At 42.2% G+C, this 260,754-nt stretch overlaps 4 protein-coding genes across 7 annotated transcripts in view; 3 read left to right on the top strand and 1 right to left on the bottom strand.

The window, feature by feature from the left end:
• LOC138976023 (sarcoplasmic reticulum histidine-rich calcium-binding protein-like) overlaps nucleotides 1-13,553 on the top strand; it is a 19,580-nt gene extending 6,027 nt beyond the window's left edge. The window contains exons 2-9 of one of the 2 annotated variants that reach the window (XR_011458848.1): nucleotides 6,165-6,236; nucleotides 6,640-6,742; nucleotides 7,658-7,725; nucleotides 8,270-8,339; nucleotides 8,654-8,866; nucleotides 9,714-9,929; nucleotides 10,636-12,936; nucleotides 12,975-13,553. Coding sequence is in view for 1 of the 2 variants with exons in the window: in XM_070348812.1 (XP_070204913.1) it covers nucleotides 6,165-6,236; nucleotides 6,640-6,742; nucleotides 7,658-7,725; nucleotides 8,270-8,339; nucleotides 8,654-8,866; nucleotides 9,714-9,929; nucleotides 10,636-12,837 (2,944 nt within the window). In the remaining variant the exon portion in view is untranslated. Of the gene's footprint in view, nucleotides 1-6,164; nucleotides 6,237-6,639; nucleotides 6,743-7,657; nucleotides 7,726-8,269; nucleotides 8,340-8,653; nucleotides 8,867-9,713; nucleotides 9,930-10,635 lie in introns of both variants that reach the window. The other variant, XM_070348812.1, reaches the window with a different exon arrangement.
• Nucleotides 13,554-17,258: 3,705 nt separating this feature from the next.
• LOC138976017 (matrix metalloproteinase-19-like) lies at nucleotides 17,259-36,020 on the top strand. Its single transcript, XM_070348807.1, has 11 exons — nucleotides 17,259-17,756; nucleotides 18,493-18,578; nucleotides 21,158-21,369; nucleotides 23,281-23,356; nucleotides 23,861-24,006; nucleotides 26,921-27,178; nucleotides 27,686-27,871; nucleotides 30,318-30,482; nucleotides 33,963-34,090; nucleotides 34,909-35,060; nucleotides 35,491-36,020. The coding sequence occupies exons 1-11, from the start codon at nucleotides 17,676-17,678 to the stop codon at nucleotides 35,585-35,587; spliced, it is 1,587 nt and encodes a 528-aa protein (XP_070204908.1). The 5' UTR covers nucleotides 17,259-17,675; the 3' UTR covers nucleotides 35,588-36,020.
• Nucleotides 36,021-42,653: 6,633 nt separating this feature from the next.
• LOC138976016 (mediator of RNA polymerase II transcription subunit 13-like) lies at nucleotides 42,654-106,794 on the bottom strand. Of its 2 annotated transcripts, none has more exons than XM_070348804.1 (31): nucleotides 106,588-106,794; nucleotides 105,953-106,211; nucleotides 103,242-103,338; nucleotides 97,452-97,529; nucleotides 87,058-87,203; nucleotides 86,241-86,414; nucleotides 84,967-85,309; nucleotides 84,173-84,262; nucleotides 82,576-83,613; nucleotides 73,188-73,422; nucleotides 71,829-71,871; nucleotides 71,049-71,188; nucleotides 68,810-68,906; nucleotides 67,842-68,041; nucleotides 66,883-67,055; nucleotides 65,805-66,484; nucleotides 64,780-64,905; nucleotides 63,779-63,949; nucleotides 63,197-63,294; nucleotides 62,430-62,676; nucleotides 61,813-61,872; nucleotides 57,254-57,466; nucleotides 56,873-57,093; nucleotides 56,310-56,507; nucleotides 55,572-55,801; nucleotides 54,853-54,995; nucleotides 53,018-53,280; nucleotides 52,464-52,718; nucleotides 51,653-51,817; nucleotides 51,092-51,210; nucleotides 42,654-50,649 (listed from the first exon to the last, which is right to left on the bottom strand). In XM_070348804.1, exons 1-31 carry the CDS (start codon nucleotides 106,654-106,656, stop codon nucleotides 50,517-50,519), a joined length of 6,504 nt encoding a protein of 2,167 aa, XP_070204905.1. In that variant the 5' UTR covers nucleotides 106,657-106,794; the 3' UTR covers nucleotides 42,654-50,516. The 2 variants fall into 2 exon arrangements, with proteins under 2 accessions (XP_070204905.1, XP_070204906.1); XM_070348805.1 differs by having other exon boundaries at nucleotides 56,325-56,507.
• A 75-nt stretch (nucleotides 106,795-106,869) lies between these two features.
• Nucleotides 106,870-245,282, top strand: LOC138976007 (protein hobbit-like). Of its 2 annotated transcripts, XM_070348797.1 has the most exons (59): nucleotides 106,870-107,039; nucleotides 123,005-123,128; nucleotides 157,782-157,831; nucleotides 160,808-161,012; nucleotides 161,546-161,664; nucleotides 163,073-163,133; nucleotides 163,462-163,554; nucleotides 165,539-165,584; nucleotides 166,223-166,285; nucleotides 167,252-167,328; nucleotides 168,189-168,250; nucleotides 168,830-168,927; nucleotides 169,876-169,940; nucleotides 170,626-170,703; nucleotides 182,550-182,710; nucleotides 182,987-183,141; nucleotides 185,277-185,440; nucleotides 185,887-186,271; nucleotides 187,412-187,518; nucleotides 187,735-187,821; nucleotides 188,863-188,983; nucleotides 189,920-190,043; nucleotides 191,045-191,156; nucleotides 192,763-192,851; nucleotides 193,474-193,543; nucleotides 194,825-194,926; nucleotides 195,936-195,995; nucleotides 197,063-197,153; nucleotides 197,608-197,818; nucleotides 198,300-198,472; nucleotides 199,323-199,421; nucleotides 200,440-200,706; nucleotides 201,281-201,377; nucleotides 201,746-201,839; nucleotides 202,586-202,732; nucleotides 203,193-203,284; nucleotides 204,316-204,559; nucleotides 205,434-205,489; nucleotides 205,878-205,941; nucleotides 206,881-207,063; nucleotides 208,143-208,301; nucleotides 209,277-209,355; nucleotides 213,773-213,939; nucleotides 215,172-215,348; nucleotides 218,350-218,472; nucleotides 220,088-220,177; nucleotides 220,957-221,022; nucleotides 221,768-221,865; nucleotides 226,238-226,309; nucleotides 227,069-227,149; nucleotides 228,876-228,928; nucleotides 229,701-229,815; nucleotides 230,109-230,293; nucleotides 235,073-235,201; nucleotides 237,614-237,753; nucleotides 238,599-238,670; nucleotides 240,201-240,341; nucleotides 241,303-241,413; nucleotides 241,828-245,282. In XM_070348797.1, the coding sequence occupies exons 1-59, from the start codon at nucleotides 106,981-106,983 to the stop codon at nucleotides 241,882-241,884; spliced, it is 6,870 nt and encodes a 2,289-aa protein (XP_070204898.1). In that variant the 5' UTR covers nucleotides 106,870-106,980; the 3' UTR covers nucleotides 241,885-245,282. The 2 variants fall into 2 exon arrangements, with proteins under 2 accessions (XP_070204898.1, XP_070204899.1); XM_070348798.1 differs by lacking the exon at nucleotides 170,626-170,703.
• The last annotated feature ends 15,472 nt before the right edge of the window (nucleotides 245,283-260,754 follow it).

Raw genomic sequence — 260,754 nt, 5'->3', positions numbered from 1 at the left:
CAATGGACACGATGATTTCAAGATTAAAACAATTTTTCGTGTGTCGCAAAATTTATGTCACAAACGTCACGAGAAACAGTGCTGCTTTTACTACATCGCAATAACAATTTCGAACGAAGAGAACAACTTTTACGACAACCGCAAAGGAGTCTGCGCACAATAGCGTGTTTCCGGTTGTGGAGAGAGCATGGCGTCCAGACGTGAGGGTGAGTGTTTTGCTTGCGTCACATCATAATTGCATGTCACGGGAAACAACGCGTCCTTGTAAATGTTACGAGAAACAGAGAAACACTTTATATAATCTAAATTACAGCTTCCTGTGTACACCAAAATGCTTCTAATCAAGAAGTTCAATAAAACAAAAGTAGACCACCGCGTAAACATTTGCTGGGAGTTGTTGTTTTCCGGATATAATTTTACGTTGGTTGTTGTGACAGAAACATAGTTCAAGTCACAGCTAACAAGAAACAGCAACACCAACCATATTTAGATTGAATCTGCGTTGAGTAAGCAAGTAATTGTGTCATCTTTGTTACTCAATTTTACTAGCTATTTGAGATGGGGAGAAAGTGTGGTGTTTATTTGGTTTGTTGATCTCTGGCTGCATGGCCTGTTTCTCGTAACATTTTAAGTGGGACAAAGCTTGATTTTCTGTCACGCTCACTAGAAACATAAACATGTGCGTGTAATCTATACAACATGTATCTAATGCATAATTGCAAGTGATTATAAATGGTAAATTTGTTTTGATTGTTTACAACATTCTGTAGGTTTGTTGATGTTTTTAATAGTAACATTTAAACACAAATTTGAATTTTACTGTTTCTTGTGACATGCTGTTTTTGTTGTTGTTGACAGTGTGTTAGTAGTTTGAATTCAGTACACAAGTTTTTGATTATGGGTTTTCATTTCAGACAAGGTTGAATAATAATAATAATAGTGTGATGATTAGCCTATAAAAGTAGTAATTACAATACTTGAAATAAGAAAAGAAAATTACTATTTCTTCTTCTTCATCATCTTCTTCCGTAGAGGACTGGGTTCTTTCGAACGTCTAGAGTCCTGCGGTGACGTCACTCTTGGCGAGTGTGGTCTGCTAGGCCGTTTGGACTAGGTACAGGGGCGAGACTATGTGCAGGGGAGAAACTATGTACAGGGGAGAAACTATACAGGGGGGGTGCGTTCAAGGGGCTCCCATGCCTGGCTGCGGAGGATTGCTGCCAAGGCGGGAGTGGAATGACTCCAGGGATTCAGAATTTCTTGTCTTTCATCGTGTTTGATCAACTTTGCTTCTCATCAACTGATCATTTATTTTGTTATAAGTTGTAATTGCATTCAGAAAAGCTGTGAGGTTTCTAATTATTTGCATAATTTGCGGTCATCACTCTTTAAAAAAATCTCATTAGATGTTAAGAAATAACAAACTTGGCTTAGAATTACAAACGACTGTTCCCTTTTTTAGGTTTACGACAAATCCTCCCCAAACCACCAAAGCCCTCGACAAAAACAAATGCGCAATGCTGCAAGGAATACCAGCAGAGAGTGCAAGCAGAGCCACATAAATTGGCTGCCTTCAAGAACACCAAGAGGTTGGCACAACTGCGATGGGTGGCGAATCGGTCTGAAGAGCAGAAGCAGATTGACAGAGAAAACGCCAGAGTACGACAGGCAAAGAAAAGGTATTGTCATTTTTGTTTGCCTTTAATTGTTGAATTAAGGTAAGCTTCCTTTTGTGCGGTCCGTTTCCGGTACGTATTGCTATGATGATTTTATTTTGTTCGAATGTAAATTCACAGAATTTATATATTTATCTTCATTGCAATTGATTTGATTTTACTTAGAAGATAAGATGTATACATTTTCATTTTCCATAAGATATTTTGTTCTTGGTGTGCTTTCAACAAACAAAAATAATTTGAAACAAGAAATGTGGCAATAACACAGCGCACTCTCAACCCGAAAGCAAACTTATAAACAAACAGATACACAGTCAAACTGAAAACAATAATTACGCTACTCTGTGGATTTTCTGAGTGCATCAAAACGCATTGTACATTTGTTATTATTTGAAGCACATAATTGAATGTTAATTGTGAAGGTGCTCCATGACTGCTTTGTTCTTGCAGTTAACATCAGGTCAGACTGCCGTTCATGGACAACAAGGAGCTTGGGGAGTGTACTTGGTGAAGTGCAACAATGGCAAGTCATGGAAAAGACCGGACTCCGCTTCTTCTTGCCACTCTCGGACATCACAGAGATCCTCGATGACTACACCATGCAGCAGGATGGGCGAACAATTTTCTTCACATTTCCTCATGTTTGAAGTGTGTGCTTCTGAGACTGAGAATAATTACTGGTCATTTCAACTGTTACACTTATGTCTCCCATTTTCAACTTTCAAAATATTTTATTTTCAATGTTTCCAATTGATTATTTTGACAATGAATGTTTTCACCGATACCAGAGTTTACTGGTGTTTGTAATTGGTGCTAGTCAAATGTTTGACACAAAATACGTGTAACACCAACATTTTCATTTCTAAACAGCGCGTTTTGGTGCTAGTTCAGTTTTGGTGGTGTTGTTTGTCTGACCTTTTCCATGACTTGCCATTGTTGTTTTTGAATTGGCAACACAATTAACTAATTTTGGTTCGTCAAGTTTTTGGTTGGGTTTTTATTTGTCCACAGCCTGATGTGTTAAAGCGAATTGACAACACAGTTTGCAACTAATGTTGGTGCTAGTCAAGTGTGTTTGTCAAAGTTTTATGCGTTATAATAATAATAATACGAATATTTATAACGCGCACATATCTCACCAACAGGCGACTCAAGGCGCACATACTCATTCAGACACACGGAGACTTAAAGTCACCAACACACACACACCATCAACCATTAAAATATGTACAGTTATTCAGGGTGGGATGGGGTGGGCAGTGTAGAATGCATGGATTATGTGGAAAAAAGGAATGTCTTGAGTGCAGATTTGAATGATTCGAGGGACTGTTGTTGACGGAGGGGGAGAGGTAGTGTGTTAATGACAATACAATAAGTAGTCATCACTAATTTGGGTGCTAATCAAAAGTTTTGAATTAGTTTATTTGTCAATAGCCAGTTTGACAAGAGTTCAACAGTCAATATAACACTTACCTCGACAGTACTAACCGCAGGAGCTTTCTAGTTTGCTGTTAGGTAGATTTTTGGTTCCTCTTTCCTGTCATGCTCTCTTTTTCTTCATGAATTCTTTTCTTTTTTCTGCCTTCTTGCTCATTCACCTGTATTTTTTCCAAAAATCTCTTCTCTTGCCGCTTGTCTCGCGATTCATGTATAGTTTAATCTGTTAGTGTTCTGATGTAAGTCCAGCAGTAGATAGGTTAAGCCTATTTTAACATACTGGAAACTGGTAATCTTCCAGTAGGTATTAATTTAGTTTTACTAAAGCCTGCTGGGACACAAGTAATGGGTTAGTGCATTTGTAAACAGGAATCGCTTGACAAGTGGCCCCCTTCATCCCCCCCTTCCTCGTCCTGATATGGCTCTGCGTAGTCGGCTGGACGTTAAGCAACAAATAAACAAACAAACAAACGTCTTGAGACGGCTCTCCGTGGTCAGCTAGACGTTAAGCAATGATAATAAATAAATAATTTGTATAATGGATTACATTTTTGTTGCATGTGTTGTGACAAGATTGTCACAAGAAACAGAAGACCAAATGTTTGTACTTGCTGTGTTGCTTTACAAAAAATGAAGCTTACTGCTTCTTGATTCATTTCAAATGTTATTCAGATGTCAAGTAACTTGTTTTAAAATATTTGCCACAATAATGGCTCTGTGTAATTTCAGATGTTTCTCGTAACATGTGACAACAATATGTGACGTAACTGTCACAGGAAACATGAATAAATCAATTTTTTTTCAACAAAAGGATTTACAATACTAATGAAACACTTGTTCTTATTAAGTTTCATCATATTGCTGAATATAGTGCTGCTTCCACTCCCTGTGTATGTGGTTAAATGATTTGTGCTAATTAAACTGTTTCTTGTCACATGTGACTTTAAATCTACCTCTATGTCACACACAGTTTGTTACCAGAAACAGGTTTTGCTTATTTTTTCTTTAAAATACATTCAAACAATACTAATGAAACACTTTTTCTTATCAAGTTTCATCATATTACTGAATATAGTGTTTCTTCCACTCCCTGTTTTTGTGGTTAAATAATTTGTGCTAATTAAACTGTTTCTTGTCACGTGTGACTTTAAATCTACCATTATGTCACATGGTTTGTCACAAGAAACAGAAGTTTTGCTTATTTTTCCATTGAAGTACACTATATAGTTTGTATCTGTTGAAGACCATATAGTTGGTATGAAGAAAGTGAGGTATTAAAAAGTTTGATCAAGAAGTAGTTATTGTTTTTTGTGGATGATGAAATTGTGGAAGTGAAAAACTGTTTCTAGTGACGCGACATTTACACGAAGACCATTTTCAAATAATCTGATCTGCAATCACTTTATTTGACTATGAATCAAAAGAGTCCACCAGATCTTTTAAAAAAATACGATTTTTAATCTTGCTATTGGAATTGAAGGTAGCAAATGATGCTGTTGAACCTGTTGTGCGTCACAAGAAACAGTTTTGCGGACGTTACCTAAAACACTAATTTCTCATAATGTCGACATCTTACATTCTTTTAAATGGAAAAAACGTATAGTTTATACATTTAGCACATCAAAAACACACAAGACATATTGAGAACCACAAAATGAAAATTCAGTGGTCTCTTTGGCACCTTTTGGTTTTGGCCCATATACGGTATCATGCGAGAGAGAGAGAGAGAGAGAGAGAGTTGGGAGGGGGAAATCCAAGATTAAGGGTGGGTACGAAGTCAACGTAGTTGGCATCGCTGATAGCCGTGCCATTGCCAGACACGAAGTGACTCGAGCAGACTTTTCAATGGCACGACAAACCCCTGTCGTCGGATTGCTTGCACCCATCGCGTCCTTCGCTGTTGCGCCTTCGCACTTGCACCCATCAGAAAGCCATACAATGACAAATTCTGTCCACCGTATTTCTCTTTCATTCCACTGTTGCACTTGCAGTTGCAAACACAACAGTTTGCCTCGTCGTCTCCGCACTTGACTTTGCACCAAGCCTCGTTGTCGATTTTTCCTTTTGCCCCCTAGTTCCGGTAGATCTGACAATAAACTTCACAGCGCATGCGCCAAAATTTAAGTGAAAAAGGTCTATTTAAAAACACTTTCATCTTATTCCTTGTCGGTTCCTGATTCCAAAAACATATAGATATGATATGTTTGGATTAAAAACACGCTCAGAAAGTTAAAACGAAGAGAGGTACAGAAAAGCGTGCTATCCTTCCCAGCGCAACTACTATCCCGCTCTTCTTGTCAATTTCACTGCCTATGCCGTGAGCGGTGGACTGACGATGCTACGAGTATACGGTCTTGCTGCGTTGCATTGCGTTCAGTTTCATTCTGTGAGTTCGACAGCTACTTGACTAAATGTTGTATTTTCGCCTTACGCGACTTGTTTTTCCCCTAAGATGTACACAACTTCACTTGTTATACTTATAGACGTGTCCACTGTTTTAGTAAGAATATAGAGAACGGCGTGTCTTCACTGGTAATTCCCACTGAGCTATTCCTGATATAAGTCAAGTTTGCCTCGATCACCTTTCATTTCATTTCATTTCATTTGCTCTATTATCTCAATCCTCAATGCTGGGAAATTTGGGTTGCTTCCTCCCAGTGGAAAGCTAGCACTAGCAGCAACAAGAGTCACGCTACCCAGGTGAATGTGTGTTTAGGTGTAATCAGCCACCTGTGCTTGTGGCAGAATGACCGAGGTCTTTTAAGATTTACTTGCCACTGTGGTGACATGGGGGGTGGGACATGGCTACCGTCTGAGTTTGCACATAAAGTTGACCTGTGTCCATCCTGGCTCGGATTCAAACTTGTCACTCTAGGATCACAAGTCTAGATCTACCGCCTGAGCTACCCGGCTACCCAGTGCAACAACTCTTCCACGGGCTATGTAAAAACCACAAAATATAAAATTCTGGTCCTTGTGGGCTTTTCTCAGCATTCTACTTCATGCACCGATTAATTTTTTTCTATCAATCTTTTCTAACTGATTTTGCAGTGTGCTGGGGGAAGAGCTTGCAGTCCTTGAATCCATCTACATAAATGAGCTTTCTCAGGAGAAAGATGATCAGTGAGTCATATTTGTTTTTTGATTTGTCAATTTTTTTCTTTTGTTTTCAGTTTGTGGTTTTGTATCAACAACAGCAAACAGAACAAGTTATCAGTGTTATACATTGTAGTTACAAATGTGCACCATGCGCAACCTCCAATCCACAATGAGAATATAGACACAACTTAAAATTGAGATGAATTGTTTGTGTGTGTCACTGTGTGTGGGCACGCGGTTGTGATTGTGTGTGTGGGTCACTGGGTGTGTGTGCATGATTGTGTGAGTGTATATATATATATATGTGTGTGTGTTTGTGTGTCACTGTGTGTGTGTGTCACTCTGTGTGTGTGTGTGCATGTCTATTGTTCAATGAATCAATCACAATGGTACATGTACTCAATAAGCGTTGCCTGTGATACAACAGAGGATGGCCACACAAAGTGTCGGTCCTGCTGCACCCATCAACAGGCATGGACGAAAGCAAGAAGTATGTCTGCATGACTGTCGACTTCCGTCTTCCCCGCAGTGTGAGTTTTAAGATTTGTTTTCAGAAAAACTCAGTGCTCTGTGACTTTACCTAATGTTGTTTCAGATTGGTTAAAATTAGGCGGAACAATGGTATTATATTTATTAATTTTGTAGTGAATTTGTAACTTTCTTTTGAGAACTCTTTTTGGAGAGTTTCTTGGACTGCAAAGTCGTTTTAAAAAAAGGAAGTTTTAACCTTTTCTTAATGAAATCCTGCACTTTTCTAACATTAAAAGTTTTGCAGTGATACTAAAGTCTATGATAAGTCAGAGGAGAAGGGTTTGCAGTTTGATTTTCGGCACTGGAGCTTATTTCCAGGAGAGTTGTCTTAACACGTAGTCACAGCATCTAATGCTTAAAAGATGAATTGAAATCAATGCTTGGCTCCTGGAATGTCCATTCATGAATATGATGCCAATAAAACTTGAGTGAAAAAGTCAAAGCCTGATATGCTTGATAACCTTTTGCGCTAGTTGAGATCTAGATGTTTGAAAAGCATTTTAAGGCGCATGTGTGACACTACATGTATCTACATTCTTGATTTTTTAAGTGCAGGTTTGTTTTGGTTAGGCCAAAAAGAAAAATATGTCTGTTTCCGGTAACCCGACCGACCCTATTTTTAAGCGCCGACCCTAAAGGGTTTTTTTGCTTTTCGCACACACACACACAAAACAAAAACAAAATAAAAAAAATGAAGTCAAGTATACTTTATTTAGTTTCAATATATCTAGGTCAAAAACATGTGCTAAATAATTGTAAGTAAACTAAAGAAGCATTTAAAAAAACAAAAAAAAACGTAAAAAGACGTTAACAAAACGTAGGAAAGAAAAAAAACAGGAAAAAAAAACCGACCGACCCTATTTTTTTCGACGATGTTACCAGAAACAAACATATTTTTCTTTTTGGCCTTACAGTACCCAGAGGAAACCCCAGAAATGACAGTCAGGAACCCTCGTGGTTTGGGAGAAGAAGAGATTCTAAGGTTAGTCTCTTCTTTCGTTCTCTCTCTCATTCTTTGTTTTGTTCTGAGTTTTTTTTATATTAGTCTTCCTGTCTTTCTCCCCTTGCTTCTTCTCATCCTTCCTCCTTATCGTTCTTCTTTTTCTTTTGTCATTTCTCAGGCAAACTGGACAGATCAGTTGCAATTAGTATGTTGTTCCATCTTACCAGCTTATCAGAATTTTTGATCTGCTATAATTGTTGTTAGCTTTATTTCTCTCAGCATAGTGGTTTCATTTGATTTCTATTAAAAAATTCAATAATAATTTCATTTTTCAGCCATCTTACATAACAAGAAGCTTCACTCAAACACTGTTTGATGCATTTCTGGTTTCTTATTCTGGACATGTGAGAACAATTTTCCTGTGCACACATTTTATAAATGGACTCCCTTGGAATAGCAGTGAAAAATAAAAATGTATCATTATATTTGCTTTTCTTCTCCAAACATTAAAAAAACAATCATTCTTGCTTGAGCCTTTTACTTTTAGTGATATCTTCTAAGTTGTTTTGTTTCCTCATTTCAGTTTAGTTGAAGACATGAAGAAATTGGCAGATGAGAGAAAAGGAGGACCCATGCTCTTTGAGCTCATAGAGGTAATAGCTTTTTTATGTTTTATTTTTGGTGTTTTTTTAAGGTCAACATACAGGTACTTGCAAACACATACAGGCGTAAACTTACATGCCAGTGCGTCTCTCTCTCTCTCTCTCTCTCTCTCTCTCTCTCTCTCTCTCTCTCTCTCTCTCTCTCTCTCTCTCTCTCTCTCTCTCTCTCTCTCTCTCTCTCTCTCTCTCTCTCTCTCTCTCTCTCTCTCTCAAACACACACACACATCCAATCTGCTATCATAACAGTCTGTAATTCAGCATGATGAACAACACACAAAATTTACGCCAACATTCAATTCCTCAGATTGCCAAAGATTGTTTAACAGAGGGGAATGTTCCACACTGCGAGTGCGCCATCTGTCTGGAAAACTTTGAAGAGGGAGACAACTTCATCAAGACAGACTGCTACCACTACTTTCATCGTGCTTGCCTGGCTCGTTACGCGGCCGCCTTCGTGTCTAAAGTGCTGGAAGAAGATGACCAGGGTCCATTGCATTCATCAAAAGCAAGGGAGGAGGTGGGTTGTGTTATTCTTCTTCTTTTTTTTCTGTGTGTGTGTGTGTCTGTGTGTGTCTGTGTGTGTCTGTGTGTGTGTGTGTGTGTGTGAGTGTTTTCAATGACAGATTGTAAGAAAAGGCCTAGCCTAAAATCTTTATCCTTGTTAAATAAAGTTCCGTTCTTTTTCTTCTTCCTCTTTTTGTTCTTCTGCATTCATGGGCTACAACTCCAATGTACACTCATGTTTTAGCATGAATGGGTTTTTACTTGTATGGCTGTTTTGCCCCTGCCCTTTAGGCAGCCATACTCTGTTTTCAGGGGAAGCATGTTGGGTGTTTTCCTGTTCCTATAACCCACCAAACTCTTGCATGGATTACAGGATCTTTACCGTGCGTACTTGGTGTTGTTCTCGTGTGTACATAATCCTCCGAAAACGGCGTATGGCTGCCTGAATGGCGGGGTAAAAAACGGTCATACACGTAAAATTCCACTCGTGCAAAAAACACGAGTGTACGTGGGAGTTTCAGCCCACGAACGCAGAAGAAGAAGAAGTGTGTACATAAGAAGTAGGATAAGGCACTATCAGGTATGCACATAAGTTGACCTGGAAGGTCGAAAAAATCTCCACCCTTAACCCACCAGGCGCGTACAGGATTTGAACACTCAACCTACCACACAGAAAGTTGACATCTTAACCACTAGGCCCTTGTGCCTGTCAAACCTGTACATTTTTTCAGTCCAGTTCCAAATGACCTATTGCCCTCTAAGTCTGACAACAACACTGCAGAAGCTTGTTGCTCAGAGCCTTTCTGCACTTTCCACTTTATGCTGATTCTAATCATTTCCCTCACTTTCACCCTTAACAGAAGACGCTTGGCTGTCCTATGTGCCGACTGCCTCTGGCATGTGACCTGACTGAGCTGTTGATGGAACGGGTTCCGGAGGACGAGAAGATCAACTTTGTGCCGACGTCAAACCTTGTCAAACAGCAGCAGGAAATGGCGGCACTGTATGAACGGCAGAAGGCGAAGGGCGCCATCATTGACCTTGAACACGAGAAGAACAAGTATCTTGTAGATGAGGTTTGTGTTCATGTCTTGGTTCTTTGCAATGTGTGGGGCTGGGGTTTATGTATGTGTGTGTGATATTTGGATCCTTTTGAATTTACCATATCTTTTCCAGCACTTCACTGACCAATTTATGAATCCTGGTCAAGCCTTTTATAGCCTTCACTAAAGAGGTTTGAGTATAGGATGATAAGAATTGTCTGCAAGGCACCAACTTGTTCACGAATGTGTAGATTTCGGCAGAAATGGTCAAATGGGAAACATGTACATACGTGCGCAGATTTGCATCACTCTGAATTAAAAATCCTGTACAATACTTTCTGGGCAAATCCCCCACCCCCACTCCCCACGCTCCAATAATTTCAGGGATTTTTGCCTTTCTTAACTCATTGTCTCCCAGGTACGGATATATCCGTACCCACTCATATGGCTCTATCTGATCAGGTACGGATATATCCGTTCAGACTGTTAGCTTCAGTCGCTTCCTGTAACGCCTGCATTCCAGTGTGTTGATACACAGTTTCTACACAGTTACTACAATTCTGAGTGACCTGCTGCGGCACAGCTCGTCTCAGCAAAAAAAAACTTGGTCAACATAGGTGGGGTAGAAAGTGTTAAGTGGAAGTGCTGCATCTGCTAAATTAGGCTAACTCTCTTTCTCTCAATTGTTGATGTTTTTACTACATGTATTTCTTTAACCCTTTTATGCTGTCTTTTTCAGAACACAGTGGTATCCCTCCATGCTGTCAAATCAGACGGCGTCAGTGCAAAAGCCTCGACCTCCACAGTTTCCCCTGTCAAAGACAGCCGCCCTGCAAGTTCCAGGCAGACCAGAGTCAGGGGCAATGATTCACACAGCACTAGGGGCGGTCATCATAGGCCCCACAGCGGCAGAGGGTACAACTCACACCATCACCAACCTAGCAGAAACTATCACGGCAGATACAATCACAGTGACAGGAAAGATCACCCCGACAGGAGAGACCACAGGGATGATCGAAAAGACCAGGTGGACAGAAAAGACCAGAGGATGAACAGAGAAGACCGGATAGAGAGAGAGGAGAACGGAAAAGAACAGGTGAACGGAAGAGACCACAGGGTCAACAGGGAAGACCACCCCGACAGGAGAGACCGCAGGGATGACCGAAAAGACCAGGTTGACAGAAGGGTGAACAGGGAAGACCAGATCGAAAGAAGAGACCGACAGGAGAACAGGAACGATCAAGTGGACAGAAGAGACCAGAGGGTCAACAGGGAAGACCGGATAGAAAGAAGAGACCGTCAGGATAACAGGAAAGACCAGATGGGCAGAGGTGATCGTCCGGATAACAGAAAAGACCACGTAGACAGAAGAGATCATGAGGATGACAGGAAAGACCAGATGGATAGGAAAGACCACAGGGATGAGAGAGAAGACCACATGCATCAGGAGAACAGAAAAGATCACAGGGATGACAGAGATAAACACATGGACAGAAAAGGCCAGACGGACAGAAGAAATCACGAGGATGATAAAAAAGACCGGATGGACAGAAAAGACCACCAGGAGAACAGAACAGATCACAAACACTGGAGAAAAGACCATTTATATGATACAAGAGACCACAGGGGCGGTAGACAGGGTCACAGAGATACAGAAAAAGACACGGGGGCTACCAGATCAAGCCCCAGATATAGTGTTCTCGCCGCGTCTAACGGTGACACAGAAGACTCTAGAAATGATAAGAAATATTCTGAGGGCAGGAGAGATGCTACGAATGACAGGGACTATGGCAGAAAGGATGGCAGAGATAGCATCAGGAACATTTCAAACCATGTCAAGGATGACAAAAAAGACGTGAGACCTGACAGGCAAGACTTTGATGATGATAGAAAAGATTCTACTTTGGACAGACCAGTAGGAAAAGAAGGCGAGGATTCTGATAAGTCTACGACTCGTCACAGGCATGATGCCAGAGACAGAAGAACAGACAGGGATTGGAAACGCAGAGATGACTTGCCGCGCTACCAGCCAGGGCATTCAAGAGGTCACCGTGGTAATGACTCGCATGATTTCTATGAAAACAGGAACTCTGGTATGCAGAACAGAGGTGGTCGAAACGCAGGGCACTCGAGGCCCTCGTATGCAAAAGAGAAGGGTCGCTCTGATCAACAAAAATCAGGGAACGTGTCTGACCCTGGAGCGACGGACGACAAATCCAAAGATGGAAAAATGGAATCATCTCGTAATACAGATATACCCAACACCAAAGATTCTGAGCACTTTTGTAAAACCCAGAACCACGGCCACGATAGCGTAAAGGAGCTTAGGTCCAGCGAGAGTGACGGAAGAGGGAAAACACACTTTAGACAAGACAGGAGAATGGAGAATGGAAGGCAGGGACGAGGAAGAGATAACGACTCAAAATCAGACAATGCGTCGTCTCAAAGAAACGCAGATTATCACCAGAATCCGCGGAGGGGAGGAGGTCAGCGACATACAAGAAATGACGCCAGACAAACTGACACTCACAATGGCTCAGCTGCTGAAGACTGGGGCGCTGAATGTAGGGATGTTGGTAAGTCCGCGGCCAAAAATACCCAACATCGAGGTAGAGGGCATGGCAGATTTGAAGAAAAACAGGACAGGGTTTTAGAAACTACAGACAGCAGAAGCGGAATGAACCGACAGGATGAGACGAGAAAGACACCTTTTAAAGAGGAAGACACGAGTTCGGAGAGGCGTGTTTCCAAAGGTGAAAGCAAAGATGGTGCCTCTGTGAATGACAAAGTTTTGCCCAAGCTCGGTGCGCCCCCAGGGTTCCATGTTTCTGGACTGCCTTCTAGCGCTTCTCAGAAAGACAGCGCAAAAAAGTTATCATCGAAAGACACTTCTGATCCCATTGCCAAGGTCAAACCTCCACCTGGTTTTGAGTTCACCTAACACCATTTCAGCTGTAGAGAAGCCTGAAGTTATTTATATAGTGGTACCTGCCATGAAAGGACACCGGTGGGACGAGCTTGAAGTGTTCTGACATTGCAGGTGGCCTCTCACCACAGGTATATTTTGGTTTGGATAAGGTGTCCTCTATTGGAAGGTGTCCTTTTTTCAGCGGGGCCTCACGTCAGAGGTGCCACTGTAATGCACTGGTGCTATCAGGGTGTCAATGTGTACTTACTATCATTGAGTCTGTGATATTTGCAGAGAATAACAGGGCGTTTGCAAAGCTATAATAATATTTTTGAATTTATTGGCACAAGCATGTGTCTGTGCTAGCATGGGTTTCCGGACCCTCCCCCCCCAGCCTTAAAAAAAATTAGGAAAAAAATAAAGGAACAAATTTAAAACTAAAGAACAAACTATGGCTCAGATTGCACCAGATTGCTCCATTGTCTTCGTTTTCATCAAAATTCCCCCCAGGAGCTGGCCTTTGTCTCCTAAATGACGGATTTGGGTGATTTGTTGGCTCAGGTTGCACCAGATTGGTATTTTCCTTGTTTTGATCCAAATTTGTCTTCTTAAAATAACTTTTGGAAGGTGTATAATGGGGAAGTTTCTTGGCTTAAGATTGCACCAGATTGCTCCATTTTTCTTGCTTTTATAAACATTTTAAAAACATTGGTTGAGGGGGGAGGGGGGGATTTGGTGTGTGGGGAGCCTTAAAGGGGGGGGGGGGGGGGGGGGGATTTCAGCCACTTGATGTAAATGTATGTATTCACATCATTGTGGAGATGATGATGATGAAGATGATGATGATGACGATGATGATAATGATGATGAAAACACTAGCCATGTCTATGCGTTTTGACACATCATTTGACCATTTGTAGAATGGTGCAATGCATTTCTGTGATCAACAGTCAACCCAGATACGGGACTGCATACTGCAAGTCACTTATTTATAATATTACATTTTTGAAGAATGTATTAAAGTTAATGTCGATTGCCAGAATTAAAAAAAGCCAACTACACAAACTATCAAAGCACTTTTTTGTTTCGTGATGGTGGTAGTGTGTGTGTGTGTGTGTGTGAATGTGTTTGTGTTTGGAGTGTGTATGTCTATGTTTTTTTCAATGTGTGAGTATATATAACTAAAGGTACAACTAATGGGCAGTGGAACAATTCCTTACATGGTACAAGGAAAGTACAACAGCACTCACAAACAGGTATCACAGGCACTTGAAATGCACAGTTTTAGGCCAATGCAAAACCTACTGTGTTAGCAAGCATGTTCCAAACGCTAACAGAGTACATAAACACAATTTTGTTCTTGGGTTTTCAGCCTGCTGCTTCTGGAAATGGTACACGCAAATCCACCAGAAAATTACTTGTTTGTTTGCAAACGGGGCATTACCAACAGAAATAAGCAGCACGTTTCTTCTGCACGAGCTCGTATCTCTCTCTCTCTCTCTCTCTCTCTCTCTCTCTCTCTCTCTCTCTCTCTCTCTCTCTCTCTCTCTCTCTCTCTCTCTCACTCACACACACGCACACATACACATACACACATACACACATATACGCACACAACATCAACAACACACAGAAATAAACAACACAGCGAAATTAAATATTATGCAAACCTTGGTTTTGACGTTAGTGCAGGCTCTACAATTCAGGCACACGCTGCCCTTGGATGGGGGAGGGGGGGCTCGAGCTCCTCCTGCGTTGTTTAATATATGGTATTAGAAGGCAGAATCTAAGCTCCCATAAACCCCACTGAAACTGACGGTGTTTGTGAATACAAGTATCACAACAGCATTGCTCGGATATATCTTCGTTTATGTAAAAACGAAGTTCGGAGAAAAAAAACTCTTCCGGGTTTGTATGTGATGTGACTTGAAAGTTAGAGTGAACACTCTTGGCCGAAAATATGAGGCACGCTTTTCTATGTCATGTAGGCCAATCTCAAGCGAAAGGCCTGTTTTCACACGCAGACGAGGACCACAAGGACTACGGCGTCGAGACACACCCCTCGCTAGTTCTTCTTCTTCTTTGTTCGTGGGCTGAAACTCCCACGTACACTACGTGTTTTTTGCACGAGTGGAATTTTACGTGTATGACCGTTTTTACCCCGCCATTTAGGCAACCATACGCCGCTTTCGGGGAACCCCTCGCTAGTGATTGGCCTATCATGTCACGCGGGAAAGCGTGCCTCATACTTTCCAAGAGTATTCACTCTTTCGCAACCCACACTGACCCGACAGAGTTATTTCCGAACATCGTCTGTTCAAGCACCTGTGAATGGAATATTACAGGATTTTCCGCAAGGAGATGGAGAAGCGGCCCAACCGTGACAATTACCATACCACACGTAGACGGTAAGGAAGGAAAGCACACTTGACACGGAATTTCGTCAGTCACAGCTAGTGTCGTCAACTTTGAACTCTCTGTCCTGCCAGGAGCTTTGACTGTTCACTGACGTCGCCTTGAGATTTCAATTCAGTGGTGCTGACAAATCAGGGATGTCTTCCTTATTACTTTATTTAGAATGATACGTGCTGCTCTGCTACTGTGGTACTGTGGTAGACTTTCAGTATGGAATGAACGGCACGGCCCGAGCAGGACCGGCGGGGCCCGCTGAAGGAGCGGCCGGGGGTGGGGGAGGGGGCGGGTGCGGTAGGGCCGGACAAGAGAGTTAGAGAGGGTGTGTTTGTGTGTGTGTGCGTGTGTGGGAGCTGTTGTGTGTGCGTGTGTGTGTATGCGGCGAGCACGCTTGCTCAGTCGTGTCACAGTGTCAGTTTGCCCGTGTCCGTGCACAATTGTGTTTCAGTCCTTCTTCTTCTTTGTTCATGGGCTTCGACTCCCACGTTCCCTCATGTTTTTAGCACGAGTGGATTTTTACGTGTATGACCGTTTTTACCCCGCCATTCAGGCAGCATACGCCGATTTCGGGGGAGTGTTTCAGTCCTGATAGTGGGCGTGGTGGTTGTACTGAGGGAAGCTTTAGGACGTCACCAGTTAAATTGCGGTACCGTCCCCCCCCTTCCCCCCCCCCCCCCCCCCCCGCCTTCCTAGCCACCACCTTCAGGCCGCTGTCCCCATTTCAACACGCATCTCAGCACTAATATTTTGTTGAAAACCGAAGCATACATGTGTCAGGTGAGTGTCTTCGCATCTGCTTCCTGCTATAGTGCAGCCTTTATACCCGGCTACCAGTCTGTCTGCGTCTAGGAGAAGGAGAGTTAATTTGATTTTGATTTTATTTAACAAGAGTAATGATGTAAGGAATTGTTGCTTCTTTTTTTTTTTAAATCAGCAGTCGCCATGAGGAAAACAAAACCGGCTCTAAAGGTAACAATGAACACAATACGGCACAATCACTTACAAAAATACAAAATATAAGAATGTATGGACAATACATGTACATTTTACCAGTAGGAAAGTGGCCCCTTAATTATAATGTACAATGCAAAACGTCGACAAAGCTTTTAATTAAGTAAGTGGAAGTTATAGTAATAAAATAATCAGGAAAAGATTATAATTTTACGGAGCAAGTTAATTTCTTTAAACGCGTGAGTGTGTGTGTGTGTGGTGTTTGTATGTGTGTGTGTGTGTGTGTGAGCGATAGAGAGAGAGAGAGAGAGAGAGAGAGAGAGAGAGAGAGAGAGAGAGAGAGAGAGAGAGAGAGAGAGAGAGAGAGTGCACTTTCACGATACCATCATGACTTAGTAATTAGTCACAATGACTTCCATATGGTAATTACACGCACTAATAATTCAACCTATTCGGTACTAAGTAACCCTAATCGCAGCAGATTGAATACGTGATATTATGCACTTAATCAGTCACCACAGTTACCATACTTTAATTGTTTACACATTCATCTCTCGTTACGCATACATTTACTCCACGCACTACTGGCATTCCCGAAGTTACAGCTAAGCATACGTCATGCACAGTGTCATAACGATCGCCCTGACGTCAAGGATAGTGGGAATTCGCCGACGATTGCATAGGGCTCTTCAGTTTCCGTTTCCAGTCGACGTTCATTATACTCGCAGTTCAACCTTGAGTCAGCATACAGAATTAGGCCAATGAAAAAAAGCTTTGTAGTTTCATGTCTCAATTTGAACGCCACTTCAATGTCGGCTATCTTACTTTACAAGAAAGGCCACAGATCTTTGACCAAAAAAACTGATGACAGATATTGCTTTTATGATCTAACTCACAGTCTAAAAACAAGATTATAGAAAAAAATAACTTTCTGTTACACAAACACAGGTTTATCGGGCATGTTAACCAGATCATTATTACGCACAGATACGATAAACAAAGACTTAGCATTTGCTTGGCCTGAGCGTTAGTCGAGCGCGTGTGAACGGTGTTTTGATGAGAGTATAAAATGCCAGAAACCGTCCTGATCTCCCAGCAACTTGTGTATAGCGTTGCTCTGATGTAAACATAGCAGTACTCTCACTCGCTCGCTGTATTATGAAAATTAGCCTGAAAGTTTGCTCAGGCTAAAAACTGCACTGTAACAACTTGGAGTTTTTCTCCTGGCGAGGTGTTCCATACACCATAAACACAACGTTGAAGGACTGATTCAAGTGTCTACATTTAGTTTGATTTAGGGCACAAAACAAAAATAAAGCAAAACAATTTGTTTATTTGCTGCTTGAATAAAGTACAATCTAAAAACGTCAAAATTTGTCGAGAAGGTAACAAAAAGAACAGCATCTGTAACCGCAGTGCAACCCGAACTGGATAGAGGTACAGGAAACGGGTCTTCTAGAGAAGCAGGAGAGCGACCAAGAATTTTGCAGGAGTGAAGAACTTCTACTATGGGACGCTATGTCGTGGTTGTGTTTGTCGTGAGTGTCTTCCTGACGCTCCTCTCCGCTGCAGACAACTTTGACGCTGGCGTGAGTAATATGAATGGCTTCATGTTATTTAATTTCTCTTTTGAGATAATAAAGTATTATTGTATTGTATTGTATTGTATTGTATTGTATTGTATGTATTGTATTGTATGTTGTTGTCATCGTTGTCAGTTGTTGGTTTAAGCAAGAGTGTGTTCATAATATTTTACAAGGCCAAAGCATAAGGAAAAGAAACACAAATGTAACACAAAGACAGGTTGGTGGACTTTGATTTTACACAAGAGTAATTGTTTTCAAATGAAAAAAACCACAAGTCAGTAAAATCATTTTTGGGAAAAAAAATAAAACACCAAAAAAACACGATATTTAACAGGGGATAGGCGCTCTACCAACAGACCTGTTTAGAAAATGCCAACAAATGATGCTATCATGAAAAAAAACAGAACAAGTGGTGAAACAATTAAATGCATACTCCTATGAATACGGCAAATAACAAATATTTACGGACTTTGATGTTATACAACGATAATGGAAAACAAGAAGAAAAGTAAGTTAGCAAAAAAATTATTTGCAAAATAAATAACTGAATAAAACTTCTTTTTTTAAAACGATCAACTAAAGAAACTGGTGCTTTATGAACGGGCGAGCACTTCAAAGACCGCTGGGTCGATATATCTGTGAACGTAATGTTTTGTTTTGTCAATAATGAAACTTTCCAACAACATACCTTTCTTGTTTTCTTATGGGATGTAATTTTTATTCTATGTCATTTTGACAGAACTTTCTGGAAAAGTTTGGTTACCTAGACGACCTTGCACCAGGGCAAGCCGGCCACAGCGAGTCTTCCACCAATGAAGCCGTCAGGTGAGTTTGATGGTTTGCATCAACTTGACATCCAGACCAGTACAGTATTACTGGCCTTGATCCTGAAGGAATTAGGGACATAACTGACATGATGGCTTCCATGCGAAGGAAGGTAGCTTTAAACTTAAAGTTGACCTAAAATGTAATTTATTTCGTTAATGTATTTCTAATTATTATCCACCTAACACAGTTGTTTGCATTTTTCATTTAGTCAAGTTTTGACTAAATGTTTTAACGTAGAGGGGGGAATCGAGACGAGGGTCGTGGTGTATGTGCGTGTGTGTGTGTGTGTGTGTGTGTGTCTGTCTGTGTGTGTGTGTGTGTAGAGCGATTCAGACTAAACTACTGGACCGATCTTTATGAAATTTGACATGAGAGTTCCTGGGTATGATATCCTCAGACGTTTTTTTCATTTTTTGGATAAATGTCTTTGATGACGTCATATCCGGCTTTTCGTGAAAGTTGAGGCGGCACTGTCACGCTCTCATTTTTCAACCAAATTGGTTGAAATTTTGGTCAAGTAATCTCCGACGAAGCCCGGACTTCGGTATTGCATTTCAGCTTGGTGGCTTAACAATTAATTAATGACTTTGGTCATTAAAAATCTGAAAATTGTAAAAAAAATATTTTTTTCATAAAACGATCCAAATTTACGTTCATCTTATTCTCCATCATTTTCTGAGTCCAAAAACATATACATATGTTATATTTGGATTAAAAACAAGCTCTGAAAATTAAAAATATAAAAATTATGATCAAAATTAAATTTTCGAAATCAATTTAAAAACACTTTCATCTTATTCCTTGTCGGTTCCTGATTCCAAAAACATATAGATATGATATGTTTGGATTAAAAACACGCTCAGAAAGTTAAAACGAAGAGAGGTACAGAAAAGCGTGCTATCCTTCTCAGCGCAACTACTACCCCGCTCTTCTTGTCAATTTCACTGCCTTTGCCATGAGCGGTGGACTGACGATGCTACGAGTATACGGTCTTGCTGCGTTGCATTGCGTTCAGTTTCATTCTGTGAGTTCGACAGCTACTTGACTAAATGTTGTATTTTCGTCTTACGCGACTTGTTTCATTTTTCTGTTTCCACTTAAATGTGTGCATATGCTGATTTGTTCGTCTTCTGTACATTCTTCCGTGTCTTCGAATGATAATTCTCAAAGATTAACGCAAACTTTCATGCGTTAGAAAAGTTTTGATGTTTGTTTTGATTGTAGTTACCGAAACTTGTAATGCTAGTGTCATTCCTCATTAGGATGAGGGCTGGTTATAATTTGATAAAAACGCTAAACTGCTTTTGCTGGCTAATAGTAATAAAGAGTAATCTTATCCCGTAGGCCCTACTATCTGATCTATCTTATCTTATGCTATATCTGATCTCATCTGACCTGATCTTACCTTATTACATTTGTTATCTGATTTTATCTTGTCTCGTAATCTTATCTCATATTATCTTATCTTATTTTATGCTATCTCTTATCTGATCTGATCTGATCTGACCTTATTATTTTTATCTGATCTTATCTTGTTTTCTTGTAAGAGTAATCTTATCTCATCTGAATTTGATCTCATATGATCTCATATTATTTGATCTCATATTATTTGATCTCATCGTATGCTATCTCTTATCTCATCACAACCGACCTAACCTTATTTTTACATTTAGTCAAGTTTTGACTAAATGTTTTAACGTAGAGGGGGGAATAGAGACGAGGGTGTGGTGTGTGTGTGTGTGTGTAGAGCGATTTAGAGAAAACTACGAGACCGATCTTCATGAAATTTTACATGGGAGTTCCTAGGTATGATATCCCCAGATGTTTTTTTTCATTTTTTTTTATAAATGTCTTTGATGACGTCATATCCGGCTTTTCGTGAAAGTTGAGGCGGCACTGACACGCTCTCATTTTTCAACCAAATTGGTTGAAATTTTGGTCAAGTAATCTTCGACGACGCCCGGACTTTGGTATTGCATTTCAGCTTGGAGGCTTACAAATTAATTAATGAGTTTGCTCATTAAAGTTGTCATTAAAATCGATTTTTCGCAAACAGATTTAAAATTGATTGCATCGTATTCTTCATGACATTCTGAATCTAAAAATATAATACATATGTTATGTTTACTCTTAAAATGTGATCACAATTAACGAAAATAGATTTATTAGTCTTACGATTAAAATTTAAGAAATCGACCCAAAAATGATTTCATCTTATTCTTTATCGTTTCCTGATTCCAAAAACATATAGATATGATAGGTTGTATTCAAAACAAGCTCAGAAAGTTAACACGAATACAGAAAAGCGCGCTTTCCTGCTTAGCACAATACGCTACCGCGCTATTCTGGCGTGTGCATATCACTGCGTTTTGCACGTGGGAGGTGAGCGATTTCCTTCTCACGGGGATTGACGAAGCTGTACTCTCTAGGTGAAAAAAATACAGTGCGTTCAGTTTCATTACGTGAGTTCGACAGCTTGATTAAATGTAGTAATTTCGCCTTACGCGACTTGTTTATCTTATCCTATCTTGTTGTCTCGTATCATATCCTACCTCATCTCATCTTATCCTATCCAGGGAGTTTCAGCGGTTCAACGGACTGCGGGCGACTGGGCGACTGAACCGCGAAACCATCCGCAAGATGAAGCAGCCAAGGTGTGGCTTGCCGGACGTGGTCAAGCCTGGTCAACGGGCCGCCGGACTGACCAACGGTAACCGCCGCGGAGGCAACAGAGGAAGGAATGGCCGTCGACCTGACCAAAACCAGCCATCGTCGTTTTACGCGCCAGGTAAGCCACAGGATACTTTTTTTTGGGGTGGGGGGCTATACTTTATAAAGACAAAAACAACAAAAACACAGGGAAAAAAAGCCGTCATCGGAGAAATACTAGGGTAGAGGACGAACCTTTTTTTTAAAGCCTCTTTTCCAGAGGGTGCCTTTGGTCTAAAAGACTATTGTTGTCAAGTTGTTGTCATTGTTGTTTTGTTGTTGTTGTTGTTGAAAATGTTGTTTTTATGGTCAGTTGTTTTTTCTTCTTTCTTCTTTTTGTTTTAACCGTAACATGCAACGATAAAACATGGTACATCGGGCGGAAGAAACAATTTATCTTCAAACAGATTGTGATTTCTAAATTCAATTATTCCTACCCGGTTTCCTCCCAATATGTCACAAACAGCTTACGGATCGGCGACCGCCCCGCCGCCCCCCCCCCCCCCCCCCCCCCCAACAAATAAAGAAGAACAAGTCGCGTAAGGCGAAAATACAATATTTAGTCAAGTAGCTGCCATTTTTCAGCAAGACCGTATACTCGTAGCATCGTCAGTCCACCGCTCATGGCAAAGGCAGTGAAATTGACAAGAAGAGCGGGGTAGTAGTTGCGCTAAGAAGGATAGCACGCTTTTCTGTACCTCTCTTTGTTTTAACTTTCTGAGCGTGTTTTTAATCCAAACATATCATATCTATATGTTTTTGGAATCAGGAACCGACAAGGAATAAGATGAAAGTGTTTTTAAATTGATTTGGACAATTTAATTTTGATAATAATTTTTATATATTTAATTTTCAGAGCTTGTTTTTAATCCGAATATAACATATTTATATGTTTTTGGAATCAGCAAATGATGGAGAATAAGATAAACGTAAATTTGGATCGTTTTATAAATTTTTATTTTTTTTTACAATTTTCAGATTTTTAATGACCAAAGTCATTAATTAATTGTTAAGCCACCAAGCTGAAATGCAATACCGAACCCCGGGCTTCGTCGAAGATGACTTGACCAAAATTTCAACCAATTTGGTTGAAAAATGAGGGCGTGACAGTGCCGCCTCAACTTTCACGAAAAGCCGGATATGACGTCATCAAAGACATTTATCAAAAAAATGAAAAAAACGTATGGGGATTTCATACCCAGGAACTCTCATGTCAAATTTCATAAAGATCGGTCCAGTAGTTTAGTCTGAATCGCTCTACACACACACACAGACACACACACACACACATACACCACGACCCTCGTCTCGATTCCCCCCTCTACGTTAAAATATTTAGTCAAAACTTGACTAAATATAAAAAGATACAGACGTGGACAAGACAAACAAACGAACGAACAAATAAACAAGCAAAACAAACATAATTCGCAATCTCACTCCAGAGACATTAATGACATGATAACGACCTCGTTCACTATAACATATGTCGTTATCATGTCATTAATGTCTCTGGAGTGAGATTACGAATTATGTTTGTTTTGCTTGTTTATACGTGACTGGAAGAGTGCTCGACCGCAGCGAAGACGTTGAGAAAACAGGAAGTAGGTGAGGAAGAGTCTTCAAGAGGGACAACCCGTTACCAAGTTTAAGTAGTCACGGGAAGTAACTGAGGAAGTGGTACCGACTAGACAGGTCACGGACCAGGTCATTTTAAGGAAAACCCTCTGAGCTATGAGGGAACCACTGACTGACAAAAATTACTTGCCACCTTGTGCTTGTAGACTATGTTAAGAGCTTTTGTTGAGGCAAACTTTCCCACGTGACATTATAGACCCGCAGTCACTAGCAGGAGATGATCGTCTGAATCACGTGGACAAGTAGCAAGTGTGGAAAGTTTGCCTCAGTATAAAAGCAAGAGTATTCACTCTTTTACAAACCCAACAGAGTTATTTCCGAACATCGTTTATTCTAAGGTGTGTATGATGTGCAGGCTACAAGTGGGAGAAGAAGGACCTCACGTACGCGTTTATGGGCTACACACGGCAGTTAGGAGGGACTCAGCAAATGTAAGCAATGTGTGTCAGTATGTGTGTCAGTGTGTGTGTATGTGTGTGTATGTGTGTGTGTGTGTGTGTGTGTGTGTGTGTGTGTGTGTGTGTGTGTGTGTGTGTGTGTGTGTGTGTGTGCTTGCGTGCGTGTGTGTGTGCATGTGTGCGTGCTTTGCCCACTTGGGTTATACTCTCAGAGTGTTCAAGTTTTTCTTCCATTATTGATATCCTCTGACAGAATACTTTGAAGATGGAGTACAGATGCCTACAAGGCAGGCAGATTGAAAAACAGTCCTACATGTTATCTTCCCATTCGGAAGACAGATCCAGTCACCTTCTCTTTACAGAGTGGTCCCGCAAGGTTAGGCCCTACAGGCGCCGGAAAGCTAATCAACAACAATATTAATACTCATCTTCTTATCATTCAATGACAATGTCCTTAGAAATAGAAAATGTCCTTAGAAATAAAAACTGTCCTCAAGTATTCATTTTTTATTTATTATAAACAATTTGCCTTTGCAGTAATGCGATCGGCAACGCCTTCCAGAAGTGGGCGGACGTGGCCCCGCTCAACTTCCGGAAAGTGGGTTCCGGCGGAAGTGACATCGAGATCTCCTTTGTCAGGCGCCAGCACAGTGACGGCGCGGGCAATGCCTTCGACGGCAGAGGTAGGCATCTGGTAGTGATGATTAAATCTACTGCATTTGCATATTTGTAAAAGTTCAATAATTTTTAGTGGACGTCTTGAAAACATGTTTTCACGGCCCTCCCTTCCCAAATTTCTTTTTAAAAATGTCATGTTTTGGTGTTGTTTGTAATGGATTCAATTTAAAATGATTACCATGAAAGTCAAGTTAGTGTTATTGTACTGGTGAAAAACTTGGATGGTACTAAATAGCATGGATTACAGCGTCCATGTCCTATTGTGGGGTTCCAGTCTTGTGGATGTGCGATTTGCATATTTGTGAATCTTAATGACTGCATTTGCATGTTCACGAGTATTGATAAATGCATTTTCGTACTCGTGAGTCTTGATAACTTTGCATGTTTCTGAGTCTTGATAATGCAATTGGTTTATTTGTGAAGATAATAATATCAGTTGGCATGCTGGTGAATCTGAACAACTGCATATGCGTTAATCACAGCGGCAATCAGTGGTTGGTCGTAAAATCACGTGCACAGATTATGAGCGAAACCATCCAAATGATTCTGAGTCCAACTACCGAATGCCGCTGTAATTTTCACACAAGATCATGCAGTTATTACGATTCACCAAAATAAAGGAAATGATGTTCTTGAAAAAGGTGTAACATTTTGACAGTCACGGGCTACCAAAACCGAGTCTCCAGGATGACCCAAAGTACGTTTTATGGTTTTTCTAAAGCCTGGTATTAATCATTGCACGAAGTCGACTTCACAAAGTCTACTTCACGAATCTCGCTACACGAACCTTTGGCACTGAATTTTCTGTAAAAAGACCTTGCAAAGTCTTCGCAAAGTCAACTTCGGGCTCAATTCGGGACAGCCTTAAAGTGTCCAACATCCTTAATATTTTCAGGTGGCTAAGTATCTTTTGGCTTAATTCAGGACAGCCTTAAAGTGTCCAACATCCTTAATATTTTCAGGTGGCTAAGTATCTTTTGGCTTAATTCAGGACAGCCTTAAAGTGTCCAACATCCTTAATATTTTCAGGTGGCTAAGTCATCTTTTGGCTTAATTCAGGACAGCCTTAAAGTGTCCAACATCCTTAATATTTTCAGGTGGCTAAGTCATCTTTTGGCTTAATTCAGGACAGCCTTAAAGTGTCCAACATCCTTAATATTTTCAGGTGGCTAAGTCATCTTTTGGCTTAATTCAGGACAGCCTTAAAGTGTCCAACATCCTTAATATTTTCAGGTGGCTAAGTCATCTTTTGGCTTAATTCAGGACAGCCTTAAAGTGTCCAACATCCTTAATATTTTCAGGTGGCTAAGTATCTTTTGGCTTAATTCAGGACAGCCTTAAAGTGTCCAACATCCTTAATATTTTCAGGTGGCTAAGTATCTTTTGGCTTAATTCAGGACAGCCTTAAAGTGTCCAACATCCTTAATATTTTCAGGTGGCTAAGTCATCTTTTGGCTTAATTCAGGACAGCCTTAAAGTGTCCAACATCCTTAATATTTTCAGGTGGCTAAGTCATCTTTTGGCTTAATTCAGGACAGCCTTAAAGTGTCCAACATCCTTAATATTTTCAGGTGGCTAAGTATCTTTTGGCTTAATTCAGGACAGCCTTAAAGTGTCCAACATCCTTAATATTTTCAGGTGGCTAAGTATCTTTTGGCTTAATTCAGGACAGCCTTAAAGTGTCCAACATCCTTAATATTTTCAGGTGGCTAAGTATCTTTTGGCTTAATTCAGGACAGCCTTAAAGTGTCCAACATCCTTAATATTTTCAGGTGGCTAAGTCATCTTTTGGCTTAATTCAGGACAGCCTTAAAGTGTCCAACATCCTTAATATTTTCAGGTGGCTAAGTCATCTTTTGGCTTAATTCAGGACAGCCTTAAAGTGTCCAACATCCTTAATATTTTCAGGTGGCTAAGTATCTTTTGGCTTAATTCGGGACAGCCTTAAAGTGTCCAACATCCTTAATATTTTCAGGTGGCTAAGTATCTTTTGGCTTAATTCAGGACAGCCTTAAAGTGTCCAACATCCTTAATATTTTCAGGTGGCTAAGTATCTTTTGGCTTAATTCAGGACAGCCTTAAAGTGTCCAACATCCTTAATATTTTCAGGTGGCTAAGTATCTTTTGGCTTAATTCAGGACAGCCTTAAAGTGTCCAACATCCTTAATATTTTCAGGTGGCTAAGTATCTTTTGGCTTAATTCAGGACAGCCTTAAAGTGTCCAACATCCTTAATATTTTCAGGTGGCTAAGTCATCTTTTGGCTTAATTCAGGACAGCCTTAAAGTGTCCAACATCCTTAATATTTTCAGGTGGCTAAGTCATCTTTTGGCTTAATTCAGGACAGCCTTAAAGTGTCCAACATCCTTAATATTTTCAGGTGGCTAAGTATCTTTTGGCTTAATTCAGGACAGCCTTAAAGTGTCCAACATCCTTAATATTTTCAGGTGGCTAAGTATCTTTTGGCTTAATTCAGGACAGCCTTAAAGTGTCCAACATCCTTAATATTTTCAGGTGGCTAAGTCATCTTTTGGCTTAATTCAGGACAGCCTTAAAGTGTCCAACATCCTTAATATTTTCAGGTGGCTAAGTATCTTTTGGCTTAATTCGGGACAGCCTTAAAGTGTCCAACATCCTTAATATTTTCAGGTGGCTAAGTATCTTTTGGCTTAATTCAGGACAGCCTTAAAGTGTCCAACATCCTTAATATTTTCAGGTGGCTAAGTATCTTTTGGCTTAATTCAGGACAGCCTTAAAGTGTCCAACATCCTTAATATTTTCAGGTGGCGAGGTCAACTTCGGGCACAACTAAGCACAGCCTTATAGTTACCAACATCCTTAATATTTTCAGGTTGTGAAGTCAACTTCGGGCTCAATTAAAGGAAAGACTTATAGTTACCAACATCCTTAATATTTTCAGGTGGCACTCTTGCCCACGCTTTCTTCCCCGGAGATGTGCCTATCGCGGGTGACACGCACTTTGACGAAGACGAGCAGTGGACCCTGGGCAGTGAGGACGGTACCAACCTGGAGATAGTGGCCGCTCACGAGTTCGGCCACGCCCTGGGTCTGGGTCACTCCAACGTCCCCACTGCCCTCATGGCGCCCTACTACCAGGGCTACGACCCGAACTTCGCTCTACACAGGGATGACATCAGTGGAATACAGAGCTTGTACGGTGAGTAGATTTTGAAACCACTTTCTTTGCAAGGATGGCATCAATGGAACACAGAGCATTTGTATACCGCTTTTTTTTACGACAGGGATGACATCTATGGAACACAGAGCTTGTATGGTGAGTAGATTTGTAAACCGCTTTTTTCGCAGGGATGGCATCAGTGGAATGCAGAGCTTGTGTGGTGAGTTCATTTCAAAATAACGACAGTTAATTTACTTGTTTTCCAAGTAAAGTTCACCTGACCAAAACCCACAGATTTTACAGTTTCAATGCGATACCTCGAAGACATACTCCATTGCAGGGCGAGGAAGAGGTTCAGGTAAATTATCCCCTACAAGTACACGCGTAACAGCTAGCTAGAACAATGCGATTAGTCCGTGATGGTCAATGATAATGACGACGACGACGACGACGACAACGACGATGACGACGATGATGACGATGATGATGATGATGATGATGATGACGATTACGACGATGATGATGATGATTTATATTTCTTTGCAGGAAGAGGCAGAGGCTCAGTGGCGGGCGGAACAAGTTCAGGCGGAAGTCGAACCACTCCTCGCCCTAGAGTTACCCCCCGTCCGCGACCGCGCACCACTCCACGACCCAGAGTTACTCCCCGTCCTCGAACCACTCCTGCTCCTAGGGGGCGCTATTGTAACGTCAGATTCGACGCTTTTTCTCAGCGTAAGAATTTCGTTCAAACACATATTGTTCAATTTAATATGCCTACTTAGACATACTGCAAAGGAATTCTATTGTTGTTGGTTTTTTCTTTTTTCATCCACGTACATTTCACCTAACCTAGACACAACTTTGTTTTCTAATGCAAGTCACTGTATGCGTTCTGTGCCTATGGTAACGTGTGTGTGCGCCCATTATAATGTTTTTGTCACACGTCAGGGTATGCACTTTTTTTTATGCACGCCTAAAAGGTTTCACCTTGCGTCAAAATTAATTCGTATATTTTCATGCAGTGACATAATTTGTACATTATGTGTGAAAGACAATAAACTGAAGTATTGAATTTGTGTCCCTGCCATCACAGGACATAGATTATACAAGGTAGGTGCACTTCAGTCAAATCTTAGGTCCCACCTTCCCGTGTTGAAGATCATGTACACCACTACAGCTCTGCCCAGGTTAGTGGAGTAGTATAAGAGCATCCCTCCACTTGGACATTTGCCATAACTCAACAGTCTGGCTGTTATCTGTGTTCACTTTCACACTGCAATAATAGTACAAGTACAAAAGCAGGACAGTGCAGTGACTGCGTGCGAGAGCGAGAAACAAAAAGACAAAAAAATATTGTACTCACGTGTTTAACACTTTCTACCCCACCTATGTCGACCAAGTTTTTTTTAGCCGAATTTTTTGTGCTCAGAATTGTAGTAACTGTGTAGTAACTGTGTATCAACACGCTGGGATGCAGGCGTTAGATGGACGTTACAGAAAGCGACTGAAGCTAACTGTCTGAGCGGATATATCCGTACCTGGTCAGATAGAGCCATTATGAGTGGGTACGGATATATCCGTACCTGGGAGACAATGAGTTAAAGAAGACTTCTTCTTCTGCGTTCGTGGGCTGAAACTCCCACGTACACTACGTGTTTTTTGCACGAGTGGAATTTTACGTGTATGACCGTTTTTACCCCGCCATTTAGGCAGCCATACGCCGCTTTCGGGGGAAGCATGCTGGGTATTTTCGTGTTTCAATAACCCACCGAACTCTGACATGGATTACAGGATCTTTTTCGTGCGCACTTGGTCTTGTGCTTGCGTGTACACTGACACGGGGGTGTTCGGACACCGAGGAGAGTCTGCACACAAAGTTGACTCTGAGAAATAAATCTCTCGCCGAACGTGGGGACGAACTCACGCTGACAGCGGCCAACTGGATACAAATTCAGCGCGCTTCCGACTGAGCTATATCCCCGCCCAGTTAAAGAAGACGATACGAATAATAACGCACTGGGATCTTTCTCCGGCTAAGGAAGACTCCCGTGGTCGAAACGTTGTGCTTTGTTATTCGTATTGTCTTCGTTAAACACGTGAGTACAGTATTTGTTGTGTTTTGTTTGTTAGTTCAAGTACAAATAAACACAGTTCCCACACACAGGCTGAGTTTAGAGTTTTTATATGTATCCAAGCGGAGTGATCTTATTCGACGTAAATGTCTGATCGGACCCATCGTGAATTACAAGATGGTCTTCACCGACAGGAAGGTACCTTCAATAATATTATGTACTCTTCTGCTTCTTCTTCCTTCATGGGCTGAAACTCCCACGTTCACTCATGTTTTTGCACGAGTGGAAACCACGCCATTCAGGCAGCATACCCCGATATCGGTGGAAGCATGCTGGGTATTTGGTAATCTTGAAGTTTAGCGTGTTAAATTCATAGCTCATCATTCAGAGGCATTTAAGTCTCTAAATTTGTAGAACCTGCACTTGTAGCCTAATCATAACAAGTCATTTTAGATCCCTTTGAAGTTATACGGAATGAACTCCGATGAACTGTACGAATACATTTCGTTTACATGGGTCAAAGAAGGAATTATCCGTATGAGCGGACAAGGGAGACAACTCTTTCATGTAAATGATGTCCCATGGTTGACAACGTACGCCATTTTCGTCGATTGAACAACCAAATTAATTAATCATGCTTAAGTTTGGAGCTCAATCCGTCAATTAATTTCACGACAAATGTTCTTTGGTTTGCTTACATGGACTTGTATCAAAAATAAGTAAAGAATGTCACTGGATTCTGAGCTATAAATTTAACACGCTAAAGTTCAAGATGACCTAGCTATTTTCGTGTTTCTATAATCCACCGAACTCTGACATGGATTACATGATCTTTTCCGACCGTGCGCACTTGGTCCTGTGCTTGCGCATTGCATGTACGCGCGAAAGGGGATAAGGCACTTGCAAGTCTGCACAGAAGTTGACCTGGGAGATCGGACAAATATCCACCTTTAACCCACCAGGTGGCCGCGGCCGGGATTTGTACTCACGGACCTTCGGATTAGGAGGCCGATGTCTTATCCACTACGCCACTGCGCCCGTCCTTCAACATGTACAACTATAGCATTTTCCTTTTTTTGACAATATGTGTTGTCTTCTCTCTGCAGATTCCGATGGCTACATGTACGCGTTCCGCAAGAGAAACGTGTTTAAGATCAACTCACGGGGAGTGATGGAGAGGAGGAGAGCCACCTCCGTGTTCCCCAGCGTTCCTATCAGCCCAGGTGCCGCAGTCTACGACAGGTACAGGAGACAACTCTTTATCTTTAAAGGTAAGTTTTGTTTGTTTTTGTTTTGTTTGTTTGATTGTTTTTGGTTTTTTTCCCAACTATGTTTACATGTATGTGGACCTATGCTGGACATAAGATTTATAATGTACAACACTTCTATCACATTAATTTTAAGAATCTTTAAAGGTAAGTTGAATATTACACCTGTAAATTCTCCTAATACTAGTACAATCGAACCTGTCTAAAACTACTGCCCAAGGGACCGTCCAAAAGTGGTCGATATTTACAGGCGGTCGCTATGGAAATGTGATTCATATTGAAACACAACTTGTCGGGGATACTCTAGGGTGGTCGTAATGGGCGGGTGGTCGTTATCGAGAGGGGGTTGCCAGGGCAGGTTCGACTGCAATAGGTTGACAGGTTTATTATAACGTTATGAGAAAAGTTTACTTTCGCCTACACGTAATGCAGGGTCCCTGCATTTGTTCCTCTTCGGAAATCGTAAACTTTTCTCAGCCGTTATACACCTGTTTTCTCCCATCAAGCTAGTTTGTATGGCGTTTGTGTGAGTGTGTGTGTGTGCGTGCGTGCGTGTGTGTGTGTGTTTTGGTGTGTGTGCTGTTCGGTGATCCAAAACAAAATTGTTAGAAATTCGAGAACATTCGATAATTTTGACAAACCTTCCTCAAACTTACACCCTCTTTAAAACACCATAATAAGAGACGAGGACACTTTTTTCATATTTTAGGTTGTAGCTGTTTATGAAATCCAAATCTGATGGTTTACCAAGATTGTTACAATGATCTTTCTGAGGGAAACACACTTTCTGTAAGATACTTCAGCTTAATTTCGACTGTAATCTGCAAATGGCCTTGCCGTGAGGGCGTTCAACTTGATTCGAATACGCCGTCGGCCTTCCAGTGGGAAGTTTCGAGGTTCGAATGCAGGTTGCGCCTGGTGGGTTCTTCTTCTTCTTCTTCGTTCATGGGCTTAGACTCCCACGTTCACTCATGTTTTTAGCACGAGTGGAATTTTACATGTATGACCGTTTTTACCCCGCCATTCAGGCAGCATACGCCGATTTCGGGGGAGGCATGCTGGGTATTTTCGTGTTTCTATAACCCACCGAACTCTGACATGGATTACAGGATCTTTTCCGTGCGCACTTGGTCTTGTGCTTGCGTGTACACACGAAGGGGGATAAGCCACTAAGCAGGTCTGCACATAAGTTGACCTGGGTGATCGGAAAAATCTCCACACTTAACCCACCAGGCGGTCGCGGCCGGGATTCGAACCCTCGACCTTCCGATGAAGAGGCCGACGTCTTGCCACCACGCCACTGCGCCCGTCTCGCCTGGTGGGTTTAGGTAGGAGACCTTTCCGATCTCCCAGGTCAACATTTGTGCAGACCTGCGAGTGCCTTATCCTCCTCCAAGCAAACTCAAGACCAAACTGAGATACTGTAGTCGCGGGCGGGGATGTAGCTCAGTCGGTAGCGCGCTGGATTTGTATCCAGTTGGCCGCTGTCAGCGCGAGTTCGTCCCCACGTTCGGCGAGAGATTTATTTCTCAGAGTCAACTTTGTGTGCAGACTCTCCTCGGTGTCCGAACCCCCCCCCCCCCCCCCCCCCCCCCCCCCGTGTGTACACGCAAGCACAAGACCAAGTGCGCACGAAAAAGATCCTGTAATCCATGTCAGAGTTCGGTGGGTTATAGAAACACGAAAATACCAAGCATGCTTCCTCCGAAAGCGGCGTATGGCTGCCTAAATGGCAGGGTAAAAAACCGGTCATACACGTAAAATTCCACTCGTGCAAAAAACACGAGTGTACGTGGGAGTTTCAGCCCACGAACGCAGAAGAAGAAGAAGATACTGTAGTCCATGTGAGAGTTCGGTGGGGTTACAAAGGCACGATGATACCAAGTTTGTATCCCCCAAAAAAGGAGTATGACTGCCTAAATGGCGAAGGACAACGGCCATACACGAAAAACCCTACTCGTGCCCAAGATTGAGTAAACATGGGAGTAGCAGCCAATAAACGCAGAAAAAAATATATATGTAAGAAAAATAAAAAATAAAGCAACGGGCGGAACTTATATTCGGTCATTACTGAAAAGAACTCTGCGAATCCTGATGGAATGGTTGCAGTCAAAGAGTTCAAAACCATTGCGGTAATGAACGGAACAATTAATGCATCCTAATCAACTGGACGGCTGACGCTCATTTGCCTCGCCCATGAGCATAAGGTTATGTCCCACGGCATTCTCTCTGCCCTTGATAATGCCCTGCATAATGTGTCTGACGAGATAATGACGTCATTAAGATATCACCTTCAAAGATCCTTTGCACGCAAAAACAGCTCGTTTTCGATGAGTTAATCCTGTGCTGTTACTCATCAACAGTATCGCCCAAATACCATATATAATGCACTATCAATCAGGGGTATTCAGGTTTGGTCATTACATCTTATTATGGCTTAGCTTTAGGTTAAAGGTGTATATAGGCCAAGGCGGAGCCATTTTGGGATCGTTTTCTGGCGAGTTGGACCTTTAACAGGTCAGGGGACATTCGCCGTACTGCAGTTTAGACACACTCGGCTGCAGTAATTAACTCCAAAGTGGTCAGTTACTATGCTAATTAATTATATTGCTATTTCATATATTACGTGGATTTCCATTGGTCAATTGGGCAAAACTGAGCTCGGTGCAAAAGTGATATCGACGACATTTCCGTCGATATCAGTTTTGATATCGACGACCTCTTTATTGCTTCCCCACTTCAAAAACAAAAACACCTAAATTTAAAAACAATCAAATATATATGAAAATGTAATGATCCCAGAATTTAGTTCAGCAAGTGACTAAAGACTTTTTGAAAGAAAAGACAATCATTTTGAAATACTGAAAAGTACAAGAAAAGAGTGAACAAAAAGAAATAATAATCAGAGGGAGGGATATGGAACAGCCAAAACTGAGACAAAAACTTTTGTAATTTCTTTACGGTAAATACAAAATGTCCAGAGAATTAGCAGTATATCTAACATTGACTGACTGTGTGATGATATCTTCTGCTTTTGGTCTGTTTCGACAGTGATATCAAAATCTCGACCTCCGGTCTCGATTTTGATATCACTGTCTCAACAGACCATAGCAGGAGATATCATCACACAGTCCGTCAATATTGGGTAACGTGAATTTTATACGGCGAACAGTTGTCTCAGGACACTCTCAAACCCCACAAGCTGTAGCTCTTTGGGCGATATGTACCTTTAGCAACCGCATGTGAAACGCGGGCTGCTCCTATCCTTAGCGGATAATGACAGTATTCGGTATTTCCAACAACAAAACAAACAAAAAACAGAAATGCCGCGGAAACACGGGTTTTTCAATGGAAAACCCGAATTTTGTCATCCGCCGAAGCATCGCTTTTTTCCGCGGAAAAACTGAAATGAAGAATGCTGCGGTAAAACGGAACTGTTATTACATTGCCTTGAACGGACATATGCTATCGTTCTGTGAACAGGTAGCCGGTACTGGCGCTACACGGGCAATCGTCTGGACTCTGGCTACCCGCGCACTCTGCCCAGAGACTTCCAAAACATCAGGGCCGCCTTCCAGTGGAGTGATCGGGGAATCTATCTCTTCAGCAGGGTCAGTAGCAACAGAAATTAAGCCTGCCTTCGACAGGCAAATAAGCCATGTTGATGTAATACTGTCTAATTTTGTTAAATTATTATCCGTATGCTATGTGGTATTCGAAATGCCCAAGAACATGATTACAAATGTAAAAAAAAAAGAAAAAAAGTTAAACAATAAAAACCTGCCTTCAATGCCACTCCCCTTCCCCAATCAGTTTAGTTAGGTGATCGTGATGAGGGGTGTGTGTTTAATTACCTTCGGAAGACAGCTTAATTTGTACTTCACTAAGGGAGGGGGGGGGGAGGGGGGATCGATCAGACACGAGGGGGGGGGGGGGGGAGGGGGGGGCGACTTTATGTGATGATTCAGGGACGGTATCCATGTCCCACCCCGCATGCAAAAGATCTCGGTAGCTTTGCCAGACGTGCAGGTGGCTGTTTACACCTGAACACTTTACTTTCCCACTGGGAAAAAGGGATCCAAATTTCCCGGCAATGTGATGATAAAGTATGAAATAAAATGATTACAGTGGACTCTGGAATAGATCGAATTGCAACTTGATTTGAATAGATGCTTTTTTAACCGCAACATCGGGACGAATTCACAATCTGTGGAGGGGGGTGGGGGGGGGGGAATCTGTATTCTGTATATATTTATTCTGGGAGAGCATAGGGATATGACCTTATCTAATTAAGTACTTCTGATAAGAGATAACTATGCATATATATGCTTTAGGCTACAATTCTTAGTTTTTGTAAGCCGGTGGTCTGAGGCATTTCTCCGGTGACTGACTTTGAGCTCTGAACTTGATTTCGTTTCTATGGCAACAGGACAACAAATACATGCGATGGGCAGAAGGTCTGACACGCTTCTCTCGCGGCTACCCTCGTCCTGTGCGAGACTACTTTCAAGGCGCTCCCACCAACATTGAGGCAGCGCTTCAAGGTCAAGACGGATACTACTACCTCTTCAAAGGCAGAAGGTCAGTTCAAGGTCATTTATTTTGAAAGGGCGTCATTTTGAAGGTCACCATAAAGGTCATTCGGCAGTGATCTTTGAAACTTTATTAGTGATAAACAGTATCTACACACATCTGTAATAGACGATTTTCGGAAGTAACTCTGTCGATTTTGTATGGGTTGTGAAAGAGTGAATACCCTTGCTTTTTCTCTGACAAATAACTTCACACGTGCTCCTGTCCACGTGTTTCCGACACATCCCTCGCTAGTGATTGGCCCTCTTTAATGTTTGTCCGAGTAAAAAGCAAGGGCATTCACTCTTTTACAACCCATTCAAACCCAACAGAGTTATTTTTGGAATTCGTTTATTCGGTAATGAGTAGATACTTTTGCTGTTTTTCTATACACTTATCATCCGTCGATCGTTGAGTTTTTGTGTTTTTGTGTGTGCAGATACTGGAAGTACAACGCCCAGGCACAGCTTCAGAGAGGCTACCCCAAGGATACCCGTCCTGCCTGGTTGTCTTGTGGCACAGCCAGACCCCGATAACACGGGCGCTCACACCACCAAACGCACACACGCACGCACGCACTACCGCACACACACACGCGCGCGCGCGCGCACGCACACACACCCGCCGCACACACACACACACGCACGCGAAAAACAGACAAACAGACAAGCAGAAGAACAAGCAGATAGACAGGCAGGCAGATAGACAGACGGACACATACACACACACATACACACGCACAGACAGACAAAGTTTAGCATCGCATAGGCTACACTTACGTGAGCCAATAAAAAGATTTAAATATGCCTTACGTCAGACTGTAGAGTACACAGACTGTGTACTCTTCAGTCTCTGCTTACGTCTCTTGTTGCTCATATTGAGCTGTTTTGTTTCTTTTGTCTAATTTCATGTTCAGTTATTCATATAGCCTACTGGGCATCTGTACACATGTATTCAGTTTGATAAAAAGTGCGACAGTGTCAGTAGTGCGATATAATAATATATTCATACATTCACTGCCGTAAATCAATAAACCGAATCAAACTTGACCTGGTGTTGTTTCTGTGTAGCCGGGCTACTGTGATTTATATAATTTGTTCCCCTTTTCCTGACGATTACATTTAGTCAAGTTTTGACTAATGTTTTCAGATAGATCAGGAATCAAGACGAGCGTGGTGGTGGTGGTGGTGGTGGTGTGTGTGTGTCTGTGTGTCTTCGTGTGTGTGCGTGCGTGGAGCGAGTACCATACAATTCCTGGACAGAACGTTATGAAAACTTGACATTCAAATTCTTACAGATGATTTTCCATATATGAGTTGTGGTTTTTTTCTCTCGCGATTTATGTCTTTGGTGAAGTCATATCCGGTTTTTAAGAAAAGTTCAGGCGGCACTGTGGTGACTTAATTTCTAATCGAATTGCTTGAAATTTCGGGCAAACAATCTTTGGCCTAATGCGGACCGTTTGGGCTTGTATTTTAGCGAGGATGCTTAAAAATCAACTTATTTGTTTGTTCATCAAAGTTGTGTTCAAAATTGTTCTTAACAGATTTCAAACACAAAACCCAATATTATATTGTGTTTTTGTCATCTGAATCCAAACATATATAAATTTTGTGTGTTTGAATCAAAAACAAGCTCAATAATGAAGAAAATCATTTGTATGCAAATCAGGTTCATTTGGCTTGTGTTAGCATTCTCGGCCAGCCTGTGATTTGAAAGACTTGTTGGGGAAAAAAGTGCGTTCAGATTGACTAAACGTTTGGTTGCTCTTTCCGCAACTTGTTTTTCCTCAAAAATCGAGAGAGAAAGAAAGAGAGAGAGAGTGAGAGAAAGAGAGAGAGAGAAAGAAAGAGAGAGAGAGAAAGAGAGAGAGAGAGAGAGAGAGAGAGAGAGAGATCCACACACATACACCCACGTACAGACTCACAAACACACACATAGTCTGGAGGATTTAAATCAGGCAAGTATGGTTACCGCTCTTTGTCAGTCATGACTCGCACTGTTGAGTCGATCACCGAATTCGGAGTATTTATTTGAAAGTGCACAAAAGTCAGATCAATTGACCTATAAACTTGTCACTTTGTGGACAGGTCATGCATAAGCTGAAATGTATGTACACATGAGTGAACGTGGGAGTTTCAGCCCATACATATAGACGCAGACATAGACAAAGATACGCGCGTGCACGCACACACAGATAGGCCTACACACAGCCACACACTGACACGCATCCGCACACACACACACACACACACATACACACGCACACACACATAACCACCCATCCACCCACCCACAGACAGACAGACACACACACACAGACACACACACGCACACACACACACACACACACACACAACCATACGATGATATCCTTACTTCACGCCAATTTCACGCGGCACCAATTTGTTTTGGACTGCGCCGCACCATAATAGTAAGATGAGCCAAGACATCGTATTAGAATTGCAACAGCGGCCAAGGTTGGTCATTATCTAAATCACGGAAACCGGGAGTATTACTTGCATCACTCATTACACACACTGGCAGCTAGTGCAGCAGCCATGATGTTTACACATTTATGTTTTCTGTTTGGGGATCTCTGACTCATTACACTGATAAATTCTGCTCCCATTAAATGTGTCATTTCCTACGGGCGAAGCATATCGCAATACATTTGGGAAATAAAGAACAGCAAAGGTTGCAGGAGAGGGGAGAAGAGGTGGGAGACGGAGGGAGGGAGCGTGGGATGGTGAGATAGATTCTAATGTGCTGTATGTGGGGCTGGGCCGCTATTGCGCGGGTCCGCAATAGCGCGGGTCCGCTATTGCGCGAATCTAACCCTAACCCTAACCCTAAAGATTCGCGCAATAGCGGCCCCGCGCAATAGCGGCCCGCGCAATAGCGGGCCGACCCCCTGTACCTGTATGTGACCGAAGGTAGGAATGAGAGAGACAGAGATCAAATCAAATCAAACAATGATCAAATCGAATTTTATTTTACGAGGGTTGTGGAATAAGCAATATAAACGAGCTTCTTTTCAACCAGCCCTCGCCCAGAGAGGGACTACTCTAATCTTATATACATATAAGAAGTTGTGAAAGAAACAATTGAAAGTCAGAAGAGACTTTCTTCTGAGATTTGTTAAAATCTCTTAGCAGAGCAAAAGAGAGAGGACACAAAAAAATGTGTCCCTTCACTGACAGACAGCCCTATTGGGGAAATCAGACCCTCCTCGGACGGGACCGAGTTTCACAAAGAGAATCTGCCCCGAAGGGAGAGTATCCTTGGCGGATGATGACTTTATTCAGTTATTCTGCAGAAAAACAGAAATGCTGAAGAAAAACCGTTCTTTTCTGCAGCATTTCTGCATAATGTCATCTTTCGCGAGAGCAACGTTTTTTTTCTGCAGTAAAACAGTTTTACTGCAGTAAAATTGAAATCAAGAATGCTGCAGTAAAACGGAGATGTTGTTTTACTGGAGAAAAACTGTTTACACTTTTTCTTCAGCATTTTGGCATTATTCAGTTATTCTGCAGAAAAACAGAAATGCTGGAGAAAAACTGTCTTTTCTGCAGCATTTCCGCATAATGTCATCTTTCGCCAAAGCAACGGGTTTTTCTGGAGTAAAACATTTTACTGCAGTAAAATTGAAATCAAGAATGCCGCAGTAAAACGGTGCTGTTGTTTTACTGCAGAAAACCAGTTTACACTTTTTCTGCAGCATTTTGTACTGGCTCTTGGCGGATTATGACATTATTCAGTTATTCTGGAGAAAAACCGAAATGCTGGAGAACAAGAAGAGCAAACGCTCGATCGAGTCACTTTCGCAGTTCTGAATATTATATGAGGCATCAGATGGACAGGAAGAAATTGCTATTCACAACACAATGAGTCACGTTCACATAAAATTTGAGCCCGGTCACTTTTATAGTTTCCGAGAAAAGCCCAACGTTAAGTTGTGTGTTGCCGAACAGAAAAGGCTAGTTATCTCCCTTGTTTTTCTGATAACGTTCGTAAAAGGCTACAGATGTAAATACTTTGATGTAAAGAATAATCCTACAAAGTTTCAATCACATCCGATGAACTTTGTCAAAGATATAAAATGTCTAATTTTTCCTTTGACGCTGACCTGTGACCTTGAAAAAGGTCAAAGGTCAACGAAACCATCGTTAAAGTGTAGAGGTCATTGGAGGTCACGACTAAACAAAATATGAGCCCGATCGCTTTGATAGTTTCCGAGAAAAGATATAAAATGTCTAATTTTTCCTTTGACGCTGACCTGTGACCTTGAAAAAGGTCAAAGGTCAACGAAACCATCGTTAAAGTGTAGAGGTCATTGGAGGTCACGACTAAACAAAATATGAGCCCGATCGCTTTGATAGTTTCCGAGAAAAGTCCAACGTTAAGGTGGTGTCTACGGACGGCCGGCCGGCCGGCCGGACAGACTAACACTGACCGATTACATAGAGTCACTTTTTCTCAAGTGACTCAAAAACTGTCTTTTCTGCAGCATTTCTGCATAATGTCATCTTTCGCAAGAGCAACGGTTTTTTTTTCTGCAGTAAAACAGTTTTACTGCAGTAAAATTGAAATCAAGAATGCTGCAGTAAAACGGTGATGTTGTTTTACTGCAGAATAGTCTGTCACAGTTTTTCTGGAGAAAAACGAACGACCTGGTAAAGTAGCGTTTGTATTTGTCGCCCCCTGGGATAGTATAATAGTTTGTTCCGACAGACAAAATACATTCGTGTCAGTCACGCACAACTATTGGTAATTCTGGATGAGTCCATCTCTCAACAGAGGGGGGCTCGCGTGCTCCAACAATATAATGAGCCAGTACAAAATTCTGCAGAAAAAGTGTAAACAGGTTTTCTGCAGTAAAACAACAGCACCGTTTTACTGCAGCATTCCTGATTTCAATTTTACTGCAGTAAAATGTTTTGCTCCAGAAAAACCCGTTGCTTCGGCGAAAGATGACATTATGCAGAAATGCTGCAGAAAAGACAGTTTTTCTCCAGCATTTCTGTTTTTCTGCAGAATAACTGAATAATGCCAAAATGCTGAAGAAACAGTGTAAACAGTTTTTCTGCAGTAAAACAACATCACCGTTTTACTGCAGCATTCTTGATTTCAATTTTACTGCAGTAAAACTGTTTTACTGCAGAAAAAAAAGTTGTTCTGGCGAAAGATGACATTATGCAGAAATGCTGCAGAAAAGACAGTTTTTCTCCAGCATTTCGGTTTTTCTCCAGAATAACTGAATAATGTCATAATCCGCCAAGAGCCAGTACAACATGCTGCAGAAAATATAAAAACACGTTTTCTGCAGTAAAACAACAGCACCGTTTTACTGCAGCATTCTTGATTTCAATTTTACTGCAGTAAAATGTTTTGCTGCAGAAAAAAACGCTGCTTCGGCGAAAGATGACATATTATGCAGAAATGCTGCAGAAAAGACAGTTTTTCTCCAGCATTTCTGTTTTTCTGCAGAATAACTGAATAATGTCATAATCCGCCAAGGATAGGAGAGTATCAACAGAGGAAACTAGTCCAGAGTCTTGTCTGTCTGTCTGTCTGTCTGTATATCTCTCTCTCTGTCTGTCTCTCGAGTCTCTCTCTCTCTCTCTCGATGTCTGTATTTGACTTTGTCGCTGAGTCTCTGTCTCTATGTTTCTGTCTCTGTCTGTTGATGTCTGTCTCTGTCTCTGAGTCTCTCAGTGTCTCTGTCTCCCCCCTCTCTCTCTCTGTTTCAGGTGTTGACAGCCGCCGCTTCGAGTAACCCTTCCCCTTCCCCATTCTGTCTTTACCCGTTGAGCCACCTTGACAGCATGCTACTCACCGACAGATCCCCCCCCCCCCCTCCCCTCCCCTCCCCATGCGATTGACCATTTTTACTTGGATGCTATCATTTTTTTTCTCCCTCTCTTCATGCGTTCAGTCAAGTATTCAAAGCCCCCCCCCCCCCCTCCCACCCCGAGCCTATTCATGTGTTCACTCCTGTCTTTATAGCTTATTATAGTTTTTGTCCCCTCTCTCCATGTGTTCAATTATGTCTTCATAGCCCCCCCAGCCTTTTTATGTGTTCACTCATGTCTTTGTAGCCCGCCCGAAGTTACATTTTGCATGTGTTTACCGTTGTCTTCATCGCCCTTCCTACATGTATATCTTTTCCGTGTGTTCAATCTTGTCTTCATAGCTTGCCCTTGCGTTTTCATGCGTTCATTCCCCAGAGATGACCCGGGATGGTGGTAGAGCACTGGACTTGTGATCGGAAGGTCGCAGATTCGAATTCGGGCCGGGACGGACATGGGTCAACTTTATGTGCAGACCCAGAAACGGTATCCATCTCCCACCTCCGTGTCACCACAGTGGCACGTAAAAGACCTCGGTCATTCTGCCATAAGTGCAGATGGCTGATACCACCTAAACACGCATACACTATAGTGTATTTCATCTAAAGTCAGGATAAAACCCGGGAAAATGTCCCAAATGGCCTTGCGCGACTTGTTTGTATTTTTTCAGAAATGGTGTTTTTATGCAGTAACAGAGAGACTTTTTGTGAATTACCCAGTAATGGTTTTAGAAATTTGTTTGGACATTTATTTTGTGCTTATGATATCTACCCAGGAAACAAAATCTTTTCATAAATATGAAGAAATAGCTCTGTTGCATAAGGGACCTGTTTAGAGTAAAAGTAAAAGAAAACATACTTCAAAGTTCAATCTTTATTTTTCTGGAAGATGAATGTGTCACAAAAACTACATCTTTTATCAAAAAAAGCCTCACACATTGTCCATTTTGACCCATAATTAAGTCAAATATTACTTTTTAGGAAAAACACACCCTTTTTTGAGGATTTTAAAAATCTAAACCTTAACATAAAAATTGAAAACCTTTCCAAAGAACCAAATGTTAAAGTCCGTTCCATATCTGCCTTAAAAACCTGCCCCAGCTTTCCCATATGTTCACTTCTGTAGCTTGCTTGCTTGGTGTTTAACGTCGTTTTGAACCGTTCAAGGTTATATCGTGACGGGGAAAGGGGGGAGATGGGGTAGAGCCACTTGTTAATTGTTTCTTGTTCACAAAAGCACTAATCAAAAAATTGCTCCAGGGGCTTGCAACGTAGTACAATATATGACCTTACTGGGAGAATGTTTCCAGTACAAAGGACTTAACATTTCTTACATACTGCTTGACTAAAATCTTTACAAACATTGACTATATTCTATACAAGAAACACTTAACAAGGGTAAAAGGAGAAACAGAATCCGTTAGTCGCCTCTTACGACATGCTGGGGAGCATCGGGTAAATTCTTCCCCCTAACCCGCGGGGGGTAGTTGTGCATCTATTGCATGGTATTGTCCATAAGAATGTGTTGCTGTAAGTTTATTGTTACGTTATTTTTGTTAGAATGTATATGTATTTGATGTTTAAATAGTATGGTTTTTATTCATAGTTAATATGTAAAGCGCGGAGGGCACAGTTCCCTGTGGTTCGCGCTATATAAGCTCTCATTATTATTAATATTATTTGTTTCTCACACACAAGCACACACGCATATCTTTCCACTTTAGCGAGACACATGCAGAACATCCAGTGTATATCATTGTATATATACGTTCATGTTTTATTCATGTTTCATCCAGAGCTAGTTTGGTGTGATAAGGTCCAGCTACTGTACAACGCAATAAGTTACAGTCATTCATTCCTGTCCGCTGGCATTTGTGACAAAAATTTACACATCAACGCCTTCTCCACTCAGACCCTCACACACAGAGAAAAACACAAATAATTTCATGACTGTACACAAATGACACACAAAAAGTTTTGTCTCTCCAGACACACAGTGTATAAATTTTCATCTTCAATATATATAAATATGTACAAACTTTACAATTTTTCCAAAGTCCAATATTACCACATCTCATGAACAAAGGTACAATTCTCACATAATCTTAAGTCAGTATTGTCTGGCACTGTACATGATCTGGAGACTATGAATTCATCGTGTGAAATTTTCAACAGATGCGACAGTAAAAAAACACAGACGTAGCTCTGCCAACTGAGACTTGGTAAGTCGCGTTAAGGCTTACTACTCTTGATGTACATGTGGTATGCATTTAGAGCGCTTACTTTCAGTTCTGCAGTGTGAGGCTGCCACATTATTCTGTCACTGTCTGAGCATGAAAAACATCTCTAACAACTCTACCGTTTGCTGCCACGTACAAAAGAATCGCAGGAAAGTAATTGTCCTGCCTTGATGACTTGCCAATAACCAGCAAACGTGCAAATACATGAGGAAACGTGCCTCTGAATAACCAACAATATACTACTATTGCAGCTAAGAGACCTCAGTGTTTCACAACAAAATGTATCCCACGCAAGAACTTCACGGTGACTGAAAACGTTTTCACAACAATATATGTATCTTGACGAGAGAAAGAGAACGGTAATACTGGCTTATATCTTATTTCTGACATTTATCAACGAATTCGGATGCTGCCATGTTCACAAAGTGGAAAGGGGACACTGGGGAAAGACCACAAGGCGCTGCAAAGTGGACAGTCTACTTACATCACTAACTGCGGCTACTACTTGGCAAAGAAATCAAAGAGAGAGAGAGAGAGAGAGACAAAACATGACAAAAAAAGAAAATGCCTATGCCTGTCACATTTAATAAGACACACCTTCAGCCCCAACCAGAAACTACATGTCTGGAGACAGAAGCAGACATACTGCTACCGACAAAGATAGAAAAACACGACAGAAAGAAAATGCCTGAGCCTCTCAAATTTGAATAAGACACCCCTTCCTCCCCAACCAAAAATAACGTCTCTGGAAACAGAAGCAGAGACACGATACTACCACACACAGAAAGAAAACAGGAGGAAGAAAGACAATGACTATAGCCCTCAGTTCTAATAAGATGTCCCCTCTATCCCCAACCTGAAGTCACATCCACAGAGACAGAAGAAGAGACATAATGTAAGTTGTTGTTTATTCCCCATAGGACTTATAAATACATTGTACTATGTAGAAGTCAGGCGGGAATAAAGGGGCCGATGACGTTGAAAGACGAGTAATGGTGCTAAAAACTCTTGTTTCAATTGTATTACAGGATTCTCAAAAGTCTTTTCCTCATCTGCTCAACAGAAACATTTTGCAAATTTACACAGTGGACCTTGAAATAAAAATCTACTCAAAAACTATGGCCAGCAGCTTTGACAAAATTGATTTCAAATATTTTCTACCCAAAAATGTTTACTTTCATGGAAGTCTATAGTATAAAAGAAAGTAAAATAAAAATGTATTTACACGATCAGAAAACTCTGATTATCAACCATCACTCAATTGGTATGGTTTACATAAAAACAACTGTAAAAAGTACTTGATTTCTACTCATACAAAGTCTTTTTAGTCGTAACCACTGAAGGTCATACAGATTAAACTCTTGTCCGATGAATATCAAATGACACACTTTTGCTGACACAGCTTTTTGGTTCATTTTGACAAAGGCACAACCCTGAAATCATGATACACTGCCTATTCATACCAGTGAACTGTCATGAAGAAAACAAAGAGCATTCATGCATCGGAAATCAGAGATATCTGAAATCTTGCAGGTGGGCAAATTCTTTTAGAACAGGTTTGTGTGTGTGTTAGAGAGAGATTAGAGAGAGAGAGAGAGAGAGAGAGAGAGAGAGAGAGAGAGAGAGAGAGAGAGAGAGTACTCTAACAAATGAACAGGTGTTTTTTTTTACAACAAAAATAACAGTATCTTCAATGTGTTACGTGTAAAACTGTTGTCCTCCTGGGAACCTATACAATCTCCAGGTTCAAGAAGAACATAAGAGCTACTTCTTCAACGTCGACATGGTCCCAGTTTAGAGTGCCAAGGAGTTTTCACTGATAGTACACCCGTTGAAGGAACTGCACTGTGATCACGTTCTATGTGAATTTCTCTTTCATAATGAATCAAGTGCCATGCTAAATATTACATCTGAAATGGTAGCACAGTCTATCAGGTGAAGTTTGACAGAAGGCTTTAATTACATTGCATCAACTAATCAGCTTTCTGCACTTAACGAAGTAGCAAATTGGCATAAACTGCTGCCTGTATGTCAACTGTCGGTTATGTCTGTAATACATGTACATTTAGTGTTGCGTTTGTTTGTTCCTGACCAGTATGTATAATAACCTGTGAAATTACTTAATTTTATTTTGTAACCCTACCGCACTGAATTGCAACAAACTATCCGCTGTTCTGTGATGGGAGAAACTCACCATCATCTGTTATGTACATGAAAATATCCACTCAAAATACTGTGTTTCATACCAAAGAGTATGTCAGTCAAATTCACACATGCATAAAACGTCATGAATGTCGGTTGTTTGGACGCCCCTCCCCCCATTCTCAACCACACATAAATGGAAGGAAGACAAGAGTTCCACACTGGAAACAGCATGTGAAAGGTATCAATGAAACATGCATATTTCTCCCAGTCCTTCCTGTGACTGTGTGAATAATTCTGCTTGCCATCCCAGATCTGGAGAAGCTTTTACATGGGATACTGCCATCCATCCCCTCCACATCCTAACAAAATCAACAGCCTCAATACATTCTGCGCCGAGTATGAATTTAAATTTTTTTTATTTCTTAAAAGCCCCTACGGTCAATCAGCAAAATTAATTCATTAAAAAAGCACCTGTGAACAGTAAGCAGTCAGGATGTTGATGTTTGGGATGTGTCCAAACCGAGGGGTGGTCTTACGCAATGTAAAAACCTGGGCACATCTGGGATAGTTGAGCAGAACCGTTTTCACAGGATTTCTTTCTTTATTTGGGGTTTAACGTAGTTTTCAACCACGAAGGTTATATCGCGACGGGGAAAGGGGGGAGAGATGGGATAGAGCCACTTGTTAATTGTTTCTTGTTCACAAAAGCACTAATCAAAAAATTGCTCCAGGGGCTTGCAACATAGTACAATATATTACCTTACTGGGAGAATGCAAGTTTCCAGTACAAAGGACTTAACATTTCTTACATACTGCTTGACTAAAATCTTTACAAACATTGACTATATTCTATACAAGAAACACTTAACAAGGGTAAAAGGAGAAACAGAATTCGTTAGTCGCCTCTTACGACATGCTGGGGAGCATCGGGTAAATTCTTCCCCCTAACCCGCGGGCTTTTTTTATGGTCTGGCAAAAACGTTTGCAACAGATTTCAGACTGGGTAAGACAGTTTGTTTTTACTGCAGGGAATCGTGTTTCATAACATGACCGCTGAACCCCAAAATTCCCCCTTCAAACATCCTCTCTCTTCCCCAAGAGAGAGAGAGAGTGAGAAAGAGGAGAGAATGTTTGTTATCAGACTAGAAAGTAGAGACAAAAAAAGTGACACAATGAAATAAGTACACAGCACAGGTCACGTATCACAACATCGTGTCACAAAGAGCACTGAGCAGCAAAACATGAAACAAGACCAGCACCTAATCAACAACTCCTGATATTTCAGTTGTCATTCTTCTTTCTCCATTACCCTTTTTCATGCACCTCTGCATGGGCGCAGGTGGGATATGAAAGTCAGAAAACCGCCTGAAAATTGTTCACATCAGAATCACGAATACCATGAGATGATAGTTACTTAGACCTCCCATTTTCTTTCAGCCTCCTGCCCACAGAAAGCTCATCGACTCGCCAGAATTCAGGCTTCAGGCATGACTACGTGCACCCATGACTTTTACTTACACTGTTTTGTTCCCAATTCTCCATTGACAACCAAACCAGATACTGACTAGAAGTGCAAACTGTACTGGGCAAGGCAGAGATGAAGTTACAGGGGTAAGAAGCTGGAACAGCAAGAGGAACAGACGGAAGCTAACACTGCCACCGTACTTTTTCTTCTTCGTTCATGGGCCGAAACTCCCATGGTTTTTAGGTGACCCCGACATTTAGGCAGCCATATGCCGCTTTCAGGGGAACTGCCACCGTACCAGCAGGAGTATAACCATAAGCTGGAGGGAGCTACAAGTTTGCAGAGTGACAATATAGCAGCTACGGGCACGAAGACAAGAGGATGATACCGAGTTTTCCAGCAGCACCAGGTGGAAGTGATGCTCAAAGTGTGATGGTGTGGCTGGGGTGGTGGTTGAGATGAACACAAGCTGAGAGAGAGAGAGAGAGAGAGAGAGAGAGAGAGAGAGAGAGAGGAAGAGAGAGATAGAGAGAGATAGAGGAAGAGAGAAAGAGAGCTACTGCCAAGACGTAGCTGAAGACAGAACTAGTGTTAGAATGACGCTACGCCCAGACACAGCTGCAGATAGAACTACTGTGAATATGAAGCTTCTGCTTGGGTTTAGCTGACGATGGAACTGCTGCCAAAGTAAAGCTACTGCTCAGATGTAGCTGAACTGAGAAGGTGATAGAATATGAACTACCAGCCATGAGCATTAGCGCTCCAGTGAGAACACTGACAGTCTTCTCCCTGTGTCTCACTTTTCCATTCACATATATATTCTTTCCCACCAAATTACAACCAAAATGATTCCTTTGTGCAAATCAGAATTATCATTTATACAATATTCAGATTCGTCTGAGAAATTTAGTGATGACACAGATAGCAGGCTTTGGTTTGAAATTTGATAGATTGATACCTGAAAATAAGCAGCCCCATCATCCCTGGTTTGACCTCTCTTCATCCGAATAGTGGCAATAATGGTCCTTACGGACTTTGTCTACCAACCGGAAGAAGAAGTTCAGAAAAAACACACACCTAAGTTGGTGAGTTGCACAGATGGAGCAATTAAAATTACAACCAAAATGATTCCTTTGTGCAAATCAGAATTATAATTTATACATTATTCAGATTCGTCTCAGAAACTTAGTGACGACACAACCAGCAGGCTTTGGCTTTAAGTTCAGAATAAAAACACATCTTAGGCAGTGAGCGGCACAGACGGAGCAATGAATAGGAAGAAAAAGAAGACCTTTTCCTTGAGCCGTAGCCCGACACTTCTATTAGGATTGATAGAGGCTGAGAAGAAGGAGAAAGAGACAGAGAGGTCACGCAGCCCCGTAACCACAAACAACTAGACAAACCAATTTTGTAAGTTCTGTGGTAGAAGGTTTTTTTTGTTACCAAATACATCAATGGTACTTACAGCAGAATAAACAACTGGGCACGGTGCCTTTTGTAATGCGTGCAACCGTTCTGGCAAATTTGGGTGCGGGTAGATTCGACCTTCACCTACAACCCCCCTCTTTCCCAATTTTTCTCGCTCAAAGCATAATTCAGCCTGCTAAAAATACAAGCAGTTCATGTCACCATCCTGAATCCATGGGTAAACTTGCCGTTCCCCAATGAGTTGCAGAAATAAAGTATTACATCAACCTAGCATAGCAACTGGTGCAGATGTCCCACGCTTCTTTACCTCAGCATTTAAAGTCACGGTTAGCGTTTTCTGATTGTAGTCTGGTGTGTGTGAAGCAGCAGAACAACTTTGACTCTTTTCAAAATCAAAATGGTGCATCAGAAGGCAACTGTCTCTGAGTGTATATGTACGTCGCTGCCACCATGTTGTGCACACAGATTCCACAATACTCGGCACATTTCACTTTTCTACTGATTTAATAGCCAAGGAAAGGTCATTGTCGCTCTCCGGCTGTAGCATGCAAGAGCTTGATAATCATTGGGGGAAAAAAAAACTAAGTCGTAAAGAACTGTAACACAAACTGGCTGTAACACCTGATAAGACAAATTACACTGCATTAATCATGTACTGCTCATTCTTCCAATGAATTTTTCGCTCTCAAGTTTGTTACCCGATGGAAGTTCATGACATCGTGTGTACTTTTGCTACATTTCTTCGCTCACACACCACTCCTAAAACCATTCAAAGCCTTTCTGCCAACTGTGCTTGCTTTACCTACAGCAGAACTAATGAGAGACTTTTCTTCGCAAAATATTCTGAATCGTTTCAATTCTAAAAGCAGTGCATAAGACCAAGAGATTAAAAAATCTACAGGGAGACATCCAGTGTGCAAGTGACAAAGAATAATTTACATTTCATTTGCTGTCGAGATCCTGAGTCAGAGATAAATTAACAGAGAAACAGACATGACAACAAACTAAAGAACAGCACACAAGTTTTCATCTGCTGCTCTCTTCCAACTGACAAAATTCCCCAAACAGTCGAAACAAAGCTCAGCTAAAATGACACAAAATTAACAAAAGTGGTTAAAAAAACAAAAAAAAACAAGTGTATATATTACAAAAATCGGCACTGTTTCTCTCCCTCTCATGCGCGTCACATCCCAAGTTACATTGCTTTTGACTGAACCAAGGTGAAAAAATCAACAGAGCATCACAATTGAATTTCCCTTTGAGGAGGAAGAGGCGACCGTCAGTACATAAATTAATCAACATCTGTGTAGACAATTGGCAGAAGAGTTCACGTGGGAAGGAAGGAAAGAATAATCAATTGTTTACAAAAATTCATTGTCAATTCTCTGATGAAGTGGTAATAATTCTATCAGACGCCTTTGGCAAGTAGATCAGATCTGTCGCTGTTTGGCCTAGTACTGCTTGGCCATACAGTGGGTAAAAAATGTCACAGAGCAGCACTTTGGGAGGGGTGTACGCAGTACACATAATACGCTTTTCACGTCCTTCAACAACATCTGTGCAAGTTGCTGTTTGAACCGGTATAATAAAGCCGCAAGTCCCAACTACCAAGACACGCTAATCCACGGGTAAACTGTCGTCTTGTAGGTTTGTGTGTAAGTGAAAATTTACCGAGTACACCATCCACACTACAGTTTCTAAGTACAGTAGACATCTGGCTTTGACGAGAGTCGACGTGACATCTGACTTCAACGGGGAAACTGAGGTAGATTGACCAGTTTACTGCTTTACACTCGTTAACTTTTAACGCCGGCACCATCACCTTGCACCGTGCCAAACTCACCAGCGACCAGGCGGCACCGGTCTCTAGCCATTCTCCAACACAAAAAGAAAGCACATGTTATTTCACACCGCCAAGCAAAGGCACCCGACTCGTCATTTGAAAAAAAAAAAAAATCTCTGACCAGAAAAAAAGAAAAAAGTCCAGTGCACAGAAAGGGCGAGGCAGTCGAGACAACACATCACAGTTTGACGTAGTGAAATAATCCGCTGGAATAGCTGCTCGCCACCAACCCCCGACCACTCCTCACGCTGACCTGGTCAAAAGTGCGTAGATCTTCTCATGCGAGGAGGAGGTGAGTGGGGGAAGGAGCACCAGCAACTTCTTTTTTGCCATTTGTGAGCCTTGGTTTTTCTTGTGTAGTCATGGTAACACACATCTTCACACCTGTGCGTGGGGAACATTGCAAAGTCCAGCCCTGCTTTCGAAGAAGTCGGGGTAGGGTAGAGATGGGGGTGGGGAGTAATGTCTGATGAAGGTTGTGGCGCGGTGTTCATCAGAGGTAGGCCTGCATGGCGTGGTACATTTGCATGAGCACCGCTTTGTGCACAGGAAGACAGGACCGGCGGTCGTTGGTGGCGGGGTCGTAGGTCAGCCATGACAGGGAGTTGTAGTTGGCCAGAACAAACCTGCCCGCCACAAAACAATTGTCAACAAATATAATCGACAAACACATGTAGGTATTATTCATTCAAGTGATGCTTTTTTCTGTTTTATTGTGAGTGTTTTTTTTCTCACCAAGTTTTCTAGTGTTCATGAACAGTTTTTTTTATGCAGGTTCAAACTAACAAGAAAATGTACCAGATTGTTTGGCATTTCAAAATGAAGGTTTCATAAATTCATTTCACAGGGACAACTCTCTTAGTCTAAAAAAAAATTAAAAAAATACAGGAAAATGAGAACATGACATCTCGTGCTGACAAATAAGAAATGTCTAAAAATCAACATTAAAAGTCTGAATCAGAACACAACGAACACGGCAAAATTCAATAGCAACGCAGGTGATGGATGCTTCAGTGTTGAGCTTAAAAAAAGAAAAGAAAAAAGAAAAGGCCAGGTTCTTCATCTTACCTGAGAACATCACAAGTAAGGTGAGAGTCGAGGGGGTGGTTGCTGTTGCTGGGACTGGCCGAGGAGTGATCCAGGTCGTCTTGCCATTGTCGACTTGACATGTTGACATGCAACGCCGCCTAGCAAGGAAAGAAACAATCACAACACACTATTAAAATCACCAACTTCAAAACATTTGTTCATAAGATTTCCACATGCCGTAAATTCAACATATTCCTCAAGTCTGTCCACTGTAGTCAGTCAATGAGTCAATTCTACAGGTGCCAACTTTTTTTTCCAAGTGAAATTAATACTTCTAGTTACACTTCCCTCAGTTTAGGACAGAGACTTTAAACCGAGATAAGGTTTTATTAATTTTTCATAGGAAATACATTTTATTCAGGTAAATTTAATATCCCTACAAATACTTACATCAGTTTATCTATCTGCCTTAGTTAAACACAGGTGAAGATATTTACAAGAACTACGGCCAGAAATACATTAGCCCTGACATAAGAGCACTCCAGAAGAAGAATAAGTGGATGAAGAAGAAGAAGAAGAAGAAGAATGCATGACACCAACCTTGAAGCAGACGGGGGAGGTGTGCTGGTTCTCAGGACAGGATGACCAGAACCAGTGGGGGAGGGGGCCTGTGGGTGCGGTGGACAAGAAGTAGCCCATGGCCAGTGGCTGTTGCAGCAGGTTGTTGTCATCCTGGGGGTCGTTGGCTATCTGACCGTTGGGAATCTGAAACACCAGGGTGGCTCGTCACATAGGTAGGTTACAACAAAGCTGGTTCTTTTACAACTCTCTGCTGTCTGCAATGGATGGCTAGAACAGATGTGCTGCCACAGGGTGTACACAACTTTTTCTTGGCTTAATCCCCAATCCTTACCCAACTGTTATGCCAGTTCTCCTCACATAAAATAAACTATCTCAATTCTTCAATCAAAACTTGTTTCTTTGTTCAGTAGGATACCTACATGTTAAAAGCCAAGACTGAGTTACTGACGTTTGCTCTAGTAGCTGATCATCTAATGATCACCAAATGGCTGCATACATGGCTTAAGACTCTCATAAATTCCCTCCGCTGATTTGATGGCTCTGGCAAACTTTCCTATAAACGCAACTAATTAAATGATCATCTATTGCAATTTCTTGCTCCGATAACAGCAGTACTGAGTTTTTTCTCACAATCTTTCCACCACAAGCATGGTACTGAGGTAAAAAAGGTTTCCCCTGAAAATTTAGATTTTGTTTTGTTTTGAATTTTGAACATCATTTTCAAGCATTTACACAAAATCAAAGCATTAGGAATGTTTTAATTCCGCAAAATCTGGTGAGATGTAGCATGCCTACACTGTCTCCTCTAAACCTTGGACCAACCACTCACCGAGGACTGCTCGTTGGTGCGCGACGACTGCCGGGCGCGGTCCTGGTTGGCGTTGGGCGAGCCGGGCTGGTTGTCCAGCAGGTGGTCAGAGTCCAGGATGTCCATGAAGTCCATGCCCTCCATGCCTTGACCCATGCCCCCGAGCTCCCCTTGCACATCCGACATCTGGAAGACGTCGTCAGGGAACATGTCCAGGGGGTCGTAGTTGTCCATGGGGTTGTTGGGGTCGCCGGGCTGCATGGGGTTGGCGTTCACCTGCAAGTCACTCAGCTACATCAGGCCAGTGTTAGATGATATGAATCATGATTGTAGCATGCTCAGGGATTTGGAGCAAAGCTCTTTTGATCAGTTAAAGGCAACCACACCCAAAATGATGCTATTGAAGCTGCTAAGTGGTCAGATCCACTGGTCTATATTCATTTGACATACTTTTCCCTGCAAACAAAATGTGATCACTGTGTACTCTGACTTAGTGTGTATTGACAAGTTGGTTTGATAGAAGCTCGATCACTCCTTCTAATCAGCAATCATAAGTAACACTGCCAAGCCATTACCTGAGCCGTGGCGGAAGTGGGGAAGACGAGGATGTGGGTGACAGACGCGTCCCGAGGCGTCTGCAGCGGACAGTTGGAACTCTGCTTCTCCTCCTGCTTGACTGTGTCGGCCATGACCTGGAAGCTGGGGTTCATCTCCATGGAGACCACGCAGGCGCTGCGCACGCAGGGGGCCTCCTGGGCCAGGGAGCACTGCCCGCAGGTCTCCTTGACGCGGCGACTGGCGTGCTGCAGGTTCCGCTTGCCCAGCAGCCCTGACCACCCTGCACGCACCATTCTGACACCATGATCACCGAGTCTTTCACCCTAGGATTACACTATCAACTTCACCCCGTTCCTCCACACCCCTTTTTATCTGACCAACCTGCCCGCATCACCATGGTCACTGGTCACTGAGTCTTTCACCCTAGGATTACACTATCAACTTCACCCTGTTCCTCCACACCCCTTTTTATCTGACCAACCTGCCCGCATCACCATGGTCACTGAGTCTTTCACCCCAGGATTACACTATCAACTTCACCCCGTTCCTCCACACCCCTTTTTATCTGACCAACCTGCCCGCATCACCATGGTCACTGGTCACTGAGTCTTTCACCCTAGGATTACACTATCAACTTCACCCTGTTCCTCCACACCCCTTTTTATCTGACCAACCTGCCCGCATCACCATGGTCACTGGTCACTGAGTCTTTCACCCTAGAATTACACTATCAACTTCACCCCGTTCCTCCACACCCCTTTTTATCTGACCAACCTGCCCGCATCACCATGGTCACTGGTCACTGAGTCTTTCACCCTAGGATTACACTATCAACTTCACCCCGTTCCTCCACACCCCTTTTTATCTGACCAACCTGCCCGCATCACCATGGTCACTGAGTCTTTCACCCCAGGATTACACTATCAACTTCACCCCGTTCCTCCACACCCCTTTTTATCTGACCAACCTGCCCGCATCATCATGGTCACTGGTCACTGAGTCTTTCACCCTAGGATTACACTATCAACTTCACCCCGTTCCTCCACACCCCTTTTTATCTAACCAACCTGTCCGCATCACCATGGTCACTGGTCACTGAGTCTTTCACCCTAGGATTACACTATCAACTTCACCCTGTTCCTCCACACCCTTTTTTATCTGACCAACCTGCCCGCATCACCATGGTCACTGGTCACTGAGTCTTTCACCCTAGGATTACACTATCAACTTCACCCCGTTCCTGCACACCCCTTTTTATCTGACCAACCTGCACGCATCCTTCTGACACCATGGTTACTGAGTCTTTCACCCTAGGATTACACTATCAACTTTACCCCCTTTGTCTACACCTCTTTTTTACAGACCAACCTGCATGCACCATTCTGACACCATGGTCCGAGTCTTTCACCCTAGGGTTAAGGGGCTTTCTTAATTGAGCAACTAGTTGACTTTGCGAAGTTTCTTTACCAAAAATTCAGTGCCAATGCTTCGTGAAGTAAGACTGTGAAGTCGACTTTGCTCAATCAATATCAGGCTTAACAGTATCAACTTTACCCCGTCCTCTACACTCCTTCTTTTTAAGACCAACCTGCAGCCACGTTGCCACACTATTCGCTTCCTGGCTAATGATACATTGACTTCAAGAAATTCTTCAGTCCTGCTTAAAAATGGTGGAAGTCATCCCTTTCCCTATATTTCCCATCCGCTCCACCACCATTACTACAGACATAACACTTACAATACTGAACTGAACATGTGTCTGAGGTCTTTAACAGAGAGAAGTCATACATGGGGGAAGGCATTTTCTAAAAGGGGGTTGTCACTTCCAAAAAAACATATCAAGATATTGTACCTTTGAGTTCTCCATGCCCCATGCGCCCTAGTCGACCAATGACAATCCTGGCGGGGCGTGTTGACATGGAGATGATGCCCAGGATGTAGTCCCACAGTTTGGCCAGGCCATGTTTGCGTGCTGAGGCCTTCTTTCGCAGGTTCCTGAAAGCAGATGCCAAATAGTCTTGCAAAACAGCGCTGAGAGCAGCTCGAACCAATGAATATACTGTGTGGTGTTCCACTTAATGTTTTAGTGTGGCTTTCCTTCTATTAGGAATAATATGGTTGAAGTGTACCTTCAAGGCCATTAACAGGCAACAGTTATGGTCTGATGAACCTAGGTGCATAACAGACTCAGGAGTTCTATTCCCACTGCAGTGGTAGCATTTCTCACAGTGGCAAACTGAACTGTAAGAGAACTTTGAACAAAACAGGATAGACTTCATGCACAAAAGAAAAACGCAGCAGTCACGTTAGCCCGTGTGACTGCTGGGGAGCGGAAATAACTCCTCTACATTTTTTGTGATTCCTTACAGTACATCCCAATAAGGTGAACGGTATAACTAAAGCCGTAGGGGTCCTGTCCAGCGCACTGCCCTAGAGTGGCTGAGCATGCTGAGGCCTGCACACACACACACACACACACACACACACACACACACGCAAGCACACACACACACACACACTTTCAACCCAACCGTGTCTTCCCCTGAACAGAGAAATCACAGCCTCTCTGACCTGTTAGGAATGTGAATGTTGATGATGCAGGTGTCCAGCATCTCGCCACGGTTGTCGGTGCAGACGGCCAGCAGGAAGCGCTGGTCATGCGACAGGCAGTAGGTGACGAAGAGGATGTTGGCTTTCTCCGCGGCCTCGCCGCAGCACTCAGCCAGCTGGGTCTGCTGGTTCTTCAAGGGGGCCAGGGTGTAGGGCGGGCTGTACAGTCGCATGGGGTTGCCGGGCTCAGCCTAAAACACACAAGGCACACAAATGGTCAAAAAGGAGGAAATACTAAAAGATTTGCCAACATTTTTCAAGCGCTGAACATTGACATCAAAAAACAACTTTTTATATCGCAACAAGATTTAAATCCACTAAACAAACACAAAAAATACACATAAAAAACACACACACACCAACACAAAACACAAACACCTCCCCCCACCCAACCAACCCCTTCCCAGTGATGGCGCTAGTATTTTTTCAAACCGGTTCGCAAACTTTTATGATGCAAACAGTCCAGAAAAAAACGGTAGGCTGGTCATTGGAACCAGTACGAGTCCAACTCTGAGTACTGGTTTTGTTGTTTTACCAGCGAAAAAAACGATAGTTCTAAAAATCAACCGGTAGGTCATACCGGCAGCCAATTTTGTTCCGGTATTTTCTCATTTCAACCGGTAAAATACCGGTAATTACCGGTTAACGCCAATACTGCCTTCCCGCCCCAACTCTCATTCCCCCTCTCTCACAACTCACGTCAGCGACACTGACCGGCTTGCTCTTGAGGAATATCTCAGCGCCAGCGGCAGGGCCGAAGCCGGTGAGGGAACGAGCGGTAATGGTGTGGGCCAGGTTCCAGCGACAGGAGGTGAAGACAGAGAAGGCCAGAGACTTGAGAGCTTGGTGCTGGGCGCTGCTTTCTTGGTGGTCCAGGATCGTCTTCATTGGCACCACCTGTAACACAACAGTAGACCGACTGATTAAGCATTCTCACAGAGTGAAGCAAGAGGAAAAGGAGACGAGAACTCTTCATTACTGCATTAGCTTGCTGTTCTGCATTTGCTAGAACTGATTTATTGCTTTGAATATGGCAGAGACACAGACAGACCGAGTGGGGAAGAGACAGAGACAAAGAGCTCTGAAACACAAAATATACTACATCCTTAATATATGTCCTCAATATATACTGTCCTAAAGAACAGGAACAAAGAGGCAGACTACCTCCCCGTCAACTAAGACAGGATATAACAAGAATCTGAACCAGCAGAAAAATAACACAAAAAAAATAACAAAACAAAAAAAACCCAACATCGGCATACCTGCAGGAAAGTGTTGTTCTGTAGGTGAGGGGGCAGCACCATCTGCTGGTAGCTGCGCAGCAGGCCCACCATGGCCAGGCGATGCAGATCCGACCACTCCTGCCCGAACAGGAAGGGGTCTACCAGGTAGACTACCACCGCCGGCATTGTGCTGTCCTCCGGGATCTCCTGTTCCGTCGCGTTCTCCTTCTGCCCTGCTCCTTCTCCCTGGCTGCCGTCCCCTGAAACATTGACCATGACATTTTGAAAATACACACTTCTGACCAACATACTTTCCACTCATGTATACACATGAACGCGCATTCTTCAGTTCTCTCCCAACCCTGTTGACTGTGAGTTTCTAGCAATACTTACAACCATAGACAAAACCTTTAGCCCTACCTTTGTTCTCGTCATTGTTGGCCTGGCCAGAGTTGGGAGTGGTGGAGGAGGAATTTGGGGTTGTACCCCCGGGTGCGGGGGACTGGTTAGATTCCGGGGTGGCTGGGTGGGAGGGGGTAGCAGGCTCTGGCGTCTTGAACTGGGCCTTGTGGGACGCTCCTGAACCAGTGTCGAACGCCGACCTGTCCAAATTGTGTTGACCTAACAGAGGACCTGTTGACACAAGACACTTAGTAATTACATACACACGCACATACACCACCACCACACAAAATAGCACACATATTCGATTCAAAAGTTACCAAACTTTATTCATGAAAGATGTGTGTCTGTTGAACGTATCAAACATGGATATACTTCTGACCCGGTTCTGTTATCAAGGAATCTATTGATTTCATTTTGTTGATCTACATTCAAACAAATCTGGTGCACAGAAGCACAATGCTTAACTCATTCGCTGTGTATCGGAATTGGAATTCCGACACCTGTGTTTAGCGTTGCCCGCACGTCTGTAGTTTAGTTCCTACGGATATCACGAATTTTTAACGGTGTAAACGGCCCTGCTGACCAAGGGAAACAACCCCTGCAATAAACTTCTATCTGTCTACAGTGGAACCATTCACTGTAAACAGTTCCTTCCCTTCAATTGTTCGGAATAATGTTTGATTATTTTTACCATGTGCGACCCACGTGTTATCGACATTTCCAAGATGGCGGATCGTTCTACGACAAGACGCATCGGCTTGAGAAGAGCGCTAGAACTCGTTATGCAGGACGGCTCCGATCTTGACATTAGTGATAATGACAGTGAAGATAATGTTTCAGATTTTAGTGACGTGTTCGTGTCTATGGACGACGATTTTGGTGACGATTCTGACATTATGAGTGACAATGAAAGTGTCGGTCATGACGTTGTGTTTGATGCACCCACTGACATTGATAGCGACCATGATGTTGAGCAACCAGAGGCTGGCGCTATTCCAGTTACATTCGACGATGAAAGTGACACTGAATGGATGGAAGACTGGACACGGTCCCTGGTGAATTTCCCCGTGTCGGCCCCCTTTGAGGGTGGCTCAGGCCTAAATCTTCCAGAGAACTTCGAGGCCACGCCTACTCCTCTTGACTTCTATCAGCTGATTGTTACACCGTCTGTAATGAAGCTGTTCAAAAGGGAAACCAACAGGTATGCGAGAACCACGTGTGATGAGCAAACAACTGCTGGAGGGCTGTCAGCAAGATCAATATTCAACCCCTGGACGCCAGTCACACTGGAAGAGATGAACAAATTTCTGGCAATTTTAGTGCACATGGGACTGGTCAAGAAACCCAAAATAGAGGACTACTGGTCTACTCACCCTGCTCTCTCCACCACCTTTGCCTCACGCCTCATGACAAGGTGTCGCTTCAATGCGATTTTAGCATTTTCACCTCAACGATAATGCACGCTTCATCCCGCGTGGTCGACCGGATCATGGTCCACTCTTCAAACTTCGTCCTCTGTTTGATCATCTTGTGCAGGTGAGTGTCTGGTACACACTTTTCTTTCACATTATATCATAAATATGTGACAGGGGAGGCTACCGCTCCTTTCACAGCAGACTCTGCACCCGAGTTGTTGGCCTTTAAGTCAACACCTCTGGATTGTGGAATTCTGTTTGTGATGGGGTCTGGTGGTTTCCGATTGTCTGTATGTTCATGGAAACCTTCGGGTTTGCATAACAGTTTTTATAGGGCTAAGAAAATTAATTAGCCCTAACATTTTCAATCCTGTTTGATTGCACTTCGCCTCCCGAGGTGATCGTAGTGTTACGGCACTCGGTTACATCTGGCGCTTGCGAGCAGGGATGGGACTCGGCATATGTTCAGGTAATGGCATAATATGACCACTGAACATTTTCGTGCTGTTCCCATTCTGCGAACTTGGGATGGACAGTGGTCCCCCGGTTCGGAACTTCGGGACGAAGTTCATTCAAACGGGGGTGATTGTGACAGGGGAGGCTACCGCTCCTTTCACAGCAGACTCTGCACCCGAGTTGTTGGCCTTTAAGTCAACACCGGTGGATTGTGGAATTCTGTTTGTGATGGGGTCTGGTGGTTTCCGATTATCTGTATGTTCATGGAAACCTTCGGGTTTGCATAACAGTTTTTATAGGGCTAAGAAATTAGCCCTAACATTTTCAATCCTGTTTGATTGCACTTCGCTTCCCGAGGTGATCGTAGTGTTTCGGCACTTGGTTACAAATAGGTAAGTGTGTGTATGCCTTTATTTACAGCCCCAGTGTTGGTTATTCTGTGAACTATTTTCATTTATTGTTCACACACAGAAGGTTCATGGCCGAGGGGCAGGTCGAGGGAGAGGGGATGGGGTGGATACAGGGGGTTGGAGAGTGGGATGGGAGGAAGGTTTTTATGAAATCTTACTGAGAAGGGAAGCTTTTGTTTTTGTTTGTTTTTGCAATGTGTTGTTACTTTATTTGATTTACTTTTCTGTGTGATTTTGCAGAAATGTCAGCAATTGTACAAGCCAGAAGAAGACATCTGCATTGACGAGGCGATGTGCCCCTGGCGTGGGCGTTCTGCATTCCGCTGCTACATGAAGGACAAACCTACAAAATGGGGGATAAAACTGTATGAACTATGTGAATCTGTCTCAGGATATGTTTGCAACATGGAAGTGATGTGCCATGAACCTGGAGTGTCCAACAAACCCAAGGAAGTGTGCTTGCGCCTGCTGACACCGTTTGCAAACAAGGGGCACACATTGTTTGTAGACGACTACTTCTGTAACCCTGCGTTGCCTGATGAACTGGTTGCAGAAAATACTGCTCTTGTTGGAACTGTGAGGGCAAACCGCATTGGTTTGCCACATGATCTGGCCAAGCAGCAGATGAAGCAGGGGGAGATGGACTACCGCCGAAGAAATCAGCTTTTGTACATCAACTGGAAAGACAAGCGTGATGTGCACATGCTGACAACAAAGCATCTGCCGCAGATGAAACGAGTTGGTTCCAGAGCCAGACCCCAAAATCAGAAAGACAAGCCTGAGTGTGTTGTTGATTACATACACAACATGGCTGGTGTGGATAAGTCAGACCAGATGATCTCGTACCTCCCCCTCCACCGCAAGACAGTCAAATGGTGGAAAAAGCTTGCCTTTCATCTGATGACCCTAGTGATGATTCAGGGACACATCCTGTGAAACAAACACAAGGAGCACCAACAGAAGGAAATGTGCTTGGAGGACTTTGTGAAGAGTGTGTGTGTCTCCCTGGCTGCGCAGCCTACAGTTGACCCAGCAGAGGATGAAGCGGCCGCTCTTCTACTTCCACAGAGACCTCATCTTGGAGCAGCTGTCCCACTTCCAAACGTCATGGATCGTCTGCGGCCTGGATCACATTTTCCAGAAGAATCTGCTTCAAAGCCAGGCTCCAATGCAAAACTTTAGAGAACCTGCAAGGTGTGCTATGACAGGATGAAGCATCGGGGCGCATCACGCGATGAACTCAAAAACCGCGCGCCTCACACTAAATATCGTTGTGAACAGTGTCAGGTGAACTTGTGTATCATACCTCGTTTCAAGATGTGGCACACCATGGATAAGTACCATATTTGAATTGGCTGTAAAGTGTACACTGTGGATGGATAATGCAGGGAGACTGAAGACAATGTGCTAGTGTGTGTGCATGAACAGTCTTCTGCAGCTTGCGCCAGTAAGACTTCACGATTCTATATCAAGTTTTTATGCTTGACACTCACCAGTTCAAGTCTATTTAACTGTAATTTTTGTTTCTGATTCACCAGCAACACTCTTGACATTTGAAACAGTGCATATCAGCTTGATTTTGTAAAAAAAAGTACTGCAAAAGTGAGTTACTGGTGTTTCAATCAAGAACAAAATAGTTTTTTGGGGGGCTTCAAATTGGATATTTTGCCTGGATATGAAGACAACAAAAGGTATTTTTTGGTTTTTTTTGTTTGCTTAACGCCCAGCCGACCACGAAGGGCCATATCAGGGCGGTGCTGCTTTGACATATAACGTGCGCCACACACAAGACAGAAGTCGCAGCACAGGCTTCATGTCTCACCCAGTCACATTATTCTGACACCGGACCAACCAGTCCTAGCACTAACCCCATAATGCCAGACGCCAGGCGGAGCAGCCACTAGATTGCCAATTTTAAAGTCTTAGGTATGACCCGGCCAGGGTTCGAACCCACGACCTCCTGATCACGGGGCGGACGCCTTACCACTAGGCCAACCGTGCCGGTAACAAAAGGTATGTACTTTCAAATGTTTCATATATTTTCTAAAAGAGTAAGTTCCAAACTTTGCAAAAATATAAAGGTATGTACGGTTATCTTGTGTTGTTGATTTTGTTATATTTTTTTCCAAAATGGCTCTAAATCGCGCGCTGGCAGGGAACACAAGGGAAATTTAGACGCGACTTGAATGAGTTAAGACCGACATCATAGATTTGTAGATCTAAACAGGTTCTGTCCGCAGGAAAATCACAACAGAGCACATCATTTTTCAATGCATGAAACCATGGCACTCACCTAATAACTGTTTGAGCACCTGGGCATACAGTTTCAACTTTGGAGCAATTGGATTGTCGCCTGCAACAGAACGGGCGAATCTAAAATAATTACAAACAAACACATATAAACAGATACACTAGCATTTCAAGGCAAATCACGTTGTCCATGGTGCAGCATTAAACAAGGATGGTGAGCAGGCATACGAATTATTTCAGGTAAAAGATAGTGCATGCTGAAAGAATGATAACAATGAAACAAACATCACCGCTCCTTAATGATCTGTCAACAGAATGTATTTCACCAAAAAGCCTGTTGTCTCTAACCAAGAATCTTGGCAAGCAACAAAACTTCCAACTTTATGCCCAGAATAAATGATGTTCAGAAATAACTGTCGTTTTTCTGGGATGTGGAAAAGTTTCCCCCCCCTTTCTTTCCATAAAAACACTGAGGCAAGCCTACAATGTCACCTGTAGCTTGTCTCAGTGGTTCTATGGAAAAACAAGGGAAAGCAACTCTTCCACAACCCATAAAAACATGACAGAGTTATTTCCGGAATTTGTCTGTTGTATGTTCTTCGCCTTGCAATGTATGAATTTATACGAACAGTGAAAAACCCTCCTGCTCACAACACTTACCCAGGAGACTGAACCAGTCATCAACGGAGTCCTGCGTGAGTTTCTGCGCTGTGTTCTTGCCGATGCGCATGATGCCGTCCCTCAGGGGTTTGAAGGGCACGTGGCGGCCCAGGCGACACAACTCATACACTGTACTCAGCTCACGGAAGAAACTACGCACATGCTGAAGCAGGAATTCGTTGTCGGGGGCAACCACCACGTAGATTATATCCCGTGGACGGCTGAAGGGCTCCAGGTACTGCTTGTCCTGTGGGAGAAACGGAGCGAAGCGTTAAAGTTCCGCTAGATATCATTCAAATGGACTAAAGGGTTAAAGTTCCCCTAGGTATGTATCATCCTCACTGGTATCACAGACATCAGAAAGAACAGCTCCCATAGAAACTGGGCACAAAAAACCAGTCATGCCAAGCACAAAAGAATAGTTAATCCTTCACTTTCATATGGAAACAGTCAAATGCTAGCTAACTTAAACTTCATTTCATAGAAAAGCACTGCCAGGTGCAGTCACAAGCATAGGATTGACCAGTGGATTTACCCCCCCCCACTCGTATATTTTAATGTTCCTAGCGGAAAATCCTGACATTTTCTAGTCAACACGAAGACTAGACTTGTTTAAACTCAACCATTTTTCTGTTTTGAAATGTCACAATGCAAGAATCCGTTTCTTTCTTTATTGACACTGTATCGATTGCAAAACCATTTCTTCTGTGCCACAGAGATAATTCCTACACACCCTAAAACACAAGTTCACTGCAGAGCGCACTTACCCAGAAGCGAATGGAGTAGGGAGAGACAGAGAGCCAGTCTCGATCATGCGTGACCAGCAGGTGGGGGATGGGCTGTGGTTCACTGCTTTCCACTGATCCTGCACGACCAGCAAACAGCATCATGTAAACAGCTAAGTACTTTGAATTTCCGCATCAAGGATAAATGTAATCAACTTATCATAGAGGATACCCTGAAGTCATATATCACAGGAAAACATTGCTATCATAATCACTACAATTACAAACCCATACAAAGTTTGGAGAACAAAACATCTCCTAAGCACTCTGAATGTCAATACATTCTTTTCTGATGAAAAGAACACACAAAACAATTCAAGCTTCCCTTGTCAGGCTACATACATACATACCTCATTCTGCAAACTGACTTCTATCAATGTTTTATTTCTTGAAATTGATTACAACTCTCTCTCTCTCTCTCTCTCTCTCTCTCATACACACACACACACACACACACAGACAGAGCACACACAAACAAGCACACACACCCACTCTCTCTCGCCCTCTCCCCAACACTTACAGCTCCATACCCCGAAACTACTAGCTGACAGTGACAACACATACCTCGCCCAGAGAGCTGGTGGAAGTCTTTCCATGAGAGGGGTCCCTGCAGCTTGTAGGTGTGCTCCCACAGGCGCGTGATGGGCTTGTACTGGATGGCGTCCTGCAGGAGGGGCTGCAGGGACTTGAGGCACTGAACGATGTCCTGAGAGTTGTGCGCTAACCGGTGAGCACCTGCAAGACAGAAAAGTAGGGAGACCTCAGTTTTGTGTACAGAACTTGAGAGGCACTGAACTATGTTCTGAGAGTTGTGCGCTAAGTGAGCGAGTGATATCCTTACATTTTGAAATCTCTCCTCTGATTGGTTGCAAATTTATGTTACTTTTGGACATGTAGTTTTATGGTACGAACGATAGTAAAGAGAGTACCCAAAATGCGTCTGGCTAGAAAATTGTGCCACCGCTTCAGGACGTCGCGCAGTACCCAATTTTCAGATATATAACTCTGATTTTCTCGGGGGACTGTTGACTTGCATAAAAATCAACTACACAGTGATGTTCTTCAATGTTTCCTGAACAAATAACATGCAGATGACATGCAAGTTCACCAAACAGTTTATCTGGTATTTTCATTCGAAGTGACCAACCCATGCTTTCCACCATTTTTCCGGCACTGAGCGGTCGCTGTTTGGCATAGCTAGTAACATCTATTTGGATAAAACTTTAAGCCTAAAATGTTATTTCAACAAAGGTTTTGATATCTTCAAAGTCAAGTATGGAAGACTGCTGTGCAAAATGAAGAATGTATAGCAAATTTCATTTAAAAAAATAAACAAACATATAAAAAAAAATCCAACCCTGCTGTGTTTCAGAAACAATGGTAGAGTCAGAAAAAGTATAGGGAGACAGATGAACACACCCTCTAGCATATCACCACATACATGTCCCTAATAGGCAAACTTCCTGTAAGGATGTTAAGCCCTCCCCATCTAGTATGAACACACATCCGGCAGCATAGAAAACCACACCATACAAATTACAATTACCCAACGTATTGAAACTTACCTTTGATGAATGGCCATTTGTGGAGACAGGTCATGCGCATGCTATGATCATCCATTTTGTGAGTGTAGTGGTTGTCTTGGGCTTGCCTTGCTACGTCTAACGTGGTGTACACCGCTTCATTGCCATCTGAAAAACACAAAATCCACCTTATAGCAAGGAATGTAGTGCAAACATTCGTGAAAGCTGCATCAACATTAATCACCAGTGGCTGGGAAAACTCCCCGTCCCTAAAAAATCAAACTTTCTTTAAAATTCAGGAACTGGTTACAAAGAAATAAACGAATGAATTGAAACACACGCACTCGCAACTGAAGTCCTCATGACGTACAGGTTTCAAATATAATATTCTGCACTAAAAGAAATATCTCTGAATGAATGTCTTGACTGATCAACTGGAGAATAATATCTAGATCACACATTACGTGATCAATGCGACACACACAAACACAAACGGAATGGAACACAAGCAAAAAGCAGCTACATGCCATTCTCATCATTCTGGAATAAAAATCACCTGGTTAATCAAATAAACAGTGTTGTACAGACATGAGAAACAGAATTTACAATTCACTCTAGTCTGGAAAAGGCCCCCCCCCCCCCCCCCCCCTCCAAGGATAAAATTAATTACCCCAGTTCAGAATAAATTGACACCACAGAAACAAAGACATCAAAATGGAACAAGAGTGGAGGAAAAAGCACACGGAAACAAGTCACAGCAATGGAAAGAAATAATAAAAACAATTTGGTAGCTGTACAGTACTGCCGTACATCAAACAAGAAAACTTACAATTAGATGAATAAAAAGACTCTACAGAAAGGTCATACAGTGGAACACCCCTTTTAAGACCTGAGAAAATCAGGTCTTTAAAAGGAGGGAGTATTAAAATGGAAGTAAATTTACAGAGGCTATGAACAGAAAATGTGAAAAAGCAAGATGTTAAAAAAGAGGAAGTCTTAAATTGGGGGTCTTAAAAGGGGGGCTCCACTGTAATCACAATGAAGATATGAACTGAAAAAAGACTCACCCCTTAGCCCCATCTGGTCGAGGGCGCTGTTGTTGAAAGACATGGAGGCGGCCATGTTGAGCGCTGCCAGCTGACCGGCCGCCACACTGCTGGGGAAGGCCACCGCAAACTGTCCCATCAGTAAATGTAACACATCCGACGGAATGTCTTCTATCTCCGCCCCACCACCCTTCCCCTCCGGCAGCATGTGCAACGGGGGTTTGCGCTGCTCGTAACGATCGTGCTTAATGCCTGTCACATCCACCTCGTCCTCATAGAAAAGGCCGTTGTTGTAGGCAAAGCGTCTGTTGATGACAGCGCTGAAACCACAAGTGCACTTGTACGACGACTCGGAAGAGCTGCCTGTGTCTGGAAGGTAGAGGCCCATGTCGGAGCCACGGATGTCCATATTGCACACACAAACGTTACAGCTGTCGAAGTTGTAGTCGCGGTAGAGGTTGAGGATGGAGTCGGACAGCAGCACGTTGACCAGCAAGGAGTTGACCTCGGGGAGCGGGGAGCCGGTGCCCGTGTTGTCGATGGAGTTGAGGGTCTTGTTAAGGTAGGAGGAGGGGGTGGAGGCCGGGGACTGCAGCTCGTAGGACATGGGGGTGCGGGGAGTGCGCTGCTGCTGGGCGAAGGCTGGAGACGGCATGGGCCGCGAGCTCATTCCTTCCACCGATGGCAGGTTGACGTAGTTTCTGAAATGTCCAGAAAGAATTTTGCAAATCAAAACACGAATCAGGAAGAAGTTTCAGAAAAGTCTCTGGTTTTAAACTCGGACAATAAAATACTGACTATAGCATGGAATGAGATCATCTCAGACTCACATATGTAGGTGTAGGAAATAACCTTTCAAACTGATGCACGTCATTGCCTAACTACCAACTTTAAACAGGAACACTTTCTTCATGCTACATCCAAAAGGTTTCACAGAAACTGCATGGCCCACCTAAGACGATGCTCTGTTGTGCTGAACTTCACAGAAGACGGGTTAGAAAATCCAAAACAACCAGGAGTTGGGTAACAAAAGCTGGCTTAACACATCAACATTCCAACAATTGTAAGGCAAAAGGCCACAAGTGAGAGGAACACTTACGTTCTGGGAGGGTGCATGGCGTCCATCATTGGCAAGCCGAACGGCCAGTGGGGCTGGGGCTTATACTCCGGAATTGCCCCAGCAGGCGGAGACGATAGCTGACTGCGTGGAAGCTGAGAGTATTTGGGGGCGCTGACATACGTTGCCTGCTTGAGTGGCACGAACACATCGAACTGAAACAGAAGAGGGATGTTACAGAATGCGAAAACACTCAAGACTTCACTTCTCTCGTTGCTCTGTTAGTGAAAAAGGAAAAAACCATTCAGACAGGGATGTCATAGCACCAGCCATCTACAAACCATATTTCTTGTCATGAATAGGTCTAAGCTCTCACAAAATCTAGTTATTTTGTCTCAGCAAACAGCAAAAACAAGTTCAAACCTGCAATGATGATGTCATGTTTGTGGCTGTACCATGTCCAACAAAATACCAACTGACTGTTAACTATTGACTTATTATCAATCTCAGATATTTTCAGATTTCAACCATTTAGATACTGGATTAGATCGCTTACGCGATCCCCGATTCAGACATCATTCAGTAGCAGGTGGGTTTGACCGATTATCAATCTCTAATATTTTCACATTTCAACCACTCAGATACTTGATTTGACTGTTTTATGCGATCCCTGATTCAGACATGCAGTAGCAGGTGGGTTTGATCATCAATCTCTGATATTTTCAGATATCAACCACTCAGATTCTGGATTTAACTGTTTTACACGATCCCCGATTCAGACATGCAGTAGCAAGTGGGTTTGACTGATCATCAATCTCTGATATTTTCAGATATCAACCACTCAGATTCTGGATTTAACTGTTTTGCACGATCCCTGATTCAGACATGCAGTAGCAGGTGGGTTTGACTGATCATCAATCTCTGATATTTTTAGATTTGAACCACTCAGAAACTTTATTTCACTGTTTTACACAATCCCTGATTCAGACATGCTCACTCACCTTTGAATGATCTTCATGGCTGACCGGCTTGACTTTGGCAGGAGGATGCAAAAGCTCTGTCTTGACCACAGTCTGGATGTGACCGTCCAGCAGGACTGTGATGTCCATGGGCTGTTCTGCGGCCGTGTCCTGCGGGGAGTGCTTGGTGCATGTTTCCAGGGACGGAGGCGTGGGGTACATGCGGGTAAGTTCTGAGACGGCTGAAAATAATAGTAATAATAATAATAATAGTAATAATAATATTTATAACTATAATAATAATGTAATTTTAGCGCCCTATACATTTATCCCCATTTTTGTTGGTTTACTCTATCATATACCCTTATTATTAAAATACACAATAGATCCATGTCTTGCTAACACATACTGATTATACCTGGCATATTTAGAAGCACAACATTCCTTTTGGAAAAGAAGCTGAGAATGTGAAGATGGCATGCAGCACATGCCATTGGTACCATCTGGGGTTCCAAATGAGGATAAGGATAAGATTTCATATATTCCTGTGAGGTTACTTCCATGAAAAATCGGGCTGCTTTCTCACTGGGGAAAGCAAGCTGCCATACGGTAAGGAGCTACCCAATATTTTTTTTTTCTTTTCTGCATGTGCGTATTCATGTTTCCAAGATTTTCAGTGTGAGCTTGGGAATTTATAGTGCGCATGCATGCACACGGGGGAGTTGGAGCACCGAGGAGAGCCTGCACAAAGTGGACTCTGATGATAAATCCCGGTGTCAGGAGGCAACAATGTAATTGAAAACCCTGCCTCCTCTGTACACCATGTTTTTTCAAGTGTTTGCTATCAGCTAGCTAGTGTTGCATTATCGGCTTGAATTAGGGACACGCCTGTCATAGAACTGTGATGAACATGACAGTGATGATGAAAAAAGAGTTGCACAATAAGAAAGAAAAAAAGAAAGAAAAAAAAAGAAAGAAAGACCCAAAAAACGAAGAAAGAAATGACATACCAATCACAGGTGTCTCAGATGGATCATTTGGTAACTTGATGCCAACAGATTTCAACTCCTCCAAGGTTTTGCTATTGGGATAGCAGATATCCATGTGCTGAAAAAAATCCACAAAATTACTCATCCTTTAACAACTTCGCATCTGAAGGTCCGAATTCCAATAATCATGTGCAATCTAACATGACTAGAAACCACCCTTGTAAGATTAAGTGACTATTGAGGGATACGATCTTTCACAGCATTCAACTGTGAACAGGGCAATATTTCAGACACAGACCTGCCTACCCCTGAAATGTACCATGTGTAGTTTTGGGTGTGAAAATAAGGCAAATGTGTAGTTTGGCAGGTGAATGTGTAGTATTTCAATTTGATCAACCCAAACCGCAAAACAGAACAGTTACTTATACCGTACTAAAACAAACACTCAACACTCCAAACAAAACTATTACAATGTGAACAATACTCCTCATACAAATACAAACAAAGCCCCCACAAAAATACAAGCCAAGCATTAAGTTTATTTGTTAAGAAAAAAATTATTAACTAGTTTGAACATTTGCATGGGTGAAACTGATCAGAATTAAAAATAAGGAAAATGAGGCCGGGGTCCAGGGGCCGCCCACGCCCTGGTGGGGTGCAGGGGCAACGCCCTCTTAGGGGGCCCAGGGGGGCGAAGACCCCCGGAAGAAAACGAAAAATCAGGCTTTTTAAGGGTAAAAGTAGGCCTTTCCTGGTATCTCAAACACACAAATTTGCGCAGTAAACAATGATAACAAAATTAATGCCAAGCTGTAGTCCGATAATTCGCGCGCTCAGGGAAACAAAGATTCAGCGATGTCCGGTCACTGTGTTAGAGAAAATACAGATCGGATCGCCGGCAAAAAAAAAATTTTTTTTTTTTTTTTACAGATTTTCAAAATAAGGAATTCTTTATTTGACCAATTTCATTTGGCGGATTTCCGCCCTAAGGCGGAAAAGTTTCACCCATGCATTTGTTAAAAAAAGCTATGTTGAGGGGTATGCAGTTCATATACAGTGGGACCCCCTATTCAAGACCTGTGACTCCAATCTGAGAACATCAAGTCACAAAAAGTAGGGACTGGGAGTATGTGTATCAACATGAAGGCAAATTTGCATATATAAACAGAACAGGTTTGCGTCGGCAATAATAATAATATGGCAGGTCATTGCCTCTGCTCTGGTTACCGATCTCTCAAAAGTGAGCTTGTCTTGGTCTTCTTTCCCTGGCACGGGTTTCTTCACAAAACAGTCCAATTTTTCCTCTGCTTTGGTCGGGATTTCTCGAATTCCTCATGAGAAGTGCTTTTCTTGTGGCGGTTACACGGTCGTAAAGCCCACTGTGCTTCTCTGAAAAAGCCGTGTTGCACACAGTGCAGTGGGCACGAAACTAGGTATGGATGCTCCTCACAGTACTTTGGCAGAAAAGCCTTGACCAAGCTTCTTTTTTTTTGCTCCGTGGCGGTTGATCGCCAAAGTCTTCTGAATCCGTGTTCGTCGCTGTAGCCATTTTTTTCCCTCCAGAAAGAATGAGCTACGAAGTGACCGCGTTCAGAAAAGTATGTGCTGAAACGCCCGCGATAGTTGTAATAACAGCAGCAAGACCAACAGTTTTACTGACTACGCTACTCTCGCGGGCGCCGGGCATGTTTTGCACGCAGTACACAACCGGTTAGTACAAATTATGGATCGGAACTCGCTCGCGTTTTTGCGTTTTCAAAATGTCAAAATGTGTAGTCGAAACGAAACGTTTGCGTAGTATAAGACAAGCATGCGTAGTTGCGTAGTTTGGGGACCAAAATCGTAGTTTACTACGCTCAATGTGTAGTGTAAACAGGTCTGCAGACATGAAAACAAGTCCCAACCTCTGAGTCTGACCCACTAAGAGACAAGAACAAATAATTCCTTACCTTCCTCCACAAATTCGCAACAATCAAATCCTCCTAAAGAACATTTTCACCTCTCTCTCATTCTTCTGCCTCATATCAAACCAAATAAGCCTGAACATTCAAGATTCAGGGATATTCTTAGAAGTATGCCCATAACCCTAATTCTTGCACATTACATGTACTCAAATCCCCCCGAACAACAATTCTTGTTCTCTTTTTCACCTCTTATGTCCCATTTTGCATCAAATCAGACTTGAAAGTCCTCCACTCTTACCTTTTCTGTCACTTCTATTGAAACTATTAAAAAAAAAAATAAAAAAAACTCCACCTACCCCTCCATCGTTGTCATCGTCAGCAGAGGAGTCAGATTCGAAGAGCTGCGCCAGATCTTTGTGAGCCCCGCTGACCTGCAGATCTTTCTCCCGCATCAGGTTGCCCGAGGAGTGCAGCGGCGAATCCACTTGCCCAATGTCTGCATCAAACACACAACACTTGAACAACAGCATGTCAAAAAACATCACCTTCGTATCAGAGCATACGCAAGGAGCAGGAAAAGAAAAAAACTTTCAAAATTGGATTCTAAGCCAGGAAATTTAAAGATACGAAGAACTAAGAGTAAGAAGAACATCCCCATTAACACCCAGCAAGCAACCTTAATTCTGATACATGTACAGGGAAATGTCTGTTCTGAGGCCCTCCATTCTGAGACCGCTTCCACATTCAGACTTTCTTTTTAAAGTGTTGGTAAATCTACCTGCATTTTAAGACTCCCTTTCTTGTATTTTTAAGATTTCTCTCTCTCAGATGTTTGGAGGTCTTAAAATAGAGGTACACCACAATGCCCTACTGGCGCTGTGCACGAAAGAGAGAGATTCAGACCAGCAGCAGTTGTTAATTCATATTTAGACTTAAAACAGAATAGGCTCGAATAGTCAAGTCAGAGACTTATCAGACTAACAAAACAACAACAACAACAACAACAACAACAACAACAACAACAACAACAACAACAACAACAACAACAACAACAACGTGATGTGAAATCTTTTCAGTCAGCCGCTCAAATAGTCTTTATTGCACGTTAAACAGCAAGAATTCTCTCCCACACTTACCATTTGCCATGTCTTCTTGACCATATTCGCCAGCTTCATCTCCCTGGAAAACGTAATAAGGTTGCAAATGAGTTGCAAAACAGGAGTGACATTCTCAAATCTACACGCTGCAGTGATCAAAGCAAATGTTAAAAATAAACAAGAAGGGCAAAGCCCATACGACTCACATGCTTGACCTTGACCTTTACATGACCTTGACCGTCAGGGTCAAGGTCAAATAACTAAACCTAGCAATGACATCATTCACTAAGAACTGCTTTACACATTTTTCCTACCAAAATACATGTGACCTTGACCCAAGGTCAAGGTCATCCAAGGTCATGCAACACAAAGCTGTTAATTCAAGACATAGGAAGTACAATGGTGCTTATTGGCTCTTTCTACCATGAGATATGGTCACTTTTAGTGGTTCACTACCTTATTTTGGTCACATTTCATAAGGGTCAAAGTGACCTTGACCTTGATCATATGTGACCAAATGTGTCTCATGATGAAAGCATAACATGTGCCCCACATAATTTTTAAGTTTGAAACAGTTATCTTCCATAGTTCAGGGTCAAGGTCACTTCAAAATATGTATACAATCCAACTTTGAAGAGCTCCTGTGACCTTGACCTTGAAGCAAGGTAAACCAAACTGGTATCAAAAGATGGGGCTTACTTTGCCCTATATATCATATATAGGTGAGGTATTCAATCTCAAAAACTTCAGAGAAAATGTGAAAAATAGCTGTTTTTTAGACAACATTTATGGCCCCTGCGACCTTGACCTTGAAGCAAGGTCAAGATGCTATGTATGTTTTTTGGGGCCTTGTCATCATACACCATCTTGCCAAATTTGGTACTGATAGACTGAATAGTGTCCAAGAAATATCCAACGTTAAAATTTTCCGGACGGACGTCCGGACGGACGACTCGGGTGAGTACATAGTACATAGACTCACTTTTGCTTCGCATGTGAGTCAAAAAGTCATTGCATGTTGAGATGATGCTATTAACTGTTTTCAATAAACTCATTCCCTCCCACACAGAATCCAGTGCTGTCTATGCACAGACAACAAGATACAGATTGCATTTGGAGTCAAAGCCTAAATTATTAAGTAGTCATGAGTATGTAAGAAATCTGGTTTCCAGCTGGCATTATGATTATCAGAATCTGCATGGATTACAAACCATGGCTTTCTGCCAGGTACTGAAGTAGTATATGAGGGTGGTTTGTTAGGCACAGAGAAAAGACTACAACTACAAGACATCACACTCACAAAATCGACCAATTTATAAACCATGAAAGATAGCAAAGTCAAACAAGAACAAACATATCAGCCCACATTACAGATCAAGGGATGCGAACTCTACGTACCAGACGAGGGGACTGCCGATCTCTGTTAGGCCGCGTTCTGGCCGTCATGGTAGCAGGGTTGACGGAAGCCTCGTCTGAAAACTCGTAAGGGTCCGGAGATGGCGATCGTGGCAGCATGTTGCGTTGGGAATGTTCCAGCGGTGGTGAGATAGGTTCCAGCCCACTGGTTCCCGCCACAGGCTGTGCCATTTCTGGCAAGATCTCAAACCGGCTTTTCTTCAGAGGAAAGTGTACCCTGCAAACAAAACAAACACAATTGTTAATGTTACTTAGTATCAGAATCCACAGACCAGCCGATCCTAGAAACATGTTAAAAAATGTACATGTATATATGAATTACTAGTATTACCCAGGATGTCAGGTTGTAACAAGACCAACAAAAATACAACAACAAAGGATGCATAGCTGCCAACCCCTGTGAAGCCCAAATAGTAGCATAATGCTGCATTTTGAAGTTTTCAGAGTAGCAATTAGTTTTTAAGAGTAGCATTGTCTTGAATTTGAATCGCACACCCGCATTATGCAAGATTTGCCTTGGACTCCCCCCCCCCCCCCCCCCCCCCCCCCCCCCCTCGTTGTCCGTGTCAACGGCATGGTGGCAAGTGGGACGCAGTGCCTCGGTACCCCTCCAAGAACGTGTTCAAAGTCAATCAGAATACGCTAACCAAGACTACAACGCAAAAAGGAGAAACGACATTCTCGATTGGATGTACGACAAAACCGTCCCCTGATTGGATCAGACCTTTCCACCACAAGCGCAGTTTTAAATGACTGTTGCTGATTGTCGAGTGATAAGTGGACATTTTGCATCCTTGTAATTTTTTGTTTGAGCGTAGCAGTTTTGGGCTTAGCGTAGTAATTGTTGCAAAACCATAGCATGCTAAGCTAAAATCGTAGCAGTTGGCAACTCTGAAGATGTCATGTTATAATGGAACAAACCAAATAAGCAAGGAGGAAAACAAAACTGAAACTGTTGTGCAAAACCAGGTTACACGTGTTACTACTTACTACTAGTACTAATGATCACTCATTCAATCTATAAAATATAAAAGTCTCCAATTCTGTGAAACTTTTTCCCCACTGTAGCTGTCGCAGACTCGGTCCTTATGTTGCAGTAGCACTGAAATTTTTCACCTTCAAAGTTAGATGCATAACAAAACACCAAGAGTCCCACATGTAGGTTTAATGTGGGTTCTTTTTTAACTGAAGGGAGGATTGCAGGATAGTTTCCATCAAAATTAATGTTCAAGCAAGGATAATTTGTTTTGCTTACAAGAACAAATTAACATTCACTGCAGGGACTGAGTTAGAAGGAAGAATACGCATGAGCTAAGGACTCACACACAACCGTGGCAGGACAATCCCCCCCCCCCCCCCCCCCCCGGACATAACCCCCCCCCCCCCCCGGACATAACCCCCCCTGGACTTTTCCCCCCAGACAATCCCCCCCAAGAACCACCCCCCCCCCCCCCCAGGATAACTCGCCCCGGGTCAATTTCCCCCCTAGGACAACCCCCCCCCAAAAAAAAAAAAAAAAATCAATTTCACAAGTGATTATTATCGTTAACTTTCTTCCCTTTCTGCGGATCATATAAATCATCAGTGAGCATTCATCAGTATTTTAGAACTCGGATTGCTGCCCTGGATTTTGTTCATCAGTGAGTATAAATCAGTATTTTAAAGCTCAGAGGTGTTATATAAAAGGGATTATTTTACTTTGACCTTGCTTCAGGATAGTACACAATGGACTTTAGTTTTGACAACAAGAGGTGCTCGCTGCATTTTGTTTGAAAATCATGTTTACGTAAAACAAAAAGACAACCAAAGGTGTAGAATGTTGGGAGTGTGAAAAGAGGCGAGATCATGGATGTAAGGCGAAGATTCACGTAAAAGAGACACAGCTGAAGAAGAAAATCAATGACCACAACCATTCTAGAAACCGAGGAAGAGGTGATATTGTAAAGTTGAGGGAATCACTAAAGAGAAAAGCTGAAACAACAGAAGAGGCACCACAGCAAATGATTTATCGCGAGATGGCGAGCACTACAATGGATGCTGCTTCACAGTTGCCTTCCATCGAAAATCTCAGACGCGCTGTTCGACGTAACAGAGAAAAAGCCGGCGGACCCGAGCAAGTACCCAGATCCAGAGCTGAAATTGTCCTCCCGCAGAGTTACAAAGAAACGACAACAGGTGCGTCTTTTCTCGCCTACGACAGTGGAGAAGGTGACGATGATAGATTGATGATTTTTGCGACCGACAGGATGCTACGCCTTGTGCGTTCATACAATGACCGCGACATAGATTCTTACTTGCAAGGCATCGCACACAATGTGTTTTTCTGAGCAACTTTTCTGAAAGCCGCTGTCTGCTCAAGGACGCAACAAAACAGACACATATATATTCTAGAACTGTGTAGGAATTCCTCGTGATTTCTATAACACAGCAAAAAACACACTACAAAAAGCATAACAGGAGCACACTTTTCACGCAGGGGAATGCAACTTTCCACAGCCACTGAAACAAAAAATGTTAGGTCACGTGCGCCTTACGCTTCAAGTGTGATAACAATGATGATTGAAGAAACTATTATGAAATGAATATAGGGGGGTATTGTCCGGGGATTCTAGAACTGTGTAGGAATTCCTCGTGATTTCTATAACACAGCAAAAAACACACTACAAAAAGCATAACAGGAGCACACTTTTCACGCAGGGGAATGCAACTTTCCACAGCCACTGAAACAAAAAATGTTAGGTCACGTGCGCCTTACGCTTCAAGTGTGATAACAATGATGATTGAAGAAACTATTATGAAATGAATATAGGGGGGTATTGTCCGGGGGGGGGGGGGGGGGGGGGAAAAGACCCGGGGTATAAGTCCGGGGGGAAAATTGACCGGGGGGTGGGGGTGGGGGGGGGAGAAGAAGAAGTCCTAGGGGGGAAATGTCCAGGGGGGGATTGTCTGGGGGGAAAAGTCCCGGGGGGGGGGGGGGGGGATTGTCCTAGAACCACAGACAACAATGATAAAGCTCTCAACAATTATATGTGACAGAAAGAAAAACACAAACACACACACAGCTATACACCACCTAACATTCTTTGCTTCCCCCGAACTTCGAAAATCCCTCATCTATAGCTCTACACATTACACTTCAACTTGTATTACAACTACAAGTGTACAAATTATACAAACAAACTTTCCAAGACCTCATCCTTCTTGCTTCGTTCATTTCCTATCACTTAACATGCTGATTCTCATGCGGAAGAAAGTCGCTCAGAGGGTTGAATCACCAAGTAAACAGTATGTAAAACACTATCAGACCCATATTCCGAATGTGGAGGGAACAACTCTCTCCATTGCTCAACACTAGAAAATAACAAATCGCGTAATGGGCAAAAATACAACATTTAATCAAGCTCAGTCAAACTCACAGAATGAAACTGAACGCATTGCATTTTTTCCGCAAGACCGTACACTCGTAGCATCGTCTGTCCACTGCTCGCGGCAAAGGCAGTGAAATTAACAATCCAGAAAAGCGCGGTAGCAGTTGCGCCGAGGACGATAGCACGCTTTTCTATATCTCTATTCTTTTTAACTCTCTGAACGTGTTTTTAATCAAAACATATCATGTATATGTTTTTGGGATCAGAAACGGACAAGGAATAAGATGAAATTGTTTTTAAATCGATTTCGGAAATTTTATTTTATTTTTAATCATAATTTTTATATTTTTAATTTTCAGAGCTTGTTTTTAATCCGAATATAACATATACATTTTTTACATGTTTTTGGAATCAGAAAATGATGAAGAATACGATAAACGTAATTTTGGATCGTTTTATAAAAATATAATTTTTAATTACAATTTTCAGATTTTTAATGACCAAACTCCAAAGTCATCAGTTAAATTTTAAGCCTCCAAGCTGAAATGCAATACCAAAGTCCGGCCTTCGTCGAAGATTACTTGGCCAAAATTTCAATCAATTTGATTGAAAAATGAGGGTGTGACAGTGCCGCCTCAACTTTTACAAAATGCCAGATATGACGTCATCAAAGACATTTTTCAAAAAAATGAAAAAAAAGTCTGGGGATATCATACCCAGGAACTCTCATGTAAAATTTCATAAAGATCGGCCCAGTAGTTTACTCTGAATCGCTCCACAAACACACACACATACACCACGACCCTCGTCTCGATTCACCCTCTGTTAAAACATTTAGTCAAAACTTGACTAAATGTAAACTAAAAAGTATAAGGTTGTTTGGCTAATGAAGAGATTGACTTATAAAGAACCGTTTTTGCTTTTTTTTCTACAAACAATTCCAGAAATAACTGCTCCGACTTCATTTCAGAGTTGTGTTTTTAAGAAAATACTTGGTGATACATGTATTGTAATGTAATTTGTAAACTATTTTTCAAAAAAAAAAAAAGGGGTGAACAAATTTTCTCTTCAAAGCAGTACAGAACAACAAAAAAGTAAATTTGAAGGAACAAAATATCTTTGTTACACGATTTTAGTTTTACTTTTAATAACAACTGTTCCTTGCCTTTTGGTGAAATTCTAACATGCTGATATCTTTCGTCTCAACTGCCTTAACCTGTCAATGTATACATTCAATAACTGAACAAACAGAAGGTCTAAACCAATTCTAATATATAGCTAAGTCTGAACAATACTTTCTGCAAGTTAGGTTCGCATAAGGTCATCAAAATCAACACATGTTTGAACTGATATCGGTGATAATGTCCTGGGGCCAGTGATAAAAAACGCTCGCGCTGGACCCGAGTACTCTTCAGACTGGCTCGCTCAATAAATATAAATGTTTGGAATGTCTGTGGTGTGAATGTTGGTTTCTGACCAGAAATGCAGATCTATCTCTGGCCGATTCATAGATTCAACCTACAAACTGCGACCTCATCTGTGATCAGATATGTTTCGACAAGCATTAAACGGATGAAATTAACCACATGCAGTTTATTCTTCAGAAAAATGCAGCGATACGCACCCCAAAAAATGGGTTGGGTTCGGTGATTTGTACATGTATAAACGTCTTCCTCGCGATAGATTCGCTTATTATTTTGTCTTATGAAGCAGTCATCAACACGAACACAATGATTGCAGAAGCAAACTCTGTACCTACACGACCGAGACACAAGACTGATTATTTCACAGCTGCAATGAGAATAGAGAACAAAGACGTTTTGGCAAAGGAACAGACGGAAAATTCCGAACAAAAGTAAATGACGTCAAAGTCTCTTTCGCTTTGCGTGTAACTTTGTCATGACGTATTTTTGTGTGACGCGTTCGGCTGTTCTATCAGGTCAATGGCTGCGTGTTGCCCCGCCGGTGTGAACTCCTCCTACGGCCAAGTCGTTTTTGTGGTTTATTTCGCATTTAGGTCCCAGGTAACATTATGAAGTTTTAATACGATCAATCGGACCTATTATCAAGTTAGTGTATCAACTTTTGAACGAACTGCGCCCAGTAGTTTCCCAGCAATAAGCTGTTAAGTGGAGACAGACAGACAGACACACAATTAAAGTCTGCTGAGCCCTAGTACTAGCGTACTCGGGGATAATGTCCTGGGGCCAGTATACCGAAGTAGAGTTTAAGAGACTTTGAATGAATTGCACTGAGTGTACAGTTTATCTCAAACTAAAATCTATAACCAGGACTCTAGCATACCGGACCTGCAAGCTATTCGCAGCTGGCTGCTCTGACTTAGTTTCCGTTACAACTTTACAAGGAACGGGATTCTTTTTGAACTTCTTTCAAAACTGTCTGAAGTTAATACACTCGGCTGTCAGTAACCAGTACTGTACTTATAGTAAATGCTTCTTGCCCATTCACTGCTTTGTTGAGCAGGAGGCATGCATGCGTTCTTCCCAGTACTGTTCAGTGAATGACACTGGTTAGTAGAGTGAATGAACCCCATTTCCCCCTTCAAATGCCTTCACGCTAGGCTGGGCTCTTGCTTGACACAGCTTAGGCAGAACTGCTGGTAGTAGTGGTAGGCGGGGGAGAGGGCTGGCTGGTTGGCCCGCCCTTACCACTTACAAGTGCTAGGCAGCCGCGTGGTGGGTTTTTCATGACATGACACTCCCGGATTTAAAGTTCAAGGCTGACCTAGTTCTACCGTTGCTGGCTAACCCCAAAGAAGTTACAGCACAATTAGCTTACAGGTACAGCTTGCTCTAAAGTTGCAAAGCCATCTAGCTTTCCTTGACCATTTTTTTCCCAGCACTCTTCTTTCTGACAGCCAAGGCATTTTGGACATGTACTAAATATTAAATGTACTTCTTACTTTCTAAACCTTGCACCTTTCAGCCATTGCTGGCATATTATGAATATTTGAAGAGAAAGAACAGGTGGCATGAAAGTAAACCTTGTTTTGAAAATAACCCCGTGTAACATTTTTGTGAGTATTTTGTACAATGTTTGTCTATACATAGTAAACATTTAGACAACTATGACAGTTCTATTTTTACAAAATAAAATATTATATTTTGAGAAAAATGGAACTTGATCTAAAACTTTAAATCTTGCAAAATCTTTATCTTGCACAAAATCTTTCATAGAACTGTGCAAGATTTTGTGCAAGATAAAGATTTTGCAAGATTTAAAGTTTTAGATCAAGTTCCATATTTTATAAGGGCAGAACAGCTTCAGTGACCAGTCTGACTGCCATGAAGCAAAACTATGAAAAGGAAGGTCTGACTGAATGCTGCGTCCCAATGGCCCATACTATTTTTATAGCAAATTAGCATACCCCATCACTCTCACTGTCTCAGCACTCACACAAATTTTAAAAATATATTCAGAACTAAAGGTTATTCAACCTACTTCACTGAAACTTCACCATATCCTCTTGTTCTAGTTTAGGCCTGGAGAAATAATCCTATTCCTAATGTCAAGGCAAGTTAGTGATCTTCAACCCTGCTCTCTCCACATACAAAATGGAACAGACAATAGCTGTCAAAGTGTCATTCTATAAAGTTCTAATACAGCAAATGAAAGCAAAATGTAATCATCACCTCTGACAACGACAACACCCTTTAAGATTAACAACAGAAGTAACAACAACAACAAAACTTAATCTAGTATCAATAGTTGTTTCTGAGCCCCCTAAAACTCTGATTCACTCAGTGTTAACACATGCACACACTCATGCACATCAGAGTACACACACACACACACACACACACACACACACACACACACACTGACAGTGACACACAGTGACCCACACACACACAAAAGGAACAAAACCGAAAACAGTGAGTGCATAGGTACACAAGGAGGGCATAGCCACAAATGTCAACTGTCAGTTTGGAATTCTGCAGCAAGGAGAGTGGTGTGAGGCAATAATAAAGGTAAGCTCTGGAGGTGCACGGCTATAATCACGTTGGGGGGTGGGGGCAGACAACCAATCAGACAGAGCTCTTAGGCACAGGGAGTCAGTGATAACTGACATAACCAGGAAGCAAACACAGCATCATAAAATAGTTACATCTTCCAAACAAAGCAAAACAGAAAGTAAACACCCCCCCTCCCTCACACACACACACACACACAAAGGAAAGAAAACTATCAAACAAGATTCAAAATGAAGGGCAAGGGCCTGTGAAGGATACATTTCAGATTTAATTATCTGATTACTCCTGACAATTTTATCAGCAACAGCTGCATGCATAGGGCACTTAGTTCCAGTTCTACTTCTAGAGCAAAACTGAAGATTGTATTTTATAAACTATAAAAAGCCTGTGGATCTGACAGCATGTTTATTCTATCTTCCATGAACCAACACCAGCACTTGTTAATAATAATATGCAGTTTTGTTTCCAGGCCTTGGTCTTCGGTCACTGACTCATTCTTTTTTGATCTTTGATCAAATTGGTCTGATCCCTGGCCCGTCCGATAGCTTTGACATGAAGAAGGTCTTACCATCATAAAAAATTCATTATAATTTATATGTCCTACCAAGCGGCATTATTCTACTATAACTATTATTCTTTTTTATAATCTACTATGCAGCACATAATGACATAAAGCTGAAAGCCATTTTAAACCTAGGAAATAAATAAATACAATTTTCAGACTTTTTATGTCAAGTTAAACAAGAAGGGCAAAGCCCATACGACTCACATGCTTGACCTTGACCTTTACATGACCTTGACCTTCAGCTAAACCTAGCAATGACATCATACACTAAGAACTGCTTTACACATTTTTCCTACCAAAATACATGTGACCTTGACCCAAGGTCAAGGTCATCCAAGGTCATGCAACACAAAGCTGTTAATTCAAGACATAGGAAGTACAATGGTGCTTATTGGCTCTTTCTACCATGAGATATGGTCACTTTTAGTGGTTCACTACTTTATTTTGGTCACATTTCATAAGGGTCAAAGTGACCTTGACCTTGATCATATGTGACCAAATGTGTCTCATGATGAAAGCATAACATGTGCCCCACATAATTTTTAAGTTTGAAACAGTTATCTTCCATAGTTCAGGGTCAAGGTCACTTCAAAATATGTATACAATCCAACTTTGAAGAGCTCCTGTGACCTTGACGCAAGGTAAACCAAACTGGTATCAAAAGATGGGGCTTACTTTGCCCTATATATCATATATAGGTGAGGTATTCAATCTCAAAAACTTCAGAGAAAATGTGAAAAATGTGAAAAATAGCTGTTTTTTAGACAACATTTATGGCCCCTGCGACCTTGACCTTGAAGCAAGGTCAAGATGCTATGTATGTTTTTTGGGGCCTTGTCATCATACACCATCTTGCCAAATTTGGTACTGATAGACTGAATAGTGTCCAAGAAATATCCAACGTTAAAGTTTTCCGGACGGCCGGACGGATGGACGGACGACTCGGGTGAGTACATAAACTCACTTTTGCTTCGCATGTGAGTCAAAAAGGAAAGACACAAACCTACAAGTGCAGGTGCAAAAATCAATCGAAAGGAGACCATTACTGAATTCTGCTCCTGACCCCAAAATCTTTCAGCTAAATGCACAGCTATTCATCACAAAACCCAACATGTTTGGGCACAAGTTCAACAAGCAGATGCAGATGGGTTGCAGACTAGAGTCAGAAAACAAAGTGTAACCAACCACTGAACCAGCATGAACAGAAAACGAAGAGGACAACAACAACAAAAGAGATGTCTGGACAAAAAAGAAAGAGACCTGTGCTTGTCCCTTTCTTTCCTCTCCAGATAGTTTACAAGGAAATGGAAAAAAACTGAAGAGACAACCAATAGTCTAACTACCAATAAAAACATGGTTACTGTACTCACCATTTGTGCACATACTGAAGATACAACCAAAAAGGTAACTACCAATAAAAAAAAAAAGGTTGCTGTACTCACCATTTTTGCACAATGTCATGATCATACAAGGACCGCGTGACTAGCTCCTCCTCCTCGTCAGAACCATTGGTGGGCAGCGAAGGGCGCTTGAGCACGCTCTCCACACACTTGTGCTGTGACTGCAACCAGTTCGACACCAGCTCTTTCTTCGACGACTCACCCCACGGTAACTGGGCGTCAGGTGGGACTGGGGCGCCACCCCCTGCTCCCCCCACCACACCTGCCCCTGTTGCTGCCTTGGGGGGCTGGGGGGTGGCAGCCCCCTGCCCACAAGTCAACTCGTCACTTTTAGGGAAGAACTCCGAGTTCAAGCTGCCGTTCGGTAAAGGATTGGCAGGGTCCGTACCGCCACCTGGCTGATCCACAGTGCCATTCGCCAAACCACCACCACCGCCGCTGTTGTTGTTACGGCCAGTCGCGTCTTTGTCTCCTGCGCTGTTGTTTGTAGCAGCTGCTGTTGCATTACCACCACTAACACCACTGTTGTTGACAACGTTGCTGCTGTTGTTGTTGTTGGCCGTGGCGGTGGCAGCAGAGGTGGCTGCCTGCCCACCTCCTCCTGCTGCAGCGCCGTTCACCGCGGTCCCCCCTCCTCCTCCACCCCCCAGAAACTTGCTAGGAGGATGGGGACTGAGGGTGGGCATGGTGGGTTCCATGGAGGGCAGGTTGGGCGGGGGGTCCAGCGGTGAAGGCGCAGAGTTGGGCGTGTCCATGGGCCCTTCCGGCACCGGTGTGGAGCCGCCCTGAGGGGGGATGGTGGTGGAGCCGGTGGGGCAGAAGGCGGGGTTTGGGGGCAGGTGGTTCATGATGCGCTCCATGTCGTCCTGCAGCATGTCGTCCATGGCCGCCTGCCGACGGTGGAAGGGCACCGAGCTGCGACCGTGGCGTGACTGCTGCCGCTCCAGTCGTTCTGTCTTCTTCTCCTCCTTGTCCCCCTTCTCCTTGTCCCCTTTCTCTCCTTTCTCCTTCTCAGAGTCCTTGTCCTTCTTCCCACTGGACTTGGACTTGGCCTGCGCCGCAGCTTTCATCTTGCGATGTCTGCACACAAAGTAACTTTCAAATTTAGCTCTCATAACACTACAGCTTTCATCTTGCGATGTCTGCACACAAAGTAACTTTCAAATTTAGCTCTCATAACACTACAGCTTTCATCTTGCAATGTCTGCACACAAAGTAACTTTCAAATTTAGCTTTCATAACACTACAGCTTTCATCTTGCAATGTCTGCACACAAAGTAACTTTCAAATTTAGCTTTCATAACACTACAGCTTTCATCTTGCGATGTCTGCACACAAAGTAACTTTCAAATTTAGCTTTCATAACACTGCAGTGGGATGGGACCATCATATATAATGACATGATGAGATTGAAAGTGAAAGCAGGCTTTCTTGTGCCTGACTTTATTTTACGTGCAAGACTTCTACTACAACATAATGAAGAAGGTATCAGACCTTGACCTTTATATTGATGAATTAGCTTCTCAAAAACACAGTGTCACCGTTTAAAGTAGACTGAAGAATGCTTCAAGGCTAACAGTTAACTGCAGATAACATTCAAAAGTAACACTAACTGCTGTGACTTGACAAAAATACTGACTTGACACAGTTGCAGTTGACTTTAGTGGAAGGGTCGGCAAAGTTCCAGGCCCCAGAGTTAGGATTTTCCTCTGCCCCTCCTTCCTGAGACCTGTGGACAAAGAAACAATTTCAATTTGTGCTCCAGCCGCTGTACAACCACACACACATACCCCTTCATAGCATACTAGCTAGAATTTGTCATGCTTGCAGTTGCATTAATCACTTTTTCAAAAGTTGTCTTCATTATCAAACATGCATGTTTCTAGCCTTTAGCTAATGTTTCCTGCAGTATTACAGCCAAGACAAAGACGTCTGAAAGCGCATTCACTTTTCTCACAGTATCCTTGGGAAATTCTTGCAATATAAAACACAGCTTCAATGTTCTGAGTTATGACTTGGATATCTAATCAAACTGGTCTTCATTTTCTCCTAATCAAAAAGACTTAGACTGTTCTAGTCATACTGACTTATGCCTTTGTATCCATTACATCTTCTCTCAATCTAAGCACTATTTTGCAACTAAAATCTTGGAAACATATGAACACAGAGAATCTCTCTCTCGCACACACACAAGGTTTTAAGAGAACTTATCTTCCCCGACCTCAATTCAAACACTGCTTGACATGTAAAGTCATTGACACATGTACATAGAGAATCTCTATCACACACTCTTCCCTAAACTCAATCCAACCCATGATTTACATTCAAAATCATTTATACTTGTCCACAGAGACTACCACACACACAAACACACTCCCTAAAAACTCTCGTCTGCTCTGATAGAACATAGCATAAATGTCACGGAAGACCCACCTCCTCGGCGCAGCATGTGATCCGGTGGTGAGGGTGGAATCTTGCGCCACTCTCTCCGTGATCTGATGTCCAAGCACCTCAGCAATGCTGGGGAGGGTCGACATCCGCCCCTCGCCGAACCCCACCCCCATCTTGCCCCCTCCCTCCCCTCCTCCCACTGCTCCTTGCAGGTGGGGGTTGGGGGAGTGTGGGGGAGTGAGATGGCCTGGAGGGTGGAGGGAAGAGGGGTGTGCGCGTCCACCGAGCGTGTCAGGAGCACCAGCCACAGACTGCACGCGACTGGCCGTCTCGTCCGTTTCGCAGATGAGGACGTAAGCGGACGGGTAGCGCATGCGCACACCACCTGGAAAGAACAAAATGGATAGCATGTTAGGCTTGTTCACTCTTAGACCCTGTGCATTTTGAGTCAAAACGAATGTTAAATTCTAACAAGTTTGCTTTGTCCAAAACTGAGGACTGGGTGGCTGAGTGGTAACTCACTTGCGCTCGGAAGCGAGAGGTTGCGAGTTCGACCCTGGGTCAGGGCGTTAGCAATTTTCTCCCCCCTTTCCTAACCTAGGTGGTGGGTTCAAGTGCTATTCTTTCGGATGAGACGAAAAACCGAGGTCCCTTCGTGTACACTACATTGGGGTGTGCACGTTAAAGATCCCACGATTGACAAAAGGGTCTTTCCTGGCAAAATTGTATAGGCATAGATAAAAATGTCCACCAAAATACCCGTGTGACTTGGAATAATAGGCCGTGAAAAGTAGGATATGCGCCGAAATGGCTGCGATCTGCTGGCCGATGTGAATGCGTGATGTATTGTGTAAAAAATTTCCATCTCACACGGCATAAATAAATCCCTGCGGCTTGAATATGTGCGCAATATAAATTGCATAAAATAAAAAAAATTTAAAAAAAATAAATCCCTGCGCTTAGAACTGTACCCACGGAATACGCGTGATATAAGCCTCATATTGATTGATTGATTGAAAACTGACTAATCTTAAAATATACTGACACAGACATGGAAAACTTCTTTAAAGGAATCTCAAATGAGAAATTAGTTTGTCATGTAACACATAAAAAAAAAGTCAAACTACAAAGGGCCACCCCACCTCCCATTAACCATCAGTGTTTGATCACAGACGCTGCCAGGCTTATACTCACAGTACAAGCACTGTTCAAGCCCACGCTGCCAGGCTTATACACACAGTACAAGCACTGTTCAAGCCCTGGATCATCCAAGGAAACTTTGTTGTCAAAATGATTCTACAACCGTGTTCACTCACCAACGAGAACTTCCACGAGGTTAGGAAGACGGTTGGGGTCATAATCTTTGGTTTCGTCTGGGTCAAAGGGATAGTACTGGTTCCATTGCTGGAAGAGGAAGCGATTGTGTGGGTCGGTGTCCCGATACGTCTGACCTGTTAGCGTTCCATTCAGACCGTAGGGGGCCAAGATAACTGAAAAAGAGCATGCATTTTCGTTACAAATCAGTCCTGATGCTTTGTATGTCATGTCATTTAGCAAAGATCGATCAAATTGCACAATAAAATAATAATAATCACTCGCCAGAAAGAAAAAAACGACTACAGGACTGAACGGTACTAGCACCTATGATGAGATGAAATCACACATACATAGCAGGTGTTTCCATCCTGAGGTACACAGACCACTGTCATAAATCCAAGAGCCTGGAGAGCATTCCCAGGCAATGATAGCATTACTAATTCCTAAAATGTGCTGTAATTATTATCTGATACACCAGAATAAAGAATGAATTTAAGTGTTTTGCACTACATGTACTAAAATAACAGCCACTGTTGTCCAGAGGGCTTCATGTGCAGAATGTATCACACTTTATGACAAACACTGTTACAGTTGCTCCATGAGACATGACTGTTATAAACAAAATAAAAAAAAGGAATTTGAAAAAAAGCAACATAGGCATCTTATCTCTCTGTTCTTTACCTATTTTTATCTTCTTCTCACATTTTTTTCTCACTGTCACTGGATTAGTATGAGCGACAAAACAGTGCGTTCGTTAGTTAATCCTACTGCTAAACAAAGACCTTTTTCGTTACGAAAAGGTAAGCATGGTTTTACCTTGGAAGTGAATTTGCGTGTCCTGTAGCAAGTTGAGGTGGTGGTGGGTCAGGCGCCACACAGGTGAGTGCTGCTTCACCTCGATGCTGGCGCACACCTGCGACTCCCCGTGCAGGAAGAAGTGGAAGCAGAAGGACAGGTGACAGCTGGGGACAGAAAACACCAAAACAATTACACATACTGACATACCATGTTGAGAGTGAAACGTTCACCTCAGTCAGCAACTGACCTTACTGCAAAACAAGACAAGAGGCGAAGCCTTCAAGGCTCACGTAAGAAATAGACAAATAGTAACACAAACTCAATCACCCCGTCACACATACACACACACACAGTAAGCATAGGTGACACTGTGCAAGAATGCGAGACACTAGATCTAGATCTGTCTGTCTGCATGTAGCCTACTTACAGGGACACGACTAAGAGTAATACCTAATATTCTGGACTCGCAAAGAAATATACAAAAAAATGACAATGAACAACGCTTCGACCTAATGGTCTTCAACAGGTTAAAAAAAAAAAAAAAACACCAAAAATACAAATATCAAAACGACTTATCAGAGAAGAAGATGTCCTCCAAGCGCAAAAGAAGGGGGAAAGGGAGATAAATCAAAAAGAACAAGTCGCGTAAGGCGAAAATACAATATTTAGTCAAGTAGCTGTCGAACTCACAGAATGAAACTGAATGCAATGCCATTTTACTCGTAGCATCGTCAGGCCACCGCTCATGGCAAAGGCAGTGAAATTGACAAGAAGAGCGGGGTAGTAGTTGCGCTAAGAAGGATAGCACGCTTTTCTGTACCTCTCTTTGTTTTAACTTTCTGAGCGTGTTTTTAATCCAAACATATCATATCTATATGTTTTTGGAATCAGGAACCGACAAGGAATAAGATGAAAGTGTTTTTAAATTGATTTGGACAATTTAATTTTGATAATAATTTTTATATATTTAATTTTCAGAGCTTGTTTTTAATCCGAATATAACATATTTATATGTTTTTGGAATCAGCAAATGATGGAGAATAAGATAAACGTAAATTTGGATCGTTTTATAAATTTTTATTTTTTTTTACAATTTTCCGATTTTTAATGACCAAAGTCATAAATTAATTTTTAAGCCACCAAGCTGAAATGCAATACCGAACCCCGGGCTTCGTCGAAGATTACTTGACCAAAATTTCAACCAATTTGGTTGAAAAATGAGGGCGTGACAGTGCCGCCTCAACTTTCACGAAAAGCCGGATATGACGTCATCAAAGACATTTATCAAAAAAATGAAAAAAACGTTCGGGGATTTCATACCCAGGAACTCTCATGTCAAATTTCATAAAGATCGGTCCAGTAGTTTAGTCTGAATCGCTCTACACACACACACACACACACACACGCACGCACATACACCACGACCCTCGTTTCGATTCCCCCTCGATGTTAAAATATTTAGTCAAAACTTGACTAAATATAAAAATGAGCAATGAAAAATGAAACCAAAACGAAACAAATCAGAATAATAACGCTTGAAGGGCCTGAAGTTGAAAGAGAGAGAGAGAGAGAGAGAGAGAGAGAGAGAGAGAGAGAGAGAGAGAGAGAGAGAGAGAGAGAGAGAGAGAGAGAGAGAGAGAGAGAGAGAGAGAGAGAGAGAGAGAGAGAGAGAGAGAGAGAGAGAGTGTCAACAATCTACGACACCACTGCCAACTAGTCTCGGCCCGCTCAAAAAACAATGACCAAGACTTTCAGTAATTCCTTCGCGTGACGTCTAACCCTCTTACGCCATAATGTGACGTCTTCAAATGACGAAATGTTAAAGTTTTTACCACAGACATACACACGCACAAACGCACAGACAGACAAAGTTACGATCGCATAGACTACACTTCGTGAGCCAAAAAGCAAATGCTTAGACCACTCCCCTTTGCCATGTCCCATTATTACAGTGGAGCTCCCCTTTGCCATGTCCCATACAGTGGAATCCCCCTATCAAGACCCCCTGACAAAAGACTCCCTCCCTTTGAAGACAGAGGCTTTAGCTTCAGACACATTCGAGAAAACCTCAATGTTCAGTTTTTATGAACCAAACATGTACTGCTACAATGCAATCACCCAAAATCAGTAGAAGTTTGCAAAGCTCTAGCTTCAAAAACATCCAAGATAACATCTTAGCTCGGCCAGCCCATTCCTAAGACTCTCCTGATTTAGTGACTACTTTCAATTTTTACTGTCCTTGATCATAGTTTATGTATTGTAATGTAGGTTTTGTGAGAATACAAGTAACTGATAACTTGCTGAACATGTAGTGGCAGGTGTCTGTGTGTGTACACATGTGCAGATGCATGCACATGTCATGATTACCATAGACCCTGATCTTGTAATTAATACCTCACACCTGTTTACAACCTAACGCACACCTGTGTACAACCTAAAATGTTGAACTACTGTATAAGAACAAAAGTAAGAGGTGCTATACATGCACTTTGCAAAGTATGCAAATGGCATAACAATTGACATTTGATCCAGAGGCCCTTTTCAGAGGTGGATCTGCCAGTACATGTACTGGAAACGATGTATGTAACTGATGTCCTTTACGTTCTGAAATACTTAAGAAATTACACTTAATAGAACTTTACAAAACCCTCACTCATCTTGAACAAACTTATAATGTCCAACCTAAAAAGTTCCTACACTGTACAGCATTATTTGTAATATATATGAGAAGATTCTTACACTTCAGGAGACTCAATAAGAGTGCCATTCCACACTCTGTAACTCATACATGTTGTATTTAATTATAATATAAATTATAAGTCGAGTAAGATAATGAGTTCGGTGGCATTCGAATCTCAATGTGAAACTTTCTCAACAGACCTGCAAGTAAGACTAAAACTCTAAATTGAATTCCTACTAATGTACAATTATTTTGCTGGAGTTTTACTTTGCTTTTAACATGTATAGAAGTAGTTTTTAATGCTATAATAACACTGATGAACTCGGAGAAACCTCACATAAACAACTTAAATTAGTTAAAAGATATCATCAAACTAGACAATAATGTTATTGTTAATGTCCCAAGGTGTAAACGATTCCTTTGTTCGCCTAGGGGTTCGACCCCAAAAACAATACGCATTTCAATTTACACTTCCAATTCCAGAGAAAAAAACACCAACCAGTCATCTAGTTTCAACGCTTGGCCTTCAACATAATAGATTGTTTATGTTTACAAAAGTTTTGATTGCCAACATTTCTAAGCATGCCTCCTCTTTTCAACAGGATCATGAACTTATCACAAAAAAGATTCTGAACTTTCACATAGTATTTACACTGAAGAAAGCAAGGTTGCCCACAGAAGAGATAACCTCAAGGGTTATCAAGGTCACTGTGCATAATATGTATGAGCTGCCTGGGAAAGGCCTTCTTTTTATGAGTTGACGTTTAAATGTATTGAACTGTTATGCTCAAGCACAGCTTGTCTTCAGAAACTTTGACTTTGAGGACAGTAGCCAGATCCAACATAAACTATATCATGAATTTGTTTCCTCTGTTTATAAAAGATTTAAATTAAAACCACTACCCTTTAATTATTAGCAAACCTATTTCTCTAAAATACTAAACTGACACTTGCTGTTTAGAATACTGCACAAATTGAAGAAGGCATTTTCCTTTCTATTAAAAATATACCTTTACGACAAACAAAAAGTTTTATTTTGCTTGACAACACAGCCTTAATTACCTATTTAAGATTAATTGCACACAGGTGTTCTCAAAACATCAATCAAAATGTGACCGGCTCCAACAAAAGGATAACAAAGTCGCTGAGGCCGAACAGAGAGAACCAGAGCCATGCCCAAAATTTAGGATTTTGAGATTTATGCATTTCTGCAATCTACCAAATGTGTTATATCTATTCTGTAAATATCAATTTCAGATTCGCTTTGCAAATATAATAAAAATGAGGTTTTATTGCACTGCAGACGCGAAATAAGCACCTTTTTAACCCCCAAGTTATTGTTTCTTTCTTTGCTTTTTGTACTTAAAACAAACTTTATTTTCATTTTTTTTAATGCATATTGAATACACATGGGTGAAAGCTATGAAAATCAAATTGACTGAAACATTTTTGAGGCAGGGGTCCAGGGGCCGCCCAGGCCCTGGCGGGGTACGGGGCAGGGCCCCATTAGGGGGTCCAGGGGGGGTCAACGCCCCCCGGCCGAAAACGAATTTTTGCATTATACATTGTGATTTTGTGGCCTTTCCTGGCAAAAAAATACACTTTTTGTCACTATCATGCAGGTCAAAAAAATACCTTCAGATTCTAATGATATGGTAAAAAGGGTAAACAAAATCAAAACAATTCACAGAAGTAATCATTTTTCTTTTGTATCTTTTCACACTTGCATCTTCCAACACAACGACACAATTGATAACAATTAACATTGACAACAGCCAATTACTAAATGAAATAGAAACTGAACAACTGAACAACTGAAATAAAAGTTCAAAATATTTAATTATAAGAAGCAAACATTGCCAGACAGGCATTGAAATAAATGATGAAACAGAATGTCACACATGCAAACAGCATGATGTAGCACTGCACAAAGTAGCAACTAAGCAGTAGCATCTCTTATAGTGCAAAGTTCTCAAGGAAAAGCACTTGAGTTTCAAGCACCAAACTTACCACACACAGTTTTAGTTTCATGAACTCCAACCAGTCCCATCGCCATTTGTTGGCTAGACCAGCATCAATAAGATCTGTCCATGCGTTTTCCGTCAAAACCGGTATCTTTGTCGCAGAAATCGTGTCACCACTTCATAATGCCTGCCAAAACGCGAGAACTTTTTTTATCGTGATGCAGAGCGAATCCGAAAGCGAAGAAACTTCACCTACGGGGTTTACCGCATAGCAGTTCAAAAACGCGATCCGCTTAAAAAATTTTAAAAAAAATATAAAAAAAAATTTTTTTTTAAAAAAATAAAAATTGCGGATTGACGGAATTTCCGTCAGACTTATTTTCAGATTGACGGATTTCAGTCAATTGACGGGCTACTTTCACCCATGAATACAAGTTTACATCTAATCATGATCAGTCACTTTCAGCTTTAGAAGTTAAACTAAAAGCCATATTGCTAGGGATTTTTTGCAAATTTACTCCTGTTACCTTCACACCTGCTTTTCTCAAAATGGCCGCTTGAGTTTGAGCAAACTTTAAATCGCTATATCTCATCAACGCTTAACAATAGAAAATTGTTGTAAAAACCATCTGAAAGCTGGTTATCTTCACTTTCAAGGAATACCAAAAACTCCAAATGTGAAAAATGACACTTTGTTATCCTTTTGTGGGAGTGGGTCACAAATCTTTAATAAACAATTGAATTTCTTGATAATATTTTTCTTTGAATATATATACATCAGGCATGGGAATTGAAAATTGTAAAAAAGGCGGAAAATTTATAACCGAAGACGCGAAAAATGTTTTCTCCAAAGAACCCAGATGGTGCAATCTGGTGTCATCTGAGCTCCAAGTTTGCCATTAAATTCTGTTTTTAGAATCAGAGTTTTTAGTACAAAAATGTACCAATTTTTGCTTTTTTGAAGAACAAAAATATATACATATGTATTATATGGTTTAAATTTGTAAAAAAAATTGATCTGTTGAGACAAACAGGAAAATGTAACTTGTAACACAATCTGTGCAATCTGGTTTACTTTCAAACATAAAAGTTCAATAACTGAGGCGGGCGGTAGCAGTGCGTGTTCAACAAAGTATGGAAAGTTTTCGCGGGCTTTTGCGCAAAGGCCAAAGTAACCGGTGCCTTTTTTGTGTGCCTCCCCCCTTTATTTTTTCGGCGGACACTTTTGCATTTTCGGCGGAACAAAAAAAAAATTCGGCGGAAATCCGCCGTTCGGCGGACAATTCCCATGCCTGATACATGTGTGTCTTCATGGGCATATGAACATGAGTAAAAATAAGCCCATTGCCGAGGTTAACAAGCTTAAAAAGTAGACAACTTGTGCGCAAGCGATCAGCACACCGTACTCTTTGCTGCCAATCTGACAGCCCTTTGAAAGTTGTCAAAACAAATAGCATGTGCATGTTTACACCAGAATCTGCACTGTGCATGCCGCGCCATTAAAGTCGTCAGATCAAACACAGTGCTACCTCTATTTATGACCTTTTAATTTCAACTTTTGCCGCCATTCAATTTGCTTTCCTTCTTCTTATAACAAGAAGGGCAAAGCCCATACGACTCACATGCTTGACCTTGACCTTTACATGACCTTTACCTTCAGGGTCAAGGTCAAATAACTAAACCTAGCAATGACATCATACACTAAGAACTGCTTTACACATTTTTCCTACCAAAATACATGTGACCTTGACCCAAGGTCAAGGTCATCCAAGGTCATGCAACACAAAGCTGTTAATTCAAGACATAGGAAGTACAATGGTGCTTATTGGCTCTTTCTACCATGAGATATGGTCAATTTTAGTGGTTCACTACCTTATTTTGGTCACATTTCATAAGGGTCAAAGTGACCTTGACCTTGATCATATGTGACCAAATGTGTCTCATGATGAAAGCATAACATGTGCCCCACATAATTTTTAAGTTTGAAACAGTTATCTTCCATAGTTCAGGGTCAAGGTCACTTCAAAATATGTATAAAATCCAACTTTGAAGAGCTCCTGTGACCTTGACCTTGAAGCAAGGTAAACCAAACTGGTATCAAAAGATGGGGCTTACTTTGCCCTATATATCATATATAGGTGAGGTATTCAATCTCAAAAACTTCAGAGAAAAGGGGAAAAATGTGAAAAATAGCTGTTTTTTAGACAACATTTATGGCCCCTGCGACCTTGACCTTGAAGCAAGGTCAAGATGCTATGTATGTTTTTTGGGGCCTTGTCATCATACACCATCTGATAGACTGAATAGTGTCCAAGAAATATCCAACGTTAAAGTTTTCCGGACGGACGGACGGACGTCCGGACGACTCGGGTGAGTACACAAGACTCACTTTTGCTTCGCATGTGAGTCAAAAATCATTCTTATGACCTACATACCTCAAAGAAGTGAACAGAAATGTTGCACAAATCACCCACCCACAATCTGTTTCCTAATAGGCATTGGTGTACAATGTGTGTGTGCGCATACGTGTGTGTAAACAGATTTGTCAATATGGACAGCTCATTTTATTATCTTCATGAATGTTTCACATGTTTTGCATGCATGAAGTGTTTACATGTGATTTATGCTAAATGGGTATTATGTGCATAATGTACCCTTTAACATAGATATTGTGTAATTGTTATTTTACTGTCTCCATGTCATGTTGACAGATGTTAATACATGTTGATTGTCTACTGTAATTTACACTTAAAAATTGAAATGCCCTGAGAGCAAATAATTATTCTGTGGTTCGTGCTATATAAGTGTTATTATTACTATTAGACCTCAAACACGTCAAGAGCATCAAACCATCTGATTTTTACAGAGCAAACAGCAGGAAAAACCCTAATATCACCAGAATACTCAAAATGCTTTCTGATTTGTAGCCGGCTGTGACACGTTGTTTATTATTATATTAAGCAGCAAAAAATTTGAGAGAGAGATGGCTCTAGATAGAGATGACAGAAAGTCATGAGCATAGAACACAGTTCAGGTCAACCAATAATATTTGAACTAAGGCACCTTCCTTCTCATGTAAGTTGTAACCCTGATAGACCTGTTCAAATTTCACATGGGATGAGAGCTTCCTTCCACTTGAACACATACCAACATTCAACGACCAAGCTACTTTCTGTGCAGAGTGACACTTTTTTGTTGAATAAATTATGTAAATTGTAAGGCCACAAATGTCAACATACAAAATCATTTCAGGAGAAACTCCCACTTTTAACCAATAAATCTTGAAACATCAAGTGGAAGGATGTTCTCAATCAGTGTTAAAGCCTTGACAGATTGGTGATGGTTGACTGAATGTTTATCTAATTAACCTGCTCACACTAAACAAATACCCCCTGGAAGGTGAAAAACATCAATTCAATTTCCCTTGAGCACAATAATAAGCTCAATGAAAACTTTCACATCAGTTCTCCAGTGATTATGCAATTAGTTATGCAGGGATGTTGCCACAAATTCATACCTATAGGACAAATGTCCTGAACTCTTTGGCATCAATAGGACATTTGACTGCTTTCAGACATTTTAATCTGACATTACAATTGTGTGCAAAACACAAAATTATCATGTGCAAACACACATATCAGTATATTCACCAACATTGTGTGCGTATATTGTTTTATTACATTTGTTTCAAACAGGACACACACAAAAAAGAAACAAACAACCTAAACAAGAGGCGAAGCCTTCAAGGCTCCCGTAAGAAATCGACAAACAGTAACACAAACTCAATCACTCCGGCGTCACACATGTATACAGTAAGCATAGACACGGTGCAAGAGTGGGAGACGCTAGATCTAGATCTGTCTGTCTGTAGCCTACTTACGGGGACACGACTGCCACTGAGATCGACACTGCCCTTTCGACAGCGCTTCCTCGTGCAGACACTGAAAACACTCTGTGCAGATCAACCTGTAGGAAATCTCCTTTGGTATCTTCTTTATCTATTTTTTCTGGTGCCGCTACGAAACCGAACAATGTGAAATCGTCTTCCCCGAATCGGCGAATGCAGCTCGGTTAGAACTGAGAAGTGAATCTATACCACAATCCTTCACGCGATCTGACCTAACCTTGACCCCTGACCTGGTCTACATACCACACACAACACAAACCAGTCACCTGTTTTTACCCCCCCCCCCCCCAAACCCACCACCACCCGTTTTCTTTGGATACACTTTCTTTCTTTATTTGGTGTTTAACGTCGTTTTCAACCACTTTGGATACACACTTTATCTACATACGTGCCGACGAAATGTTGATCATTGCTTCAATACTTTGAAGCTGTTGCTTGGATAATAACCCGGTAAAATTAGTATTTCGGTGTTCAGTCAAATGTTAAAGTTTCTATCACACACGCACGCACGCACAGACAGACAAAAGTTAGCATCGCATAGGCTACACTTACGTGAGCCAAAAAGGACCAAAAACTTCAGCACTATCACGAAAAGAAAATTATCAAATATCGCGCTGTCCAAAGGAATGGAGTTCTTATCGGACCTTGGCCGCGCTCAGTTGAAAACGATAGGACATCTGACCGCAATGCGGCTATGTGAATCGGAAATTTGAGCCTTTTAATCGGTCTATGTCCTATGTCCGACGCCTAACGACATCTCTGATTATGCATGCATATAATGCAAACATTTGTTTCTAAGCATGTAACAGGTGGTGAGAAACTTAAGCACAATTCATTTAGACATAGAAAAGTGTTCTGACAGTAGAAAATCTATGCACAATGGGCACTTTCTCATTCAATCTTAAAGGTGGTCGTCTACATTTTTGCTTTTTTTCAATAATCTTATGGTTAGATTTCGATACAAAATTATGTCAAATGATGAATGAACCATGGGGGAAAAAGTTATAGAAAAAAAAATATATGTAATTTATTTATTTTTTTTTGTGGGTAGCGTGACTCACGCTTCCAATATTTTGTTTTCTGTTTGCTGAGAACATGTGCTTTGCCTAAAAATACTGACCACTCATTCATGTCACTGTGCTTATAGCCACGCCCAAACAAGTGCAGCAACAGTTTGACACTGGAGCGCTGTCCACGCTTTTTTTTTAAACGCACGGGATTTGAGAGGAGTTTTGCGCTTGGCATTTTCCAAATAAGGATATCCTACTATGAGTACTACGCTAGAATACTACAATGAATTTTCAAACGGCTACACTGGCTTCGTCTTTCCTGATCGAAAGGGGGTGTATTGTTGATATTTGTAGATAATAGACTCTGCATTTTAATGGTCAAATGGCGATTTCGGAATAAAAATGTAGACAAGGACCTTTAACTGCACAATCAGTAAAGAAACCTTTTTGTAACTTCCATTTGCCGTTGACCCCACAATAACAACGAAGAAGAAACCATATATATGTTATCAAACCTCTCAGTCAAAACCCCTTTGATTGCATTTTTTCCCCTTTTACATTCACTTATAAATATAACTTGGATCTCTCTTGTCACTACTCAACACAACCAACCCACATTCACAACCTGACATTAATATTTATGATAAGGCGATCAGAATGTACATTGTACCAGACAAAATACTTTAAATAGTATTTACATTTCTGCTCGTTTCTTTCTACAAGTGCCTGACCCACTGGCAGTTCATTGTCCCTGAACCAGCAACCGAAGAAAAAATGGTGGATGGTGGTGGTGGAGATTATGAAGGAGCATAAAAAAAACTTTCTCAACTATAGAGATGGCGATCACTCACCTTCTGTCTCCTGTAGAGTGGTCCTGTGGCATCACAAACCACTTGCCAAGGCGAACAAAGTTTTTGGAAAGTAAGCATCTGCAAAGACATAGTATCATCAGTTTTACTTTTACATGATTTCACAACTAGCAAGAGTAAATAACAACACTTCTTTAAATTATGTCCGCTCTTGTAGCTACTAAAAAAATTAAGTTGGATTAGCAAAACCAGAACCAATAAACTCTTATTCCACTTTTAGAAATCTGGCGTTTCTTGCTGACATGATTATGCCGATTAATTTTTGAAGACTGTCGCATGTGACATAGGCAAAATGTAAAGGATCAGGACCGCTTTCAGCCAAGCCCAATTGCTTCCACTACCAAATTTATGGGTGGAAGCCCAAAATGTTGCCAGGACTGAACATTTTGGAAGGCCGGGGTCTAGGTGGCCTCTCCTGACTTGTAAATTTTAGAACAAACAAGCTTTTTGGAGATGCATCTATATCTATATACGGCTTGTGTGTGTCTGTGTGTCTGTCGGTGTCACTTCGCGATGCACGGCCAAATTTCTCGATGGATCTGCTTCAAATTTGGTGGGCATATTCAGGAAGACCCCGGACACAATCTGGTCGATGAAAATTTTCAACCGATTTTGGTTTTTCTGTACATCCATTCCCAGTAACTCTTCCTTATCTTCTCCAGTGTTTTGCGCGTTTATCTCCCTTCCTTCGTGTGGCGTCAATCGCGTACAATGCGTCGGCTCTACTTCTTCCCGGCGAAGCGGGTATTCATCTAGTAATATATACATCTTGTAAACTTGAAGGTTTTTGTAACTGACCAGCTGAAAATTAATTTTAGCATTTCATGAGGGGGCTATTTGAGCCTCAGCTGGCTTTAAAACTGATAACAGCAAACAAAAACAACAACAAATGGGGGAGAGAAGGGGGTAAGGAGGGGGGATAAGGGGGGGGGGGGGGGGGGAGGAGAGAATGCACAAAATCAAAAACCTCTATACTTGAAGATGTTTGGTTGTATCACTCTTGCTAGGAGGTCTACAAAAACAAGTGGTAAACACATTTCAAGAAGGGCCTTTAGAAGCTCCTATAAGCTTAAACAAAATCTTAAAATTGGAGATGCACAAAAGTAAAAAATCTTGTAAACAGTTACTTGAAGGTTTTTGTAACTAACCAGCTGAAAGTGCATTTTTAGCAATTCAAGAGTTGCTATTTAAGCCTCTCCTGGCTTTAAAACTGAAAACAGTACACACTTTTTTGGGGGGGTGGTGGGGTGGGGGGGGGGGGGGGGTGTGTGAATGCACAAAATCAAAAACCTCTATACTTGAAGGTGTTTGGTTGCATCACTCTTGCTAGGGGGTCTACACAAACAAGTGGTAAACAAATTTCAAGAAGGGCTTTAGAAGCGGCTTAAACAAAAACTTAAAATTGGAGATGCACATAATTAAATTTTTTTGTAAACTTGAAGGTATTTGATTTCATCACCTACTTTTGTCTTTGTTTAAAACAAATGTTTACTGCATTAAAGGAAAATTGCCATGCAAACAAAGCAAACACAGAAAATAACAGTCACCTCCCTTGTACTACACATCTTTACTTGTAGCTTACGATTTTATCATTGCAGGTGGTATATATTATAGAATATATTCTCAAATAATTGTTGAACCATAGCTTGAACCAAATGAGAAACAAGTTTCAAGTCAGTTTGTTTCAATTTAACACCTTTCTTTCTTTGGTGTTTTACGTCGTTTTCAACCACGAAGGTTATATCGCGACGGGGGAAAGGGGGAAGATGGAATAGAGCCACTTGCCAATTGTTTGTTGTTCTCAAAAGCACTAATCAAAAATTTGCTCCAGGGGCTTGCAACGTAGTACAATATATTACCTTACTGGGAGAATGCAAGTTTCCAGTACAAAGGACTTGTAAAATATTTCTTACATACTGCTTGACTAAAATCTTTACAAAAATTGACTATATTCTATACAAGAAACACTTAACAAGGGTAAAAGGAGAAACAGAATCCGTTAGTCGCCTCTTACGACATGCTGGGGAGCATCGGGTAAATTCTTTCTCGTCCCATCCAATATGGGACTCCCCCTAACACGCGGGGGGAATTTAACACCTTCAAAAGGGCTAACTGTTCAGGTTATAAAAGAAGAAGGTTTTGACAAAAACAGAAACCACCAGAGTTATATCCCTTGCTAATGCTATACACAGTCTTCTGATGCTGCTTTTCAATTCATCATTTCAGGAGTTATATTCTAAAATTATTGTTGAATCATAGCTTGAATTAAAAGAGAAATATGTTTAAATTAAGCGTGTTTCACTTGCAAACTTTCTAAAGGACTCAATGTATCAGAATAAAAATACCACTAGTTCACAGATTAGGAATACCATTTTTTTTCTACCACACCACTTAAGGTCTCTGAATCCCTGCAAGTGGGGTATGTAAAGTTGTGGGTGAGCAGAACACCCCCCCCGGGGACCCTGGTAGCTCAGGTGGTAGAGCACTGGACTTGTGATCGAAAGGTCGCTGGTTCGAATCCGGGCCGGGAGGACACAGGTCAACCTTATGTGCAGACCCAGAGACGGTATCCATCTCCCACCCCCGTGTCACCACAGTGGCACGTAAAAGACCTCGGTCATTCTGCCATAAGTGCAGATGGCTGATACCACCTAAACACGCATGCACTTGTGTATCTCATCTAAAGTCGGGTTAAAACCCGGGAACATGCCCCTAATGGCTTTGCCGTGAGGGCGTAAAACTTGAATTTCATGCGCACGATAAAAATCCCAGGATTACAGCAAAAGCCTCAGGCCTTGGAAACACGAATACATGCATGCAAAAATATGAAGCCCGGGTGTCCGTTCGGCCAACAGCCAACAAAGTAACCATTTCAGCACTGACCCAAGACGACCCAACCCGGTCCCTAGCCCATTTCAGTTCTCCTCTAGCAGCCAGCCAGCTGTCTACACCCCCACCCCCCCCCCCTCCCCTGCATTTTGATTTTTGATACAAAGCCGGGTTTACCCATGTAACATGCCCTTCATGGCTTTGCCGTGAGGGCGTAAAACTTGATGCCACATTCTATGACGGCTTACTAGTGCCAAAACCTAGGGTTAACAGTGTTAATTACTAATTTTCATTTTTGCCTCATTGAGTCATTTTCGGTCACAGTAGTCGGATTTTAAGAGTCTGCACTGAGAGGCTTCAACGTGCGGCAAACATCACTCACACAATTTCTGAAATATCTTTTAATAGAAGGCCTTATCGAACAAGTTATCCGACGGGATGCATATCACAGTTTTCTGCAATAGCTCTTTCCTTAAACGTTGTTTTGGGTATCTTAGAAAACAATAATCGACCCCGAAAACTTTCGAATCGAAGCTGTTCATAGCAGACGGACTTTTGATCGGCTGTGGTCTCACACTTTCACAGATATCTTTCAATAAAATTCCTTATTCGACAAGTTGTCGGGCAGACAGCCGTACCTCATATTTGTTTCCACTACCACACTCATAAATTTGCTTTGTGGTGTATTAGTGAAGGAAAATCGATCCAAAAAAGTTCCAACCGAGAGAGGAAAAATGGCGGTCGGACGGACATGTGCTAAAGGTCCGACCACTAGCAGACGGATCTCTTCGGTCGAGACTCACACACTTTCACAAATATCTTTCGATAGAATTCGTTATTCAACAAGTTGTCGGACAGACAGTTGTATGTCACGGTTATCTACACATGCGCTCAGCTCTCATTGTTAATTTGCATCGGATTAAAGAACTATGGACCAGAAAAGTTTCGAATCGAAGGATGTTTCGCTCTGGCCGGCGTAACAGTCGCGCATGCGCATCGAGCCCCCACAGTCATGAGGCACACGAAAATTAGTAATTAATGCGTGAAAATTACTAATTTTTAGTTTTGGCACAAGTAAGCCGTCAGGAAGCGAGCCAAAACTGAAAATTAGACATTAACACTTGAAAATTAGTTATTAACACGTGAAAATGAGTAATTAAAACGTGAACATTTTCACGTCATAATTGTAATTTTCTTGTGAAAATTAGTAACTTTCACTAGTTAGTAAGCCCTCAAACTTTTGGCGCAAGAAAGCCCTCATAACATTTGCCAGGATGACATGACATAGCTGCTCCCTACATGTCACTCAATTTGGTCAATTTGGTAATGGTGAAAGGTAGTTGACCTTCTGTACACAGAACGGAGTGTAAACAACAGCTGCCAGGGATTAACAAAAAAAAAGGTAAAAAGAGAAATTCAAGTTTTACGCCCTCACGGCAAAGCCATTAGGGGCATGTTCCAAGGTTTTAACACGACTTTAGATGAGATACACAGGTGTATGCGTGTTTAGGTGGTATCAGCCATCTGCACTTATGGCAGAATGACCAAGGTCTTGTACGTGCCACTGTGGTGACACGGGGGAGTGAGATGGATACCGTCTCTGGGTCTGCACATAAGGTTGACCTGTGTCCATCCCGGCCCGGATTCGAACCAGCGACCTTTCGATCACAAGTCCAGTGCTCTACCACCTGAGCTACCCGTGCCCCTCTAAGGTAAAAACCCCCCTAAAATTTTTTTTTTTTTAAGAAAGGTAAAAAATAAAAAAAATTCCAACATTTTTCCTGGGATGGAAATCCGTCAGGGACGGAAGAAATCCCACCCCTGCAAATTAGAGAGAAAGATCGTACAAAACGGTCTATGTAGTCATACTTCTGTTTGCCTGTGCAAAATGTGTACACCTACCGTCATGAAAAATTGAGGATGAACAAAGCAGAGCAATTATTTAAGACAAAAATACAGCTCAACTAGAGCATTGAATCTCTGCAAACAATGGTGATTCAAGTTAAAAGGGATTTATTTCTTTTCTCTAGTTACAAGCTTCAACCCCAATAAGTAATATGAACCAGAAACAGAATATATGCTGCTTTAGCTCAACAGACATTGAAGAGAATGACAATTGTATCATTTTTGACCCAAACTTGACCCTACCGTGACCTCAAAATATGACCAGGCTCAAGTCATGTCCTCATGTCCCCAAATCCTAAAACCGCTGGAAGTTTCAATGATCTAACTTCTAAGCAAGTAAGAAAAGAATAACTTTTGATTTTTCTTGCCCTACCATGAAACCAACTGTGACTTTGAAACATGAGGGTTCTGTTTCAAAACAAAGTTGAATATGTATAATTTTTAACAAAAAATTGACTTGACTGTGACCTGGAAATCTAAGGTCAACCAGAGTTGGTTCATGACTCGAAATTCATTGAACCCTGAAGTGTGTGAGATTTCAAATCTTCAGCTTTAAAACCATTTAAAAAAAAAATTTCTCCATATTTTGACCCGAACATGACTGCTGTGAGTGTGACCATGACATTTGACGAGGATCAACCATGCCTTTGGTAATGTTGGGAGGTCGTCAAACCTAAGAAGTGTGTAAAAATTAAAATAAAAAATATTCCATTTTATGACGCTACCTGGGTGTGATACCTGAACTTGAAGAGGGTCAATAAGATTTGGGTCATGTTGGGAGGTCATCAACCCCTAGAAGTGTGGAATAGCTTAAAGCTCCACCTTTATAAGCATCCGAGAAACCTAAATATTAAGTTTTTATAATCCACTCCTGAGACCTTGAAATACATGTATGAGATAACCTCAACTTTAATTTTTTTGGTCATGGCCGGCCGGCCAGACACAGCTCATTACTAAGACCCATTCATCACTCAGGTGAGTCTAAAAGGAGAGTATTTTTTCACTTCAGGGTGAGCACATTACTATTTACTGACTTACCTTTCAATCAAGTTGTGCAGTGCTTTGAAGAGAAGTGTGCGGCACTCATAGGTCAGTCCACTGTCTTTATCTCTGTCCCATGTTCCATGCTCCACTTCTGAAAATGTCATCACTCATCACCACTTGTTGCAACAATTACACACATTAAGAACTGCAAGAAGAGCTTCTCAATTGATGGGCAACCATGACCACTAATTTTGACTCCCATGCAGCAGCTAAGACAAGTTAATCACTAAAGTCGATTCCAGTTTTTGATGATTAGCATGGACCCTTCTTTAACTTTAAGAAACGATAAGCACAGTCCCCAGACAAACCAGATATGCGTTTTCAGCAATAGCTAACACTTCATTTGGTCCGTGGTTTGCAGAGAATCTATAAATGGACACTTGCAATGCTAGATTTGCTACATGCATTTCTTTTTATTTCGAACTCTTCTTTTAGAGCACATGTTGCATGAAGACTAAAGGCTGTAGATCTATTTGGGTGAGAAAAAAAAATCCTAATAAGTTACATTTTATAATGCTAACAAAATTCAGTGCTTCCGGTTCCAAGACAGACCAGTCTAGCCCCCCCCCCCCCCCCCCCCCCCCAAATCCTGGAACCGTTTTTTTGACCAATCAAAAAACCACCCAAAAAATCTTTACAAAAAAGATCTTGATTTTGCAGACTTTACAAGGAAAGCTTCTGCATAGTATTATAATGACGTCCAGGGAACACGGCTCGCACATTTAAAGCCAATAGAACGCCACATGTGCCCCCCCCCAGTAACTGACCAAACATCCCTTTTCATTTCATTTAAAAAAAAATTTGTCTGCAGAAAAGTAAAAACAATGTCAACAACAGCATCCATCAACATGCCAAAGACGATACACTCCTGACTCAACAATGCTTTCTGACAGATTCGCAAGATTTGGCTTGAACAGAAAACAATACCAACCTGCATGATACATGTACAAATACATGCATCTGTGTAAGGCCTAAATTGTAAAACGCAGATGAGATCATTTACCTTCTGAATCTTAAAAAAACTTTATTAAAAAACAAAACCTTTTGACTTGTCAGGTTTTTTTTTATCTCTCTCTTTTTCTCACTTTATGGCCATAGTGTCTGTCAGACATATTTTTACTTCTTTAAACAACTTGCACTTGCAGACATGCTGACAAAGAGGCACACAGTTATGAATTTGCAGATCATAATATCTTCAAATTTGGATTAAAGATCAAGAAGCTGTATGTAATATGTTGCAATAACAGTTACTGAGTTAGGGATAACATGCAACATCATCACATGTGCTTTTTTGCCAGTGCCAAAATTATTTACCTCTTCACTAAAAACATTCACAGCCACAATCAACCATCACACTCCCAGTGTCAATGGACCCCAATGACTTTCTTCAGAACAACCATGTCCCACCATCAGGCTTCGGTCAATGCCACAGTTAGTGACATGCATCCAGTTCCCGTGCCAGCAGCTCACAGAGCCAGTGCTGTGCATGTCTGACTTAACGGTGGATCAGCCACCAACTCCCCCCCCCCCCCCACACACACACACACAAACTGACCACCATTCTCTCTTCCATCACAGCTTCCTGCTCCACACCAAGTGCAGACCAGATCAATGAAATTCTGATCTCAGATAAAGTGGAAATCCCAATTGATTGCATTTCCGCTGTGTGGAAAGGGAAGCGCCATAGCTGTGTCCCTCCCCCCCCCCCCTCTTTCTTCCCTCTCCCATTTTTCCTAAGTCTACTACCCCCCCCCCCCCCCCCCCCCCATCTAGCTCTCATTGAGTGCAGGGTTGATGACTTCGGTCTCTGCCAATCAAAGAAATTGACCCGCTCTCTTCTGGCTCCCAGCATCCCCCTGTCAGACCTGAAGCGACCCCTCTCTGCTCTCTAACCAATTTTAACTCCCCTCTCTCCCTGCTTTGTCGGTCTTGCTGGAACATCAAACCAGGAGGGGGAAAGAGCACTTTGTAGGGAGCAGAAAAGAAAAGAGAAGAATTCCCTGCATGCCTGCACTGGGCGAAATGTGAACCTAAATTTGCAATGCAGGATAAAACACAGAGCCCGAGGTTGGAGCTCAGTGTTTGCCTGCCAATGCTGCTGCGTGATCACTGTCAACAATAAACAACTTGGCGTTTGGAGAGAGGAGGGCGGCAGGAGGGGTGGGAGGAGAACAGTTGGCTCTGCCATGCCCCACAAGGCTGGTCACCCCCCCTCAACTGCTCTCTTTTTTCTACGCACCCTCCCCCTCTGCCGCAACAAACCCTGACACTTGTCTGCCTTGCTGCCAGCGACCTAATGAGAACAAAACGGCAAGGCCTCCAAGAGCTGCCTAAACAGAGATCCAACAGTGGGATCTCGTGGAAGGGTCACAGTTAGCAAAACCATGATACTTGTAAATCAGTGATAAGCTTGGGGATGACACAGGACCGAACACGCTTACAATTCCCCCTCTCCTTGCCTCTTTCCCACCACAATGTGAGACAAAATGCCACAGTGGGGCAAAATCAATAAACCAGCACAACACACTGTCAAAAGGCAGACAGAATACTAATGACGCCAAACCATCCCCCACCTCCCACTTTTCTCTAGCCAGTCTCTTTTCTCGATTAGCCACTATTCACGAGGCAATGCTAAACCCGTTCGGCCGATCAAAGAATGCCCCTTCCGCCACTAAGCAGGATGAAGAAGAAAACAGAGCACTCACCTTTCAAACTCGGGTCACACAGCACGTCGTTCAAAAAGCTTGGCGGATCGCCGTACCAGAATACCCACAGCTCTTTGTTGTACGACAGCTGGTCGCTTGGATTTAGCTGCTGTTCTGAATTTCTCAGAACACGGCGCCAGACACACAGGATATCCTTCTGAATGCATTTTGTGTAAGCTATGAGCACGGGGTCATCCAACTGGTCAAACGCCGCGTTATCCACAATCAGCCGGCGCCATTTTATTCCACAAATGTCCGTCTACAACAGAAAAAAACAGGTCCTATGCATCTAACAGCACTATAAATGAACAACAAAGCAATCCTGTTTTTACAAACTGACATGTACCATTCTCTGAGGTTCGTTGGCTCGGTTTATTATCAAACGCAGATCAATATTCCCCTACTCCTGCTCAACACCGATAAGAATTTTATGCCAGGTGACATTTGGTTCCAACAGTTCACGTGCACACTTACACCTCGGTATATGCGATTGAAAACTACCATCGTTGAAAAGCATGTCAATTTAAAAGACTGGCTTGAACATATTATCACAAGGGTTTGCAAATCGACATACCAGAGCATTACATCTCTAACAATAGCCAACAGATAGAGTCCTATTTAAAATCATAACTTACCAAAACGAAGAGATTGGTGTAGCAATCCTCCAAAGTACAACCGTTTCCAGTCGGATTTGGGTGACTCATGGTCACTCCATGTCTTGTTCACCCCACAGTATATCCAATTTTGCTGCTATGGTACACAGCTGACCATAGATTTAGAAAATGTTGTTCATTATTAGATGCTCAGCATAATATGTCGACACGGTAATATGGCCGCCTCGTTCTCTGCAACAACAAGGCGGTAAGGATTACTCTCAATGATTGGCCAGCTCCAGTCACATGGTCCTTGACCTACTTCGGCGCAAGATGGCAGCCTGCAGATTTTAGCGAAGAGAGGCGAGTTCAAACCCACTCAATATGGTCATGATGTGAGACACTGACCCGGTTGTTGTAAATATTAGGCAGCAAATGGCGAATATATTTCTGACTGTGATTTACATCGTGGGCGGAATCTGGATTCTGTGCTGGTAAGTATCATGGCATCCCAAAAACATCGTCTGCATATATATTGAAAGTGAAACGAAAATGTTGTCAGGATCTTCAATCACATGTCAATTTTCGTTATCACAAACGTCTTTCAAGAATGAGATCATGCGATAAACCACTGCAGTAGATGGCTAAGTAATCAAGTTTCTTAATGAGCATCTTATTATCTTCTTGTCGTTCGCCAATGCTAAACTTGGAGTCCAGCTCTGGTAATGAAGCTGGTGGTCTTATGAAGAGCCTAGCATCTTATTATGAAGTTGTTTTGTTTATTTACATTTATTTCATAAATAATGTCATCAAAGTAGCTCTTTGATTTCATATTACTTTCTAGATCTGAGCATGTATGTTCATTTCTTTCATTTTCTATCTTTTCACTTTTTTTGAATATTACCAATTGATATGTGTACTTAATTGTGTGTCTATTTTTACAGCGCATTGCTATTATTAGTATTAATTTTAAACTTGAAGCAGATATTCCCATGGTTGATACAGTCCCCTGTTTCTTTGAGGCGAGAATTGGCGAAGTACCGTTTCTTGGGCATTTCTCGCTGTGAGGAACGCTAGGATTTGGCGAGAGAGTGCTAGCATTTCCTTGGAGGTGCTCGCTACTCAAGAAAAAAAGGCCGCCGCATTGCTGTCAATCTGATTGGCTCTTCGTCGCCGTTGACCGAACAGTGCAGACGATCTTTTCAGTATCAACCAATGGTGTTTAATTCTTCCGTAGCTAGCCATCAAACCGTTTCGTATTCACTCTTGCTTCCTAGCTCCGCGAGAGGCTAGCCTGAAAGAAACACGCGTCAGAACAACATGTTCTTCTTGGCTAGTGCTTAAAATTGTGAGTCAATGCTGTTTCAACAGTATTTTAATGTCTATTATGCCAGCAGGGAGCAACATTTTATAAACGAGTTGTTTTATTATTTTCTTCCTACATGCACGAGACTAAAACCATAATAACATGTGTGTGATTTTATAATGTACTGTTTCTTTGAATTACTTTTGTTGTTGTTGTTGTTGTTGTATTTTTGTTTACAAGTGATTTTGAATTTGATTTTGAAGCAGGTGTCTGGACAAGGGCAATGAGTAATGCTGTCACTAATTCTAAACTAGAGATCAGTCACACCAAATCTAGTTTTATAACAAGATGTGATAGCTATAGAACCCACTCCCTGCAAGGCCAAACTAGGTCGGCTTTTTATTTTATTATTTTTTATTTAAAAAAGAAAGATTCAGTCGAGGAGGTTAAATGTGCCAAAAGTTGATATTTTTTTTAGACATGACAACAAATTTTTAGGGTCGGTAGGAAAAAATAGGGTCGGTCGGGTTACCTTAAACCAACCGAGTCTTTGTTATATATGAAGTCTTATATTGCGCGCGTATCTCCAGACTCGGACTCAAGGCGCAGGGATCTATTTATGCCGTGTGAGATGGAATTTTTTACACAATACATCACGCATTCACATCGACCAGCAGATCGCAACCATTTCGGCGCATATCCTACTTTTCACGGCCTATTATTCCAAGTCACACGGGTATTTTGGTGGACATTTTTTATCTAGTGCCTATACGATTTTGCCAGGAAAGACCTTTTCGTCAATCGTGGGATCTTTAACGTGCACACCCCAATGTAGTGTACACAAAGGGACCTCGGTTGTTCGTCTCATTCGAAAGACTTTGCACACATGGAAACACACACGGACTGGGAGGACTGGGTGGCCGAGTGGTAACGCACTTGCGCTCGGAAGCGAGAGGTTGCGAGTTCGACCCTGGGTCAGGGCGTTAGCAATTATCTCCCCCCTTTCCTAACCTAGGTGGTGGGTTCAAGTGCTAGTCTTTCGGATGAGACGAAAAACCGAGGTCCCTTCGTGTACACTACATTGGGGTGTGCACGTTAAAGATCCCACGATTGATAAAAGGGTCTTTCCTGGCAAAATTGTATAGGCATACATAAAAAATGTCCACCAAAATACCCGTGTGACTTGGAATAATAGGCCGTGAAAAGTAGGATATGCGCCGAAATGGCTGCGATCTGCTGGTCGATGTGAATGCGTGATGTATTGTGTAAAAATTTCCATCTCACACGGCATAAATAGATCTCTGCGCCTTGAGTCCGAGTCTGGAGATACCCGCGCGATATAAGACTTCATATAACATAACATAACGGACGTGCACGTACACACACACACACACACACACACACACACACACACACACACACACACACACACACACACACACACACATATGTGATCATAATTATGTGTATGATCATAATTCATATGCTTGTGCATATAAAAACAAATATTTGCATATGCAGTGTGTTTGGATTATCTTCTAGTTCTACAATGATTTGTTTTTAAAGGACGACTCTGCCTCCCGTAAACCATCTGTTTCTGATCACAGCCTTTAGATAAAGGGCAAACATACTTCATTTGAACGCTTACTGCTTACTGGCTGCTTTGCAATGAGAGTGAGAAATTTTTTAGAGAAATTTTTTCGTGCCGATAGACCACGTGAGTCAATACCTCGTTATGACGCTGAACCTAATTTTTTAAATAAAAAAAAATAAATTGACAGTTTGTGAGACAAACATGGTTAAACTTAAAACACGAAAGAATTCTTTGATCATCAAGACAAAGTCAGTACAGTTCGAAGTTTTCAAAGTAAGGAGCCCGCGTGTATGTCAAGCGAGGTGGGTGACTCGGTTGACTGGCAGCTCTTTTCATTTGATGACGGGAAAGTAGGGTACCAAAACCAAATTATATTGTACAACTTTGCCCTTTTTAAGATGCTGGTCGACTGAGATTACGAGCATTTATTACCGTTTGTTGCTGTGCTAGTGTAGATTGAGTATTGTTTTTTTGAAGACGCTGCCACTCAGATCGTGTCAGTCATTTGTTGTATTTTAGATGCAGAGGTACAAATATAACATGCTACTGCAGATATAGAGTCGTCTTGATACCACAAACGCCTCAATTGATCATGTATAAAAATATAATTTTAAATCAGGGTCAAATGGTACCCCGATGGCTCGGGGGTTGAATAAACTACGAGAACCGGTATGTGGTTTACGTGAGCTAAACAGCCATTCCAGTGATTTGTGTCATTTAATGTTGTTAAATGCTATAGCGAGTGTGTTCCATAAGATTGGTACTGCTGTTTCAAGGCACATTCAAGTTCATGTAAACCATGAGTTTCTGATCACAGATACTGTCAGGCTTTTACACACATTACTAACACCCTTTCGTTTAAACACTCATTGCTTGAGAAAATCCTAGGTGCCCTCCGTAAAGAGCAAGCAATTTTAAAGAATTTATTTTGTGCAGTCAGAACGGATTTACAATGAGACAAATCGGACGCCTCATTTTGGCGCTAGAACTAACTTTTAAAATCAAAATAATAAATTGACAGCTTGTTACACAAACATTCTTAAATCATATAAGAATTCTTTTTTCATCAAGACAAGATCAGTTCAATTCGAAGTTTTGAAAGTTTGAAAAAATGGAGCCCGGAATCAGCTCACATAAGGTTGTGTTTCGCAAGTAGACACATTTTCTGCAGATACAGCGAGTCGCATTGAAATCACAAACTGACGACTAAATAATGAAAAAAAGGAAAGTGGATCATATGGGTTCACGATGGCTCAGGGGTAAAATAAACCACGAAATCTGGTGTGTGGTTTACGCAAGTTAAATAGCCATTCAAACAAACTGTGTCATTTAATGCTATTAAATGCTATTGCAAGTGTGTTCCATAAGGTTAGAACTGTTTTTTTCGTGAGAAGATTTAAATCGTTCTGTAAACCATTTGAGGCAGACTGGGGCTTTAACTTTAAGTGAAAAATGTCATCATTCTATAAACCTCATGTGAGGCGGAGTGGGGGCTTTAATTGATCAGTTGGATCAATTCATTAGCTTACACATATGCATGTCTGCAGACATTTTCATGCAGATGCATGCACATGTATCAGTGATATGTGTTTTGTATGCCGGTACATGTATTACCTTGAAGACAAAAGGAATGCATCATCAAATAAATTGCCAAACAAGTTGATTATTTCTGTGCCGGTAAAATAATTTAACCACACAACCACTTGCTAATGTCTCTGTTCCTCTGCACAAATATAGAGGAACAACCTTCAGCAACATATTCAACTTACAGAAGACTTTTTCCCAGGGCTTACAGGTCTGATAAAAGGCTAAAACCAATATGCACACAGAACACCTACTAGTGGTAAAGAATTAATGATGAGTTTGCATTTTTCAAAGTTGTTTTTACATAGACCAGTAACCACACAAGGTGCTGGTTTATGTGTGTGTGTGTGTAGCAATTCCAGTAAAACTAGTGGACAGATCTTTATGAAACTTTGCACGGAAGTTTTTCCAGATGATATGCCCGCAATTTTTTATTTTATTTTTTTAATAAATGGGTAATGACGTCATGTCCGGCTTTTTGCAAAAATCGAGGTTGCACTGTGGTAACGTCTTTTTTTTTATTACTCAAATTGATTATTGAAATGTTGGTCAAGCAATCTTTGCCTCAGTCTGGACTATTGGATTGAATTTCAGCTAGGAAGCTTACAAATTAATGAATGAGTTTGCTCAATAAAAATCTCAAAAATCTATATTAAATTGAAATTTCAAGCATTGATTCAAAATAATTTTCTTTGTATTTTCTATCGTTCACTGACTTGTATGTAAAAGTGGCAAAGTTTTGCTGATTCTGATTTTTTTTTAAGATTTTTAATTGGTCCCTTCCGTTTTTGTTAGGTTGATTTTGGGGGTACCCTTATTTGAGCGGCAGTCACGTGATACGTGTAAAAGAAATCTATAATCGGAAAGGTAAACGGTCTTAACCGGCATAGAAAGTTTGAATGAAATGACACGGGAATTCATCCTTTAATTTAGGTGCAAAATTTGTTGCAATAATATGTTTGTGCAGTTTACATGTTGGAAGACATTTTGCATCTCAAATGGGGTGCATCAAGAATTTCAATAGACCAAAATAAATCAAATAGGCAATCGTGGGACTTTTCCGCGGATTTCCGCGGACACAATTTACAAATTCCGCTGGAGTAATCTATTTTTTCGCGTCCCATTTCATCACAGTATCTATAACTTGTTGACTGAATGATAGAGAAAGAAGTGAAGATGGAACAGAACACTGGAGGCTTGAGAGTTAAATTGTGCTGACTGAAAACTCCCAATAACTAATAGTCATGTTGTGCTTAAATACATTGAATCATTCTATTGCCAGTATTGGATTATGGATACATGGTTCATTACGTAAGTATGCACCATTACAATGTTACCATTGTGTGATTTTTTTTTTGTATGGGGGGGGGGGGGGGGGGGGAGGAAGAATGTCTTTTTTTTTTACCTTATCCAAACAAGTTGAATTTTAGTCTCAGAATGCACCAGATTGTACAGATTTTAATTTTCCATTTAAACAATTTTCGGGGGAGCATGCCCTCAAAACCCCATAGAAAAAGGGATTTCTTCGTTTGTCATCACAAGAGAGTCCCACCCCTGATAGGGGAAGCCACCCATCTTGCACACTTCACCGCAAGTTCTGCCCTTGACTAAAAATTTCGATATTTCAGTTAAAAAACAGTCATTTTGTAAACTTTTTATTCGTTTTTGTTCACTTGGTGAGGGGGAAATTGTATGATAAAAAACAAGTTGCGTAAGGCGAAATTACTACATTTAGTCAAGCTGTGGAACTTACAGAATGAAACTAAACGCACTGCATTTTTTCACAATGACCGTATACTCGTAGCATCGTCAGTCCACCGCTCATGGCAAAGGCAGTGAAATTGACAAGAAGAGCGGGGTAGTAGTTGCGCTAAGAAGGATAGCACGCTTTTCTGTACCTCTCTTCGTTTTAACTTTCTGAGCGTGTTTTTAATCCAAACATATCATATCTAATGTTTTTGGAATCGGGAACCGACAAGGAATAAGATGAAATTGTTTTTAAATCGATTTCGGAAATTTTATTTTAATAATAATAATTTTTATATTTTTAATTTTTAGAGCTTCTTTTTAATCCGAATATAACATATTTATGTTTTTGGAATCAGAAAATGATGAAGAATTAGAAGAACGTAATTTTGGATCATTTTATAAAAAAATAATTTTAATTACAATTTTCATATTTGTAATGACCAAAGTCGTTAATTAATTTTTAAGCCTCCAAGCTGAAATGCAATACCAAAGTCCCACCTTCGTCGAAGATTGCGTGGCCAAAATTTCAATCAATTTGATTGAAAAATGAGGGTGTGACAGTGCCGCCTCAACTTTTACAAAAAGCTGGATATGACGTCATCAAAGACATTTATCCAAAAACTGAAAAAAATGTCTGGGGATATCATACCCAGGAACTCTCATGTAATATTTCATAAAGATTGGTCCAGTAGTTTACTCTGAATCGCTCTACACACACACATGCACTGACACACACACACACACACATACACCACGACCCTCATTTCGATTCCCCCTCTACGTTAAAACATTTTGGTCAAAACTTGACTAAATGTAATAAAAAAGGAGCGAGTCTTAAAATGGGGGTAAATTTACAGATGTTGGGAACAGAAAATCTGATAAAACAAGGTCTTAAAAGGGAGGGCATCTTAACAGGGGGGTTCCACTGTAAACGATTTGGATCACCTTCTTAAAGCTGTCAAGACTCTTACTTGGGATATAACCATCCCTCCACTTGGGCACAAAGCAAATGTCAGCTGCTTAGGTTCTGTCTGTGCAGTGTGAATTTTTTGATAGATTAACTGTGTAATGGCGGAGTCACACCAGGACGACGCACGGCCAGCGCACTGAAATATCGCGAAAAATTGCGATTTTGGCCAGTGGGTTGTTGTTCGCTGGGTGTGCGTCAATATGCGCTACTCGTTCGTCGAGCGCGCTAGACCAACGCTACGCATTCGTTGTCATTCGCTGTGTGCGTTGGTTTTTTTTGAGCATGCAAAAAAATGTGCTTCTACAAAACTGCGGTCACACAACGACGCACTGATCATTATTTTCCATTTTTGATTCATTTTCAGTGCGTTGTCTTGGTGTGACTCCGCCTTAACTGACACTAGTGTTGTTTATCAAAGTTCATTTATGAATTAAAATATCCCCAGTCTCTACCGGACCGGAAGCGGCCAGGCAGTTGATTTTGTGGTATGTGTTTAAATGGAGGGATCTCCTCATCCCATGTACAAATCTGAGGCAGTGATCCGGATTGTTAACGCATGAAGGAAAATCTGTTAACAGGATATTAGTTAGATGTGAGAAATCTGTTATTCAAATTATTGGTGCAGTCTGAAATGAAACATAATCTACAAAAATGTTCTGGTTTTTGAAACTTTAACGTTTTAATTCCTATGTTTAATTCTAGTTTCAGGCCTGGGACCATGTCCAACACAATGGGTATGTCATGTTTCTATTGACACCATAATTATACACAACGTGTTTTTTTTCTCCAGGAAAATGTCCAACAATAACGGAAAATGTAACCAAACTTGGTAGCTATGAATGACATGAGAACTCAACTTTAAGAAGGAGGAAAGAGATCACTTGGAAGTAGGCAACTCCATTTCCTTTAAAAGTTAATAATACTACTGGTGGAGATACCATCACACATGTTTTGTGAATGGTCGGTTTTCGTACAGAAAAAAAAACCGATGCACCGAATTATGTAGTTATAAAAAAAAGGTTTGAATGACAGGTAAAAACAAAACTGTTGGAACAGAGGAGAGAAGTGGATGCGTTGTTGTAGCACAGCGAATACGCACCTCCCCCTTTTTTTCAATATATATTTTTTTAATAATTATAACTTTTTTTCTTCTTCTTTTTTTTTTAAAACTTTGATCACAAAATTCATAATACTTTTGGCTGAGAGACAAAAACGGAACACACAGTACATTAACTTATGATTTTACAAGTAGCATTCATTATTGTTTCCAACACGGCCCTACTTTCGCTTTTCCTGTCTGACGTTTTAACGCAAAGCAGGAGGGTAATAAATAAATGAAAGTGTGTCTGCAAGTGTTAATGGCATCTGACTTGACAGCTAATCTGAATGACCTCCGAATCGCCTCACTTCAGCTGTACAGCAGTGAAAAGGCAACCCGTTATTTTTTCATTCTTTGGCCGGTGTGACGTTGTCATCTTTCGCCGTGTTGATATTTCGCTTCTCGGCCTCGTTGAACTAGTATAAACTCTACACTGAACAAAAAAACCACCCTTCGATAGTACTGATGAGCGACCTTGTGTACCTTACATTCATGGGGCCAAATTTGTCCAACCAATTTGTTTTATTTAACTTAGAAATTTGATTCATCCTAAAATGTTTTCCTTCTTACGCAAGGTACGTAACCACTCAGTACACGTTTTCGAAGAATTCGATTTTGGGGGTGAAATCTATTAAATATCACAACCAATTTTCTTCACATGCAAGAAACTGACATGCTTTTCTTCCATAGATAATTTCACTTCTTAATTTTACCAGGAAACAACATTTCAGTCTTGAGTATATGTCGAGGGGGAAATATGTACACAGGCGAAAGATGAAATCGTGACACCGGGCCGAAAATGACGTGCACAAAAGATTGAGGAAGTGATATTGGCGTGATATTGACATGATTGACAGGCCGTACCGCTTAGGCCAGGAAGACGGGGAATTACACGCACCGTGCACTGGCACACATCGTGAAATTAATATTAAAAGTCCTACGGTTTTAAGCCATCAAGGACTCGAGTGTTTGTCCGCTTTCAGGCACACATCGGAAGTCCCCCGTCAAGACAGTCAAGTATACGTATAGTGTACACGCCGTGTGCACGGTATTGGCTTGAGTGCTTTCTGCTTGCACTGTGCATGTGCGGCGAAGAACACGCTACATGTTCTACGACAGGAAGCTTTCCAAGTACTTATTCTGCATGTTGACGAATATCATAAACTCACCCTTGTAATTACCGGTATTTACAAGATAAGGAGTTTTCCTGGTGTGTCTTCGGAAGAACAATAACTTGATGTGACTATCAATTTAAATAACAACAACCTCAAAGCAACAAAAATACGGAATCGCGCACACACACGCACGCACGCACGCACGCACGCACGCACACACACACACACGCACGCACGCACGCACACACACGCGCGCACACTCAGCCATGCACACACAGAGGGAAGAAAGGGCTGTTTGTTGAACGCTCATTCAAAAAAAAACAATTAAAAAAAAACACACACACACAAAACACGGGATGCTGCTTTACTTGATTCCTGAAACGGACATGTCTACAACGATGAAACAACCAGCGGATTCCAGTAACCAGTTTAAAAAAAAAAGGGGCGGGGGTAATTACCAATAATAGCAATTAGGGGATGAAAAATGAATTATCTAGAGCAAATGAAACTTCTTTTTTTTTAAAACACTTTAACAAAACTTATTCTTGATTTTGATCAGAGTATTTAGCCTGTTTGCCGCCTCCGTCGGTTTTTTTCCGGTGTATTTCGTTTGTTACACTTTGCACATATCTTTACAACTCTAAACTCTTCGAAGTAGCTAGGAAGTTTGTAGCAGCAGCTTAGTTACAAAGACCCCGTCTCACAGCAGGTCGTGTCAACTAAAAACGGCAATTGATGTAGGTAACTGTGCATAGTAGAATTTGTCAACTCGAAGTCAGAGAGATGGAAACTCTTGTGTGTGCATGTGTTACACACGTGGCGAATAATAGGTGTGCATATTGTTTGTATACGCCCAGATGACAACGTTTTGCTATAGACTTATGTGTCTTTTTTTTGCTGTATTGTGGACAAAGACGTAGGCACGTTCACACACTGTGTCAGTCTCTGTTTTTGTGTGTGTTCTGTTCGGCCAAAAACAAATATAATATGTTGGTTTAGGGTAACCCGACCGACCCTACTTTTTTCCCGCCGACCCTAAAACTTTTTTTTCATTTCTCAGAAAAACACCCCAAAAATGTTGGCACATTTGGCGAACCATACCTAGACTAAGGTAAGTAACCTCCTTTTAAATCGACTAAATATAAATTTAAAAAAAAAATTAAAAAGCCGACCTACCGACCCTATCTTTTTTGGTCACGTTACCCTAAACCAACATATATTTTTTTGTTTTGCCTTAGTCTCCTTTCCTCGACTTCTTCATTCCTCTTAGTCTTTTCTTACCTCGATTCCTTGATTCCTCTTAGTCTTTCGGTGTCATCCGCCCCCCTCCCCCCACGCTCTCTCTCTCTCTCTCTCTCTCTCTCTCTCTCCCTCTCTCTCTCTCTCCCTCTCTCTCGTTGCGGGGCGGGGACGTAGCTCAGTTGGTAGCGCTCTGGCTTTGTAACCAGTTGGTCGCTATCAGCGTGGGTTCGATCCCCACGTTCGACGAGAGATTTATTTCTCGGAGTCAACTTTGTGCAGACTCTCTTCGGTGTCCGAACACCCCCGTGTGCACACATGCGCACGAAAAAGATCCCATGTTCACAGCGAAAGTCTCAGGGCTTGGAAAACACGAAGACACGCATGCATCATCTCTCGTCTCTGATTATCATGATCGTATCTCGATACTTTGACGAGACAAACCCATTGCTGGTGTGTCGAAGAAGACAGCCACAGCGGTCTTGTTCGAATCAAAGTATCACACCATATCTTCAGCGTATTACCAATACCTGTCCCAATGTAGACCAGTTGGTCTAAGAGGACGTTAAACCCTAATAGTCAGTCTCTCGTTGCCAGTCTTCTTACTGTCTATGCCTGTCTGCCTGCCAGTCTCTCTCTCATGAAATTACGCTATTTGCAGCAATATCGGAAAGACACGTTACACTAATTCAAATCAATCAATCAATCAATCAATCAATATGAGGCTTTTATCGCGCGTATTCCGTGGGTACAGTTCTAAGCGCAGGGATTTATTTATTTTTAATTTTAATTTTAATTTTTATGCAATTTATATCGCGCACATATTCAAGGCGCAGGGATTTATTTATAGAAACACATCATCACAACAAACGTAACCCGGGGATTAATACCAATTCCAAAATAGGTCATGTGATTGTTATTGATTGGAGAGATATACCCCCTTGAATAACCAAACCCTCGTTTATATGACTCTTTGCTTGTCATCATATTCAACATTCGGTATCATAAAGTCTGTCCGATTGATTTCTCTCATTTTTTTCACACTTAGATATTACATGCAAAAAATAAGTTAAATCTATAGTCTTTGTGTGCTGAGTTTGATTTGTTTTTAGGAGGGCAGAAAGATTGAACTGTTTTGACATGGCTTTACGCGACTTTTGTTTGTTTACGACCATTTAGTTGTCTGTCTTTTTTAAAATTTTAAACTGTTTCTCTTGCTTTTAGTAATCTTTGTATTCACTTAATACTTTCAAGCGTCTCACCGACCCCCCCCCCCCCCCCCCCCCCCCACCCCCACCCTCCCTCATTCCTTCCTCTCATTTCCTGGGCTTGCAAGACTCCATTGGCATTGATCCGTACCGCTCGTTCTTTAACCAGCTTCTCAAAGTTCGACACACGTTCAGTCAACCCATTTCATTTGCATATCCGCATACCTACTTTGGGTACTCGGGTCCTGGGATGGACGTTGTGTGTGACGTGCGAATAATAGAAAATAATTATGCGAAACCTTTTTCTTAGCATTGTTATTTTGGCTATTTTGGCATATATATATATTTCTTTTTACATTTAGTCAAGTTTTGACTAAATGTTTTAACATAGAGGGGGGAATCGAGACGAGGGTCGTGGTGTATGTGTGTGTGTGTGTGTCTGTCTGTCTGTGTGTGTGTGTAGAGCGATTCAGACTAAACTACTGGGCCGATCTTTGTGAAATTTGACATGAGAGTTCCTGGGAATGATATCCCCGGACTTTTTTTCTTTGTTTTGATAAATACCTTTGATGACGTCATATCCGGCTTTTTGTAAAAGTTGAGGCGACACTGTCACACCCTCATTTTTCAATCAAATGAATTGAAATTTTTTGGCCAAGCAATCTTCGACGAAGGCCGGACTTCGGTATTGCATTTCAGCTTGGTGGCTTAAAAATTAATTAATGACTTTGGTCATTAAAAATCTGAAAATTGTAAAAAAAATAATTTGTTTTTAAAACGATCCAAATTTACGTTCATCTTATTCTTCATCATTTTCTGATTCCAAAAACATATAAATATGTTATATTCGGATTAAAAACAAGCTCTGAAAATTAAAAATATAAAAATTATTATTAAAATAAAATTTCTGAAATCGATTTAAAAACAATTTCATCTTATTCCTTGTGGGTTCCTGATTCCAAAAACATATAGATGTGATATGTTTGGATTAAAAACACGCTCAGAAAGTTAAAAAGAATAGCGTGCTATCCTTCTCAGCGCAACTACTACCCCGCTCTTCTTGTCAATTTCACTGCCTTTGCATCGAGCGGTGCACTGACGATGCTATGAGTATACGCTCTTGCTGTAAAAATGTTTCTTTGTCTGTGTGACTGTCTTTGTCATTCTATGCATTGTGTAAAAATGCAGTGAGTTCAGTTTCATTCTGTTAGTTCGACAGCTTGACTAAATGTTGTAATTTCGCCTTACGCGACTTGTTTCTTTTTACATTTAGTCAAGTTATGACTAAATGTTTTAACATAGAGGGGGGAATCGAGACGAGGGTCGTGGTGTATGTGTGTGTGTGTGTGTGTGTGTGTGTGTGTGTGTGTGTGTGTGTGTGTGTGTGTCTGTGTGTGTGTGTGTGTCTGTCTGTCTGTCTGTCTGTCTGTCTGTGCGTGTGTGTAAGTAGAGCGATTCAGAGTAAACTACTGGACCGATCTTTATGAAATTTTACATGAGAGTTCCTGGGAATCTTCTTCTTCTGCGTTCGTGGGCTGAAACTCCCACGTACACTCGTGTTTTTTGCACGAGTGGAATTTTACGTGTATGACCGTTTTTTACCCCGCCATTTAGGCAGCCATACGCCGTTTTCGGAGGAAGCATGCTGGGTATTTTCGTGTTTCTATAACCCACCGAACTCTGACATGGATTATAGGATCTTTTTCGTGCGCACTTGGTCTTGTGCTTGCGTGTACACACGGGGGTGTTCGGACACCGAGGAGAGTCTGCACACAAAGTTGACTCTGAGAAATAAATCTCTCGCCGAACGTGGGGACGAACTCATGCTGACAGCGGCCAACTGGATACAAATCCAGCGCGCTACCGACTGAGCTACATCCCCGCCCCCTGTTCCTGGGAATGATATCCCCGGACTTTTTTTTCATTTTTTCGATAAATGTCTTTGATGACGTCATATCCGGCTTTTTGTAAAAGTTGAGGCGGCACTGTCACAACCTCATTTTTCAATCAAATTGATTGAAATTTTGGCCAAGCAATCTTCGACGAAGGCTGGACTTCGGTATTGCATTTCAGCTTGGTGGCTTAAAAATTAATTGATGACTTTGGTCATTAAAAATCTGAAAATTGCAACAAATTTTTTTTTTATAAAACGATCCAAATTTACGTTCATCTTATTCTTCATCATTTCCTGATTCTAAAAACATATAAATATGTTATATTTGGATTAAAAACAAGCTCTGAAAATTAAAAATATAAAAATTATGATCAAAATAAAATTTTCGAAATCAATTTAAAAACACTTTCATCTTATTCCTTGTCGGTTCCTGATTCTAAAAACATAATATATATGATATGTTTGGATTAAAAACACGCTCAGAAAGTTAAAACGAAGAGAGGTACAGAAAAGCGTGCTATCCTTCTCAGCGCAACTACTACCCCGCTCTTCTTGTCAATTTCACTGCCTTTGCCACGAGCGGTGGACTGACGATGCTACGAGTATACGGTCTTGCTGAAAAATTGCATTGCGTTCAGTTTCATTCTGTGAGTTCGACAGCTTGACTAAATGTTGTATTTTCGCCTTACGCGACTTGTTTCTTTGTCTGTGTGACTGTCTTTGTCATTCTATGCATTGTGTAATCACTATTCCCTGAAAATGAAGGATATAACGCAGTTTCATTATTTTGAATATAAAACCAAGCAAGGTAGTATTTTGATTATGTACATTTTAATGAGCTCTATAGTGATCCTGTTGGTGTTTCAACGCATGCAACTTCTGTTTTGGGTGTCCTCGCACCAGTATCTAATACAGACACTGCGCAGCATGACTGGTCCATTGGTGAAGGGATGTTTCAAGATTTGATTCACTGATTCATACTCTTGTCTTGTTTGCAAGGTACACACGCAACTGATCTAGTTATTGTCGAAGAGGAGTTTCAAGATTTGATTCATCGATTCACACTACTCTGCTATTTTTTTTTATGTGGCGCACAGCTTTTGCTAAAGCCACAACGGATTGCATTTATCACTTTCGACTTCAGGGTAACTGCCTTCCCGCGTAAGCCGTCTAATAAATCTGGATCTGCCAAGGCGTTTACCTGGTATTTTGCCACTTGACCACATACCGAACACCCCCCCCCCCCCCCCCCTTTCCCCGTCACGATATAACCTTCGTGGTTGAAAACGACGTTAAACACCAAATAAAGAAAGAAAGACATACCAAACATCTGCAGCCTACATTGCTGGTTTCTAACAGAGTGGATTTTTTCCCTCCAGATTACATTCATAAGTGATACCTGTGTCAATCTGGCCAAAAAACTATTGCGACAAATTTCGCACCCAATCTAAAGCATTAATTCCCGTGTCATTTCATTCAAACTTTCTATGCCAGTTCAGGCCGTTCACTTGAATTTCTGGATCACCTTTCGAATTAAAGATTTCTTTTACAGAGATCAAGTGACCGAGATACAGGTCGCTATGAAGAAGTGTTTGAGTGATGCATACCTTTGTATTGGTTGTTTGCAGGTTGATTGCACGGCTGATACAGTTTGCCCTGAAGAAGTGGCCGGCTGTTTGTTGAATGATTGTTAGTTAGTTAGTTAGTTGTTGCTTTTTGGGTCCAGCGGACCATATAGGCCAAATCAGGACCCCTTGTGTGTGTCCTTGTGTGTGTGTGTGTGCACGCGCGCGTGTGTGTGTGTGTGTGTGTGCGTGTGTGTGTGCGTGCGTGTGTGGGTGTGTGTGACCATGTTTGAATTAATTCGGATTTAGTTCTCTTTCCTTGTTTGTATTATGATTATGTAAGTGTAAAGCGCTCTGGGCTTGTCACCACGAGGTTTACGCGCTATATAAGTAATCGTTATTATTATTATTATTGTTGAATGATGCATACCTGTTATTGGTTGATTCACGGGGCGGGGATGTAGCTCAGTCGGTAGCGCGCTGGATTTGTATCCAGTTGGCCGCTGTCAGCGTGAGTTCGTCCCCACGTTCGGCGAGAGATTTATTTCTCAGAGTCAACTTTGTGTGCAGACTCTCCTCGGTGTCCGAACACCCCCGTGTGTACACGCAAGCACAAGACCAAGTGCGCACGGAAAAGATCCTGTAATCCATGTCAGAGTTCGGTGGGTTATAGAAACACGAAAATACCCAGCATGCTTCCTCCGAAAACGGCGTATGGCTGCCTAAATGGCGGGGTAAAAAACGGTCATACACGTAAAATTCCACTCGTGCAAAAAACACGAGTGTACGTGGGAGTTTCAGCCCACGAACGCAGAAGAAGAAGAAGAAGGTTGATTCAGATATCATAATGTATCTCTAGTTATTTGCAGATTGATAGCATGACTGATACAGTTCGCCCTGAAGGAGTGCTTGATTGATACGTACCTTTGTATTGGTCGTTTTTAGGTTGATTGCATGACTGATAAAGTTCCCCCTGAAGAAGTGACTCAATGTCGATCGATGCATAACTATCATTGGTTGATTGATGGATCGTACTATCTCCGTTTGTTTGCAGGTTGATAGCATGGCTGATGTAGTTCGCTAGGCTTACCTGTTATGGTTGATTGAGAGATCATAGAATCACTGGTTGTTTGCAGGTTGATGGCATGGCTGATACAGTTCGCCCTGAAGAGATGGCTTGGGGTCAGCCTGAAGATCGGCAAGCTCGGAGTTCTGGGGTTCAGCAAGCTGCAGCTCTCCATCAGGAGCGGTTTGGCCATTGTAAGTGTTTGGCTTTATCCTGTGTTCTTGTGTTTTGGTGTGTGTTCTGTGTGTTCTTCAGCGTTGCCTTGTGTTCTTCTGCGTTTTGGTGTGTGTTCTGTGTGTTCGTCAGCGTTGCCTTGTGCGTTCTTCCGTGTTTTTATGTGTGTTCTGTGTGTTCTTCAGCGTTGTCTTGTGTTCTTCTGCGTTTTGGTATGTTTTCTGTGTGTTCTTCAGCGTTGCCTTGTGTTTTCTTCTGCGTTTGTTGTGTCTGGTCTTCGCGTGTTCTGTGTGTTCTTCAACATTTTTTTTTGGTGTTTTTCAGTGTTGTCTTGTGTGTTCTTTTGTGTTTTTCTATATGTTTTTCTGTGTGTTCTTTTGTGTTTTTCTGTCTCTTGTTTGTTGGTCAGCGTTATTTTGTTCGTTTTTCTGTGTGTTCTTCTGTGTTTTTCTGTGTCTTGTTTGTTTGTCAGCTACAAAATCTGATCGGTATACCTGGAGCAACGTCTTTTTTTGGACGACCAACAAAGATATATTTCATTCTTAAATCCGTCAGTCGTTCAGCGTAGTTCCAACGTGTGGCAGGGGGAGTGCCGGTCTGTGAGCGGCATTGTTTAGAAGTATGGGCAATTTTTTTTGGTTTACATTTAGTCATTGTTTGATTAAATGTTTTCCCGGCAGAATCGAGATGTGGGTGTGGGTGTGTATGAGGAGATGTTTTTACATTTAGTCAAGTTTTGACTAAATGTTTTAACATAGAGGGGGAATCGAGACGAGGGTCGTGGTGTATGTGTGTGTGTGTGTCTGTCTGTCTGTCTGTCTGTGCGTGTGTGTGTGTAGAGCGATTCAGACTAAACTACTGGACCGATCTTTATGAAATGTTACATGAGAGTTCCTGGGAATGATATCCCCGGAAGTTTTTTTCATTTTTTCGATAAATGTCTTTGATGACGTCATATCCGACTTTTTGTCAAAGTTGAGGCGGCACTGTCACACCCTCATTTTTCAATCAAGCAATCTTCGACCAAGCAATCTTCGACGAAGGCCGGACTTCGGTATTGCATTTCAGCTTGGTGGCTTAAAAATTAATTAATAACTTTGGTCATTAAAAATCTGAAAATTGTAAAAAAAAAATTTTTTTATAAAACGATCCAAATTTACGTTCATCTTATTCTTCATCATTTCCTGATTCCAAAAACATATAAATATGTTATATATGGATTAAAAACAAGCTCTGAAAATTAGAAATATAGAAATTATGATCAAAATTAAATTTTCGAAATGAATTTAAAAACACTTTCATCTTAATCCTTGTCGGTTCCTGATTCCCAAAACATATAGATATGATAAGTTTGGATTAAAAACACGCTCAGAAAGTTAAAACGAAGAGAGGTACAGAAAAGCGTGCTATCCTTCTCAGCGCAACTACTACCCCGCTCTTCTTGTCAATTTCACTGCCTTTGCCACGAGCGGTGGACTGACGATGCTACGAGTATACGGTCTTGCTGAAAAATTGCAGTGCGTTCAGTTTCATTCTGTGAGTTCGACAGCTTGATTAAATGTTGTATTTTCGCCCTACGCGACTTGTTATTTTCATTTACATTCTTTCAAACGATAATTATACCCAGATATTTTTTTATTCTATTTTGTTTTTTAATGGACAATTTTGATGATATCATATCCGAGCTTTATGAAAAATTGAGGCAGCACTGTCTTGATCGTACTTTTTCGTCAGATTTATTGACATTTTGATGACGTCATATCCGAGCTTTAAGAAAAATTGACACGGCACTGTCTCGATCGTACTTTTCCGTCAGATTTATTGACATTTTGGTCAAACATCATTGATCCGTTCCCGCGACTTGTTTTTGTGTATCGTAGTAAACTAGGAATTGAGATTTAAATCATATTCAAATCACTGCTTTTTAATGCTGGGTTCAAATTATCTGTCGCTCATCCCCAGTTCAATGGTAATAAGAAATTTTATGGAGTTACATGTTACAGCTACCGTCTGTGTTCCTGTGCCATACCATTTTCGAAATTGGGCTCGAATTCCCGTTTTGAAGCTTTTTGAAGGAGTCGGTTTTTAAAAAGAAAATCTATTTTTTGTCTTGTAAAAAAAAAAAAAAATCTTTACTCAGTAAGACGACAGCACAATTAATACGATTAAAAAATTTAAAAAAAGTTCCCCTGTGGAGGACAGCATTCAGGAAAAAAAAGAAAACCGAAAAGCAAAACACCAGCAGTTAATTTTTTTGATTTTACAGATTTAAAAAAATCTTGATCTATTTATGTGTGTGTTTGTTTTGTTTCGTGCATATATTAAAGAAAGCCACACCATTGACGTAAATTACATCAATGAAATAGGATAGGAGGAACTAGGAGAATAGTTGACTGATTTCACATGAGTATGGTGGTTCGGGTTTGCACGTTGTATCGCGTGCCGGTTTCTGTGTCTTTTTAAAACAGACCTGCCTACCCTTACGATTTGGACGTAATTTACTACGATTTTTATTCCAAACTACGCCACTACGCTTTCCGCGATGGAAATACGATTTTTAAGAAACCGAAAGTACGATTTTTCGCATAAGACATTGGAGAGTCTGCTCCTCCTGAAATCAAGATCAGGAACCTTCGGCACCAGGCAGTACAGCCAAGCAGAACTTGGCAGATTTAAGTCATGCTATTACAAGTCTTTGAAAAAGCCATCTACCTCCAAATAAACTCTATGCTCATTCAGCAAACTCTTGATTACACTAATGGTGGAGCGCTGGTTATGTGCGAGGCTGATTTTTTTTAGATGTGTGACCACATGACATATTTTGCTTTCGTCATCCTAGATTGTTTCAATCAGTGTAGTTTCCCAGTGCTGTGTTCTAGGGTCGTTTTGATTGACTTCACAATTTGAGAAAATCAGTGACATTTTATTTTTGCGAAGCAACTGAATATGAACAGAAAGTGTGCAGAAGAATGTTTGTGTCCTGCAAGACTTAATGAACAACTATTTCTCCGTTGGGAGAAAAATGAGGATGTCTACAGGCAAGGTAGTGTCATATTCTTTATTTTGGGTTCTCCTTTTAGTCACACCCAACGATGGCCGTTACTTTTGGCAACGAAAAACTACTCTTTCTACCACCAGATTACTCTTTTTGGCTGGGCTACTCCTTGTAATTTTTGGGGTAGGCAGGTCTGCTATTAATACATTTGCCAAAGCCACTGGTTCTTCCAAAAGTGGCAACAGTTATTATGAATTACAGAGCTTCATATTAACAGATTGTTCTGGAACAAGCTGCAGGCTATTGTTTTACATTGAAAACTATACATTGATTTTGATATCATTTTTTTAAAATCTGGAAACTTAATATGTTGTGTGCGACTTTTTCCCCTTTCACTTCAGGCACACATTTGAGTCATATGTGTGTGCGTGTGTGCTTGTGCTCTCGCGCGTGTGAGTACATGTGCGTGCGTGCGTGCGTGCGTGCGTGCGTTGGAATTCCTTCTTGCTTGTGACAGCAATCATGGTATCTCGTTTCTCTGCCTCGAGTTATCAACAAACTTTTGTCTCGATCAGGATAAAAAAAAATTTTTTGCTATAATCAGCATTTCAAAATGATACTACTTCCCCTGTTTAGCTCACCGTCTCAGATCAGGCCAGGCTTTTACGATAAGACCAGCCCTCCACTTGGAGACATACCAAAATATGTATAGCATGGTTGATCTCTGTGCACAGAGGTTGAATTTATTGAAATTTTCGTAAAATCTACTTGTATCTTCAGTTTTTACGAAATTAATTCATTAAAAAAAAAACAAGCAAGTCATAGTTTTGAGTTTTGGTATGTTAGCAGGTGAAGGGATGGTCTCATCCTACGTAAACGTCTCTACTGGCCAGTCCCCTGTTTTTTGCAGGCGAAAAAAGGCGAGATTGGCGAGTGGGGCGAGGAAGTACCGTTTCTTGGGCACATCTCGCCGCGAGTGACACTAGAATTCTCGCCTCGAACGCTGGGTAGCTTTGGGCTTGCTCGCTTGGCGAAAAAACATGGCGGCCACGCAGCTGCCCGGTTGGCTGTCCATGGTTTTTTACCGACCAGTGCAGACGACCTTTTAAGAAGCAACCAAATGAATGGTGTTTAATTCTTGCGTAGCTGCCATTAAACCGTTTCACAGACAATCTCGCCTCCTAGGTTCGCGAGCGGCTAGTCGAAAGAATATCTCGCCTGAAAGAAACACGCGTCAGATCTGAGATGGTGAGCCGAACAGTTGACATGGGAAGGAGTGTGCCTTTAAGGGCTCTTTGTGGACATTGTTACGTGGACATTGTTACTTTAAGTGCTCGTACCACAAGCAACGGTTGATCAGGGCAACGGGTATCGCTGATCATGTGCAACTTTCAATCATCTAACAGCTTGTGTGTCTAAAGCCCCCTCCCACCCCACCCACACCCCACCCCACCCCACCCCACCCCCTACCCTGCCCCGCGCTCTTCCTCTTTCCTCCGGATCCGTCTCCTCTGCATTGCCATTGCTTCCTGGTGGAACGATGATCTCCTCGTGCACGACTTGCTTCAGAGCATCCGTCGGCAGATTCATTTGTTGGCTGGAACAAGTGGCAATTTTGAACAAACGCTTTGCACGGGAAAAGGATGTACAGTAGAAAACACGTTTATACGGTCATGTAGATATTTTTTGGAAGGATGATGTCGTATACAATTGTGTGTTTTTTTCTTCTTTTTTATATTTAGTCAAGTTTTGATTTTTTTTTTTACTCCACCGAAAACCGTGATTAACAACAAACCAGAACGACACCAACAACAATAACACCAACATTGAAATCAAACGCTTTTGATATTGTATCGTTTCCGATTGCTTTTTAAATCTTGACACTCTGCGGGCAATACAAATTGAACGACAAAGCCAAGTCAATTTTTTTTTCCGATTCGGGCGAGAGTTCAATTGCTGTATTTGTAAAAATTTCATGGAATCGCACATTTGTCTGCGCGTGATTACGGAAGCCGGTTTGCAGCAATATTACCCGCAATTTGATTGACAAAGCCAAGTAAATGTACCACTCACACTCCTTCCTCTACAAACTGTTCGGTTCACCATCTCAGGAAAAAAGATGAAGTCTACAAGTCAACAATCGATACAGAATAAGACTAGATCAAATTCAGCAGTTTTTGCATACCGAAAAACAGATCTGTCAATTACCTATCCAGTGTAAGTATGTATACTTTTCATATACCGCCATTTCGACTAAATAGGTGTTTGTGGTCGAAAACGAAATTATTTTCCGCCAGGTTTTTGATAGGTTACTTAACTGCACGACAACAAATAGCTGTTATATTCAATACTGATCCAGTGGGTTGCTTTTTCTAATATAATAATAACAGGTAAAGTTATTGATGCCCTGCACGGCTGTCTTCATCTAGTTGAAAAGAGTCATTTTGTGCCGTGCACAGTAACGACTCACTTCACCGCTACACTACATTACAGAGTTGAAGAACTGTTTAAACAAGACTACATGTCAAGGCAGGGGCGGATCAGGGGAGGGGGGAGGAGGGGGGGGGGGGGCGGGGTTTCCGGACCCCCCCCCCCCCCAGCCTGAAAAAAGAAGACAAAAGAAAGAAAGAACATTTTTTGAAAATAAAGTAAAAATTATGGCAATGATGGCTCAGATTGCACCAGATTGCTCCATTTTCCTTCTAAATATCAACATGTTCCGGGGACCCCCATAGGAGCCGGCCTTTTGTTTTCTAAATTACGCTTTTGGAAGGTAGTTGGGTAATTTGTTGGCTCAGGTTGCACCAGATCTGTCAATTTTCCTTGTTTGGATCCAATTTTGTTTTCTTACATTAACTTTTTGGAAGGTGTTTTAGGCGAAGTTTCTTGGTGCAGATTGCACCAGATTGTTCCATTTTCCTGTGTTTTTATCAACATTTTCCGGGGGGTGAGGGGCATGCCTTCGCGCCCTCAAATAAACGCTTCGCGTCGTCGATCTGTCCCAAAAATAAATTTGGAAACCCCCCCTCAAAAAAGATGTGATCCGCGCCGGTTCAAGGTAAAAGTGTACGCAGCAAATATCCTGCACGAATCTCTTTTTATTTTTGATATTTAATTTTCCGGTTCGTATTTTTGCTAACGTTCTAAAACCAAGAACGAAAAAAGGAGTAAGTTTATGTCATTTTGAATTATAGACCAAGCGAAACATTCACAAGAACTTGGGACCCACCCCCCGCGGGTTAGGGGGAAGAATTTACCCGATGCTCCCCAGCATGTCGCAAGAGGCGACTGACGGATTCTGTTTCTCCTTTTACCCTTGTTAAGTGTTTCTTGTATAGAATATAGTCAATTTTTGTAAGGATTTTAGTCAAGCAGTATGTAAGAAATGTTAAGTCCTTTGTACTGGAAACTTGCATTCTCCCAGTAAGGTAATATATTGTACTACGTTGCAAGCCCCTGGAGCACATTTTTGATTAGTGCTTTTGTGAACAAGAAACAATTAACAAGTGGCTCTATCCCATCTCCCCCCTTTCCCCGTCGCGATATAACCTTCGTGGTTGAAAACGACGTCAAACACCAAATAAAGAAAGAAAGAACTTGGGACCTAATTCGGCATTTAAACTGGACAAACATGATACATAGGAGACACAAATGGATGGTAGACCTAAATGCTTCCTCATTTTGGAAGCAACAACAATAATTATTCAGAGACGTCACAGTAGCATTTACCTTTTTGTTTGTTTGCGTATTTTGTTAGTCCACGTTAAAGACCTATATAGGTCAACGTTATTGTGAATGTTTCGTTTTCGTTTTCCCAATCATTAAACGTAACCGGCACGGTTGGCCTAGTGGTAAGGCGTCCGCCCCGTGATCGGGAGGTCGTGGGTTCGAACCCCGGCCGGGTCATACCTAAGACTTTAAAATTGGCAATCTAGTGGCTGCTCCGCCTGGCGTCTGGCATTATGGGGTTAGTGCTAGGACTGGTTGGTCCGGTGTCAGAATAATGTGATTTACCCGATGCTCCCCAGCATGTCGTAAGAGGCGACTAACGGATTCTGTTTCTCCTTTTACCCTTGTTAAGTGTTTCTTGTATAGAATATAGTCAATGTTTGTAAAGATTTTAGTCAAGCAGTATGTAAGAAATGTTAAGTCCTTTGTACTGGAAACTTGCATTCTCCCAGTAAGGTAATATATTGTACTACGTTGCAAGCCCCTGGAGCAATTTTTTGATTAGTGCTTTTGTGAACAAGAAACAATTAACAAGTGGCTCTATCCCATCTCCCCCCCTTTCCCCGTCGCGATATAACCTTCGCGGTTGAAAACGACGTTAAACACCAAATAAAGAAAGAAATCATTCACAACAGAGTGCACGAGTCTGGAGGCATATTTTGTTGCGTGTTTGTTGTTGTAGTTGTTGTTTTTGACGGGTACAGTAAATAGGCCTACGTCCCATAGGCTTTCAATGAAAAGTACAATCCAGCTGATTGAAGAGTTCTATCATGTATAACTGTAAGCATATCTTACAACAAGATCGTCTCTTTAAGCAGGCTGATTTTATAGCTCAGTTTGCTATTATATATGCTCGGTAATTGTTTTAGAACCTGTACTGCCCCTCTTCTCCACCTCGAGAAGAGAGAGAGAGAGAGAGAGAGAGAGAGAGAGAGAGAGAGAGAGAGAGAGAGAGAGAGAGAGAGAGAGAGAGAGAGAGAGAGAGAGAGAGAGAGCAAAAACAAAAATGCAAAAACACAAACAATCAAACTAACAAACAATCAAATAAACAAAACAACCCTCACAGTCTATATTTGATGCTGACTAGTGACATTCGCAGCGGAAAGTAATTTGTGTCTGCCCCAGCGCATGAAGAGATCGCCCGTCGACTGCCTACACTTGTGAAAGTGGCGTATTGATCGCTGACGACAATGTTCCAATCAACTTTTTAGTCTAATCAGCTTCCCGCCGCAGACACAGCAGGCTGGCAGAGACTATAACATCCTGTCAACGGTCGACCCGATGGGGAAGAAAAAACGAACAGAAACAGAACACAGAAAGAATGTTTGAAGTAGTCAGAACCGCTCGAGTTTTTACTTGGATGATATTAAGAGAGAATTTTGTTTTCAAAATTGTAATGTAACCAGATTAGAAACACTTAGCTTTTGTGTGTGAAAAAGAGAGAGACAGAGAGACAGAGAGAGAGAGACAGAGAGAGAGAGAGAGAGAGAGAGAGAGAGAGAGAGAGAGAGAGAGAGAGAGAGAGAGAGAGAGAGAGAGAGAGAGAGAGAGAGAGAGAGAGAGAGAGAGAGAGAGAGAGAGAGAGAGAGAGAGAGAGAGAGAGAGAGAGAGAGTAGCTGATTGAGATTTTGGGGGGATGGCTACACCGTTTCACACCCCATACCTTCCTCCCCTCACACCTTTCAGGAGAAAAAAATTTGTAAGAAAACGTTTACTAAATGACACCTGTGTCAATCTATGAAATTCATTCAGGATGAAATTGCTATGCATAATAAACTTCCAAGCTGTTGAATGTTGGTATGTGTCCAACTAGAAAGATGCTCTTGTCCCACGTAACAGTCTGGACAGATCTGTGGTGGTCGTGATCAATTGCACAGGATCGACCACACACTCGGACCACCAAGGGACGGATGTTAATGAATCTTTACACGAGAATAGACGATTTTTTTTAAAATAACTCCTTCGGGTTTGTAGGTGTAGTGGAAGAGTGACTTTTTCTTGCAAAACCTCTGACAAACAAATGATTGACCAATCACTAGCCAGAGGTCTGTTGGAAACACGTGGACCTGAGCATGATTGGGTTTCCAACAGACCTCTCGCCTAGTAATTAGTCCATCCTTTTTTTTTTATTTTTTTTTATTTATTTATTTTTTTTTTTTAGGTTTTGCAAGAAAAGATCACTCTCTGTCACGAATGTATATTTTTTATATATATATTTTTTATTTTAAATTTTTTTTTTCTTTTTTTTCTTCTTCTATTTTTCTATATTTCCAGGAATTGAATCCATTACACTCTCCCACCACTCCTACAAACCCGACGGAGTTATTTTCGGAATTCGTCTATTCTTCCAGATGACATGCTTAGATTATTTTAGCCTTTTTAAAAAAAATTCATTACTCAGATGAAGTCATATGATTTCGTTTGAAAAGCTGAGGTGTTACTACGGTCATTGTATTTTTCAATCAAGTTGATTGACATTTTGGTCAAACATTCTTTGACCCGGTCGGAACTAAAGGGGTGCTTTTTTGCTTCGTCGCTATAATATTAATTCATTAATTTGTTGATCACAATTTAGCTTGAAATCAGTCGAAATTGCAATAGCAGACACACAAGTTGTTTTATTGTATTTTTGTTTCACCCAAATCCAGGAATATGTCGTTGTTTGATTTGATACTGTTCTCAAAAACAGCGAAACATTCTTTTTGCAAATTAGGTGTACTGTTCGCATAATAGCGCGGGAGCCTTTCCTCAATCGGCGGGTTTCGGTCAGCCAAGGCTCAATGAAGACTTTTTAGTTCAGTTTTGATGTTTAGACCGTCAAGTTGACTCAATGTTTTGATATCGCTTTACGCGACTTGTTATTCAAATTCTACCTTGCTGCTGTGCATATTTATCTTGCATTACACGGAGACTTGAAGTATCGATTTCGAGCTTCCAGTTGAAAGCGAGGGTATTGTTTGTGACACGTGGCAGCTGTTGGGGTGATAGTAGAACTAAACACGTTTGTTTTAACTCTCTGCGGTTAGACTTTGAAAACAGATCTGTTTGCCCTCTTTCCTTTGTGTGGTAACATAAAAACAGCTGTTACCGTCAAATCTGTTTGAGATGACTGATATCAGATGATATCAGTTGATTTTATGCTTAAATGTGTGGGGATGCAATTTATTGACTTTGCAGTATGTTGTATGAAAGCAAAAATGAAAGATTATTTTTGAAGCGTATTGCCAAAATATGTCCTTAAAAGTCCGTTGCTGCCACTCAGGACGTGAAATCTCAATCTTTCCTATGCTCAAGGCCTTTTTTCCAAACTTCTTCTTCTTCTTCTTCTTCTTCTTCTTCGTTCATGGGCTGAAACTCCCACGTTCACTCATGTTTTTGCATGGGTGGGTTTTTACGTGTTTGACCGTTTTTACCCCGCCATACAGGCATCATACGCCGATTTCGGGGGAAGCATGCTGGGTATTTTCGTGTTTCTATAACCCACCGAACTCTGACATGGATTACAGGATCTTTTCCGTGCGCACTTGGTCTTGTGCTTGCGTGTACACACGAAGGTGAATAAGGCACTTGCAGGTCTGCACATAAGTTGACCTGGGAGATCGGAAAAATCTCCACCCTTAACCCACCAGGCAGCCGCGGCTGGGATTCGAACTCACGACCTTCCGATCAAGAGGCCGACGTCTTACCACCACGCCACTGCGCCCGTCATTCTTCCAAACAAACTTACAGGAACACAGTTTGGTTTTGTTCTGTTCGGGGTTTGCACTGGAGATATCACTCGCTCGGAATGGTGTTTGAAATTTAATGAATTGCAAGCTGTGTTGAGATAGCTTAAACATGTAAGCTGTATACGCCATGTACGCTGTATCCTATACGGCTACGCCAAGAGAAGACAGCTAAGTCCACAAAGCGATCTAATAAACAAACTGGTGGAAGAAAATCGTGACCCGATTTTCGTAAAAGCCAGTCAGCGACACCAGACGATCAAGCGCTATGTTTTGATACAGTGCAGCAACACAAATGCAGTGCTGGAAAGACGCCAGTGGGTTAGGAGAACAGTCGCCGTACTGAGTCCAGTTTGTCACCCATTTCCCGTAAATCGCCTTTGCCTGCGTTCACCCGCAGATTGGTTTCGTCGGCGCCAGGCGTACTCCGGAAATAACTCTATCGGGTTTGTATGGGTTGTGAAAGAGTGAATACCCTTGCTTTTAGTGAGGCAAACGTTCCACACGTGCTCCTTGTCAACGTGTTTCAGACACAACCCTCGCATTTGACTGGGCTAGAATGTCACGTGGTAAAGTTTGCCTCACTAAAAGCAAGAGTGTTTACTCTTCCACAACCCATACAGACCCGACAGAGTTATTTCCGAACATCGTTTACTGCTCCGGAGGGATGGAAGACGACCACTCAGAAACTACAGCAATAACAATACTAACAATAATACACACGTTGTTATGGATTACAATGAATACATTAAACACTAGATGATTACCCGCTTCGCCGGGTACCGGCTTTGCCGGGAAGAAGTAGAGCCGAATACCAGGCTGCGCCTGGGACCCGGCTTTGTCGGGTGTACGCCGGCGAAGCCGGCGCACGAAGGAAAGGAGATAAACGCGCAAAACACTGGAGACCTTCTACAAATAGTAACGTAGTAACGGGAATATGGATTGACGCCACACGGAGGAAGGGAGATAATCGCGGCTGAAAACACTGGAGAAGATAAGGAAGAGTTACTGGTAGTGGATCCAGACCAAAAAAACCAAAATCGGTTCAGCGCGCACAGCGCTGCGCGCTGAGAGCACGTGTTGAAATATCTCATCGATGAGGTTGTGTCCGGGGTGTAGCTGAATACGGTGTCCAAATTTGAAAAAGATCCACCGAGAACTTTGGCCGTGCATCGCGAACAGACAGACAGACAGACAGACACTAGTCGTATATATATATAGATGTAACATTGTCTTCGACACATCTCACCTGGAAATCAGAAAAAAAGGCGGAAGGGACGATTTAGTATACAGTTAGAACGCCGTTAATGGGAGAATTGTTTTTGAACAAGAATTTGTTGTATTGAAATGCGACTAACCAAAGAGACACGAACGTTATTAAAAAAAAAAAACAACATGGCACGATAAACTTGTTTAAGGTAAAGTTCTAACGTTTGTTATATATTTCTCAACTCCCACGACTTTGATTTGTAGGACATTTGGTTCCATTTCTCCCTGCAATTGTATCCTTTATTCTCACACACACAAACACACACGCGTGCGTGCGCACACACTCACATACACACGCGTGCAGATTCGCTCTATCTTTTTTCCCTCCTACTTAGCTCACACAAGTGCATATCAGCAAAGACTATAACATTATTCTACTGCTGTCTACTGCTGCGCTATCTTAGTGCAGCAGTAGAATATTTTTGATATCAGTCACACTCATGACAGAGCACTCCTTCCAGGAACACGGCACACTAGTCAACCATAAAAGCCCCCCCCCCCCCCCCCCCCCCCCGCGCCTTCTATTGCCCCTTTCATGACTGTGTCGTATTCCATTTACCGGGTCTTTTGATATCCTTTGTAATCATTCAACTTGTCCACCGCTCAACGTGACTCGATTTCAATGTTTATTTCCGAGAAACAGCAAAAACCCATCAAAGGTTGCACACTTTAAACGTCTTGTGAACTTTCCGTGTTCACCGCTACAACCAGCACAGGGACTAACGCTTGCAGTGGGTTGAGAAGTATATAGTATAGACTAAAACTGCAGTGTAAATCTGTGCGCTTTCTGTAACGGTGTATTTGTCAAATCCTGTTGACGCACGGAGCCAATCGGAAAAAGCCGCTGGCGGAATGTCGCCGCTTTCAGTGGAGTACAATGTATCACCTCTCGTGTCCTTGTACTATGTGGGAGTGTGTGTATGTGTGTGTTACACCTGTGTGCATTAGAAACATGCGGCACCATTCAGAGGTGTTTGAAACTAACTGGGAAGGTTGGTTCGCCGCCGTATTGGTGGCAACAAAAGCTGATGATTTGACGCTTCTATCGGACACACACTGACAAACACGCACGCTCGTGTGCGACACACACACACACACACACACACGAGGGAGCTGTAATTAGATTAGTTACTTAAGCTCACTTAACAAAGCGACAACAAACGCTTTTGCACAAGAAGAGTGCGTATCGGTTCATCGGAACGAAAGCGTGATAAGTCACCAGAGCAACTCATGTCTGGTGGGTTACCTGTTGTGTGACTTACCTGTTGTGTCACCTCCATAAATCGCCACATAGTGACCTAGTTATCTTCAGTTTTGTTTGATTTCTTTCGGCTACCGGTAACAGAACAAAATATCTCGTCGTTTGTAGATGTAGGCCACGCTAGATGCATACATGTGTAAGTGAACTTTGTAACGCACACATCAAGTGTTTCATGTCTGTGACACGGGCCTGTTTGCCTCTGTCCATATGTCTGTCTGTCTGTCTCTCTGTTTGTCTGTCTGTCTCTTTCTTTATGTCTCTTTCCACCTGGCGATCTCTGTCCCTCCACCCCACCCAAACCCTTTCGGCCCCTGTTCAAGCCCCCCCCCCCCCTCTCTCTCTCTCTCCCTCCCTCTCTTTCTCTCTCTCTCTCTTTTCTCATTCTCTGCCTCTCCCTTGTTGTGCGCGCGCGTGTAAGAAACGCGATTAACAGATACAAGTACACTGAAATACCAGTTCGAGCTGCTATCAGTAAATCAACTTGCCGAGATCACCAAGCGACTCGCTATCGTGTAATATTTGGAAGTGCCTGTTTGATCGTGGTTTGGCCGTGCTTGTCAAACCATCAGTATGACAAACGATTTAAAAGATGAACTCGTTTATCCTACATACGTGAGAGAGACACCCGTGAGATAATAATCGTTCAAATCATACGTGTGTATATCATGTAAATGAGGTCATGTCAAGCAAGTCTGGCAGGGACCTGTTTTTCCACTGCTTATGATGCCAAAGTCACCGAGACAAACGTCATTATAGAAACACAAATTGCGCTCGCTAATTACCCTCGATGAATTTTTAGAACTAACACGTCACGCCACACTTTCAGAGTGACGTTTCTTTGCTTTGACGTAATAAATTGCACGAGGCTTTAGAAGATATCGAGGTTCCAAAACAAGCGTCTTCAATTTAGCTGCCTCGAATGCAGGACATTTTCAGTAAAATACACGTAAGTACAGTATGTAGGATAAACAGAATACTACATGGCTTGCTGTGTCGTACCAGATTTACACTCGTTGCTTTTTCAAATAGTGAACAGCTCGCTTTCGCTCGCAGTTCAATATTTAAAAAAAAACTCGTGTAAATCTGGTACGACACAGCAAGCCATGTAGTATTCTCTATTTTATTTTACACTTAAAACCACCCGGAAAAACGCTCGAGATAGCTGACTACATACCGAAGTACAGTGTTCACGTACACCCACTCATTACACACTGATATTAATTTTCATGTGGTTAAGATATTGAATTTAACTTGACACAAGTGTATTAGTCTAAAGCCGGCCGCGCCTGGTGGGTTAAGGGTGGAGATTTTCCCGATCTCACAGGTCAACTTATGTACAGACCTGCTAGTGACTTATCCCCTTCGTGTGCAAACCCTGACAAGCACAAGGCCAAGTGCGCACGGAAAAGATTCTGAAATCCATGTCAGAGTTCGGTGGGTTATAGAAACACGAAAATACCAAACATGCATCCCCGGAAAGCGGCTTGTGGCTGACTAAAATTAATGGCAGGGTCGAAACTGTCATTCACGTAAAAAAACGTGGGAGTTTCAGTCCATGAACGAAGAAGTAAGTAGTCTAAAGCTTCATCTTCTATGGGTGTTTTGATTGTTCTTTAAAAAAAAAAAAAAAAGGTCAAGTCTTTCAGAACAGGGCATTATCGTTTACCAGTGGCGTCGGTCTGTGTCTTCCGTCCGCCCGTCTGTTTGGTAATTTATTGTGATTACTTCTGACACAAGTCAGTCTAGCACCTAACCTCAGGTGTTAGACTTGTGCTTTCTGACCGTATAGTTGGTTTAAACAATGTTTTATTAAATCAAACATGATACAAAAATACAACGATAAACAATAGGGACACGAACTCAAGCAAACGCTTATATTACGCGCCCTACATGACCGTATAGTTCACTGTTGTTCAAAGACTCAATGGACAACAGGTCATTTGGAACTGTACTGAAAATGTTGTAAAGGTCAAAAATCCCTGGCTACAAAAAAATGGTTCACCCAGAAGACAGCCTCTTTTTATTATTTTTTTGTATGCCATCAAATCACAAGGCCTGTAGGACAAGAAGCTGCATCATCTCTCTAAGACCTCCTCACAACATGTCGAACCTGTTGAACGGTCGACAGGCAAGGGGTGAAAACAACGCGTCAGGCGTACAGACAAAAAGACCGAGGCCTGAAAACAACATAATAAGGTATATGTATATATGCGTTCCGACCTATGGCCTATAAGTGAGAGCCTGTGTGATCAAAGTTAGTACACTGATGCGTCAAACTAGTAGGGAGAAGTAGAACACGCAGTGGTATTAAGGTGGTGTCAGTTGGTGGTGGAGGGTGGGGGTGAATGGTTAGCTGTTTTATGCGGTTCTCTCAGGTGTTTGGTGTCAGGTGGCATTTATTTGAAACGATCAGTTACTTTGAAGGTGACTGCCTGCCTGTTCTCTCAAATACGGTATACGGTAGGGGTAGGAAACAATCTGCGTTTGTGGAAAGGTCATCATACTCGGCTCATCGGAACACAACAGTGACGATAAGCTGATAACAAGTTGCTTGCGCTCAAAATACCCGTGACAATATTGTCTCCATATCAACAGAAAATACCCGTGACACCGTTCTCTCCATATCAACAGAAAATACCCGTGTTATCCCTATCAACAGAAAATACCCGTGACACCGTTCTCCCAATTACAACAGAACAAAATACCCGTAACACCGTTCTCTCCCCATCAACAACGCCGATGTCCAAGATTAGGGTAGCGACGGTGTATGGGAAAGTAGTAAATGTTAAGGGGCTTATTGTCCGTCAGGTCTTCATTGCCTATATTGGACATGAATTGGTTTATACGATTCGAGTTTTACGCCCTCACGGCTTTTGTTGTATGCGTGTTTAGGTGGTATCAGCCATCTGCACTTATGGTAGAATGACCAAGATCTTTAACGTGCCAATGTGGTGACACGGGGGTGGGAGATGGATACCGTCTCTGGGTCTGCACATAAAGTTGACCCGTCTCCGTCTCGACCCGGATTCGAACCAGCGACCTTTCGATCACAAGTCCAGTGCTCTACCACCTGAGCTACCCGGCCCTAGCGCGAAAGATTAGAAAAAGTCGCGTAAAGGCGAAAATACAACATTTAGTCAAGTAGCTGTCGAACTCACAGAATGAAACTGTACGCAATGCAATTTTTCAGCAAGACCGTATGTACTCGTAGCATCGTCAGTCCACCGCTCATGCTCATGGCAAAGGCAGTGAAATTGACAAGAAGAGCGGTTTAGTAGTTGCGCTGAGAAGGATAGCACGCTTTTCTGTACCTCTCTTCGTTTTAACTTTCTGAGCGTGTTTTTAATCCAAACATATCATATCTATATGTTTTTGGAATCAGGAACCGACAAGGAATAAGATGAAAGTGTTTTTAAATTGATTTCGAAAATTTAATTTTGATAATAATTTTTATATTTTTAATTTTCAGAGCTTGTTTGTAATCCAAATATAACATATTAATATGTTTTTGGAATCAGAATATGATGGAGAATAAGATAAACGTAAATATGGATCGTTTTATAATTTTTGTTTTTTTTTTTTACAATTTTCAGATTTTTAATGACCAAAGTCATTAACTAATTTTTAAGCCACCACGCTGAAATGCAATACCGAAGTCCGGCCTTCGTCGAAGACTACTTGACCAAAATTTCAACCAATTTGGTTGAAAAATGAGAGCGTGACAGTGCCGCCTCAACTTTCACGAAAAGCCGGATATGACGTCATCAAAGACATTTATCGAAAAAAAGAAAAAAACGTTGGGGGATATCAATCCCAGGAACTCTCATGTAAAATTTCATAAAGATCGGTCCAGTAGTTTGGTCTGAATCGCTCTACACGCACGCACGCACGCACACACACACATACACACACACACAAACACCACGACCCTCGTTTCGATTCCCCCTCTATGTTAAAACATTTAGTCAAAACTTGACTAAATGTAAAAAGCGATATTTTGCCTATATGGCGGGAGGTGCAAATGTGATGGTGGTGGCCGGGGTGCGGGAATGAGGGTTGTGCTTGATTTTGTCCAAACTGAGGTTACTGACACAGTTTTGCTTAGCATATACAATGGCGACAACGAGGGGGAAACGTTCAGTTTTGTTCCTCACAGATTGACACAAGCGTAAGTTACGAAATTAAGTCAGAGAAAAATCTCATTCTTCATAGGAAGCAACGTACGCTTTTGAATTTTGGTGCGTGCCAAAATAGAAAGATTCACGTATCCCTTGTAAAATCATAACTGCAAGGATCTTGGTGGTTATTTACAACACGGCCGTTTAAAAGGGAAGTAGTCTATTAAAAAAAAATAGTAGTACAATTTTATAAACAAGAAATATGTTTTTCATGAAGAATCATGTGAATTCAAGTGGAACAGGTTCTCGGTATGGCTAGATTCATTCCAATACTTCTGTGGGTTTTTTCACGCAGTTTTCTATTCTTAGCTTTGTGTTGTTGTATACATAGTGTGTGGTGTCTCGTGCCTAATGCAAGAACTTACTGAACAGAATATACTCTGATAATTTTCTTGAAATGATCAAAGGGAAGTAATAGCCCCCAAGAGACCCCAGATCAAACAAGCAAATGCCATGTAAATATCTTCTTGGCGTGCGATTAATTAATTGATCGATTGATTCGTTCATTAATTGATTGATTGATTCGTTCATTAATTGATTTATAAATTCATTCATTTGTTTTATTCTTTCATTCACTCATTCGTTTAGTTATTCATTTATTCATTATTAATCGTTTGTTGCTAATTAAGGTTATGAACATGTGTTGGTCGCTTAATATGGCGGCTGCTTCCAGCATCGTGGCCTGTTCTTTATTATGAGTTGATGACGAAGAAAAGAAACCGCTACCCCCCCCCCCTCCCAACCCCTTCTGCTGGTAAAATCTAATATTAATTGGTGTTATGCCAGTTAAACTCAACGACCGGTTACTTGTCGTTCTTCTTTCCTTTCTTTCTGCCTTCTTGTTATATATTTGTTTCCCGTTTTCCCTCTGTTACTTTTCTTGAGTTCTTTCTTGACAAAAAGTCATGTTTATAATTTGGTTGTGGATGACGTTGAATGCTTGGGATTCTTTCTTTCTCTTCGTTTTTCAGCCACCTCGTCCGCCTTTTTCCTTTCTCTTACCACTCTCCGCCCCCCCCCCCCCCTCTCTCTCTCTCTCGGTTTTCTTTACCTCTCTCGTTCTTGCTTCTCTGTTGTGTTTCACCGTTTCGTGTTTTGGACAGTGGACTTTGCGAGAAACGTAAAAACTCGACTCGAACACTGTAAACAACTCTGCAAAGAAGACCAAAGTCAGACCAATGTTTACCGGGACATAAGCTCCCGAACGTGTCTCTGCGACCAAAAACACTACCTAAGTGTGGCCTTCGGGTTCCTCACCACCCCTCTCCTTTCACCCCCTCCCCCTCCTCTGGTCCCCTCTGGCCTCTCCTCCACGCACACACCCCCCACTCTCCCTCCGTTCTACCCTCTGTTCACCTGGACCTTCGAAACACGTTAAGCCTTGTTTTTGTGTAGGGTGAAGCTATACATCCATTCTTTAGTAGGCCTAATACCATCCCTTACCCCCCCCCCCCCCGAAAAAAAACACAACAACAACAACAAAACAAATCAAACAAACAACAAAGGTAAGTTGACGGAAAGATTAATTTTTGACTAAACGAAACATTGAGAAGTAGGCTGCGTGTACCGTTCTGAGAAAAAAAAATCCACTTTATTGTGATTTATATTTTTTAATAATTTTTTTTTTACAAACTTTCATGTGTTTTTGATTTTTGATTTTTGGAACGTTAGCAATCCTATCTGTTTCGGATTTATCCATTCTTTACACTGTGCACAAGTTCTTTCCCATGTCATTAATCACAAATCAATGGAAGGAAGGCGGCGTTCACTCGTTCACTCTTGACACGACAGCAGACGGTCTTGCACAGTTACTTGCATGCAATTATCTTTCTTTATTTGGTGTTTAACGTCGTTTTCAACCACGAAGGTTATATCGCGACGGGGAAAGGGTGGAGATGGGATAGAGCCACTTGTCAATTGTTTCTTGTTCACAAAAGCACTAATCAAAAATTTGCTCCAGGGGCTTGCAACGTAGTACAATATATGACCTTACTGGGAGAATGCAAGTTTCCAGTACAAAGGACTTAACATTTCTTACATACTGCTTGACTAAAATCTTTACAAAAATTGACTATATTCTATACAAGAAACACTTAACAAGGGTAAAAAGAGAAACAGAATCCGTTAGTCGCCTCTTACGACATGCTGGGGAGCATCGGGTAAATTCTTCCCCCTAACCCGCGGGGGGTGCATGCAATTATGCTGCATAGCGTGCTAAAGCCTTTACCCATGCAGATAAATACAAACCCGTTGGTTGAGTGACCTGCCACAGCGAATTACACGCTGATAATGAGTGAAGCAAGCGCGGAGAGAACCCCAGCGACATAATCATGTCTACACACTCGATCGTCAGTGCACAGATGTGGGCCAGGATTGATGACGACAGATCGTTGTGCTTTGTCGCGTGTTTATTGCTTACCAGCCGCAAGTTTGAACTGTTTGTGTGAGTGTGTGTGTGTGCGCAAGTCACACCGGCTACGTCAGCAAACATAGCAAACATACGCATGCACGTGCACACACAGACATACACATAGGCAACACGCATTCACAGACAGACAGACACACACATAGGCAACACGCATTCACAGACAGACAGACAGACACACACACACGCGCGCGCGCGCGCGCAGACTAACACACACATGTACGCACGCACGCACACACTCACACACACACACGCACACACACACACATGCAATCCGACTGTAGTTAACTATCGCAAGCTTAGTTTTCAGCAATGCCCGCTTTCTCTGTTGTTTTCATGTGTTGATACTTCATATATTGCGACCTCCTTCATGTAACAGGTGTACGTGTGTGTATTTATTTATAAGCAGGTTTGTGTGTGTGTGTGTGTGTGTGTGTGTGTGTGTATACGTAGGTGCGTGCCTGTGTGTGTGTGTGTGTGTGTGTGTGTGTTTGTACGTGTGTTTATGTGTGTGTCTGTTTGTGTGGTTGAACCAGGGACTGAGATGAATGTTCCTGCATGTCAGTATGCTCCAAATGTGCATGCATTGACCTGTGTGTGTGTGTGTGTGTGCATGTGTCAGTGTGTAAGCTCACTCACTTCATCTTCTTCAATGCATTGCTGGTGACACCTGTGGTTGCTTTTGTTCACTTTCTTCTGTTTGACCTGGCAGCGCATTTTTATGAAGGGTTTCTGGCGGTTTAGTGGGGTGCTTTGTCTTCTTATTGTTTGAGTATTGACATCCCCACCACCCATATTAAATGCAACAGGTATCTGATAAATATTGGCCCAAACCCTACTTCTCTCCATAATTGAATGCTTTTTTTGTGTGAGTAGAAAAGCAGTGAGTGAAGGGTGAATTTCTGGATTTTTGTTTGAACTACATGCTCTGGCGTTTTGGGTTTATTGTGAACAATTCTCTCTCTCTCTGTCTTTCTCTCTCTCTCTCTCTCTCTCTCTCTCTCTCTCTCTCCCTGTCTGTCTCTCTCTGTCTTTCTCTCTCTGTCTTTTTTTCTCTCTCTCTCTCTCCCCGTCTGTCTCTCGCTCTCTCTCTCTCTGTCTTTTTCTCTCTCTTTCTCTCTGTCTCTCTGTCTCTCCCTCTCTCCCTCTCTCTCTCTCTCTCTCTCTCTCTCTCTCTCTCTCTCTCTCTCTCTCTCTCTCTCTCTCTCTCTCTCTCTCTCTCTCTTGTCTGTCTATATATCCGTCTGCCTAGACTGACTTGGTTTAATAATAGGTAGTTGGATTATTCTGTCTTTTGCACAAGTTGAAAGTGTAGATTAGATTTTTCTTTCTGATTTCAATGCCAAGTGGACTGTTAATTAGAGTCTGACTGCCATTAAATGTCTATACCATGCATGATACACACAGACAGAGAGACGGACACACACTTACATTCTCTGTTTGTCTTTCCCGCCTTCCTGTCCTTGTCCTCACCATCTTTGTCCATTTTCATTACTTTATTGTTCCATTGGTTTAAACAATGTTTTATTAAATCAAACATGATACAATAATACAACGATAAACAATAGGGACACGAACTCAAGCAAACGCTTATATTACGCGCCCTACGCAGTTGGAAAATAACACAAATATGATGTCGTCTATGGACAAACATTACTTATAAACTGTGGAACTAACAAGATCAAAAGCATAGTTAAAGCAAACCAGAAAGAATAAGAAAAGCTAGCAGGAAGAAGAGGGGGGAGGGTGGAGGTGGGAGGAAAGAATGGTAGATACATGTGTGTGTGTGTGTGAATGTGTGTGTGTGTGTGTGTGTGTGTGTGTGTGTGTGTGTTAATGTATGTGTGTGTGTGCATGTGTTTGTGGATGTGTTTGTGTGGTATGGGTTTTCTGGATTTCTCAGTAATACCAGCTTGCAAAACAACTAGCATGGTCATTGTGTGTCTATTAAACAGGTAGTACTGCTACCAACGATCAGTGATCAGTGATCGCTAGGAAACACATAAATTTAATCATTACAAGATCCTTTAACAGAATGAAATCTTGTCTAAACCAAAATCCCAATGTTTATACATCGTGCACACCCAGTCCCATGATTGCAGATTCGTGCGCCTGTAGTGTGCCGCAGGGGTGGTTGTCTGAACCACTGTACCACCACCGCCATACATCACCGTGTGCAAGTGCAGACACAGTGGGCCAGACGGCGGGGTGTCAGCTGTTGGCCTCTTTGCCTTCAGGCGCGGAACCTATGACACGCCAAATGTGTCAAAATCTAAGATCGGGTTAGTAGGCTGGAGGACTAATGTGGGCAGTTTTTTGTTAGGGAATAAAATGTAATGCCCTCAAAGCTATACTATTAGGGGCATCGAATACGGGGTGAAAGATGAAAGATTAAAAAGATAAGGTAATGGGTATAGGAGGAAGCTGAGAAGGTATACCCTCCCCACCCCACCCACTCCTTAAAACTGACCGCTCCCCCCCCCCTTGCACCCACACATACCCCCCAGAAAACTGTTTTTGTGGGTTAAGATGAAAGTTGAAAAAGGGGAGTGGGAGTCGTATCTGTGAAGTTACACCTTCCCGACCCAGCCCACCCCTCAAAACTGACCCGAGCCCCCCCCCCCCCCCCTGCACACATACATACCCCCCATAAAACAGTTTTGGACAATCATTTTTAAATCTGTTTGCAAAAATTCGAAAATGCAATCCCATAGTTCAAGCTGAAATGCAATCCCATAGTCTGGACACTCAATTTGATCGAAAAATGAGGGTGTGACAGTGCCGCCTCAACTTTCACTTATGACGTCATTTAAGACCTTTATTGAAACAAATACAAAAATGGTTTGGGGATATCATGGGTATCGAGTGTAAAGTTTCATGCAGATTTGTTGAGTAATTTTCTTGGAATCACTATACACACGCAGAGATACACCTACATACACATCCAGCATCGTCTCGATTCCCAGTCTATGTTAAAACATTTAGTCAAAACTTGACTAAAACTTGAGGAGTTTGTACTCGTACTAAGCTTTCCAATGTGGCCAGTCATACTCTCTTGGCAAAGGGGAGAGTGGAGGGTCCGTTACTGTTTGCATGGATTGGCCCATCTTTGCTCTCACACACACACTACTCTCTCTCTCTTTCTCTCTCTTTCTCCCTCTCTCTCTCTCTTTCTCCCTCTCTCTCTCTCTCTCTCTCTTTCTCTCTTTCTCCCTCTCTCTCTTTCTCCCTCCCTCTCTCTGTCCATCCCTCTCTCTCTGTTTAAGTTTTCCGACCTCCTTTTGTTGGTAACTTTTTATTAAAAAAAACAAAAATTAATTTTTAATTTTATCATTGTGTGTTTGTGCGTCCCAAGGACAGATTCTAAGAAAAGGCGTAGCCTTAAATCTCAATCCTTGTTAAATAAAGTTCAATTCAATTCAATTCAATTCAATTCAATTCAATTCTCTGTCTCTCGCTCTCCCCCCCGCCTCTCTCTCTATCTCTCTTCACTCCTCACTTCTTCACTCCCACCCTTCTCAGTTATTTTTGGGTTTTTTTGTTGGCTGCCCCACTCGACAGAAGAAACCTGTCGACGACGAAATACCTGTCACTTATGATGTTGTCGAGGGCAGGATTCAAGGGACGGGGCAGTCGTGACGGAGCTCACTTTTCGCTCTTCCGATTGCGGCAAATTCTTCACCCACTTCTCATAACATACTACCCCCTCCCCTCACTACGCCCCTCCCGTGTGTTTGTTTGTCAGCTTGGTGTCCAGAACTACGACAAGCCATTTGGATCAGCAGTTAGTTAGCTTTAATTGCTGACCCTTATGGCTTGTTGTACAATACACGGCATTTTACGCTTGGTACTCCACCAAAACACCAGTTTAGCACACTGAGTTATATATAGCTGATGTATATAATTATGTCCTGCCGAATTCACGGAATTGCCGAATTCACAAACTGAATCGGCAACAATATTGCCGATTTCGCGTAATCGGCTAACGATTTCGCGTAATGGGCAGCGTTTTGCCGATTAAAAGTGGGTTAGGAGTGGAGATTTTTCCGATCTCCCAGGTCAACTTATGTGCAGACCAGCCAGTGACTTAACCCCCTTCGTGTGTACACGCAAGCTGCTGTATCTGCTACAAAATAATATCTGGCTCAGCCCCATCCTACCTGTCTGACCTGTTCCCACTCTATACACCCTCACGATTCCTCCGCTCCTCTGTAGACACTAGAATATTCCGCCTATCTTCTTTTAGTCGCAAACAGCACGGTCAGAGAGCCTTCTCCCACTCTGCTGCCGTTGCGTGGAACTCTCTCCCTTACTCTATCCGACACTGCCAAACATTTTGTTCCTTCAAATCAAACCTTAAAACACACTTCTTCACACAGTATTTTGATTAATTTTTATTTCAATATGGTGCATTCTTGATCAGGTGTTTAAATGTTTGAATGTTTCGCCTGTGTTAGTATGCTTGCAGCTTGTATTGATGTAGTGTTTCGTTGTTCACTTGTGTGCTGAATGCTTTGTTGCTTTGCTTTGCATGTATATGTACGTTTCATTTTTTATATTTAGTCAAGTTTTGACTAAATATTTTAACATCGAGGGGGAATCGAAACGAGGGTCGTGGTGTATGTGCGTGTGTATGTGTGTGTGTGTGTGTGTGTGTGCGTGCGTGTAGAGCGATTCAGACCAAACTACTGGACCGATCTTTATGAAATTTGACATGAGAGTTCCTGGAATTGATATCCCCATACGTTTTTTTCATTTTTTTGATAAATGTCTTTGATGACGTCATATCCGGCTTTTCGTGAAAGTTGAGGCGGCACTGTCACGCCCTCATTTTTCAACCAAATTGGTTGAAATTTTAGTCAAGTAATCTTCGACGAAGCCCGGGGTTCGGTATTGCATTTCAGCTTGGTGGCTTAAAAATTAATTAATGACTTTGGTCATTAAAAATCTGAAAATTGTAAAAAAAAATAAAAATTTATAAAACGATCCAAATTTACGTTTATCTTATTCTCCATCATTTGCTGATTCCAAAAACATATAAATATGTTATATTCGGATTAAAAACAAGCTCTGAAAATTAAATATATAAAAATTATTATCAAATTTTTTTTTTTCGAAATCAATTTAAAAACACTTTCATCTTATTCCTTGTCGGTTCCTGATTCCAAAAATATATAGATATGATATGTTTGGATTAAAAACACGCTCAGAAAGTTAAAACGAAGAGAGGTACAGAAAAGCGTGCTATGCAGCATAGCGTAACCACTACCCCGCTCGCGCGCTCTTCTTGTCAATTTCACTGCCTATGCCGTGAGCGGTGGACCACGAGTATACGGTCTTGCTGTGTTGCATTGCGTTCAGTTTCATTCTGTGAGTTCGACAGCTACTTGACTAAATATTGTATTTTCGCCTTACGCGACTTGTTTTTCATTGTAAAGCGCTTAGAGAACGTAAAGCGCTCTATAAATCTCCCATATTATTATTATTATTAAGACCAAGTGCGCACGGAAAAGATCCTGTAATCCATGTCAGAGTTCGGTGGGTTATAGAAACACGAAAATACCCAGCATGAGAGATGTTCAACGTGCGGGCTACTTCACCTGCCTTGACCTCTCATCAATTCATTGTAAAGCGCTTAGAGAACGTCAAGCGCTCTATGAATCTCCCATATTATTATTATTATTATTACGCAAAATGGGCAAACATTTTACCGATTCCGCGAATTCGGCAATTCCTTCAATTCGGCACGACGTATATAACCCAGTAGTCTAGCGTATATAGACCGTAATGATGACACCCCCCCCCCCCCTTCCCCTCACTGAGAGGTGATAAAGACACTTGAAATTTACTTGGGGACATGCGGCCATAATACGCATCTCCCGGTACTGAAGTGAATTCAGAATGACCTTCTATACTTATTAGCAGTAAGGAGAAAGACGAGGCCAGGTATGCAGGAATGACCCACCTGGCAGTACCCCACCAGTGTAATTATTTTAAATTAAAAAAAAAAACCACCCCACAAACAAACACGAAAGGTTAAGTCAGTTAATGGAAATTTTAGTTGTAGACAAAACAAAAGACACACAAGAACTTCAGTTCATGATTTGAAAGGAGAAGAAGAACAAGTATATATAGGCCTATTGATCTTTAAAAGTACACAACAAATTGATGGTAAATGCAGGGTTCCCCACGGACGCCCGTCCTAGAGGGTCCCGGTGTAACATGAGAAAAATACTCCCACGAGAATTTTACTCCGGAGTAAACATTTCGTACGAAAAAGTTACTCCCTTTACGAAAAAGGCACTCCCCCATTGCACGAGAAAATTACTCCCCAAGACAGGTGAGTTCCGAGTCAACATTTCGTACAAAAATGTTACTCCCCTGACGAATAAATAACGAATAAATTACTTCACCCCAACACGAGCAATTTAACTTCCCATGCCAGGTGTACGAAATTTTTACTCCCTTGTCCCCTGTTAGTCTTGGTGGTGGAAGGGGTGGAAGGAGGGTAGCGCGACATTCGTGTGCGCGAGATCACTTATTGGCATTATCCCTTCGCCCGCATCCCATTTTTGCGTACGAGATTTTTACTGGAAGTAAAAAAAAAAATGGGGAGTAAACATTTCGTGGAGGGAGTAATTTTTTCGTGCCTTGGGGAGTTCTTTTCTCATACGAAAAGTGTACTCGGAGTAAGAATTTCGTACGAAATATTTACTCCGGAGTAAATGTTTCGTGGAGTAAAAATTTCGTGTTACACCGGGGACCCCCGCTTTTAATGTTTAGAGGAGTTTTAGAGGGTCTCAAGAGTCCCGGATCCCCAAACCCCCTGTGTACATAATACAGGGTGGTCCCAAAAAAAACGCCTTATTTTCTTTTTGATCTCATGTTTGACTGCAAAGAGAGATGTTGAAAATTTCTTCACCAAACAATAGCAGAATCATGGCAAATTATGTCTTGCAAATTTGGTTGAAATTGGTTTGTCCTTATTGCGATCAGGGGAATAAGGTGGCCAAGGGAAGTCAGTGCGTCGTGAAATGAGCCTATCGCCAAGAAAGAGGGGGCTGGATAGAGAATAAGTGGATAATGTGTTGCTGTAAGTTTATTGTTACGTTATTTTGTTAGAATGTATGTGTATTTGGTGTTTAAATAGTATGGTTTTATTCATAGATGATATGCAAAGCGCGGAGAGCATAGTTTACTGTGGTTCGCGCTATATAAGCTGTCATTATTGGTATTATTATATTATCAACTGCTAAGGACAGACCAATTTCTACCAAAATATGCAAGACATAATTTGCCATCATTCTGCTATTGTTTGGTGAAGACATTTTCTAAATCTCTCTTTGCAGTCAAAAATGAGATCAACAAGAAAATAGGGCGCTTTTTTTGGACCACCCTGTATAACGCATTGTGGTCGCGAATAATGTGATATGAAAAGTGGTTTTTTTATCACAAGAATAGTCGAGGAGGATACTTGAAGTACACCTTGTTCAATGCAACACACACTCACACTTTCAGCTTGACTTGTGGTCTTTCTTTTGTAATGTAAGCTGACGACTACAGTCTGAAAAGAGTACCTACGGGACGCACGATATCATAAATTTACTGCGTCCCGGGACCTGTTCTTTACAAGTTTAGTGCGTCCCGGGACAACCCTCCATCCATTTCTTGTACGTGATTTCAGCTTCTAGTGCGTATAGGACGCAGGGACGCGCACTTTGGGGAGCCCTGGTAAATGCTACAGTGACTTATCGCTGAATAAGAGTGATGTCGTTTTCCAAAGGGACAATGCGTAATGTTTTAGTTTTCACAGTGAATGACGTACCAACAAACGTCCACGAAACCTATCGATTCTGCTCCCTGGAACATTTTCCGCACCTCTGAATGACGTTGGGGTTTATTCCTGGCTTTCTGCGCCTGATAGCCGCGAAGGGTTATAAGAATGTTCGACACATTAGAAAAAGAAAAAGAAGCGGAGGAGGGGAGGCGTTTGCAGATTTGCATAATCGGTAGTTGGCTCTTTGAACCTGGCACGTAATGGGCATTGGCTGTATTGTTAAAGGCTCACTCCGCCTCGTGAAAACAGTTCGCCGCACTGTCTCAGATCGGGCCTGGCTTTTACATGGGATAAGACCATCCCTCCACTTGGTCACATACCAAAAGTCAACACCCTGCCCTGCTAGCTGTGATGAGTGGGATTTTTTTCGAATGAACCAATTCCCGAAAAGGCACCATGCCGTCCCTTTTACGAAATTAATTCTGTGAAAAAATACCACTAAATACAGAGAGCACCCAGGCTGTTCATTTTTGGTATGTGACCAAGTGGAGGGATGGTCTTATTCCATGTAAAAGTCTGGCCCGATTTGAGACAGTGCGGCGAACTGTTTTCACGTTTAAGTAAGACGCGAGTCTGTGATATATATCTTATATCGGTGACAGAATACAGAATACAGAATCTTTAATTGCCCAAGGTTGGGAATTTGTGATGACATTGCGGTTAAGAAACATTTCAATCCAGCCATTTACACCAACACACGCATCAACACACTGATCAACAGCATTAATGTAAAACAACACTGGACAGCATAAGTTTAAAAATACATTCACTTAAACCAGCAGTATACACTCAAGCTTCCTCGCCTCAAGTCACACACACACACACACACACACACGCGCGCGCACTCACGCACACACACACGCACACACACCAGCGCAGGAGGACCCGTGTAAACACTGATTCACGTTGGAATTATTAGAAATACAATGAATCTTACTGCTGGTTTCTTTTTGTAAATCTGTGTCTCAAAGCTAACACTCCATGTGTTCTTAAAGGGGAAGGCAAACTGAGCTGTTACGTACGACAGTCACAGTTTTCGATTGGTTCGTGCGTCGTGCGTCTTTGTTTCTTGACTAATTGGAACCTGGCAGTGAGGAGGGTATCACCGCAACAGTTGCTCTACATCCTTAAATTAATAATAATAATAATAATAATAATAATAATAATAATAATAATAATAATAATAAATAACTTTTCTATAGCGCGAGTCCCATCAATTGGCTCCAGGCGCTTTACAAATTCATTATAGAATAAACTAGCACAAATCAACAAGCATACAAAGCATACATTTAACTGAGACATAACACCAAGATCTCAGGCACTAAGCAAAACTTAGCGTACAATGTTAAAATTAAGAGGAAAAAGATATTTGGGAACATATGAAATGCAAATGGCGGCCATAATTAATATGTTGCTGATATCTACTCAGTCCTCTAGCAGATAATCAAAACCAAACATAATATACACGGGTACATAAGGATGTAGACACCAACTGTCAAGTTCTAATTAGTCACAGTATGTATTAACCGTAAACAATTGAATGACTTTATTCGTTAGCGACTTTCACGTGTTGGATCCAGTTATGCACAGTGAGCCTTATATCAAAGGAAAGTGCAGAGTCATAGGGACACAACGGTACCAAAATCAAGAGTACTGGTCAAACATCAAAGTCGCACGAAGCAATTGAAAACTGTGACTGTCGGTCGTCCGTAACAATTTCGTTTACCTTCCCCTTAGCACTGATGGGGTCTTAAAATCTTGCTTCACAGCTTCGGTAAACAAGAAATTGCGCTTGGGATTTACCCCAGGGACCGGCTTTTTCCTCTGCTGTTACACGGAAATTTAAAATGGCGCGCATTTAAAAACCACCACCAGAACTGCTACCATTTCAGATGGACCCCCCTCCCCCTTTGTAAGACCCAGTCCAAATCTGAGAAAATCAGATCTTAAAAAGGGTAGGAGCCCCAGATTGGAAGTAAATTTACAGAGGTTTTGCACATAATATCTTAAAAAAAAACAACTCTTAAGATAATAATACATTACTCCAAAGTAGTAAGGGCAAACATGTCTGCAGCTGTTTCCTCTGGTCACCTTGCTGCATCAGTCCAACGAATTGGATGCACTGAAAGGTGTGTGATCACGATGTTGACGTGATACATCGGTTTTGGGTCATTCGGTTCGGCACCTTGTTACGCCGTATTTCACAAGCAAGTATAACGTTCGGCGTACAAATGTGATGGGGGCGAAGTGAATGCTCTATTGTCGGAACAGTATGCTTTGTGACCCCCTGTGTGTGTGTGAGTGTGTGTGTGTGTGTGTGTGTGTGTGTGTGTGTGTGTGTGTGTGTGTGTGTGTGTGTGTGTGTGTGTGTGTGTACACTGACTTTCTCAGCTGTCAAAAGTAAATAAGATTACAAACATAAAAGAAATCACGGGAGCACCTTCAGACATATTTTTTGTATCTTTCAGTCACACGTGGCCATCAACATTTGTTTAATTGAAAGTCAAATTCATGCGCCTGTGACCCCAGCCTCGGCAGTTGGGCTCTCACTTTAAGCTGTGTTTGTTTACGTTACGTTTCAGCTTAGATGAGCAACTATACTGTGTGTACAGTGTGAGAGGCGAAAGTCGAGAACACAGCATGGTGTCTGCCCACTGTTGGTGGCTCTTCATTGATTCTCAAAAATGACAAATGTATTGGTGTTGGACGTGTATTTTAATATGTTTGGTGGAGCAGTCAGCACACACACTGACGCACTGTCATTGTTTGCGCGTGGCCGACATTTACAAGCACACGCACGCATGTACGCACACATAAGCGCACAGACGCACACGCGCGTGCATGCTCGCACGCATGCACTGTGACTTACACACATGTTATTTATTATCACACACACATACACACACACACACACACACACACACACACACAAAGTGGCACACATACACACAAAGTGACACACACACACACACACACAGTGACACACACACACACACATGCACGCACGGACGCACGCTCGCCCGCATGCACACGCGCACCGAAATGGCCATAACAGTTTTGCAAAGTTGCTGAAATGGCCATTACATTTGTCCATATTTGCTGAAATGGTCATTGCAGTTACGGGCACATTTTTTTGGAAGGCAGTGCTCGGCGTCACCATTTCGTTTCCGTCCCACCGTGAGAAAACTCGCCATCACCGTGACTGCCGAAATTACTGCAGAGTTATTGAAACTAAGCTTAGGTGTTTAGCAGACTGTCTATATATAGCCCATGCCACCGTTCCTGATATGCAAACATAGACAAACACTACGGCACTGCATCTTTATTTGGTCATTTATTAATATTTGGAAAGTAGGCACAATACTCGTAAGATGATGTTACAGTTGATCCAAATGAAATGAAACGCGTGCTGCTTATTGAATCTCTTGATGGCGAATACGAGTTATCTTGGATAGAACGCTGTTCAGTTCTAAATGGGTTGAACCACAACGTGGTGGTTTATTATGTCGAGCATTGTTTGCTTTGATTGGAACAGAGGTGAGGCCTTTCTGTCTTGCAACCTCAGTGTTGCCTCCAGTCTGGGGGTATGATTGCTAGTAGAGACAAAACAAATCATCGTTTTTCAAAACGTGACACACGGACCGATAGACAGACGGGTGCGAAGTATATCAATGCAGGCTATGCATTTGCGTACCTACGATCGGACAGACACGCACACACGGATGTGACGCACGTGTGAAGACGCCGAAGGTCATGCATGTGCACACAAATGCTTGTGATAATACAATCGCCCGCACTCACGCACGCATCCACCCACGCACGTACACGCAAACACGCACGCACGCACCGTCGTACACACACAAACACACTGACACACACACACTGACACGCACGCACGCACACGCACACACACACACACACACACACACACACACACACATACACACATACACACACACACACTTGTTAACAGCAGCTAATCCATCTTTGTTTTGCTACACTGACTGCGTTGCTTGACGTATGCCTGTCAAGTGCTTTCAGTTTCTTCTCATTCAGTGTCAACAATAGGGACAAAACCAGTCACTGTTTCCATTCTTCTAGAGTCAGCTTTTGTGATGTGTGTATCTGGTACAAATTGTACATGTTTGCCCTTTCTTTATGATGACACACAAGTGCCAAAAGTGATAATTAGTAATTACTGCCGAATTACTAGTGTCACGCCAAGATAGCAACAGTTAAGATTGTGGATGCTTGTACTATTCCACCAGAAAATGAGACGTTAATGTTAACTTCAAGAATCATGTTGATTTTTGTATTTTTAACATTGATAATTATATAGATAACTGCTGAATTGACGCTGTCCTGTAATGTGATTAAAGTTAAAGCTTTCAGTACTAAAATGCCTTCAGATAGGTGATTTCAGAAAGATGGTGATGTCAGTTATTTGAAACATCAATTTATCAGGGATCATTTGTGGCGACATACTAACGCAGTAAAAGCTGAATTACAATTATTTCGCAAGGATATAATATTCAGTTGTGGTTTTTTTTTAGCTCTCCGTAATAATCATAAAGATCATGATGATTTTTAAGATACACTTGTGCCTTTCTTTTTAAGGGGAATACTTAGTTTGCCACCATACATGTATTCTTACACATTCTTCAATCTTCTCCGTGCAGCAGTTTTGTTTATGCAATTATTACTTTTGTCGTTAATATGCCTTCATATTCTTGCACATGCGTCCTTGGAAGATGCAGTGGTTGACTTTTTTTGAGTCATCACTTTTGGTGTTAATATGATGCCATATTCATGTACATTCTTTCTTCTTCTTTGTGACTTTTTCTCCTTACAATGATCAACATTATCACTAACATTCTTGTATAGTCTTTCTTCTTTTCAATGCTGCCTGTTACCTACTTCTTGCTTCTTCTTCTACTACTTCTTCTTTGCTTTGTTCATGGGCTAAAACTCCCAAATACATTCGTGTTTTTGTTTTTTGTGCACGAGTGAGTTTTTACGTGTATGACTGTTTTTACCGTGCCATTTAGGCAGACAATGCCGCTTTCGGGGGGTTCTTCTTGCATGTGCTTCCTCCTTTTCGAAATAGTGTTTGACCTTTTTCATGTGCCTGTGCTGTATGTTTTTTCCGTTGACAGCACGCACGCCGAGTTGGTATGTAAATGTCAGGGTGACTCCACTTCTTTCCTATATCGCTTAGCGTGGTGACCCTCACATCACACATACATATTGTACTTACACTCCTCCCCCCCCCCCCCCCCCTTGCAACCATCAGTCTGTTTTCAACAGCACCGAGGGGCTATTGTACTACTTTCACGTGTGGACGAACTGTCGTCGCGAACATTGCAGATCGACACTCACACACACACACGGAAACGACGGGGGAGGAAGGGGTAGAGAGAGAGAGAGAGAGAGAGAGAAAGAGGGGGCGGTGTGTCAGTGTGTGTGAGAGAGAGAGAGAGAGAGAGAGACTGTGTTTATGCGCAGTTCGTTTCACCATTCCCACTTTCTAATAATAGAATTGTAACATTTCCGACATCAGTGCTTCAGGAATAGCTGAACCCTGAGCGCAGTTTTGCGTGGGGGGGGGGGGGGGGGGGGGGGGAGGATTTGTACTTCGGTGTTTTTAATCCGAGGCCCCTCGACTGACATGAGGACACCTCCAAAGACTGGAAAGGCCACCTTCCTCTGTCCATTCGCCTGCTAACTTGATCAAATCCAAAAATTCTTCATTTTGCTAACATGATCAGTGTCCGCTGCCATAAACAGACACCAGAACAGACACCAGCAGCAACTGAAAGGACACTTGCATCAGCCCATATTGGCGACCACTCATGACAGTCATTGTATTTATCTGTAATTTTCAGTATCTTGCCGATCGATGTTTTGTCTGATAAATTACAATCGAAACTAATAATGTCTTGTGCGTATGATTAAAACACAAAGAAGACAGAGAATGTCTTAGTACTAGACTCAAGTGCAGATGCCTTGTGAAACATCATGGTTTTGACATTGCTCATCTCTACTCGAGTCATCCCAGAAATAACCGGTATTCCGGTGCCGCAAAATCACCCTTCTCAGTTGCTTTTAGGAGAGGTTGGGGTTCGGCGGTTTCATCGCCTCGCAGAGGAACAAAAAGAGAAAGAATACCATTGCTTGCCACCTGCTGAGCTTGATTCAATAGAACAATACCCCACGCAGAGGAACAAATACACAGTTAACACGACTGAATTGAATACAGACAGAGAAGGGGGGGGGGGGGGGGGTAGAAGAGTGACGGTGGGACTGAGATGTTTCTGTACAGCAGTCCTGGTTAAATGTAAGTAAACGCAGATGGTGTCTAAGTCGTTTGAGGTCTTAAAAAAAGAGAGAGAAAGGGTAGGGTTACAGACAGGCGTGAATACTGATTTGGCCATGATGATTAAAACCCTGGCTGGCTGTTTGGAAGCGCTTTGAGGGCTCTGGCTGGGTTGCCGCCTCCTGTGCCCCACCTGTGCTAGCACAGGCACATGAATTAGTGATTTTTCAGTAAAAAACAGCCATATATGTGCCTGCATGCACTGTCCATGCATACATGGTTGCATATGCTTATGCACATGGAACACACACATTCATGCTCATTTAATTGTATAAACTGAAACACCTGCATGGATGGTCTGATACGTATGCGTGAATGCACAGACACACACGCATGCCACACACACACATACACACACACACAACCAGCGGCGCACACACACACACACACACACACACACACACACACACACACACACACACACACACACACAACCAGAGGCGCACATACACACACACACACACACACACACACACAACCAGAGGCGCACACACACACACACACACACACACACACACACAACCAGAGGCGCACACACACACACACACACACACACACACACACACACACACACACACACACAACCAGAGGCGCACATACACACACACACACACTCGCACACACACATGCACGCATGCACATACATCTGAGAGTCACTTTTCCACTTTTGGCTCTGTTATGTTGTTGTTGTTGTTGTTGTTGTTGTTGTTGTTGTTGTTGTTGTTGTTGTTGTTGTTGTTGTTGTTGTTGTTGTTGTTGTTGTTGTTGTTGTAAGCATCCAGAGGTGCTGCAGAGCTCTATGGCAAACTGCCATCCACAATATTTGAGAAACTGTTTTTCGTGAGTAATGAATGTGTTTGCATTTTGGTATGTTGCAGGAAATTGACAGAGTCTGGCTGTCCAGTTCCTTCTTCAACCCAGATGTCAGGTAAACAGAGCAGAGTTGCTGTTATTATAATCATAATAATGATGATGATGATGATGATGATGATGCACCTAGATATTGATAGTGATGATGATCATGTCAAAATGATTTTGATTAAAAAAATAGTTTCTTAGGTATTGGTAATTAATTACTCCCCCTCCCCACAGACACCCTCTTCCCTCACCATTGCCCCCCCCCCCCCCCCCCAACACATCACACCCTTTTAAAAAAGATGAAGTTCAAAAGAGAAGTCAATGAATTCACCACAGATCTGGCGGGCGGGGATGTAGCTCAGTCGGTAGCGCGCTGGATTTGTATCCAGTTGGCCGCTGTCAGCGTGAGTTGGTCCCCACGTTCGGCGAGAGATTTATTTCTCAGAGTCAACTTTGTGTGCAGACTCTCCTCGGTGTCCGAACACCCCCGTGTGTACACGCAAGCACAAGACCAAGTGCGCACGAAAAAGATCCTGTAATCCATGTCAGAGTTCGGTGGGTTATAGAAACACGAAAATACCCAGCATGCTTCCTCAGAAAGCGGCGTATGGCTGCCTAAATGGCGGGGTAAAAACGGTCATACACGTAAAAGCCGTGGGAGTTTCAGCCCATGAACGAACAAACAAACAAACCACAGATCTGGCATGTTAAAGGTGATTAAGAGTTTGGAATGTAACTGAGTAAAATATTCTAGCTGGATAACTTAAAGCATGTATGTGTGTGTGTGTGTGTGTGAGGGGGGGGGGGGAGGGTGGGGGTGAGTGTTTGTGGTGTGTGATGAAATGGCACACATTACTGAAACAACAGTGAGAGAAAAAAATACCAACAGTGTCAAAACAGCATTGTACCAGTATTGGCGTTAACCGGTAATTACCGGTATTTTACCGGTTGAAATGAGAAAATACCAGAACAAAAATGGCTGCCAGTATGACCTACCGGTTGATTTTTGAACTACCGTTTTTTTCCGCTGGTAAGACAACAAAACCAGTACTTTGAGTACTCTTACTGGTTCCAATGACCAGCCTACCGTATTTTTCTGAACTGTTTGCATCATAAAAGTTTGCGTACCAGTTTGAAAAAATACTAGCTCCATCACTATATACAAGACAGAATGAAGTTTACTCAATCACACAGTTTTTGTCCTGTTGTTGGTTTTGAGGCTAACATTCCTTTTGCATGCCAAGTTTGACACATTTCAAACTCACAGTGTCTGGGGTTTGTTTTTTTCACATGTAGAGAAATGAAAAACAGCCCATGCATGGTGTAACATGTTCCTCAACTTTGCAGTCCCAACGAGCTTAAGCTGTTTTGTCAATAAGTTTGTGATAAAAAATCAAGTGTACATTCTCTAACTGGTTGATATTCATTGTGTGGTAATATGTGTACGCTACTAGATGCATGTAAACAGTTTGTTGAAAAGCCTGCACCCACATTGTTTCCACCTTTATCTGATGAATATTCCTTTGGGTTAATGTCACAGTGTTATGCGTTATGGTTGAATGGTTTTATTGGGTTCTAATCTCTTTGAACAGGGAAATAGCCATATTGATACAGTAAAAACGTGTAGTGTATCGTGGTTTGATGCTCTACATTTGATAAAGAAGGGGTTCATAATGTGGCGTGTCTGTTTTGAATTCACAGTAATGTAATGTGTTTCATACAGCCGTGTTTTATGGTAGGGGTGGGGTGGAGCATCATTCATTTACTCATACATTTTCTCTTTCCCCTTCTCTGTCTGAAGTGTATCTGAGTCAAGTTCTACAAAGAAGCATTCCATTTTGTAACATTTATTTTTGTAGCCCCTTTTAATGGTTAAATGGTGAATATGATACGTCGTCATGAATCCTGTCATTGACACTCAGTTAGTTATTGATACAAACTACTGAAAAAAACACATAATAAAAGAAGTAATTTTCGGTTCAGTCGAACCTGCCCTGGCGACCACCTCTCAATATCGAACACCTGTCCATTTATGATGAACACAAACGATCCTGAACAAGGTTATTTTCTATATTGTTCATGACCTTTCCATAGTGATAACCTGTCTATAAATTATAATGACCACATTTAGTTGGTTCCTCTGGTGGCTGTTATAGACAGGTTGGACTGTGTTTAAATTCATGTCACATCCTCTGGTTTCCTTGTTACACGAGTAATGCACTTTTAAGCAATCAATCTGTGCAGAAATTCCTACTTGAGTCAGTCATTTTTCTCCTGCGGGCAAAATAACTAGGCGAACGTCATGGCAATGGGAATGCACAGCACCCTTCTTGACACCGCGTTAATTAAATGCATATTTATAAATCTGAAATTACTCATCTTTATTTCAAGACACACTCCTTCTCATAAAAACAGTTTGTTACACGACACTTGAGATTGCCACAAGTTCTCAAACGTCGTATAGTTGTGTTCTTTTATTCTACGTCGCCCGTCTTCGCAACAGCAGAAAACAACTCGTCAAATTGAGTTCGAGGATTTATTTAGCATTCCATACATACAACTGCACATCGTAGCAGAACTCAAAGTAGAAGCTTTTTTTACATACAAATCGCACTGGCCTATATAGTAGATACTCAATCTCGAGAATATTCCAGACCGAACATGATACAACTAAAATTAGAGATTTATTTCTCAGAGTCAACTTTGTGTGCAGACTCTCCTCGGTGTCCGAACACCCCCGTGTGTACACGCAAGCACAAGACCAAGTGCGCACGAAAAAGATCCTGTAATCCATGTCAGAGTTCGGTGGGTTATAGAAACACGAAAATACCCAGCATGCTTCCCCCGAAAGCGGCGTACGGCTGCCGAAATGGCGGGGTAAAAAACGGTCATACACGTAAAATTCCACTCGTGCAAAAAACACGAGTGTACGTGGGAGTTTCAGCCCACGAACGCAGAAGAAGAAGAAGAAGAGACACTGAGCTGAACTGAGGATTCTGCCTCTAAGTGTCTTATTTTACATTTTGCTTTGTCTCCTATTCTCCAGGAAACCTCTGGTACTGTGTGTGCACGACATTCGCGTCCAGGCCAATGTGGGCCATGAGGGCGAACGGGGAGCAGGGGAGGCAACTCCTGCAGCAAGGGCAGGCAACCATGCGGGGAGGGAAGGCGAGACCAGCCCGGGAAGACGGGAGAGAAACAGAGGAAGACTGTTGAAAAATGTGCTGGAGAAAGTCCTCTTCTTTGGGCAGGTTTGTACGCTCTGCATCAGCTCTGTCACTTGTGAAGACTGCATGCACATTTCTGTGCTAGTGCCCTTGCGATGGTTCAGGCATTCTTATCTGGACATTTTTTGCAACTGCAGAAAATAAAGCAAACATTGAGATGATTTTAAATTCTGGGGGTAGCTTTGAACATCCCACTTGAGTAAACTGTTTAGAAATTGATTGAAAATACTGCTGTGCAGCTGGAAATCCGTCTGTGCATTATTTATTTTGTACAATGAAATATGTGTATACCACTCTCTTAATTGCACATTCTGATACCATTGTGTATAGTATGGATTACAGGCTTCCAGACTTTGACACGGACTTTAGTCAGCATCATGCTTTTGTCAGGGTGTCTTGCCTTTTATTGTGAATCTCTGATGTTTCCACAAATCTAGAGTTCATTGGTCTTATCAACATTTTAACTGATATTATTTCATAGACATTTTATTTCATGTTCTTTTTACAGTGAATGATAGGAATGATGTTAGCGTGACATGGTTGTAATTGTGTTTCAGTTCTGTGGGGTGAGGGTGCAGAACCTGACAGTGATGTTGCTAAGGACGATGATGCCAGACAGTCTGATTCGCATGACGGCCAGCGAAGTGGCGTTGGACATCACCATTGTCAATGAAAGGTCTGGCACTGTGCAACTGTTGAACACCCACACCCTACTCCTCTCCCCCCCCCCCCCAAAAAAAAAACAAACAAAAAAACCAGCGCCAAACTAACAAACAAACGAACAAAAAAAACACAAACAAAAAGCAACAACAACAACACAAAGTACAACAACAGCACAAAACCAACCAACAAACAAACAAAATAACACAAGCAAAAAACACAAAACAAAGCTAACAGCTTTGTCTTTCTATTTTCTCTTTTGGTTGATGTACAGTCCCCAGCAAACGAGACACGCCACACTCGCTCAAAGTGTTTGCGAGTTATTCATTTGTTGTTTTCAAATTGTGGATAAGTACAGTCAGAAAAGATATCTGGGAATAAACAACCAGATTTGTGCAGGGTATTGTACTTGTACGATGATTGTATGTTTTTCTACTGGCATTCTTCTTCTTCTTCTGTGTTTAGGCCTAAAAAAAAAAATAGGTGTGGTTACGGTAACCCGACCTACCCTATTTTTGGGGGCCGACCCTATAACTTTTTATTACATTTGTCAAAAAAATACACAAAAAAACAAGTAAACGAGTGCAGAAAACGCAATGAAAGCGAAAGCGCCCGAGTCGCACACTTATTTCCCTGTCAAGTAGGTTTAATTTGTACACATTAGAAAAAAAAGTAAAAAAAACAAAAAAAGTGATTGCCTACCCTCCTACCCTATTGTTTTTGGCTATGTTACCGTAACCACACCTATTATTTTTTTGGGCCTTATGGGCTTAAAGGCACAGTGCAGCTCACAGCCTTCGTTTTGCGTTTTCGTTGCAGCTGAGTGCATTTACAGTTCAAAAATCCTCCTATGGTAGTAAAACAAACCCAAAACTACCCAACGACGACATCTGTGAAGCTCGACAGTTTCTTGTTCACGCGAGTGCATAAATTAACCTAGTTATTACGTGGTGTTTGGTCGGAGTTCGATTCAACTGAGTGATTCCGGCCTCCATTTTGTTTTACACAAACTCATGATGACGTCTGACATAGTTTGCTAAGTGACATGTCTTTTTGTGCATGATGTGGTGATCTACCTGATCTAAATTTAGATCCAAAAATAGGTCAAGACCAGCCGGGTCCGAGTACGAAATTAATTCGTAAAAAAATTGCAGTTCTTGACTCTTTGGGTGCAAGTCAATGAAACTTGGTAGTTCTTCTAACGGATAGCTGCCTGAGGTATGACTAAAAGCCCCAGGAGCTCCGTGCACCTGGATTTGACAAGTTCAGTACCTTTAAACTCCCATGTAAACATGTGTTTTTTGCACAAGTGGTATGCTTGTTTATAAAGACAAAATATCAAAGAAAACGAAATCAGCAGATGGGTATACATGTACATGCAGTTAACATCAACCTGTACTAATAATATTCTTTTTGTGTTACAGCTATGTGATCAAGTCTAACCTGAGCAGTGTACTTTGCAAGGCCCTGCGCAGTGTTCCAGGGGTGAGATTTGCTTTCAGGGTTCTGTCAAAGCTGTCTGATTTGTCTCTTCTTACACTTTGAAAGTAGATTTTATCTTTTAGAGGATGTCATTCAAAAGAAATTGTACATTTCTTCCATTTATTTTGTTGTTTTGTTTTTTAAATCAAAGACTCAAAATGAGATGTATTTTAATTTGTTAATTGCCTGACACTGGGAGCCTATTTTTTTTATAAGGAGAATAAACTCTTTGAGTCTTTGAGTCTTGTTGCTCTTGTAATTTGTAATTTCTAGTTTAATTGATTAATTAAGTCTTGCCTTAGACTCATCAGTTATTAATTTGTATTTGCAGCAGGACACGGCTAGCCAGAACTGTCTGGCAGAACTCTCAGTGTCACTGCTGGTGGAAGCCAAATCTGACACCACTCAACCTTTACTATTTAAGGTACATTATCACTTGTATGCATGTGCATGTGCAGCGCAGTGGCAGAGACATAGATAGAAGAGATGCGAAGCGCTGTCTTCTCGCTCGCGTTATCTTCGCCTACGGCAGGGGCAAGTAATCCTCCCACTGGCGCCAAGCTGGCAATTGTTGTGTTTTTAAAGAATTATAACTGTTTCATAGAAAATCATAGATAATAAAACATGCAAACTGTTAATTATTTGCACTCAAGAGAAACAGAAAATCACAAGAAGAAGATTATTGCATCATTTGGTGATTAGAAGATGAATCCTAAAGTAAGCAATTTCGCTCATTTCTCCTTAAAAACTTTTTATCCACACGCCAGTGTAAGTGCGAGAACCACTTGAGTGAGACTTAAAAGCATCAAATTTAATTACAGCGCGTCAAAAATTATACAAACAGATTAATGTATACACCAGTAATGCATTTGCCAGTTAAGGGAAAGTAACGTTGCGCACAAAAGAAAATATTAGCTCCCAAACATTGCCTCCACGCACAATGTAAGGCATGGACTTAGAACAATGGCCGCAAGAACCGAGGGAACCGTGTTTTTGACTCACTTGGGGAACCCAATCCTCTCAAATGCGTTCGTGTGCACACTATTGAAGCTACAGAATATGAATCAAGTTTACTTATCACTGATATCTCTCGTCTGAAGCTGGATATATCCAAAGAAATATGACAGAAAAGCACTTCAAATCGGCGTCAGAGAGCAAGCGAACAACAACGTAGTACGGGATGATGGCTGACAATCGCGCGAGGTCACGCTGACCGAGCGCGGTACCCCAAGAGTTCACGCGAGCGGCCTCGCTTCGCATCTCTTCAATGTATGTCTCTGGCAGTGGTAAATCATTCTCATGCGCCTTTCTGTATCATGCTGTCTTTTCATTCTTTCTTTCATTTTCTTTTTTGTTGTTGTGCGTTTTATCTGATACCAATTTTCTCCCTTCTGTTTTCTTCTGCCTTTGGATGCTTTAATTTTTTTTTTTTAAGCATATCTGTGTTTTTTCTCTTTGTACGGTCATGTCTTTCTGTATGTGTGCCGTTAACTTTTTTCTCTTGTCTGCTAGTAAGCTGATTGTCTGTATGTAGATCTGTTTGTCTGTTGTACTGTTGTTGTTTTTTGTGTGCTGTTTCTTGGTTTTGTGTTTGTCCATGTAAGTCAATTTTTGCCTTTTTTCATAGAGGGAGGTGTGTTTTACTGAGTTGCTTTAACAATGTCAGTTTGCTCCTTGCCTGTCAATCTATTTTTTTGTGTTTTAATGTTTATGTATTTTAGAATTATCATGGTTTTTGAGTCACTTGAGAAAAAGTGACTCTATGTAATCGGTCAGTGTTAGTCTGTCCGTCCGGCCGGCCGTCCGTAGACACCACCTTAACGTTGGACTTTTCTCGGAAACTATCAAAGCGATCGGGCTCATATTTTGTTTAGTCGTGACCTCCAATGACCTCTACACTTTAACGATGGTTTCGTTGACCTTTGACCTTTTTCAAGGTCACAGGTCAGCGTCAAAGGAAAAATTAGACATTTTATATCTTTGACAAAGTTCATCGGATGTGATTGAAACTTTGTAGGATTATTCTTTACATCAAAGTATTTACATCTGTAGCCTTTTACGAACGTTATCAGAAAAACAAGGGAGATAACTAGCCTTTTCTGTTCGGCAACACACAACTTAACGTTGGGCTTTTCTCGGAAACTATAAAAGTGACCGGGCTCAAATTTTATGTGAACGTGACTCATTGTGTTGTGAATAGCAATTTCTTCCTGTCCATCTGATGCCTCATATAATATTCAGAACTGCGAAAGTGACTCGATCGAGCGTTTGCTCTTCTTGTTTTTAATGGCTCCTGACAAGTGTTCACCACTGTGCATAATATTCATAATTTAAATTTGTACTGCCATATTTTGTGTTTGAGGTCTTGCAAGCCTGCACATTAGACACTGGTGACACGTTTGTTTCAGACAATTGTGGGACAGGTGGTACGACCACAGATGATGCTTACTGAAGGTGAGAGAAAGGAGGAAGGGGATAAAGACAGGGGGGGGAGGGAGCAGGGAGTGTGTGTACGAGAGAGAGAACGAACAAACAAACTTTATTTTACAAGGATAAAGGTTTAAGGCACAAGAGAGAGAGAGAGAGAGAGAGAGAGAGAGAGAGAGAGAGAGAGAGAGAGAGAGAGAGAGAGAGAGAGAGAGAGAGAGAGAGAGAGAGAGAGAGAGAGAGAGAGAGAGAGAGAGAGAGAGAGAGAGACAGACAGACAGACAGACAGACAGACAGACAGACAGACAGACAGACAGACAGACAGACAGAGAGGATGACAGAGAGAGAGAGAGACAGAGAGTGCGGTGTGCATCTGCATGTGTGTGTGTGCATCTGCATATGTGTGTATGTGACTCTTTCTGTCTGTCTGTATTCTTATTTTTGCTTGAGGGTGTTAAGTGCTTATGCGTGTGCATGATTGTACATGGGTATGTGTACATACTCTTTCTGTGTCTGTAGTGACACAGTGCCAGGCTGTCAGTTGTCTGTTACTTGACTAAGGGAAATAACTGTGTCAAAACGTGAACACCTGCATAGAGTGAATGTTGGGATAAGTATGTAACTCAAAGTAGATATGTTTTAAAATGCGATCTTCTGTATTTCAGGTTTCCTACAAAATCTGCCAAAGCGAAAGGCCACAAGCCAAGAAAGTGTGGATGATTTGTCAGGTACTGTCATGTGTACCTATGGCATGCTTATTTTTGTTTGAGGTAGCATTCCTCGATTGCTCAGAGTGTGGGAGTGTCTTGTTATGTAGTCAATATGCACCAACAGTAAAACTGGTATGATAATGCTAAGTTCAGGGAGGGTGTTTAATGCATTGAAATTAACTCACAAGGTGTGGGAATCTCGTGTTTTGCCTCACAACTTCCATGGTTTTTTTTTTAATGGAGATGGGATTTTGCGCAGAGATTTATCTCTTGTTGTTTAGCGAACCCCTGTTTTACACTTGCAGGGCTACTAATTGGCACAGATAAGGTGACTCTGGCAGATTTAATATTCATTTACATCCGATTTCAGTTATAGACATTTATCTGAGTGGTGAATTTCATTTTGCCCTAAAAGATGTATGAAATCACCTTCGATACTGAAAACTTAGATATCATCATAATAATAAAAAAATATCATCACAAGCAAAATAGTCTGAGAGGCTGCCAACATAGGTAGAACCTTCTAGTGTGGCTTTAAGGGTAATGTGGGATATTAAAAGTAGCTTCATTAACTTTGAAACAGTACTGTCGCCTGATTCTAACATTCAAATAATTATTTTGACAGCTGGATAATAAAGGTAAGGCCCCCCCCAAAAAAAAGTCTGTTTACGGTAACATAGGCACCAAAAAATAGGGTCGGTAGGTCTTTTTTTTTTTTTTCCCCAAAAACCATATTTTTAAGTTATTTTGCCAAAAAACAGACTTTTTTTAAAAAATATTTTTATTTTTATTTATTTATTTTTTTTCCCAAATGCCAAAAAAAAGTCTAGGGTCGCGAAAAAATAAGGTCGGTCGGGATACCGTAAACAGACTATTTTTTGTGTGTGGCCTAACTGGGTTTTTTTCATACATGTATGAATATGTAAAGTATGTGGTTTGAAGAATACCCCAGTGTGTGTGTAAATTCACTTTTGGTTGTTGCAGATTTAGATGATGAGGATTTGTATGGTTCTGAGAACGAGACAACATTCCCTGCAAAACTCCGTGCATTGAAGAATCTGGTAAGCTGAGAAAAACGAACATGAAGCTGGGTTGTTTTTTTTAATACAGGAGAAACTTTTCACAATTGTGTTTCAGGTAGGCATGTGTAAAATATAGATCAGCAAATTGTGACATTTAACTTCAGCAGCTGTTTATCAGCCCTAAGAATAATGAGTCATGCATTGTATCAGTTACTTTTGGTCTTTATCAAACAGAAATGTTTGTGGCCCTGTACTTCAGTGATGCTGAAGGCTGAATGTCTTGGTGATAAACTAAGAATATGCCAAGGGCAGAATTATTGAAAATCATAGCTGTGCAATTAGTAGAGTTGTTGTAAAAGTTTCGGTCATTTGCAAGTATAAGAGAAAATAGTAAAAAATGTGTTAATACATTTGTTTGTTTGTTTGCTTAACGCCCAGCCGACCACGAAGGGCCATATCAGGGCGGTGCTGCTTTGACATATAACGTGCGCCACACACAAGACAGAAGTCGCAGCACAGGCTTCATGTCTCACCCAGTCACATTATTCTGACACCGGACCAACCAGTCCTAGCACTAACCCCATAATGCCAGACGCCAGGCGGAGCAGCCACTAGATTGCCAATTTTAAAGTCTTAGGTATGACCCGGCCGGGGTTCGAACCCACGACCTCCCGATCACGGGGCGGACGCCTTACCACTAGGCCAACCGTGCCGGTCTGTGTTAATACATGGTTACCTCTCTTTTTGAAGACACCTTTTCATGGAAAAAATGGTTGGGACAGTGGGGTGGGATATTGTCACTTACCCAGCACTGTGTTTTGATTTGATTTCAATGATTTCGGTGTAATAGTTCCATTTTTCTTCACATTTCTGTTTTCACTCTTTTTCTTCTTTTTCAGAGAGCTCTGAGTTTCGAGATTGTTGAACTGGATGTGAAAATAGTTAGAGAAACAAAACAAAGGTAAACAAAGTCTTGAGTTAAAAGAATACATTAAATTACATATTCTTACTCCGAATCACATATAAGCATTGACGTAGTCAGAGATGCTAAGGTCTGAAAATCGCTACCCGTCTAACAATTTTAAAGGGAAGCAACCCTACAACAAAAAGTGTAAGAGGTAGCGTAGCCATGTACACTTGCCATGGGGGTTACCTCCCATTGGTGTGTACTACGTCACTACCGCTTCCCGAGCACGTGGTAGAACTCATACGACTTTTTCAGCTCAGAGGAGAAAGTCGCATTTTCTTTTCTCTCGTGGCTATCTGTTTGCTGTTTGCTCGGCACCCACTGGCCACTATACCCGTCTGCTTGCTTGCTGCTTCGTAGTTGGTGAGCTCTTTCCAGTTAGTTGTTTCGACTAGCGTTTGTTGTTCGTTCTACTGAATTTTCGTCCGTTTTGGACTTCGAAATTGTCAGTAGGTTGTTGTTTGGCCGCCATTTTGGTTGCCATGTGCAGGAGCCTGGGTGTGAGTGGTTTGAAGCAGAGTGGATTCTGCACCCACATCATTGTGCCCTGAACATTGTGTATTTTCTGTGCAGGAGCCTGAGTGTGTCCCTGAAGCACTTTCACACATGTCTCAACAGCAGTCTGACAGAGCAGCGCAGCCTCAACTTTGAGTTCACCCTTATTTTGGAAGGTATGAGTGTTTCCCCTCCATCTAAAACCTTCAGAAATATACAGAATGTAGGTTTTAAAAGAGAGGGGTTCTTGAAGTGGTCATAAATATATACAGACTAGGTGAGAAAAAAAAACCCGCGGGTTAGGGGGAAGAATTTACCCGATGCTCCCCAGCATGTCGTAAGAGGCGACTAACGGATTCTGTTTCTCTTTTTACCCTTGTTAAGTGTTTCTTGTATAGAATATAGTCAATTTTTGTAAAGATTTTAGTCAAGCAGTATGTAAGAAATGTTAAGTCCTTTGTGCTGGAAACTTGCATTCTCCCAGTAAGGTAATACATTGTACTACGTTGCAAGCCCCTGGAGCAAATTTTTGATTAGTGCTTTTGTGAACAAGAAACAATTGACAAGTGGCTCTATCCCATCTCCCCCCTTTCCCCGTCGCGATATAACCTTCGTGGTTGAAAACGACGTTAAACACCAAATAAAGAAAGAAAGAAAGGTGAGAAAAAAAGAAAAAAAAGCAAGGGGAGAACTTAATTCGTCTTTAAACTAAAATTAGGAGCTCTTTAAAGAACACTCAAGCTCACCATTTTGATTCAGATATGGGCTTAGCTTTTTCATAATATAAGACCATCCCTTTGCTTGGTCACATACCAGAAATCAACACCCTGGCAGCTTGCTGCAATAAGTTCAATTTTTTTTATAGTTATTCGTTTCTTACAAAATAAAAATTTTAGGATATTAATTCATTCAAAATTCATGCAAAATTTCCCAGTGTGCAGAGAGAGCACCCAGGGTATTGATTTTTGGTATGTGACCAAGGGGAGGTCTTATCCAATGTAAAACTAAAGCTTTGATATAAAGCGATATAGATTGCACAGTTACGTAATTGTTCCTGTTTCTGTTCTGAACTGTTAAGCCACGGGTAATATTGAGAACAACATGTTTTGGTGATTGTGTTTCAGAGTTTCTGACCAAATCTCCACAGGCACAGTTTGCTGAGCTGAGCAAAATAAACATCAAAACAGAGGTAAGCTGTTAATACAGTAGGTTTCAATTTCACAAAATGAGTTATAGAGGAGGAGTAGCTTGAGTAACTCATGACCACAAGGAATTAGTTTGTTAAACACACACACCCACACTCGTACACACACACACTCCCACACACATATGCACGCAAGCATGCAGGCAGGCACACACACATGCACACTAAAACACACATGCACACTAAAACACACACACACATGCTTGTATGCTCACACACACACGCACGCACTAACACACACACACGCACATGCACACACATGCACAAGTCTGATATGAGGAGATACACAATATCAAGAAGTACATGGGAATGAAGCCCATATACATACACTAAATTTTGTGTACTTTTATATATTGTGTCTTATACAGTAACATGAATCCTGTTTGATAGAAATGTAAGAACATGCATACACAGTTGGTGAGTACTAGATAAGGGCATTATGCTTGTTCTGCTACCTTGAATTTGATGAAACACAATAAACTGTAATACATGTAGCTCACCATAATCATATAGTTTCATGTCAGCTGATTGTTCTTGGTTTAATAACACTACACTTTGATTGCATCAGTCAGTATGATAATGACTTGATTGGTCTTGAAAGTACGTGTTTTCATACATCATCAGCTATGGTCTCTACAACTGCTGTGTTCGTGTATGTCTTTTTTGACAGAGAATCTGCTCGTTTGACTCAGAAAAGCCTGAGAGCGTAACATGTTTGAGAAAGCTCATGAACTCTTTCGGACTGAATGTGAGTTAACCTGAAGGTGGTTTGTTCAAGCATGGCATTGGATTGCGTTTTTGCAAGTTGAGTTGCCCTGCAAAAAACATCCAACATCTTTCCAGCCAGTCTTGTTTTTATTGGAGCTGAATATGTACTTAAAAGCATGGCGATGAGAATTTCAAGTTCCTTGAGACAACTAGACTTGTTGGTGTGTGCTTGACATTTCCTTGGCTGGGAAGCGAATATAATGCTAACCTCTTTTTTAAAATCATAAGCATGGACTTTTTTTGTACTGTATTGCTTATATATTCCCAAGAGCATCTGAAACTCTCCCCCAAAAGAATGTTCTTTGGCTTGACCATACCCTTTTGAGCACCGCATCATGATTTTCGAGTTCTGACAAGCAGCAAGAGCTTTTGTTCCCACTGTTTGAATTTTGACAGGTTTTTTCCTCGTTATCACTGTGACGTATTTGAAAGAAAAAAATCTTTGATTTCTTTAAAGTTTTTATTAAATAATGTGCTATAAATGAATTGTGTTGAGCTATGTCTCAGTTTTGCTTGTTCAAGTTGACCCTTTGCTTTAAGTTTAACAAGGCATTGTGATTTTTGTTTCACGTTTTTGTTTTGAGGGTGTGTGGATTTTGATTGGTGACTGACTAACTGATTAACTGATGAATGGATTGATTCAGAACAGAGGGACTTATTTTGGGGGCCCCTAGCTCAGTTGGTAGAGCTCTGGACTTGTGATCTGCGGGTCACGGATTCCAGGCCGGGACGGGCACGGGTAAACTTTATGTACAGACTCGGAGATGGTATCCATGTTCTACCCCCGTGTCACCACAGTGGCAAGTAAAAGACCTGGGTCATTCTTCCATAAGTGCAGGTGGTTGTGATTACACCTAAACACGCAGACACCTGGGTAGCGCGACTCGGTTGTCGCTGGATTTTCACATGAGGAAGTGACCGGAATTTCCCAGTGATGGGACAATAAAGTAATGAAAATGAAGTGTAGGATGGACTGCAGTGCTTACCACATTGGGAGCAGTCATTCTGTGTAATTATTATTTGACAGTGAAAGAAAGTTAATGTGCTGTGTATATATTTGGAGCATTAGCTACCTGTTTCAGCATCATGTATTGCGTTCTCCACGTTGATTGTGTTTAAAGGCATACACGCAGGCTTTTTCTCTGAAAATTTGAGATATTTCTGTTCAAGATATTATCTGGATATTTGCAATCGAGTGTTTTTGTTTTATCTTGATTCAATTTTTTTTATATATATTTTGTTTTGTTTTTTGTTCATCTTTCTCATTCGCTTTTTCTTTCTTTTTTTCTTGTTTTATTTTTAACCTGTTCAAACAAAGGTGGTTAAAATGATATAAACTAATCCATTTTACCATGATTTTTTTGTTAACCTTTTTTTTGTTTTTGTTCGTTCATGGGCTGAAACTCCCACGGCTTTTACGTGTATGACCGTTTTTACCCCGCCATTTAGGCAGCCATACGCCGCTTTCGGAGGAAGCATGCTGGGTATTTTTGTGTTTCTATAACCCACCAAACTCTGACATGGATTACAGGATCTTTTTCGTGCGCACTTGGTCTTGTGCTTGCGTGTACACACGGGGGTGTTCGGACACCGAGGAGAGTCTGCACACAAAGTTGACTCTGAGAAATAAATCTCTCGCCGAACGTGGGGACGAACTCACGCTGACAGCGGCCAACTGGATACAAATCCAGCGCGCTACCGACTGAGCTACATCCCCGCCCTTTGTTAACCTTAATATCCATCATTGGGCAATTCATTTAGCATATTCAAAAATACAGTCCTTCCCATGTAAATCATGAAATCGGCCCAGGCTTTTACACAGGATAGGAACTTGTCCACTTGGACACTAACACAAAATCAACAGCCTACCTACTCCCTATGCAGAGTTGGACTTTTTTGCTGAATTAATGTCCAAATTAACTGACACCTTTGTCAGTCAATGGATTTAATTAGATCGCCAAGAAATGTCTACTTGACACAAGAAGCAGGCTGGCTGTTGATTTTTGGTACAGTGGAACCCCCTTAAAGGTGGTCGTCTATATTTCTGCTTTTTTTCAATAATCGTATGGTTAGATTTCGATACAAAATTATGTCAGATGATGAATGAACCATGGGGAAAAAATTTATAGAAAAAAAAATATATGTAAAAAAAGATTTTATTTTTGGGTAGCGTGACTCACGCTTCCAATATTTTGTTTTCTGTTTGCTGAGAACATGTGCTTTGCCTAAAAATACTGACCAATCAAATTCATGTCACTATGCTTATAGCCACGCCCAAACTAGTGCAGCAACAGTTTGACACTGGAGCGCTGTCCACGCTTTTTTTTAAACGCACGAAATGCACGGGATTTGAGAGGAGTTTTGCCCTTGGCATTTTCCAAATAAGGATTAAATTACATATTATTACCCAACTCACATATAGCAATTAACTCTAGTTCAGTGCTGGTAACGCTGTACACGTTCCCCTTGGTAACAAGGGAGACCACCCTAAAAAAGAGTGATCCATCCCATAATATCAGACCGATGTCCGGTCCAACATCCGTATGCGTGCGCATACGCCGCCATTTGTATCATTCTCTCTCAGCGGTTCAACTGGGTAGGACGCTCCTGATGTACGCTCCTGCTGTCTTCAGCTTTTCGCCAGAGTCTTTTGCTTTGGCTTCTCCCCTTGGTCGCCGCCTTTACTTTACACCTGTACCTATGCTGTGTGGTGAGATCTTTCCGTTTTTGTTGTAACTTTAGCGACGTTTTCGTCGCTCGTGTGTACTTGTGAAATTTTTCTGAAATTGTTTTCTGTGAAATTTTTCGTGAGTGGTTTGCTATGGCGGAGGCTTCGCTTGTTGATAGCGCTAAACGGAAGCCTAGTTCGAGGCAGGTAGCTGACGTTACGCCTCCGAAAAGAAGCTCAAGGAGAGATAAGGGCGCAGGGAAGTCCGCGTCTGTGTCATCTGAGTCAACTTCTGTTAAGTCTCCCGTGTTAGCAGACGTACGAACAATCTTCCGGTCAGACTTGTTTACTTTCTGACAAGAGTAGTCGTTCTGGTGTAGCTTCTTCTGCTTCTGTTTCGCCTGGCTGCCCTGGGTTAGCGCCAGCCGACGTGGCTTCTTTATTGTTGATGCTGAGCTCTCAAGTTTTCGTCATTAGCGTCTGGATTATCTTCCACTCGGGAGGAATTGTGTGCGCTTCCGTCGGGTGTTTCTGATGTTTTTTCCTTAGCCAAGATCCGGCGGTCGCCTGCAGTTCCGGCTTCGACTTCCGCTAAGCCTTCGGCGACTGTGACTCGGGCGGATGTCCATGCTTCGCAGGATGGGGGTACCGACTTGTTGTCTCTCCCGAATGTGACACCAGTACAAGGTATGTCTACACCGCTTGCCGGTGTGCGAGCTCAGGGGGCTCTCTCTGGCGATGGATGTCGTGAGAGTTCTTATGAGCAGCGAAAGGACGAACGCCTCCGTACGTCTCTTTATGAGAATATCGGGGACCGTTTTAGTCCTCTTCCGCCCTGGGGGCAGGAAGTGGTCGGTTCTGCCGACGATAAACTGTCTGATGTTCTGCCTTCTGGCTCTGAGTTTGATCTCGAGTCGTAGGTTAGGGCGGATGACGGGGATGCCTCAGTGGTAGAGGATTCCCAGCCTTGAGAGACGGACCGCGGGTGTCCGTCTGTAGGTCAACCTCCTGCGTCTGGTTTCCAGCAGGGCGGTGTGACTGAATAGGCCGCGGTGGCCTACCTGACTCGATGGCGAGCAGGAAGGCTAACGACACCCAGCTTTCTTGCCGTTTTAGTTGTCCAGCGCAGTGACGTGGGCTAACGGAAATGGCATTTAAGTTATTGGTGACTCTGGGGCTGACCATGGGTGTCATTCTAGGGTCACCTACCTGACTACGATGGCGAGCAGGAAGGTTAACGAGGGTGCGTTCATGGGATGGATGACACCCAGCTTAACTTGCCGTTCAAGTTGTCCAGCGCAGTGTCGTGGTCGGCGGAAAACGGCATTTAAGTTTTGACCGGAAGGGGTGGTGGAGAGCAGGGCGTAACTGACTCCACCTCTTTCCGGTTCCGACTTCTGGAAGTTCGGAGGAACAGGATGTTCTCTTCAGCTTTCGGGGATCGTTGTCCATTGCCCTGGAGTTGGCATATGGCCACGTCTAGCCAGGTTCTCCGGTGAAAGTGGTGTACGTTCGCGCGAGGAATGTAGCACGCATTTTCGTGGCTGGGCAACGTAAGCTTCCGCCCTGGGGGCAGGAAGTTGTTGGGCTGGGTGATTCTTGGATTGGCCATGCGAGTCTCTCTGGGGGTCACCTTCCTAACTTTGATACCGAGTAGAAAGGTGATGTTTGGAGAGGTGTCCACGGTGGTGGATGTCACCCAGCTTAACTTGCCGTTCAAGGTGTCCAGCGCAGTGATGTGCGCAGTGATAAACGGCATTTAGGACTTGACAGGAAGGAGTGGCTGAGGAATATTTTTGCCTCGTCCACCCCTGCCTTTGTTCGACGACTTCCGGAGTTCGGAGGAACAGTAGGTTCACTTCCGCGGCCGGGAATCGTCGTTCATTGCCCTGAAGATGGCATATTTCTTGTAGTTTTGACTTCCGCTTCCTCCTGGGGGGCAGGAAGCGAGCAGTAAGGCTGGTTCCTTGTTGGATAATTTGAGTCAAACAGGAAGGCAGCTTCCGGATTGCACGGTTGTGCTTGACGGCTGTTCAGATGTAGGTGCTTCCGCATTAACAATTAGCACTGTATTCAGGTTCCATTTCAAGTTAGCAAGGGCAGTGGCGCTCGCAGCTGTAATGGGTCGAGGTTCTATGGAATCTTCCGGTGTGTTTCTATACAACCGGTTGGTTCTCATGTTTACTTATCCACGGCCGGTTTCGCTTCCGCTTTTGCGGCTGCATCTTCCGGTTACAGGATGGGACAGCCTTCTACTGTTAACACTGCGTTGGTAGTCGGCACTTTTCAGCTTTTGGCTTCCGGTTCCGTTACTGCGGTTCCTTTGCTGTTATACAGGCTGTATCCACTTCCCCTTCCAGTCTTCCAGCTGGCTTGGGACAGGTGGATGGAGGTCTGGTCATGGAATTCTGGCGTTTGAAATTTTCTGTTTTTTTCGAAAATTTTCCGATGTTGGCAAGTTTAGCCTTATCGGGATGGGCGACTGGGTCTCATCATTTCGATGATCTTTATAATGCTTTTGAACAGGAGGGAGGCTCTTACTTCACTTGTGTCGCTGTTCGCGGCAGTTCGTAGTTGTTTTGAGCTTTCCGAGGAGAATCTTTGAGTGTCAAGCCCTTAGATCCTCCGTCGGGATCCTTTGCGCTTGTGGAAGTTTTCACAAGCGAGTCTTCTTTGTCACCACTTGGCTCTTCCTTGGTGGACAACGCGTGACCTGTGGCGAGGGTGCTTTGGCTTGTGTTGCACGCTCAAGTAGCGTGTCACTCACGGAGCGCTTTCTGTAGGCTTCGGTTAACGCCAAGCCTAAGAACTTAGGTTCTCTTTTTGCGTTCTACGGAACCGCCCTCGGGTTTGGCAAACATCCATTGGGTTTTTGATAGCAAGGAGAAACTGTCTGTAAGATCAAGGTCTCCTAGCTCGGGTAGATTGTCTCATCTTTTCTTTTTGAGGGGCTCTTTTATACTTGTTTTCATTTTCTCTCGCCTGGGCGGTTACGTTCTGTATGGCTATCTTTGTGGTTCTACAGGACGCAGATGCAAAGGATGTTGCTTTGCCGTCTTTTACCTAGGAGTAAGCCTCTGCCTTCAAAGTTTTGTTCTTTTGGCGTGACTTTAATCTCTTTCTCGTTTGAAAGTTATCTCTTTGAATCCGCTGCTATGCACGCGGGGTTTTTCCTTCTAAGAGAAGCTCATGGTAAAGGGAAAGCGTTAGGCAGGCCTTGGCGGTTTGTTTGTTTCCAAACGAAAAGCTTCAGGCTGGCTGTTGTCTATTTTAGCTTTGGCTCGATACCCTCGCTTTCACAGGGCTCTTTCATAGATCTGTTCGGCGACCTTTTGGTCTCACAGACGGGTCTTTGCAATCTTGGTTCCCAGACCTCTTAGGGCTGGCAAGAAGGCATCTTTGCTTTCTCACATTCGATTTACACGGATGTCTACTGTAGGGGTATCCTTGAAATTCTCAGGGGCATCCGCCTCGACTCTGGATTTGGTTCAGAGTCTCTATAGGGTTTTTGTGTTTTGTTCACTTGCCACTTTGACTGGCTTGGTTCAAAGTGCTTTTTTCTTACGGAAAGAACTCCTCTTCTTTCTGTTTATTGCAGGTGGCTATCCACCTTTCTTTTTGGGTTTCCGTTTTGTCTTCCATGTCTTATTTAAGACTTTATGAGATTTCGGTCACGTTGTTACGGCTTGGTGCAGCTTGGCTTTACCCTTTTTTCAAGGCTAGCCTGGCGATTTATCACGGATAACGGCTAAGCTTACTCTAGTAGCTTCTGTGAGAAGTGGGAGTAAGCGTGCTTTCTGGCTATTTTGTATAAAGACAGCTCTTTTAAGAAAGACTGATCTATGACTTGTGGGTTTTCTTTGAAATTTTCTGGCATTTGAGCGGAAAATAGGGAAAACCAGCTTCGAATTGCATTCTCAATTCAGGAAGTGAGAGTTGGGCTCCTTTAGAGTCGCGTTTAGCCAATTAAACTTTTCGAGGTTCGAAGATTTTTCTGACTCGCACGGATCTTGTTAGATTAGTGAATCAAAGGTCACTTTCCTTATCTTTCATCTCGGTCGTGATTGAACCTCGGCATTTAAGCGGTAATGGGGGCAACCAGCTTCCAATTGCACTTTCTTTTCTTGAAGCATGAGTTTGGTTCCTTTAGAGTCACGTTTAGCCAGTTTAACATTTCGAGTTTCGAGGATTTTTCTGTCTTTCACGGATCTTGTTAGATCATTGAATCAAAGGGCATTTGCCTTATCTTTCATCTCCGTCGTGGTTTTTACTTATACTGTGTTTTTAACGCTTCTCTCTACTTCTAGGAGAGGTAGTGAGGTGCATTCTTTGTCGGGTTTAGACAAGGACATTGCGTTCGAGAAGGATGGTTCCATTTCTCTCAAATTTGTTCCCGGCTTTCTCGCGAAAAACCAGAAACCTGGCCAGCTTTCTCCAATCTTGCGCATTCCACCCTTGAGCAAGATTTTGGCTCCTGGAGATCCCGATATTGCAAATTGTCCTGTGAGAGCTCTCCGATGTTACCTGTCTCGAACTCGGCCTGTTAGGTCAGAAAGTCAAAAGCTTCTTTTCATATCTTTAAACACGGCTAGGTGTAAGGATATAGCGAAGGTGACTCTGGCCAAATGGATCTCCACTCTGATCAAACGAGCATATGCCTGGTGGCTAGTGCAGTCGGGTGATGCTAGGGCAGTGTTGCCTCTCACCGCGGCTAGAACCCATGAGGCGAGAGCCTGGGCATCCTCAGTGGCAGTTCTTCGGTCCGGCAAGCTAGCCGAGGTACTGGAAGCTGCGTATTGGCGCTCTGAGGACGTTTTCGTCAACTTTTACCTCAGAGACGTCTCTTCTGTCAGACAGGATGGAAGCTCCGCGCTGCCTGCCATGGTAGCGGCGGGACAGGTCCTGCGTGCCTAGTTTTGGTAAGTACCCACCACCTATAGTAGCAATCTGCTATATGTGAGTTGGGTAATAATATGTAATTTAATCCAAAATTTTAATAATAAATTTTCATTTAATTAATATACTTACCCAACTCACATCGTTTAAACCCTCCCGCCTCCCCGCTGTGGTGGTATTGGGTTCTAAAAAAGTAGTGAGTTGGGCTTCGTTCGAATGATACAAATGGCGGCGTATGCGCACGCATACGGATGTTGGACCGGACATCGGTCTGATATTATGGGATGGATCACTCTTTTTTAGGGTGGTCTCCCTTGTTACCAAGGGGAACGCGTACAGCGTTACCAGCACTGAACTAGAGTTAATTAACTCTAGTTCAGTGCTGGTAACGCTGTACGCGTTCCCCTTGGTAACAAGGGAGACCACCCTAAAAAAGAGTGATCCATCCCATAATATCAGACCGATGTCCGGTCCAACATCCGTATGCGTGCGCATACGCCGCCATTTGTATCATTCGAACGAAGCCCAACTCACTACTTTTTTAGAACCCAATACCACCACAGCGGGGAGGCGGGAGGGTTTAAACGATGTGAGTTGGGTAAGTATATTAATTAAATGAAAATTTATTATTAAAATTTTGGATTAAATTACATATTATTACCCAACTCACATATAGCAGATTGCTACTATAGGTGGTGGGTACTTACCAAAACTAGGCACGCAGGACCTGTCCCGCCGCTACCATGGCAGGCAGCGCGGAGCTTCCATCCTGTCTGACAGAAGCGACGTCTCTGAGGTAAAAGTTGACGAAAACGTCCTCAGAGCGCCAATACGCAGCTTCCAGTACCTCGGCTAGCTTGCCGGACCGAAGAACTGCCTCTTATCTCTTTGAATTAACTCTAGTTCAGTGCTGGTAACGCTGTACACGTACCCCTTGGTAACAAGGGAGACCACCCTAAAAAAGAGTGATCCATCCCATAATATCAGACCGATGTCCGGTCCAACATCCGTATGCGTGCGCATACGCCGCCATTTGTATCATTCGAACGAAGCCCAACTCACTACTTTTTTAGAACCCAATACCACCACAGCGGGGAGGCGGGAGGGTTTAAACGATGTGAGTTGGGTAAGTATATTAATTAAATGAAAATTTATTATTAAAATTTTGGATTAAATTACATATTATTACCCAACTCACATATAGCAGATTGCTACTATAGGTGGCGGGTATATAGCGAAAATTAAGATATTAGAACCTGTCCTGCGACTACCACAACAGGTAACGCGGAACTGCCGTCCTGTAACAAGACGCCTCTGAGGTAGAAGTTAATAAAAACCTCCTCAGACCGCCAGTAAGCCGACTCCAGTACTTCAGCCAAAAAGGCCCGACCGGAGGACTGCCAAAGAGGAGGCCCATGCCCTTGCCTCAAACGTTCTAGCTATAGAGAAAGGCAAAACTGCCCTAACATCTCCAGACTGTGATTGTCAACAGGTAAACCTCTGTGTGATCAACATGGAGACTCACTTGGTTAAAGTCCCTTTCGCAATATCCTTACACCTGCTGTGTTAAGCGATATCATAAAAGCTTCTGACTTTCTGACCAATTGCCGAGTCCGTGACAGGTACCTTCTGAGCGTCCTCACCGGACAAATAACCACATCAAGCTCCCCAGGAGCAAGAATCCAGTGTAGCAGTCCATCTAGGTAAGGTTATATTTAATAAGTATATTAATTAAATGAAAATTTATTATTAAAATTTTGGATATCCTACTATGAGTACTACGCTGGAATACTACAATGAATTTTCAAACGGCTACACTGGCTTCGTCTTTCCTGATCGAAAGGGGGTGTATTGTTGATATTTGTAGATAATAGACTCTGAATTTTAATGGTCAAATGGCGATTTCGGTATAAAAATGTAGACAAGGACCTTTAAGACCTTCAACAATCTGGGAAAATCAAGTCTTATAAAGAAGGGAATTGTTAGAATGGATGTAAATTTTAAGAAGTTACATGAACAAAACATCTGAAAAAAAGCAAGGTCCTGAAAGGCTAGGTTTAATTTAAGGGGGGTTCCACTGTATTTGTCCCAGTGGAAGAAAGTCCTTATCCTATGTAAAAGCCTGGACATAATTATCTGTGGTGGTTTTCATGATCATTTCCGTCTGAAAGAAGGTACCTTTGAAATGTACATACCTACATTGCATTACAGCTACCTTTTTAGCCTTGTACATAATTAAGATTCTTCTTCTTCTTCTTCGTTCATGGACTTAGACTCCCACGTTCACTCATGTTTTTAGCAGGAGTGGATTTGTACATGTATGACCTTTCTTTACCCGCCATTCAGACAGCATACGCTGATTTCGGGGGAGGCATGTTGGGTATTTTCGTGTTTCTATAACCCACCGAACTCTGACATGGATTACAGACCGGCACGGTGGCCTAGTGGTAAGGCGTCCGCCCCGTGATCGGGAGGTCGTGGGTTCAAACCCCGGCCGGGTCATACCTAAGACTTTAAAATTGGCAATCTAGTGGCTGCTCCGCCTGGCGTCTGGCATTATGGGGTTAGTGCTAGGACTGGTTGGTCTGGTGTCAGAATAATGTGACTGGGTGAGACATGAAGCCTGTGTTGCGACTTCTGTCTTGTGTGTGGCGCACGTTATATGTCAAAGCAGCACCGCCCTGATATGGCCCTTTGTGGTCGGCTGGGCGTTAAGCAAACAAACAAACAAACATGGATTACAGGATCTTTTCTGTGCGCACTTGGTCTTGTGCTTGCGTGTAGACGAAGGGGGTTAAGTCACTAGCAGGTCTGCACATAAGTTGACCTGGGAGATCGGAAAAATCTCCACTCTTAACCCACCAGGCGGCAGCGACCGGGATTCGAACTCACGACCTCCCGATTAGGAGGCCAACGTCTTACCAAAACGCCACTGCTCCTGTCCATAATTAAGATTTAAAAGAACGTTTACTTTTGAAGAAAACCCCACCTAGCTTGTGTTTGATTTGCAAAACAAAAGCAGGTTCTGGAGAAACTCTTGGGTTTTCACTTTACCTTTCTTTACTTTTGGCCATCTTTAAAAAACAAAACAAACCGTTGGAAGCACATCAATAAGAATTTCAAGGAGAATTGGTCATTTTATTCATAACTAGCAGTCAGGCCCGGCTTCGCCCGGGTGTTTCTGCTCTCCCCTCTCTCAGAAACCTCTCGAATCTTATTCCAATGTGGATAAGAAAAATGACAGTGTGAGCTCATACATTTGGATGTATAGGCAAGGCAAGTTTCTATTTGGTTCAACGTGTTCTTCGTGATTTGTTTACCGCTTCTCACACACACTGTAGTTACCGTCTGATCAAAGCACGCATACCTCATGAGTGAGCGCGTCATACCTTTTTGAACAGGGGAGAGAAATCTGCAAATTCTCGTGATCTTTCATTGAGGCGATCGTTTCGTAAACATTATTCGCGATGATCTGGAAGGCAGGGAGGGGGAGCAGGGGGCAGGGTTAGTGTGTGTGTGTGTGTGTGTGTGGGGGGGTGGGCAGCGGGATGATAGCGGGCGGGGGGTAACCCTTGAGAATGACACGGTATACTGGTTTGATGAGAGTTACCTCCCTTCCGTGGGTGACAAACCATGACTTACCTCCCTTGCACTATATAGACTGTATTGATAGATGGGGAGGGTAATTATCCGAGGAAGGAAACAATGTCTGGAGAAACTAAAACCCAGGTGCACATTTGTGGGTCCAGGGCAGTGTGCATGCAAAATATCTTGTGCTTATCTTTTGCCATCTCTGAGGTATGGCGACCACAGACAGACAGACACACACACACACACACACACAGACAGACACTCTCTTTTATTTATATGTATAGATGTATTATGCGGTCATTGATGAATAACAGTGCTACAAGCAATGCCATTTCCTCCAAAGAGTATCAGATTTTTTTGTAGATGAGTTTAGAGGGGAGGAGAAGGGAGGGACAGAAGGTCAGGGGACGGGGAAAAGAAGGGGAGATAGAAGGTTGGGAAAGGGGCGGGAGGGAGATAGAAGAATAGGGGGAGGGGTGGGTGGGGCTGGAGGGTATTTATCCATTTGGAACTTTAATTGAGAAGACGATTAAAAAAATGTGTAAGTTGAACTGACCGTTGTCAAAACTTGATGAGTGATGCAATCCCATTACTTAAATCACCTCCGAACTGACCTCAAGTGGGTAAAGAATGATTGGCAATCACAATGAATTACCTGCTTGTGTTTGCAGAGCATCAGAGACCACGTGGAGGTGGGAATCAAAGTCTTCTACGGCTTTTTCCACTATCACCACGAGGAAGTCCAGTACTGGTCTGCCGTGCTCATGAGAGTGACACAAGGGGGCGCCACTCCCCCGGCAAGCAGATCTCCACGTCGGAGAGGGGCAAGACGGTGAGAATGAAATACAATGGAACCTCCTAAACTGAACAAAATCTGAGAAAAATCTTAGGTTTTAAAAGGGAGGGAGTTTGAATATCAGAGTAAATTTACCATTATTTTTTTGTATTATTATTATGTCTTTCAACAAAGGAAATGTAAAAATATTTAAAAGAAGACTGGCAGTTCTAGTGTTTTTTTCCAAGAAAGTGGAAAAAAAACCCATCTAAGAAACAAAAACAAACAACAACAAAAGTCTGATCTGATGTTTTTTAGCTTGCTCATTTTTAGATCCCTGCTGTTGTCATGGTTACGAGATCGCAAGACAAGCATCGTGCTGGACATGACCCAGTTGTCGTCCGCGGTGTCGTCCGTGGCGTGTCCAGGACTACATCTGCAGCTGTCCCAAGCTAGGCTGACCTTTTCTCTGAAAGCAGCCGTTGGAGGTCAGTTGTTTAGGGGAATTGATGGGGACTGAGGCAGTGTGTGTGAGTGTTTATGTATGTGTGTGTGTGTGTGCGTGCGTGCGGGCGGGCGGGCGTGTGTGTGTGTGTGCCCGACCGTGCACGCATGCATGTGTGTGTGTGTCTGTGTGTGTGTGTGAGTGTGTGCACGTGTACATGTGAGTGCCTGAGTGTAAATGTGTGTGTGTGTGAGTGGTGCATCATATATGGCGTGTCCGGGACTCCGCAGCTTTCCCAAACTAGGCTTACTTGTTCTCTTAAGGTTGTCTATCGGAGCTTGGTGTTTGTGTTTGTGTTGGTGATGATAGCATTGTTTCTGCTGCTGATGACGTTGTTGATGGCATGGGGGGGGGGGGGGGGGGGGGGAGGGGGGCTTAGAGTTAGACAGAGGAAGACAGAAGCAGAGGAAGGGTGTGAGTGAAAAGGAGGGGAGTCAACAAAAGAATGACAAAGAGAGAAAGGAAATTGGGCCTAAAGCTACAAGAGATCTTTTTAAATCTGAAAGAGTGATTCTAACTGAGCTGAACACAGAGGAGTGTGCAACACATTACCCTGTTCACCATACACCCAACATTGTGGAACCCCCAATTTAAGACTCCCTCCATTTTAATTAAGACCCAGGTATCTCAGATTTTCTGTTCAGGGCCTATGTACATTTACCCTCATTTGATAACTCCCTCCTTTTTAAGACCTGATTTTCCCAGATTTTTGGAGGCCTTAAAAGGGGGGTTCCACTGTCAAGACCCTCTAATTTAAGACTCCCTCTCTTTTAAGACCTTGCTTGTTCACATTGTCTGTTCATAGCCTCTGTAAATTTACCCCCATTTGAAGACTCATCCACGTTCGGCGAGAGATTTATTTCTCAGAGTCAACTTTGTGTGCAGACTCTCCTCGGTGTCCGAACACCCCCCCGTGTGTACACGCAAGCACAAGACCAAGTGCGCACAAAAAAGATCCTGTAATCCATGTCAGAGTTCGGTGGGTTATAGAAACACGAAAATACCCAGCATGCTTCCTCCGAAAACGGCGTAGGGCTGCCTAAACGGCGGGGTAAAAAACGGTCATACACGTAAAATTCCACTCGTGCAAAAAAAACACATGAGTGTACGTGGGAGTTTCAGCCCACGAACGCAGAAGAAGAAGAAGACTCATTACTTTTTGAGGCCTTATTTTCTCAGATTTGTGGAGGTCTTAACTCTTAACGCCCTGTAAGGTTTTTTGCATGTCCCAGTGCAAATCCTATAAGGATTTGGGAAAAAGAGACAAAATTTGGGTGTGTTCAATAAAAAAATCATATTTTTATTGTTTATGGATGGATTTACTTGATTTTTTTTTTGACCATAGATCACTCTGTCCACCATCGAAGTCATTCTCCACATTTCTTACCTCAAACCTGTGAAAAGACGTGTCACTATCACTATCACTCGTCTCCATGTTGAATTTTGAAAGCTAACACAAAAAATCCGAACAAAATCCGTCCACAAAAATCGAAATCACATTCAAAAGTCCTGAGAAAAAACGACCGGCAGCCATGCCATGTGCATTGAAGGACTAAAGCTGTTTTCCAATGCAGGAGAGCATCGCAAGGCTGGTAACTCTTGTTGAATGACACTAGCAGAGAACGCGCGGTACCGCGCGGTTCAGGACTACAGCCCACGAGCGGAACCGCGCGGTATAGGACGTTAAGAGTTAAAAGGGGGGTTCCCTCCGCGGGTTAGGGGGAAGAATTTATCCGATGCTCCCCAGCATGTCGTAAGAGGCGACTAACGGATTCTGTTTCTCCTTTTACCCTTGTTAAGTGTTTCTTGTATAGAATATAGTCAATGTTTGTAAAGATTTTTAGTCAAGCAGTATGTAAGAAATGTTAAGTCCTTTAATTGTACTGGAAACTTGCATTCTCCCAGTAAGGTCATATATTGTACTACGTTGCAAGCCCCTGGAGCAATTTTTTTATTAGTGCTTTTGTGAACAAGAAACAATTGACAATTGGCTCCATCCCATCTTCCCCCTTCCCCCGTCGCGATATAGCCTTCGTGGTTGAAAACGATGTAAAACACCAAATAAAGAAAGAAAGAAAAGGGGGGTTCCAGTGTACTCAAATTTGATTTGTTTTCCAGCGGAGGATATGCGGACGTTTGCATCTGCACTGGACGTGAACGTGGAGGTGGAGGTGCAGGGGGTGTGGTGCTGCCACCTGGAGGCCAAACTACAGGAGAACCAGATGAACGGCCACGTGCACCACTGGGATCATGTGTTGTACCTGGCTCTGCTCATTGTCAAGGTCAGAGATTTGACTTACGTTGCCCTTCCTTATTGCCACAACAAATTTAATGAACAAAGCGGCATACATTCTTAATTTGGGTTTTGTGGATGTCCCTGATTTTAGGCCCTAATCCCAGCTTTTTTTCTACAATTTACATCATTTCAAAAAAATTCAACTTCAGAGAAAGCAGGATGCACATTTCTCTCAATTATTTTAACTTTGGACTTTCATTTAATAAGTGAAATTTGGTTAATTAAAAGCATTTGTCTGCAGTTTCTTAGGTAAAGAGGTCAACTTCATGATTCATGTTGTTCTTGTTGCTGTTTCTTCCTTGTAAACTTTTTCTTTTTACAGAGAATTTATGTGACTTTATCTTCCTTGCAGGTAACAAGACGTCTTGGTAGTGTAGGTGTCGGCATTTTTCAAACTCATTTTGACAAATTAGCTTCTGTACTTCTTTCCAGATGCAGAAGCTGGGTAGGGAGGTGCGTCTGGAGGCGATGGAAGACAGCCTGCAGCTTGAGTGGTCGACAAAAACGTTTGACATCCTCTCTCAACTTCTCGGAGCCATCAGTCGGCCTCGAGCCTCCAGTGCTCATAACTCTGCCTCCAATCTACAAAGTCTGGCCACCCCTGCTCAAAACTCTGCACAAAACTCTGCCTGCAGTGGTCCTAATCTTGTCCCAAACATCTTGCAGGCCAGTAGATGCCCTAATGGGGATGTGACAGACTTGAAAGGTTTTGCTGTTGAGGAGGAGGGAGAGCAAAATGTGAAAGGTCCGCTGCTGCACATATCGGTGAAGCTGGACATTTCCAATATCAGCTTTTTTGTCTGTGATAGTGCTGGAGGTGAGTAGAGGAAACAAGGGGTGGGGGGGAGGGGTGGTGAGAGAGAGAGAGAGAGAGAGAGAGAGAGAGAGAGAGAGAGAGAGAGAGAGAGAGAGAGAGAGAGAGAGAGAGAGAGAGAGAGAGAGAGAGAGAGAGAGAGAGAGAGAGAGAGAGAGAGAGAGAGAGAGAGAGAGAGAGTTAGTTGAACTGAACTGAACTGAACTGAACTGAACTGAACTAAACTGAACTGAATTGAATTGAATTGAATTGAATTGAATTGAACTGAACTGAATTGAATTGAACTGAATTGAACTGAACTGAACTGAACTGAACTTTATTTTTCGAGGGGGACAAAATAAGCAATGGAAACACATTTTTGGCTCACGAAGTGTAGCCTATGCGATGCTAACTTTTGTCTGTCTGTGCGTGCGTGCGTGCGTGCGTGCGTATGTATGTATGTATGTATGTATGTATGTCTGTGGTAGAAACTTTAACATTTGAAGACGTCATATTACATTGACGTCACATTATGACGTACGAGGGTTAGACGTCACGCGATGGAATTACTGAAAGTCTCGGTGATTGTTATTTTGAGCGGGCCGAGACTATTTGGCAGTCGTGTCCATGTAAGTAGGCTACATGCAGACAGACAGATCTAGATCTAGTGTCTCGCTTTCTTGCACAGTTTCACCTATGCTCTTTCTGTGTGTGTGTGTGTGTGTGTGTGTGTGTGTGTGTGTGTGTGTGCGTGTGTGTGTGTGTGTGTGTGTGTGTGTGTGTGTGTGTGTGTGTGTGTACTGTGTGTGTGTGTGTGTGACGGAGTGATTGAGTTTGTGTTACTGTTTGTCGATTTCTTACGTGAGCCTTGAAGGCTTCGCCTCTTGTTTTTCTTCATTTGGCCCTCTTAAAATGCACCAAAGTATTATATTGTTTTATTAGATTCTTGTTTGTGTGTGTGTGTGTGTTTTCAAGAATTGTGTTTAAAGTTGTTACCTAAGGCTGAAGTGAGTTTGTGTACATGTATACTTGATTTGATGTTTGCTCTGTTTTATAAGCTGCTTGTTTTAGGCTTTGTAGCAGATTAGTTGACTAATGTTATGCCGGATTTTGAGAAGCTTTCAAATCATGTTGACACTGACAGTTTTCTGTGTGTATTTTCAGTGTGTGTGTTGCTACATATCAACAGTGTGACAGCCACACATTCCTTGTCGCAATCAGCAGTGTCTGTGGACGTCCTGAAAGTCCTTTACCTTCAGTATGCCGGCACAGTAAGCTATCATCAACTTTTCTTAGCTTATATTATGCAGAGCTGCCAACTGTTACACTTTAAGAATTTAGTCAAGAAAGTGAGATCAAGCCAGAGATTTTGGTGAGAATTTAAAAAGAAGAGGCACTCAAAGATGTAAGTAGGTCATGTGTCAGTTTATCTAACATACTTGTGATGTTACAGAAATGTTTTGTCATTTTTGAGCACTTTTTTTCAGTCCCTGGCCTTGAAAAAGATGTCTGAAGCATCCCAGTCAGTGTTACATATTCATGAGGTCAAGGCCAACTACACAGAGGGCAAGAAAGTGAGGGTTGTGTGTGCTTTGAATTCTAGACTTTAAAGATCGTAGTAATCTAGTCCTTTTCTTTTTTCAAGTTATGCAAGCAATAAAGTTATCCAGCAGCAGCATCAGTGTGTCTGGTGAAATATTTGTCTCTCTTTATGACCATACATGTTATTGTGCTAACACTGTGCAAAGTGTTGCTTGACAACAACAGAGGCATGACCGATGTTCAGTTTTTTTGTTTTTTGGGGATAGCTTCAGAGAAAGCTGAACAGTGCAGAATGTTGTCACACAGCAACAAGTTTTGACTTCAGAGAGAGATGACTAAGATTCAAATAAATGCAGTGGAACCCCCCTTTTCAAACCTAAAAAAAAAGGAGAAAATTAGGTCTTCAAAAGGAGGGGGTCTTAAAATGGAGCGAGGTTATTCTGAAAGTCTGAAAATTAAAGGTTTTGAATAAGTCTCGGGCGGGGATGTAGCCCAGTCGGTAGCGCGCTGGATTTGTATCCAGTTGGCCGCTGTCAGCGTGAGTTCGTCCCCACGTTCGGCGAGAGATTTATTTCTCAGAGTCAACTTTGTGTGCAGACTCTCCTCGGTGTCCGAACACCCCCGTGTGTACACGCAAGCACAAGACCAAGTGCGCACGAAAAAGATCCTGTAATCCATGTCAGAGTTCGGTGGGTTATAGAAACACGAAAATACCCAGCATGCTTCCTCCGAAAACGGCGTATGGCTGCCTAAATGGCGGGGTAAAAAACGGTCATACACGTAAAATTCCACTCGTGCAAAAAACCATGAGTGTACGTGGGAGTTTCAGCCCACGAACGCAGAAGAAGAAGAAGAAGTCTTAAATCAGTGGGTCTTGGAGGGGGGGGGGGGGGGGGGATCTACTGTAAATATATAGGTCAGTGCTGTTTGTGGCACTATCACTTTGCTTGTTCATTTTGTAGCCAGCCTTAGGCCAGAAGCTAAGTTTCACACTGATGCCATATCTTCTTCTTCTTCCTCTTCTCGTTCGCTGGTGTCATATCTCAAATGAGTTCATGTTTGTTCATTTTCAGGAGCTGCGTGTTCACATCCTGCGAGAGCTGAAGGTTCAGTGGACGACCAGTGCTCACATGTGTGTTCTGCAGGGTGTTCACAATGTGTCTGCTTTGATGGACAAGGCAAAAGCAAACAAGGGTAGGAAAATTATCTCTGTCTTCTGCGTTCGTGGGCTGAAACTCCCTCGTACAATTTTACGTGTATGAGCGTTTTTTTACCCGACCATTTAGGCAGCCATACGCCGTTTTTGGAGGAAGCATGCTGGGTATTTTCGTGTTTCTATAACCCACCGAACTCTGACATGGATTACAGGATCTTTTTCGTGCGCACTTGGTCTTGTGCTTGCGTGTACACACGGGGGTGTTCGGACACCGAGGAGAGTCTGCACACAAAGTTGACTCTGAGAAATAAATCTCTCGCCGAACGTGCGGACGAACTCACGCTGACAGCGGCCAACTGGATACAAATCCAGCGCGCTACCGACTGAGCTACATCCCCGCCCTATAATGATCTCTGTGAGATAAGTGTTTACAGTTTCTTCTTCTTCTACATCTGTGGGCTGCGACTCCCATTGTGCACTCGTAAGCACAAGTTGGCTTTTACCCCTATGACTGCTTTTCCACCGCCATTTAAGCAGTTATGCTATAACTCCAGGGGAGGTTACAGTTTGAAAATGTTCACTGTAGTCTTCAACAGATACATGGACTTGGATGAAAACACACAGACATCTATCACACAAAAACTCATACGTGTACACGCTTACACAGAAATGTAGAAAATAATGCACAGACCCACCCAGATATAGAAAGATACACACACACACACACACACACACACACACACACACACACACACACACACACACACACACACATGCACGTGCACGTGCACACAAGCAGATATAGAAAAAGATGCTTTTGCACGCCAGAGAGGGAGAGAGATAGAGAGAGAGAGAGGGGGGAGGGAGGGAATAGAGAGAGAGAGTGTGTGTTTGTGCATGCGGTTTTGTGCGTGCATGTGTGTGTGGGTATGTTAGTGTGCACTCTTACTTAATTCTTTCTTTCTTTCTTGTAGATGAGGAGACCTTGTTGAAAGCGCCTGTGAAGCCACAGAACAGTGAACGCAAGTCTCGCCTCATGGTCAACATTCTTATCCACGCTGACATCCATCTGTCTGCAAAACTGTCCCGCAACCACAGGTAAATGCAGAAATGAGAAATAAGGATTCTATATTGCTATGTTGTATTGTTAGGTGTTCTCATTGAAGAGGGTTTACATTTTCCTTTTGAATAATGATACATTTTGCCAAAAATGTTACACTATTTCTTGTACCTGAACTTAAATATTCGTGCCTGTGTTTTCTTTGCTGTAAAAGGTGCTACATGTGTATTTGTCCTATCTGAAACTGTCGGAATTTTGATTTCTTTCACAAAAACATGAGCTTTAAATTAAAACATTTACAAAATTCAGAATAGTCAAAATTGTGCACCTTTAGGTTACAGACAGGAAGACCTATCTATTACCTATTCAGTGAATGTATTTTTGGAATTCTATTTTGCACGGTCTTAATGTGAATCCATTCTGACTGAGGCAGGTGTTTAAAACATTACAGGGTCAAAAACAGGAAGTTTTGGCATAACTTTTGTGGGGGTGCACAGCAAACAGTGCTGTCTTTCAGCAGTGATCGCATGGATCACTTTCAACAGGGGTGGGACTTTTCCATGGATCCGCAATTTTCCGCGGCTACGAATTTCCAATATCTTTTTCAGTGTCTAAGAAAATTGAATTTTTTTTCTCTCAAACCATCCAGAATCGTACTTGGTAAGTATTTGATGCTCCTGGAGGCTCGAAAGTGAAATTGTTCAGACTAAAAAAATCCTGATTGATGAAAAATTGGGAGCTTTATTGTAGCATTTACACATTTTCTGTGGAGTGAGTGGATCGGTTTGGGAGGGTGAGTTGGGGGAGGGTGGGTGTGTGTGTGGGGGCGCATTACCTCGGACCCTTCCATAGGACGTAAGGGTTTCCTCTTTTCTGTTCTGAAAATTTGGGGGTCTGGGATAATGCCCCCCCCCCCCACCCCACCCCTCACCCCCGTTACCCGGTATACCTCTTTTCTGTTCTAACGAGAGTCCCACCCTTGTTTCAAGCTTTGGTGATACAGGTATTATTCTGATATAACTTGTCTGCTGTTTCACAGGTTATCCCTTCACACACATAGTTTGCTGGTGACAGGGACGTTGCCAGAGTTTGTGATGGAAGTGAGGAATTTTGTCATCAAATGTGACGGCCGCGAGATACTGTCTGTGCAGGTTTGTAACGGTGCCTTTTTCTTTGTGATGATTTTTTGTGTCAGACTGATTAACAGTGGCAACGGCAGAGTAGAAGTAGACAAGAAAAAAGAAACAAGTAAAAATGCCCCCTTTCCTCCTTTCCTTCCTATTTTAGATCAAACAAAGGGCGGGGATGTAGCTCAGTCGGTAGCGCGCTGGATTTGTATCCAGTTGGCCGCTGTCAGCGTGAGTTCGTCCCCACGTTCGGCGAGAGATTTATTTCTCAGAGTCAACTTTGTGTGCAGACTCTCCTCGGTGTCCGAACACCCCCGTGTGTACACGCAAGCACAAGACCAAGTGCGCACGAAAAAGATCCTGTAATCCATGTCAGAGTTCGGTGGGTTATAGAAACACGAAAATACCCAGCATGCTTCCTCCGAAAACGGCGTATGGCTGCCTAAATGGCGGGGTAAAAACGGTCATACACGTAAAAGCCGTGGGAGTTTCAGCCCATGAACGAACAAACAAAAAAGATCAAACAAAGAGCCTCTTGAAGATTTAAAAGTAAAGACAAAATAGATACACTGTAGCCCTCTTTGTGTTCCTCTCTTGCTACAATGGGACAATGGCAAGGGCGGGGACGTAGCTCAGTTGGTAGCGCGCTGGCTTTCTTGCCAGTTGGTTGCTATCAGCGTGGGTCACCTTCGGCGAGAGATTTATTTCTCGGAGTCAACTTTGTGCAGACTCTCTTCGGTGTCCGAACACCCCCGTGTGCACACATGCGCACGAAAAAGATCCCACGTTCACAGCGAAAGTCTCAGGGCTTGGAAAACACGAAGACACGCATGCATCATCTCTCGTCTCTGATTATCATGATCGTATTTCGATACTTTGACGAGACAAACCCAATGCTGGTGTGTGGAAGAAGACAGCCACAGCGGGCTTGTTCGAATCAAAGTATCACACCATATCTTCAGCGTATTACCAATACCTGTCCCAATATAGACCAGTTGGTCTAAGAGGACGTTAAACCCTGATAGTCAGTCACAATGGCAAAGGTACTCTTGCAGGTTTTTAAAGTTTATAATTATGTAAAACGTTGTTTTTGTCACTGATTAATTGAGATAAGTTAATTACCACACCAGTGTAGGACTAATAGCCCATGCAATAATGCAACTAGACTGGGCTACAGGAGTACATGTACCTGTAATGTGAGGCTTCTTTGATGAGAGGACACCTCTTCATCGAGGACACTCCAATTTGTTAGTTTCACTATTGGTACCTGTGATGAAAGGACGCCTGTGGGACCAGCCAGAAGTGTCCCTTCATTGCAGGTGGACTTTTATGAGAGGGATTCTTTGGTTGAGGGAAAACAAAGGGACAGCATGAAGTGTCCTGTATTGGGGGGTGTCCTTTCATCAGAGGGACCTGCCATTGGTTTAAACAGTTCCGAAAATTACAGATAACAATGCCGCATACAATCTATTTAACTAATGGAGCACAACAAGCAAAGCTTATACACATGCTCTTAAAAAGCAATATAATATGTGATTAGACGGACGATACGGAGGGACCACTGTATTGTATTATTATAAAGCCTGTATGAAACGTGTGTGTCAAATCATCTGTGTTGTTATGTGCTCAGGGGTTCCAGCTGGAGACATTGCCGTGCTCAAGCTTGCAGCTGGAGAGAGAAGCCTTCAAGGGACTGTCGCTGCCCGTCAACAGAGGCTGGTGGGTGCAGGTCTTCTTTGTCAATGTGTGATCTGTGTGTATGAAACAATCAGTATCTGTGTTGACTGTCAACAAATGTAAGATTTGAACAAATAAGAAAACGTGATGTGTGATTCTACAAGCATGTAAATGAAATCTCTTCTTTCTATGGACATTGTGGGGGAGAAAGGATCGGTGAACAGTAAATTCACCAGCAAAGAGGTTTGAAGACAATCTGGAGCAAAAGTAAATGTTGAAGCAAACTGTATTCATGTAGAAGCTGTTCTCTTTGATGCTGATGTTATCACTGAAAGGAATGGTAGCTTAATACTAAATTAACAATACATTTATTAATTTCTTACAAAGAAAGAGGGATGTTTAGGATCGGGAGAGGTTTTATGATGCAAAAACCAAACCACCAGTCTGAAAATAGACATGCAAGCAAATAACAAAGCAGCAATCAGTTATACCATAGAGTACAGATTTCAATTGAAGTTGTACACTTGCTGTTATTATTTGGTTTGTTGTTGCTGTTTAAAAAAAAAATTGTTACAAACATGCAGACTCAATGGTACATGATATGAATAACTTCTGTTCCAATTGTGTTTGAGTTTGCCAGCGTAACTTCTTTTTTTCTTTCCAGGGGAGTTTCCTGTGAGAGTTTTGATGTTATCTTCCCATACAAGTACAACTTCGCCGCCTGCTATGACGAGGTAGGATATATGTAGTGAAAAAAATGGCAGAACCAACACAGTTTACTAGCTATTTGTGTGGAAAAAGGTCAACTGGTCAAATATAGTAGCTTGTATTCAGTTTGACAAATGGACTGGGTGGCCGAGTGGTAACGCACTTGCACTCGGAAGCGAGAGGCTGCGAGTTCGACCCTGGGTCAGGCCGTTAGCAATTTTTTCCCCCCTTTCCTAACCTAGGTGGAGGGTTTAAGTGCTGGTCTTTCGGATGAGACGAAAAATCGAGGTCCCTTCGTGTACACTACATTGGGGTGTGCACGTTAAAGATCCCACGATTGACAAAAGGGTCTTTCCTGGCAAAATTGTATAGGCATAGATAAAAATGTCCACCAAAATACCCGTGTGACTTGGAATAATAGGCCGTGAAAAGTAGGATATGCGCCGAAATGGCTGCGATCTGCTGGCCGATGTGAATGCGTGATGTATTGTGTAAAAAAGATTCCATCTCACACGGCATAAATAAATCCCTGCGCGATATGAATTGCATAAAATAAAAAATTTAAACAAAATAAAAATAAATCCCTGCGCTTAGAACTGTACCCACGGAATACGCGCGATATAAGCCTCATATTGATTGATTGATTGACAAATTTCTTCCCGCTAGAAATAAAGACAAATAAAGCAGTCACTCAGTGCTTATGTTTATTTTGACTGCGGTAAATCATTTACTGAGTTCTCATGTTTATTTTGACTGCGGTAAATCATTTACTGAGTTCTCATGTTGATTTTGACTGCGGTAAATCATTTACTGAGTTCTCATGTTTATTTTGACTGCGGTAAATCATTTACTGAGTTCTCATGTTTATTTTGACTGCGGTAAATCATTTACTGAGTTCTCATGTTTATTTTGACTGCGGTAAATCATTTACTGAGTTCTCATGTTTATTTTGACTGCGGTAAGTCATTTACTAAGTTCTCATGTTTATTTTGACTGTGGTTTCAGAGAGAATCAGGCTTCATGCTTTTGAGCTTATACCGCTTTTCAAGAGAGCATGATCATTATCATCATATTTATTTGAAGTGTATGAAGGTGCTTGACTGTGCATGTGTGTGTCTGTCTGTCTGTCTGTCTGTCTGTCTGTCTGTCTGTCTGTCTGTCTGTCTGTGTCTGTCTGTCTGTCTGTCTGTCTGTTCGTGCATGTCTTGTTGTATGCTTGTATGCCTAGTTGCATGCTTGTCTGTGAGTTGGAGCACATTATTTTGTGTGTGTGTGTGCTGACCATCTTCACACTGCATTGTTACCAGGCACTGAACACAGTGAAGTGGCTCAAGATGGTGCACAAAATCAAGAAGAAAGCATTCACTGTTGACAGCTCTCTGCCAGCTGATCTCAAGATCAAAATCAAGGTTAGTACATTTACTGTAGCTATTCTTTCTCCTTTAGGCACACACAAGTACACACACATGCACGCATACGCACACACATGCACGCACACACACATGCACGCACGCATGCGCCTACACACACACAGACAGGCGCACACACACACACACACACACACACACACACACACACACACACACACACACACACACACACACACACACATGCACCTACACACACACAGACACACACACACAGACACACACACACACACATGCACCTACACAGACACACACACACAGACACACACACACACACATGCACCTACACACACACAGACACACACACACAGACACACACACACATGCACCTACACACACACAGACACACACACACAGACACACACACACATGCACCTACACACACACACACACACACACACACACACACACACACACACACACACACACACACACACACACACACACACACACACACACATACACACAAGTTTGGATGATTAGTGCCCAAGCTTTACAGTACTCTCAGTGAAGCATCTGTAGAACATTTTTGAACGCTTAAAATTTCTTACCAGCCAAGCTACAGTGGATATGAGTCGGAATGGATGACCGTCTTCACAATGTTTTTTAGTTGACTTTCTTAAGGCCTTCTGTTGCTTCTGGTGTTATTCAGTAGAGTTCATCCGTCATTTTGCTTTTTATTTTTATTTTTTTTAAGCCATTACTATATGTGATCCTCCACCATGAAATGAGTCGCATGTCACCTCGCGCGGTTCTGCGCTAGGCAAAATATAAGCCCCGGGGGGTCACTAGTAACAGTGTGAGGGTCACCATAGTCACAGGCTTATAACTCAAAAAGTGTTCGCTCTTTTCTAAAACGGTTTTCACCACTAGATAGAGAATAAAATCCTCTTTCAGAAAATGTAAAAAATATGAAAATCATGAAAAGGTGACATGCGACTCATTCCGTGGTGGAGGGTCACATATTACATGCACTTTTTTCTCTTGATAGATGCTGTCTATTGAAGTGTGTGATGATCCTTTTGAAGTGAAAGTGGGGCTGAATTATGAGGTAAGTTTGGAGGTTTGCTGATATCAGTGTTCGTAAATTTAGCTTTGGATCGTTTCAAAGTGCACGTTATTGTAAAGTGGTTCCTGTGATTTGAGACCTTTCTGATGAGAGGATGCCTGGAAAGGAAGGATAATTTTCCCTTTCCCTTCTTTGCCTGTTGAAGGCGCACACTTCCCATGTAAGCATGTTTGGTTCACCATCTCAGATTTGGCCAGGTTTTGACATGGGACAAGACGGGCACTGTGGCGGGGTGGTAAGACGTCGGCCTCTTAATCGGAAGGTCGAGGGTTCGAATCCCGGCCTGCGGCCACCTGGTGGGTTAAGAGTGGAGATTTTTCCGATCTCCCAGGTCAACTTATGTGCAGACCCGCTAGTGGCTTATCCCCCTTCGTGTGTACACGCAAGCACAAGACCAAGTGCGCACGGAAAAGATCCTGTACTCCATGTCAGAGTTCGGTGGGTTATAGAAACACGAAAATACCCAGCATGCTTCCTCCGAAAGCGGCGTATGGCTGCCTTAATGGCGGGGTAAAAACGGTCATACACGTAAAAATAAAACCAAACACGAGTGTACGTGGGAGTTTCAGCCCACGAACGCAGAAGAAGAAGAAAAAAGACATGGGATAAGACCAACCCTCTACTTGGCAACATAGGAAAAATGAACAGCATTAGTCCTGTCTGTGCATAGTGGGAGGTTTTGTATTAATTAGTTTTGTAAATGCCACTAGTGTCTTTTTAAGGAGTTAATTCATCAAACACAATTCAAAGCAGTCGTGTTGATATTTTGCTATGTGACCAAGTGGAGGGATGGTGGATCGACACACAAATAGTAATTAGATAATGAACAGAACATGGAGTTAGATGTGTATGTATGTATCTGTGTCATGAAAGAAAATCTTCATTTTAAGGACACTTATGTCTGCTCTAATGAGTATGCTTTCCGTACAGATAACGCTGTGAATGTTTTTTGTTCCATGGGTGTCCTATCATTGCCGACAACAGTGTAACTTGATGTTTAATTGTAGGGACTTGTGTTATTGTTATCGGGCATGTGTTTTTGTGAACAGTTGCTGAAGGACGAAGTGCAGGAGAGCAAGAAAAGGACGGAGGTCATGGATGCCAAACTGGAGCAACTGGGAAAAACCAAGAACATTTCAGGTGTGTCTTGTTTGACTCTGTGTTCCCACACAATTTCTTATTCAGAGATGAGAAACCTATTTACATATTGCTGATTTTAAAAATGTTTGAAAGATAGTTTGCAGTATTTGGGTAATGACTGATAACTTCCTGTTTGTTACACATTCTATTTATGGACTATTCTTCTGAGAGTTATATTTTTCTTTTAGAGCAGACTCAAACATTTGTACCAAAGGCTTTAAGCAAAACTGTTATTCTGAGCTGTGAACCATCTGATCATCATTCAGACAGTAATGAAGATAACCATTGGACAAGCATGGCGGCTACCTTACAGCTCTACAATTTTAGAATTTTCGTTCAAGTACATAACAGTTTTACAGTTTTACACAGGTGAGAAGTAGAAGCTCCTAAATGCTGAACTAATGTGTTTTGAATTCATCAGAAAACTAGAAAAGTGCCGTTCACTTCGTTGCAGTGGGGAAGCGAGAAGAGCTGTACGCATCACTGTACAAGAAGAGCTCAGAAATCTACATCCAGCGGTCCAAGCAGATGTACGGGAATGGTGCCTTAAGGACGCAGCTCCTGACCTGGCTGATGGAGGATCTGGAGATCGTTGCCATTGCCGACACTTCCTACCACGGCCGGGAGAACGTCATCAACGTCATGAAGGAGATTGACAAAGACAGGTGAGATGACTACCGTGGAAGTATGGTTTATTTGAAGTATCTCAAAAAGATAGGTGAGATGACTACAATGAAAAAATGTGTTTATTTGAAGTTAGAACAGTAGATTGGTCTTGAAGGAGATTGACAAAGATAGGTGAGATGAATACCATGGAAGAATTGGTTTATTTGAAGTATTTCAAAAAGATAGGTGAGATGACTACAATGGAAAAATGTATTGGACCAAGGAAAATAGGTTTTATTTTGAAAAAACAACATCTGGAGATTACTGTTCTGGCATTTTATAAGAGTTGGTGATAAAACTGGAAAAAATAAATGGATATCAGTTTTGCATAGATAGATTGAGATGTACCTGGATTTTGATATTATTAACTTCTATAGACTGACTCGTGATAAAGTAAAACAACAATGTTCCAAGCAATTGAAACTGCACTTAATGGGTGGCTGCACAGAATGGTGAATATAAACTATGGAATTCTTTCAGTCCTCCGCCCACAGAAGACATGGAGTTCACAACCCTGTGGTGCCGTTCGGTCAACTTCAGCGTCAAGCACTGGTCGGTGTCGCTGCGAGATTTCCCCCAGCCCATGATCGACATCGCCAACATGCATGTGTGGGGCAGGTTGATTGGTGCAGAGAGGGACGGGACAAAGCGAGGTATGGTTGTACAGTGACACCCCCACCCCCTACTTGACCCCTAACCTTTATCCACCCACCCTTCAAGCCCTTTTTGACGAGTGAAGTACTTGGGGTTTGAATCCTGACATATGTGACCCTCCACCACGGAATGAGTCGCATGTCACCTTTGCATGATTTTCATATTTGTACATTTTTCTAAAGAGTTTTTTATGCTCTATCCAGTGGTGAAAACCGTTTTAGAAAAGAGTGTAAACTGTTTGAGTTATAAGCCTGTGACTAAGGTGACCCTCACACTGTTACCAGACACTCCCCGGACTTATATTAAGCCTAGCGCAGAACCGCGCGAGGTGACATGCGACTCATTTCGTGGTGGAGGGTCACATATAGTGGGTAAAGGGTAGAGTCAGACTGAGAGTGAATTTGGTCCTATTTGCAGTAGTTTGGTGATGATTATTTATGTTTTTGTACCTAAGGCGATATAATATAATATGTGTGTGTCTGTGTGTAAATCTCTATGTTTGTCTGTGTGTGTCTATTTATATGTATTTTGTGTATAGCGGAACCCCCTTTTAAGACCCTTCAATGTAAGACTTCTCAATTTTAAGACCTTGCTTTTTTTTTCTGTTATTAACCTCTGTAATTTTACCTCCCATTCAAAACTCCCTCCCTTTTGAGATGGGGGTTCCACCTTTCACACACATCTGTCTGTCTCCCTGCCTGCCTGCCTGTCTGTCTGTCTGTCTGTCTGTCTGTCTGTCTGTCTCACTCTGTGTTATGTCAACTAGTACAGGTCTGTATTTTGACCTTGATATTTGATATCCTAGAAATTTAGAGCAATAATTGATGGTGTGAAGTGGTGTGTGTGCAGCCAAGCGGGAGTGTTCAGTGGAGGTGGACGCTCCATGGGGAAACATGGAGATACAGAGGAACCTGCCCGCTCTCAAATTCTTCCATGACTTCAGCTGTGGTCGGTGCTATATTTCACACTTCTTACTGTTTTTCGTCTGTCTGTCTGTGCCTTCGTGTTTGTCTGCCTGTGTGTTACTGCTTAGTTTTTCTGTACCCATTAAACATTCATGGTACATGTATTGTTCTTTTTGTTATCTCTTTGGCTATTTTGTCAGTTATTTGAGTCTGCAGTGCACTTGCTATTCAGAAGTTAGAAACTGCCCACGCTTAAAACTGTCACTCCTTCAATCAAGCATCACATGAATAACATGCATCTTAATCAAACTAGTTGTCTCACTTTTCTCCACACAGATATTACAGACATAACACTGGCCCATATGCTATCGTGTCTGCTAGAAGCCTGCAGTGAAAGAGAATAGAAGTTGAAAAGGAAGTTAGAAAATGTTCTTGATAACCAACATTGTTTTGCTTTCGCATTGCCAGACATCACATCGTTAACGCTAGCCTACGGTGTCTGCTGGGGACCTGGAGGGGAAGAGAAAATGTTCTTGATAACCAACAGTTTTGCGGGGATGTAGCTCAGTCGGTAGCGCGCTGGATTTGTATCCAGTTGGCCGCTGTCAGCGTGAGTTCGTCCCCACGTTCGGCGAGAGATTTATTTCTCAGAGTCAACTTTGTGTGCAGACTCTCCTCGGTGTCCGAACACCCCCGTGTGTACACGCAAGCACTAGACCAAGTGCGCACGAAAAAGATCCTGTAATCCATGTCAGAGTTCGGTGGGTTATAGAAACACGAAAATACCCAGCATGCTTCCTCCGAAAACGGCATATGGCTGCCTCAATGGCGGGGTAAAAAACGGTCATACACGTAAAATACCACTCGTGCAAATAACACGAGTGTACGTGGGAGTTTCAGCCCACGAACGCAGAAGAAGAAGAAGACCAACAGTTTTGCTCAGCTGGCTTTGGCAGACATATCGATAACACTGGCCTATTACGTCTGTTAGGCACCTGTAGTGGAAGAGAAAATGAGAAAACATTTTGATAACCAACATTGTTTTGCTCTGGTTTGGGCAGACATCACATCGATAACGCTGGCCTATGGTGTCTGCTGGGAGCCCGCAGTGGCTCTCTACAACCTGGCCTCGGACCTCATCAGCAAGCCCTCCGTCGACCCCAGCCGACCTTTGCCCTTCTGGGACAAGATGCGCCTGCTGCTTCACGGTCGACTGACCATGGCTGTGTCGCGCATGAGCTGGCTGTACCACGCTTCGCTGGATCCATACAACAACACGGAGCTTATGGACTGGACCTGGTCTGGCCTGGTCATGGACTGGACCAACGGTGTGTATGATTTTGGGCAGGTTCGTAGCCCAGTGGTGAGCAAGTCTAGCTTAGAAAACAATTTTACAGGTTTCTTCTGCGTTCATGGGCTGCAACTCCCAGGCATACTCATTTTTGTGAACGAGGGGGATTTTACGTGCATGTTCATTTTTCCCCTGCCATTTAGGCAGGCACACTAAGTTTTGTGGGGATTATAAGTCACCGAGCTCTGACATGGATTAGAGGATCTTTTTGTGAGCACTTGGTCTTGTGCTTGTGTGTACACACGAAGAAGGCAGTAGTGAGCACTTCTTGTTTAGAAAACAGTTAGTTACAAGTCACATGGTTGATTGTTGGGTCTGGTTTGGAATCAATTTTTCTGAGTCAGCTCATTGCATACTCTCTTTTCCTGTTTTATCTGAGACAATAACGTCTTATGTAGGAGGAATTGTTCTTCTACTTCTTCACCGTACACTCAGACTTCAACTAGAGTTAGGGTTGAGAAGGAGATAACTTTACAGAGGAGAAAATCAGAGGAAAACAAGGTAATAAAAGTTGTTATATTTGTCTGCTTATTGCTCTTATTTTGTTTCAGGTCAGTTCGTTCTGAAGGGTGACCTTGACATTTCAGTGCGGACGGCTTCCAAATACAACGAGAGCAAACTGCTGCACCTTCCTAACCTCAAATATTGGTGAGACTTTGTGGATGGGAGTCAAAACTATCTCTTCCCTATAATTCTCTCAGTTTCGCTACCCATTCTCCATCCTCCATACCCGAGCTCCTATTTACATCCATGTTAAGCTTTTCGCTGCCTGTAGACGTCAGCTGACATCCTGTGTATCTTGCTTAAACGGGCAACAAACCATTAAATAAACAACAACAACAGAAGAAGAAGAAAAGAACGAGTGTCTCTCCCACGATTCCGAGAGGAATGAAATGTGACCCTCCACCACGGAATGAGTCGCATGTCACCTTTTGGGAGGGGTCTTCTGTAATATTATACTATCCGCACTGAGATGTCTGAGATGCTTGTCTAATCCGTCTCATTCTGTGTTGCAGTGTGGGCCTGCAGTGGATCTGTCTGGGAGACCCCAATGACCACCACTCCGTCATGCCCTGTGCACCCGACAAAGTGCCCGACTTCTCACATGAGGTCAGTAACAAGCAATAGACGATTTCCGGAAATAACTCCGTCGGGTTTGTATTAGTTGTGGAAGAGTGACCTTTTCTTGCAAAACCTCTGTTAAATATTGGAGGGGCCAATCACTAGCGAGGGGTGTGTTGGAAACAGGTGCTCCCGTCCACATATTTTTGACACACCCTTCGCTAGTGATTGGCCTCTCCAATGTTTGGCAGAGGTTTTGCAGGAAAAGGTCACTTTCCCACAACACATACAAACCCGACAGTCATATTTGTCTATTCCAACAGGAAAAAAAATATGATCATTGATTCTTCTGAGCCAGAAAGCAAGTCATGTTACATAGCCTCGGTAAGCTCTATCTATGCCAAATAATTATTCCATTCTCACTCACAGAGTAAGAGCAGGCTGCAGCCAGTGGTGCCAATACACATTGACACGATGCACACCATTACTTGAAGATGGCATACGACTGCCCATGTGGCAGGATTGAAATTAAGGTTCATCCTCACGCAGAAGAAGAAAATGTGTAAAATAGACTGCATTAATTGTGTTGCCTGACTCCTTTCAATGCGTGAGTCCGTTTGAAAAGATTGAAAATAGTCATGCCTCTTCTTTTAACAAAAAACTGATTGGGAGGCTTTTCCTATCATTTTCTCATTTCCTTTTCAACATTTTTGTCTTCCACTTTTTTTTCAATTCGCACCTATTCTACCTGTACCTTCTGTTGAATACTAGAGGTGTTTTTTCTGATTTTATAGGAACATGACTCCTTCCGTGCCTTCCGTTCTCAAAGCCTGAACCTGGATTTGAGCCTGAAAACCAAACCGGTGCCGTCCAACTCGAGCGACATTCCATCAAGCCCTGAGTTTTATGCCAGCTCCCTCCGATTTCTGGAGAAGATCAAGGTTGGTGAATCAAAATGATGCTCACTTGTATTTTTTATAGTGGTGGTAGTGTCTTATGATACGATATTGAAGCAAAATATTTTGTTTAGGGCAATGTAAAAAGTTGTTTTAAATTATTTCTGTCTCTTGTTTTTTTCCACATCTTTTAACAAAATGTTTAAATAAAATTTGAGGTTAGGGTAGTTTTGAAAAGGCATTCTTTCGCAGCTGGGCTTAAGTTTTGATAGATTATAAAACTGAAAAGCTTGAGCTCTTCAGAGAAAGGGAAGAGGGAGAGGAGAGACAGTGACACAGACAGAGACAAAGATGAAGAAGAGAACAAATTTGGTTACCCCTTCATGAAAAGAGCGTCATTTGAGAGATGATATGCATACACACTGTGCTTCTGATAACTTGTGCTAAGAACAAAATGATAGCGATCAGTCATCCACATAATTGTGCAATGTGTTGTTGGTTGCAGCAATGCATGTTCAGCGTCACCCGGCCAGTTAGACGTGGCAACCTGTTTGGAGTTATCACATCGCGCAAACCTCAACTCACAAGACACTACAGGTAAACTGCTGGTAATGGAGAACTGAAACAATGGATAGATCTTCCGGGGCATTGGATGGTTCAGACCTGGGAACCCATACGATTTCGCTGTATTTTGTACGCATGATTGTCTAGAATACGATCACTACGGTCTGTGGAAAAAAATACGACGAGAAAAATTCCTAGACTGCTTTTCTTCACAAGCGCACCCTGAAGCCGATCCAGTACTTTGACACATGATTACAGTTTTTGTCAGAAAACATTGAAAGAAGTATTTGTTTTAGATGTATTGGTAAACTTAATTAACAGTGTGACGGACGCGTGTGAAGCATGTTTAAATCATGGATGTTCAAATGCAGTGTGGAGTACGCTCATTTTTCTGAAAATACACCAAGTTTGGTTGAAAATATACTCCAAGAGCAAAACAGGGGTTCCCAGGTCTGATGGTTATACAGCAGTGAAAAGAGCAAGGTTTGGGTGGAGAGATATCTTATGGAAAGCTGCTGTGGGACTGTGAAATGTACAGTGTCGCCTACAGTGTGGGGCATCTCTGACAGGTTACACCCGTAGGGAGTGCTCCATTGTTCTAAAACTGTGTCAAAGTACAGTAGAACCGCCCCCCATTTAAGACCTAAAAACATCTAAGCAAATCAGGTCTTCAAACAACGTAGGGAGCATTAAAATGGAGGTAAACTTACAGACATTGGTTATGAACAGAAGATTGGAAAAGATGGGGTCTTAAAAAGGGGGAGGTTTTAAAATGGGGGGTCTTGAAGGGGGGAGGGGGGGAGGGGTCCACTGTATCCGTTTGGAAAACAAAGTCGACCAGCAACACGTGGAATAAGCGTTTGGTTATTTGAAAGTCTGTCCTTTCAAAAAGGTACCAGTCTAGACTAATGACAAAGTTAGATTACTTAAAAATTCATTTAGTTGTACAGTGGAACCCCCTTTTAAGACCTTTAACAATCTGAGAAAATCAGGTCTGAAAAAGGAGGGAGTCTTAAAATGGGGGTGCCAGTGTAGATGATTTTCACCCTTTTTTTGTCCTGCAGAAAAATCCGCCTGTCGGTGGACTTTCACCGCTTTGTCATCTCCCACTGGATGTCGAACGCCAAGAAGCACGGGGCGGAGCTTGTGGCCGACTCCTTTCAGCTTCGCATGTGTAACCGCCTGACCTTGGTCCCGATAGAGGACGGCTTGCTTCACCGCCCCGGGGCCGACTGGAGCATAAAGTACCTGACCTGTCACCTGGGGCCCACACAGACTTACCTGTGTCAGGAAGCCAGTCACAATGAGGTAGGGCTGTATGCTGCACATCAGAATTTGAATCAAATGAGGCAAAGTGCTATTTTAAGATCTATGTGCCACAAGAGTAAGTAAGAGAAACGCAAACTCTTTGCTGCTTTCATAGGCTATGCAACCCCTACATACACCAGCATTTCTTACTAGCGGAATATTTCGTGTACAACTGCTTTCTATCTTGCTATAAGTTTTTACACGAAAGTGTAAGGGGGTTTGTGTGGTTGGATGGGCCTCGGTCTTCTTCTTCTTCTTCTTCGTTCGTGGGCTCAAACTCCCACGTACACTCGTGTTTTTTGCACGAGTGGAATTTTACGTGTATGACCGTTTTTTACCCCGCCATTTAGGCAGCCATACGCCGTTTTCGGAGGAGGCCTCGGTCTGTAGCAGACGAATTTTGCTGCGGTATAGACACATCGCTCTTGGTAGGTAGAATATGCACCAATCAGGAGCGTACAGCAATTTTGGGTCTTACTGCGCATGCGCTATAGCCGTTATTTACATTACCAACGGAACTGGGAAAAGTAAGTTTCTTTGCTCCATTCATTGCGTTGTTTTTCGCTTGGCATTTTCCAAATAAGGATATCCTACTATGAGTACTACGCTGGAATACTACAATGAATTTTCAAACGGCTACACTGGCTTCGTCTTTCCTGATCGAAAGGGGGTGTATTGTTGATAATTGTAGATAATAGACTCTGCATTTTAATGGTCAAATTGCGATTTCGGTATAAAAATGTAGACAAGGACCTTTAAGCTAATGCGCCTGTCAAAAACGAGCAATCTCAAAAGTGCCCAACAGAATGTTGCGTGTCACTGCCCCCTCCCCCACCCCATTATTGTTATTGACTGTAGAAATTGTGTGTTTCAGTCCAGCTCATCAGGAGGGGTCCCGGTGGACAAGAGTTTCTTCCTCAGTGTCTCCAAGTGAGTGCAACAGTCATTTTCATCACGCCCTCTATGCAGCTTGTTTTAAGCATTTTTGTATGCAAACGTATGGGAGTTTAGATCATTTTCAGCCCTTTTTTGAATGCGATGTATGTGAGTTTAGATGATTTTCAGCCCTTTTTTGTATGCGATGTATGTGAGTTTAGATGATTTTCAGCCCTTTTTTGTATGCGATTAATGTGAGTTTAGATGATTTTCAGCCCTTTTTTGTATGCGATTAATGTAAGTTTCGATGATTTTCAGCCCTTTTTTGTGTGGGAATGCTGTAGTCGTTTGAATGAACATGTTGCGGTTGTTGTCATCGTTGTTGCTGTTCTCATTATCATTGTGGTTGATGTTGAGACCATGTCTTGATTTGTGTTTGCAGAATCTCATACCATCGTGCAGAGCACCGCAACCCAAAGCTGGGGGAGGAAGTGGATCCCGAACAGGTAAGCTCCATGGTTCTTGATACGGAGTGTTGACACATACGTGGGAATGAAGTGTGAGATTTTATTCTGAAAGAGCAACAGTGTTTCATATAGATGAACTACAGAAATAACTCTGTCGGGTTTGTATGGGTTGTGAAAGAGTGAATACTCTACCCAATATTGACGGACTGTGTGATGATATCTTCTGCTATGGTCTGTTGAGACAGTGATATCAAAATCGAGACAGGAGGTCGAGATTTTGATATCACTGTCGAAACAGACCAATAGCAGAAGATATCATCACACAGTCAGTCAATGTTAGATATATTGCTAATTCTCTGGACATTTTGTATTTACTGTAAAGAAATTACAAAAGTATTTGTCTCAGTTTTGGCTGTTCCATATCCCTCCCTCTGATTATTATTTCTTTTTGTTCACTCTTTTCTTGTACTTTTCAGTATTTTAAAATGTCTTTCCTTTCAAAAAGTCTTTAGTCACTTGTTCAACTAAATTCTGGGATAATTACATTTTCATATATGTTTGTTTGTTTTTAAATTTAGGTGTTTTTGTTTTTGAAGTGGGGAAGCAATAAAGAGGTCGTCGATATCAAAACTGATATCGACGGAAATGTCGTCGATATCACTTTTGCACTGAGCTCAGTTTTGCCCAATTGACCAATGGAAATGCACGTAACATATGAAATAGCAATATTTGCTTTTATCGGGGCAAGGTTTACACACGTACTCCTTGTTTGCTTGATTCAGACACAACCCCTTGCTAGTGACTGGCCTATAATGTCATGTGGGAAAGTTTGACTCGACAAAAGCAAGAGTATTCACTCTTTCACAACCCATACCAACCCAACGAGAGTTGCAGTTACCGAACACCGTCTATTTTGATGTATTGAAGTTACACTGAATCTTCACCACTTAGTAAAAAAAAACAAATCTCCATTTTTAGTCCCAGAAGACGCCAACACACAGCGTGGCGATTCATGAGATGCGTGGAGCGTGGAACGAACGTAACCGTGCGGTGGTGCTGGGCCTGTACGACAGCTACATGAAGGCCAAGGCACTCAGACGCAACCTGTCCTCCGAAGCCTTGAAGGGATTCCGTGTCGACAACAGCCAGACCTATGCCATGGTAGGTTAATTGACCCTTTTGAGACAGCAGCTGCCTTTGAATATTGTGCCCCTGTGGCAATGTTTCTTTCAGCCCAAACACTTGTGAAATATTGTAGAACAAGCTAAATGATCATGCAGTAATATTGGAAAGTGTTTGAATTTTTGTGTGTGTTAATGTCAGTCAGAGAGAGAGAGAGAGAGAGCAATTAGAAAGTTAGAATTGACAATATCTCCAAATAACAATATCTTGAAAACAGCTAAAACATTTAGTCTCATTCCCCCCTTTCCTACTCAAACAGGGACATATCACAATAACTGTATATCTATGGGAGTAGAAACTTCCAAATAACTTGCATTTCCCCATCCTTTTTTTTGTATGAAACCATCTAACAAACCTATGACAAAAATCACATCCTAAAACAATCAGGTCCTACAAGATCTCTTAAAATGGAGATAGATTTACAGACATTGTAATAAGAAATTGTTCAGAAAGCAGGGTCTTAAAAGGAGGGGAAGTGGGTGGGGATGTAGCTCAGTCAGTAGCGCGCTGGATTTGTATCCAGTTGGCCGCTAGCTGTCAGCGTGAGTTCGTCCCCACGTTCGACGAGAGATTTATTTCTCAGAGTCAACGTTGTGTGCAGACTCTCCTCGGTGTCCGAACACCCCCGTGTGTACACGCAAGCACAAGACCAAGTGCGCACGAAAAAGATCCTGTAATCCATGTCAGAGTTCGGTGGGTTATAGAAACACGATAATACCCAGCATGCTTCCTCCGAAAGCGATGTATGGCTGCCTAAATGGCGGGGTAAAACCGGTCATACACGTAAAATTCCACTCGTGCAAACCACGAGTGCACGTGAGAGTTTCAGCCCACGAACGCAGAAGAAGAAGAAGAAAAAAAAGGAGGGTTTCACTGTATTCACGCAATTTTGTCTGTCTTCCTGTGGAATTGTTTCTTCTCTCTGAGCAGTCCTCTGCTGGAGAAGAGCTGTACATGTATGCGAGCAGAACTTGCCAAGCAACCTGTGTCCCCTCATTCTTCTCTCACAAACCATTTCCACTTTTTACAGTGATCATGCTGTGTTCTTTTGCTTGCAGAGGAATCGTTCCTTCTCTTTGAACAGCCCTCCATTAGAGAAACACGCAGACCCCATGTCTCCCAGTCCGCTGAGCAAACTACAGATGGGACACGCTCATTCCATGCTGCTGAAACTGGTGTCGGAGTCCGACAGCAAGTCTGTGGCCTTTACAGAGGAGGTGAGTCTACAATACAATAATAATAATAATGATAATGATAGTTTATATATTATGCTACTGGTGTATATGCCTTGCCGTGGCGTAGCAGCTTGTGTGCCCTGATGATCCAAAGAGCTATGCCGGCCGGAGCGTTCATAGTGCTCCTGGCAGGTGCATAACCACGCCGGACAGGTCTGAGGTGAATGGGGCCAGACTAAGTATACACCCTGGCCCTCCAGGTTGGGGGTTGTGCGAAGGGCTAACAAATCATCCATGGAAAAAAGTACTCGTTACAGAAACGTCAACAAAAAGTTGGCGGCCTATGCCCCGGACGGGGTCAAAGGCATAAATAAGTAAGTAAGTAATATAGCGCGAACCACAGAGTTCTATGCTCTCCATGCTTTACATGATACGATTATGGATAAAACACACTAAGTCAAAAAAATGAATACATCAAAATCCTAACATGTTATACAGTAGTGGAACCTGTCTACAGTGACCAGCCAAGAGACTGACCAAAAATGGTCGTTGGAGACAGGTGGTCGCTGTACAAAGGAGAATACAAAATTTTAAAAAACCTTGGGTGTGGTACGTAGTTGTGGACAGGTGGTCGCTTTCGAGAGGTGGTTGCTAGGGCATGTTTTACTGTACAGCTCGGTAACACTGTGCAAGCTTCGTAGAGACATTCAGTGAACACTAACACATGCTGACTCCATGTTTTTGGCATTTGTGTCCAAGGTCGACAGCAAGTCTGTGGCATTTTTGAATAAAAAAACCAAGAAAGATATGTTGTTGGAACGTTTAATTTTTGACAACACAAAACGTAACATTATTTTGGAACGTTGGCAGTCTATTTGTTTTTGGAATTTTGTTGCATTTATGATTATTGTTAATTTATGGTTTAATCCCACAGGTTCCAGCAAAATCAAGTAGCTTAGAGGTTGAAAATGTATGTGATAAGAATAAAAATCATGGCGTATATGTGTGTTTCGGCAGCCTTCCAACTCAAACATGGAGCTGCTTCATGGAGTGAAAGCATGCCGGCCTACAAACATCCTGTCTACCAACTGGCTGAGTGAGTTTTCCTGTAATTCTGTTCGATTATGCTATGTTGTACAGCCTAGAATCCCCCTTTTAAGACCCCCCCCACCCCCCCCCCCCCTCACATTTTAGACTTCCCCTTTTGTAAGACTTGTTGCCTTTTAAGATTTTCTGTTCATAGCTTCTGTAAATTTACCTCCATTTTAAGCTTTTTTCAGACCTAATTTTCTCAGATTTGTTTATGTCTTAAAAAAAGGGGGTTTCATTGTATGGTGTTCTTGTGTTATGTTCTTGTGTTATGTTCTTGTGTTATGTTCTTGTGTTATGTTCTTGTGTTATGTTCTTGTGTTATGTTCTTGTGTTATGTTCTTGTGTTATGTTCTTGTGTTATGTTCTTGCGTTATGTTCTTGTGTTATGTTCTTGCGTTATGTTCTTGCGTTATGTTCTTGCGTTATGTTCTTGTGTTATGTTCTGCCATTTTACTGTTTATACTGGTAATACGTTTATAAATTATATGATGATAACAAATATACCCTTTTTTCATTGTGTGTGTGTGTGTTCAATTTTGCTAACATGTCTGACAGCTGTAGTGAGAAGGGGTGATTAATTAGTGTTCAGTATTATTACACCCCCGGTATAGGGGTGTGTATAGGTTTCACTGGATGTGTTTGTTTGTTTGTTTGTGTGTTTGTTTGTGTTCGCAAGTAGATCTCAAGAATGAACGGACCGATCGTCACCAAACTTGGTGAACAGGTTCTATACATTCCTGAGACGGTCCTTACAAAAATTGGGACCAGTCAAACACACGGTTATGGAGTTATTGGTGGATTTTGGTTTTTTTGGGGGATCAACTACGCATAACTCTTCCTTATCTTCTCCATGTTTTCAGCGTTTACCTCCCTTCCTTCGTATGGTGCACTGTAGAAAACACCAGTGTATTGCACAGTTCTGTTTGTGATGTGGTACCTAGGGCGTCGTCGACGGCAGATATTTTTGCAGCAGCAAGCCAAACAGATAAACTGTTATGTGAGCAGGAACTCTTCCGTAAGAACTGGGAGGATAAACAGGACTTAAACGACCCAGAACTCAACCCTTCCTTAAAAATAAATGCTCCCTTATCCATTCAAGAACTGAAAACGGCTATAGCATCGGTGACAAAAGTCCGATCCGCCTGTGGTTCTGATCCAATAAACTATCAGGTCATACAACATTTACCAAACCAAGGATTAAATCTTTTACTGGATTTTTATTCAACATGCTGGAAGTCTGGCCTGATTCCCACAGCTTGGAAAGAGGCTGTTGTGATCCCCATTTTAAAGCCTGGAAAACCAAGAGCTAACCCTTCCAACTGGCGCCCTATATCTCTGACCTCCCATCTGAGCAAAATCTATGAAAGAATACTAAAATCCAGACTAGAAGATGAAATGGAAAGAAAAAAGGTAATACCCCTGTGCCAAGCTGGTTTCCGTCGAGGCAGGGGTGTCTCGGATCACATTGTAAAACTGTCCTCTAAAATTAAGAAAGCTCTCTCACGCAAGAAGTCTCTCTTTGCTGTCTTTTTTGACATCAAAAAAGCCTACGATACAGTATGGCACCAACGATTGTTGTTCAAATTGAAGCAATTAGGCATCAGTGGTAATATGTTTCAATACATAAAAAGCTTTCTACTGAACAGATCCTTTCAAACTGATTATAAAGGTGCCAAATCATCCACTCGCAAAGTTGACATGGGAGTGCCACAGGGCTCAGTAATAGCACCACTGCTTTTTAGCATTATGCTGCATGACATATCGACAATTAAAACACATGGAGCCGAACTAACGCTTTATGCGGATGATATTGCTCTATGCAAAGAGTATCAAAACAAAACCTATAAAACAGAACACAAATTCTCTAAAGAGTGGCAAACAGCTATAGATAACATTGCGAACTATATGCGGGAGAATGGCTTCACTCTCTCTGCCGAGAAAACTGTATTCGTTGTCTTTACAAACCGAAAACTGGAAGATCGAGAAAAGATACAGTTCTCACTAGATAAATCTGTTGTCTCACCCAGTCAGCAGGTGAAATATCTGGGCGTAGTTTTCACCTCAAATGGACTATGGACTGCTCACTTAAAGTATCTTTTAAGCAAAGCAAATAAGACCATCAACCTTCTTAAAATACTGGCTGCCCAACCATGGGCAAAGTGCCCAGTTATTCTAACAAACATCACCAGAGCTCTTATAAGATCAAGACTATCATATGGACAGGAGGCCTACTTCTCGTCGGCTCGAAAATGGCTTGATAAGCTACAGTCAGCGGAGTGTCGTGCCCTTCGGCTTGCCCTCGGACACCCAAGGCATTCAAAGCAGGCCATTGTATACCACCAAGCAGGATTCCTCCCTCTTGACATGTGGCGGCGTAAGTGCTGCGCAGATTACAATGTTCGAGCCAACACAGTGCAAAACTCAACAAAAGAGGAGCTACAACCGCATTACAATCATGTCCAAAACAAAAAGGCCCACTTTGGCACTACTTTCTCCTCACTGGCTCAATTCAATGCTTCACTCTTTAGTGAAATCAGTGTCGACCCAAATGATGTGGCCCAAAACCCCATATCTCGTGATCCCTCATGGACAATGAAAGAAATGAATTTTGACACAGAATATTGCACAGCTACAAAGGATGATCAGTTATTACTCAGGATACAAGCCCTTGAGCACATTGATACTGTATACAAAGGCCATGTTCATGTTTACACAGACGGGTCAGTGTTGGATGACAAGAAGGCTGGCGCAGCTTTTGTAATCCCCAGCGATGACATGACTGGGAAATTTAAACTGTGCAACAGAAACTCGATCTTCTCAGCTGAGCTCCTTGCCATCTGCATGTCGCTTGTTCATCTCAATCTCAAGAACACTCCTCCTCAAAAGATAGCTATATTCTCTGACTCCAAAGCAGCCATTGAAGCATTGAGATCTAACAAAAGATCAAAAAGACATGATCTTGTCATTGCCATAAAGGAGCTGGCAAATAAAATTATAAAAAAAGGAAGCGAGATTAACCTGGTCTGGTGTCCAGCACACGTGAACGTGCCTGGCAACGAGAAAGCGGACAAAGCCGCTAAAGAAGCTGCCCAAGGCATGGGCGCCTCCGAGGTAGACCTGCCATTGTCTGCTTCTGAGATCAGTAGCCTTACAGACTCTCTTCTCTGGAGAGAATGGAGGAACAAATATATGCACAAGGCTATAAGCTCTGGCTGGCTCATTCGGGAAGCCCCATCAAAACAGATGAACACCTATAATGCATGCCCACGTGTAATAAAAAGGATTAACCGCCTAAGGGCAGAAGCTGGGAGTTACCAATTTCTAGAGCTTAAATGCACCTGTCAATCCGACCTCACCATTGCTCATTTGACTTTGGAGTGTGATTTGAACTCATGCCACTTTCAACCCCTGACTCAGTTTATAAACTCAAATAGAAATATTCTGCCAAATACCTCAAAGGAAAAATTAAGCTATCTTTTAAGTTTTAATAAAGACCTTGGGTGGCAAGGTCCCAAACTTATCGCTGGACTTATGCACACGCACCCACTTGGTCCCTGGATATGAAGAGACATTGCTGCGGCTGACGCCATTGCTTCTCATACAGCTACTATATATTTTTATCAGATCTTTTAAAAATACCATTTTATATCCAAGTATCTCTTAACACCATTTTTAATTAGATGAGCGAGAGTGTGCGGGGGGCGGGAGGGTGGTGAACCACTGTACATAAAGGGAAAGTTTGTGTGCGTGCCTGTGTGTGTTCTTAATCTAAGACAAATGTCGCCAATGTTTTTACAGAGTGACGTTAAATAAACGATTTTATCATCATCATCGACAAGTATGGGACTCGACATGATATGATCAGGAATGGCATTATGGCCCCTGAATCATGTTCGTGCTGTTCCCATTCCACGAGTCTGGAAGGGACCTAAGCTTGACGGGTCCATGGTTCGAAGCCGGCGTACAGTGCGCCACTCAAGCCGGGTATTCGGCTCTACTTGCTACCCGGCGAAGCGGCAGATACACCCCGGACAAAATCTGGTCGATGAGATATTTCAATACCTGCTCTCAGCGCGCAGCGCAAACCGATTTTTTTTCTTTTTTTTTCGGGATCTTTTGTTTTCTGTATGCGGTCAGTAGGTGTTACAGAAAGAGTTATATTGATTTGTCTTTTTCTCCGCCTGTCTCTTTGTCCACTCAATCAACTTATTTTAACCACACTTGTTAGCAGTGCCTTCTCAGTTGGTGGCAGTGAGAATGGTAAGGACGGGGGTGTTTTTCCTACCTCGGAGGAATTTCTTGTTATTATTATTATTATTATTATTATTATAATTATTATTGATATTTTGTTCTTTAATTTTCAAAGATTTCTCTAATGTCAACAGTGGTAAAAACATTCAACATTCAACGTTGTGTTTCAGTTGAGCTGCACAACAGCCAGGTGGTGATGAAGGGTTGTGAGACGCCCGGCTTCCTCATCATCAGCGCGGCCAGAGCGCGCGTCATCTCCTACGTACATATGCCCATCTGGCGCGCCAGTCAGCTGCGCAGCAAGTCCACCTGGACTGCAAACGTCGATTGCATGCAGGTGAGGCTGATTAAGAGAGAGAGAAAAATTGAAGTTTTACGCCCTCACGGCAAAGCCAACAGGTGTTGCCCCGAGTTCAGTTGTATGGGTGTTTAGGTGTAACCAGCCACCTGCACTTATGACAGAATGACTAAGGTCTTTGGGGTTGATTGATTGATTTGATTTTTAAAGGTACTGAACTTGTCAAATCCAGGGCTTTTAGTCATACTTCAGGCAGCTATCCGTTAGAAGAACTACCAAGTTTCATTGACTTGCACCCAAAGTGTCAAGAACTGCGATTTTTTTACGAATTAATTTCGTACTCGGACCCGGCTGGTCTTGGCCTATTTTTGGATCTAAATTTAGATCAGGTAGATCACCACATCATGCACAAAAAGACACGTCGCTAGCAAACTATGTCAGACGTCATCATGAGTTTGTGTAAAACAAAATGGAGGCCGGAATCACTCAGTTGAATCGAACTCCGACCAAACACCACGTAATAACTAGGTTAATTTATGCACTCCCGTGAACAAGAAACTGTCGAGCTTCACAGATGTCGTCGTTGGGTAGTTTTGGGTTTGTTTTACTACCATAGGAGGATTTTTTAACTGTAAATGCACTCAGCTGCAACAAAAATGCAAAACGAAGGCTGTGAGCTGCACTGTGCCTTTAATATATAGGGATAGAGGTTTTAGGCACAGCCTAGTCTTACATTAACCTGTCCTTAGTGCATCTAAAACATAAATAGCAGAACCTGTGTCAATTAAGCCTGTGGGACAAGAGACAGGGAATGTACAGCCACGTCTGTTTGTTTGCTTGCATGCTTGTGTGCGTGCATGTGTGCGTGTGTGTGTGTGTGTGTGTGTGTGTGTGTGTGTGTGTGTGTGTGTCTGATTTACTCAAAATAGGCAAGAAGTAAGTATTGATATAGTTTTAAATGTTGTGGATAAATATTGTGAAACTTTTTTTTTTATTAAAGTAAACAATTCAATGGTAAAAGTTTTAATTTGGATCAATAAATGATGCAAATGAGTAGGAATTTTTTCACACTGGGTTGTGACTGTTGAATAAACACAAATAATTCATTGGTAGGTTTAATCACTGTAGCTGATGAAGAAACCAAACACAGGCAGCTCAAAACACTTTTGTGTCTGCATGAATCTTTTTTTTATTATCACAGGAGGGATACTTTGAGAAGTACTATTCACTCCATCTGTCACTTTAAAACATCCATGGCCATTTTTTCTCAGTACTATGCAACGGTGGATCCAGACTACATGTTCAGTGAGGACAACATCCCCTGGCTGGCGAGAGAAAACGTGGAGGACCGGTCTGGGACTGGTCTCACGGGTCTTCCGGAGATGGTCAGCAGTGGTCAGAGTGTGGGCAGCGTGGTCTGTACCACCATTCCTGCCTCCGCTGATCAGGTGAGTGGTTACTGTGGCATTGGATGCTGGCTGTCTGTCTGTCTGTCTGTCTGTCTATCTGTCTGTCTGTCTATGTCTGTACCACCATTCCTGCCTTCGCTGATCAGGTCAGTGATTACTGTGGTGTGCAAGGCTGTCTGTCTGTCTGTCCTGCATTCCTGTCTCTGCTGATCAGGTCAGTGATTATACTGTGTTGTGGAAGGCTCTCTGTCTGTCTGTCTGTCTGTCTGTGTCTGTCTGTCTGTCTGTCTATGTCTGTACCACCATTCCTGCCTCTGCTGATCAGGTCAGTTATCACTGTGGTGTGCAAGGCTGTACTGTGTTTCTGTCTGTGTATCTGTCTGTCTGTCTGTCCAGCTCTGTGTCTGTACCACATACCTGTCTCTGCTGATCATGTGAGTCATTACTGTGTTGTTAGAGGCTTGCTGTCCGTCTCTGTGTCTGTACTGCATACCTGCCTCTGCTGATCATGTGAGTCATTACTGTGTTGTTAGAGGCTTGCTGTCCGTCTCTGTGTCTGTACTGCATACCTGCCTCTGCTGATCAGCTCAGTGATCACTTTGGTGTTAGTAGCTGTCTCTCTGTCTTTCCGTTTGTTGTTCTGTTTGTGTCTGTACCACCATACCTACCTCTGCTAATCACGTCAATGATTCCAGTGGCGTTTGATGCTGCCCGTCTGTCTGTGTGTGTGTCTGTCTCTCTGTGTCTGTACCACATACCTGCCTCTACTGAACAGATGAGGTTTGAAGCTGTCTTTCTGTCAGTCTGTGTTTTTCCCTTACTGTATCTGTACTGTCCATACCTGCCTCTGCTTATCCAGAGAGTGATTACTGTGGTGTTAAAGGCTTCCCATCAGTCTTTTGGTCTATGTGTCTATTCATCTGTCTGTGACTGTATCACGTACTTGCCTCTGCTGATCAGATGAGTGCATGTTTTCTGGGATGGTAGTTGTCTTCTTTGTAAAAAGTTGTTTCTGTCTGTGCGTCTGTCCATCTGTCTGTGCGTCTGTCCATCTGTCTGTGCGTCTGTCCATCTGTCTGTGTGTCTGTCCATCTGTCTGTGTGTCTGTCCATCTGTCTGTGCGTCTGTCCATCTGTCTGTGCGTCTGTCCATCTGTCTGTGTCTGTCCATATGTCTGTGTGTCTGTCCATATGTCTGTGTGTCTGTCCATCTGTCTGTGCGTCTGTCCATCTGTCTGTGTCTGTCCATCTGTCTGTGTCTGTCCATCTGTCTGTGTCTGTCCATCTGTCTGTGTCTGTCCATCTGTCTGTGTCTGTCCATCTGTCTGTGTCTGTCCATCTGTCTGTGCGTCTGTCCATCTGTCTGTGTGTCTGTCCATCTGTCTGTGTCTGTCCATCTGTCTGTGTCTGTCCATCTGTCTGTGTGTCTGTCCATCTGTCTGTGTCTGTCCATCTGTCTGTGCGTCTGTCCATCTGTCTGTGTCTGTCCATCTGTCTGTGTCTGTCCATCTGTCTGTGTCTGTCCATCTGTCTGTGTCTGTCCATCTGTCTGTGTGTCTGTCCATCTGTCTGTGTCTGTCCATCTGTCTGTGTCTGTCCATCTGTCTGTGTCTGTCCATCTGTCTGTGCGTCTGTCCATCTGTCTGTGTCTGTCCATCTGTCTGTGTCTGTCCATCTGTCTGTGTCTGTCCATCTGTCTGTGTCTGTCCATCTGTCTGTGCGTCTGTCCATCTGTCTGTGCGTCTGTCCATCTGTCTGTGTCTGTCCATCTGTCTGTGTCTGTCCATCTGTCTGTGTGTCTGTCCATCTGTCTGTGCGTCTGTCCATCTGTCTGTGCGTCTGTCCATCTGTCTGTGCGTCTGTCCATCTGTCTGTGTGTCTGTCCATCTGTCTGTGTGTCTGTCCATCTGTCTGTGCGTCTGTCCATCTGTCTGTGTCTGTCCATCTGTCTGTGCGTCTGTCCATCTGTCTGTGCGTCTGTCCATCTGTCTGTGTGTCTGTCCATCTGTCTGTGTGTCTGTCCATCTGTCTGTGCGTCTGTCCATCTGTCTGTGTGTCTGTCCATCTGTCTGTGTCTGTCCATCTGTCTGTGTCTGTCCATCTGTCTGTGTCTGTCCATCTGTCTGTGTGTCTGTCCATCTGTCTGTGCGTCTGTCCATCTGTCTGTGTCTGTCCATCTGTCTGTGTCTGTCCATCTGTCTGTGCGTCTGTCCATCTGTCTGTGTCTGTCCATATGTCTGTGTCTGTCCATCTGTCTGTGTCTGTCCATCTGTCTGTGTCTGTCCATCTGTCTGTGTCTGTCCATCTGTCTGTGTCTGTCCATCTGTCTGTGTGTCTGTCCATCTGTCTGTGTCTGTCCATCTGTCTGTGTGTCTGTCCATCTGTCTGTGTCTGTCCATCTGTCTGTGTCTGTCCATCTGTCTGTGTCTGTCCATCTGTCTGTGTCTGTCCATCTGTCTGTGTCTGTCCATCTGTCTGTGTCTGTCCATCTGTCTGTGTCTGTCCATCTGTCTGTGTCTGTCCATCTGTCTGTGTCTGTCCATCTGTCTGTGTGTCTGTCCATCTGTCTGTGTCTGTCCATCTGTCTGTGTCTGTCCATCTGTCTGTGTCTGTCCATCTGTCTGTGTCTGTCCATCTGTCTGTGTCTGTCCATCTGTCTGTGTCTGTCCATCTGTCTGTGTCTGTCCATCTGTCTGTGTCTGTCCATCTGTCTGTGTCTGTCCATCTGTCTGTGTCTGTCCATCTGTCTGTGTCTGTCCATCTGTCTGTGCGTCTGTCCATCTGTCTGTGTCTGTCCATCTGTCTGTGCGTCTGTCCATCTGTCTGTGTCTGTCCATCTGTCTGTGTCTGTCCATCTGTCTGTGTCTGTCCATCTGTCTGTGCGTCTGTCCATCTGTCTGTGTCTGTCCATCTGTCTGTGCGTCTGTCCATCTGTCTGTGTCTGCACCATAGAAGGGAAGTAATTATTGGGAGTTCAAATAAGTTACATGGTTATGTGCATGTTTGTTTCTTTTCTTTAAATGTATGTTTTTCTTTTTCAGAAGAATGCAGTAGGGGAGCAAACTGTACAGCTGCAGCGCATCATTCATCGGTGTAGCTGCAAGTTCTACTATGCAAACTATGGTGATGTTGACCCCAACTCTCTGTCGGAGGTGCCTCTGCCTGTAAGTTTCTGGCGTGGAGATAAAACTGTGAACTGCTTTGGCTTCTCTTGTGTGTGCTTTCTGGTGTATTATTTCCTCTTGTTTTTTATCTGTTCTTCTTCATCCTCTCTCTCTCTTTGTCATTGTTTTGAATTTGTTTTAGTTAAATTGATGACATCCGCTAAACATTTTTCCAATTCCCTTCCTTTCTCACTTCACGTTTATTGCCCAAGTTTTTATTCTACCAGTCATTTTGTCCTTGTATCTTTTGCTTAGCATGAGAAGTACCATAAACTACCTTGTATACGCCCACTCACCCCATGCACCAATTTTGCCTAAAGTTGGGGGTGGGCGTTTACTTGGTACTATACCCTTTGCAGTAGGCGGTTCCTTTGCTAGATTAACAACTTTTCTGTAAGCAAACCACGAAGGAAATCATGTGAAGTGTAGAGTCGCACATGCTGGCCAGCTATCCGACAGTTTTGAGGTGAAAACGGGGGTACGACAAGGATGTATACTGTCACCATTCCTATTTCTTCTGGCTATCGACTGGATCATGAAGACCACAACAGCAGGCAGGAGAAATGGGATACAATGGACACTCTTCGATCAACTGGAAGACCTCGACTTTGCGGATGATCTTGCCCTCCTTTCCCACAACCATGCCCAAATGCAAGACAAGACTACTCACCTGGAGACAATATCAGCCGGTGTAGGACTCAAGATCAACAAGAGGAAAACCGAATTGATTAAGACCAACACCACAGCCGACAATCCGGTGATGATCAATGGGGAGCCCATCAAGGAAGTGGAGTCCTTTGTTTACCTGGGGAGCATCATTGACGGACAAGGAGGCTCGGACAGGCACGTCAAAGCAAGGATTGGGAAAGCACGGGGAGCCTTTGTCATGCTAAAGAAGATCTGGAGTTCCAAGGAGATTAGCCAAAGGACGAAGCTTCGGATCTTCAATTCAAATGTCAAGTCTGTTCTTCTCTATGGGTGTGAGACATGGAGGACAACAGAGACCATGCTGGGAAAGATCCAAATCTTTGTCAACACCTGCTTGAGGCGCATCCTAAACATCAGATGGATGGACAGAATCCGAAATGAAGACCTTTGGCAGAGAGCTGACCAGAAACCAGCGGCGCAGCAAATTCTCCGGAGGAAATGGGGCTGGGGGATAGGGCACACCCTGAGAAAGCCAGCATCCAGTATCACGAGGCAAGCCCTGAAGTGGAATCCACAAGGGAAAAGGAAGAGAGGCCGGCCGCGCAACAGCTGGAGACGAGACACTGAAGCAGAGATCAACAGGCAGGGGAAGACCTGGAGCCAGATCGAAAGGGCAGCCCAGGACCGTGTCGGATGGAGAATTGTCGTCGATGGCCTATGCTCCCCCGGGGGTTCATAATGGCCTAAGTAAGTAAGTAAGTAACAAGTTTATAACTCCAAAAGATAATGATCGAAAATGAGGGGTGGGCGTTTACTAGGTACTGAACCTTGTGCGCAGCATTTGACCAAAAGTAGGGGGTGGGCGTTTACTCGATACTGGGCGTGTTCAAGGTAGTTTACGGTATGTGCAGTTTTCTTGGCACAAACTAACAAACAATATCAACCAGTGTATATTGTATTGATGCAGCCTGCCGAGGATTCTGACGTCATGACACAAGAGGAAGGAGTGGATACGTTCACCATGCTACACGAAAGCCTCTACGCTTACTCCAACTCGGTAAGTTGTTTGCCATCGTTATAGATAACAGCTGTGTTTTGGTTTTGCTTTTACTGCAGTTTCCTGTTATCGTTCCAACTTGGAAGGATGCTTTTATTCCATGTGTAAAAGCCAGTGATAGTGTACATGATCATTCACACAGGATGGGCGGTACCTTCACAGTTTTTTTTGTAGACAGGTGCAATAGCCTAGTGGATGCGCCTCATGCGGAGGGTTGAGTGTTCAAATCCTGGCCGCACCTGGTGGGTTGAGGATTGAGATTTTCCTGATCTCCCAGGTCAACTGATGTGCAGAACTGTTAGTGCGTTATCGCATTTCGTGTGTACACGCAAGCACAATAACATGCATGCACAGAAAGATCCTGGGATCCATGTCAGAGTTCGGTGCGTTATAGAAATACAATAATTCCAAGCATGCATCCCCCAAAATGGAGTATGGCTGCCTAATTGGCAGGGGAAAAATGGTTATACACATAAAAACTGTGGGAGTTGCAGCCCAGGAACACAGAAGAAGAGGAAGACAGTTTTCGTTAATACCTAAGAAGACAGTTTTTGTTATTACCCGTTTGAAATGGAGGGAAAAAGATAAATCAGCTTTAATTTGCCGGAACACCTGAATTCAATATCTGAACAACAGAATTGTTTCTGCTCATTTTGATTGCCAAAAAAACACGAAGAATCAGGAGTAAACAAGACAAAATGTAAATGTTTGAAACAGTACATGTACGCTATAATTCCATTTTACCTGCCACTGATCCTTCCAATGTGTTTCCGTTTCAGTCCCAGTACGCAGTCATCATGGACATCGTCAACAACCTGTTGCTGTATGTGGAGCCCAAGAAAAAGGTGAGAAGAGAGCGACAGACTTTCTGCATTTTACACTGGATGTGGTTGTGATCAAGATACGGATAGAGAGAGAGAGAGCATGGGCGGAGAAAAGCTAAATCTTGGTTTTTTGAATGACAGTACAGAGGTAGCCCCCTTTTAAGACCCCCCAATTTAAGACCCCCTCCCTTTCAAGACCCTGTGTTCTCAGACTTTCTGTTCATAACCTCTGTCAAACTATCCCATTTTAAGACTTCCTTTTTAAGACCCGATTTTCTCTAATTTTTGAAGGTCTTAAAAGGGGGGTTCCACTGTATCAGTCCAGTTTCCTTTTTCAGAGATATAGCTCTAAGGAAGTAAAGGAAGAGAGATAGAGAGAGAGTATGCGCACTCATCATGCATGCGTTTGTTAGGGGCGGAGAGGGGAGGGTGAAGCTGCAACACATGCAGTGAAGACTGAGTAGTGAGGACATCGCAGCAATAAATTCACTTATTTGAACAATACTGTGCAATGAATACAGTGGAACCCCCCTTTTATGACCTCCATGTTACGAATTCCTCCCTTTTAAGATCCTGTTTCCTCAGATTTTTTGCTCATAATTTCTGTACATTTACCCCATTTTAAGACTCCCTCCTTTCTAAGACCTCATTTTTTGTCTGAATTTTTAAGTCTTAAAAGGAGGGAGTTTGAAAATGGGGTAAATTTACCGAGATTATGAGCAAAAGGAGGGTTCCACTGTACTGAACATATTTGTGTGGTGTGCAGGAAGCCAGTGAGAAGCTGCAGAGCATGAGGTTCAAGCTACAGCTGTCTCGGGACGAAGACCAGAAAAGCCCCATCCTTCAGCTGCAGGAGGTGGTCAGGTACGTTCTGGGATATCAGGGATGAAATGGGATGGCCATTGCTGCTGATGAAATCCATGGGTACCTGTAGCTAATGATTCATGCCCGGTTGCTCAGTTGGTGGAGCACTGGACTTGTGATCCTATAGTCGCAGGTTTGAATCCGGGCCGGGTTAGACACTGGTCAACTTTATGTGCAGACTCAGAGACGGTATCCATGTTCCACCCCCGCGTCGCCACAGTTGCACGTAAAAGGCCTTCGTCATTCTGCCATAAGTGCTGGTGGCTAAATAAACCTTAACAGGCAGATACCTGGGTGGCGCGACTCTGTTGCTGCTAGCTTTTCACTGGGAGGAAGGGACCCGAATTTCCCAGCGATGGGACATTAAAGTACAGCAGTCCCTCTCATGAACGGACACCCTTGGGCCATAGCAAAACTGTCCGTACATTGCAGATGTCCGGTCACGGGAGGGGTGACCACACCACCCCCTCCCCCATACACTCACACAGAGACACACAAACAACAGGATTTAGTCTATGCTAATCACTTCTTGTGGCTACTAAACAATAACAATAAACTCCTTATACTTCTTTAAACATTCTGTAAAAATGATTTGTATGAAAAGTGTTGAAAAGAAGAGATAAAATAAATCCTCAAGGCAGTGAACACACTCACCATGCACTGATATACGAAAGCAACCACACAAACACAGCACAGAGGAGCGTGTGCAGATGCTTTGCAAGAATAAGCTTCAAAACCAGTTTGAATAAATAGCAGCAGATAGAGCTGCATGTCATAATCATGTAATTTATTTTCTTCTTGTCTGGCTTTATTGACTGCATGCCGATCATGTGGCATGGCAGTGACTTTTCATTCTTCAGTCGGAAATACACTGTACATAACACAGCTCCCACTCTCCCTCACTAATGCCTACCCCAAGCTGTGACAACTGATGCTTGGAAATTGTGTGGAAGAGTACACCTTTCTATTTCTCTCCAATGCTCTTCCTGCTGACATGCAGTGACACCGGACACCCCACAGAGTTTGGCCAGCTACCCCTCCACCCCCCCCCCCCACTTCCCTCTCTCTCACTCCCTCCAGCCATGTACTGTTTTGGGCTGTGGCCAGAGAGGCCAGCTGCACTATTCACTCAGAGCAAAACCAACCAGTTGACTGTGTCATAACTTTTGACAAAGCAAGACAACTGAAGGGTTCACAGATTAGGCAACCGACTCACTGGTCAAGGCTGAGGGGAAACAAGAGTATCTTGTCAATGAAAGAGGTTACACACAGACACACGATGCTGAGAACTGTGGCCGGTTCTTCACTCTCTTTCGCTCAGGACCTTCATCGACTGTGGTTTCTGTGTGGTTTCTGTTGTTTACGCAACAGACAAGAATAAAGAGCACAGTGCAGTTTCATGTTGGCATCTTCGCATGTTCTCCACTCCTGACCAAAACTACCCCCCCCCCCCCCCTCTTCTGATGGGTACACGTGCACTCAAGTTATCAGTGACTGTCATTACGCCATTGCGGCTGTGATCTTTGTACCAAGAGCCGGACTGCTCTGTTATCGATTTTGTTGTGGTGAAAATTTGACGATGGTCTGTCCGTACATTGGAGGTATGACCTGCTGTTGGGACCGAAAATGAGTGTCCGCGTCCACATTTTGCAGGTGTCCGTTTAAGGGGGGGCAAATATAGAAGGAAAACACTCTGTGCCGAGCAAATGTGTCCGTACATGTCAGGTGTCCGCTCACGCCGGGGGCCGTATATTGCAGGGACTGCTGTAATGAAAATGAAAAAAAAAGATATCTTTCAATTTGATGAGCATTCTATATAATGTCAGAACTGAGGAAGAGAAATGATTATTTCATGGTAATCATGGCTCCGAAAACATTATAACCAGCAGATTTTTCACATTTCACTCTTGGAAACCTGTGAACTTCTGCCATGATATCAAAGTTCTTAAAGGACCCCAACAGGCTATTTTTGGTGTCAAAAACGCGTTTATTTGCGTTTTGGCGTGACTTAGGTTAACCAGACATATGCATGCCGTAGGAAATTGTTTTCTCACCTTCCCTCACAGGGTTTAGTTTATTTCGGAATCGTTTAGGCCATAATCCGACGAATTTCGTGGCTGAAGCAAAGCGTTTTCGCGTTCCGATCTGGCGGCCATTGTATCTCGAACGTCCGCGAGAGTATGGAAGTGGTGAATTCTGGGTAAAATTTTCGATGACGTCAGAAGCCGTATTCATAGAAGCAACTTTAGCTGCTGAACCTTACAGTTTTGAGCCTTGGAGTTAAAATCAAGGGTCTGCGCGCCAAGGGCTATGGGATTTTTCTTCCTTTTCTTCGCTGGGAAATTTGGGTCGCTTCCTTCGAGTGAAAAGCTAGAAACAACAGAGTCGCGCTACCCGAAAGTCAGTGAATCTATTAGATTTTTTTCTCTCCATTTCTTTATTGTCCCATCACATTCCACAACTTGGACACATACCAAAACTTGGACACATGATATGACGATATTACCACGTCTTTGACACATACTACAACTTGGTCACATACCACAACTTGGACACATACCACATCTTGAACACATACCACAACTTGGACACAGACCACATCTTATACGCATACCACAACTTGGACACATACCACATCTTGGACACATACCACATCTTGGACACATTCCACATCTTGGACACATACCACATCTTGAACACATTCCACATCTTGGACACATACCACAACTTGGACACATATACCACAACTTGGACACATACCACATCTTGAACACATTCCACATCTTGGACACATACCACAACTTGGACACATATACCACAACTTGGACACATACCACATCTTGAACACATTCCACATCTTGGACATATACCACAACATTGCACATATTGGACACATACCACAACTTGGACACATACCACAACTTGGACACATTCCACAACTTGGAAATTTCCACAACTTGGACCACAAGCGCGACTCTGTTGCTGCTAACTTTTCACTGGGAGGAAGCGATCCGAATTCGCCAGCGATGAAGGAAAATAACGAAATGGAAAAAGAAAGAAAAACAAATCTAATGGATCCCTTGACTATGGGGTAGCGCGAATCTGTTGCTGCTAACTTTCCACTGGGAGGAAGCGATTCGAATTTCCCAGCGATGGGACAATAAGGCTGAATAGAGATTTTTTTTTTTTTTTTTACAAATCGCGGATTTAGGTTTGACGTAATTTGTACAATATTTTTAAATTTTTACAAACCACGGGTTAACAGCTCAGTTGGAGGTTTAATTGGTGCCAGTGTGTAGACATACAGGCTGGGGGAGTGGCTTAGGAGCGAGCAGATAGCTGTATCGTTATCAGCGTCTGTTATACTGGAGATCGTTCTTACAGCGGCGTTCGAGTTGAGACGGAAGTGTCCCACCTATTTGGTTGATAATCGGGGATTAATGTAGAATTGTATCCTCTTAGTCAGGTTTGAGGCACAAAGTGTACGAGGAAAAAACATTCTCTCTCAAGGGTAGAAGTAAAATGTCTGCCAGACTCAACAAATAGATTAGGCAGCCCATGATCACTGTTGTGATTGTAGTTGAAGTTCTATCGGATTTGTTGTTGGCTATGTTGTTGGAGACGTATAATTATGTTCTCGAATTTAAGTTGATGTTGTTGTTGTCGTCGTCGTAGATGAAATCAAGGTTGTAACGTGTCAAATCAATCGTGTTCCACCTACAGTTTATCAGTGTAAAGCTGTTGTTGTTGACATTGTAGTTGTTCTTGGTTTTCGAGTTGTTGTCAGTGTTATTGTCGTCGTTGTAGTTGTTACCCAGTCGGGTAGAAACAAATAAAAACTCAAGCCTGAGTCTTTTTTTTGCAACTCCGAACATTCGGCAGCAGCACACTCTCTCGGCATGATGTCGGGAGCACGCGCGCATCCACAGCTGCAGCAAAGACGCACACCGAGCGTTGCTACTTTCGCTTCTGGCTCCCCCTTGTGACGTCACAGCCAAGGGCTTGCCGCCGCGGGGAATTTGAAGTCTCGCGTAGCAGACGAATTTGGTCGCTTTTTGAGCATGCATTTTGTGTAAAATTAGATTGATGCAACACAAAACCTGAGATTTACTGATCGGTTTTTGCATCTGTAGATGCTTACCTGTATCATTAAATCAACCCCAACTGCTTTATCTGACCTTAAAAAGAGCCTGTTATGGTCCTTTAAACTCTTGCCGGTTGATCTCTATATAGCCAATTGAAGTGTACTAAGTTTTGCAAGGAATAGTCAATCTGTTTTTTTGTTTTTGTATTTTTGTTTTGTTACTTCAACGTAACCACGATTCACGAACATATCAAATGAAGTGAGAATCTGTGTTGTGCTGTGTTGCAGAGAGAGGGTGCAGGACCTGAGAAAACTGGAACGAGATTTCTATGTGGCAAAGATGCACGAAAATGAGGACAGGTAGATATGGAGAATCATGTGTGTGTGTGTGTGTGGTGTGGTGTTTGTCTGTGTATGGGTGTGCATGTGTGTGTGTGTGTGTGTCTGTCTGTGTGTGGGTGTGCATGTGTGTGTGTGTTTGTCTGTGTGTGGGTGTGCATGTGTGTGTGTGTTTGTCTGTGTGTGGGTGTGTTTGTCTGTGTGGGTGTGTTTGTCTGTGTGTGGGTGTGTTTGTCTGTGTGTGGGTGTGTTTGTCTGTGTGTGGGTGTGTTTGTCTGTGTGTGGGTGTGTTTGTGTGTGGGTGTGTTTGTGTGTGTGTGGGTGTGTTTGTCTGTGTGTGGGTGTGTCTGTCTGTGTGTGGGTGTGTCTGTCTGTGTGTGGGTGTGTCTGTCTGTGTGTGGGTGTGTCTGTCTGTGTGTGGGTGTGCATGTGTATGTTGTTGCCTTTATTTTCTTCTTCAACATGTTTTATTCAGGCAGTTTGTTTACATTTTGTCATGCAATGCACAGAACACAAGGATATTATGCATGTATATAAGACAAAAAAAGACATGTTCAGTACATGAAAGCAATTATTACAGATACTGGTCAACAAGTCTTTAGTCCACAAGAACTTGGGTAAACTCGTTTCAGATTAGGATGGAGAGTGGTTTTCAAAAGCCAGCTGTGTCTTTTCTTGCCAGTTGTTTGTGACAGTATCCAGTCAAATGTATGTTGTAGTAAATCATTCAATACATTTTATGTTGATGCTGAACAACACTTTTTTATTTTCTTATTGCAGGATGCAGTATCTGGACATAGAGATGGATGAAGTCAAGAACTGGATTAACAACAAGAACGAAGAACTCTCCATGCGCATCAGGTAAGGAGGTACATTCTTGGCCATTAGTAGGCATGACATAAGATTTGAGGAATTTTTTGTTTTATGGTACAGTAGAACCCTCTTTTTAAGACTTCAAAAAAATGAGAAAATCAGGTCTTAACCCCTTCACTGCCCACCCCGTACTAGGTACGTGGTCATTTTCGGTTTGTCGTACGCCCATAACCGTACCTAGTACGTGGGATTTGCGTCAGCAACATTTCAGGACATTTCTGAAAACTAAATGGGAGGTAACCACTGTCCAAGTACTTGTAGGGGTTCTAAACACAGTTCTTTCCCATAGACCGTTCGGATAAGTTAGTACCACGTGGTGAAAACTGTGTTAGAAATGTAGAACCGATCTATAGCATTCACAATGGCGGCCGAAAGTCGGACCTCAACTCGTAGACCTGTTTTCAAGCGATACAGTGTTCTGGAAGCTCTACAAGAAGTGATTTATGGATTACCACACAGAAGAATACTTTTATGGGCTGTAATGTGAGTACCTGATGTTTGACACCAGTTTTAACAGTGTTTTGTGTGGTTTTACGTGCTGCAATGTGTGTGTGTGTAAGTCCGGAAACTAATTTTTGACAAAAATGGTCATTATATCAATTTTTACTATAACAATCACAAACAATGTAAAGTCCAATGATCATGTCATCCTATAATAGCCAAGGGTATAAGCAAAACACATGCCAAAGATCTAAGAGATATCTCAATAAATGATCGAGCAGTGAACAGATTAGTGAACCTACCGAAGAAAGCGAAATTTTGCCCTGGCACACAGCAATACCAAAATGCTGTTATACTGTGGCAATGAAGGGGTTAAAAAGGAGGAAGTCTTAAAATGGAGGTACATTTGCAGATGTTATGAACTGAAACTCTGACAAATAAACATCTTAATTTGGGGGAAGTCTTAAATTATGGGGTCTGTTTGTTTGTTTGTTTGTTTGTTTGTTTGTTCGTTCATGGGCTGAAACTCCCACGGCTTTTACGTGTATGACCGTTTTTACCCCGCCATTTAGGCAGCCATACGCCGCTTTCGGAGGAAGCATGCTGGGTATTTTTGTGTTTCTATAACCCACCGAACTCTGACATGGATTACAGGATCTTTTTCGTTGCGCCCTTGGTCTTGTGCTTGCGTGTACACACGGGGGTGTTCGGACACCGAGGAGAGTCTGCACACAAAGTTGACTCTGAGAAATAAATCTCTCGCCGAACGTGGGGACGAACTCACGCTGACAGCGGCCAACTGGATACAAATCCAGCGCGCTACCGACTGAGCTACATCCCCGCCCAATTATGGGGTCTTACAAGGGAGGACCCATTGTATTGGATGCATTGCTCACTTTAAACTGGAGTGGTAGACCATGCTTGTGCTGAGAGGTATAATATTAAATTGGAATTTCAGACCATTTACCACTTACAGTCTAAAATTACTGAAAGTGAAATAAACTAGTCAGAACTACCGGTTCATAGATTCATTTGACAGACTTTCTTTTTTGCAACTATGGGGCTATAAATCTGTGTGTTGTTTGTTTATTTGATGGCCTACAGAAACAGCTTGATCGACCCGTTTTTGTGGGAGCCAGAATTTGTATTTGAACGTGGGTGTCCAATAGCTAGCACCATCACTGATGTCTCTTACATTGACAATTTTTTTTATAATACAGATCAAATCAAAGTGTGCCAGTCTTCTCTACTTGTCTGTCTTTTTGTTTTACAGCTGTTACAATGAAAGCCAGCTGCAGATGAAAGCACAGTTGAAAATAGAAAAAGGTAAGTATGTTTCAGAATGTCATGGTTGGAGGGGAGGCTTCAGGGAGGAAAACATTACAATATAATACACTAATACCTTATTTAACACTTTCTACCCCACCTATGTTGACCAAGTTTTTTTTGGCCGAGAGCAGCTGTGCTGCAGGCGGTCACTTAGAATTGTGGTAACTGTGTATCAACACGCTGGAATGCAGGCGTTAGATCGACGTTACAGTAAGCGACTGAAGCTAACAGTCTGAGCGGATATATCCGTACCTGGTCAGATAGAGCCATATGAGTGGGTGACAATGGGATAAGCAACTTTATCACACACAAACACATGCACACACACACACACATGCACACGCACACACACACACACACACATGTACAAAACAAACAAACAAACAAACATTGCTATCTATATGAAGATGGAGATGTGAAACAATTGTTGCACAGAAAGAATTCCATTTTAGAGACGTTTAATTTTTTTTATTAGTGAAAAACAGTTTACAGCATGCGCTTAAAAAAAAATTTTTTTGCTTCGGGGATGTTTCTTTATTTGTATTGATTTCTCCACAGTGGGAGTGCTTCATAATCTTTAACGTTATTGTTCTTTTTTAGCGGAGGAACAGCTCCACAGTTATTTGATCATGATGGATTTATGGAATGGATGTTTCATGCATTTGTTGATGCATTTACATATGTTTCATGCATCATGTATGCCTTAATCTGGCTCTCAAGCTTGTTGTTAAAGTTAATTGATTTACTTGCTTTCATTTATTCTGAACAGCCCAGCAAGCCCATGTAGTTAGGCGGAATGAAGTTTGCTTCAAGTACGCGAAATGGCGGCTGACAGAGAGAGATGGGCATTGTGGGATTGCCGAGACAGAGCTCAGAAACTTTGTGTGAGTGAACTTTACTTGACAGTTTTCACTTTTAGTTTGTTGAGATACAGACAAGACAGTCACATGCATGCTTGGAGGCAAGCACATTATAGGCATGCGTGCATGTATGTATACAGATACAGATACACACACAGATACACACACACATAGACACGCACATACAAACATGCACACACGCACACACACAATTGTCTCTCACCTATATCAATATCAATTTTCTCTCACCTATATCAATATCAATTTTTTCTCACCTATATCGATATTCATTTATTTTTTTCTCAACTGACGGACAGGTACACCAAGGCGAATCGTGACGACAACACCTGGACACATCAGCTGGAGCTGGGCTGGGTGAAGATGGAGAACCTGCTGAGTGACAACTTCTACCACAAGGTGCTGACGCCACGCGACCCACTGAGCCAGGACGGAGAAAACAGGCAGATGCTGCTTAGGATCTTCTGCAGTGAACACCCGCCAGGTGAGTGTGATTGGTACAGTAGAACCCCCCTTTTATGACCTCCAAAAATCTGAGAAATTTGGGTCTTAAGGGCAGACCGGGTAGGCAAAATGAGTTATTTTTGGTCTCATACTAACACCTTTTTGGGGTTGTTGCATTTTTCACACCTTTGAACATCCTGGAATGCATTCAATAATCTGCTTTTGTCATTTTAGACATGTATTCATGTAAATAAAACCATTTTCAAACCGATGTTTTGTTGTTTTTGTCTGTGTTTTATCAAAAAAATCGAAAAAATGGTCAACTTTGGATACTCCGTGCTGGTAAATGTGCGCACATGACATGACCCTTCGCTGTTCAAACTGTGTGGAAATTTCCGTTCTTCAAGATGACGTCATCACCGTTGGGGAATTTCCGTTGACATAGGCACAAAGAGAGAGAATCCGTTCCAACCGAAACCCCGGAATTAATATATGCAAATATATGTAGGTCAAAGGCATTTGGCGCAAGCGCAGTAGACAACTTATCAGTCCCCCGGTGTCAACAAATCCATGACGTTTTCACCGATTCAGCAGCATTTTTCAAAGTTTTGAGCTGCGGAGAACAACCCTAACATTGGAAATGTTCGACATAGTGGCAAGAAACATCAGAGAAAGATGAACTAGCAGCAGCGAACAGTAGAAGGAAGTAACAACACTCCGAAATGAACCAACATGATCGTATTTAAGCAGACGACATTCTAAGATTCTTGACTCGACGAGGTGGGTTTTGCTTCTTTCTCTTTTCGATCTTGTTTGTTTGACAACGTGATTTATTGCACATCGTTATGTTGTTGTTGTTGTAAGAATGTGTTAGGGTTTGCAGGTAAATGATAAACAGTTTGTGTCTGAAGTATTTTGCGGGTTTCTTGATCCAATTTACTGACCATGCCGCCGCCGCATCCCCCCCCCCTTCCTCCCTCCCTCGATCATCTCTGTCATATCGTCTTCACAACCCCTATTTTATTGTTCTTCGCTGGCCAGTCCTTGAGAGCTTACTATGGTGTAACATGTCATCAGTATTCTTTGTCTGGGGTCAAACTGAGAAGCAGCATCTGAGCGATGTACGACTGACACAGTTTCTGTTTCTGGTCATTGACCGTAGGAAAATAAGTACCCTACTAGAGAGCGTTCTCTAATTCTAAAGGATTGGTTTACACCAGCATGGCTGACCAACCTATCATTGACAGCAATATTGTTGTCAAATCTTTTCCATTAACTAAGGAATAAAAAAAATAGATCCAATTTACTTCACCAAAGAAAAAAAAAGAGTTAAACTAAAGGACTGGGGATGCAACTCATGAATCAAAAGCATAAAGATCACCTGCAAACAGTGCTAGGTTTAGGAAATCTGAAAATGTATACACACACACAGAACACACACACACACACACAAAACAGACAACAGACAAGAAACAAGCAAATACATAGCAAGTGTGATGAAATAAATTAATTTTAAAAGAAAAATATGAAAAGAAAGAAAGAAAGAAAGAAAATAATTCAGCTAGTTTCAGTATTAGTTCCTGTGTGTATGTGATTGTGTGGTTACTCAAATCCCATAGTAAACTTGACATGTACATTTTGTGATAGGGGCCAATTAATGAATGTCTTTTGTGTGTGTGTGTGTGTGTGTGTGTTCGTCAACCGACATATGTGGGTACGAGCCGCTGAGGTGGTTGTAAGAAAACCCGCCTGGTTCAGTGGTTGGGGGCTGATTGGGATTTCTGATTTACCAGCCTAGCCAAAAAGTTGAGGTACACCCCATGTAACATGGTCATTTGCAAAATAAAGTACAAGCACTTGTTGACGTTTATATTGAGTCTTAAAATTTGCAGCTTATTACAAACAAAAACCATGGACAGTTGTATCAAATATTAAATCAGTGTTTGTGTATTTATTAGGTTGGAGCAAGGGGAGAGCCAGTCCTCCTGTGGTGGCAGCGAGGAGAAAGATTGACCTGATGGAAAAGTTTGCTAAACCGGAACTACCCTCTTCCACAGCAGAAACATCAGCTTTGCCATCTTCTGACCAACCATAAGAAGATACAGATACTTTGCCATCTTCTGACCCATCACAAGCAGATATGGATACTGGTACTGTGCAACGTCACTCCGCTGACATGTGTTGGGCTTTTGTCAACATTGATCAGCTCAATCTATTGCTGAAAGGTCTATATCCTGTACTGAATGCTTGTCTGATAGCAGTCTGATTATGAAAGAAGGTGATGCATCAGCCCAAGGATTTGCACAGGCCCTGCATCTGGAGTGCATATGAGTGTCCATTCAAGTCTGCAGTTGTTTACTCTTCTCCCGGTGTTTGCAACGCTTCGGGTGGTAAAGTTGCATTTTAAATAATCCGCGTATGACCATGTTGGTACATGGAAAGGGACATTCAGCTTTACAGAAATTTGCTGCAGTGTTAGGATTGAGCACAGAAATACTGTAATTAAAATGTTGCAACTTTTGAATGGCTTGATAGCTTTGTTCCATTTGTGTATATATAATTATGTAATGTTGTTGATGATTTCTGAAGCATCATTTCTATGCAATGGAATAAGAAATCAGTGCATCCGTTGGGTTTTTATGAGTCTGACAGTTTGGTTCTGATCAATATTTTCATATCAGCACAAACACAGATAATTGACTTTTTTAATGTTTTCATATGATTTTTTTTTAAATCAAAAAAATCTGATAATTTGATTATCAAATCATTTCCCCTTCATAGTTAAAGTGTTATTCTGGTTAAAAAAAAACACCCCATTAATTCAAGCTCTACTGTGGTACTAGTTTACCGGGGTACTAGTGAGACTCTTTTACATGCTGTTTTCTCTACATGTAATTTGAGACAAAATGTGGTAATTAAAATGTTGTAACTTTTGAATGGCAAGATGGATTTGTTCCAATTTTGTATATGTTGTTTATGATTTGTGAAGCACCATTTCTGTGCATGGAATAAGAATACAGTGGATTCCTTGTGTTTTTATGAGTCCGACAGTTTCGTTTTGATTCATATCTGCACTAACATAGATGAGTTTTCAAATGATTTTTTAAAAAAAGTCTGGATAATTTGATCGTCAAATCATTTCCCCATCATTGTAAAGTGGTTATTCTTATAAAAACATATCAATTCAGGCTGCACTGTGCTACTAGTTTGAGGTACTGGTTGGAATCTTTCAAATGCTGTTTTCTCTGAATGTAATTTTCAGACAAACATCTGTAATTAAAATGTTGCAACTTTTGAATGGCTTGATGGATTTGTTTCATTTTTGTTTATGTTGTTTATGATTTGTAAAGCGTCAGTTTTGTGTATGGAATAAGAGTTAAGTGCATTGGTTGGGTTTTTATGAGTCTGACAGTTTGGTTCTGATTCACGTTTTCATATCGGTACAAACAAAGATGGCTGTTTTCATATGATGTATATAAAAAAAATCCTGATAATTTGATTGTCAAATCCTTTTCCCTACATAGTAAAGTGGTCATTCTGATAAAAACATATGAATTCAGGGTGCACTGTGCTACTGGTTTTTTTATGTACTGGTTCAAATCTTTAAAATGCTGTTTTCTCTGAATGTAATTTTCAGACAAAACGCTACAATTAAAATGTTGCAACTTTTGAAAGGCTTGATGGATTTGTTCAGTTTTTGTATATGTTGTTTATGAGTTGTACAGCATCAGTTCTGTGTATGGAATAAGAGTTCAGTGCATTGGTTGGGTTTTTATGAGTCTGACAGTTAGGATTTCATGTATTTTTCTTATCAGAACTGAACCGGTAACTGAAAATGCTAAATTAAAATAATATATTGCTTAGAAATGCTTTTCGATACACAGAATTATTAAACACACACATATTGCTGCAAAGAAGAAAAATTGGATCAAAACATGCACTGGTTCACAAACTGCAACATTTTAAAATAAGCACATTTTATAACGTTTTTCTCACATTTTGGTGAATAAAACCCCCAAAAATTGCTTTTCACTCAAAATTTAAAATGGTTTCCCTTAATTAGGTTATTCTGCTTGCAAAAATCAAACAAGCAGCAAGCTGTTTCCAAAATAAAAAAAAAAAGTGCTTGCCTACCCTGTCCCCCCTTAAAAGGGTCTTAAAATGGGGGTAAATTTACAGAGGTTATGAACAGAAAGTCTGGGAAAACAAGGTCTTTAAAGGGGGGAAGACTTGAATTGAGGGGTCTTAAAAGGGGGGTTCCACTGTATTACAATGGTATATTGAAATCCCCCTTTTATGCCCCCCCCCCCCCCCCCCCATTTAAGACTTCCTCCATTTTAAGACCAGATTTTTGAAGGTTGTTAGGTTGTTCCACTACACCTGTGATGTGGGGTCGGTATGATGAGGGAATCATGTCCACAGTCTTGAGTGTTGACTTTTGTCGCTGTCTTTGTGTGAATTTTTAGGTGTACAAGAATGGATGTAGTCCCAGGCATGAGATTTTTTGGCCAATTTGCAGACTTTCGATATTTCCAAAGCTCCAGAGATTATTTTTGCAATCCCAAGATAGCAGAATTTTGAAGAATTCTTTTTCCGGGAACATGTTTTCAGACCTTTTTTTCCTCCAATTTTATGATTTCATGCCTGATCGAGTCTACATGTACCTATGGACTGTCAAATATTTGTAATTCTATTCCCCTACTGAATGGAAATGAGAGTAAAGTGATCATGCTCAGGTATGTATTTTATACAGTAATCAATCATTTGATGTGTCGACCGAAAATGAAATCAAAGTGATTAAAGTTTCTTCTTCTTGCAGTGGGCGGGATACCAGTGAAGGAGCACTTTGAGATCAACGTGGCCCCCATTCAGATCCAGATGACCTACCAGCTCTACAAGGCCGTCATGCAGTTCTTTTTCCCGGACAAGAACATTGAAATGGATGATGGTAAGCATGGATATTCTTTGTCTTGGAGCATGAGAACTAGGATCTTCTGTCTGTGAGCATGAAAACTGGGATATTCTTTGTCTTGGAGCATGAGAACTAGGATCTTCTGTCTGTGAGCATAAGAACTAGGATATTCTGTCTGAGAATGAGAACTAGGATATTCTTTGTCTTTGAGCATGAGAACTAGGATATTCTTTGTCTTTGAGCATGAGAACTAGGATATTCTTTGTCTTCAAGCGTAAGAACTAAAATATTCTTTGTCTTTGAGCATAAGAACAAGGATATTCTTTGTCTTTGAGCATGAGAACTAGGATATTCTTTGTCTTTGAGCATGAGAACTAGGATATTCTTTGTCTTTGAGCATGAGAACTAGGATATTCTTTGTCTTTGAGCATGAGAACTAGGATATTCTTTGTCTTTGAGCATAAGAACTAGGATATTCTTTGTCTTTGAGCATAAGAACTAGGATATTCTTTGTCTTTTAGCATGAGAACTAGGATATTCTTTGTCTTTGCACATGAGAACTAGGATACTAGATCTATCTTTGAGCATAAGAACAAGGATATTCTTTGTCTTTGAGCATGAAAACTAGAATATTCTTTGTCTTTGAGCATATGAACTAGAATATTCTTTGTCTGTGAGCATGAGAACTAGGATATTCTTTGTCTTTGAGCATGAGAACTAGGATATTCTTTGTCTTTGAGCATGAGAACTAGGATATTCTTTGTCTTTGAGCATGAGAACTAGGATATTCTTTGTCTTTGAGCATGAGAACAAGGACATTCTTTGTCTTTGCACATGAGAACTAGGATATTAGATCTATCTTCGAGCACAAGAACAAGGATATTCTTTGTCTTTGAGCATGAGAACTAGAATATTCTTTGTCTTTGAGCATAAGAACTAGAATATTCTTTGTCTTTGAGCATAAGAACTAGGATATTCTTTGTCTTTGAGCATAAGAACTAGAATATTCTTTGTCTTTGAGCATAAGAACTAGAATATTCTTTGTCTGTGAGCATAAGAACTAGAATATTCTTTGTCTGTGAGCATAAGAATTATGATATTCTTTGTCTTTGAGCATAAGAACTAGGATATTCTTTGTCTTTGAGCATAAGAACTAGGACATTCTTTGTCTTTGAGCATAATGTCTTTGAGCATAAGAACTAGGATATTCTTTGTCTTCGAGCATAAGAACTAGGATATTATTTGTCTTTGAGCATAAGAACAAGGATATTCTTTGTCTTTGAGCATGAGAACTAGAATATTCTTTGTCTTTGAGCATAAGAACTAGAATATTCTTTGTCTTTGAGCATAAGAACTAGGATATTCTTTGTCTTTGAGCATAAGAACTAGGATATTCTTTGTCTTTTAGCATGAGAACTAGGACATTCTTTGTCTTTGAGCATAAGAACTAGAATATTCTTTGTCTTTGAGCATAAGAACTAGGACATTCTTTGTCTTTGCACATGAGAACTAGGATATTCTTTGTCTTTGAGCATAAGAACTATGATATTCTTTGTCTTTGAGCATAAGAACTGGGACATTCTTTGTCTTGAGCATAATGTCTTTGAGCATAAGAACAAGGATATTCTTTGTCTTTGAGCATAAGAACTAGAATATTCTTTGTCTTTGAGCATAAGAACTAGAATATTCTTTGTCTGTGAGCATAAGAACTAGAATATTCTTTGTCTTTGCACATGAGAACTAGGATACTAGATCTATCTTTGAGCATGAGAACTAGGATACTCTATCTTTGAGCATAAGAACTAGAATATTCTTTGTCTTTGAGCATAAGAACTAGAATATTCTTTGTCTGTGAGCATAAGAACTATGATATTCTTTGTCTTTGAGCATAAGAACTATGATATTCTTTGTCTTTGAGCATAAGAACTAGGATACTAGATCTATCTTTGAGCATGAGAACTAGGATACTCTTTGTCTTTGAGCATAAGAACTAGGACATTCTTTGTCTTTGCACATGAGAACTAGGATATTCTTTGTCTTTGAGCATAAGAACTATGATATTCTTTGTCTTTGAGCATAAGAACTGGGACATTCTTTGTCTTTGAGCATGAGAACTAGGATACTCTATCTTTGAGCATAAGAACTGGGATATTCTTTGTCTGTGCTCTGTTACACCATGGAATGTATGGTGTGGTACAGTGGAACCCCTCTTATGAGACCACCTAGCTCCCCCCCCCCCCCCACACACACACAAATCAGATCTAAAAAGGAGAGAGTCTTGAAATGGAAGTAGCTTTACAGACATAATTGACAGACATTTAGAAAAAAAAAGCATTTTAAAAGGAGGGCGGTCTTAAAATAAGGGATCTTGAAAAGCAAGTCCCATTATAATGGTTCCTGTCTATGCCTGCACAGCGTTTATGCTACAGGTGTTCATGTGGTTTTCAGATGAATACCTGGAAGGAGGGAAGAAGAAAGACAAGAGGAGCAGCAAGAAGGAGAAAGAGAAGGAGAAGGAGTTTCAAAGTCTTTCGTCTCTGAGGAAAATCCAGTCTTTCAGCAGTGCTGATGAAATTCACAAAATGAGAGTAAGTGTCTGTCCGTTGCTTCTGCCTCCCCTTGCCTCTAACGCACACTTGCTTGACTGTGTATGTATACTTACAGACACACAGATACAGACAGACTGACCAACACCCACCCACACACACACACCCTTACGCACAGACACACAGAGATCCTCACACACACACACACACACACACACACACACACACACAGACATACATGCACACACGCACACATGCATGCATGCGCAAACACACAAACACATACCAACACACACACACACACACTCACACACACACACACACACACACACACACACACACACACACACACACACACACACACACACACACACAATTTTCTCTATATATAAACAATAACAGATTACTAATGAGAAGAAGATGGCATTGGTAAGAAGTCATGCTTGACGGTATTGGTGTAGTGAACAAGAAAACGAGAGAAATAGCTTTCCGGAAAACTAGCAAATTTGGACCATGCGCCAATACTGTTAATGTTTAGAATGGTTTGAAATGATGTATGACAGAGACTCAAGAGTAATGTCAACTTCTCTGTATTTTATATTTAACTTTGCTCAGATCCCTGATTTAAAAAAAACCAACAACTTCATAACTAGTAGAATAGTCATGTATGTGCAAACATGCATGTTAGTGTGTCTCTGTCTGTGTGTGTCTCTGTAACTGTTTGAAGAGGAGGGGAAGTGAATAATGAGAAGAGAGAGTTGATATTGTAGAGCATTATAATTTGTGTTCTTCTTCTTCAGGTACTTTGTGTCGTGTCGTATTTCACTATATTTGCACACCAGAGATTGTGATCTAAAATGTGTTCACTTTTCATGGCTATGTTACAGGAAAGAGCAGCAAAGAACAACACATTCCTGTATGTGAAGATACCAGAGGTGCAAGCCAGAGTCAGCTACAAGGTAAGCACTTTAAACCACACATGTCACTGATACAGCAGTACCTGTGATGTACAGACCTATCTTAGCAGAGGACACCTCCAAGTAATGGACAGCACCCGTTGTCTATGAACACATGTATTAATAAAAAAACGCTCGCGCTGGACCCGAGTACTCTTCAGACTGGCTCGCTCAATAAATATAAATGTTTGGAATGTCTGTGGTGTGAATGTTGGTTTCTGACCAGAAATGCAGATCTATCTCTGGCCGATTCATAGATTCAACCTACAAACTGCGACCTCATCTGTGATCAGATGGCCAAGCAATGCGTGAAATATTTTATTCTAAAGCCTTATGGCTCGTTTCGACAAGCATTAAACGGATTAAATTAACCACATGCAGTTTATTCTTCAGAAAAATGCACACAAAAAATGGGTTGGGTTCGGTGATTTGTACATAAACGTCTTCCTCGCGATAGATTCGCTTATTATTTTGTCTTATGAAGCCGTCATCAACACGAACACAATGATTGCAGAAGCAAACTCTGTACCTACACGACCGAGACACAAGACTGATTATTTCACAGCTGCAATGTGAATAGAGAACAAAGACGTTTTGGGTAAGCTTACTCACGTCAGGTCTTCACTGACAAGCTAGGAACAGACGGAAAATTCCGAACAAAAGTAAATGACGTCAAAGTCTCTTTCGCTTTGCGTGTAACTTTGTCATGACGTATTTTTGTGTGACGCGTTCGGCTGTTCTATCAGCTCAATGGCTGCGTGTTGCCCCGCCGGTGTGAACTCCTCCTACGGCCAAGTCGTTTTTGTGGTTTATTTCGCATTTAGGTCCCAGGTAACATTATGAAGTTTTAATACGATCAATCGGACCTATTATCAAGTTAGTGTATCAACTTTTGAACGAACTGCGCCCAGTAGTTTCCCAGCAATAAGCTGTTAAGTGGAGAAAGACACACACACAGACACACAATTAAAGTCTGCTGAGCCCAAGTACTAGCGTACTCGGGGATAAAAGCATTACTCTCATTTCTCTAGATTGAATCTCCTCAGAATTAGGTCTGCTATGAGTTACAGTCATTATATGCGTTTTTTGTTTTATTTAATTTAATTTAATTTAATTGTATTTTATTTTATTTTATTTTATTTATGTTATTTTATTCATTTTTAATTATTTATTTTTTTTATTTCATTTATTTGTATTTTATTTTATTCTATGTTTTTTCTTTGACTGCAGATTTGTGGATAGAGTAGCTCAAAGTGAATGTCAGAACTTGACTTGAATTGGCTTCAGTGACTGAAAGATCAGTGTGATCTACATCTGTAATACAACTAGAGGTGGGAGTTCCAGATTATGCAAATTCTAGCTGTATTCGGTCAAACTGTCTCACCTAATCAATGGCCATGACTACTCTGCAAATTAAGTGTTCTAGTAGTCTAGCACACACAAGTAACACGTTCTATGTGTGAAATAAAAACAAAACAGTGCAGACAACAAGAAGAAAAGAAGAGAAAATAGATGTGAGTTTGATGTTTTCAGGGAGAGAAGGAGAAGAACATTGAGGACGTCCACGACTTCAACTTTGTGCTGCCCACAGTGGAGTACCACAACTGTATCTGGACCTGGTTCGACTTCTTCATCGTCATGAAGAACGTGGCCAAGCGGGTTGTGCTCTCTCAGGTATTTTTTTCTTCTTCATCTTCATTCATGGGCTGAAACTCCCACGTTTCACTCAAATTTTGCACGGATGGATTTGTACGTGTATGATTGTTTTTACCCTGCCATTTCGGGGGTCTCTGGTATATATTCATGATTTTCATTTCTTCTGTCACTGTGCAAGTTGTACACGACATCAGCTGTTTCCTTTGTTTTTACATTATTGTTTTTCAAAGTATGACTTTACGTTAGAGATTGTGCGTACATTTGAAGGGTAGAACTTGCTGTCTGCATTTAATTTAATGAAATAATATCTGGGACATCTTTAAATTATTTATTGCTTTGGTTAAATACCAGGTTTCCTTGAAAGTGCTTGGATTTGGAGGGGTCATTTTTAAGTCATTCAAAGTCCTTAAAAACTCAAATATTGCTGACCGACTACAGACCAACCACCCGCAGTAGAGATTTGCAAGGTTTCATTATTTTAAAAACCGCAAGGCAAAAGTTAAACAGTAAGCTACAGTCCCTTCAATCATTGAAATCTGTGTGCAGGGAGACCAACAAAAGTGTACTTTTGATGCCCCTCACACTTGATCGTCATCTGGAAGTGTTGCATTGCCAACTTAAGAGAAAAGAGGGTGCTTGATTTTTTTCCTCAAAAGGTCTTGAGAGCCCATAAAAAACCCTTGAATTTTAGGAGAAAAAAACCTGTACGAACCCTGAAATACAAAATATTCTCAAGAACGTCAACCCATTGGTCTTTAACGTGGACAAGCAAGATACACAACAGACAACAACTGATGGTAAGCTGTACTGTGACACATCTTTCAATGGTTTTTGCTTCAAAATGGACGAAGCAAAAAAAAGAGGTTATTGTTGTTGTTGTTGTTGTTGTTGTTGTTGTTGTTGTTGTTGTTGTTGTTGTTGTTGTTGTTGTTGTTGTTGTTGTTGTTGTTGTTGTTGAGATGTCAATGTATGTGTACAGGCCATCAAGCAGAAGCTGCACATGAGGACACGGCTGACCGAGGAGCCGCTAGTCACTGACGTTCAGGAGGAGCAAGACAAAGCCAAGATGTTGCTGGGAGCCAAACTTCTGGTAGGTTGTGTGTTCTCTTCTGTTTTCTTGTGAGCAAAGATGTTCTACGGAGCCAAGTCAAACTTCTGGTAGGTTGTGCGTTCTCTTAAGTTGTGAGGAAAAATGTTCTTGGGAGCCTTTGTTCTATGGTCGCAGCTTCTCGATATGTTGTTCCGGATACACAGGATTATTACTGGATCAATTACTAATTTATTACCTCGCCGGCATTTTGTAAGCAAGCCTCAAGAACTTCAGATAAGTTCTTTATCTGTTTCATAAGTGTCTGTCTGTGTGTCTACTTCAAACACCTTTGGGTCGACGTACTAGTAAATGTATGGTTTTGTTTTGTCAATAATAAACGCTCTAATTACCTACCATTCTTGGTTTAAAAAAAATTCTTTTACAAAATGAATTTGCTATTGTTCTGTGTTGCAGGCTGGCCAAGACAAGCCGTCCAAGAAAGGTTTCTTCTCAAAGTCACACAAGTCTTGAAAAAGGGGTTCTGGTGCAAGGCTGTCCCTTCAGAGAATTCCAGTATGTCAGCTGTGCCAAATAACTCAACTTCTTACTGGTGCTGTTTTGTAAAGGGTTGATGATTATCGCAAGACCATTATACTGAAACGATTAGTTGATAAAGGTGTTGCTGGAGACATCAAATATGGTAATAGATAATCATAAATGAGCCAATCACAACTTTAAACTCATGCCTCTCTGCATTTCAAGAATGATGTCGTTGTCAGTTAATGAATCAATAGCTGTTTATCCACAGTAGCTTGCGATAAATCACTCTTAACAAACAAAAAACTTCTTGCCTGCAACTTAGAAAGTGAGAAAATCAGGATAGGCAGTGCTAGATTCATATGGCTTGCGATAATTACATTACAGTCAACAAAAACTCATTGTCTATGACTTAGGAAGTGAGAAAAACAGAATAGCAGGGGCTAGCTTCATGGAGAAATGTAATCCTTCCGATTTCTGCATTTTTGAGATCTTAGCAGCAAGACGGCTGTCCTCATGATGCACAGGTCCATCATGCATCTTACCCCATGTCTTGTTTGTTTTTCAAAGACTTTTGAGGGTGACACTTTGTGATAACTTCCAGAGACTATCTCACACTGGTGCTGTTCTTCTCTGTGATTATTATTTGAATTTTTAGATTTTTGTGTGTTGTACGTTTCTTATAACAATCAAATCAACAGGAATTGTGAAACCATGTTGAAAATTGATTTGTTTTAAGATAAAAAAAATCTTTGTGGCATTTTTAGATTGTGTGTGTATTTGTTTTGAAGTTGTGAAACCATAATGTTTGTTACATTTTAACACTTTCTACCCCACCTATGTTGAACAAGTTTTTTTTTAACCGAGACCAGCTGTGCTGCAGCAGGTCACTCAGAATTGTAGAAACTGTGTAGTAACTGTGTATCAACACGCTGGAATGCAGGCGTTAGATGGACGTTACAGGAAGTGACTGAAGCTAACAGTCTGAGCGGATATATCAATACCTGGTCAGATATAGCCATATGAGTGGGTACGGATATATCCGTACCTGGGAGACAATGAGTTAATGAAGAAAACTCAGTGTTCTATTTATGGATTGCAGTGAATTAGATTGTATATTTTTATTTTGGCATTAAGAGAAAATTTTTGCCATTCTGTTTTCTGGAGAAGCTTTTTGGTAGTTTAATTCATAGGAAATGTAAAACTAGAGTGTTGTTTTGTTTTCTGTGGGACAATTCTTTTCTTTCACATTACTCGGATGCAATAGATACAATTGTCTGATCTATTTTGAAATTTTCAGTAATAGCAGGGGCGGACGAGGGGGGCCGTGTTTCTGGGGTTTCCGGACCCCCCCAGCCAAAAAATAAAAATATTTGTGTGTGTTTTTTGGGGTTGAGTTTCAATTTTTGGGGTATTAATCAGTGACAAAATCTGCTGCCTGAAACTGGTAATGATCATCCTCAGAATGCACCAGATTGCACCATTTTGCATCCTTTTTTTCAACATTTTCCGGGGGCCGGGGCATGCTCCCGGACTCCTCTAGCAAGCTAGGCGCTTTGCGCCGTCGGCTCGGCGCTTTGCGCCTTCACACCCATATCTTCACAATATACTTTTGGAAACCCCCCCCCATAAAATGAACTGATCCGCCCCTGAATAGGGTTTACAAAATGAAGAATTGGCATATCATTTTTTCACTGGCCTGCAGTCATAGATATATTGGCAAATTTTGATTTGTTTGGATTAGCTGATTTTATTCTGAAGATGAAGTTATGAGAGCAGTTATGAAATGGCATGGTAAGTGAGCCAAAACGAAGAAATGTACACATGTGGTGATTTTTTTTTATTCTGATGTATCTATGTGACAGAAATATGAATACTGCTGTATATTTGTGTATAGCACAGAATGCCTGCATTGTAAAATTCATTTCTGTTTAAAAATAGTAAAACCTGTGATTAAGGACCCTCAATTTATATTTTCACCGTCTGTTGGGACCTTGTTTTTTTGAACAAATTTGAATGGTTACTTAATCATGACAATAGAATTTTAATAGAAGGCAGGGGAAAGTTTCAACTTTTTTTTTAGATTAATTCCTGGTATGTGCAACTATTACTGTCTTTACAATGAGCAATCACTGGTGTAATACATTGGGTTGGTCTATTATCTCAATGAGTTACGTACCTTTTGTGTTTGTTTTTGTAAAGACAGAGATGCTTTGTGGTGCAATTATTGCTTTGCAATATTGTCTAGAAATTTGAAGATCACAAGCATCAAAGTGATTTTACTGGAATTAAATCAAATTTAGACATGCATTAATTATTGTGTCTGTGTGAACTTTCTATGTCTGTCTAAGAATCCTTTTACTCATTACCTCTATCTCTTTTTATTCTGATTACTTATCGATCTCAGGTACTGTATAACTGTCCAAGTAGATTTTGTAAAAAGCAAGTCTTTAAAAAAGCTGGGGCCTATATTATCCATGTGTATCTGAGTATCCAGTTGTAAGTTTTACTTGTCACTTCAGCATGGTAGGCCAGAGCTTGTTTTGTTTTACATGATGCTTTCAAAGAAATACTCGACTGCTCTTTAAATCTCAGCCATGTGACTGACAAGAGAAAGAAGACTGAACTACAATGTACAGGTACAATTCTATTACGTCCTTGTTTTACTCATTACGTCTGTCTCCGAATTGCTGGACAAAATTCTCTCTACAAGACACTCTTCTGTTGATGCTGTTATTGCAGTAGGGTGCCTCTGCCATGTTACATGTACAGTGGAGTCCAGCTATAACGAACCTGGGTATAACGAAATCCCTCTTTTAACAAACTGCCATTGATTTCCCGGCAGACAGCCTTCTATTTCTTACTTGTTACTTTCCGGCTACATCGAACCTTTTGAACTCATTTGCATAACGAACCCCTCTTTTAACAAACACGTTTTCATCGCCCCAGAGCCGTTTTGTCTCTAAAAGTCACAAGGCTACAACGAACTGATGTCAATAATTGTCTCCAAAGACAAAAATACACAAACACAAGTGCACATCGCGTGATGAGCGAACTCTGAACAAACTAACAGCGGGAGGTGCACGGAACAGATCGAACCAAAACCGAAAGTTGTGGTGACGTCATGACATTTTGCGATGTACGTCAGCGAAGCTCGTGCACATGTGGTCTGTCTTGCTAAAAACAATGGCTGACAAACATGGTTTCGAAATCTGGAACTGTTTTTTTGTTTTCTCCGATCCGTGACCGAGTGACGCGATATAGAACCACGCGTTCGTTTGAATCAATACTCTCCTCAGGCAGTGAAGTCTCCTAAATTGCTCAACACTGTGGACAGTCCGGAGTGCAGTTATGTCCCGTGAATGAGCGAGTCAAAGTTTTATCGTGAAAACTGATGCTTTTCATGCACCTCCCGCTGTTAGTTTGCCTCTCTCTATGGATTATATTATGAAGCTGTTGAAAACATGCAGAGATTGTACTCTCCAAGGAAAGATCGATGGGACGATCATTTGAAGGTGATTGGGAAAACTTGTCTTGAGGCCATTTAGGGTTGAAAACTCTACAGCGAATTACTGATATAACGAACTAAAATGTATCTCCCTTGAGATTCGTTGTACCCGGACTCCACTGTAGTGCTTGCAGGTACCTGGAATTATTTATACCAATCTTGTTTTGTCTTGTTTCAAATTTTTTGTTTTTTGTGTTGTAGCTAAGCTAAGGTTAAGATTGCTTCAGGGATTAAAAAAAGAGGTGTTTCTTATACTGAATATGTATACAGGATCAAGAAGATTCCAAAGGATTAGATCAGATACATTAACTTAAATATATTATGCCCTCAGAGTGGAACAATTTATCATGATAAGCGTGTTTGAAATCCCTGTATCAGTGTATTTAAATGATAGCATTTACGAGTTTGATTCTGTGAAGTAGTTGCAGGTTTATGACTGCTGATAAGATAATTGTGTGTGAGCCTATGAGAATAATCTCAGACAATGTGCTTGCCATGCAAAGACATTTTATTTTCTCTCCTTTTCTACTTGTGTTGTATCTGCAAAATGTGTAAGTTGAACAGTTGTATCTGCAAAATGTAAAAGTGGAACAGTGTATTAAATAAATATATTAGTACTAGAAGCTTTACTAATTATAAGATATGCTTATAGTTAGAGTGATTTGTTTTTGCTTATAATTTTTAGTCCTATTGCACCCTTTTTAACACAGTTCTATGTACGACTATGTAGAACCCTTTAGTGCTTTTGTGAACAAGAAACAATTAACAAGTGGCTCTATCCCATCACCCCCCCTTTCCCCGTCGCGATATAACCTTCGTGGTTGAAAACGACGTTAAACACCAAATAAAGAAAGAAAGAATGTATAACTCTCAGATGTTGCTGGGATTTATTTCAATCAGCAAATTTGCCTAAATGGCCGAACATATTTTTACAATTTTTTTATGTTTGAGGCAATTGGACATCCTAGACGTCTTCTTTTTCCCACTGGGCAAAAGTTCGGCAGATCGGCTGAAATGACGGCAAAGTCTAGGGTGGTTTGTGTAACTTATGGGTCACAGTGTTTAACAGTGTTGTGATCAGATGGTGCTGCACTTGCTTGCAGGTTTAGAGATTATCAAATTTACTTTGTTGCATGGATTTGTTTGTTATGTGAAGAGATTTAAAACCTTTTCTAGTCACATATGCTTCATGTTTTTTTGTACGTGTAACAACAAACTCCACTATTAATGCACATATTGCAGTCTGCATGCTTAAGCATCACATTTCAGTTTTGAAGGTATACCTGTCATGAGCGTGTTTCACTTTTTTCTTTTATTATTTTTCATGCGTTCAGAACAGTACTGTGTTACCTGAGATGTAAGGCCCCTCTGTTGAAAAGACACCTCCCATGAAAGGACACCTTTTGTTTTCCCTTTGCCTATTACCTTGACCAACATATACCTGTTATGCAAGGCTTACCTGCTTTGTTGGGACACTTTTTGCTGGTCCAAGGATGTCCTTTCATCGCAGGTACCACTGTACTTGTAGGTCATTGGTACATTTATGTGCATCAAACATATCATTGTGTAATTTTAATTTATTGGCATTACTTTCGCTCAGAGCCAAAGAGAGGTTGCTGAAGCTGCCGTGTGAACTTTAAAATCCCACAACACTGGTCAGAATGGACAGAAAAGTACACTTTTACATTGTCAGATGATGTAACCCTTCCGGTTTTTGACCTTGTTTTGTTGGATTGTTTTTTTTTCTATTTAAGGATTGTTTCATTGTTTTCAAATTGTTGATTGTCCTCTTTTGTGTTGTGTTTTAAACATTAAAGTTTATCCAAAAAAATAAAACAAAGTGTCAAATTGCCACCTTTCATCAATTTTTAGCCTACAGTATCAAACTTGCGCCTGGATGCCTGAGGAAACAGATGTGTGTGATTTGCTGTTTCATACGGGATGGCCAGTGCATTTCTAATTTCATTTTACCTCTCCTATATAAGTGTGCTGTCACTAACTGCATTCCATCTTGTGAATTCATGTTTCACTTGGATGATGGCCAAAGTCTTCGGATTTAATGGCCTGGAGTATTTTTGTGAAAATGTATGAACTCAGTCATGTGGTAAGCTAGGTTACATTTAGTTCAGTTTCATTTACTTTATTGTTCCTATGCTGGAAAATTCATGTTGCTTTCTCCCTGAGGAAGGAAGCTTCAACAGATTAGGCAATGATTTGTGAGGAAATAAGAGGTAGGAACTGACACTGACACATATGCTGTTATCTGTAACTCTCTACCACAGGTTTATATTTTCGAATACCCGAGGTGAAGCGTTTGTGATTGACAACCATTTCATTACAGTGTCACTTGCTATAACTTTCTCTTGGTGATAAAAAGGTTATACCTGACACAATTGCGATCAACTGGCCATTCATGACAACCAGCTCAGTGAGGCATTTTGACACAATCCCGGAATTATATATGCTCTTTACAGGTTCTTGCTTTGAAATGAGTGAAATTCATTTATTTATTTTGTAATAATGCAAATTCTGTGATATCTCTTAAACACGTTTCAGGTAAGACATGCAATTTGTTTAGTTAAAACGGGGGCTGGTTGAACTAGCTTGTCTAGAGCCTCAACATTTTACTCAAAGGGTTTGCAGTGAATGCTAATTAATGATATCACTTGGTATACCGGCTACATGTCTGCAAATGGTTCCTTTGCATTATGTAATTGTATATTTAATTGTGTACAAAATATTGAATTTAAAACCAATTTGATGAGCACAATAGTTGATTTTGTTGCTAATTAATGAGATTTTGTTGCTAATTAATGAGATTTTTTTGGTTTTAATGCATTTTTTTGTATCATCGAATTTGTGTATGAAAGCAGTGAATTTATTGAATAAATTAAATAAAACAAGGTTTATGCCTTGTTGCATCTTTTAAGATTGTTTAAATGTGTATATTTCAGTGTTCTATCAGAGAGAGAGGGACAGAGAGACGCAAGACGCAGATGGTTTATTTCATTAGGCCATTGCCCCTTGAACAGAAGAGTTGCATAAAATATTATTGCACTCAACATGTGCAACAAGGAAAACAATTCGTACACTAACATCCATACACTCTACACGACATTTAACGAAGAGGTCACTACTTCTCTTCATTTAAATGCTTTATACAAATACATTGGCATATTTCTAACAACATCCTCTTGTGGTGAGGCTAAAAGTAAACTAAGGCAAAAGAGGCTTGGGTTTTTATAATACTTAAGTGGAATACATTGTTCTTTATAATTATTCAAATACGGGCACACAAAAAAGAAAAGGACTTCATCTTCTTGCTCTTCCTTACAAAATGGACACATCGAATCATTATATCGATAGGCATGCACTTAATTCTAAACCTAGTCATATTACATTTTAAATGCCTATCCATATTTATCATAAACTGAGCAAAACAATTATTGCACCCATTTTCGTACCCCAACTAAAACATTCATTATATGCCATTAAGGGCCCTTCATTTGGCTATCTGGCACACTTTCAAATCAAAGATTTCTGTTATAGGTATCACGTGACCGCCGCCAAAGTAAGGGTACCCCCCAAATCGACCTGACAAAAACGTTAGGTACTAATTCAAAAATCGACAAAAATTCAGAATAGACGCACCTTGGCAATTTTTACATACGAGGAAAAAGCCAAATTAATTACCTATCCAGAACAGGTTGTTGGCTCACGTAAGTGTAGCCTATGCGATCGTAACTTTGTCTGTCTGTGCGTGCGTGCGTATGTGCGTGCGTGCGTGCGTGCGTGTGTATGTCTGTGGTAGAAACTCTAACATTTGAAGACGTCACATTACATTGACGTCACATTATGACGTAAGAGGGTTAGACGTCACGCGAAGGAAGTACTGAAAGTCTCGGTCATTATTATTTTGAGCGGGCCGAGACTAGTTGGTAGTCGTGTCCCTGTAAGTAGGCTACATGCAGACAGACAGATCTAGATCTAGTGTCTCGCTTTCTTGCACAGTTTCACCTATGCTCTTTCTGTGTGTGTGTGTGTGTGTGTGTGTGTGTGTGTGTGTGTGTGTTACTGTTTGTCGATTTCTTACGTGAGCCTTGATGGCTTCGCCTCTTGTTTTGGTTTGCTATCTTGCGTATCTCTTGTGTACTGTTATTTCTTCTGATGCAGGTGTGGAGAGCATGAGCAGTAGAAAACGAGAGGGTTTTGCGTCCATTTTCAGAGGTACCAGAACATAAAGCGCTGTATTTCAGCAATGACTGAATAAAGTGCTAAGAAACTTTGAAGATCTTAAGTTAACATTCGAGACTTACCCTTGGTAAAATTTCGCATCGTTCTTTACAGTTGAGATTTCTTTCTTTCTTTCTTCGTTCATGGGCTTAGAATCCCACGTTCACTCATGTTTTTAGCACGAGTGGATTTTTACGTGTATGACCGTTTTTACCCCGCCATTTAGGCAGCATACGCCGATTTCGGGGGATACAGTTGAGATGATATGCAATCTTCTGGAAAATGTTTTAAAACGTGTCATTGGTTTGAACACTTACATCCCCAAAAATCATGACTTTGCACGCATACAGACAAATGAGTGTTACAAATACTGCCACAGTTTCATTAAAGTACAATCACTAGTTTACTAGACGATATATTTTCGCACGTTCTAGAAAACGCGCGGACTGTGCGTAAAGACCTTCCTTACGGGGATAATACCTAAACAAAATTATTTTTTAAGAAAGTAAATAAAAAATCTATACCATAAGATTCTGCGTAGGAAGATAGCCTTTACTTTGGAAAAGCAGGAGTTTTAAAAGCTCAAATAACTGTCGCAAAGCAGGCAAAGAAATAGCACCCTTCGTTTGGGTTTACTTCTTTTGAGTTACTTTCTTTGTTTATGTAAGCTTACATCACGTTGGTTACTAGGCCGCGGCATCATAGACACCGTCAGCCGTTATGACACCAGGTGTCGCTTTGGACTACCTTTTTTGTTTCCAACACCAGAGAGAAGCCGGCAGCGCTCTGAAGCGCACTCAATCACTTTGATTTAATAAATGACCGTACTTATGGTGCGTTTTCAAGCGAATCGTGCCGTTTGCGTCTAGAGTAAAGAACTGTTGACTCCCCAGAGTCTTCACATTTGCCTAATTCACCAGACAGTGTATCCGTTCAGTTGAGCTCGAAGTTGACTTCCCCAAAGACTTCTTACCGAAGTTCAGTGCCAAAGATTCCGCAGCGATGATGTAGACTTCCCGACGTCGACTTCGCAATATTGATATCGATCAGGCATTTGGGGCTCGCGGCCAAAAAACGATCTGGAATCGATACGCACTGCAGTTTGGTGCGAAAGAGAGAGAGAGAGAGAGAGAGAGAGAGAGAGAGAGAGAGAGAGAGAGAGAGAGAGAGAGAGAGAGAGAGAGAGAATCGGTAGATTAAAGGATGAAGAGAGAGAGATGACAAAACAAGACCAGACAAAATCTTTATTATCGAGGGTAATAGATAAGCAAGAATATATGCTTTTTTTTTTACATCCGGCGAGAGAGCGAGAGAGAGAGACAGACAGACAGACAGACATGCAGAGACAGAGAGGGAGAGAGACAGACAGAGACAGAGAGGGAGAGAGACAGAGAGGGACAGAGACAGAGAGGAAGAGACAGAGAGGCTACATGTCAATACGTCCCAATACCATTACGTCCCAGTACCATTACGTCCCACGGTACCATTACGTCCCAGTACTATTGCGTCCCAGTACCATTGCGTCCCAATACCATTGGGTCCCAGTACCATTGCGTCCCAGTACCATTAGGTCCCAATACAATTACGTGCCATTGCGTCCCCGTACCAGTAGGTCCCAATACTAGTCAGTGATTAAATTACATATTCTTACTCCGAATCACATAATAGCATTGACACACTTCGAAATGCTCAGGTCATGATAAAAAAGCTACCCGTCTAGGTATAAGGGAAGCAACCCCAACTAAAAAAGTGACAGCACCATGGTACTTGCCACCCGCGGTTGCCTCCCATTAGTGGGTGACTACGTCACCATAGGTGCCTACCACGTGATAAACAATCAATCGACTTCTATCACTTGAGAGGACAGGTCGTGTTTTGGCTTTGCTCTGGCTGTTTTGTTGTCTGCTGACACCGACCGGCCACGGCTCCCGTCTTCTTGCTGGCTTTGCAGCTGGTGAGATCATTCCTTTATAGTCTTTGACTTTTTGTTGTTTTCTGCTGAGAATTTCTTACGTCTTTTGGACTTTGAAGTTTTCAGTGGTTGTTGGGCTTCCTTCTTGGTCGCCATTTTCGCTAGCACGTTGCTTTTTGCTATGTTGATGTTTTCGTCCGTACTCGGACGCTTAACGCTTTTGTAGCTTGTTGTTTAGCTGCCTTTGGTAGCTACTACGCTTGTGTTAGTTTGTTTGCGTGCTTGCTTCTGAAATGTTTGCGTCCGTCCGGACTTGGCTATTTTCAGTAGTTGTGGCTTCCTTCTTGGTCGCCATTTTCGCTAGCACGTTGCTTTTTGCTATGTTGATGTTTTCGTCCGTACTCGGACGCTTAACTCTTTTGTAGCTTGTTGTTTAGCTGCCTTTGGTAGCTCCTACGCTTGTTTTAGCTGCCCTCCTTGCTTGCTTCTGAAACGTTTTTGCGTCCGTTCGGACTGTGTTAGTTTCAGTTGTTTGTTTATTTTCTCCCGGCGTTAACATGGCCGTCAATGAGAATTAGAGGGAGCTAAGGCCGAGGGTTAGGGCATTGGGCCCTGCTAAGCCCTAATCCTCAGCATCCTCTTCCTTTTGAGGAACTCTGTCATTGTAGTTTTGGTCCCAAGAATCACATTTACGTTTTTCGGGCCTATTTCTGCTACGGACGATGTGCCGTCTGGCTCTCAGTCGTCCGTCTTTGCCGCTAAGGCTGTCGTTTTACTTCTGTTTCGGCTCCAGAGTCTAGTGCTCTGGGGTCTACTCTTATCTCTTACTTATTTCCAGAGATAGATACCCTCGTTCGCGAGGCTATGCCGTGGTTGGACATCGTCGCTAGCTCTGCCCCCCGCCTGGGGGTTAGGCGACGGTCTCTCCTTGGCGTCTTTTGATGCCTGTGCCTTCAGACTCTGGGTCTTCCCTTGACCAGGCTGCTGGCCGCCGTGACTATTCTGGACTGTCCCTGTGGGGACCTGCTTCTTCGCTTCCTGGCCGGCATTTGTTGCCTTCCGCTTGCGGTAGCGCAACAGTGCTTGTCCCTCCGGGGATCCGGTCACAGCAAGGTTGGTGTTCGCAGCAGCCGTTTACGGCAGCTGCGCTTCCGGTTCCCGGAAGCAGAGGTTCACCGGCTAGTGTTCAGACTACGTTCACGTCCGGCTCGAACCTCGCCTTACACCAGCAGTCGTCCGCGACAGCTGCTTCCGGCTACGGCCGGAAGTAAAAGGTTCACCGGCTAGTGTTCAGGCTACGTTCACGTCCGGCTCGAACCTCGCCTTACGTCAGCAGTCGTCCGCGACAGCTGCTTCCGGCTACGGCCGGAAGTAAAAGGTTCACCGGCTAGTGTTCAGACTACGTTCACGTCCGGTTCGAGCCTTGCCTTACGTCAGCAGTCGTCCGCGGCAGCTGCGCTTCCGGTTCCGGCCGGAAGTGTAGGTTCACCGGTTAGTGCACAGGCTGCTGTCACGTCCGGTTCAAGCCTTACCTTACGCTTCCGGCTCACGCAGGAAGTAGAGGTTCACAGGCTAGTGTTCAGACTACGTTCACGTCCGGCTCGAACCTCGCCTTACGTCAACAGTCGTCCGTGACAGCTGCTTCCGGCTTCGACCGGAAGTAAAAGGTTCACTGGCTAGTGCACAGGCTACTGTCACGTCCGGTTCGAGCCTTGCCTTCCGTCAGCAGTCGTCCGCGACAGCTGAGCTTCCGGTTCCGGCCGGAAGTGTAGGTTCACTGGTTAGTGCACAAACTGCTGTCACGTCCGGTTCGAGCCTTACCCTACGTCAGCAGTCGTCCGCGACAGCTGAGCTTCCGGTTCCGGCCGGAAGTGTAGGTTCACTGGTTAGTGCACAGGCTGCTGTCACTTCTGGTTCGAGCCTTGCCCTACTTCAGCAGTCGTCGGCGACAGCGCCGCTTCCGGTTCCGGCCGGAAGTGTAGGTTCACTGGTTAGTGCACAGACTGCTGTCACGTCCGGTTTTGAGCCTTGCCCTACGGCAGCAGTCGTACGCGACAGCTGTGCTTCCGGTTCCGGCTGGAAGCGTAGGTTCACTGGTTAGTGCACAGGCTACTGTCACGTTCGGTTTGAGCCTTGCCTTACGTCGGCAGTCGTACGCGACCGCTGCGCTTCTGGCTACGGCCGGAAGTGTGGGCTCACCGGTTAGTGGACCTGCTATGGTCCCATCCGGTTTGAGCCTAGATTTTTTTCAGCAGTCGTCCGCGACAGTTGTGCTTCCAGCGCTTGTCGAAAGTATAGGTCCTTCGGCTAGCGGACATGTCGCTGTCCCTGCCGTTTCGGGCCTAGGGTTTACCTATTGGTTACCGGGCTTCAGCCATCAGTTTGTGCAGCACCAGCTCTGGCATGGTGCCTCTGTCTCTGCTGCACTCCCGGCTCCTCCCGGTGTTTCCGGTTCCATTCCCGTCCCTTCCTCTTGGTCGTCGGTGATGTGGGACACGGTTTTGCCCTTTGGGCTTGCAGGCTTCCTACCTCAGGCGGATTAGCAGCTACCACACACTTCGGTGGTGGGTTCTGCTGATCTCCTCACTGCCTGCACGCGTGCCTTTGGTCTTCGACGCCAGCTCTCATCCTCCTCTTAGTCAGGGGTGAGGTTGGGCCGTTGACTGGCAGAAAAGGGATTCAGGCTCCGGCCTCACCCGCTCAGCGTCCGTCTCGGGCTTTTATGGCTTTTAGCCAGCCCCTTCGCTTACCACGTCGGACTCTTGTTCAGGTTGATGGTTAGCAGACGCTCTCGGGGTATTCGTCCCGCTTCAAGGTTGCTCTTGAAGCGGCGGACGAAGTCACTTCCAGATCTTGCCCGGAAGGGGTTTATTTGTCGAAATTGCGTCTGCAGATGCTTTTTCGATAAGGACTGGTTCCCAGTCGGCGAGAGAGAGGGAAGGCTACGTCCGTTTTAAGGTTTCTTTTTTGGTGGCCGTTTTAACTCTCTCCCAGCTTTGCCAAACCCTTGTCTTCCGGCAGCGGCTGCCTCTAGTGCCGGTTTCTTTACTGTCCTCACGGCCAGCTATGGAATTCGCACGGGTTTGGTTTTCCTCTCCTGCGCAGGCTTCTTCTTTCGGGCCATTAGCGGCTCAGAGGAAGTTGCCTTTGCCCAAGACGTCCCGGAATTTGCTGTCGTCTTTTGCCCTCCCGCATGCACCTTTGTTGGTCACGCCGGAACTCCTTCGGCTTTGTACGAAGCCTTTGGGGAACGATTTCAGTCCCTAGCTCTCTGAGCGGACTCTCTTCCCTTCGGAGGACCAAGGGCGACAACTGCTGCTCACGACCGCTTCATACGGCTCCGCCACCTCCGGAGTCGGCCTCATCTTCTGTCCAGGCTCTCCCCGGGCCACACCGATTATCGGACCAGACCGTGCGGAACCGCCTGCATGAAGCTGGTTTGAGAGCTCGCAGACCTCACAGAGGAGCTGTCCTCACCCGCCGCCATCGCCAGAACCGAGTGCAGTGGGGCAACCAGCACCTTCGCTGGACCGTCCGGAATCACTGGAGACACGTGTGGTTCAGCGACGAGTCCTACTTCCTGCTCCAGCGACATGATGGTCGGAGGAGGGTCTACCGGAGAGTAAACGAACGTTACGCGCCCAACTGTGTGGATGAGGCACCCGTTCATGGTGGTGGAGGCGTCATGGTGTGGGGGGCGATCAATACCGCTGGAAGGAGCACCCTGGTGCACGTCCAAGGGCGCATAACTGCCCAGCGATACGTGGAGGAAATTCTGCGCCCACACGCCCTTCCTCTTCTGGCTGACCAGGATGCCATATTCCAGCAGGACAACGCTCGCCCGCACACAGCACGACTCACCACCCAGTTCCTCACCGACCACCATGTCCAGGTGCTTCCCTGGCCATCCATGTCGCCAGACATGAACCCGATAGAACACCTCTTGGATGAATTGGACAGACGTGTGCGCAGGCGAGAAGAAGCGCCGGCAAATCACCGCGATCTATTGCAGGCACTTCAGGAGGAGTGGGACACCATCCCACAGCAAGATATCCGGCATCTGATCCAGTCCATGCCCAGAAGGTGCCGGGCAGTTGTTGCTGCTCAAGGCAGTCACACCCCCTACTGACTTGACAGCCTCGGCACCCAATCGTATTGATTGACTGATTGATTTGAAGATGCAAATGAACTGTGTGTGCATTCAACTGTGTCCATACCAAATTTCAAACAAATAATCTAAATATTGGATTTTCTGTTAATTTTTTCGAAAAATAAAACAAATTTGGCAAGTAGCAACTATGCGTTTCTTTTTTTGAACAGTATATGTGATTCGGAGTAAGAATATGTAATTTAATCGAAAATTTTTAATTAAATTTTCATTTGATTAATATACTTACCCGAATCACATAGGTAATTCCCTCCCGCCTGCCCCGCTTTATAGTTTCCTAGTATTCTATAAGTCGATTGATTGTTTATCACGTGGTAGGCACCTATGGTGACATGGTGACGTAGTCACCCACTAATGGGAGGCAACCGCGGGTGGCAAGTACCATGGTGCTGTCACTTTTTTAGTTGGGGTTGCTTCCCTTATACCTAGACGGGTAGCTTTTTATCATGACCTGAGCATTTCGAAGTGTGTCAATGCTATTATGTGATTCGGGTAAGTATATTAATCAAATGAAAATTTAATTAAACATTTTCGAATTTAATATCTGAGATGTTACTGTAGCAGTGTAGCGACACGTTTTGTAATAAAAGTGCGTTTTGTAATAAATGTATTACAAATCGTGTTCGGATTACACAATTTTTATTACAAAACGCGTTCAACACGATTTGTAATAAAAATTGTGTAAGCCTAACACGATTTGTAATAAATTTATTACAAAACGCACTTTTATTACAAAACGTGTCGGTACATAGCAGTATTTCACAAATAAAAATAAAATAAAAAGATGTGTACTGGTGATGTCGGACAAACATGTGGACGGACATTGACCCAAAAAATGTATCGATAGGTTCCGGGTGCGTATCGCTAGCGCTACGTGTCATTTGTCCTACGTGTCATTTGTGCTACGTGCCGCTATCGCTACGTTGATTAGTGCTACAAATAATTTGTCGATAAGTCGCTATCATTCGTTCATTATCACTACGTGTCGACAGCACTACATTTTTTAGCGCTACGTGTCATTATTATGCTACGTGTCAATACCACAACTTACTGACGACTCTCTCTTTCTCATTTTTTCTCTCGCTCTCACTCCTGGTTTGTGTGTGTATATGTATGTCTGTGTATGTGTGTGCGTGTGTGTGTGTGTTTCAGTGTGTGTGTGTGTGTGTCTCTCTCTCTCTCTCTCTCTCTCTCTCTGTGACTGGAGAACAATAATTGACAAACACAGAATAAGTATTGGAAACTGCACAATCAGACAATACATTTCTTCTTTATGAAAAATCATGAAGGAAAAAAAGGGGTCATAATACTTGTTACAATATGTTATCTTCTACGTGTCACTTAAAATCAAAATAAATTGTGACTCTTCAATTAAAGGTCTTGCTTAAAAAAGGGACCTGTCATCTTTCATCAGATTATAAAATATAATGAATTAAAAATTGTCTGACCAACGAAATATCTCATAAATCAATGTGTTTAACAGATTGTGTGTATGTCTATTTATTTATCTCTTCTCCATCCTTAATCACTGTTCACACCCACCCATCCCTTCTCTCCCCTAGTCTGACCACGATGATCACGTACCCCATCCCCCCTTCCGCGGGTCCCCCCTTCCGCGGCCCACACCACACTGTGCCCACCTCACCTCCCCATTCACCACCCCCCACACACACACCCACACACACTGCCCACCGCAGCGTTCAAGCATTGCTCAAGTAACAATTGTGTTGGGACGTAATGGTACGGGGACGTAATGGGATTCCTTTATGGGACGTATCGAGATGCATTTTTGGGGGACGCAATGGTACTGGGACACAATGGTACTGGGACGTATTGGCATGACCCCGACAGAGAGACTAACTGACTGTGACGGGCTGATCTTTTACACAACAGGTTAGAGGTTTTAGGCACAGCCTAGACCCACAATCTCCCGAAAAGAGTTTTAAAACCTGTCACAGGTTTGTGAATTAACAACCCAAAACATCGTGACTTTGCGAGCATTTTGACAAATGACTGTTACAGGTACTGACAAAGTTTTATTCGTGCATTATCACTGATGTGCGCCTGTCAAATGGTTGTGTGATGTGTCCAGTGTGTTGGCGAAGTGTTTTGTGCTTGTCACCTCTCGCTTTCAGCCCTCACCGCTGGCTAGCACCGTCCTTTTCAGGACAACGCGAAAAGAGAGCAGCTTGCGTCAGTCTCTCCTGCCAGTACATAACCTCTCCACAGCAAGCCCTTTGTAGTGCCTCCATCGTGGCGACAGGCGTGAACTGGGTACCGAAAGGCCCCAGGCTGAACTACAAGGACTCGGAGGAGGTTGGCCCCTAGACGTGTGGCATGCAGGCCCACCGGCGTGTGGATACGCCCTGGTGCCCACGAACCAACCCCCAACTATGGGTTAAATAGCCGGGGAGGACAGGCTCGTCAACCCTGGAAGGCAGCTGTCCTAGGAGAAGATCACTCCAAAATTAAAACGAGGGCAAAGGAGGCTCACTATCCCTGCAAGGAAACTCCTCTAGGAGAAGGACCACTCCAAATTTAAACCCACGTAGTCCCCCGAAGACGGAAGACATCGGCCATTAGGCGGGGAGCAGACCGGATGTCTACGCTTACTACGACAAATGATTGTGTCTAGGTCGAATGTTCGTGATGGTGTCGCCTCTATGGAACCCAGCCAGGTAGAGGCGGTGCCGGGCTCCATGCCTCAAAGGAGCCCACCCCCAGCGACTGGCAGCTCCCACCCTTCTGAGATCGCCAGGGAAGGACGGAGTAATGCGACTGGCAACTTCACCCTTATGCATTGGAACGTAGAGGGAGTGAGAAACTGATGTGCATTTGCTCGTCATGCACTGAAACACTTTCGAATATCAGAGACCGGGGTTGGCGCCGAATGTCTCTCAAAACACACTGCGGTCAGGCATGACTGGGAATCGCTGAAGGCAAACATGAGAGTGAATCATGTTTGCATGTCAGGTCGACTTTGGGTGTTTATTCACAGTGACGTGACCCGTGAAGTCTGAAAAGAAATATTTGATCCTCGTAAAAAAAAAAAAAAATTATTTAATTTTTTCTGTAATATGACTATTCAGTTACGCCCATTATTCTTTCAAGGCAAGTTTTGAAAGTTTATTTTATTTTATTTTTAAACAAAGTTTATTCAGAAAATAAAGGGTGGCATATAGTACAATAGAAACACTTTGGAACACCCAATTAACAAGCTAGGCTTATCATAAGTGTGGTTACGTACGTACGTATTTGCATCTAGATAAGAAATGGTTCAAAGTGGTACGGTGTCAAGGCAAAAATAAGGCTAATAGCCTTTTTGTAAGAAATATCAAACAAAGTAAAGAAGGTCACAAAGGAGGCACAGGAGGTAAATGAGGACTGGAAGGGGATATCTTTTTTTTTTAACATTTAGTCAAGTTTTGACTAAATGTTTTAACGTAGAGGGGGGAATCGAGAAGAGGGTCGTGGTGTATGTGCGTGTGTGTGTGTGTGTGTGTGTGTGTGTGTGTGTGTGTGTGTGTAGAGCGATTCAGACTAAACTACTGAACCGATCTTTATGAAATTTGACATGAGAGTTCCTGGGTATGATATCCCCACACGTTTTTTTCATTTTTTTGATAAATGTCTTTGATGACGTCATATCCGGCTTTTCGTGAAAGTTGAGGCGGCACTGTCACGCTCTCATTTTTCAACCAAATTGGTTGAAATTTTGGTCAAGTAATCTTCGACGAAGCCCGGACTTTGGTATTGCATTTCAGCTTGGTGGCTTAAAAATAATTAATGACTTTGGTCATTAAAACGATCCAAATTTACGTTTATCTTATTCTCCATCGTTTGCTGATTCCAAAAACATATAAATATGTTTTATTCCCCCCTCTGCTTCTTTACCTCTGTAAACTTGTAGGGGTAGTTATTTTTCGATAATGACCCAGCAACCAAACAAATAACGACCCAGCAACAGCCTGAATCCTCGATAGTGCAATGGGTTGAGAAGCTGTTCTGTTTCGGTACTACTTTTTGCGACTGAAAAGTTCCGAACGCTCTAATGTACGAAGTATACATCTCTGGAGCAAACAATACAAACATACCGCATTTAAATTAACAACTACAGGCCTGAACACATGAATCTCCATATAAAATCCATGAGTTCGGTTGTTTTCTGAATCTAGATCAGACGTTCATCACAAGCAATTTCCCAAGGCAAGTAACTCATACTTTGTCTAGCGACAAGAGTAGTTCCCCTTCTTTTCACTCAGTTTCTTCGACAACAGACTGCAATCCGACGGTCAGTTTTCAACAATATTTCATTTAATAAACAGATCACACGCAACCAAATGCACACATCTCATCAATTTAAACAACATAAAGCGGTTTCATACACTATTTTCCCCAGAAAACTTAACTTCATACAGTTTTTAACGTTGGAACACGGGTGCAAAAGTTCGTCTGCTAGTCCCATTTGACGAAAGAACATTATCCTAACCGATACCAAAACATATACAGAACACACAATATCTGCCTTTGCCGCCACAGCAGAATAACAGCATATCTGTGTACTTGATTTTAGTCCAAAATAGGAAAACTGACAAGAAGTGTTAACAGAATGGAATGATTTGCACGGAACTATACAACCGCGCATTAATCGATCGCCTGCGCAGGTTGACTGGTTGAGTGAATAGGATTCGATCAAACTTTCGCAAAAAAACTCCTCTTTTCTTTGAATAACTGAAGAAAGGAGGAATAAAGAGGTTACACACCTCGTCTCGGTGATTATCAAAAATAATGGTCTCAGTTCGCGGTCATGAAAAAGCTCGCTAAAGCTCGCATTTTTCATGATCCGCTAACTTCGACCATTATTTTTGATAATCACTGAGACTCGGCATGTAACCTCTACATATCTGGATTAAAAACAAGCTCTGAAAATTAAATATATAAAAATTATTAAATTACATATTCTTACTCCGAATCACATGATTAGCATTGACACACTTGGAGATGCCTAGGTCTGATAAAAGCTACCCGTCTAGGTATAAGGGA

The sequence above is a fragment of the Littorina saxatilis genome, linkage group LG9 (genome assembly GCF_037325665.1).
Source record: "Littorina saxatilis isolate snail1 linkage group LG9, US_GU_Lsax_2.0, whole genome shotgun sequence".
NCBI classification, from domain to species: domain Eukaryota; kingdom Metazoa; phylum Mollusca; class Gastropoda; order Littorinimorpha; family Littorinidae; genus Littorina; species Littorina saxatilis.
The sequence above is the reverse complement of the archived record's forward strand: the minus strand, read 5'-3'. Positions and strand labels throughout refer to the sequence as shown.

Coding starts and splice junctions, on each gene's coding strand:
- LOC138976007 (XM_070348797.1), top strand. CDS start 106,981: ATGGCGAATATATTTCTGACTGTGATTTACATCGTGGGCGGAATCTGG. Junction 186,272..187,411: donor TGTCTGTGATAGTGCTGGAG/GTGAGTAGAGGA, acceptor GTGTATTTTCAG/TGTGTGTGTTGCTACATATC. Junction 209,356..213,772: donor CCTGTCTACCAACTGGCTGA/GTGAGTTTTCCT, acceptor GTTGTGTTTCAG/TTGAGCTGCACAACAGCCAG.
- LOC138976017 (XM_070348807.1), top strand. CDS start 17,676: ATGGGACGCTATGTCGTGGTTGTGTTTGTCGTGAGTGTCTTCCTGACG. Junction 34,091..34,908: donor GAATCTATCTCTTCAGCAGG/GTCAGTAGCAAC, acceptor CTATGGCAACAG/GACAACAAATACATGCGATG. Junction 35,061..35,490: donor TACCTCTTCAAAGGCAGAAG/GTCAGTTCAAGG, acceptor TTGTGTGTGCAG/ATACTGGAAGTACAACGCCC.
- LOC138976016 (XM_070348804.1), bottom strand. CDS start 106,656: ATGAGTCACCCAAATCCGACTGGAAACGGTTGTACTTTGGAGGATTGC. Junction 103,339..105,952: donor GTGTGACCCGAGTTTGAAAG/GTGAGTGCTCTG, acceptor TGACATTTTCAG/AAGTGGAGCATGGAACATGG. Junction 71,189..71,828: donor TCAAGAAGACATGGCAAATG/GTAAGTGTGGGA, acceptor TGTTTGATGCAG/ACATTGGGCAAGTGGATTCG.